The sequence below is a fragment of the Eptesicus fuscus genome, chromosome 6 (genome assembly GCF_027574615.1).
Source record: "Eptesicus fuscus isolate TK198812 chromosome 6, DD_ASM_mEF_20220401, whole genome shotgun sequence".
NCBI classification, from domain to species: Eukaryota; Metazoa; Chordata; class Mammalia; order Chiroptera; family Vespertilionidae; genus Eptesicus; species Eptesicus fuscus.
In genome coordinates this window covers 108,213,569-108,487,175 of record NC_072478.1, presented here as the reverse complement: position 1 = coordinate 108,487,175, position 273,607 = coordinate 108,213,569, and the positions used below count along the sequence as shown (strand labels likewise).

The window sequence follows — 273,607 nt, the reverse complement described above, 5'->3', positions numbered from 1 at the left end:
GCCCCCCGCCCGCCTCTGCGGGGTCTGAGTCTGCCAGGAGGGACCCTCCCCGCAGGTGCTTAGAAGCAGGCACCCAGCCGAGCCCTGGATCTGGGGGTGGGAGACCCGCTTTCCACACCCTCAGAGGGCAGGGCAGGGCCTGGGCGTTGGGAGAGCCAGGAGGACGGGCCTGGCCAGAACTTGGACCCTCAGTTGCCGTTTCCAAAGTGTGTGCCCCCAGGTGTCCTGTCCCCAGTGCCTCCTGGGGTCGCCTCGCCTGGAGTCTGTACAGCCAGCCCAGAAGCGCCATAGCCACAGCTGTAACTGGGGTGACTGCAGCCCTTTGAGGGGGCCTGGGGGACCTGACCTTGTCCAAACAGCATCATCCTGATGCCAATGAGGGAGGCAAGCCCACGGCCCCCATGTGCTGCTCCTCCGGCCACAGCAGTGACCAGGGATCTGTGCAGCACAGGTGGGGGGGCCTCAGGAAGGGGGGCCTCAGGAAGGGGGGGCAGTGCTGGGCAGGGGCACCCAGCCTGCGGTTAACACAGAGGCGTGAGCTCAGCCTGGGACAGGCAGCGTGGCCTCCAGCTCATCCGAGTTTAGTGATTTAACGGCCGAGCATCCGTGCAATGTTCATGCCATAAATATTTCCATTTGGGGGTTTTAATGTGTCAGAGGAGGCTCCTCCCCGACCCCAGCCCCCAAAACAGAATCCTGGGAAAATCTCGTTCCACAGTTTCCCAGAAGGCCAGGTGCGTGCAGCCGAGGCGGCGTGCAGACAGCGATTCCCAGGGACATGGGGGCGGCTGTCGCTGTGCGGCCGAAGGGGGCTGGCAGGTGGCTTTCTGCGTGCCCGGAGCCCAGAGCCTGCAGGGCCTGCTCTGCCGTCAGCTCCCGGGGGCCAGGACCCCAGCTCTGGGGGAGGGCGTCAGCCCCCAGGACGGCAGCCAAATCCAAACCAGAGAACGTGGGAATGCAGCTCGCGGAGCAGCGTCCACTCGCAGAGGGTGAGACACGAGGTAGAGGCTTCGGGCAGGCGCGTACACGCCCACCTCTGAGCTAAGCACTCAAGTCCAAGGTTCTTGGACCAAACCTCAACCCCAACAACCTCAGAGCAAACCACGCTATTGTGACAAACCCCCTTCCCACCCAAACAGCCCACCTGCACCCCAATCTGCCTGGGACCTGAACCCAAGGCCTGCAGGGCTGGGTTCGGGGTGCTGGTGGGCAGGGAGGGGGAGCACGAGGACAAACCAGGCACAGGGAAAGCCAGACAGACCCCCAGCCCGCAGCCTGGCTGAGCGCCCTGGCAGGTGGGAAAGGATGTCCGTTCCTCCATCTTCCTGGTGGCCCCGCCCTCTGCGGCCATGTGACCTGCGGTTGGTTAACCTGAGGTAGGAATGTGCACTCACCCTGAGAGCAAGAGACCGTTCCCCATGACCGACGACAAGGTCCCCCAGCCTGCAGGGAAGCCAGGGCTCAGAACCAAGCCTCCCCCAGCCCCCACTCCCTCCCCCAGCCCCCACTCCCTCCCCCAGCCCCCACTCCCTCCCCCAGCCCCCAATCCCTCCCCCAGTTCCCACTCCCTCCCCCAGCCCCCACTCCCTCCCCCAGCCCTCACTCCCTCCTCCATTTCCCACTCCCTCCCCCAGTTCCCACTCCCTCCCCCAGCCCCCACTCCCTCCTCCAGCCCTCATTCCCTCCTCCAGCCCCCACTCCCTCCTCCAGCCCCCACTCCCTCCCCCAGCCCCCACTCCCTCCCCCAGCCCCCACTCCCTCCTCCAGCCCCCACTCCCTCCCCCAGTTCCCACTCCCTCCCCCAGTTCCCACTCCCTCCCCCAGCCCCCACTCCCTCCCCCAGCCCCCACTCCCTCCCCAGCCCCCACTCCCTCCCCCAGCCCCCACTCCCTCCCCCAGCCCCCACTCCCACCTGGAGCCTCTGGGTCCTGCAGGCTCTGGCTGCTCCTGCAGAGCTGATGTGGTCATTGGCCCCGAGCCGGGGACGGAGCAGGTGTCACGGCCCATCCTGTGGCCCAGCTGTGCAGATACCAGCAGTCGGACCGTGCTGATGGCCAAGGGCCCCGCCCGTGTGCATGTGCACTAGAGAGGAGACCGCAGCCAGCTCCTCCTAGAGCCCTGGGCGCTGACCACAGGCAGTGCCCGGATCTCGCGTACAAGCGGGACCCAGCGGCCGCGGCCACCGATGGTCTTCAGGTGCTGCCTCCCCGGGCAGCCAGGGCGGCCGGCCGGTAGCAAGCACAGCTTCCTCTAATAAAACAAGTCATCGAGGCTGGGGAGCCACAAGAGGAAACAGCTGTGAGCTGCTGGCTGTGAAGGCGAGTTTCGACGCCCATCCTCAGCTGGCCGGCTCCTCCTGCGGAATTCTGGCTTCTGGGCCATTTTCTTACAGTTGAATGCTCTGGGCCGTGGAGCGGAAAGCAATAGAGGCCTAGGGACACATGCACGTAGTCACACACACACACACACACACACACACACACACACACATACACACACAGATCAGACCAGCCGACCACGGCTGAGTCAGATGTCCTGGCGCAACTGTAACCACAGACACAGAAGAGGCCAGAGGTTAAATGCCAGATGTCCACAGATGTATATAAGGACATTCCTATGGGTTCTACTCAGAATGTCCCCAAACGTCCAAATGTCCTTCACCATCTCCATCATCATCTCCATCCTCACTTCCATCACTACCCTCACCTCCATTATCCCCACCTTCATCACCACCATCATCAACCTCATCCTCACCTCCATCACCACCTTCACCTCCATCACCTCCATCACCACCTCCATCACCACCATCATCATCCCCATCCTCACCTCCATCACTACCCTCACCTCCATCACCACCTCCATTATCCCCACCTTCATCACCACCATCATCATCTCCATTCTCACCTCCATCACCACCTTCACCTCCATCACCTCCATCACTACCTCCATCACCACCTCCACTTCCATCACCACCTCCATCACCACCTCCATCACCATCATCATCATCCCCATCCTCACCTCCATCACCTCCATCACTACCTCCACTTCCATCACCACCTCCACTTCCATCACCACCTCCATCACCATCATCATCATCCCCATCCTCACCTCCATCACCTCCATCACTACCTCCAACACCACCTCCACTTCCATCACCACCTCCACTTCCATCACCACCTCCACTTCCATCACCACCTCCATCATCACCACCATCATCACCATCACCCACACACCCCGAACCTATGTCCTTTAAGATGTGGGTGAGGATTCTGGTCCCTGGGGTCTCCAGATAATAAACTCTGAGATGCATCTTCAGACTCTGCTCTCTGCTCTCGCTCCCCCAGCCCACCAGGCCCTGGACAAAACCCCATCCCAGATGCTGAGATGTATCCACTGAGAGCCCAGCTGAAAACCATCCTGAGGGCCTGTTTTCAAAGCTCTTCAAACAACACATATCTGGATACTCCGCGTGCGTCCTAAGGAACCCACAGGTGTTAGCTTTACGGTGATTATGTGACTTGTGCAAAGCCCCCCGCTCCCTGGGAGCCAGCACAGCGCAGCCCCAGGTCCAGAGCCCGAAAGCACACGTCTGTAGCCCAGTCCACACCTGACATGAGACCGGCCCCGCCGAAGAATGACTAGCACCCATAAAACGTTTTATGAGGCCGGTGGTGGAGTCTATATTCAAGACGATTCTGTTACCCCGGGAAGTAGGTGCTTGTTCGGACTGGATGGCTCCCAAATAAAGACAGAGGTTTCAGCAAAGCCCTGGGGTGTAGGCTGAAGAGAGAAAGCGGGTGTCAGGACGCCGGGTCCAGCCATGCACCCCGAGGACGCCCCCTTCTCGGTGCCGCCCGCCCCGGCACAGACACGGTCTCGAGGCTGGTCTGCGGGAGTTCCCGTGCAGGCACGCTTTCCACAGCGTGTCCCACCGGGCAGGACCCTCACCCTGGTACCGGCGTCCACACGGCGTCCACAGCTGCTGTCCAGAGTGGTAGCCCTGGTCCCGTGTGGCCACTTCCACTCAAACAAATGAAAAACAAATGCGATTCTAACCGCCAGTCCTCAGCCACACCGACCACACTGCAGTGCCCGGCAGACACACGTGGCCAGAGGCTCTGTCCATGTGACTGAACACGTCTGTCATCCAGAAGATTCTATTGAAAACTCTGGTCTAGAGGCAAGAAGCCGGAGGATCCCCGAGGCGTCCAGGCTGGGGGTCTGGGAGCCACGTGGCTCTCCCAGGGGCAGCCACGACCCGGGCGGCTTATAGCCACAGCTGTCTATCCTCAGTGCTGGCGGCTCCGGGGAACTTGCTCCCGACCTCCTCCAGCTTCCGGGGCCCCGGCAATCCTGGTGGCCTGGGCTTGTGGACCCATCACCCCCATCCCTACCCCCGCACCACATGGTATCCGCCCACGTGGCTGTGCCCACAGCTCCCTCCTTCCCAGGATGAAGTCCCCCTCCTCCAGCGGGGCCCCCTGAACCAATTGCATCTGCAAAGACCCTATTTGCACGGAGGCCACAACCACAGGAACCTCAAGTGGACGTGACGTTTGAGGGGTCACTACTCACCTCAGTAGCCTCCACCCTGCAGCACCTCGCGCCCGTCTCACCCGTGTGTTCAAATGCTGACTGTGTCCGCCTCCAGGTCAGGAGCTCCTGGGGAGACACCTGGCCTGGTCTTCAGGGCGCACCCAGGGCCTGGCCCACAGAGCACGCTCAACAGACACCGCTAGCCAAACAGACGAGCAGCGAAGGAAGGAAGGAAGGACCGACACAGGGCGCATGGTGGGTCTGACTGTCCTAGACCCCCCACAGGACAGTTCCAGCTCCAGGGAGGTGACCGGGACGGAATCAGCCTGGGCCAGACCTGGCTCCGCTGGGCGACTTGGCGGGGGGGGCGGGGGGGGGTGGCGCTCTCCAGCTGAGCCCCACATTCTCATCAATAGGGTGGGGCTCGTCTCTCCAGGTCGACCTGGAGGGCCGGTATGTCGGTGGCCAGGTCTCAGAGGGGATCCCGCAGGCCCCCAAGATGGTGTTGGACAAGGATGGGCCTCAAAGGAGGGCTTCTCGCCCGACAGCCCAGGGGCGTGGGACCGAGCCATGGGCCGCGGCGTCACACAGCCCTGGGGACCCGTCATGGAGCCGTCTGTCCATGGGGCGGCCTGAAGCCTGGGGACCTCGCGGCTCCTGCCGGCCCCAAGAGTCACGGGGGCTGGGGTGGGACCAGCCAATGGAGGAGGCAGCTGGCTGCCCGGGAAGCTTCCGGAAGGCGGCCACGCCGGCCGGGTGCTGGGCCTCCTCACAGGACAGCCCCGCCAGGCCAGAGGGCGTTCCTCCCCTCTGGCAGCTCCCCAGGCCTGGGCTGCCCGAGTTTCCAAGGAGCGTAAACTGTGTCTTACAAATTAAGATAGCAACTTCAATGCGTTAAAAATAGCCCTGCTTACTCAGGCCGCTCGGAGTTCTGTGGGAAAGAGTCCGCTGGCCGGAGGGCCGGCCCCACGGGCCTCACGCGGGCTCTGGAGAAAGCATGGGAGGAATTCGGTGCCGGTGCCCCGCAGCTGGTGGGCGGCCTGCCCCTGGTGACGAGGAGGGGACACTCGGGCGCCTGGCGCCTGCCCCAGGGGGTGCAGACCTGCTCACCGCTCCTCTGGCCCCTCATTCTCTCGCGTTCTCTCCTCCGACGGCCTTTCCCAGCCTCCCCGCTGCCCAGGGAGCAGCCCCTGGGCTCCGTTTTCATGTGAAGGGAAACTTTAACATGCAAGTACACGCGTGTGCACGCACACAGAGATATTCTCCAGTTAGGCTGCTTTTGGCTGCAAGTACAGAACCAACTCAAAACGGCTCTAAGTGCAACGCGTCACACGCCAGGAGGTTCCGGTCCGTGCCCTGTTTGATTGTGTGACCTCACAGGACTTGGGGTCCCTCCTCGTCTCTGCTCCGCCATCCTCACGTGGCCTCAGTCCTCAGAACTCTTTTTCTGGTTAATCCTCACTTGAGGATAATTTCCCATTGACTTTCAAAAAGAGAGGGAGGGAGGGAGAGAGAGCAACATCAATGTGAGAGAGACACATCATCCATCGCTGCCTCCTGCACGCCCCACACTGGGGTTCGAGCCCGCAACCCAGGCAAGTGCCCTGACCAGGAATCGAACCCTGACCTCCTGGTTCATAGGTCGACGCTCAGCCACGGAGCCCCGCCGGCCGGGCAGCAGGAGGTGTTTGAAGGCTCACAGGTTCCCACAGGAGAGGAAGACCAGCGCTGCGGGGCGTCTGCAAGGAAAAGGAGTGTGTACCTGTCTGTGCCGCCAACCAGCGGTCTGCACCCCGGGAGCGCGGTCCCAGGAGCCTGAGCGCCGACCCCCCGTGTGGCGAACAAACCCTCCTCTGTGGCTGAGCATCTTCACGACTCGGGAAAGACGGAAGCTCCGCTGTTGTTGTTTTTATTCCATTAAAACAGAAAATTAATTCAGCCCCTTCTCCTAACCTCGAAATGTCGGAGATGAATTATTCATGCCTCCCAAGCCCGTTCTCCCCAAACGCGCTGAAATGCACTGGGATCCCCTGAAGCGGGGCTGCTGCGCCTGAGGGGCTGGGAGTTTGAGATGAGATCTCGGCCCCCCACCCGCTCCCCAGGTCAATGTCCAGGGGAAGCAGCGTGGGGACAGCGTGTCGCCGGGAGGGACCGGGGTCCAGGACCCCAGGTCTGACTGCTCTGCGGCCTCATCACCCCTCCTCCCACCAGCACCCGCTTGTCTCGTCTGTGAAATGCGTTTGCTGAACCGGACAAGACCCAAGGGCTCCTGAGGGCTCTGTGCGAAGGGGCTGACACTGCGGCGTCCCTGTGCTCGCTCTCCCACGCTCACCGGGGAGGGCCGTGCTCTGTCCCAAGGCGCCGGGCTTTGAGGGCCTCCCAGCCGACAGCACCCTTTGGGGGTGGGAAGGGTCAGGGTGTCCAGGAGCTCTTAAGGGAGGGGCGGAGTTTGGTCCCGGCAGGGTTCTATCCGGGCCTCTCCTCCCTGTCCGGTACCGCATCGGGGTCTCCGTTTGCCTTTCTTGGTGGCTAATGGGGTCGAGCACCTCCTCCGTGCTCACCTCACCCACACGTCTTCCTGGGTGACGTGAAGTGGCGTTGGGCAGTTCCTGCCTGTCCCTGGCTCAGGAGACCCCCACGCAGACGGGGAGACCCTCTCCTCTCCCGGGGGGCTGCTGCCCAGCAGAGACAAGCACCGTATGTGCGACTCGGTTTGGCCGAGGGCCAGGTGGGCGGCTCTCCTTCTGCCTGGACTTCCCCCGGCCCCCACCTGGGGCAGCTCTGAGGGGCCAGCCGAGTCCGCGTGTAACTGAGGACGTCATGGCGCTGCGGGTCCTGGGCCAGCGCTCGTCCACTGCGCCCCGGCGGCCCGAGTCCCGGAGGCGGCCCCAGAGGAAGCCCCCGGAGAGGAGGCCCCTGGCCGCAGCCCCTCACAGAGAAGGCAGCGCCTCGCACCATCTCCAAGATGTCCAGTTTGGTTTCTTTTGTAAGAAGCCGGCCGGGGGCCATCAGCCTCCAGGGCAGGGGCCGGCTGTGGGGGGCCAGGCAAGCGCTGGGTGGCTCCGGCCGCCTGGACCTCACCGCTAGGAAGCCAGGGCCCACCTCCACGTGGCCTTGAAATGGGTGAGTCAGAAACCCAGTTCAGGGACTGGCAGGGACCCACATGGGCTCGCTGGGGCGGGCCCACCAGGAGCCTCTGCCCCCACTTTCCCGGGACCTTTAGCTGCAGTTTGAGGAGCACTTTCAGATGCTCAGCTGAGAGGGCTGCTGGGGGTCGGGGACGGTCAGGAGGCCAGCTTCATGCTGGGCAGGCACAGAGTGGGTCCAAGGCCCAGGGGGCACGAGGGGTGCCGAGATGTGGTCTCTATGCACCAACCCCTCAGCCGCTGGAGGGAGGGACGGATTATGGCTGGTGGGTGGTGGATGGGTGGACGGATTACGGATGGTGGGTGGGTGGTGGGTGGTAGGTGGTGGATGGGGGGTGGATAGATGGATGGGTGGGTAGTGGATGGGTGGACGGATTATGGATGGTGGGTGGGTGGTGGGTGGTAGGTGGTGGATGGGGGGTGGATAGATGGATGGTGGGTGGTGGATGGGGGGTGGATAGATGGATGGTGGGTGGTAGATGGGTGGGTGGTGGATGGGGATGGATAAATGGGTGGTGGATAGATGGATGGGTGGGTAGTGGATGGGTGGACAGATTATGGATGGTGGGTGGGTGGTGGGTGGTGGGTGGATAGATGGGTGGTGGGTGGTGGGGTGGGTGGTGGAGAGATGGAGGGTGGGTGGTGGATGAATGGACACAGTGCATGCAGGGAGCACTAGCCTGGCCAGGGAGCCGGAGGGGGAGAAGGAACCCTCCCTCCGGAAAGCAGCATCCGGTGCTTCCAACCAGGTGAGCAGCAAGAAGCCGGGGGCTGACCAGCTCTGCCAGGGGAGGCTGCCCTGCCCTGGGGCTGAGAGAGGGCAGGCCTGCCCGTTCTGGGAGCTGAGACCACAGGAACGAGGCGCCAGATGGAAGGGCCAGGGCTGGGGTCAAGGGCTGGCTCCTCGCCCTCCAGGTCGCCCCTTCCTCGCACATCTGCCCAGGCGACAAGGCGACAAGGTGACACGGCGACACGGCGTCTGAGCCTCCCCTCGCAGCCCTGAGTCTGCCTCTCCTCCCCACAGGCCCGGGGCCGGGCTGCGGAGCCAGTGGGGGGCAGAGAAGGTACCCTCCCCCGCCAGGTCACTGTATTTGGTGGGAAGAGGCCTGACAAGCCCAGCTGGGGGACAAGAAGGAGCAAGCCCGGGTGGGACCAGGAGGGGAAGCAGCTAGCTGGCCAGCTCCATGAGGAATCCGAGACGAGAACAGCCATGTCCACGGCAGCCACCTTCCTCTGTCCTCAGGCCACGGGGGGCGGCCACGGCTTCCCACGGAAACCGAGCCAGGCCACAGTTTCCCACAAACCCCAGTGGAATGGGCCTGGTGGCCACAGCAAGCCCGGCAGGTCCCTGGCGCAGGAGCTGGGCCGTGTCCCCACCCAGCCTCTCATACACAGGCCCCGGGAGGCAGGGAGGCCGAGGGGGGAGGCGTGTCGGCAGGAAGCTGGCACCTGAGCTGCTAATTGACTGGTTCCAACAGCTCCGAGGAGCAGCCGGCTCCCCGGGAGTGCAGCCTCCAGGCAGCGGCGTCTCCTCTGAAGAATGGCTTTGTCTAACTGGTTTCCAGTGTTTGGAGAAGGAAGGCCGACCTCACCTAATCTCTCCATCTCCTCTCCTCACGCTCATTAGCAGAGCCCGATAACAGGTGGTGTGGGTCGGGAGCAGAGGAGGGGCAGAGGGAGAGGGCAGGCCCCCCACCCCGCGCCCCGCGCCCCCGCGCCCACCTCCTCCTCCACGCCCGGTCAGCACCGCTTCTGTTAGTGCCGAAGGCTGCCACAGCTCTCCTTCTTCCTAGGAGACCCTCCCCCTGCTCACCCTCCCTGCTTGTCCTGGGGCTCGTGCAGTGGACGTCTCCCCTGAACCCATTGACCAGGTGGGGTCCCTCCGCAGGCCCTGCCAGCCCCCGAGGCAGAAGACCCTCGTGGCTAAAACCCAGTCTGGCCCAAGTTCAAATTCTGACTCCTGCACTTACAAAATTGGGGGCAAATTCCTTTCTGAACTTGCCCCTCATTTTCCTCCTGTGACATAGAGGTGGCTCATGGGTGGTTGTAAGAATTAAAACATTCAGCATCTGACATAAGCCAGCGTCAGGATCCAGGCAGGCCTACCATGGCTGCCCTTCCCCTTCAAGCCCTTACCTCCTTCTGCAATGATGTTATTTGTGTGATTAACACCATGAGACGAAGATTTAGGAGTGCCAAACTCGGTGACAGTCCCCCGGTAGGTGCCCAAAAATGTTTGTTGGATGAATGAATGATGGATGGATGGATGGGGATGGATGGATGGATGGATGGATGGATGGATAGATGGGTGGATGGATGGATGGGTGAATGGATGGATGGATGGTGGATGGGTGAATGGATAGATGGGTGGATGGATGGATGGGTGAATGGATGGATGGATGGTGGATGGGTGAATGGATGGATGGTGGATGGATGGATGGATGGATGGATGGATAGATGGATGGGTGGGTGAATGGCTGGGTGGGTGGATGGATGGATGGATGGATGGGTGGATGGTGGATGGGTGGATGGATGATGGATGGATGGCTAGATTGATGGGTGAATGGATGGATGGATGATGGATGAGTGGATGGTGGATGGATGGATGGTGGATGGATGGCTAGATTGATGGGTGAATGGATGGATGGATGAGGATGGATGGGTGGATGATGGATGGATGGATAGATGGATGGGTGGATGGTGGATGGGTGAATGGATGGATGGATGATAGATGGTGGATGGGTGGATGGTGGATGGGTGGATGGTGGATGGGTGGATGGTGGATGGATGTGTGATGGATGGATGGATGGTGGATGGGTGGATGGTGGATGGGTGGATGGTGGATGGGTGGATGGATGGATGGATGGGTGATGGATGGATGGATGGGTGGGTGGGTGGATGGTGGATGGGTGAATGGATGGATGGATGGTGGATGGGTGAATGGATGGGTGGGTGAATGGATGGATGGATGGGTGGATGGGTGGATGGTGGATGGGTGGATGGATGGATGGGTGATGGATGGATGGATGGGTGGGTGGGTGGATGGTGGATGGGTGGATGGGTGAATGGATGGGTGGGTGAATGGATGGATGGATGATGGGTGGATGAGTTAATGGTTGAGAGACTCATGGAACCAGAGCAGAAGCTCCATCATGTCCAACTGCGGTCCGTGCCAGGGCACCTAGCCAGGCCTAACAAGAGGACTCCTCTTTCCATCTGCACTGACCAGTGCTCGCTGTGGAACCGGCTGACCCGGGAGCACAGCTGTGCGGAGTAGGGTTTCCAGCCTTGGACTCCTCCAGGCTGCCAGCCGGCACGTCCTGTTTCCAGGACAACTGAGCTCTTCCACTTCCCGCGCCCGTTTCTCCGGAGAGGAAGAGGAGACGACGTTCCCTCGACAGGCAGCTGGAAGGCAGAACAGGTGCGCGGAGGCCCTGCCGTGAGGGCCTGGGACCACGGTGCTCGGCCCGGTGCGGCCAGGGCCACGTTTGCTCAGGACAGAGAGTCCGTGCTGCTCTTCAGAAGTCGGACCGGTCAGGGTGAGGCGTCCCCCCTGCCCGCCGCCGTGGGCTCCCCCGCCGCCCTCCCTCCCTCGGGCCCACCTGGGTCCCCTGCCCGCCACCAGGCCGGCTCCTGCTGGAGACACTGTGTGCGGAGAAATCATTGACTGTCTCCCCTGCTTGGGAAGTTATCATCTTGAGGCTGCAGCTTCCTAAGGCGTTGCCATGGAGATGAATTTTCTGTCATAAATAAAAGTATTCTGGGGTCAGGAGGCTCAGGCAGAACTAGGACAGATTTTGAGGAGGAAAATGCCAGCGTTTCTGAAGCACATGAGCCGATGAGCCGAGCTGCTTCCCGAGGCTGTTTGTCAGGCTGCGAGCCTGGCGCAGGGCCGGCAGCCCGGTGGGCGGTGGGTCTGTCCTGCCCGGCGGTGGGTCTGTCCTGCCCGGCGGGCGGTGGGTCTGTCCTGCCCGGCGGTGGGTCTGTCCTGAGTGGCGGTGGGTCTGTCCTGCCCGGCGGTGGGTCTGTCCTGCCCGGCGGGCGGTGGGTCTGTCCTGCCCGGCGGTGGGTCTGTCCTGAGTGGCGGTGGGTCTGTCCTGCCCGGCAGACGGTGGGTCTGTCCCGTCCCGCCTCTGCGCCCCCTCGCATTATTCGTCAGCCCCCTCCCGCCTGGCCAGGGACTAGAATGTCTCGACCTGGTGCTTGAATCAGGCTTCATTCTTGGGGTGAGGTCTGGGGTAACCAAGGATGGGCTGGTCCCCAGGGCCCCCCAGGCCACAGCACAAGCCTGTGGTGCCGCTGTGGGTCCCCACACAGGTTGCTCTCCCGCTCGAGTCCCGGGCCGGCCCAGCCCCCGGATTCCTGGCGAGGTCCTCCAGCCGCAGGGGTGCTCAGGGCACTCAGGTGCTTCCTGTGGAGCTGGGGGAGGCGTGGCTCCCCAGGTGCCAACCCATCCCCACACACACCAGCTCCCTCCCACCAGCCCGGGGAGAAGCTCTCAGGATGTCCTTGGTTCAGGGTCACTGCAGGTCAGTGCTTAAGAGGTGGGAGGCGGGAGGAAGGCATGCAGGGCTGAGGGGCCTCTGGACGCCACCCAGGCAGACAGGCCCACAGCCCAGGCTGTTTGCCAACAACTCCCCCACCACAGACCCAGACAGACACACAGACACAGACAGACAACACACACAGACCTAGAAAGAACACACACAGAGACCCCCACACACACACACGTATTAGGTAAGCAGAGCCCTCTGTGCCCCCTGCCCCCACCTCCCCCGCTCCCCCCTCCCCTAGGCCCCAACGCCATCCTTGCACAGAGACCCTAGAGCTCTGGGCCCGAGTCTCTGGGAAGGAGCAGCTCTGGGTCCGTAGGAAAGTGGCTTCCAGAATATGAAGAGGGAGGGAGGGAGGGAGGGCAGGGGAGGAGGGGAAAGAGGAAAGGAAAAGAGAAAGGGGGGTGGGGAGGAGGGAGAGGTGGATGCCCTTGGCTTTGGACACTCAGCTATGGCCCCCATCCCCACTTCCCCGTGAAGATGCCCTGTGAGAGGCCTTGAGGGGAAGTCCCTACAAAAGCCCCCCTTAACCTGCAACTGCTCTGCACACAGGGCCTGGTCACCCAGGGCAGTGCTCAGGCCCGGGGCTGAGGCTGGGCCTGCTCCTGTCCACCTCGCAGACCTGCCTCCAGCCCGGTCAGCCTTCTGATTCATTCAAACGCCTCCGTGAGGACAAGACCCACATGGAAGGTGGTTGGGGCTCCTGGGCCATGTGCAGAGCAGCCAGGACACACCGCTGTCCGTCACCGTGGGCCGTCTCCCACCCTTAGGCTGAGCGGGGCCATCTGGGAGCAATGACCCCGCAGTGCCACGTCCGCGTGGCATCTCACCAACATGGCTGCCAGCCCCGGCACCTCCTTTCCTGCAGAGGTTCTGCCTCCACATGCTTGTGCTGCCCGCACCACTTGAGAAGGAATGCCAGCCTCGGGGGGGCAGGGGGGACAGCAGGATGTGACAAGGACTTTTAAGTATGTGCGTCCACTTCTACAAAGACTACGTGCCCAGGAACTCAGCCAGGTCCTGCAGGGAGCGGGAGACAGGGGTCATCTCCACGGCCAGAGTCAGACTCCTGGAGGCTTCCAGGGGACTCCTGGGAAGCCAGTAGAAATCACGGGCTAAGGAATATTTAACAACCTGGGAAGGTGCCCTTTTCACAAACAGGGGAAACCACACAGAAAGAAGTGCATGCAAGGAACGCTCAAGGGAAACCTGAAAAGCTGAGGCAAAGAAAAAGGAAAAAAACACCAAATCTTATGGGATGCAGCTAAAGCAGTGCTTAGAGGAAAATGTATAGCTGCAAACTCCTGTATTATAAACAAAAGAAAGATCTCAAATCAATCACTTAATTTTCCCTCTTAAGAAACTGGATCAAGAAGAGTAAACTCAATCCAAAACAAGAGGAAAGAAATAGTAGATTAGAGGATAATAAATAAAATGGAGAGCAGAAAAAAATAGAGAATAAAGCCAAAAGTTGTTTCTTTGAAAAGATCAACAAAATTGATGAATCGTGACCAATGACGGAGAGAAAAAGAGAGAAGACTCAAATGAAAAAGGGAACACTACAGAAATGAAGAGAATTATAATGGAATACTTTCAACAACTGTTTGCCAAGAAATCAGGTAAGTGAAATGGACAAATTTCCAGAAACACACAAACTACTGAAATAGACTCATAAAAAAAAAAAATGACTCCAAGAAAAATCTGTAACCGGCAGAGATGGAATTCATAATCAAAAAAACTTCCTACAGAGAAAAGGCGAGGGCCAGACGCCTTCACTGGTAAATCCTACTGAACGAATACCACTGCTTCCCACACTCTTCCAAAACACAGATGAGGAAGGAGCGCATCCTCACAGAATCACCTTGGTGTGCTAAGACCAAAACCGAAGCTATCACCAGAAAACCACAGGCCACAGTCCTCCATGTGCAGACATCAAAACCTTCAACAAAACATTAGCAAACCGACCCAGTTGCACATGAATATAATAATTATACCCATGACCAGGTGGGACTTATCCCAGGAATGCAAGGTTGGTTCAACAGACAAAAATATCAATGGATTATGAATAAAGAAAAAAACATATGCTCATCTCAACTGATGCAGGAAAAGCGTTTGACAAAAACAAAACAAAACAAAAAACACTAAACAAACTAGCACCAGAAGGGACTCTCCAGCCTGATAGAGGGCACGGGCACAGAGCCCACGTCCATTCCGTGATGTGCTGAGGCTCTCGCCAGGGCAAGGGAACGAGAGAAAGAAGGAAAATGCACCAGCTTGGAAAGGAAGAAGGAAGCCACTCATTCGTGTGTAGCAAACACTCGGGAGTCCCGGCGAACACGCTCATCAGCGTAACAAGCGGGTCGGCGAGGTCACAGGACACAGGCCGATCCCTAGAAGCCAGTCGTGCGTGGGAGACTGCGCACTAGCCACGAGCCATCCAAAAATCGGGACCAGCGTTCCCTGTGCAACGGCATCGGAAAGAATGAACGACTTGGGAATACGTGTGACAAACGAATCGTGGGATTCGCACACTGGAAATCACAGACACAGCGTGGACGAAACCGAAGGCCTCGACTGAACGGGACTGTCCCGGGTTCCCTGTGGGACGACCACATCGAGGTGGCCAACCTCGCCCTGGTCCACAGAACCCAGGCCGTCCCTGTGGTCCCAGCAGCTTGTGTATGGGACTGACAGGCTGATCCGAACATTCGGACGGGAAGACAGTGACCCAAAGTAACCAAAACGGCGTCCAGTCCTGAAGACAGGGTGACCCGGCACAGGGGCAGACAGACCAATGGAGCAGAGCGGAGCCCAGGACCGTCTCAAAGGAGGGACAGCCGGACAGCCACGTGCAGGGGAACGACACGGCCCTCCGTCACGCCATGGACAGAGACCCAGAGAGAAGAGCTGGACCTGAAAAAGCCTCAGAAAAGGACCTTCTGGTTTCTGAAAACAGAGAAGTGACCCGCCCGCCAAGGTCACAGGCAAGGTCACCCAAAGTCATGAACGCCCATCCTGCACTACCCAGAATCACCTTGTGCACAGAACGGAGGGCCTCTGGTCTCCCGTGGTCGAACCCACAGCTCTGTCACCTGACAGGTGAGGACACGGGCACTGAGTGAGGTCACGGGCTGCCAGAGCTCACCTCCCCCAACCCGGCTGCACCTCGGTGTGCACGGACGGAGAACGGACGAGTGAACCAACCCACCAACCATAGACTGAACCTCCTGGAGCCCCGGCCACAGCCCCGGCCCTGCAGGCCGCCCAGGGGCCGGGCCTGGCGCTCCATCGCTGGCCCTGGAGGCCATCCGAGCGGGCTGTGGGCGCTGCCAGGCTGTGACGGGGGACAGGGCGCGGGCCCCGGCCCAGAAAAACACCGGGGAAGTGCCTCTGAGGTCAGGCAGAGTTCAGGCGCCGGTGGGGCTGAGCCGAGACTGTTGACAAGGCGCAGCCTGGGCCCAGGTGGCAGCCGCCCGCCCGCCTCCCGCTCACAGGTCCTGGCAAGTCGGCGGCAGCCGTCTCCTCCGGAAGCACAGCTGTGGGAGGCCGGGCCCCTCCCCGGGATTCACGGAGCCCTCAGGACCCGTGGCAGGCAGGGGGCTGTGCTCAGGTGCCACCTGCCTGCTCTCCCTGAGGGCCCTGCGGGGCGGGAGGGGCCCTGGAGCAGCGAAGCAGAGGCTCCAGCTGCCCAACAGACGCCCCCTCAGCACCTGGGGAAGTTGTCCCTCGTCCACGGAACCGCCCGAGATGACGCCCAGGCGGGCCCACGCAGCCCACGAGACAACCACGAGTCTGGGCGGTGGGCACGGCGAGAGCGGGACGGGCCCCGAGCCCTCCCTGTCCGGGGCCTCCGATGGCCCAACTGCAGAGGGCACGGCCCGCCGAGGGCCCAGAGGCTGATGAGGCAGGCACCACGGCTGTGTGTTCCTGCCAGTCAGGACATGGGGTCTGACAAGGTGGCCTTGAGGGCCCAGTCCCCCGGGGGGGGGGGGAGGGGGGCCCACAGCCCATGCTCCGTGGAGGGGGGTAGGGGGCCAGGAGTTGTGGCCCAGGCCCAGAGCCTGCCATGTGCGCCCCCTCCACCAGCATCTGCCTGAGACAGTTGGAGGGGGAGGTGTTTCTGTCCCCCCGTCGGTCCCACACCCCACACCCCAGCCTCCCAGGCAGTGCGGAGCGGGTGGCAGGGAGCACCATGGGGTGAGGCCTGGGCGCTGCAGCCGGTGTCGGGCGTGCGGGGCGTCCTCCCAGGAACGCTGCCCACTGATCGGCGGCCAGGGGCCAGACGGTGAATGCTCCGCATTTTTTGGCAGCTCGAGGGCCTGGCTGGGAACAGTCACCGTTTATTCTGAAGAAGCCACACGCTCTGCGCCCCAGGCCCCTCGGAGCGTGGGGGTGGATTCCAGCCTCCGCGGCTGGGGGGTGCAGGAGCGGGGCTGGAGAATGTGGGGTGACAAGCGGCTCCAAGGCCAGGCGGGGTCCTGGCCCCAGTCGGGGACCGAGGCCCCCAGGGGCTCTGAGGGCCCAGGCTCTGAGCAAACAGCCTGCTGCCCCCTTCAGGGGCCCCTTGGCGACCACGTCCCGAGGAAGCTCAGCCCGTCCCGAGGAAGCTCAGCCCCAGGCGGCAGGGAGGCAGCAAAGCCTCCATCCTCTCGTGGGGGGTCACCTGGCTCACCCCTCATCTCAGCCCCACACCCACCGGAGGAAGGAGGGGAGGGGCACACACTCTCCCTCCTGGTCAGGGAAGCTCCGGGAGGTGGGGTGAGGAGACCCCAAGATTCCTTCCAAGCACAGCCACAGAGAAATGACCCTCTTGCTAAGGTCACATGGCAAGGTCATCCAAGGTCACAGGAGACGCCCCAGGCTACATGGTGAGATGCCCCAGGCTGCAATGCTGGGCAGCCCCGGGCAGGGACTAGCCCGCCGAGCCTCCTCCTCCCACCCTCCGGGCTGCTCAGCAGGTGGCCGAGGGTCAGCAGGCCCGCCCGCCCGCCCGGGGGACTGAGGTGCTCGCTCCGCTCTCAGCCATGGGGCGTGAGGCTGGCAGGACGCAGCAGGAGGTCCCAGGTTCCCAACTTCATCCTCAGAGCAGGATTCTAAGTGCGGGAGGGCGGGTGCTAGAGAGTGCAGGTGACACAGCCCACGGCCACGCGGAGACGGGCACGGCCAGCTGTGGGGACACGTCCGGCACGGGGGTTTGGGCGTCCGTGCCCACAGCGTCCTCCCACGCGGGCAACCCCTGGTGGGGGCACTGCCTGACCCCTTTCACCTTCATGGTTCATCCAAATCGACATTTTTTAGGTTGAACTCTGCATCCCTATCCGAGATGGGAACTAGTTGGCTCTTGAGTAATCACGCAGGGGGCAGACCCATCCCGCCAGGGCACTGCCGCCTCCTCCGCCAGGAGCCTGGGCCCCTCAGACAGAATGGCCCTCAGAGACACCTGCTGCCCACCCCCCATCACTGCTCTTCGGCTCAGGTCCCCCCTAGAGGGTCAAGGTCATGCCAAGGGCACATCTCTGTCTCTGGACTGGACTTGGAAGGATGCGAGGCTGAGCACACCCAGGGGGTCTGAGCCTGGCCTGGGGGCAGGGGCTCTGAGCCTGGCCCGGGGGCAGGGGCTAGAGGGTGAGACCGGCCCCTGGAGGCCAGGCTGTCTGCTCTTCAATCGGGTCCGCTCCCTCCCAGGCCGGGCATGGGGCCTGGAGAGAGGGAGACACCCCACACTACCCGCACGCCCATCGCCTGGCACCTGACCTCCCAGCTCCTGACAGCCTCCGACGCCAGCAAGGAGGGTGTGGCCAGGGGACCACGGGTCTCCACTCAGGTGCACGGGCGCAGGGGCACTGCCCCGGCGATGCTGCGACGTTGGGCCCAGAACCACAGGAATGGACACGCGGAGGCAGACAACCCGAGACCCCGGGGCCCCCACCTCCTCTGCCTCCGCATGGCTGGCCCTCGCTCTGCCCGAGCGCAGCCCACACGGAGGCCCGACTGAGCCCTGGCTCAAGGGCACGGGGCTCCTGGACTGCAGAGAGCCAGCCCGGCCACACCCAGTGCAGCCCAGGGTGGCCGTGCCGGTGCTGCCGGGAAATGCCGGGAATGCAGGGCAGCCTGCAGGCGGAGGGCGCGGCTCGACCAGGACCAGCCAGTGCAGGAGGGCAGCCAGCAGGCGGAGAGGAGGCACCAGTTCCCCGGGCACCCGTCTCTCCCGGGGGCACCTTCTCCTCCCCAAGGGCACACGAGGCTTCGGGCAGACCATTCACCCGCCAGCGTCACGCAAGGAAAAACAGCCGTGTCCTCGGCGTCTCACAGAACAAGCACATACATGACATTCGTGCATCTAACATGAGACACATCCTCAGGCTCAGGGTCAAGCACAGCACCGAGGAGGCGCCCGCAGGGGCCTGGGCAGGTCACCCGGCCAGGGACACCCCAGGCCCAGAGGCAGGTTCCTGGAAGAACCAGGGGATCCAACCAACGTGCCCAGCCCTTCCCCCCGCCCCAACCTCCCAGGGGCATCGGAGAAAACGTGTGCTGGAGGAATCCTATATAATACAAGTGTAATATGCAAATCGCCCAGACAGCGGACCGATCGGTCGGCAGGGGGCGGGGCTGGCGAGCCTCCAGTCTATATATATAAAAGGCTAATATGCTAAGTGTCCATCCGAGCAATGATGTCACATAGCAACGCCCGGCTTCCTCTCCCTAGTGACTAGCCTCCTTGGTGTTTCTTCAGCCCAGGAACATGACTTGCTTTATAGCCAGGTGCAAACATTTTACACTTTAACCAAATGTCTGTGAAGCGTTTTCCCTGCCTCATCTCATTTGATCCTCACAGAAGTCCTGGAGTCGGCAGATAGGAGACTGGGAGGAATCCTATTTTCTGTTCATTAGCCAGAAAACGGAGATTTAGAAAGCTTAGAAACTTGACCAGACTGAACAGAAGAAAGAAATGGTGGACCTTGACAATGACTTCAGGTCTTCTCACTGCGCAGAATATAGTCAGACACGGCTGCAGTTAAATATTTTACCCTTTGTTCTCCCTGCGTGATCTACAATAACAATCTGCTTCGTGTTGATATTTCCTGCTGTGTGGCTGACAATGACCTGAAAGAGAAGTTGGGGTGCTTCACTGGGCTGGAAAAAGTTTAGCTGCATCAGAAAGCAGGTCTGTCCTGTATCTATAAAAGGCTAAGTTGACTTGTGCATGAGCAATACATATAAAGCTCTCACTGGCGCCAACCGCACGCGTGTTTCGATCTGTCATTGTCGATCGTGAATTTGGTTGACACTTCTGTTATAGAGAAAGGGCGGAGAGCGAAGTTAAAATATTTCTTCTAATTAATTTCCTTTCGATGTGCACGAATCCATGCACCGGGCCACTAGTTTCTTTATAAAAACCCTGCCACACGCACACACAGACACTGAAGACAACCCTACAGGCAGCTGGGGTGTGGCCTCAGGATGGGGAGCGAGGTCCCACCTCTGAACTTCACCCTCCTCACCCACGTGGCTGCTCTGAAGGGTGGACGCCTCCATCTCCGTGGCTACAGGCACCGGCGAGGGGGCTCCTCTGGTCCATGCCCGCCAGGTTCCGGTCCTGAGAGCAGGCTGCACCCCAAGTTCTGGATTGGGGGGGGCCAGCCAGGGACACCCCGGGCCCAGAGGCTGTGACCTCCCCTCCCAGGAGCCCCGGCGGCCACCACGGGCCGAGACCAGAGATGAAACCAGGACGCAGTTGCCCACCTAGAAAAACGTGACCACAAACTGCGTGTCATGTGTATGGGTTTTGTTGGTGTTTTTCTTTCCCTTTTGGTGAAAAAAAAAAAACAAACAAAAACCAAAAACAACAAAGAACGTAACAGGCTCTCAGGTATATAAAACTGGTAATATTAGATAAAAATACAAACGTCACCTTTACAAAACAAAAACGAAAAACAACACACACACGTTTCTCTTGAGTACACGGAAAGCGTAACATCTTACCAAAAATAAAGGATTTGGGTTGTGTCCAGACACGGGCGGGGGCTGGGGGGGCGGGGCGGGAAGCCCAGGGCAGGAGCGCTGGGGACGGGAGGCGGGCAGCGTCTGATTGGTTCACGCATAGTTCTCTCGACATGGCTTAAATTAAAAAGCAAATGCACGTACAGCCAGAAACACCGAGGAAGTGATGCATAGGCGGGTATACCACGTTTATTTTAATACAGCTCGTTCGTTCGCATCCTGCTAGGAGAGACCGTCTCGCTGACCCGACGGTTAGAGCAGCCTGGTGTTACCGTGTCAACGTCATCCAAGAGATAATTTAAAAAAAAAAAAAAAAAAAAAAAAAGCTAGGCAAAGAGTAAAAAGGAAAGCTTAATAATCACTTTATGGTGTAAAAAAAAAAAAAAAAAAACCCACTTAAGGCTCTCAGGAAGTTCGGTCTAGACTTAAACACTACAGCAAGGAGATGCGGCTCCGGAGCACCGCCACGGCGGCTCCCAGAGGCTCCTGTGCCCGTGCCGCCGCGGCGCCGGCCTGTCCTCCGCAAAGAGCAGGTCCACCGTGTCCTTGGCAAAGCACCTGTGACCCCCGGACAGAAGTCCATCCGCGTGGCGTCCGCCGCTGCCGTCCGCAGGCGCCCTCCATCCCCGCGGCGGGTGAAGCACGTCGGAGCCGCTCTGGTTCTGTGCGCTCTGTTTCGGACAAGGAAGCTCTGACCGGCTCACCCAGTGCTACAATACTTGCTTTGATGTCACATTAAACAAACGTATACTGTCTCTTTGTTCTCCAGGGTGCGCGTGGAGGCAGTTTTTCACGGAGGAGAACAAAGACCGCACGCTGGCAATAAGCACCGTACATAGTAGGTTCAGGAATGTAACACGCCATGTACATCCGTGTCCCGGGAAAGGGCCGCTAGCTTATCCTCACCTCACATCTGCAGGGAGAGGGAGAGAAAGACACTGAGAGGCGGGCCCAGAGCACACGCAGTAAGGGAACGCTCAACCCCACCGAGGGCACACACACCTGAACATGCACACGCGTGCGCACACATGTGTACACACACAGCGGCAAGTCTCAGCATTTGACGTTTTTGTGACGTTTTTTTCAAACGCCCTCGGGCTCATTACCCTTTCTGAACATCCTGACCAGAGCTGGGACGAGGCTCTCAGGATCTCACAAAAGGAAGAGGCTGGAGAGCAAGCCCCCTTCTCCCACTGCACACACAGGGGAAGCCGAGGCCCAAACAGGTTCTTCCGTCTTTCTCCTCACCTTCCTTTCTTCCAGCTAGGGCATGATGCGGGTCCTGGAGCTCTGGCAGCCACACTGGGCCATGAGGCAACGCTGAGGATGGATACCACCAGCCAGACAGAAGGGGTCTCTGACCAGGCCGATCTACACTGAGCTCCGAGCTGAGAGCAGCTCACCCCAGCTACCTCACCTGTCCACTGCTCACTCCAACACCTGTACCACACCCAGGCCCAGAGCCCGAGCCTAGGACACCTGCCTCTCACGTTAGGGTCTGTCGGCAGCTGGGCCGTGGCCTATGGACTAGAGGCTCAGACATCCCCGCACCACACCTGCGGCCTTTCCTCCCCGAGACCCCTCACGAGCGCACCTGGCCCACAGGCCTCGAGAGCTCCTGCCCGGCAGCTTCCTGCAGCCACACTGCCTCCCACAGACACCGGTCTCCAGGAATTCCTCTCGCCACTATTTGTCTTGGATGCCACGGGCCAGAGGAAGGACCAGGCTCTCCTGAGCCGAACAGGCCAACACCAGGAAGGCTTGAATCCGCCTCCTCCATGCTGATCCTGCCTGCCCAGACCCCATTTTCTTCTGCCAAGCAGTATGCGTCTCTAAAAGACTCCATTTCCCAGGTTCCCTTGCTGCAGAGGGATGGCCCATGCAATCAAAGCGAGCCCCTGGGTGAGATTTCTTCTTCCCACCTTACTCGTTCTTTCAGCCTGGAGTGTGGATGTGATTTCTGGAGCTTTAGCAGCCATTTTGGGCCATGAGGCACCTCTGAGGATGGACAGCACCGGTCCTGGACAGAAGAGGGTCCCTGCTGATACCTCGAGACGGCCTCGCATGCTCTGGTCTCCCTGTCTTTCCGTGAGGCACCGTGTCTACCTTAAAAGACCTCCTCGGCCTTCGGCAACCCTCACCTGCAATGTCTATCAGCCTCAGTGTGCTCACCTGTCACACGGAGCAAGTGACCTGCCTGAGCTGATCCAGGAAACTCCCATCACTCCACTCGGGAGACGCCTCGGCCCCAACCAAGGAAACGACTAAAGCCAGAGCAGGCCTCCGGGCAGAAGGGCCGTGGATGCGGCTTCCTTCCGTGTGGCGGGAGGGGAGCACGGGGGACGGGAGCAGGGGACCCACAGCCCAGCTGGACACCAAGCTCGCAGAGCAATCACGGCCAATCACGGCCAATCACGGCCGCGGCCTCTCCTCTCGGTGATTAGCCCTGTGATCAGCCATCGCGCCTCCCCCGCGGACGTGGCCCGTCCAGCCACGGCTCCTACCTGGTTGGCTGGTTAGGTGGGTTTTAACCTTTTTCTTTTCCGCTTTTTACCTGACTCCCTGCGCCTTCCTGTTAACAGAAGGGCAGGGAGGGTGAGCGGGCCTAAGAGAGGGCCGTCCGGCGGCGGGCACTGAAGGAATGAGCACCCGAGCGGCTTGTCTCCTGGAGGAAACCTAATCCATCGGCGCCACACGACCTCCTGGCCCCCTGGGCGCCACACCGCCACGCTGCTTCCGGGCAGTGTGTCCGCAGGGGAGGCCAGGAACCCCCCCGCCCCCCGCCCCCCCCCCCCCCAACGCTGCAGCCAGCGGCCCAGCACCGGCCTTCCCACCAGGGTAGGCACCTTCCTCAAACAGGTCTCCCCTAATTACCCCAACCGGCCGACCCACCAGGGCCAGAGACTTAGAATGCACACCCCACCCCACGCCCTCACTGCAGCCTGGACCTCTCCTGCCAGAGCCTCACAGCTCGGCCCATCCCCGCCGATGCCCACGGTGGCAGAATCCGCCCCAGCAGGTCCCCAGGGCATGCTGGCTGGTCAGCGAGCGTCTGACTGAGCTCGCAGCGGCCCGATCCCACGGCCCCCGGAACCCTGCTCACCTCAGCCCCAGAAGCAGGCCGAGAGCCCCAGGCACGGGGAAGAGCGGGGAGGGGCGGGCGGCTCACCTGTCTCCTCCTCGCGGAAGTCCGGGCTCGGGCCGGTGGGCGTGCACGTGCACTCCAGGTGCTCCTCCAGCCGCACCTGCACCTCTTTTAACTTTGGCTTCTTCCTGATGTACTCCACCTTGGCCACCTGCCCAGACAGACCCAGCGTGAGCCAGGAGGGAGCCTCTCCTTCCACCTCCGACCTCCGACCTCCGACCTCCACACTCCTCCCAGTGGAAAGGCAGGAGTTAAAACAAGCTTCAGACAGCGTTTGTGGTCTGGTCCCATTTTACTTAAAATAAACCTCACAGCCCTGGCCGGTTCGGCTCAGTGGATAGAGCGTCGGCCTGCAGACTGAAGGGTCCCAGATTCGATTCCGGTCAAGGGCACAGGCCCGGGTTGCGGGCTCCATCCCCAGTAGGGGGCGTGCAGGAGGCAGCCGATCCATGATCCTCTCTCATCATGGATGTTTCTATCTCTCCCTCTCCCTTCCTCTCTGAAACCAATAAAAATATATTAAAAAATAAAAAATAAACCCCACGTGCGTGCCAGTGGGCCTGAAGGATGTGCTTCAAGGTGGGAGCTGGGTGGGGGCGAGAGGGGCGGGGAGAGTGGTGGTGAGGGAAGGTGTTTGATTCCGTGTTTTAGGTGCATCTGGGCAAAGGGCAGCGCTCCCCAACACGCACCTGGTGATTATGGGGGACCCAGCTCAGCCGAGACCCCGAGACCCCCAGACTCCTGGGCATAATGGGGCAAGGCGTGCTCCCCCACGGGGGCGGGGGGTCCGGACGCCCGCACCTCTGTCCAGGCCGGAAACGGCACATGTCCCCCCAAGAACATGCTGTGAATGTTAAATCCTCAGAAGCATCCTCCACACCAGCCAGGCCCACAGAACGAGACATCTGCGCCCTAGAGACCCCCGTTCCCATAACGTCAGCCCCAGACCCACACAGGAGCCCACGTGGGGTCCCCATGTCCCTCCTCCCTCCCCCCTTTGTTTGCATCTCGGTGTCTGGGCTGCACCTTAAAAACAAACATCCCAACTCCCCACTGCTGAGGGTGCCCATGTAACGAACCACCGGCAAATGCACCCCAGCATCCAGCGGGGACGCCACCCCCTCTACACAGGGGAGAGCCACGCCCTGCAGGGGACGCCACCAGGTTTTGTCCTGACTGACAGGAGAGTCAGAGCAGAGCACCCTCCGTGATGCCCAGCACTGACCGAGCCCCCTGGGTGAGTCCCTGTAAGGCTCACAGCCACCGAGGGCTCAAGCACGCCCACTTTACAGATGAGGAAACTGAGGCAGCAGACAAGGCTTGTTCTTTTGCTGGGAGGAGGCCTGGACCAGGAAACAGCAGGTGGTCCTTAGCCAGGGGACGTCCTAACGGGAGGAAGCCCGTGCCCTCGGTGTGACGGCTCCGGACCCCGCAGTTCCAGGCACCGCATTCCCGTGTCCCAGCCCGGCGCCACAGCCATCCAGGACCGAAGCCAACCCCAGAGGCTCCTGGGCCTGACGGGCAGCTCCCCAAGCTGTTGGTCTCCCTGACCGCCAGGGCTGCCCCCACACAAGCTCAGGGCACCCCTGCCCACCGGGGCCTCGGAGGCTCTCGCTGGAGACCTTCACCCCCAGGCTCTCAGCTGGACCCACACAGCCATGAGGTCCCAAAGCGCCCCTAACTCCGTCCACAGGACGCAGAGGCCGGTGCCGGGCACACAGGGGGACCCACCGCCCTGCCTCCAGAAAGTCCCGCAGGCGGAGCTGGGTCCCAGCCTCTGGCGCCCTGGAGGCAGCCCGAGCTCATTCCTGAAGGACTTCGGTCCGTGCCCACAGGCAGCCCTCAGACAACACGGGAGCCCCGATCTGCAGCTCCCCTCCCGGGAGAGGGGCTCACAGCAGCTCCTTCACCCTGACCCACCGTGGCCTCTGCTCGGGGCCGCGGCCTGAGCCACTGGGCACACCACCGTCCTGACCCCGAGGCGTGGACCTGGGGGACGGGGCCCGGCCCGCACGGGTGGCCGAGGAAGGACACCTCCTCAGGGAGCCAGTTAGGGAGCGGACAGCAAGCACTGACCACACAAGCCCCGCTCAGGGAAGTCGGCCCCCGACCCCAGCCCACCGCTGAGGGCAGGCGGTCCCTGCCGACCCTGGGGGCCCTGGGGCCCCTGCTTCCAGATGCTGCCATCAAGCTGCTACAGGGGAAGGGGGCCAGGTCCCTGAGGAGGAGAGAGCCCTGCTCCAGGCCCACACCTGTGGCCTCATGGAGATGAGGGTAGGGGGCTGGCCTTCGACCCAGCACGTCCAGACACCCAGGGCCTGGGGCCAGCGGGCAGGCTTCGGCCAAGCTCACTCTCCGGGGCCTCAGAGGGTGGCCACGCCCAGCCCGACTGCTATCTCCGTTTGTAAGAGGCCTTTGTGACTCCAAAGGCCGGGAAGGCAGAAAACCAGGGAGGAGCCGCCCGCCAGGACGCCCACCTGCCCCCAGCCCATCCAGGACGCGGCCTCGGGGCCTCGGGGCCGCTCTGCCTCCACCCAAAGGGAGCGGAACGGCCCCTCACAATGGCCCCCTGTTCCCACTGACCTTCTGTCCCTTCAGCCGGAACCCCAGTGTCTGGGCCGGGTGTTTTCCTGCCAGCCCTCGAGGGTGGGCAGGGCAGAGCAGGGCAGGGCGCGGCGGACCAGCTGCAGGATGGAGTCCCCGCCCCTCCTGGGCTGACCATGACCCCGTTGGGGCAATGAAGGCCCGAGGGGGAGGCCCTGGTCCAGCTCCGCCACCGCCCTGAGCCCCCGGCAGAGACGCGCCCTCCCGGGAGGGCCGGCCCCACACACCCACCCGGCTGCCACCCTCCCTGCTGCCGGGTGTCTGAGCCGGGACCCCGCCCGGGGCAGTGTGAGGGGCCAGCGCCGGCCTTTGGAGCGCCTTGTGTGTGGCCGTGGGCCTCGGCCGTGGAATGTGCTTCCTCAGCTTCCGCGGGCAGAGCCCTGGTCCCCGAGGCCAGGGAGGCCCAGGTTTGGGTCTAAAGGGCCTTCCCGTGTGACAGCTGGCCGGCCGAGACCTGGTCCTCCCTGAGGACGTTCCCCCTGCACCTCACACGGAGGCGGGGCCGACACAGGGGCTGGACAGCAGGGCACCGAGGGCTTGAAGTAACACGTAGTCAAGGCATGAGTTCTACACACCCCGACTGACCCCTTCCACCCAGGAGGGTGGGCGCACCTGCCAGGGAGGCTCAGCGGGGGGCGCAGGCCTGCTGCCCAGGAAGGACCCACACCCAGGGGCCTAGACGGGGGGGGGGGGGGGGGCCACTGGAGTCACAGCCTCAGCCTCACCCCTAGAAGCCAGGAGGGGCCCCCGAGCCTCCCTCCAACCCTCTCCTTCCTAAAGGGCTGGCTCTCTAGGGCTCCCAGCCCAGACACCCAGTTGCCCAGCTTCAGACCCACTTTACAGATGAGGTTAGTGAGGCCGGAGGGGGGACCCAGGTCCCAAGAGGAGCTGCCAGCCGTTGGCCACCTGGAGTGACCTGAAGAAGCAGAATTTCCCCCCAGGACTCAGGTGGGGAGCACAAGGAACTCCCACATGACCTTCCTGCACCCCCCGCCCGCCCGCCCCCCTCAGTGCTGCCCTGGAGGGCACCTCAGCCGGCCCAGCCTGAGGGAGAGGAGGGCTCACTCGGCTCCCAGTGAGTCAGCCCCAGCCACCTGTCCCTCCTGAAACAGCACCCCCAGAAGGACCCCCTCCCAGAGAAACACTCCATCGACACCATGAAAGGGGGGTGCCCTCCCCGATTTACAGGCAACATGCCCAGGGGCCACCCCAGCAGCCCCTTCCTGTCCCGTGTCCTGGGGACAGGCTTTAGGGCCCGTGCCGGCCGAGGGACCCCCCACCTGCCAAGCACCCAGCCCCCACCAAGGTGCCTTCGTGAAGGAAGACTTTTCCTCCCGACTGTTTCCTGTCGTGCAGGGGACCCCACACACCCACCCGGAGAGGAGACGAGCCCGTGGCCGCACAGCCTGCCTCCCCGGCGCGGGGGCCCAGCTCCTGGGGGCCGCGGGCGGCCGTGGCGTGGGCTCACCTTGACGCTGCGGTGGTGCACGCGGGACGGCTGGCACTTGACGCTGCTGGTGTTGCAGCAGCCGGTGCAGCGCTTCACCTCCACGCACGGGGGCCAGATCAGGAAGTTGGCGGACGTGGGGTCCACCTGGCTCCGAGGTATCTCGTAAATGACCGTCCTGGTCTTGCAGACGGCGGGCACGGCTTCCTCTGCAGAGGGAGAGCCTGGTGAGCGTGGAGGCCCCGCCCCTGTCCCCGCCCCCTGTCCCCTGTCCCCGCCCCTGTCCACTGACCCCGCCCCTATCCCCTGACCCCGCCCCCTGTCCACTGCCCCTGACCCCGCCCCATCCACTGACCCCGCCCCCTGTCCCCTGACCCCGCCCCCTGTCCACTGCCCCTGACCCCGCCCCATCCACTGACCCCGCCCCCTGTCCCCTGACCCCGCCCCTGTCCACTGACCCCGCCCCCCAAGCCAGGGCTGCAGCCCCTGGGGGGCGGGGGCTGGGGCTGGGGCTGGGGCCGGGCCCAGGGCCACCAGGCGTGCAGCTGCCGCTTCCTCCACTGGGACACGTGTCACAGCCCCAGGGTCCCCACACCCACAGGGGGTCGCTGAGCTGTCCCAGGATGAGCGGGGGCTCAAGGGCCCCGTGGGGAGAACCCAGGGGAAGGACGCGGCCGGCAGAGGGAAGGAGGGGTCACACGGCCGGCGCAGCAGGAAGGGACATGGAACAAGCCAGGCCCGGACACCCAGCCCCCGAGCCCCCCAGGAGGACCTGGATCTTTCTGCTCTGTGCGCCTCCCACGGCCCACGGTCCAGCCCGAAGCCTTACGGACAGGACACCAGGGTGGGACTGACAGACGAGAAACCCACCCCTGGACCCCAGACACGGGCCCAGGGAGCCGGCCAGCAGGGTCTGCGACCACCCACCGAAGCTGCCTCCCGGCACCCACTCGCACACCCGGGCGCGCACCAGCCCAGCGGCCAGCACGGAGGGGGCGCTACGCTGCAGACGGAGGACCATCCTCTGCCTCCGCCCCGTGTCAGCTGCCACACCCCTCCTCACACGGGTGGGAAGACCTCGGGGAGCCTGGGAGACCCAGCAGGGACCTGCGCCCCGAGAATAAGCCACCCAGCTGCTGTCCCCTGAGGGAAGCGTTGCACTCCCAGCACCACCTGGTGAGAGGGTCCCGGGAACCTGACCAGATGGGCTGGGGGTGGAGCCAGGAGAGGCCTTAGGCCCAGCCCCTGATGGCCCCTCCGGGGCTGGATGGGACCCGCACCCTCCAGGGAGCCCGCTGCTGCAGGGACGTGACCTACGTGGTCACAACACAGCGACGATCACCGGGGAGGCCCGTCTACCTGAGCCAGGAGTCACTCCCACGCCATGCTCAGCGGTCAAAGCCACAAGACCCACCTCGAAGGGAACTAAAGCTGGGGTGGGGGTCGCCTGCCCAAGGCCAGGCAGGGCCCACAGGCCACAGCCGGGGAAGCAGGCAGCCCGATGGCGTGGGGCGGGATAGGCCACAGCCCGGCCGAGCCCCAGGGCAGGACGGTGCAGACCTGGGCTGCTCTGTGAGACGGACAAGAACCAACATCCCCAAACCCAGGCCGAGGTGGAGCCCCAGGAGCCGAGCAGGGAGTGGGGGGCGGGGGGGGGGGGGCACGAAGGGGCCTCTGCGCAGCCAGGATCCGCATGACGAACTGGAAATGAAACGCGCGTCTCCCAGCAAGGCCTCCCGGGAGCAGGCCCCAACAAGACCGGCACTTCAGGAATTTATGACGGCTCCCTCTCCAGGGGCTCTCGGCAGGCAGGCAGGGTCGGGCTGGGCAGGGAGACACCCCTGCAGCAGGGAGGGGCCCCTGAGCAGGCTGGGCCTTTGTTTGGAGGAGGAAGGAGCGAAGCTGCCTTGGGCCCCTCTCCGGCCCCCACAGCCCCGGCCCCTCGCTCACCGATGCTTCTCTTCCTCCGAACCGGCACCGGCCTCTTCTCGGGGGTGTGCTTGGAGGCGCGGCCCCCGTGGGCCCTCAGGCTGCTTTCCAGAGCATCCTCGACCCCTAAAGGCACAAAGAAGACAGGTGACCAGCGACCCCCAGGCCCGACCACAGCACCTCCTGCAGCTCAGCCCCACCCTCACTCCCCAAGACAGAGGGTCCCCGGGAGATGTCCATCCCACATGGGGAGTGTCCGGATGTGCAAGACTCCCAGCTGCCCGGCACCCCACCGACCCCACAAAGCCTACACGGAGTCCCCCACGTGTGGTGCCCTCACCGCAGTGCGCGGCAAAGCTGTGGACTTGTGGGGAGGGCAGGGTGTCCCCTATGGCGCCTCCTCCAAGGATGCCCGGGTGAGGGCTGCCCGGGTAGGGAAGCCCAAGGCCGGCCCTCTGGGTCCAAAGACCCAGAACCCACAGGCGAGTTGCTCCCAGCTGGGCCCACCTCCCAGACGGCCCCTGGGAAGGGGCTGAACGGAGGACAGCCAGGCGGGTGCTGCTGGACGTGCCTGCGTCTCCCCCGCACCCCCCCCCCCAGCCCTCACCCGACCCTCACGGAGGGTCCTAGCCTTGGAGGTGCTGGAGACAGGGCCAGACGGCGGGCTGACAGCAAACCCCACTGTTCCCGAAGCAAGTCCACTGAGGGGGGGAGCCCCAAGAAACACGAGAGGGGGGCGAGCCCCACCCTGAGCTGAGCGGGGAGCAGCTGCAGGACTGAGCGGGGTGACCGACAGACGCAGGCACTTGCAGGAAGAAAAGGCTTCGGCCCCCAAGTCCCTGAGGATCCCAAAGCACGCTGTGGGGGTGGGGGCCCCAATCAAAACTGGACTCTGGTCCCCTGGGCTGGCGAGAGCCCCCCAAACACACGCCCCCCCCCCCACAGCCTCTCCTCCCCAGGGCCCGCAGGTCTCAGAGGAATGAGGGAAAAGGTGGGTCAGCTGCCTTCGGGGGCTGTGCCACTTCTCCCTCCACCCCCGCCGCCTCCCAGTGATGCCCAGGGTCGGGGTCCTGAGAAGTCGGGGTCCTGAGAAGTCGTGCCGTAGCCAGAAGCTCCAGCAGCCGCACAAAGGTCCCCGCCCGCCCCTCCCTGCCCGCCAGGCGCACCCTGGCCCCGAGAGCCCGGACACTGCCCACTCGTTCTAAACCAAGAACGAGCACCATGCCCACGGGGCCAAGGGCAAGGGACGCGCCCTTTTGAAGTCTGAGCGGAACCCAACTTTTCACTTAAAGTGACTCAACGTCCCACGACCACTCTTTTTTTGAGACCCAAAATAAGATCAGAACAGAACTACTCATGCTGTAAGAATTTCCCATCAACCAACGGTTCCAAGAAGCCCTCTTTCACGAAAAGAGGGACGCCTGTGAGTCACGTCCCGTGGTGGCCCTCTCGCTATCGCTGAACTGGAGAGCAGAGCGCAGCCGGGCCAGCCTCGGCCGAGAGAGAACTCAGCATCCAGCAGCGTTCTCGATGCCTTCCCACCGCCGGTGCTGACTGCTGACCTCTGACCTCAACACGCAGTGTCCTCCCCGCCCCCCCCGCCCCGCGTGTGCAGGGGGCACCGCACCGCTCTGGGCCTACTGAGGCCCACGAGGAGGCATGACAAACAGAAACACATATGACAGGACCGTGTCCCTCTCAGCCTCGCCCCCGCCCAGGCCTCCTCCAGCCCAATAAACAGATGAGGGGCCCCCCAGCTCACCCACCGGCAGAGAGCCGACCCGGTTTGGAGCCGAGACGGCAGAAGTCGCTTCTGGTCATGCAAACCCACCCTCCGCCCATCACACCCATCACGACGGGTGGTCAGCACCCCCGCCGGACTGCGTGGCTCAGAGCGGGCAGAGCGGGCTGCCCGTCGGCTCCGAGGACAGGTGACCTGCGTTTCCCTTTGTCTGTAGGCACAGCCAACGTCCTCAGGCCTCCGTCCCGGAGCAGAGTTAATGGCCCGAGATGGGATCTTTTCGTATCGCTTACACAGTGACCCGCGGGCACTGGGCCAGACCGCGCAGAACAAAGCTCCCGGGCCACTGGACAAACAGGCCCCAAACTCCACACACACACACACACACACACACACACACGCACATGCACACACACACGCACATGCGCACACACACACACGCACACGCACACGCAAACACACACGCGGGAAATCGAGCCCCTTCTCCCACACACGCAGAAGGGCGTTCACAGGCTCAGTGAGGGAACCCTATGCCTCAGGGCCTCCAACCACACCTCCCGAGCTGCAGGCTCAGTGTCTCACCTGTGAAATGGGACTGCAGCCCGGTCACTGGGAGAGGCCCAAAGCCCACACACCAATCACAAAGCTCCGTCCACAGGAGGGAGGAGCCACTCCCTTTAAAAACACTCAGGCCCCCCGCAGGGTGGAGGGGTTTCTCCGCACCAGCCCCTCCCCACTGACCCCGGGGGAGGGGGGCTGGCAATGGCCTGGAGGGCAGCTTGATCCTCCACAGCTGCTTACCGCCTTCCCAGCAGCCCCGCTGCGGCCCCTCTCCACTCTGGGCAGGAACAGGGGTTGGGGAACCCCCTCCCCCTCGAGCTCTAGAAGCAACAGGTGCAACCCCTGTGCTCAGCCAGAGGCCTTGTCTTCTCTGGTTTTCAGCTTCCAGGTCTGAGAAAGGGGAGGCGGCCAGGATAAATACTTTGGGGTGTGGGTCACAAAGGACGCCCTGGGGGCGCAATAGTGAGCAAGGGAGGCCCTGCTCTCCTCTCACCCAAATCTCGGGGCACAAAAGTCTGACAGGTAGGCCAGGGCACGTGAGCCAGCCACCCACCCCCCGCCTTGGGGGTCGGGGGGAGGGGAGCCCCTGGGGCTTTTTACGAGGGGCAATTCGAAACCAGCAAAGAACTGACTGGTGAATCCCAGCTTTCTCGGTTGAGACCCCCCTCCCCTCGCCCCCAGAGGCTCTGGGCCCGGAGTGCCCCCTCCCCCCCCCCTCCCCCGTCCCAAGGAAAGCCACCAGCAAGGCATTCACGGTGGGGGCGGGGCGGCGGGCTGCAGAGACGGAATAAGAATGGGCCCTGCAGAGAGTCGATGGCCCATTTCCCGGGCGTCCCACAGCCCTCCCGCGGGGACCCCGGCTCCTCAGCCCTTCCCTTCCTCGAGCCAGAACCAGAAAAAAGAAGGCTGGGGAGCTCTCTCTGGGAGGCAGTCTTCCCCACCCCACCCCCAAACCCACAGGGACCTGCCTTCCTGGCTCCCCAAAAACAAACCCTTCTCCCCGGGGCTACACATCCAGCAGCAGATAACACCCCCCCAGCCCAGCTCTGATCTCCCGGTGAAACCCTACCCCTGCCGATAAGGATCGGCCGAAGGATTTCCTGGGTCAGGGGAGCAGACACCGCCGGCCGGCTGGAGGACGGTCTTGGCACGAAATGAAAACAGTGCAGGCCTCTCACCACAATTAGGTACAAATTTCCCAATGGCGGGACCGTGGGACCGCCCTCCATGCCCCACACCCACACTTTCCAGAGAGAAATCTTCCCCGAGTCTCCCTCCACCTCCCCCAACCCCCTGCTGCTTCCGTGCCCTCCTGTTTCAGTCCACGGCAGGCTCTCCGACAGGAGCGTGGTTCCCACACTCGACACGTGTCTTCCTCCTGGACCGGCCCTCTCTGGCCCACACCCCGGCAAAGCCACCCAACACCCCCAGTTCCCCTTCACCAGCCACCCCGGGTCGCCGACCTGTGCCCCGGCCCAGACACCAGAGCGTGTCCTGCCCGCCTCACACACAAACGTGTCGGCGGTGGCTGGGCTCCAGGCCCCGAAATAGTCCCCAAACACCAGAAGTGTCTGTCCCGGGCGGGCACACCTTTTCATTGCCTTGTGAAAACAGAAGACAAGGCCTCCAGCGACCAGGAAAGCGCAGCCTCGGGCAGGAGTGGGGCAAGTTCTTGGGGACGCAAAGGGACCCCCACCCGGGCCACCCGCCCAGCCTGCACCCCTGGCCCCTGTCCACCTCCAGGGCTGTGCGCCCGGGGCCTGGGCCGGCGCCCACCCCGCCTCCCCGCTGGAGGGCAGGCCCCAGGCAGGCGCACCTGGCCGGGCACCGGCGCCCTCTGTGCGGCTGAACTCTCCGTGACACACGCGGCAAGTTCCTTAAAGGCAAAAACAACCTCCGGGCGAGCGCGCAGCCCGCGGCGCGGCGGGAGAGAAAGTGGTGATTGGAAGAGAAACTCCTGACTCATCCGCCTGGGCTTTTATGGCCCGGGATTGGATTCTGACCTTTCGGTGCGCTCCTCCGGGCGCCCGGCCCGAGCGCGGGAGGCGGCCCGAACCCGAACGCAGGAGGCCTCGCGGGGCGCACTCACTCCCCGCGCCCTCCCCGCGCGCGAGGGAAGGGGCGCGATTTACCTACGGAGTCTATCTCCAGGAGTCGCTGGAGGTCCCGGATGCTGTGGATCTGACTGTGCGCCAGCCGCTCGATCACCTCGCGGGGGATCTCGGCCTCCTGCAAGCAGAGCCACACGGTCAGCCCGGGCGGCCCCCGGCCCCCGCCCCGAGCGCGCGGCCCCCGCCCCAGACAGCTCCCGGCCCCGCCCCACGTGAGCACCGCGCACAAGAGGCCACCCGACCCCCGCCCTGGCCGTGGAGCCGGAGGTCGGGGTGGGGCTGAGGGAGACCCCAAATCACCCGTCCCCATCCATGTCTACCCTCTGCAAAAAAAAAAAAAAAAACCCGCCCCACCTCTAAATTTTCAAACCAAAGCCCCCCACCCCACCCCCACCCCCACCCCCGATTCCAGCCCCTCCGCGCGGGGTGTCAGTTACAGGCGGCCTGGGAGCCGCGAGGGCCGGGAGTTTCTGATTCAGGAGTGAAATCAACATGCAGAAGCTCAAGTTGAAATGCGTCACGGATGGGCGACGGGAGTCGCGGCAGCCCTAACACTTTAATCCCGCGGGGCTTGGGTTTCACCCGCGGCGCCCGGCCACCCTGCGGGGAGAGGGTCTGCGGCCCCCGCACGCGCACACCCACACACGCTCACGCGCCCCACCCGCTCCGGCCCAGCGGCGGCCCTAGCGCCGACGAGGACGCCCCGAATCCAGCCGGCGGCGGGGGAAGCTGCAGGGATGGGAGGGTTAAATCTCTCCCTCCGGCGGCTCCCGGGTCCCTGCCCAGACAACCCCCACCGCTCGGCCTCCCGACTCCGTCCCGGTTTTTAAAGGGACTGGGGGGCTCCTGGGGGCCTCGAGCACTAAGTTCCCACGACGGGGGGCTGGAGAGAGCCATTCGTCACAGCGAGCCCCCGGGATTCGGGGTTGGAGACGGGGGCGAGGGGAGGGGGAAGACGCCAGCTCAGGGCGGGCGCCGGCCCGGCTCGCCCCGCTCAGCCACCTGTAAGCAGGCCCAGGCGGGCGGGACCGCGCCGGCCCAGCCGCTCAGCCAGGCTTGGCCCCCGGGTACCCGGAGCTGCGGCTCCGCGCCGCCCACCCGGACCGCCGGGGGCCCCTACCTGCTTCCCGGCCGCTCTTCCCCCTCCCCGGCTCCACCGGCTCACACACACCCCCTTCCTCGGTCCCCGCACCCCGACACTGCATTGCCCGCCGCGCCCCGGTTCCCTCCCCGGAGGGAAGCCCGCGCCCCCCGAAGTTTCTCCCCGCTCGTCCACCCTGCCGCCACTCGTCCCTCCTCGGCAGAGCGACGCCACACGCTGGAAACTCACCAGCACCACTCGGGCGGAGAAGAGAACCAGTTGGGAAGATTTAAGAACCGAGCACCCGACAGAAATCAGAACGCGCCCTGCAGAGCCGAGCCAGGGGCGCCCCGGCCGCGGGCGACTGCAGGGGGCGTGCGCCCGGCAGTCGGAGGGGACGGGGCGGGGTGGCACCTACCTCGGCCAGGGCATGGGCGAGGTATCCGCAGCCGAGGAGCAGCAGGCAAGCCCAGGTCCTCATCGCGTCCCGAGGCGCTGGCGGCGCGGCGAGGAGGCGAGGCCGCGGGGCGGGCACTCCAGCCGGGCTCCTGTGGCGGCGAGATTCAGTACCATCCCTCAGGGAGCGCGGCCCGGAGGGTGGCGCGGAGCTGCGAGCGGGCGGAGCGCGCCCGGCGCGAGCAGCGAGTGCAGAGGAGGCAGCGCGGCGAGGAGGAGGAGCAGGAGTGCGCGCCCGTCGCGCCGGGATCCTCCTGGGCCGCCGGTAGGGGGTGGGGACGGAAGGGGCGGAGGGCGGGGGCTGGGCTTCTTCCTTGGTGTGTCCCCGGTGCTGGCCGCCGCCGCGCTCGCTCCCGGGCGCAGCTCTAGGAGCGACCTGGCCGGGAATTCTGCACGTTTGCGGGCATCAGCCCCGGGAGGGAGCCCGGAGCGAGGCCGGAGCCGCCGCCGCACCACCCATCACCTGTCTGGACGCCCGGCCAGGCTCGGCCTCGGGCTCGCGCGCTCTGCGGGCTGCGGGCGGCCCTGCGCGCCCACCGTCGGCCCCGCGCTCGCCTCCGGCCTCTTTTCGGCGCCGCCGCCGCCGCCGCCGCCACCAGGCCGGGCACGGCGCGGCCCAGCACAGCGCGGCCCGGCGGCCTGCGTGCGCCCCTCCGCGGCGCGCCCTCGGCTCCGCGCCGTGCTCCGCCCTCCGCCGGCCCGAGCCGGGCAGCAGCCGCCGGCCGCACGGGGCCTCGCCGCGGGGGCCTGAGGGCGGGCGCAGGACCGAGCCGGGCAGCAGCCGCCACCGGCAGAGGGACAGCGCGGGCAGGCCCGGCTCGCGGGAGTGGTGCGGGCTCCTCGGGGCGCGCGTGTGGAGCCGGCCGGCGGCGGGAGGGGGTTATAGCGCCGCCGCCGCGCCCCTCCCCCGCCCCTCCCTCCCGCCTCCCCCGGATTCCAGGCCCGGGACCCGCACCTCGGAAGCACGCGGGGGCCGCACGGGCCCGGCCGCCGCCGCACGGAGCTCACACACACGCTCACGCGGGCAGGAAAACCCATCCAAACCTCGCGCCCGCTCCGAGCACAGCCGCGGGGGCCGCGCCCCTCCCGCGGCCTCGCCCACCCCAGCGCCCGCTGCGGTCCTGCGGTCCCGGCCGGGAGGGAGGAGGCCGCGCAGAAGCCGACTCGCCTCGGCCCCAGCGGCAGCCGAGGGCAGCGCCGGAGCTGCGACGCCAAAAAGGGCAAAAGCAGGCCGCCCCGCGCGGCGCTCCGGCCTCCCCACGTTGGGACCCAGGGCCCCCTCCCCGTCGCCATAAAAGGAGGGGAGTGAGGCCGTGGTGGAAAGTGGGGCGGGGTTCGTGGCGCTGCTGGCCACTCACCTGGCGGCGGCCACGCGCCCCAGACCACGACCCGATGCCTGGGGCGTCCGAATGCGGAGCCTCCACCCACATCCCGAGGTGCGGGAGCGCCCGGGGCTGCAGGGTCCCCCAAGTCCCCACTCCTGCGTGGACGGCCGGGCCGCGGCCTGAGCCGGGAACTCGAGGGGATGGTGGGGAAGGGGAAGAAGGGAGCCGCTCGTCGGGAACCCCCGAGAGAGTGTGGGCCTCGGACGACGGATCCGCGGGGCGCACGGAGCGCCACCTCCCGCCTGGGCGCGACGCGGCGGTGGGGGCAGCACCAGCGGGGAGCCGAGGCCTGTGCGCGGCTGGACCGCTCGCCTCCACGGAGGGTGGGTGCGCCCGGACCTGGAGGACTCACCCTCCTCGACCAGGTGGGTTAGGAACCCGGGTCGACCCGTCGCCCGCCAGTGCCGTCCCTGGAGCGGGAGACCAGAGCAAGAGGAGTGCGGGCAAGCGACCCCAGAGCCCTAGAGCCAGGGCCTGGCGGCTGGCAGGGACCCCAGCCCAGGCAGTGAAGGCGCCGCCCGCTTTCCTCGCGGGCTGGGCCGCCCCTGGCATTTCAAAGGCCGAGTGGAGAGGGGCTTCAGGGCGCTTGCCTTCCCCCAGATACTGGGGTGGGGAGCTTCTGCGGTTCCCAGAGGACCTCGGTGGACGTTCCTTCCAGAGGCCTTCACGCCCCTGCGGCCTCCCCACAGCACGGGCCCCGCAGCCCCGCAGCCCATGGAGAGTCGGGCTGGAGGGCCCAGGCAGAAGCAGGGGAACTGGGAGACCATGAGGAGCAGTGAAAGCCAGGCCTTGTCTGTCCAGGTGGAACCTTCCATCGCTTCGGAGAGAGACCGCTGGAAGTTTCTGGAAAGCAGGCAGACACCGCTGCCAGGCCTCTGGCTGGAGCCGGTGGGAGCCGTCTGATGCCCATGCATCTGAGAGTGGCCGCGCCACCCAGCTGAGACCCCGGTACTGGGCAGGCAGGCAGGGCCCAGGACATTCCCTGGGGTTATTAAAGGACGCGGTTTGGTGCCAGGGGTGGGAAGGAAGGAGAAAAGGGCGCTGCACGGGATCCGCTCCTGGGGTCCATGCCCCCTGCGCGGCCTGGCACTTCAGGGACACCCTGTTCTAATCTGGGGCCAGCAGGGAGATCTGGGGGCACGGATCATCTCAGACCAGGGCGGGAAGGGGAGCAGGGTCAAGCCTGCCCCAGACTGGAAAGCTTTGGGGGGAGCAGGCGGGCCTCCCTCCCTCCCTCCCTCTAATCTCAAGCCGCTATTAAAAATAAAACCCGCTCACGTCGTCATAGCGACCACAACAACAGCGGCTGTGGCTTCGTGAGGGTGGCAAAAACTTCCGCAGCCACGCGACAGCCGCCTGGGGGAGTTGGGGCACCACACGGGTCGCAGCACCAAGGCCTGCCCCGGGGTGGGACGGGGACCCCAGCACCCAGCCCACCCCACCCTCCCCCGTCCTCAGAAGGAACTGGCAGCAGCTGTTTAGAGAACTGGGAATGGAGATGGAGGACTGACGGGACCAGGAGGTGACCTGGGGAGAACCTCTCCTGCACGCCCCTCCTCCCGGACCTCGGTTCCTCCTCAGCACCCCCTATCCGGACTCCGGCACCTGGAGCTGGGGCTGTGTGGGGAGGGGTTGTGGGATGCTGGGCTGAGGGGACCTCCGCGGCCTGAAGGTGGGGGCACCACTCCTGCCCAGCCCGCCCCCCCCCCCCCCCGAGCGTTCTCCACGGGTTTGGCCTGGTCGGGTGCTGCCTTCCGCCGGGAACGGAGTTTCCCTCAGCCTGTGAGGTTCGCACGGGTCACGGCAAACATTTGATAACAAGGCTAAACATACTTGAGGAGGAGGAAGCCAAGGCCCGGTTCCGGGTTCCGTGGGCGGGGACCCAGGAAAACTCGGGCCAAAGGTGTGTGTCGGGAGGCCAGCGGGAGAGACCTGGTGGAAGAGGGGGCGGGGGTCCCCAGGCTGGGGAGCTGCCGGTGGGAGGGAGGGTGCACCTGGGCAGGGGACGCCCACCCGCCTCCGGAGCTCTCTCCGGAGCCCAGCCTTGCCCGACGTGCCCCAGGCCCGTAATTAAGGTGAGTCAGGTGCTCCAAATAGGTGGCGAGAGGCCACCGCACAGCTGAGCTGACTGGCTGGGCACCCGCCCCCGGGGGCCCCTCCTGGCACCCAGGGCGGGTCAGGAAGGCCTGGTCCACCTCGGAGCCAGGCAGGGCGGTCAGAGCCCTGGCTGGTTTGGCTCAGTGGATAGAGCGTCGGCCTATGGACCGAAGAGTCCCGGGTTCGATTCCAGTCAAGGGCGTGTACCTCGGTTGCAGGCTCTTCCCCGGTCAGAGCGAGTGCAGGAGGCAGCCAGTCGGTGTGTTTCAGATGATGTGTCTGTCTGTCCTTCCCTCGGGAAAATCAATGGGAAAATGTCCTCAGCTGAGCACTGTCAGAGAGCCCAGCCCTGGTGGTGCTCAGCCCACGGTCACCCTAAAACCCACTTTCCAGACGGCCCCAGAACTGACGAGGGACCCTCCCTGGGCACCAGCTCCCGTGGCCCCTGCTGCTCCACCCAGACCGGTGATGTGCCAGGGTCACTCGGTGGCATTTGTCCTGCAGCTCCCTGCAGGATCGTGAAGGGTGCTGTCACGGGGGGAGTCGCCCGAAACCCTGGGGCCCATGCCCACCTGATCCCTGGTCCAGAGGTGCCAGGGGAATGGGGAGGGGCACACCCAGGCCCAGCTGCCCCACGTCTGTTCTCTCATCTGGAAAATGGAGACCCTGCAGGCACCGCCGCCTCCGCAGGGCGCACGCCCCTGGGCACACAGGCAGGGCACAGCTGCCGGCACCCAGCTGGGCGTCCAAACCCAGGCCCCCGCTGGTGCCAGAGCGGATTTCGGAACCACTTGTCGTGATGAAACCCCTCGGTGCCCTGTATCTCCGCCAAGGCTTTCTCGGTTCAGGGCAATTAATCCAGCAGCAGCCTCAGCCGAGTGGGCACCACTCCTTGAAGATCAAAAGTGCCCAGGCAGGCGTTAATTAACTCGTCATCTCGGGCCCCGGGGCCTGTGACTAGTCCAGGCTCCCCAGAAAGGGAGAAGCCGCCAGCAGGCAGGGAAGCCATTCTCGGGTTGTTTTTAACTCCCTATTAATTACTTTATTTTCAAAACTTACAAACAGAAGTGAAGTTTAAAATACCCCAGAATGCCTGATGGGTGTGGCTCAGGGGTTGAGCATCAACTTATGTATGAACCAGGAGGTCACGGTTCGATTCCAATCAGGGCTCAGGGCCAGGCTGTGGGCTGGATCCCCAGTAGGGGGTGTGCAGGAGGCAGCCGATCAATGATTCTCTCTCATCCTTGATGTTTCTCTCTCTCTCTCCCTCTCCCTTACTTTCTGAAATCAATTAAAAATATATATATATTTAAAACCCAGAATTGATCTGTAACTGTTTTGTGAATGAAGATCCATGTCACGGGCACTGGGTGGCCTCACAAAGCGAAGGCTGGGCCTGGACGGTGGGCATCGGAGATGGGGCTGCCCCCGGCGGGTGTGCTCCGCGGGGAAAGCCCACAGCCTCCGCGGACTTCGTAGGAAAGGAAAGAGCGTAACATGTCTCGTTGGTAATTTTTATATGAATCGCGTTAGGATGATGCCATCGAGTTAAATAAACTATATGATTGCAATTAATTTCCCCTGTTCGGTGCTCCTTTGTTTAGTATGGCTCCTCGAACGTCTGCAATGCCGTGCTGCTCAGATGCTTCCACTGGGCCGTGCGAGTGTAGACACCCAGCGTTCACACCTACACGGCAGAGCCAAGCAGACGCGGGTGGAGGACGGGCAGAGCCTGGGGTCTCACGTGCCCCCAGCCGCAGGGCTGTGTAACCAGGAGCTGTTTAGCACCTTGGAGCCTCAGCGACCTCCCCTGGGTAACAGCCGGCTCAGAGGGTTGCTTTCGGAAATGCCCCCTCGTTCCTTCTACAAACACGACATTCCAGGCATGTGCGAAGACGGCCACCCCACGGAGCCGGTGTCTGCACGGAGTCCCGAGCACACACCCTTCCGGAAAAGGAGTCGGGTGGTCAGGGAGGCCTCTTTGAGAGGGAGCAGCTTTGAGACAATTTAGACGGAGCCTTCAAGGCAGAGAGAACAGCAGCACGAGCAAAGGCCCTGGGGCAGGAACTGGCTTGGCTTGTCCAAGGAACAAGGGAGGTGGGTACGGCAGGAAGCAATGAGCTGGGCGAGGAAGGCAGCAGGGCAGATCGCTTAGACCTTGAGCACAAAGTAAGGAATTAGGATTTTATTTCTGGGAGGCAGGGGGGGGGGTGCGGGTTGTGGGGTCAGCACCCCATTCCCAGAGCTGGTGCCGATCGAACTCAGAGCTGCCAGCCGGCGCCCTCGAGGAGCCGTTCGGTGGCCACGGCCCCACCTGGAGTCCCACAGCTGAACGCCTGGCAGAGAAATGGCCACATCCTCCAAGGGCTCAGAGCGGCACAACGTGAAGTCACAAACCTCGGAAACAACCAGGTCCCTCGCGCGTGTCCCGTGGTAGGGAGCGGGGTCCAGGCCAGGGGTGGCTGTTTGTTCAGGCCCAGCGTCCCCAGGCCGCGTGCGGTCTGAGTCCTCTAAGCTGGGCACTCTGCGGAGCGAGTCTGGGTGCAGGGCTGATCGGCGGCGCCTTTTCGCCCAGCGTCCCGTGGTCTGTGACGGTTGGAATCACTGTCTAAGAAACTCAGTCACTTCCATTTTAAAACAGGCATTTGGGGAACAGAAGCCACGGGCTCTGGGCTGGAGGGCGGCAGGTCCCCTCCCCTCTCCGGGCCTGAAGTTCCCACTGAGCCAACGCTGCAGCCCTGGCCTGGGAGCCCAGAGGGAGGGGCTCCGGGGAGACCCCTGCATCCGGGCCAGGGAAGCCCCGGGCCGGGCCCGCCTGGAGGACCCCCACTCCCTGTCATGAAAGGAAGCACAGCTCATCCCACCTCCAATTCCGTGGTCATGACAAGAACCCGACTCCGAGTGGCCCGAGGGAGCAGAAGGCGTCGCCCACACAACCGCCAGGCTCTGCAGGGAGCAGCCCCAGGTGCGGTTGGATCCAGACACGCCCAGGGGGTTCGAGCGTCGTCCCGGTACCCGTGTCTCGGGTTTGATGCCCAGTCAGGGCACATACAAGAATCAGCCGATGACACATTCACACCGTGGATCTATGCAGCTGTTCTGATCTCCTACCCTTTGAGACAGCAATGGAGGGACCTGGAGACTGTTATGCTAAGCGAAACAAGCCGGTTAGAGAAAGACAAACATCACATGATCGCACTGACAAGTGGAATCTAAGGAACAAAATAAACCGATGCACAACGTGGGTCCAGAGGCGTGGATGCAGGGACAGAAGAACAGACCCCAGTGGAGGTGGGAGGGCGGGAAGAGATGAACCAGGAACATGTCTGCATATGTGCATGGCCCCCGGGCACAGGCAATAGGATGGGAGGCCTGGGTGGGGCAGGGGCTGGGTGGAGGGGGCAAAGGGAGACAAGGAGAGGCATCTGTAACGCTGTCACCAATAAAATAAAATTAAAAAACGAACAAAAACTCCACACCCTAAAAAAAAAGAATCAACCAATGAATGCATAAATAAGTGGAACAACAAATCAATCTCTCTCTCAAAATCAATAAGTAATTTTTTAAAAAGACACAGCCATGTCTTCAGAATCAGCCCTCAGCCTCATCGTCCACTTTCCCCACAGGGAAGGGGGCCCCCACCCAGCAGCCTCCTGGCCCCGAACTTCCCAGGGCATTGAGGCTGCGTGTCACAGGCCCCGTCTGGGGACACGGCTCCCCGCTGGCCTGGCTGGACCCAGTGCCCCGGCCTCGCTGGGTCACCCTCGGGCCTCCAGCCGAGGAGGCCACCACGCCCCCTGGCCAGCACCGAGGGGGGGCACTGGGATTCGGGGCGCACTCTGTCCTGAGTGACCCTGACAGTGTCCTTCCTCCCTGGGGACACGCCATCTGCCCTTTGACCTTGAGGAGGGGGTCTGGGCCCCGCAGAGGGTGGACTCGCAAACCCCCTGCTCGTGACTGCTGGGGAGGCATTTCTTCGTGGCTGTTTTTCTCAACAGGAGAGAGCAAAGTACTGTCAGATAATCTTATCCTTGTCCTGCCGTGACCCCAGCGTCGGGGTGGGGGTGGGGGGCGCAGCCTCTGGCAGCTCGCCTCCCTCTGCGGCAAACAGTGCGAGGGGCGGGGCGGGCGGGCCTCAGCGCCGCTACGCGCCCACCGCGAGGGCCTCAGAGGGGCCGACACCTCTCAAGAGGAGGGAGCCCAGGCCCACGGCCAGCAGGGCCGGTCCTGGGTTCGAGGACCGCTCCACCCCGCTGGCTGTGCAAACTGTGGCAGGTAAGTCACCTCTCTGAGCCTCAAAGATGAAAAGGGGGCAACACAGGCAGAGGTCAGCCCAGGACGCGCCCAGCACAGAGCCCGGCACCGCCACGTGCCCACCAGGCCTCACGGACCCGTGTGGACGGCTGTGTGCTCACACGCCGAGCCTGGCATACGGCAGGTGCTCCACGTGCAGAGGGTGCCGCCTGCAGCACCGAGCACCTCGCGGCCTGGCACACCCGCCCGGTTGGGGACAGGCCCGGGGTCGTCCGGGCCCCGGCGAGCCGCTGCGTTCCCCGGCACGGAGCTGAGCTCGGCCCTCGGAGGCCTCACCCGCGGCCCGAGAAGCCCGAGAGGGGAGCACCGGCACCCACACCCGGCTCTGTCCCGGGTCACGTGTAGGCCGAGGCCCTGCTGGCTGGTCGCACGCCGTGTCGGTCTCTCCTGCTCACAGGGCCCTGAGGCGCATCCATCCAACGGCACACTCCATCACCGGGACACGGCGTAAGCCACACGGACGCCCTCACGGCGCTGACCGACCCGGGGCTTCCTCTGGGCCTCGGGAACCGGGACTGGCCGGCACAGACAGCCCCGAGCCCCAGGTCCCAGGGCCCTCCCCGTGACGGCTTCTTTCGGCTGATGGCCTGATGGTGACAACGCGGCTGCCAGACGCAGCTTGCCTCCCGTCCCCACTGAGCGAGGAGGACACGCCCCTGGCCAGGACGGCTCAGCGGCCCATTCCTGCGTCCAGCCCACGCGGCCGACGGTCAGAGTCCCAAGCTCGCGACGTGAGGACTGGCCAGGCCTCAGGTCTCTGGCTGGCCTAAGGGCAGCGCTCGACCCCGCGGTCACGCCCTCCTCTGGACACAGTCCTTCGCCCGCTCCCAGGATCCCCCGTGCTGACTTTCTGAGTCGCCCTGGCTGCGCAGTCCCGTCCCCACGGGCCCCTCTGCCCGGCTGGGCCCAGGGACTTCCATCCCCTCCCTCCCCGGTGCGCTGACCGGCCTCAGGGCTGCCACGCCCCTCGGGGCTGACCATCCACAGCAGGACCTCAAGCCCAGATCCAAGTCCAACCGTCCACTCGGCACCTGGACCTGGTGTCCGGTGGCCTCGTCCACCTTCTCACAACCGGGGCAGACCCGGACCCGCGCTCGGCCCTGGGGCCCATCCTCCTCGGCCGCTCGGCCCAGCATCGAGCCAACTTGAGCCTCTCCCTCCCACCGCGCCGCCCTGTCCACTCGCCCCTCAGTGTCTCCCAACCCTGCCGGTCCCCCAGAACCCCCTATGCCAGCCCTACCCGGCCCTTCCCTCAGCCCAGGTCCCCTCTACGCCGTCCCCCCACGGCTCCGGATCCACAGCAGATGCTCGAGGCCCCTCCTCGCACTGCGCCCCCCGGTCCTGTTCCCGGCAGCAGGTCGACAGCCCGATGCACCGCCAGGCTCCCCGCGGAGCTGACGTGGGCAGAAGCAGCGCAGCCCTGGGGCCCGGACGCTTCCATTAGCAGCTCGGGCCCTGGCCCCCGCCCAGCTGCCTCCCACGAGATCGGGGAGCCAGGGCCGCCCGCTCTCCACGCCCTCGCGGCCGCAACTCTGCGCACGCCTTCTGCAGGCTGGGGGTCCAGAGCCGCCAGGCGGAGGCCGCAGGTGTCGTGGGGTGACTCCATCGCGGCCACGGGACCCGGGACGAGGGCAGCTCAGCCCCGAGGACCAGCTCCAACGTCAGGCTCGGTCTCTTTCTAGCATGTTCCGTGGATAAGTCATGTGACGATTCTGGACCTCAGTTTCCAGCGGCGATGACCAGCTACCCCAAGACTGGGAGCGTAAAGCCACAAGGAAGATGGATCCCCGCTTCTGTAGGTCAGGAGGTCGGAGTGGCTGGGCTGGGGGGCCTGTCCGTGAGGCGGGGGCTGATGGGAAGCGGAGCGGCTGCCAGGTGGCTGCGGGGCTGGAGGCCTCTGGGCCCCACGCATGTCCCTGCCACGGGCACCTGGCTTCCTTCCTCGAGCGAGAGCCGTGTCCTCGCTGGCCGGTCCGCAGAGGCCTTCCCTCAGGCCCCGACCAGTCCCGCTTCCCGGAGGAGGCGGCCAGCAGGGGGGATCACCGGGCACCTGGGGGCCGGCAGCCCCCAGACTCAGGGCCTTTGCCAGGGTTAAGCCAGCTCACGAGCAGAGTGCCCGGTGAGGAGCCGGGGGGGGGGGGGGGGGGGGGGCCTTGGCCTCGGTGTCCCCTCGACCGCTCAGGAGACGTCCAGGGCCTGAAACCCTCCCGGCTCCAAGCAGCAGCCCCTGAGGCTCCCAGACGCGGCAGAAGCCGTAGGGCCCGGGCGGGGCCGTGTTGCGTGAAGGGACAGTCCCTCTCGGGGTGGAGGGGAGGGGGCCTGGCTTATCACTTCCCTGCGGTCCCTCCCCACACCCACCCAGCCAGCCCCCGGCACCCTGCCCGGCGTCACAGCTCTGCCTCAGGGAAGGGAGCCCCCTACTCGCCTCCCAAGGCCCCGGAGGGCCAGCGAGAGTGGACAGCCCACCGGGCCGGCCTGCGTCTGAGCTGCGAGGGATCAGGACCCCAGAAGGCCCACGGGCCCTGCCCTGTCCAACGGGAAGGAAGCCAGGCGCCCGGGCCCAGGAGGAGTCCCAGGAGGCTTCCAGGAGGAGGTGGCATTGAGCGGCCAGCGCGGGCTCCCCGGGCCAGGAATTCTCCTTCCAGCGGCCACACCCGTCTTATCTGCTCTCAGAGAAGCAGCTCCCAGGGGCCTCCCCAGGAAGGCGCTCCCCTCCCCCTCCCGCGGGCACAGAGCTACGTCACCCGCCAGGAATGCACTCAGTCCCCCTCCCCCCTCCGCCCTCTCCCCACCTCGCCCCATCCCTCCGCTTCCCCTCTCCTCCCCCTTCTGTCTCCATCCTGGTCCTCCCCCCTCCCCGCCCCAGCCCATCTCTGTGGACCTGCCCCTGGGGATTTCCAGGATCCCGCCACCCATGGGCGGGGCGGGAGGGGGGTGGCACCCTATGCCAGGGGGTGGGGTTTCCTCAAGAACCTCCCCAAACCCTCCAGCCAGAGGGGAAAGGCAGGCGGAGCCCCACCCCCTGTCCCTCAAGGCCTTGCTCTTCGTGGGCTCCCCCCTTGGAGGGGGGCTTGTCTCCCAGGCACCGCTCCCCCCCCCCCGCCCCCGTGTCTGGGGCAGCACCTGCCCACCGTGTGCCCGCTCAGGCTCAGGCTGGCCCGGCTCCCACGGCCTCCCTGTCCTTGGCTGTGGCCCGACGGCTGGACGGGTGTGGCCCACAGGTGCTGAGAAGAGGACAGAGTCCACGGGAGCCGCCCTCCCCGGGAGCCGCCCAGCCTTCCCACCGGCTCCCAGGCACAGTCTCTCCCCAGGTCGCTCCCCTGCCCTGTCCGCCCCCCCAAGTCTGTCCCGGAGCCACTGAGGTGGTCAGAGCCCCCCAAGTGCTGCACTTCCCTGGCAGTCGGCGCCAGGTGCCCCATGGCCCCCCTGCCCCCGGCTGGCACCCCTCCCCACCCACGGGCTCAGGCACCTGCGGGCAGGCGAACACCCAGAGGCCAGCATCTCTGTGATTGCGACACAGGCCAAGGCCCCCCAGGCGGGGTGGGCACCCACTGGCGGGTGCAGCCGTGGTGAGGGCCACAGAGCTTTGGGCGAGCCCTCCCGTCAGGGCCTGTGTGCAGCGGGGCACCGGTCAGCTCGGCAGCCGCTGCCCAGAGCTGATTCTGGAGCCTTCGGCAGGGCTGAACCCCGGGAGGGCTGGGCTGTTGGGTGTGCAGGGGCCATTCCCAGGGTCCACCCACCCTCAGGCAAGGCCCGGGGTCCCTCCGCTGGGCCCCCACATGCATAGGGCAGTGCTTCTGTTTTGCAATCTATTTTTATTGACTTCAGAGAGGAAGGGAGAGGTTCGGTCTGGGGTCAGAGCTCCAGGCAGAGAGGCAGGGGGTCAGGCAAGGCCCAGAGGCCCGCTGGTCTGTCTGCAGGTTCCCAGGACCCATCTGGGCTGGACTCTGGGGAGGGGCGGCGGTGGGGGAGACAGCGGAGGCTGGTGTCCGACCCAGGGCCTGCAGCCGGGGGTGGCCGGAGGTGAGCAGAAGGAAGCCAGAGGCCGAGGCCGAGACGGAACATGCGGGGGCGGCAGGCACAGCGAGCTGGGACGCTGGTCTGGGCGAGGTGCCCACAGCTGGAGAGGAAGTGACCTTGGCACAGCCCTTCTCCAGCGCAGGGGGTGCTGGGTCTGGCCCATGTCCCCTGGCCCCTCCTCCCATGCGGCCCTCAGACCTCCCATCCCCGGACCAGCGCATCCAAACCCCAGTACCGGGGCGTGGCCATGGCCTGCGCAGGGCACCCTGGGTCCACCTGGCCGCAAGCACTGAAATCGATCCTGTCGCCGCCCCCTCCGGCGGTCACTCGCAGGACGGCGGTGTGGGAGCCCCGCGGACAACGGACGAACGTGCAGGAGTCACACCGGGACGTCCACGTTCGTGGGCTGCCCGCCACGATGCAACACGGGTGCTCCCAGGAGTTCCACGTGTGACCAGGGCGCTCTCCTCCAAAGCATGTGCATCTGCTGGGGTCTGGGAAGCAAGAACGGTCTGACCACAATCAAAACAAACACGTCTTCTGACTCGGGTGGCGTGAGGAGTTCGTGGGCCTGGGGGCCGGGTGGGGCTCCAGCCTCGGCTCTGGCATCCCCGCCGGGACCGGCAAAGCCCTGTGCCCAGCAGACACCTCGCCCAGCCAAGTGCCCGGCGCCTCCACGCAGCAGCGCCATCACTCGGACCCAGGCTGCGCCTGTGAGGGTTCGCGCGGTTTAGTCCGTCATGCCTTCGTTCAGCCAACGTTTGTGTCTCCGTGTGCACCGGGGGCTGGGGGACAGCTGGGTCTCTGTGCTGGGGACTCCGGGGCGGCACAGGCCACGGCTCGGTGGCGGACACAGCAAAGCCCTCGAAGCTCCCGGGGCACGGCCGACCCGGCGGCTCCGGTCAGGTCACGGGGCAGGTGACGCTGTGCTGTGTCCCTGGTCCTGTGGGCCGGGGAGGGGTGCTCAGGGCCCCCTGCAGCCAGAGCGGCTGGACACACAGGCTCCACACTGGCGTGTTCGGGGGGCCTCATGCATGTGGTAAGTTGGCATTGTCCACGCGGCAGCTCCCGACCGGCTCTGGCCACCACGCGGACCCCGTCACCGGCACGTCCAGGCCAGGCGGTGAGGGTTAGCTTTCCCGCTTCACAGGGAGACGGCCGAGGCCCTGAGGGCCGGAGCTGCGGATGCCGCAGAGCTCATGAGACGTGGGGCCGGGACACGAGGCGCGGCAGGCGTTACACCTGTGGTCGGGGTCCCCTGGCGCTGGCCCCGTCACGGCCCGGGGGGTTGGGGACGGCCAGGCCCATCGTCCAGTGAGTTCCAGGAATACACCAGCCGGACGCCTCCACCAGCGGCAGGAAAGGAGGCTGACTAAGAAGGGGCAGGGAGGTCTCCCAGGGCATGACCCAGCCTCACCCCGGGCCCTTCCTCGAGGCGGAGTCCCACCGTGGACGTGGGGGTCGGCGGGACGCATGCCAGGCCCGCCTTGGTAAGAGTCCCCATGGGAAGGTGCCGAGGGTCCTGGGAGCTCCTGTCGAACCGGGCCAGGTGCCCCCTGGACCCCGGTCTGCCCAGCACAGGGGCGGCTGGGGCAGATGTGAGTCAGCAACCTCCTAGTTTGCTCCCATCCCAGGAGGCGAGAGGTCCGAGGGGAGAGAGAGGTCAGCGTGGCTGGTGACAGCGGACCAGCTTCCTGGAAGGGGGTGGGACGAGCTGCGCGCTGATGAGGCCACGCCGACTCGGAGCCTGCCTGGCTCTGAATCTCGGGGACCAGCGCCCCACGGCCTGCAGCAGCCGGGGGGGGGGGGGGGCGGGGGGCTCTGGAAGGCAGGATAGGGACCCCACATCGGGCCAGGCCACCGCCAGGGTCTCGCAGACACGGAGTCCCCCCTCCCGGTCCCGCCGTGGGGCCTGCCCGTCTCCCAGCCGGGCAGCGGGAAGCCGCGAGGGAAATGCCCAACCTCAGATGAGTCACCGCCGCCCTCTGATTCAGCCACCCAGGCGGGGGGAGGCGAGACTGTCCCTGCAGGCCACGCCACCGCCCCGTGGGCACCACCGAGCAGCCGGACCCTGAGCTCCTCTTGCCGGCCCAGCACCCCTTCCCCCGCCCCCCCTCCCTGCCCCCCGTTCCCCGACAGGCAGCAGGGCTCAGAGGCACCCACTCATGGGCTCCTCATGGGCTGTGTCTTGTCCTGGTGAGTTCTGAGTCTGGGAACTGCGGACAGGACTCTGCGTGGGACCCGGGGCGCCCGCCTTCCCCGCCACCCGCGTCTGCGCGTCCCCTGCCCCAGGCCCCGTGCGGGAAGACGTTTCTCATTCCCAGCAGCTCCTGTTTTTCCGATTCCCTTGCGTGGACTGCGCCGTGAGGGTCCCGCTAAGAACAATGTCACCCGAGCTGTTTAATTTTTATCAGTGTGAGCCTTTGCTCAAAGTTCCTTTCTTTTTTTTTGGCCCGTGGAAGCCAGAGCCCAAATTTCCCAAAATTTCCCTCCTTCACCCCCCAGTTTATTCGTGTTTTAAAATGTATTCAAATATTTGGGGGTGACTCCATGCCCGGCCCGGCAGGTCCTGGGCCCTCAGGTGAGTGAGCTGCCCCGCCACGCCCCGAGCCCCCCGGAAGCTGCCTGGGGAGGGGTGTCCACATCAGGCCCCCAGAGCCGCCAGAGGAACAGGGACACCCAGGGACCGAGGCCAGGACCCCAGGGTGGACAGTGCCGCCAACGTGGACCCTTCCCCGAGCCCGTTCCCTCCAGTGCCCCTGGCACGGCCCTGGGCCCGAGATGGCGGAACAATCGCCCGGCTGTGTCTCGGGCACACAGCAGGCTTTCACGGCCACAAGACAGGGTCTGTGCCCGCCCGGAGCCAGAGGGAACAGGCCAGTGCCCAGCTGGGAGGATGCTGCTGCAGCCCACGCCCCCCCCCCCACCCCGGACGGCACGCAGGGACTTCCTGCAGCTGCCGGCAGGCGGGGGGCGAGGGGGGCCCTGCTGCCCAGCCCAGGCCCCGGGCGCCCAGCGAGGAGGCAGCGCAGCTCGGGGGGTGGTCACATTCGAGGCGGCCGAGCTCGCGGCTCCTCCCCGCTGGGCCTCTGCACGGCTTCCCGTGGGACAGAGCCTCCGTCCGGGACGACGGAAAGTCCCGGGATGGACCCTGGGGATGGACCCTGGGGACAGCGGTGTCCACACGGCTCACGCCCACGAACTGGGCCCTGACACACGGGCCACGTGGTGAGCTTCACGCTGTTCACCGAACACACACCGCGAAGAGCCGCTTCTGGGAGTGAGACACACCGACGGGAGGGACTTCATCGCACGTTTAATGGCACATGCAGCACGGAACACAGATACACACGCGGTACACGTCTCACCCCCACGGCACGTCGTGCTCACGGCGCCATTTCCGCTGTACCCGGGGCACCAGGAGCTGCCAGGCAGCCTGCACTGCCGAGCCCCCCTGGCCGGGCTCAGGGTGCTGTAGGGTTGAAAATGCATTTGGGGGGATGTCTGAGATGGCGATTGGGGTGTGGGGCGCGGGGCCTGAGCGCAGGTGAGGGACTGCGCAGGGCGAGGCCCCGCCGCACGCGACGTGGTTCTGACAGCTTCATCCAGAGCCTCTGGGAATCCCCCGACTCGGTCTCCCAGGAGCGGCTTTGCCAATGGGACACAGACTGGCTCGGGCCCGGCTCCCGAACAGCGCTCCCGTCTCGGCAAGTCCTATACTCACGAGGCTTCCTCCCGTCCTGGGCGTCTGGGCCCGGCCGGGGCGACAGCAGGACTAACTGGCACCTGGCCAGTGTCCCGGACCGACAAGGACTTTCCGAGACAGGTGAGCGTCCGCCACTCCTGCGCCCGCCCGTGGGGTCACCTGCGGCCCGTGGGGGTCACCTGCGGCCCCTGGGGTCACCTGTGGCCCTTGGGGGTCACCTGCGGCCCGTGGGGATCACCTGTGGCCCGTGGGGGTCACCTGCGGCCCCTGGGGTCACCTGCGGCCCGTGGGGGTCACCTGCGGCCCGTGGGGGTCACCTGCGGCCCCTGGGGTCACCTGCGGCCCGTGGGGTCACCTGCGGCCCGTGGGGGTCACCTGCAGACTCTTGGGGTCACCTGCAGCCCGTGGGGTCACCCGCGGCCCGTGGGGTCACCTGCGGCCCATGGGGTCACCTGCAGCCCGTGGGGGTCACCTGCGGCCCCTGGGGTCACCTGCGGCCCGTGGGGGTCACCTGCAGACTCTTGGGGTCACCTGTGGCCCATGGGGTCACCTGCAGCCCGTGGGGGTCACCTGCGGCCCATGGGGGTCACCTGCGGCCCCTGGGGTCACCTGCGGCCCGTGGGGATCACCTGTGGCCCGTGGGGGTCACCTGCGGACTCTCGGGGTCACCTGCAGCCCGTGGGGTCACCTGCGGCCCGTGGGGGTCACCTGCGGCCCCTGGGGTCACCTGTGGCCCGTGGGGGTCACCTGCGGCCCGTGGGGGTCACCTGCGGACTCTCGGGGGTCACCTGCGGCCCGTGGGGGTCACCTGCGGACTCTCGGGGTCACCTGCAGCCCGTGGGGGTCACCTGCGGCCCATGGGGTCACCTGCGGCCCGTGGGGGTCACCTGTGGCCTGTGGGGTCACCTGCGGCCGGAGGCAGGGCTGGCGGGCTCCTCCTTCCGAGGCGCCCTGACCCAGAGCATCTCCCACAGGACCCCTGGGGGGGCTGGACCCACTCTTTCCTCAGCCTCGACTTCCCGCTCGGAGCCCCAGGCCTGCGGGACACCCGCGTGGACACCATTGCCCACGTTAGACCTGGTGACCTGGGTCACAGAGGTGGCCGGGCCCTCACCTCCCGCCACGGGGTGAGCACGCTTCGGCGTCCCCCAGAAGACGCGGGGAGGGTGGAGGGATCCCTACGGTGAGCCCACAGCGCGTGGAGAGATGGGCGTGCGTGGGGAGGGGCAGCGACTGCTCCTCCGTCTGGGACCTCCTGCTTTCCCCCGTTTTCCAATGCACGGGCGACTGTCCCGTTCCACACGGGAGTCGGAGGGAGGGCGGTGCCCTCGGGCCCTGGACACAGAGGAGCCCCACACGCGGGAAGCGGGGTGCTGGGGGCGGGCTCAGACGGTGAGGGAGATGAAGCTGTTGTAACGCTGGATGTTGCGCTTGAGGATCTCGGAGCAGGGCCCCAGCACGCGCTCGAAGCGGGGCCGGTCCAGCTTCACGCACTTGAGGGGCCCGCGGGCCACGACGGTGGCCGCCCGGGGCCGGTTCAGGAGCAGCGCGATCTCCCCTGGGGGCGAGAGGGGGGTCAGGGCCTGGCCTGGGGCCCGGCTGCCGATTTGGGAGAAACGACCGAGAGCCCGGGGCCCTGGCTTACATCTGACGCCGACAAACAACAAGCCTTCGTGTGAGCGGCACCGGCACTTCCGCCGACGGGCCTCCTTGGACGTCTGACGTTCACAGTCAGCACTGCGCCTGCCCCACCCATGGGTCCCACGCTCCCCGGGCCCCCCCTCGGCCAGGACGGGGTCAGTCGAGGCCTCAGACCGGCGGGGCCGTCTCCCTGCAGGTCTCCATCCCTGTACCCACCAGGTCCTGGACTGTGGGAGCCGCTCCCACTCACCGAAGTAGTCGGAGGGCCCGAGACGCCCCACTTCCACGTACTCCTCATTCGGGGACCGGCGCTGCAACACGGAGGCCGTGCCCTGTGGACGCCAAGGGGACAGGTGAAGGTCGCCGGGCCGAGGTCACCCACCAGGGGGTCCCTGTGACGGGGCCCCCCCTCCCACCAGCTCCTTCCCACACCCCCACCCGAATTCCCTGCTTCCCCCGTGGACGGGGGCGTGGGGCTGAGCCATGGCCCGTGATCGCTGATGCACCTCCGGCGGCCGTGTCTTCGTGGGAACCCGGGCGTCTGTGCGTGGCCACCAGCCGACCTTCGCTAAGGCCCAAGGGCTGGGAGCGCGTCACGCCCGGCGAGCAGGAGAGCGCGTCTCAGGGTCGTGTCCCGGGAGAGCTGTGGCCCGGGAGCAGGGCAGCGTCTGCGGGCCTCTCGGCTCAATGATTAACAGGAGGCGTGAGGACCAGACAGCCCGGAGCCGTGACCCCGTGACCCCGAGCGCCTCTGCCTTGGTGGCAAGACGGCTGGGAAGCCTGGGTGGGAGGGTCCCGGGGGGGACACTGGTGTGGAGGGCTCGCCCCGGCCCCTCACCTGCGGGGAACTGGGGCGTCCCTGTGGGTGGGACCCCGACGGCCTGTCCTCTGTAAGCCCTGGGGGGAGTGAGTTAGGAACGGCCCAGCCGTGTCGCCAGAGCGGAGCCCCTCGCCGGCCGGTCTCCATCGCCTCCCAGTTTCAATTCTGAGCCACCGAGGGTCACAGCTCCCTTCCTCCCGCCTCCGGGCTGCGTCCCCTTCACAGCCGAGGACCCGCGGCGCCAGGCACGTCTGGCACGCCCGCCACCCATGCAGCACTGGGGAGCGTGACCTGGCTCCCGTGGGCTCCGCTCCCGCTCACCAGACCCAGCCTGCTCCACGGCGCCGAGTTAATGTGTAACGCCCCCCGTCTGGGAGCGAGCAGGTCAGGGGACCCCGTGCTGTCGCCGTGCCTGGCACGGCGCCCCCAGGCCCTCGAGCAGGACGGGTGCACGGCTGACCGTCCGGACCAAGCCGAATGCCGCCAGAGCGGAGCCCCGGGCCCTCCCACCAGGACCCCCATCGTCCTGGGTCTGGGTGGGCACAGGCCCTGGCACAGCTCCGGGCTCAGGGCCACGCTGGGGCAATGGCTACGGTGACACCCGGGTCCGGCCACCGTGGGGCCCCCGCGTCTGGAGCCACAGGGCCCAGCACATGAGCCGCTGCGCCAGGCGTGATGCGCCGGACGCCCCGCACAACCTGTACCTTCTTATTCACGACACACGTGACACACGCCTCTCCGCCCACCGCAGAGCAGCTTCCGTCGCACACGGGCTCCCTCGCCTCTGAGGTCCGGGTGGGGCTCAGGGCCCCCCGGCCAGACTCGGGCCGAAGGCATCGTCAGAACCCCAGATGACAGACGTCACCACCAGGTTGTGGGGTGTCAGTGGCCGAGCCCCCGGGACACAGCGAGCCCCGAGGACCCACAGGACACTTCACACGCTCAGCCGCCTCGTCGGGGGCTCCCTGTCACACAGCTAAGGCGTCTCGCTGACCGACACGCCCCAACAGGACGCCCCTTCCTGGACCGCTCTGCCCCTGCAGATCAGCACGAGACGCCGCCCCCGACGGCCAGGAGGGCGCTCCCACCAGCACAGCCACGTTCCCATGACACGGGGGACACACGTGATGTTCCCATGACACGGGGGACACGCGTGACCACAGGTGCCGCGGAGCCGCGCAGGCCTAGAAACAGCGCCATCCAGGCCAGCTTCCCGACGCTGCCGAGCAGCGGACACCTCAGGGACGGCGAGCTGGGACTCTCGCCGAAACTCCAGACCTTATTCCCCACGTTCAGTCGCCGACTCCAACCGGCTCTAAAGCAAAGCAGGTCCCAGCCCCGGGGCCGCGCCGGGGACGGGAGGCGGCAGCTCCTGCCTGCTCCGGGGCGGAGGGCCACGCCGCTTCCCTTTCAACTTCGGATTTTTAAACATTTTCCTACAAAATCAAAAACAAAAACAAAACTGAGCCCTGGCCAGTTTGGCTCAGCGGATAGAGCATCGGCCTGCGGACCAAAGGGTCCCGGGTTCGATTCCGGTCAAGGGCTCATGCCTGGGTTGCAGGCTCCTCCCAGGCCCGGGCCCTGGTCGGGGCACGTGCAGGAGGCCACCCATCGATGATTCTCTCACATCCATGTTCCCCTGTCTCTCCCTCTCCCCTCCTCTCTCTGAAGATCAATGGGAATATCCTCGGTGACGATTAACCAGCCTTGGGAAACCGAAAGCCACTCGCGGCGCCTGGCGCCTGACGCGGAGGGTCCCTGCTGGTCTCTTTCTGGAGTTAGATACAGGCAGCCCTCGGGGTACGTCGGACTCGACGTCCGTCGTTTCGTGGTTACGTCACCATCTCCCATTTATTTATTAAAAAAAAAAAAAGTTCCGTCATTGCGACGTGTGTACGTATGTGCTTTGTTTTTTATTATTTATTTACCACAAGTAAAGGTCAGGGATTGTTATCCTTCTTTTAAGTTTTTTTAGTTTCACGTCATCACTGCTGTGTCTGAGCTCCATGTGAGTGACGTAGGTGCTTATGGAGGTGGGTTCCGACTTACGGCGAAATCGCGTTACGTCGCGCCGTAGGAACGGATCTCCGACGTAACCCCAGGACCTACTGTATAGACTCCTAGTACCATGTGCGCACACACATGCATGCAGGCAGTTGCACGCACACCGTGCACACTCTCATGTACACGTGTACAGACCCACAAACTGATGCGTTAGAACACACACAGACATCCACAGACATGCATGCGCACAGGTGCACACACATGTGCACGCGCAGATCACACAGCCTGTGCCTGTGCACAGCTCTGGGGTCCCTCGGAGCAGACATTTTTAAAGGAGCAATCGTGGAGGCGAGCGCGGTTTCTCCCGTGGAGAAGCACCGCTGCAAGCCGCGTCCCTCCAGCCCGTTGTTCCCGGGCAGGCGTGTCCCTGAGGGCTCCCCGCCACCGTGGCTCCGAGGCCGCGGAGCTGCCCACTGCGGCTCTCGGGCTACGTGACCCCTGCAGGCCCCGCCCACCTCTGCTGTGCGCGTCCATCACACACGCTGGGCTGCAAACCGTCGTCAAAACAACTGCAAAAACACCCTGGGCTGGCGACGCGCCCGAGGCCGGCTCTGTGCCAGCCTTCAATGGATCATCCATGAGGTCGGGGCCTTGGCGCGGGCACCAGCCGGCGGCTTCCGTGGGAAAACAGCACAAGTGGCACTGGGGCCGGAGGCCGGGAACAGGTGGCCCCAGACTGAGAGCCGCAGGCCCCGCCTGGCGAGCGCTCGCCTCACACTCAGGGGGGCTGTGCTCTGAGGGGGCAGTGCCCCTCGGGGACCCGACAGGGACCCTGGGAGTAGAGCTAGCTCCTCTCTGGGTGACGAGGGGCGCGGGGGGGTCTGGGATAGCGACCTGACCCTCAGCCCAAAGGAGGGGGGTGATGGAGGGGCAGCCACTCGGGCTGGCGCTGGGACAGGCTGCCCCTGCTGAGCTGCTCGGCGTTTTGGGGTGTCCCCGTCTCTGACCGGGGGAGTCCCATGCTTGAGAGCTCCCTGCCCGCCCCACCACGCTGCTGAGGGACACGCGAGAGGCACCGACAGGTGGAAAGTTACTGATTTTTATTCCTGAATCGCAGTTTGAAACGGTCGGTCACGCCCCGCCGGCTAGTTCAGTGGTTCAGTGTCGACCTGTGAACCAGGAGGTCACGGTTCGATCCCGGTCAGGGCACAGGCCCGGGTTGTGGGCTGGATCCCAGTGTGAGGCGTGCAGGAGGCAGCCGATCCATGATTCTCTCTCATCACTGATGTTTCTCTCTCCCTCTGCCTTCCCCTCTGAAATCAATAAAAATACGTTAAAAACAATAATAAAAAGAAAACTCAGTCACTGGGCTTTTCTGGGCTCGGCAGGACCAGGCGGGTGCGAGGGGCCGGCCGGAGCCGCCCGCGGCCGGGGCTCTGAGGCTCAGGGGCCGATGGGAGGCTCGGGCGTGAAGGCTCGGGGCTGGTGTCCTCTGGACGCTGGGACTCCTCGGAGAGCCGGGAGGGTAACGGTCAGCACCGTGGGGGCTCCCGGGGTCCAATGGGCTGAACACAGGGGTGAGTGACAGGCTGAAGGGCGGGAGTGTTCCGATCGTCGCCAACGTATCAGCCATGAAACGGGGGGCTGGCGGGATAAACACAGCGTGGTCCCCCGTTCAGTGGCGAGTCACCCAGCCTCGAAAAGGAGGGAAACGCTGACCCCTGCGGCCAGGCCCCGAGGACACCGTGCTCGGTGGGTCAGACGCAGAAGGACACACACGGACACCCCTGGTGTGAGGCCTGGAGGAGCCGATTCACAGGAGGACGCGGCCGTGAGCTCCGGGGCGGACCAGGCGGGGACGGCCGCGGGCTCCTCGCCAGCCAGGCCGTCTGCAAAAGCGTTTCTTCAGCGCGGCCCAGGCGGGACGTTTTTCTGCTGAGAGAGGCTGGACCGAGCGGGCCGCCCTCAGCACCGACCCGTGGCCAGCGTGGGCACCGCTCTACCATCCCCTGGCGGAGACGGCCTGGCCTCAGCCACGAAAACGCAACACTCGCTCCTGGACGGACGGAGCCCAAGACAGGCCCGACCCCGTGCGAACCGACCCGTGGCCGTGGGGAGCAGACGCCCACAAGAGTCCCAGGCACAGGGGGTGGTGCCCGCAGGCCTCCCCCGCTGAGTCTTGCGCCCCCCACGGCCGGCGCCACCCGCCCACCACACCTGGGTGCCCTGCCCCTCCTTCTCCATCTGGAAAACTTCTCTTCACCCTTCAATGCCCAGCCCACCTCCTACCACCAGCCCCCTCGGGCGGGACGGCCCCGCTCCTCCGGCTCCGGCCTGGCCTATTCGGCATGCAGGACGCCTGGCAGAGCTCCAGAAACGGGCCAGAGCGTTTCCTGCCTCGGCAAACGCACAGCCGGCGGCCGCCCCGCCCCGCCCCGCCCAGCGCATCCGTGCCTCAGGCTGGCGCAGTGGGGCCGGGCGGGCTCCGGCCTACGTGTCCGAGATGGGCTGTGCCGCGGGGCAGCTCCTGGGCCACCGAGGCTCCGAAACGGGCGGCTCTGCAGTGGCGGACGCTCGCGACATAGTGTGCCGAGAGGAGATAAAACCCGCCCAGCGTTTCTATGGCAACGCCGCCGGGCGCAGCTGGTGCGTGAGCAGCGGAATTTCACTCCCAGATTTTATGGGAACCGGCTGGTGGGGTCCGGCTGTCCCCGGGCCGCACGGAGGTTCCCGTGGGCACGGGCACGGGGCACGCACAGGACGCAGCAGAGGGAGCCCGAGGCGCAGGCCGGCCCCCCCGCCAGGGGCCTGGCTGTTCCGGAAGAGTCGGGGGGCAGGAGTGGGAGTCAGGATTTCCCGGAGAAACAGAACCAACGGGGTGAGCGCAGGGAGACCTCTACGTCAAGGATCGGCTGCTGGGACTCGTCCGCGGGCCTCTGCCGGCAGGACCCCCTCCTCCGTCCGGCCTCAGTCCTTTTGCTGTTGAGGAACCCCTTCAACTGATGGGGCGAGGCCCACCCACGCCAGGGGGGGCACCAGCTTTGCTCAGAGTAAGCGACGTCTGTTAATCACACGGAGAACAGCTTCACGGAAACATCGAGGGGAGTGTCTGACCTGACACCGGGGACTGCGGGCTGGCCACGCGGGCCCGCAAAACACCCTCCCGGGGACGGGGCCAGGGGAGGCACGCGCGTCGGAAGAAGCTGGGGTGAACGATGCATTAAAACGTACAGGCTCACCGTGAGCTTATTTCTGTTGTTTTGTCCCTCCTCCTCACCAGAGGGTGTTTTTCCACTGGTTTTTTCTTTTTTAAGAGAGCGGAAGAGAAGAGGAAAGACAGACAGAGAGCAAGACATCGATGTGAGGAAGCACATCAATTGGTTGCCTCCCACACGGGCCCCAACCAGGGCTGGGGACCAAGCCTGCAACGGAGGTACGTGCCCTTGACCGGAACCGAGCCCGGGACCCTGCAGTCCGCAGGCCACACTCTGTCCACTGAGCCACACCGGCCGGGGCGCCATGAGCTGTTAAAGAACACAGCTCCGACCAGCGTGGCCCCGCCCCGAACGCTTTCTGCAAAGCCTTTTTTTTTTTTTCTTTTCTCATAAAAACGAGGCCTCAAAACACTGAGTAGGATCTCACAACGGCTCCTCTCCACGGAAATCTTTCGTGAAAGGCGGACGACGTGTGCGGTCTGGAGAGAAACCGGAACGTCTGCGAAGTCTGTGGACAGAACGAAGCCGTCGTCACGTCGTCCCAGGCGTGTGGCGCTCTCCTCCCTGCCGTGTCACCCAGCCGGCAGCGCGGGGGTCCCAGTGCCTCCCGCGCCACAGGCAGCAGCCCCGCGGGGCGGGCAGCCTCGAGGGCCACTCGCCAGCCCCGCCCGCGGGAGCCCCGGCAGAGAACGGGCTGCGCCGGGCTGACCCCACCGTCCGCCTGGGGGTGGCCACGGGGACCGACACCGAGGCTGCCGTCTATGAAGCCGCTTCAGCTCTGAGAGTGTCTGGCCCCCGGGAGCCCCGGGTCCCGCTGGGACACCAGATTTGGTTGGTCACAGAGGAAAAAGGGGAAAAAGTCCAAGTTGCCACGGAGACCACTTCAAACACACTTCACAAGGCTGTGAAACTACACCTTCCGAGAGGCGGGGTTACATTCCGGAGGCCTGCGTGAGGCACTGTGGACGGGAATCTCCCTCCCCCGCGCCCCCGACACACACACACACACACACACACACACACACACACACACAGGCACTCTGTCCCGTGGCGGACACGCCTGCACGGAGCCAGAGCCGTGCCCAGGCCAGGGCGTCACCATCACCGCGTCGCCCTCAGGGCCGGCAGCACCGGAGCTGGAGAGGCGGCTGGTCAGGGCCCCGCACGGCAGGGGGCGGGGGGCTCTCTGAGCATCAGCCGCCCATAACCACGTGGCCTCAGCACCAGGAGCACCTCAACGTCGGCGTGAAAATGACCCTGACGGCCTTTAGCGGACGAGCAGCAGCAACGCCCGGCCCAGGGCCAGCAGCAGTCAGATCTCCACCGTCAGCCGAAGGCGGGGAGAGGGGAGACGTGTGAGACACAGGGAGCAGCAGCAGTGTGGACCCGCTCTAGGACGAGAAGCTCGAGAGGCACACACACACGCACAGCCACATATGCACAGTCACATGTGCACACAGTCACACATGCACAGTCACACGTGCACAGTCACACTGCACACATGCACATCCACACATGCAGTCACACATGCACAGTCACATGTGCATACACACAGCCACACATGCAGTCACACATGCACGCATGCGCGGTCACACATGCACACATGCACATCCACACATGCAGCCACACATGCACAGTCACACGTGCACAGTCACACATGCACAGTCACACGTGCACACATGCGCAGTCACACATGCACAGTCACACGTACACACATGCGCAGTCACACATGCACAGTCACACGTGCACACATGCGCAGGAACTGCCCAGCACAGAGTGCAGGAGCAGAGCCTCCGGGACGGGGGAGTGAGGTGCAGGCTGACCTGTGGGTCTGTCCCTCACTGGCCGTGTGTGTCCTTGGGCAGAAGACCAGCCCTCCCTGCCCAGCCTCCCTCACGGCGCAGCCAGATCCCCCGGACGGGGGTGGGGGGTTCAGACAACACTTGGCACATCTAAGCTCAGGCTCGTTATCACGGTCGACGACAGTCCTAGGGTGGGGACGCCCTCCTCGCCCTGAGCATCTGCGCGGACCTCCCGCCCGTCCACGCCTCTCGCACACATCGCTGCGGTGTCTCCTCCCTGGCCTGGGGCCCAGCTGGGAGGAGGCCGGGCCAGAGAAGAATGGACAGTTGTCTGCGCTGGCCAGCGGCTGTCCCTCACGTCCAGACCAGCAACTCTGAGGCTGTAGAGCCTACGGCCAGGCCACAGGGCCGGGTGCGGACTGGGGGACGGCAGCGTCCGCACCAGGGCCACCACCCCTCAGCGCCCCCCCGCCCCCGCCCCCTAGCTGTGGCCAGGCCGTCCAGGAGCCAGGCACCAAGAGAAGACATGCAGGTTTTTATGTGAAATATCCTGATTTTTAAACATCAGAAACCTATTCATTCAAATGGTGAAAAAGCCAAGTGCGGGTCCACACCCACGTCCCTGGCCAGGCGGGCCGTGAGCGCAGGACGCACGCAGGGCAGGGCGCAGTGTTTCGGGGCCACCACGTCGGGAGGCGAGGGGGTCCCCCGGGATCTTCCCCGAGGACTCACTGGCTGGACGTCCACGTGCACGGTGGGCGCGCGTGACCGGCGGCTGGCGATGAGCCTCGTCCCGGGGGCTCCACGGACAGGGCCGGGGCGGGTGACCCAGCCGCACCTCCCAGCCATCGCCGCCCCGTCCCGCCGCCCGTGGGAGAACCCAGACCCAGACTCAGGGGATCAGGCGCCACTTTCCCACGGGAATCCCACGGGAATGCCGCGAGACGCACCGCCCTCAGCACGCAGGTGTGGGCGGGCGGCTGAGAGCAGAGGCTGGAGGAACCCCCACCCAGGAAAACCTCCTCCTTCTCGTGGGAAACGCCAGGCCGACTCCGGAGGGGCGTCTTGTCCGAGGTCACGCTCGTGGCCGCCGACGGGGCGGAGGGTCAGAGACGGTGACGGGCGCCCCGCAGGGCGGACACCACAGCCGGCAGGGCCACGCGGGGCCTGTGTCCGAGGGCCCCGGCCGGTCGGCAGGGGAGGACGGCCCACGGCCCTCCGGCCCCCGCAGCCTGGGCTGCTCTGGGAGGGACCAGCAGCTCTCTCTGCGGGGCCTCCTTCCGGGCCTCAGGGAGCCCAGCAAGATTCCCACGCAGCGCCCGGTCGGCCGCGGGGCTCAGGGGCCGAGCGCCGTCTAGGAACCAGGAGGTCTCAGTTCGAGTCCTGGTCAGGGCACAGGCCTGGGTTCTGGGCTCGATCCCAGTGTGGGGCGTGCAGGAGGCAGCCGGTCCTCGATTCCCTCGTCGTTTTTGTTTTTGTTAATCCTCACCCGAGGATATTTTTCCATTGATCTTTTTTTTAGAGAGGGGGAAAGACAGAGAAACATCGATGTGAGAGGAACACATCAACGGGTTGCCTCCTGCACCCGACCAGGCCCTGGGCCGGGGAGGAGCCTGCAACCCAGGTACACGCCCTTGACTGGACTTGAACCTGGGACCCTGTGGGGGGGACGCCGGCCACCACAGCTGCACGCCGCCATCAGTGACAGCCCCGCCCCATCAGTGACAGCCCCGCCCCCATCAGTGACAGCCCCGCCCCATCAGTGACAGCCCCGCCCCATCAGTCACAGCCCCGCCCCCATCAGTCACAGCCCCGCCTGGCCGCGGGGATTAAGGCCCCAGAGCCACCTGTCACAGGCCCTCACTCGGCCGGCCTCGCGGACAGGAAGTGAGTCACGCGTGTGCATCTGAGAAACCTGGCGCCATTTTCTAAAATCGAACCTTTAACTGAGAGCGTTACAGACCACGCACCGCTGTACGAAACACACGGGAGACCCCACGGGCCCTCAACGGCCACGTACCCCAAAACCCAAAGCCTCCTCACGCCCAGATTCTGACGAGGGAGCAGCCGCCGACCTGGCCCAGAGCCCGCCCTCACGTGTACTGTGCGTGTCATCACACACGTGGGGACGGGACGCCGTGTGTACTGAACAGAGCCTCGGGTCCCAGGGGGACTCACTGGAGCGGGCGTGGGGCTGACGCCGCCCCGGTGCAGAGGGTGAGGGTGCGGGCTCAGGGCACACATGGGTGCTTGTCCTCACCTCCCAGCTGCACCCACGGTCATGTGACCTGCACGCCCCCCCCCCCCCCGCGCCCACGGCCACACAACCTGCACGCCCCCCCCCGCACCCACGGCCACACAACCTGCACCCCCCGCACCCACGGCCACACAACCTGCACGCCCCCCCCCGCACCCACGGCCACACGACCTGCACGCCCCCACATACACGACCTGCACGCCCCCCCTGCATTCACAGGACTCACCTCCGTGATGATGAAGAAGTCGTCGCCGGGCTCCCCCTGCACCACGATCTTCTCCCCGTCTTCAAACTGCACGGGCTCCAGGGCGTCGGCCACCGTCAGGCGCTCCCACTTCTCCAGGGACTCTGGGGGGTGGGGGCGGCAGTGTCACCCCAATGTCACCTCAGACACCCCGCCCCAGCCCACGGGGAGACCTGTGCGAGGGAACCGGGAAGAGGCTGAGGGGCCGGGGGCCGGACGCACAGACCGGCCTCGCGGGACGTGGCTCAGATGTGCTGCTCCAGCACACGTCACACGCCACACGTCACACGTCACACGCCACACGTCCCCATCCCACGTCTAAGCTAACGAGTGTCGAACACTCCGGGTCTCCGGGCGGTTAGAGCTGCTGCCACGAGGGCTGCGGGTGTGGACGGACCGGAGCGATGCCCGCTGCTCAGGCCGTGGGCGCCGGCACGCAGAGGACACGCTGGTTTACGTGGCCGCACGGAGGCCAGGGCGTGTCCACCTGGTTCCACGGCCACGTGTGCCTTCGGGGCTGGCTGTGCACGGGCCCCTCCGCGCGGTCCCTCCAACCCCCGGGAGGGAACCCCACGCGCTCCTCGTAGGAGATGCGCTCGCCTGATTCACGGTCTTTGGCGAAAGAAACTTCCCGCCCGAGCTCACCAGACGCACGGATGTGGGTCAGCGGCTAAAAATACGCTGCCAGGCCTGTTTTAGATCTGGGTCAGGGCCGCTCTCTCCGCTTTAGAACTGTCCGTGCGGCCGTGGCAAAGGCCACCCTTCAACCAGCCCTGGGTCGGGGGGTGCCCTGGGTCGGGGGTGCCCTGGGTCGGGGTGCCCTGGGTCAGGGGGTGCCCTGGGTCGGGGGGTGCCCTGGGTCGGGGGTGCCCTGGGTCGGGGGGTGCCCTGGGTCGGGGGGTGCCCTGGGTCGGGGGGTGCCCTGGGTCGGGGTGTCCTGGGTCGGGGGTGCCCTGGGTCGGGGGTGTCCTGGGTCGGGGGGTGCCCTGGGTCGGGGGTGTCCTGGGTCGGGGGTGCCCTGGGTCGGGGGTGCCCTGGGTCGGGGGTGTCCTGGGTCGGGGGGTGCCCTGGGTCGGGGGTGTCCTGGGTCGGGGGTGCCCTGGGTCGGGGGTGCCCTGGGTCGGGGTGCCCTGGGTCGGGGGTGCCCTGGGTCGGGGGGTGCCCTGGGTCGGGGGGTGCCCTGGGTCGGGGTGTCCTGGGTCGGGGGTGCCCTGGGTCGGGGGTGTCCTGGGTCGGGGGGTGCCCTGGGTCGGGGGTGTCCTGGGTCGGGGGGTGCCCTGGGTCGGGGGGTGCCCTGGGTCGGGGGTGCCCTGGGTCGGGGGGTGCCCTGGGTCGGGGGTGTCCTGGGTCGGGGGGTGCCCTGGGTCGGGGTGCCCTGGGTCGGGGTGCCCTGGGTCGGGGGTGTCCTGGGTCGGGGGTGCCCTGGGTCGGGGGTGCCCTGGGTCGGGGGTGCCCTGGGTCGGGGGTGCCCTGGGTCGGGGGGTGCCCTGGGTCGGGGGTGTCCTGGGTCGGGGGGTGCCCTGGGTCGGGGGGTGCCCTGGGTCGGGGGTGCCCTGGGTCGGGGGGTGCCCGGGAGCTGTGGGCATGGATGCTCAGAGTTGGAGGATAAGCTGGAGACAACGGCACTGACCGTGGAGGGACAGACAGACCAGCACACACGCCTGCGGACAAAGATGGTTTGATTCTGACCAACAGCAGTGAGCTCACACGTGTGTCCGTGTGTTCATGTGGGCGCGCGCATGCAGGTGTGTGCATAGGCATGTGTGCAGGTGTGCGCGCACATCTGTGAGCATGCACACGTGGCCGAGACGTGTGTGTGCCCGCCTTGCCCAGCACCCAGCCCACGGAGGCCACACGCCGCCGGACGGTGGGGCTGGACTGACCGAGGATGGAGACCTTGCTGAGGAACTCCTCGTACATCTTGCGCTTCCGCAGCGTGCTGCCCTGTGCGGAGAGGGAACAAGCGGTGGGCTTTGTGCCCGGATCCGTGGCACGTCCACGTTTCCCCGAGTGACCCCGCTCTGCCCAACACCCCCTCTGAGCCCTCCGCGTCCCCAAAGCCCCTCCGATGACAGAGTCGAGGGAGCGGCCACCGTTCCCAATGCCCAGCACCTCGTCCCCAGGACAGAAAATCGTCCCTCCGGCCCCTGCAGGACCCTGACCACGCCCCGAGGACCACGTCCTGGCCACTGGGCATGCGCGACCCTGGAGGCACCCTGAGCACGTCCTTCAAGAGCAGGGCCCGCCCCTTTCCTCCGGCTGGTGGGACGTGGAGGCCGTGGCCGGAGCCGCGCAGCCACCCTGGGCCTTCGTGAACCGAGGTGCAAGCTGAGGGAGCCGCCCCGCCCCACAGAGCAGCCTGAGTGTGAGCGGCAACCACGTGGCTGAGGCCACGTTTCCAGTGTTTGTCACTCGCAGGGTGGCAGCCAGGCCCTGACCCCGCCTCCGGGGACTCCCGCTCTTTGGGGAACAGGGCTAACTGGTGACCCAAGAGCACATGAAGGGGTGACAGCAGGACTTCCAAAGCCACCCTGGCCTCGACGGGGAGGCCGCATTGGAGCTACGCTGTCTGGGACCCGTGGGCGAGCCACCACCCCATCACACCCCGGACCGCCCAGCCCGGAGAGGGCCCCGCGGGGCCACCAGCTGCGCCCCCTCCCGGACCAAGGCTGATGCTCTCGGCTCTGAGGCAGGCTCCACCAGGGTTCTCCTCCATCAGGGCCGTTACCTTCCTCGCACGGGAGCACGGGGCACCGCTGTGGGGCGGGAGGGAGAGGGACGCGGCCGGTGGGAACGAGCCGTGAGCAGCGAGCAGACGCAGCCCCCAGCTCCTCTGTCCTGGCCCCCTGGCTGTGAGGGCCAGACGCCCAGCTGGGGGGAGGGGGGCGCAGACCCCTGCTCCGGCCTCCCGGCCTGAAGGGTGGGAGAGGTGGAGGCGGGAGAGAAACTGGGAACGGGCCACGTGGCACGCACTGCCTGTCCCCAAGCAACTATGACAAAAATGCGACAGCAGTGGAGTGCGGGCAGGAATGCTGTCCCAGCAATGGGGTTTCCCACAGACGCCCCTGCGGACTCCAGGGCACGGCTGGCCTCTCCCTCCGGACTCACGCTGCTGGGCATGGAGTCCCCCGTGTCCCCCAAGTGCCCCTCAACATCCAGAAGCCCAGGAGCCCCTCCTGCAGGAGGAGACTGCGCCCACGACGGGCACAGGCCTAAGGGTGCCCCAGCCACACGCTCTGGGGCCTCCGCACAGAGGACACTCCGGCAGCCTGCGTGGGGGGGCACTGTCCGCTGGACAGTGTGGGCTGGGCCACTGCGTGCTGAGCCTCAGTGACATGCGGTTAGAAACACCCACCTCACTGACCGTGAAGGACAGACTCAACAACTGTTTCCTACGGTGGTGGTGGTGGTGGTGATGATGATGGTGGTAGTGATGGTAAAGATGGTAGTGATGGTGATGAAGAAAATGGTGGTGGTGGTGATGGTGGTGGTGATGGTGTGGTGGTGATGATGATGGTGGTGATGATGATGGTGATGTGATGGTGGTGGTGGTGATGAAGATGGTGGTGGTGGTGGTGGTGATGGTGATGGTGATGGTGATGGTGGTGGTTATGGTGGTGATGGTGGTGGTGGTGGTGGTGATGATGGTGGTGATGATGATGGTGGTGGTGGTGGTTATGATGGTGATGAAGATGGTGGTGGTGGTGGTGGTGATGGTGATGAAGATGGTGGTGGTGGTGATGAAGATGGTGGTTGATGATGGTGATGGTGATGAGATGGTGATGGTGGTGGTGTGGTGGTGATGGTGGTTGTGATGAAGATGGTGGTGGTGGTGAAGATGGTGGTGTTGGTGATGATGGTGGTGATGGTGGTGATGATGGTGGTGACGGTGATGGTGGTGATGAAGCTGGTGGTGGTGGTGATGATGGTGATGGTGGTGGTGATGGTGGTGATGGTGATGAAGAAAATGGTGGTGGTGATGGTGGTGGTGGTGGTGGTGATGGTGATGAAGAAAATGGTGGTGGTGGTGGTGATGGTGATGGTGATGATAGTAGTGATGGTGGTGGTGGTGATGTTGGTGGTGATGATGATGATGGTGGTGATGAAGATGGTGGTGGTGGTGATGGTGATGGTGATGGTGGTGATGGTGTTGATGGTGGTGGTGGTGGTGGTGAAGGTGGTGGTGGTGGTGGTTATGATGGTGGTGATGAAGATGGTGATGGTGATGATGGTAGTGATGGTGGTGGTGGTGGTAGCATTGCACTCTTCAATGAGTACAGGGAAGGAGGACTATTGGAGGGTCAGCACACTCTAACTCCAACCCCAGGCTGCCCATGACCCTCACTCCTAGACCCGTCCAGCCTTTCTGGGCCTCAGTTTCTCCATCAGGAGGGTGACCCGGCACCACCTCCTCTGTCCGTCTCTGATCTGGGCTCCTCCCTCCCTGCCTTGCTGCCAGTGCGCTGCCGATGGCATCTCCACCTCCGCCTGCTTCCCGCCGAGCGGCAGGGCCGACCCTCGGGACAACATGCCCACTGCCTGAGGGCGTTAGAGACACACGGGCCGGCCCTGGGGAGAGTGGACGGGGGAAGCACGGGGAGCCTTCCCGGGCCAGCGGCTTCCTGCCCCTTCCGGTCTTTCCAGGTGTGGAGGCTCAGGGAGGGGTCGCAACCTGCTCGTGTCCACGCGGCTGCCAAGTGGTGGAGCCAAGGTTGAAAGAGAACCGATGCCCACACCACAGAGCTCCACACGGCTCTGGAAACAACTTCTCTCCCCCGAGGCGCCGGCACGGCCCGCCCTACCCCCACGTGCTTGCCCTGCTCCGTGGCCGACCGCCCTCCGGCCTCTCTCACCCGAGGAAGGGAGACCCAGCCCGGCCGCCCGGCCCGTCATCCCGTCCCCGCCGGTCACGACAAAGGCATTTCTTTTGAACAACAGTTTATAACTCACACTGACCCCGGCAGGCCCGCCCGCCGGTGGAATGCAGGCACGTTTGCCCGGGGCCCCGAGACTCAAAGCTCAGTGCAAAGGCCCATCTGTCTCCCGCGCAGAATGACAGCGGAGGGCGGCCCGAAACCCTGGGGGAAGGAGACCCGCCCCAAAGGCTGATGGGACGCCCCCGCCCCACTTCAGAAAGTTTCCTCTGTGGTGAGACCGCAGGTGAGGCTGGGCTGGGACCCGGGCCACGTGCTCGCTCTGAGCGGGCGTCCAGGAGGCCAGCTATGATCCTAGGGGCTTTGCAGGGCATCTCCGCCCCCCCAACCCGGGGGCTCTGCCAGGCAAGGCCGGAGCTGATTCGTTTCACGGGTATGGGGCCGCCCAGGGCCCCAGCGGAGGGAGAGGCTGGCAGGAGCCGAGGGGATGGGATGCAGGACCTGGCCCCCGTCCCCCCGACCCCTGGCACACGGCCACCTGCCGGCCCGGGGAAGCGTCTGTCCTGAGACTGGGATGGAAATGTCTGGAAAGTCCGGGCCAAGTGCACTCACCCCAGGACCCACCACCTGGGACCCAGGGGCCTTCTCAGCCGCCTGCTGGGGAAGTGGAGCATCTGTCAGGCGCCGGCTGGACGGGCACTTCACAGCCCGGACCCAGAGGCCCAGCCAGCGGGAGGTCTCGGTGCCCTGGCTCAGGACCCAGGGGGCTGGGCGGGCCCGTGCCTGCTCCTGGGACCTGACACCCCAGCCCGGCCTCTACCACAGAATTCTGAGTTCCAAGCACTTGGCTCCCAGGTAAGATTCAGGTGAAGAAAGGGTCCTGAAGCTTAAAAGAAAGGAGACGGTGGGGTGCGCCAGCCCGTGCCGGGAGCCCGCCAGGAGCCTGGAGGAGGGCCGAGCCCGGCCCGTGAGGCTTGGCAGGGCCTCCCTCTGGGAACAGTGGGGGGGAAACAGGGGACACGCTAGGGAACCCAGAATCGGAGCGAACATTTCGGGAGGCAGCCCCCTCCCTGGCGACACCACCGATGTCCCTCCCCAGTTCCCGTGCCCCGTGGCAGCATGTCCCAGCTCCTGCCCAGCTCGGTGCTAGGCGAACGCCTGGGACCCACTATTTCACAGCATCAAATTGCCCACATGAGGGCCTGAGGCCGAAGCGGCGGGTCCTGCGACACGCCCTGGGACACGCCCTGCGGGCGCACCGTCATTTTCCTGCCTGCAGCACAGCCGGGCTATTCTTAGGTGCCCAGGGACCAGAATTAACTCAGAGGAAGTGCCAGCTGCCTCGCTGGTTTGGGAACTTCCCTAAATATAAGGCTCCAGCCACAAAAATCCCACAGCCAAGCAGGGCTCAGCAGCCTGGCGGGAAACAAGGGCTCGCACACCCCGGGGCCAGGTGCCTCCAGGCGACGGGAACTGTCCGAACACCCCGCCTCTGGAGGGTGGAGGCCTCAGGACAGAGGAGAGAGCGCAGGCGAGCAGGCGAGCAGGCCGAGGAGACATCCTGGGGGCGGCCGTTCCTCGTGCGGCCATGGTGGGCGCTCAGTGTCCCTTCCCACGGGCACAGACGAGGAGCTCCCCATGTGCCCCCACCCCGAGCCGAACCCCCCTCGTGACAGACCGGCCACACCCGTCCCTCATTCCCGAGAGGGGCACCCCCTCCAGGCTCACACCTGGCGGACGGAGCCCAAGGCTCCGAGACTCCCGTCCTTCAACCACAGCCGCTCGCCGGAAACTGCCCCCCCCCCCCAGGCTGCCCTTTGCAAGACAGCAAGCCCCAGGGCAGGTGATGGCAAGCTCGGGCAGGCCCAGGGAGGAGAGGGCAGGAGAGGCCAGTCTCCCGGCAACCTCTCCTCTTCTCACCGCCCTCCTATCCCGGCACGCCCACCCTGCCCGGCTCTCCGGGGCACCCTCAGCTACACGCCCGCCCGCCCGGTTCTCCGGGGCACCCTCAGCTACGTGCCCACCTGCCCGGTTCTCCGGGGCACCCTCAGCTACGTGCCCACCTGCCCGGTTCTCCGGGGCACCCTCAGCTACACGCCCGCCCACCTGGTTCTCCGGGGTACCCTCAGCTACGTGCCCACCTGCCCGGTTCTCCGGGGCACCCTCAGCTACGTGCCCACCTGCCCGGTTCTCCGGGGCACCCTCAGCTACGTGCCCACCTGCCCGGTTCTCCGGGGCACCCTCAGCTACGTGCCCACTCTGCCCGGCTCTCTGGGGTACCCTCAGCTACGTGCCCACCTGCCCGGTTCTCCAGGGCACCCTCAGCTACGTGCCCACCTGCCCGGTTCTCCAGGGCACCCTCAGCTACGTGCCCACCTGCCCGGTTCTCCGGGGCACCCTCAGCTACGTGCCCACCTGCCCGGTTCTCCGGGGCACCCTCAGCTACGAGCCCACCTGCCCGGATCTCCGGGGCACCCTCAGCTACGTGCCCACCGGCCCGGTTCTCCGGGGCACCCTCAGCTACGTGCCCACCTGCCCGGTTCTCCGGGGCACCCTCAGCTACGTGCCCACCTGCCCGGATCTCTGGGGCACCCTCAGCTACGTGCCCACCTGCCCGGTTCTCCGGGGCACCCTCAGCTACGTGCCCACCTGCCCGGTTCTCCGGGGCACCCTCAGCTACGTGCCCACCTGCCCGGTTCTCCGGGGCACCCTCGGCTCAGAAAAGCACCTGTGTGACCACAGGCCACCTTTGAACAAGCACCCACAATCCCCTCCACATCCACCAGCTCGCAGGCCCTGCCCACAGAGCTGGGAAGTCAAGCCCTCCCTCCCCCTACTCCTCAGGCTCGGGGCCGGGTCCTGGGGCGCCCGAGGCCACTCACCATGAGGATGCGGCGGTAGCTGTCACGGTCAATGCCCCAGAGCTTCAGGTCGGTCTTGGCTCTCACGGTAGCGGCCCTGGGGGTGCCGTAGATGAGCGCGAGCTCCCCGAAGCTGCCGCCCTCGCTGATGTTGGTCACCCACTCCCCATTCACGTACACCTGGGGCAGCATGAGAAAGGTCACAGGACGCGTGGGGTCAGGGACAACATAGCCGCCACCGGAGGCCCTGGCTGGTGGTGGAACGCCGTGCTCTCCTCCCCAGCCCTGGCCACGGTGCCCGCCCCGCAGCCCTGCTCAATCCCCCAACCCTTCCCGTCCCCCCAACCCTGGCCATGGTGCCCGCCCCCACAGCCCTGCTCAATCCCCACAGCCCTGCCCGTCCCCCCAGCCCTGGCCACGGTGCCCGCCCCGCAGCCCTGCTCAATCCCCCCAAACCCTGGCCACGGTGCCCACCCTGCATCCCTGCTCAATCCCCCAACCCTTCCCGTCCCCCCAACCCTGGCCATGGTGCCCGCCCCCACAGCCCTGCTCAATCCCCAGAGCCCTGCCCATCCCCCAGAGGCAGGCGGCCTCTGGTCAAGGCTGAGGGACGGCCGGGGGCTGGAGGTGAGAGCTGCCCAGGGGGATCGCCACCCGGTCCCCCATCCACTCGAGATGGGCCCCGCTCGCCTCAGTTTCCCTGACTGCACACCGATGAGTCACAGCACTCCCATAGCAGGCTCCCGCCTCTTCATTCATCAACTGCCTCCTCTTCCCGCCCCGGGGCCCCACCCCCACCCCGCAGCCTGGGTCTCTCCCCGGCCGTCCTCCCCTGCCGTCAATGGGCCCGGCCAGGCCCCGCCGAGAGGCCAGACAAGATTCCCTTTCAGCCGCGAGGGTGCGGCTGCACCGCGTTCCCCCTGTGCCCCGGCGCAGGCCCCGCATCCGAGCGAGAACAGCGTGGATTGTGGGTTGTGCAGAGCGGCCACGTCCACGGCACAAAGCGGCTTTGTTCATTCCCTCCGCGTGTCAATGAGCACGAAGAATGGCCCCCATTGGGAAGTGGGCGCGGCCTGGGGGAGAACGGGCTCGATGAGTCACGGAAGGCATTCTTGTCGAAATCAACGCGTCGTTATCTCGGTGGTAAGTGGTGCCCAGAGCCGCCCAGCTGAGGAGAACGGGCAGGTGATGCCTGCCGACCGGGAAGTTTCGAGGGAACACGAGGCAGAGCTTCCTGCGGCGTCCGGCGTCCGGCGTCCGGCGTCCGTCCCCAGGGCCTGCACCCGGGGAGCCTTCCCACCTCCACCCGGGACCCGGCCTGCTCCCAGCCTCGCCTCAGCCCCCACAGTGCCCTCCGCCCAGAGGGGAGCCGGTCACGGGAAGAAGAAACGCCGGCCACTTGGCCAGGCCCGAGGGAGCCGCACACGCTGTCCGTCCTCCCAGGAGGCAGCGTGGACGAGGGCCCATCCCGGGCTCGGGGCAGAAGGGACCAGAGAGCACGCTCCGCCTCGTCTTCTCCACGAGCCCAGAGCCGGGGGGGGGGGGGGCAGAAGGGGCGATGACAAGTCAGGGTACAGCCCAGTGCTGGCACCTCGGGCCCCTCAGCTGGTCTTCCCGACGCCCGTGCTCCCGGGAACCCCGACCGCGGAGCTGCGCCCGCAAACATCAACGCGCATGAACCCGGGTGTGCGGCTCGTTTTCCCACCGCTCAGGTCAGTGTGGGGTCTCCTAGAGCCCCTGCCAGGGACAGGTCCGTAAGGACCCACGTGCATTAAGGGATCGCGCAGCAAATCCCCGCTGCCACCGGGCCGGTGAGCGGGCCCAGCCCCTCGTCTTCTCGGCCACACAGCGGGGGCCGGCCCTGGGGTGACGGCGGTTCCGGTTTGGGCTGTGACCCAGACGCCGGCACGCACACGGCCTGGGCTCCCACGTGGCCCTCCCGCACGGGGACGTCTGGGCGGCCATGGCTGCATCCCAGGCGGCACGTGGATTTCCGGGGTTGTCCCCAAAGGCCCTCCCGCCGGCCCCTCCGCGCTGTCCCCGCGGAGGCCCCGCGTCGTGATGGCCCCGCGTCGTGAGGGGACGCAGCTCAGGGGCCCGGGGAGGTGGCTTCTCCCCTCACACCCAGAATCCAGGCGGCCACGCCCAGGACGGCCGCGGGGCAGGCCGGACGCCCCGTCACCCACCGCACGGCCCAGGGACCCAGGAAGAGGGGTGAGGCAGCAGAGCCAGCGTGACGGCTGCGCCCCCTTCCCCAGGGCACATCCCCCACGGGGCGGGGGGCGGGACGGGGACCTGGGCCCCGCGGTGGACACCCAGCGCCCAGGGCTGCACGCCCGCGAGGAGTCAGAGGACGGCATTGTGCGACCGGACGCGGCCCCAGCACAAAAGGCCGTGTCTCCCGGACAGTGGCCTCTGTGCCCGCCGCGTGCCGGCCCTGCCCCAGCTGGCACGCACAGGGCCGCTTCTGCTCTGTTTCATTTTGTTGTTGTTTTCTGCTTCTTTTACAAGAAAAACGGTGGGAGGGCCCCCGGGCCACGTGTACGCGATCACCCCGACTGTGGCCTCTCTGGTCGAACCCAGAGCTCCCGCCGGCCGTCCGGTCCTTTCGTTCGTCCATCCCTAATTCCTTCCTCCATCCGTCCATCCGTCCGTGCACACAGCGGCCCGAGCTGCCGAGGCCCGGAGCCCCGTGCGCGTGGGGCCAGCAGGAGGCCGGTGAGTCCGGCTCCCGGGACACACTGCCCACCCCGGAGACAGGCTGTGGGCAACGAGGGCACGCACACACACTCGTCACCGACGAGCCAGGAGAGAACGGGCGGAGGCTTCCGGAAGGTCATGCTCAGACTGTGGAGAGAGGGTCTGAGCGGAGGGCCAGGACGCAGGCCCTGGATGCAGCCGCAGCGCGTGGGGAGCTGCCCGGGGCAGGGAGAGCGCGGCCGTTCCTCCGGGAGCCGCGGGAGGCCCAGTGGGCCCGCCATGGTTTACATCTGTGCCCCAGTGCCGTGTGGAGAGCAGCCGGGCAGCCTGCGGGGGCAGCAAGGAGCGCAGGCCCCGACCAGGTCACCGAAGAGCCGGCTGGGGCCGGTGGCACCTGTGGACGTCGGACGCCAGGGACAGGGCCCAGCAGCCAGTCTGTAGCCGGCGGTTCTGACAGAGGCTCGGGTTGGACACGCTCTGACCCGACGTGGCTGGAGCAGGAGACGATGCTGAGCGAAGGCACAGCAACCTCCTCCATGAAACCCCAGAAGCCGCCACAGGCAGCACTGGGTCCCTGTCAGCACAGGCCGTCAGGTGCAGAGCAGAACTGAGGACTTCGCCCACCTGGCCGTGTCCACCTGGCCGTGCCCGCCTGGCCATGCCCACCTGGCCGTGCCCACCTGGCCGTGCCCACCTGGCCGTGCCCACCTGGCCGTGCCCACCTGGCCGTGCCCACCTGGCCGTGCCCACCTGGCCGTGTCCGCCTGGCCGTGTCCACCTGGCCGTGCCCACCTGGCCGTGCCCACCTGGCTGTGCCCACCTGGTCATGCCCAGCTGGACAGGCAGCTGGGGCAGCTGAGAACTGGGGAAACTGCCAGGAGAAGCTGGGTGCCGGGGTGGGGGAGGACCCGCTGTCTCGCTCCATCGCCTGCCCCCCCAGCCCAGACTCCACAGAAAGCAAACGCAGCTGAAACAGCTGTCTGGGGAACTGGACGCAAGAAGCCAGTCACCTGAGCGGCCCACGTGGCCGAGGCAGACACAGGCCCGCCCCAGCTCCTGCGCCGTCGCCACAGCCGGGGTGAAGGTCACGCCCGCGGCAGCAGGCCCTGCGAGTGCTTTCTCAGGTGCTGACAAAAGCTCACGGCCCGTCTCCTGCCGCCTCCCCGGCTCCCCCACCAGGAGTGGGGCGTCCGTGCAGGTGCGTGGGCACCTGGCCCGGGAACGTCGCCTTCCCCGCGGCCCCTGGAGGCGCCCCAGCCACGCCACCTGCTCCTCTGGAGCCCATCGACACTGCTCCTCCCACAGGAACCCCAGGCCCCCCAACGGCCTTCAGCCCGAGCACCTGGCAGCTGGTTTGTTTGGGTCCTGCTCGAGGCGCCACCCCTGGCAAAGGCGTTCCCCCCAAAGCTCCTGTCTGTGGCACTGGGCACGTGGAACAGCCACGGGGGTTCTTTCTCCACCCCTCGGGGTGGCAGGTGGCCGGGCAGGCTCCCTCCAATGGAACCCCAAACCCATCGTGGCTCAGGGTCCCCCGCCTGCCCTATGCCGTCGACCCCACGCACACGGGGGCCCCAAGGGTCTGTGGGTGAGACAGGCCGGAAGGCACCCAGGTGCTGCAGGAAAATATCCCAGCCAGCTCTGGGCCACGGCCACGCAGGGACCCGCGTGGTAATTAACGGAGATGCCTGGGGGGGGGGGGCCCTGCACACCCCCGTTCCAGCTGCGCATTCCCGGCAGCCGACAGGTGGGGGCAGCCAGGTGGGCACCGGTGGGCGAACGGAGAAGCCGTGGGGTCCATCCAGACCGCGGCGTACCACTCGGCCTCACGCAGGAAGGAAACTGACACACGCTGCGTGCACCTGAGCCTGGAGGGCATGTGCTGGGGAAATCCGCCGTCAAGGACACACACTTGGTCCCTACAAGGCCCCTGGGTCCTCAGATTCACAGCCGGGAAGTAGGGGGGTGGGGCCAGGGGCTGGGGGAGGGGGAGTGAGTGTTCAATGGGGACAGTCTCAGGCTGGGAAGATGGAAAGTTCCGGAGCTGCTGGTGGTGGTGGTTGCACAGCGGTGTGAATGTGCTCAAGGCCCCTGAACTGTGCACCTAAAAATCATCAACGCAGCCCGGCCGGCGGGGCTCCGTGGTTGAGCGTCGACCTAGGAACCAGGAGGTCACGGTTCGATTCCCACTCAGGGCACATGCCGGGGTTGCAGCTCGATCCCCAGTGGGGGGCGTGCAGGAGGCGGCTGATCAATGATTCTCTCTCCTCATTGGTGTTTCTATCGCTCCCTCTCCCTTCCTCTCTGAAACCAATAAAATACGTTTTTTAAATCCTCAACACAGCAGATTTACGTTCTACATTGTGTGTGTTTCACTCACGAGAAAACAGAACGGCTCAGGCCAACGCCGAGCAACGTCGTGACCCGCAGAGCAGACAGCCATGTCCCGGGCGCCTGTCCCAGCCGCGGCACGCGGCCTCTCCCACCATGGGGGCCGAAGGCTCTCCTTCCAGACCCTGGGGTGAAACCAGAGGGAATCCGGGGACCATGTGGGGGGAGGAATCCGGGGGAACGGCGGGGGAGGGGGGAATCTGGGGGAATGGGGCGGGGAGGAGGGGGGAGGCGGGGGGGGGGGGTATGAGAGCCCCACACAAAGGCCGGGAGGAACTGGCATTTCCTGAGCCCGCAGGGCCGGTGCCGAGTGCCCTTTTAGGTGGCGATGCCACGTTCCAGGAATAAAACAAGTCGGAAGGTGTTTTTATACTTAGAAAGTGGATTATAGCTCTGGCAACACACAGGCCGCGGCAGGCACCTCCACCGTCTCCGGAAAACCACGGTTCCAACCACGGTCACCTGGCCGACCCCTCGGGCACCACTGGTCAGAGGGCAGCGCCCACCCGCAGAAGGGGGTACTCAGGGTGCCCCACCCGCCAACAGGCCAGGCTGGGTCCTCGGGGGGCTCTGGGCAGCAGGGGCACCCATGCAGATTCGGGGTCCCCCTCTGCTCCACAGACAGGTGTGGGGTCCACCGAGGACGGGGGGGGGGGGGACAGAGGGCCAGACAGTCCACGGCCACCGAGCCCCACGCCCGCGCCAGGTCTGTGGTCTCATTCGGCCTGTTCTCCGGGCTCAGGTGCCAGCAGCAGGTGACGGGCCTGAGCCTCGGGCCCACGCGCGGGGTACCTGACCCGCTGTCTGCCCACAGGGCCGGGGACAGCTCTGGAGACCCCGACCTGGGCCCCAGGCTCCTTGAAAGAAACTGCCCGGCCAGCGTGGCTCAGGGGCTGAGCGTCGACCTATGAACCAGGAGGTCAGGGTTCGATTCCCGGTCAGGGCACAGGCCCGGGTTGCAGGCTCGATCTCCAGTGCGGGGCGTGCAGGGGGCAGCCGATCCATGATTCTCTCATCATGGATGTTTCTCTCTCTCCCTCTCCCTTCCTCTCTGAGATCAATAAAAATATATCTTTTTTTAAAAAAAAGAAAGAAATGGCAAAGAACTCCGGGCAAAAGGGTACCCCCCCACACACACACACACACACACACCTGCTCGCTCAGCAGAGCTCGGGTTTGCACGCTCAGCACGGCCCAGCTTCCCGGACACGATCGGCACCGGGAAGAACCCGTGACTCCGTGAACGCAGGGAAGGGAAGCACGTTTCGGGGCGAGGGGCAGTGGGAACCAAGGTCCGGACCGCGTGGGCTCCGGCCGGGTGGGCGGCCGCGAGGGGAGCCGGGCCGCTGGGCAGGGCCTCGAAGGAGGCCCCGGGGTTTGCAGGGCAGAGCAGGGTCAGAGAGACAGAGGGGTGCAGCCCCAGAGGCAAGGCCTTCGCTCGTGCGCTTCCTGCCTGCTGTCCACCTCCCACCCCCATCGCCACCCCAGTGCACACGGGGGCTGTGCCAGGGCCCCTCAAACAAAGGGAAGCGGGGAGTCTGGGGTTGGCGAGGGCGGAGGGGGGGCTGGATCTGAACCAGGAAGGAGCCCAAACGCCCCCAGGGCCCTCCCACCCCCGCCCAGCGGCTCTGAAGCAGGCCGTCCAGCGTCCACGCTGAGGAGGCTGCCCAGCCGGGCCCTGGCCGCACCCGCGTCTGTCTTCCCTGTTTCCTGGGCTGGAGTTTTTTTTAACCCAGTGAAGCCAGCGGGAGCGGGCTCTGTGGGCTGACAGCCGAGCCTCCCGCCTCCACACTTCCTCTGCGGCCCTCGGCTCCTGCCTCAGTGTCCCTCTTTGGTGGGAGAGAGAAGCCCGCCCCCCACCCGGACAGGAAGGCCGGCCCGGCCCAGGGCCTGCGCTCGGCACGCACAGAGACCCCGGCTCCCGGCTGCGGGCCGCGGCCCTCGGACGACGCGCGTGACCTCGCCGAGATCTCCACGGTGACTCATTTCCTCTGCCACCACCTCCGGAAGCGAGGGCCGCCTGCCCGGTTCCCAGAACGCGGCCACAGCGGACACAGACGGGCTGCTGGGGAGATAATGAGTCCCTGTCCCCCAGAATAGCTCGGCTGAACCGGAGGCCGAGCCCTGAAACACCCCGGCTGGGCGGCCCGGCCGGGGCGGCCTCCCCGGGCAGCAGGGGCCCACCTCGAGGGGCTACGGTTTGCAAAGGAGGGGGTGGGGGGCGTGGAGGCCACTAGATGCCCTGTCCCCAGGGCTGGTGTCTGAGGTCCCGGGGCGACTGGGGGGCCAGCCTGGGACGCGGCGGCTGCAGGGTCTGGCAGACACACCCTGCATGTGCACCAGGGCAGGATCCCAAACTGCCGGGGCAGCCGAGCACACGTGGCCACGCCGAAGTGCACACCAGAACAGTCCCACGCAGGGCGGCGGGGACCACGGAGGCCACGCCCGAGGGGCACCTGCCGTGCCGACCCCCAGGTAGTGTGTGGGGGGACGAAAGGAGAAGCGGGAGCTGACGGGCCACCGAGGGCGGGGCTCCCGGCACAGGCCCCGGGCGAGGGGTTGCAGGAACCGAGAGGCAGCGGCATCCAGGCCACGCCCTGTGGTCACGTCGGAGGGCTGTTGCCAGGCGCACTGTGGGTGTAGCCAGTGGGGGACGCCCAGAGCCATGCGGCAGGGGCCGGCCCGACCGTGATTGAAGGATAGCAGTTCCATAAAAGTGTGGGTCCCCCAACCCCTGAGACGGGTGGGAGAAATAAACAGTAAAAACCAGGAGAAACCACATTCTGGGAGCCGGACGGCGCCTTCACACCCAACGCGCCCAGCCGCTCGGCCGCCGACGGGCCCGCCGACGCGGACACCAGACGCGGACGCGCTGCCCACGGGAGCTCCGCCAGCACGCGCCCGTCAGATGCGCTGCCACACGCCCCACCAGCTGTTAAACGCAACGGTTCCTCTTCGGCTGAACATCTACCCTCAGGAAGGTCCTCCGGGCCTCAGCCTGCCGGGGACCCGGTGTCACCCCCAAACGGACGTGGACCGAGGCGACTTCCCCCACCGGCCAGGAGGTACTCACATCCACTTCCCCTTGGTCAATGACGTAGAAGTTATCGCCTTCGTCCCCTGAAACAACAGAGACACAACGGTTCACGCCAAGGACACAGCTGCGGCCTGTTTGTCTCGCAGCCTCTCTGCGCGCTGCCGCCTGCACCGGCCAAGGAGTCCTGGGTCTCGTCTGTTTTTAAAACGTATTTAAATAGCCCTGGCCGGTGTGGCTCAGTGGGTAGAGAGTCCGTCCTGGGTTCGATTCCGGTCAAGGGCACGTACTTGGTTGCAGGCTCCTCCCCGGCCTGGGCCCTGGTCGGGGCTCGTGCAGGAGGCAACCCATCGATGTGATTCTCTCCCATCGATGTTTCTCTCTGTCGTTCCCTCTCCCCTCCTCTCTCTGAAGGTCAATGGGAAAAAACCCTCGGGTGAGGATTAACCGAAAGCATTTAAATAAAAGTGGTCTGTGTGTCCGGGTACAACACAGCGCTTCGCTGTGCACATTCCCTCCGAACCCCCTTCCGTCAGCCGGCCAACACCTCCCCTCCCGCCGGTCCCCAATGCCTGTGAGGGGACCTCACCCGACCCCCCATCCGGCGTGTTCCTAGGGCTCAGGTCATGGACTTGACATCAAGGTCACCGAAGTACGTCGGGTTCGCTTGTTCGGGAAATTGCTGTTTCGTCGGTGACTTTTCCCGAAGACACACAGACGTTACATTAATGACTCTCAGTGAGCCCGGCCGTGGCTCACCATCCCCGTCAGGGCACAGGCCCGGGGTGCGGGCTCGATGCCCAGTGTGGGGCGTGCAGGAGGCAGCCGACCCATGATCCTCTCTCATCCTTGATGTTTCTCTCTCTCTCCCTCTCTGCAATCAGTAAGGACGTATCTTAAAAATAAACCGATAAATGAGTAACTTCGGGGGAACAGCCCGACGCCCGTCGGCTCGCTCAGCGGCGGGGGCCTACCTTGCTGTATGACGGTCTCCCCGGCGATGTGTGTGACGGGGAACATGGCGTCGAATATGTCGCTGGAAAGAAGACACAGAGAATGTGAGACCCGCGGGCCCGGCCGGCGCCCCTCCCCTCACAGGGCTCAGTCTTGTGGGAAGAAGGTCGTCCCGTCAGGAAAAGGAGGAAGTCAACCCTCCGTGCCCTGCCCAGGAGGCTCTGCTGGCTACAGCGTCGTCCGATACGCCAAGGTTGTGGGTTCGATCCCCGGTCAGAGCACATACACAAATCAACCAATGAACACATGAGTAAGGGAACAACAAATCAATGTCTCTCTCTCTCTCTCCCTTCCCCTCTCTCCCTTCCTCTCTCTCTCTAAAATTCAATAAATAAAATAATAAATAAAGTCCGCCCTGGACAGTTTTGCTCAGTGGATAGAGCGTCAGCCTGAGGACTGAAGGGTCCCGGGTTCGATTCCGGTCGAGGGCACAGGCCTCGGTGGCAGGTTCCCCGGCCCCGGTCGGGGTGCGTGCAGGAGGCAACCAGCTGATGTGTCTCTGTCTCTCCTCCCTTCCACTCCCTAAAAATCAATGGGACAATGACCCCAGGTGAGGGTTAGCCTAAATAAATAAATAATCAAGTGCTTCGTGACCCCGCTGTCCAGGGAGGGGGCTGGGCCCTCCTGGCCCACCTCTGCCCCGGGCGGGTTTGCCGTCCGGGTTTTCACAGAAATGGGGTCACCCTGCCAACGCCGCTCTGGACTCCAACGTAGGAAACGAAGGAGCAACCGGCTGCCCACCCTCACGTGGGCGGGGCTCCCCGAGAACGAGCGCTCCCGTCGCAGGCGCCCCGAGCGGCTGGATCCGAAACGGGATCCGAGGCCGCGCCTCCGCGTTAGACGCCAGGCCCCGACCTGCTGCTCCGCGAGCCGCACCCGGAGGCCACGCCCAGGGCTGTGCCACGGCAGCTGCCACGTAATTTCCTAAATCTCGTTGTGGCGTGGACGGAGGCGGAGACGCCCCCAGCCGGCCCGCGGGAGGTGAGGACCCCAGCAGTCAGAGGTCGGCGTCCGCACCCCAGATGCAACGACCACCCTCGAGGCTGCGCCCACCCACGGCGCGTGGCTCCCCAAAGAGAAATGTGAAGCCGGCGGCAGGTAGGGGTGCACCCTGGAGCTCAGGGGCCTGCGCCCTGCCCGCCGGCTAATTCGGGGGGCTCCTGGGAAGCTGTGCGACGGTCAGGCTGAGCTGCAGGAAGCACCCAAACTCGGAACCCACAGCCCGCCCCTCCCGCTCCCGGCCCCAGAGACGTAGGTAAGTCCTTAAACAGCGGCTCCCTTCTCTCTACTTCACACGGGTTCTCTCCCCAGGGAGGCGGCAGGGGCTCCGGGGAGGTTTGTGGGGGCCCCTCCCAGACCCCCTCACCGGCCGCCCAGCCCGGCCTCTGTCCCCTGCCGGGCCGGGATTCTCGGCCTGCGGACACGTCTGGTCACATTTACAACTGAGTTTCCTCAGGACCACCACAGCAGGGCTCTAACACAGCAGGTCTTTAAGAAACGCGTTTGCAGTTCCGCCTCAAGTCTGAGAAAACCCGAACTCGTTACGGTAATACCTCCCCGGAGCCGGGCCCTGCGCACCGCCGCCCGCCCGGCCGATGCCCGCCTCGCGGCGCTGTCCCTGCTTCGGGCCACGGCCTGGGCACGCGCCCACCTCTCTTCCCAGCCATGACTAAGGGGCAGGCTGGCGAACGCGCACTTTTCCCTTCAAAACGCACCTGCCCAGCCCGGCCGGCGGGGCTCCGTGGCTGAGCGTCGACCTCGGAACCAGGAGGTCACAGATCGATTCCCGGTCAGGGCACAGGCCCGGGTGGCGGGCTCGATCCCCAGTGCGGGGCGTGCAGGAGGCAGCCGATCCATGATTCTCTCATCGTGGATGTTTCTCTCTCCCTCCTTCTCCCTTCCTCTTTGACATCAACACTAGTAAAAACATTTCTTAAAGAACCACGCACAGAAATGCGCGTGCCCTTGGACCCGCAGGGCTTCCACGTTCCTCCTCAGCATTTTCACCAAAGAAGCAGTTTAACCGTGCGGGTGGGGCAAACCCAGGCTCACAGCTGCGAGTACACGAAACAGGGTTTACTCCTGTGTCACCGCTTATTCATTGTTGTGTTGTTTTCCGTGCTCTTGCCCGCCCCGTGGATAAGATGTGGCCACGGTGCAGGGTGTCGTCATGGAAACGGGAAGTAGCTGCCGAGGAAGAACACACGTAATAACGCAAAGAAGCCCCGAGGACGCAGGAGAGATGAGGAACTCGATGAAAAGGAAAACACCGCTTATCAGAACGCGTAGGGTGCAGCTAAAGCAGGACTTAGAGGGAAATTTATAGCCTTGAGTGCCTGCGTTAGAAAAGGAAGAAGCTCTGACATCAAATGCCTAAACTCCCACCTTAGGAACCTGAAAAAATGAGCACAAATTAAACCCAAAGCAAGCAGAAGGAAACAAACAAAAAACATTACAGTTAGAACTCAGCGGGGTTTAAAATAGGAAACTAACAGAGAAAGTCCACGAAGCCAAAGCCAGCTCTTTAAAAAGATTTAAAAATCCTAGAAACATCGAGGCAGATTACCCCCCCAACCCCGACACACACCCCAAAAAAAGACAAGAATCGCTAACGCCAGAAATGGAAGGGGGCCATCACCACGGATCCCGCGGACGTTAGAGAATAAACGATGAGAGGGACCAGCACCAGGCAGTTCCCGACGTCGGGAGGGTGGGGTGACCATCGCGCTGGCTGGGGGGCCCCCAGGACGGAACCCTGGCTCCCCGCAGACGACGCTGCCAGCCACCATCCTAGGAGGAAACCAACTCCCTGCCGGGGGGGCGGGGGCTCCGGGAGCCGCTCCTCAAGAGCCCGTCCCGCACTCCCACCTGGAGGCACACGGGGGCGGGGAGCAGCCCACGGTCGGGGGGCCGAGCTGGACTCTGCGTCAGCCCAGGGAGAGGACAGGGACCCAGGCACACGCAGTCCCGGCTCAAGGGGTGACCACCAGACAGGGGGTCGCTCATTCACCCAACAAACAGGGAGGGCGACCTGGGCCAGCCTCGGCCGCACACACCGCCGCACGGATGGGAGGAAGGGCCAGCCCTCCCCGGGCAGCATCCGCCCTCACGCGGCTTCCTTGGCCGGCCGGGCGGTCAGGAGACCCCAAAGGCGGCGATGGTTTTCACAGCCGGTCCAGCGGGGACGGAGGATGGGCACGGAGGCCCCTGCCTCCCACACGAGCCGGCTCGCTCGGAGCTGGAAAGCTCATCACAGCCTCTGCTCCGAGGGCTCGGGAACCGCACGTGGGTGGCCCCCAACTCTCGGGTTCAGCAGAGGTCGGGGCGGGGGGGCGGGTCCCCTCCAAGGCCTCTCTCCGAGACTCCTCAAAAACCCCGTTCCCGGAGGGGGACACGCTGCCCGCAGTCACACCGGGCTGTGGCTCCCAGGGGGCATTTCAGCAGCAAAGCCAGAGCCGTGCTGGGGCCTGAGAGGGCCCGCCCACCGCAGACCCACCTGCGGTTCAGGCCTGGGTCGGCACGGCCTCCCCCCCGGCCGGCTGGACACGGTGGCCGGCACGTCCACTCCCTGGCTCCGCTTCCTCGGGTACGACACGGGCCGGGCCACGTCCTCCTCCGTCTCTCCCACCTGAACAAGCCTGCCCTCACCTCCGCCAAGAAGCCCCCTGGGATTCCTCCCCCATCACCACCATCAGGGCTCCTTGGTCCCCACACTCGCTTGTAGGAAGCTGGAGTCGGCCCCCTGCCCCCCGCCCGAGTCTGGACCCCGAGGGGGGCCGTCCTGCAGGTGACCAGAGAGAAGCCCGGATGGAGGAGGCGTCTGGGGAACCCTGCCCACTAGTCACTAAGCCACCCAGTCCCCACAGGGCAGGCGTGACCGGGCTCAGGCCTTCCGGGCGGCCACGCCCGGTGTCTGGGTGGAGGACAGAGATCCTGGAGCCGCTCCAGCCCCGTCACCTCCCGGGATGGAATGTTTGTGGGTAACGGCACCTTGCTTATTTTAAACGCCGCGGCCCACGGAGCGATCATGAGATCCGGCAGCTGGTCCGCCCGGCCTCAGCCCTCCAGCCCGTGGGCGGGAGGCGGGGACCCCCCCAGGGCTCCCGGATGCCTGTGATCTTCCCACGACTGCGGGACCATCAGCGGCTCCCAGTGTCCCCGAGGCCGGCACGGGCCTGACCACGGGGCGGGGGCCTGACCACGGGGCGGGCAGGTGCACGTGTGCGGGACTCCGTCCGCGGTGGGGGCAGGGCACACGGTGTGAGAGCCTCCAGGGGCGAGAGCCGCTCGGTCAGCTTCTGGGGGGGCCCAGTCGGTGACCTCCCTGTGGAGCCGAGAAAGCAAACCAGGAGTGGGGGCTGCATGGCCTGCGGGGGTCTGGCAGGGACGTGGAGGTTGGCAGGCGTGTGATGTGTGGGACTCCCGGGGGGTGGGCTCTACGCGTCGCCGGCCCAGGGCCCCCCACAGGGAGGGAGACTCCGTGCTCTTGGTCCTGTTACTGATCTGCTGGCCTTTATCCCGAGAGGAAAGGCTGCCGGAGAGTGGCTGCTCCTCCGGCCCTCACTGCCCCCTCTTCATGCTGAAGGCACCGGGGACAGGCCCCAGGCCACGCCCACACACCACAGGCCACGCCCACGCACCACAGGCCACGCTCTCAGCGCAGGAGGCACCCCAAGGGGCTGAGGAGACAGATGGGCAAGAACCAGGCCCACAGCCACCCAACAGGCCTCATCCCAGGGCCGGGCCACGGAGACGGCGTGAGGATGGGGCCGTGCCTGGATGTCAGGGTGCGGGCACGCCTGAGCCGACTCCCACGGTCCACTCCCGCCAGGCCCACGCCCAGCCGCGCGGGCCGCCCCCAGGACACGGATCGCAGGGGCCTCGATCCTGGAACAGCTTCCCAGGACCCCCGCCCCCCGTGACGGGGACAAGGACAGGGAGGGACCCCAGGTTCTGGAGCTCGGCTCAGGGAGGCGGGCGGCTCAGGCTGCAGGGCCAGGAGGCGGTCGGAGCGCAGCCCGTCCCTCACCCGCAGGCCAGGCCGAGCCTCGGCGTCCTCTGTGAAGGGGCTCCTGAGGGCAAGGTCGCCGGGGCCGCGGCCCGCGCTCCACCCCCGCCACGGCCCGTGCGCCCTGCGCCACTGGGACCCTCCTCGCCCAAGGCCCCCGCGCCTCCCCCGGGGTGCAGCCCCATGTCCTCCTCCCGAGCCTGCGGGCTGGCCCCTCCTCCCACCCAGACGGTCATAGTCCCAGCTGCTCCCTCCTCTCCATCGGCTGGGCCACAGTGACACCAGGTGGCGGCACCTCCCAGCCTGGACACAGCCTCTCCCAGAGCTCCCGGGCCCGGGGCAGGTCCTCCCTCCCTCTCTCTGCGACTCTCTCCCTCTTTCTCCCTCTCTGTCTGTCTCTCTGTCTCTCCCTCTCTCTCTCTTTCTCCCTCTCTGTCTCTGTCTCTGTCTCTATCTCAGTCTCCTCCTGGCCTAGGGTGGGCACCACCTGCCTCACGCCGTCCTGTCTGGAGCAGCTGGGACTCCCTGGGAGGAAGTGGGCAGAGCATGGGGGGCGTGGGGGCTGGCCTCAGGCTCCACACAAAGGAGGGACATGGCAGGCGCTGCCTCCTGGGGGGGGGGGAGGAGGACAGGTCTGGATAACGGGGGAAGCACGTGGACACGGAACCAGGACGGCGGGGCCAACCCCCAGCTCTGAGCTGCTGCCCGTGGCTGCGTGGCCGCGGCCGAGCCGCCCGCCCACTCCCCGGGCCCAGCCGGACAAGGCCTTCCCGTCGGTGCTGCCGACCCCGGTGCCGGTGGAGGATTCAAATCCCGGCTTTCCCTCCACAGCCACGCGCCCGGGCCGTCCGCTCGCTGCTCTGGGCTCACCGCCTCGTCTGTGACACCAGCCTCGTGGTCACCGTGAGGTTAAATGGTGAATCCGTGAGGGTCCCAGCCATCGGCCTGGCACGCCGCGCCTCCCGGCTCCCGAGTGCCCCCTGCCTTCCCGGAGGACAAGGCCCGGGGACTCGCGCCCAGTCCTGCACCCGGCCGGGCCCCGGCCCCGTGGACACTCAGCCAACCCTTAGAATGACCCGGAGTGAGAGCCCAAGGTCCCCTTAGGAAGCCCTGCGTCCCTCAACCTGGCACGCTGCCATTTAAATGCCACCCTGAGCCCAGATAACCGGGGGGGGGGGGGGGGGGAGAGGAGGAGAGCGCTTGGCCAGGTACAGCTGCCCCGGCCTGGCCCCGGCGGCGGCGGGCAGGAGCCGTGAACACCCCGCACCGTGAAAAACCAGCTTGGACTCTCCCCAGGCCCAGCCCTGCCTCGTGCAGGGGGCACCCCGCCCACCAGACCCCCGGTGGCTCCCACGAGCACAGCCACCTGCCAGGATGGCCGCCTTCTCCCGGCCCGGGGAAGAATGAGACACGGAGACAGACCTGCCAGGAGACCAGACGCCTGTCTGCCAGGCCTGCCCTCGGCGCCAGGTGAAGGGAGACCGCCCAGCTCACGGCCCGGAGCCTCGGTGCGGACACGGGGCCACGGACCAGCCCTGGCGCCTGGGGACAAGCCTCACACTACGGCGCCGACCTGCAGCCAGGCCGAGGCCAGGCGCGGGGAGAGACCTGACTTTCCCACACAGGGTGCCGGGACAGCTGGACGTGCCCGTGAGAAGCGTGAACGGAGATCCCTACCTCACACCGTACACCAGGCGTGTCACACTCGCGGCCGGCGGGCCACAAAATAAACGAGGCAGGAGGCCCACGGGCGCGAGTGTGACATGCTTGCCGTACGCACACGGTGACTCGCAGTGTCACAGACCCCACGGAGAGGCCGGAACTCCAACAACGTTAAAAGAAACATGGGACGCCGTCATTCACCGGCGACAGGCAGGGCTCTATCGTCCACGCAGAATCGACAACTCGGACTCCATCCAACTTTAAACGCTGGTCCTTCGAAGACACCGTTAGGAAAACGAAGAGATGAAGCACAGACTGGGGAAAGATCTGGAAAACCTGGGGATGTACAGAGAGCCCTCCCACTCCACGAGCAGACGACCGAGGACCAGGACCTGTCGGAACCGACATTTTGCGGGAGAAGCTGTACCCGCGGCCACAGCACAGGGAGCGACGAGGGCCGTGCCAGGAGGGAAATCAGGACCCAACCACACGACGGCGACGAGACTCAGGAGACAGTGCTGGCGGGGGAGGGGACCCACACCACCTTCAGGGTGGGGAGACTGGGGACCCCACACACACCCCTCGGGGTGCAGGGACTGGGGACCCCACACACACCCCTCGGGGTGCAGAGACTGGGGACCCCACACACACCCCTCGGGGTGCGGAGACTGGGGACCCCACACACACCCCTCGGGGTGCAGAGACTGGGGACCCCACACACACCCCTCGGGGTGCAGAGACTGGGGACCCCACACGCACTGCAGACGGGAGGGGGAGTGGTGTGGACACTGGACAAGAGGTGGTTTCCTTAGAAGTTAGACGTGAGGTCAGCACACGACCCAGAAACTCCGCCACTAGGACCCCCCACCCCCACCCCCCGGGGGAGCAGACACCGCGTCCCACAAAGAAGGCACAGCGTGTGAGCGGCCTTGTTCGCTGCAGCCCCCTGGACGGACGCACGGACGCACGGACCGCTCTCTCCCTCAATGGCCCCGACGCAGCCTCGGACCCAGGACCGTCCCACAGTCACAAAGAAGGCGTTTCTTACCAAAAAACGAAGTAAGGAGTTACCGGGCGACGGGCAGGGCGGGCGGCGGGCGGCGGGCCCGGTGGCCCCAGGGGTTAAAGGCGGCAAACTTGGGTCGGCAGCTGCGGGAGGAGGTGGCCGCCCCCCGACAACCCCCCCCAGCTGTTCCCCAGTCAAAGCGCATCTTTGTTTCCGACTCCCGGCAACTGCTTCCCCTGAAGGAGGAGCCGGACCAGCTGTCTGTCCGCGCCCAGGGGAGGACCAGACCAGGACGGGCGAGGCTGGAGGCTGTCGGGGCGCCCACCCGCCGAACAGAGCTGCCCCCGCCCGCACCCCCAGGGCGCCACGAAAGGGGACCGGCCCTGAGCAGACGGGACGCCAACCGCCAGGCAGGACCGGATCCAGAAGCAGCTCGGCTGGACCCTCAGGTGAGAAACCCGGTCCCTGAACCGGCCCATCGGACGCGGGCAGCCTGCCGAGCGCACTCGCACCCGACACCGAGGCAGTCGTGGGGGGACCTGCCCTCTGGGTTTGCTCAGCTGCCCAGTGGGGGAGGGGGAGCCACTGCACAGACACGGGTCTCGCCGACCCGGGTCCCTCTCCCGCGGTGAGCGCCCGAAATTCTCCCCGTGGGAGACTGCGTCAGCCTCTTGCGGCCCGGCCGGCGTGGCGCAGGGCGAGAGCGTCGACCTAGGAACCAGGCGGTCACGGTTGGATTCCTGGTCAGGGCACATGCCCGGGTCACGGGTTCGATCCCCAGTGTGGGGCGTGCAGGAGGCAGCCGATCACTGATGCTCTCTCATCCCTGATGTTTCTATCTCCCTCTCCCTTCCTCTCTGAAATAAATAAAAATATATTTTAAAAAATAATAAGTAGCCGAAACCAGTTTGGCTCAGTAGATAGAGCGTCGGCCTGCGGACTGAAAGGTCCCAGGTTCGATTCCGGTCAAGGGCATGTGCCTTGGTTGCGGGCACATCCCCAGTAGAAGGTGTGCAAGAGGCAGCTGGTCGATGTTTCTCTCTCATCGATGTTTCTAACTCTCTATCCCTCCCTCTTCCTCTCTGTAAAAAATCAATAAAATATATTTTTTTTAAAAAATAATAATAATAATAAGTAAAATAAAATAGCCTTTTGCAGTCATTTTTACCTCATCACCGAAGTGCTTTCCTTGACACCGAGCGGACGTAAAGTTTTCTGGTGATAAGAACACACACACACACACACACACACACCCCTGGGTCATCCCCCACCTTAGCAAGTCCAACCTGGACTCCCCCCACTGCCTTCCCCTCCACCATCCCGTGGGCACCCATGACAGAAACCTGAGGTGCCTTCCTGCACCCCCTTGTCCTTGAGGCCCACACGCCACCCAGCAACTGCTGAGTCCTGGCCCACCTCCTCAGAAATGCAGCATCCCCCCCCCCCCAACCCCCGAGAAAGGCCACCGCCCCCCTCACCCGGGTCTCAGCTCGACCGCCTTCAGAGCACACAGCCCTGCCGGCCGCACACGCACGGCACAGAGCCCTGGAGCAGGCTGGCCCAGACAGACAGAACTGGGTTGTTTATTTTTATTTACTTATTTTAAAATACATTTTTATTGATTTCAGAGAGGAAGGGAGAGGGAGAGGGAGATAGAAACATCAGTGATGAGAGAGCATCGTTGATTGGCTGCCTCCTGCACGACCCCTACTGGAGATCGAGCCCACAGCCCGGGGATGTGCCCTGACCGGAATCGAACCCGGGACCCTTTAGTCCACAGGCCGATGCTCTATCCACTGAGCCAGATGGGCGAGGGTGGGAACTTGGTTTTTTAAGGGATGCTGTTCAGATCAGCAGGCGAAGAGATCGGTCCGTTTAGTGAGGCACGTTGGCGGGACGGGCGGTTTAGGAAAGAGAAAAGGAAGTTGGGTTTATACGTCCTCACGCCAAAACGAAACGCCTGGTGGACCAAGGGCTCATCGTGGGAAGAAAGAACCCAACCCGGACGGGAGGCTCCGAGGAGGTCCTGGTGTGTGTTATCGCCGAGGAGGGACGGCCTCCTGGGGGTACACGGGGCGGGAGGGCCTCCTGGGGGCACGCGGGGCGGGGCGGCCTCCTGGGGGCACGCGGGGCGGGGCGGCCTCCTGGGGGCACGCGGGGCGGGAGGGCCTCCTGGGGGCACGCGGGGCGGGGCGGGGCGGCCTCCTGGGGGCACGCGGGGCGGGGCGGCCTCCTGGGGGCACGCGGGGCGGGGAGGCCTCCTGGGGGCACGCGGGGCGGGGCGGCCTCCTGAGGGCACACGGGGCGGGGCGGACCGACACACCCGCCAACACAGACCAACCCTGTCCGTCGACGCCCCATCGCTGAGCCACGCCGGCCGGGCCACGTGAGGCACTGGATGCCACAGAACGGGACACGCAATCATGGGAAAGTGGTACATTTCACGGACGTGTTATCCCCTGGGAGAAATTCCGGGAAGATTAACTTCCAAACGACAAAAGAATTCCAGGGACAGCCACAAGCCAACAGCTACCTGGGAGAGTCCGTGCCTCATTTTGTTAATTTAAAAATAACTCGTGAAAATCCACGAGAAAAAAGGTGACCAGTCAACGGAGCGAACCGTACGTGAAGGATCAGTCGGGCAGTTTGCAGGGAGCTACAGACGACCAGCCGGCCAGCGTGGCCCCGTGGTTGAGCGTCCACCTGTGAACCAGGAGGCCCCGGGTTCGAGGCCCAGTCAGGGCACAGGCCCGGGTTGCGGGCTCGATCCCGTGGGGGGGTCAGGAGGCAGCCAATCAGTGATCCTCATCATTGATGTTTCTCTCCCTCTCCCTTCCTCTCCGAAATCAATAAAGATGTGTATGTTTTAATACAGAAGACCCAATAGCGGTGGACAGAAGCGAGATCCCCGCCCCTGAAGGAGCCGTCGGACCCTCCAGCAGCCCCTCCCCCAGCACGAGAGGACCACGTGGGGCCCTGCTCAGAGGCCGCCCGTGGGGGGACGCAGACCAGAGCCGGGGCGGCGAGCGAGCGGGAGGGTCAGGAGCGGACGCACAGCGACCTCCTGACACACCTTCCCGCCCCCACAGGCCGCCCCTGCGCCCACGTGCAGACCTGTGACAGGAAGAAGGCACAGACTCCGCCCACGTGCAGACCTGTGACAGGAAGAAGGCACAGACGCTGCCACGGGAGACCACGGCCCTCCGGTCTCTTCCTCGCGTCGCCCAACCCGCACGGCCACCGCCCGGTCCGTGGTGAGGGCTGACCCTAAGCCTCCCGACCCCCGCCGACTGGTGACCTCTCACCCCCCCTGGCAGGACGCGAGGCTATTTTTAGTGGCGAGGGCTCAGGATGGAGCCAGGACTCGGGGCGCCCACGGGGCTGAACAGGCACCCCTCCTTCCCGGGCCTCACCCCATGGGCCCCTCCCCCTGGGGGTGTTCTCCTGTCGGAAGAAAGGGCCCCACGTCCTGCCCCTCAGCAAGGGGGCAGCTGGGCGTCTGCCCCGCTCCGGCCTCAGCGTCCCCACCGAAACATGGGTGCTGCCAGCAGGTGCCATAGGAGGCGATGGGTCGGGGTGAGACATGGGGCGTGGGGGTCTGTAGCGGCCGACTGCACCCGGCCAAATTCTGGGCGTTTTAAAGCGACGGCACCAATAGAACAGCCATGGCTCCAGGCTGGATCCCTGCGGGCTGCCATGCCAGAGGGTGGCCCCGGGCTGGGGGAGCCCCAAGGTCCTTCCTCCTCCAAATCCCACGGTCAGAGGCGCCTCGAGAACGCAAGTCCCTTTCTGAGAAGGTCTCCCTCAAAAAGCAAAACTGCAGTGCATCCTACCCACAGATCAGGGGCCTGGCTCGCTGGAAAGTTCCGGGCACGTGGGAGTTATTCTCTTTAAAAGCTGTGGCCTGGCCCGGCCGCGTGGCTCAGTGGTTGAACATCGACCTATGAACCTGGAGGTCACGGTTCGATTGCCGCTCAGGGCACATGCCTGGGTCAGGGGTTCCATCCCGAGTGTGGGGCGTGCAGGAGGCAGCTGATCCGTGATTCTCTCATCACTGATGTTTCTCTCTCCCTTCCTCTCTGAAATCAATAAAAATATCTTTTAAAAAGTAAAAGCTGTGGCCTTTCCCTTGCACAGTGAGGAGCTGGGCAAGGCATTGTCGTGGGCGGGGGGGGGGGGGGGGGGGTTTTGAGGGAAGGGGGGCAGGTCAGCCCAGCACAGCCTCATCCTAGCCAGGGTCCAACCCCAGCTTCTCCCAGCCCTAGCTCTGGGCCTCACCTGCCGATGCACCGGGACATGGCGAGCCTGCCCTGTTCTGGCCGGGACTGGCTCAGGACACACCATGTGACACGGCCGCGGAGCCCAGATCCCAGCCTCCCAGGAACACGGCGTCCAGACCCGCTGGGCTCACGTGGCCCACGGTTTGCTAACCTGGCAGCCTCTGCCTGGAGCGGGAGTTGGGCCTTGGCAAAACGAAAATCAAATTCTTTGCATGTTCAAGCCGTTAGGTATCTGTGCGGATGTGGCCTCGCGTTTTCCAAAACCATCCTTTGTTTTTCGAGGCCTGAAAGGGAAGCGCTGGAGGCCCCCCTAGGCCCAGCCGAGCGGGCGGGGGGGCGGGGGGGCGAGCAGGAGCAGGGGGAGCAGAGACGGCCCTCGGGCTGGGCTGCCTGTGAACTGGGCAGCCCGGCTGTTTTTCCCATCACCCGGGGACCTGAGCCAATTTGTGGAAAAACAAGCGGGAAGATGTGTGGTGCAGACAGAGACAGACAACAGGAGGCAGCTGCAGCCGCCGCCGGCCAGCGCTCAGCCAGAGGCCTGTCTCCACTAGAGCTGCAGAGGGCCGAGCGGCTGCCAGGAAGGCCGCCCCACAGTGGGTGCCCCCGGCCCGCCCGCCCGCCGCCCTGGCGGCCCGGGAATGAGGCCCCAGCAGAGGGCCCGGCGCTCAGGGCTGCCGCCTGGACCGCCCACCCCACTCGGAGCCTCCGTCGTCACGTTCTTGCGCTCAGGGGCCTGCGCTGCTCCGTCTCCAGGGCCCGGGCTGCAGCCGGACGGGCCCCCATCTCCCTCCACCGGGCCCCAGACGCGCCCTCAGGGCCAGGCCGGACTCTCCACACGTCTCGAGCCCCGAGCACCCGGGGCCACCTGCTGGGGCTGTTTGGGCCACTGACCAGAGAGTAACTGCCCAGCATCCCCGCTGACCCAGCAAGGAGGCCGCACCTGCCGCCTCCCAGCCCCTCCCCTGGAGTCCTGAGCGCTGCAGAGGGCTGTGGAGCGCTGCCCAGCATGAGGACACGTGCTGCCCGGAGCCAGGGCCAGGGGTCCCCTTCTGTGCAGTGAGGAGGGGACACGCGAGCCTCCCAGAGTCCTTGCTGCTGTGCCCTGAGCCCCAGAGCAGCCCGCTTACCTTCCTCAGGCCCAGGTGGAGCAGAGCATGGCACCGTGGCCTGCCCTCAGGGCACACCAGCCCCTCCTCACACTGAGCACTGAGGCATGGCGGTTGTTCCATGTGGAGATCTGGACAAAGTGGCATCCAGGGGGAAGCCCACTGACTTACCCCTCCACACAGCCAGGGGGCCTCCAGGAAGAAGATGGCAACCGTGATGGTGGTGATGGTGGTTATGGTGGTGGTGGTGATGGTGGTGATGGTGGTGATGGTGGTGATGGTGGTGGTGATGGTGATGATGGTGGTGATGGTGGTGATGGTGGTGGTGGTGGTGGTGGTGATGGTGGTGATGGTGGTGATGATGGTGGTGGTGGTGGTGATGGTGGTGATGATGGTGGTGGTGGTGGTGGCGGTGGTGGTGATGGTGGTGATGGTGGTGGCGGTGGTAGTGGTGGTGATGGTGGTGGCGGTGGTGATTGTGGTGGTGATTGTGGTGGTGATGGTGGTGATGGTGGTGGTGATGGTGGCGATGGTGGCGATGGTGGTGGCGGTGGTGGTGGCGATGGTGGCGATGGTGGTGGTGGTGATGGTGGTGGTGGTGGTGATGGTGGTGATGGTGGTGATGGTGGTGGTGGTGATGGTGGTGGTGATGGTGGTGATGGTGGTGATGGTGGTGGTGATGGTGGTGATGGTGGTGGTGATGGTGGTGGTGGTGGTGGTGATGGTGGTGATGATGGTGGTGATGGTGGTGATGGTGGTGGTGATGGTGGTGATGGTGTTGGTGGTGGTGGTGATGGTGGTGGTGATGGATGATGATGGTGATGGTGGTGGTATGATGGTGATGGTGGTGGAGGTGATGGTATGATGGTGGTGATGATGGTGGTGGTTATGGTGGTGATGATGGTGGTGGTGGTGGTGATGGTGGTGGTGGTGATGGTGGTGGTGGTAATGATGGTGGTGGTGGTGGTGATGGTGGTGGTGATGATGGTGATGGAGGTGGTGGTAATGATGGTGGTGATGGTGATGATGGTGGTGGTGATGGTGATGATGATGGTGGTGGTAATGATGGTGGTGATGGTGATGGTAATGATGATGACGGTGGTGATGGCGGTGGTAACAGCAGTGATGAAGAACTGTGTTAAACCTGAATTCAGCAGGAAGAGCCACTGAGCAGAGAAGAGCAGTCAGCCTACACGTGTGTTTGTCTGAAAGGAACGTGCCGGTGGGAACACGGAGGGAGCAGCAGGCAGACGCCCTGCAAACGAGGTCAGAACAGGGCTGCCCTCGCCGAACGGCAGCTGGGCCCGAAGCCGCTGAGCCCGCTTCCAGGGCTGCACCGGGGAGCCATCTGGGGAAGGTGAGAGCCCTGCCCGCTCCCTCCGGAACCGTGTCCTGACACCAGCCTGTCCTTTGGGGGCCGTGGCCAGAGAGGGAGCGCGGGGCTTGGAGGTGGGAGTGCGCGTCCCCTCGTGCCAAACCGCAGACCTAACGCACAGGCCGCACGGAGGCCTCGTTCCACGCCAGCCGCCCGAGAGGAAAGCTCACCCAGCCATCTGCTCCGCTGCTGTCCACCTGGCGCTCCCACCCACAAGCCTGTGGGCCTGGAAACGGGGGGCCCCGGGCCCCAGCACCGACCTTCCTGGACACGCGCAGCCTGGATGCCCGGAGACGCCATTTCAAGCAGCTGGCACTCGGGCCAGGCTGGCCCTGAACGACGCGCTTACTGACCAGCTAGTGCTCGGGGCTGGGGGGGGGGGGGGGGGGCTGGAGGGTAGAGGAGTTTGCCGGAAACACAGCTGCCCGGGGGTGGAGGGGGCCGGGAGGTGCAGCAGGGCTCCACAGTGAGTCGGGGGCCGGGCTGCACGGGCGAGCGCCTTCCCTGCAGGCCAGTCTCTGGGGGAAGGAGGATGTGGGTCTGTGGGGCCCGGCCTGGCCGGGAGCAGGTGCCTCGGCCTGAGGGTCGGTATGTCTGCCGGCCCCTCACCCCGGCCACGGGAACGCAGCCCCCGTTCAACACCCAGACTGACATGGCGTTTTAAAGTGACGGGTACGTTCAGGTCAAAACAGACACGCTTAGTCACCTGGTGACGGAGGACACAGCGGCCAGCGAACACCTGGCTCAGGGCTGAGCACAGAAAGGCACTGGGCCCCCCCACCCCCCACTCCGGAGGCAGAAGTCCCAAATCAGTCCCCAGGCGGACACCAGGTGTGGGCGGGGCCGGCCTGCCCCCGGCTGAGTCACACGGCTGCTCCGCCCCCGCCGATGTCCCTCACACCTGTGACTGCACTTAGGGCCACCCGGGAACCCGGGGTCCGCCCCACGCATCCAGACCCTAACTTCTCGCCTGCACAGTCCTCTGTGCCGGGTAAGGGGACACCCCCAGGCCCTTCTAGACCAGGTGACTGTCACCCCCGGACCCCTCGGAGGGGCGGGAGCAGCCAGACAAGCACGCCAGCCCAGGTCCCCAGGGGCAGTGAGCTCGGGGCCGAACGGAGGCCCCTCACACGGGAGGTGCTGGACAGTAGCCCCTGGTGGCCGGGCGCAGTGACAGGCCCTCCGAGGACAGGTGGGGGGGCTTCAGGTGCCGACCCAGTGACCGAGGGGGCTGCCCAGAGCCTCACTCGGACGCGGCCTCTGCCTGGGCCGTGTCCCCTCCGGACGGAGTCGCCGAGACCCTCGGCCCTGAGCCGCGCGGCCCGCCTGTCCCTACCTCCTCTCGTTGTCGTCCAGGTGGGCGAACAGCACGTTCCTGGAGATGGCTTTGGCCAGCGCCGTCATCGTCTTGTAGTCCTTGGGGATGACCTGTGGGGGAGGGGCGGTCAGGCTGTGGGCACCCCGGCACCTGCTCGACCCGAGACACAGACTCGGCCTCGCTGTTTCCAGGTCATGCTCGCGATCGGCAACTTGCGATGTCAGGTGTGCCACGCGCTTTTAATTTAAGAAATAAAAAAGAAGAGAAACCTGGGGACCCAAGGTGGCTTCAGCACGGTCTGGGTCTCGGGGGACAGGCCCTGGTGGTCTCGGGGGACAGGCCCTGGAGGCTCGGAGCCTCCTAGAAGATGCTGGAAGCGCTCGCGGCCCTCGGCCCCCTGGTCTGCGACCTCCTTGCTTCGGTGACCTTGCCGGCCGGAGGAGGGCTGGCCGGTCATCCTGGGGTCCTCTGAGTAGGGGGGTCCTGGGTTTAGGGAGGGGGCCCCCAGAAGTGAGGCGGCCTGCAGACTTTAAGCAAGTTTCACTGGTTTCCATGCTCTGATCAGGAAAGCGCTCAGGACTGGGGTGTGGGGTGAGGGGTGCGCGTGCAGGGAGGACGGAGCCCTGGCTGGGTCACTCGGGTGGCGAGAGCGTCGTCCGGACACAGCAGGGCCGTGGGCTCACCCCGTCGGGGCACACGCAGCGACCCACCAGGGGGCGCAGGGACAGCAACACAGCACGTCGATGTCTCTCTCTCTCAAGTCAACAAATTTAAAGAGAGAGAACCCAGGCCAGCGTGGCTCAGTGGTCGGAGCGTCAGCCGGGGCACCAAGGGCCTCGGGCGCACAGATGCCGGCTGGCAGCAGCCGTGACCACGACCACGGCCGTGACCATGACGACGACGCCCGCACCCACCTTCCGCACGTAGGACACGGCGTCCTCCTCGGTGTACACCTCGGCACTCACGCCCCCGCGGCGGCAGCGGGCTTTCACCACGGGGTTCGGCAGCGTCGGGGAGACCTCCTCATCGTGCGAGTCGGACTGGGAGGCTGACTTCTGAGCCAAAATCTGTCTGTTCTCTTCCTGTCGGGGCACAAGGGAGAGGAAGGGGGACCAGGGGCCTCTTCAGCAACCGTCCGCTCGCAGGGAGCCGGGAGCCAGAGGCGCTGGGGGGCAGGGTGTCCACCTCACTGCCCGCCCACCCAGCCGTTCCTGGCGAACTCCTACCTATGCTTCAAGGCCCGTTTCAATGTCACCTCCGGCAAGAAGCCCCCCACCAGCTCGCCCTTCCTCCCACCCACCGCAAAGCATTTCCGTTCCTACCTGTGGGAGCTCACATCCCGACTGTGACCCCCACACGCACCAGGAGGGGAGCTACAGGCGCTGGGGAGAATGAGTGAACGCACGAACGGATGAACGAACGCATGGACAAAGAAAGGAGAGAAGTAACGGAATCAAGATAGAGGGTTGAGCCCCGTGTCCCCACAGCATAGAAACGTCTCAACCACAGACCACACTCAGCCGCTGGGTGTGAGCCGAGCGTGACGTCCCAGGGCCACGGGGCAGGGAGACAGCGGCCGGCCCCACACCTCAGCACCTGCAGGGAAAGGGCCCCGACTCAGCCACGGCCGTCACGCCACCCCCATCAGGGTGTCCCCACGGGGGTCGTCGGAATGGACAGGCCCCTGGGGGGGTCGGCGGCTGAAGTCGCTATGACCATGGGAAGCGGCCCGTCAGCAGCCGGCGAAACCCAGGAGGCGGCTCGACGGCAACGTTGAGGCCGACAGAGGGGCCACCTGGAAACGCGGGGATGGTGCCGCAGAGCCCTCAGACGGAGGCTGGCGTGGGGTTCGGGTCCCGCTGCCATGGGGACCCCGACCTCCCCTGCAGCCCCAGAAGCCACGTCCGGCCGCTCTGGGGCCGGGCGCATCGCCGTCCTGGCACCAGGCCGGTGCCCGCCTGCGCCAGCCGGGGTCAGTCAGGCAGGATACAGGTGGCCGTGCACGTGAGGCCGGCGCGGCGGGCGGCCATTGTTTCTGATGGCATCCGCCCCCAGACCCTCGGATTCCAGGAAAGCCCGATTCTTCGCGGCCCCTTCCTGTCTCCTGTGCCCAGCTGGTGAGCTGTCTGGCGGCCGGGTGGCCGGGGCCGGGGTCAGGACAGGCCTTCCCGGCCCGCGGGACCTTCCCAACAGCAGGGTGGGAGCCGAGTTTCCAGAAAGCTCCGAGCCGGCGTCTGCCTCCGAACCGGGCACACGGCCCAGGGGCTGTCCCCGTCGGTCCCTGGCCACGCTCTGCCTGGGCCTCAGTGATGGTCACCGTCTCCTGTTGACCTGGATTTTCCTGCCCGAGGAGGGGCTCCGACTTGCAGCCAGAAAGGAAACGCTGGGCGGGAGGTGCCCTCCCCCCACCCAGACCTGGGAGGGGCCCTGCCCCACGCCCGCCCGCTGGGCCAGGACACAGCCGCTGCCCTCCCCAGGGGATTTCCAGGGGCCGTTAATCACGCAGCCTGAGTCTTCCCTTGGCCTCGGCCCCAGAGGAGAGGCCCCGCCCACGGGGTGCCTTCTCGGGAGGAGGTGCCGGCGCAACCCAGGACCCGGGTCCACGTGGGGTGGTCACCAGCCCCGCCCAGGAACCACAGCCTTCCTGTCACGCTGTGGGTCTCAGAGAGCAAGGCAGGCCCGGCCGAGACATGGAAACTGAGGCTGGAGAGGGCCAAGGCGTGTCCCGGGCACGTGGACATCCAGGGCAGGTGAAGAGAGCAGCTCTGTCGCTCACTGGGCACCTGTCGCACACCCGCCCTCCGAGACGGCCAGAGGAGCAGGCACCACTCTGCCGTGAAGGGGGCCGCGATCTAACAGGACAGACAGACGTGAACGGTCCCAGTGAGGTGAGGGGTGAGCACGTGAAAGGACTAGGTGGGAGGGGCGTGCAAGCGAGGGGAGGCTCCCAGACCTCCCTCGTGGAGCAGTCACGGAGGGCCCCCTGGAGGCGGTGTCTTCTGAGCTGACCCCGATGAGAAGAGCCGAACGCAGGAGACACCCCGTGGGCAGCTGGGAGCTCACCCCTCGCCGCTCCCCAGCACCCTGCTCAGGGCAGCACCCCCTGCCCCACGGGGTGCATGTCTCTCCTTTACTCTGTCCATGGCCTTCCAGATGTCTGTCTGTCTGTCTCCTTCCTCTCTTCAGAGTCAGCCTCGCTTGTCTTCACTGTTTCCTCAGCTTCCACTTCATTACCTTCTGCTTCTGCCTGTTATTTCTTGCTTGTTTTTATTTTTCTGGCTTTATTTCTCTAGTTCTGACGTCCCTCAAAAACTCCTACCCGTCCAGAACCGCACAGTGCGGTCTTTATTTGGAAGAGGATCTTTGCGGATCTAGTCAGGTGGAGACGAGGTCATCCTGGATTGGGGGGTGGGGGGAGACCCCATGACGGTGTCCTGATAGGAAGAGTGTGGGCACAGACACGCCCGTGGTGGTGGAGGCGGAGATGGCGGATCCAGCGCCCGCCCAGGTGGCTTCCCCCTCAGAGCCCAGAGGAACCGCCTGACCAGCCCTGGCCGTGGCCTCTGGCCCCAGAACGGGGGGGGGGGGGGGGGGGCTGCCTTTCCACCGTGATCATCCCCATGGCACCTGGGAAACCGGACGCACCGCTCACCAATTCTGACCTGGCTTCCTCACAAAGCTATGAATTTCCCTCTAACCACCCACTGTGCTGCACCCCACAGGGTTAGACATGAGGTGCTTTGCTGTCACTCAATTCTAAGAATCTCATCACTTTTCCCTGACAGTCTTCTTTAACCAATAAACAATGCAAAAGCTCTCGACTGGTTTCCAAACATATGGGGAGACTCTCTCTTTCTGGCTTTTTATTAATTACTTGTAGCTTACTTGGGTTGTTGTCAAATAATATGGTTTATAAAATATTTTTATTGATTTTAGAGAGAAGGGAGAGGAAGAGAGAAACATCAATGATGAGAGAGGATCATTGATCAGCTGCCTCCTGCACACTCCCTTACTGGGGACTGAGTCCGCAACCCAGGCATGTGCCCCGACCTCCTGGTTCATAGGTCAACACTCGACCACTGAGCCACACCAGCCGGGGGAAGACTATGGGTTTTGAGTGAGAAATAGATTTGAACTCATCCTAGGATGCCTTGAAATAATGTCCCACAGGGCACACACTGGATTCTAAAATTCTAAAATTCTGATTTGCACCCCTTCTCGGTATTCCATATGCTCTGATGGGCCCAGGAAAAAGGTAAGACTGGGCTCAGGAACGACAGGAGACGCCCCGGGTCCTCCCCCCGCGGCAGTCACAGCCACAGGACCCTGATGCCCACCAGGGGCTTCAGGTGACCACACAGGGCGGGCAAAGCAGGCTTAAGTTGTGAGGACGTGAAAGTTCATTCTTGTGTCATTTGTTAACTAGAGGCCCAATGCACGAAATCCGTGCAAGGGGCTCGGCCCCCCGCCGCCCCACCTTCGTCCCGAAGGTCGTCCAGTCTAATTAGAAATTATGCTTTTATTATTATAGGTTATTATAGATAGACTAGAGGCCCGGCATACAAAATTCGTGTGCAGGTACGGTCCCTAGGCCTGGCCTGGGATCAGGCCCATCTTCCCCAGCTGCCGGCTGCCGGCAGCTGGCCCCGCCCCCCGCCGCCACCCACCCCCGGCTCCCGTTCGCCATCAGGCAATGGTTGTCTGCTGGGTGGGCGAAGGGACCAAGAGGTGGTCAGTGCGCCTCAGTGACTGGTCGAGCGGTCGTCCCGCCGTTTGGTCGATTTGCATATTACTCTCTTATGTGTATCGATTCCTGTGTTGTCTTCCACGCGAACAACTGGAAACCTACTTTTGCCCATGCCCGTGGGTACGACGTGGGTTTGTGGGTTTTCACGAGGAGCCACACGGACGCAGGAAGTTACGACAGGGAAGGGGGTGCTGTACTTTCTGCCCAACTTTTCTGTAGACCTAACACTTCTCTCGAAATAGCCGATCGCTTTAAAAGGCACATCCAGCCCGGCCGGCGTGGCTCAGGGGCTGAGCGTCGACCTATGAACCAGCTCAGGGTTCCATTCCCGGTCAGAGCACCTGCCCGGGGTGTGGGCTCGATCCCCAGGGTGGGGCGTGCAGGAGGCGGCCGATCCATGATCCTCTCTCATTGACGTTTCTGTCTCTCTCTCCCTCTCCCTTTCTCTCTGAAACCAACTTTAAAAGTATTTTTTTAAGTATTTTTTAAAAATAAAAAATTAAATAAAAGGCACATCCAGTAAGTGGCCGACTTTCTCACGCGTGGGACAGAGAGAAGGGAGAGGAAGGACCCGCCCAGGAGGAAGCCCCAGGGAAACAGTCACTCTCGCGAGGTTGGTGACACATTTCCGTGGCTTCACCCGTTTCTGTACTTTCTTAATTTACTGGAATTTGGGGGAACCAACCTCTCTCCATATTATTCGGTCGTTTCTGGAAGGTTTAGGCTCCTTTGAAGAAAACGCTCCAGACGGGCTGCGGCCCCGGGCAGCCCCATCTCCGCAGCGGGACGCGCCCAGGCAGGACGAACGGCTCCGCCGCCCCGGCTCCGCGTGTGAGACACGGATCCGACGGGCGTTGGTGTGGCGCCCTCGGCACAAACGCGCTGCCGTCCCCCGGAGCGGGCGAGCGGGGACACGCTGCGTGGAGCCTGGCACACGGCGACCCTGTCCCTCCCGTGAGCAGCGCTGTCCACGCGGCCACGTGTGACGGGGGAGGAGGGGGCACAAAACCGCACGCACACCTAACCCACAAGCACGCACAGCGAGAGGACGGAAGCACGGAGAGAAGGGGACGGACTTCTTTCTAAACGGGCGTTTCCGTTACGTCGTTCGTGATAAAGTCATCCTGGAGACAAAAGCCGTGGAGGAACAGGGACAAGTCCCGTCTGAAGTTTCCGGCCGTCCTGTGCTGGTGCATCGCTCCCGGCAGAGGCCCCGGGAGGTGCCGAGAGCCAGGTCCCGGCCAGCGGAGCAGCGTCGGGCCTGGGCCTGAAGAGAGGGTGTCGGGACGGGAGGAGGAGCAGCGCACAGTAGGGCAGCACCAGTGGTCCCAGCACCAAGGGGACAGACATTCAGCAGGCGGCCCCCATGGGGACGTGGCCCCCCCACCGGGGACGTGGCCCCCCCACCGGGGACGTGGCCCCCCCACCGGGGACGTGGCCCCCCCACCGGGGACGTGGCCCCCCCACAGGGGACGTGCCCCCCAGCGCCAGGGCTGCGAGGCTGTGGCTTCGGGCCTCGTGGTTCTCCTTCACGGTGCCCAGCGCCCACCACGTGGAGGCCTGTCCCCGACAGGGGCTCTGGGAGCCCTGGGGCCGCGCTCACAGCTGCACACGGTGTGCACAGGAGCTGAGTCCATAATCGCCAGGACTGGGAAGCCCCCAGACGCCCGCCCGTCAGCAGGCGACGGTAAACAAACGGGTCCCGCCGACGGAGGAACATCGTGCAGCGGGGAAAAGAAAGAGCGGCCGGCCAGGAAGGGACACGGAGGGACCCCGCTGCCCGGGACTGAGGGACGGAAGCCAGTCTGACAAGCCTACGGGCTGTGCGGCTCCGTCCGTCCGAGTGACGCTCTGGAGAAGGAAAAATCCCAGAGAACACGGAGACCAGGGGTCGCACCCTGGCCGTGGCTCAGATGGTTGGCGCGTCGTCCCAGGCACCAAGAGGCTCCATTCCCGTCACGGCACACACCTCGGCGCACACCTCGGCACACACCTCGGCACACACCTCGGCACACACCTCGGCTGCGGGTTTGATCCCCTCAGGGGGCGTACAGGAGGCAAGCGATGGAAGTCTCTCTCTCGCATCGATGTTTCACGCTCTCCCCCTCCTTCTAAGAATCAGTGAGAAACGTATCCTCGGGCGAGGATTAGACCAGGGGCTGCCAGGGGCTTGGGGAGGGAAGAGGGGTGAGCGGACGGCGCCGGGGGCCTCGGGAGCTGGCCGGGCAGCCCTGGGACTCTATGACGTGTCAAAACCCACAGACGCCCAGAGGGCTGAGCCCCAAGGGGAACCTCAGACTTCAGTTCATAGTAACGTGTCATCGTTCGTAGCAGCTGCTCCTCATTAATGCAAAACGTCAATTAGCGGGAGGCCGTGGGAGGAGGGGGTGATGGGAACCTCCCTGTGCCTTACACTCCGTTTTCGTGCAGACCTGAAACTGCTCTGAAAAGGAAAGACTGTTTGTATTTTTTAAAGTACCACTTAGCCGTGGCTGGTGTGGCTCAGTGGACAGAGCGTGACCTGCAGATGGAAGGATCCCGGATTTGATTCCAGTCAAGGGCGCATGCCCGGGTTGTGGGCTCGATCCCCAGTGTGGGGCGTGCAGGAGGCAGCTGATCCATGGTTCTCTCTCATCGGTGATGTTTCCATCTCTCTCCCCCTCTCCCTTCCTCTCTCTGCAATCATTAAAAACAAAGTAAGAAAAACAGTTTTGAAAAAGAACGAAGCTGGAAGACACATGGCCTGCGACGCTCACTAAAGACCAGTCACCAGACGGGGGGCGTCCCCGGCAGGCGAGCCCCGAGCAGAACCAGGCCCCGGACAGGTGGCCAGGTGACCGACCGGCGGCAAAGGTGCCCCCAACCCCGCGGAGAATCGGAGACACAACCTCAAACGCAAAGCACGGGCTGTTTAAAAACAGTGACCAGCTGGGCCTCGGAAGCAGACGCTGTAAAGAGGAGCCACGGACGCGAAGAGGCACCTGCCCACCGCGGCCTGACAAGGAGCGCGCATCCGTGTAAGGGCACACGTGTACGATGCAGAGAGTCGTCGCGCTCCACGGCAAGAACACGCCGACAGACGGGCAGAGACGTGAGCAGACGCTCCGCCGAGGAAGCTGCGCCCACGGCAGAGGAGGGTACGGAAAGGTCTCTGGCCGCGCGGGCGTTAGAAAACGCACCTGCGAGCACCTGAGGTCCCACCACGGCCACGCGCTGCCCCACGGCGACCGCGGGGCTGGAGGGGGAGGCCGCGGCGTGTCTGTGGGTCGTCTTCTCGGTGGCACGAAACGCACTGTGAGGAGGGGGTGGCTTTGTCGTCACCCCCCCCCAGGAAGGCCGAGTCCCGCGGACGCGCCAGGGGACAGGGAGCGTCTTACCCCTTAGGTCTCCTCCCAGAATCACTGGCCCGAGACGCCGCCCGCACTCACCGAGGCCGGGGCACCGGGTGCCACGCGGGGCCCGCCAGGGCAGCGCCCCGAGAGCTGGGCCATCCTGGGTCTGTGCCGCCCGGCCACACCCGCCGGCCTCAGGCTCACAGCCTTCCTGCCCTTCCTGCCGGTGACAGGGCTTCCGCCGGGGCCGCGTCCCGGAGCCGGGCCTCCCAGAGGAAAGACCGCTTCCTGGCCCTTATCACTCACGGCCCAGCGGCCGGAGGGAGCCCTCCCGGGGGGCGGCGCCGGCGCTGCGATGCCAGGACCCGCTGCTTGAGGAGCGCGGGGCAGCTGAGGATCCGAGATGCACCGGTGAACGCACGCGCAGTTTCAGAGAATTCACGCAATCGCCCGAAGCCTGTCCTAGCAGCTCTTACAGAGACGGCAGCCAACAGCCTGTGGTCTGGTCCCGGGCACTCGACGGGCTCAGACGGCTCCTCTGCGCCGAGGCCCACGCGTTTCCGTCAGCAGCGGCCGCCGTCGGGACCCCCTGCCCACACCAGCCCCAGCGCTGAGCCTGTTCCCGCTGCTTCAGGCCCAGCTTCCGGGACTTGGTTACTGATGCAGTCGCCACGGCGACCGTGCCTTGGAAACTAAGGACTCAGGCACGAGCTGGGCACAGCAGGATGCTTGGCTCAGAGCCGAGACTGGGCCCGAGGCCCCCTCACTGTGCTGCGCGGGCCACCGGCCTCCACGGGACTCGGTCTGGACCTGTCCCGGCTGGCGGTCCCCAGCTCCCAGGGCAAGAGGGACCGGACCCGTCAGCTCCCTCAGCCTCCGTCCTCGCCCGGCCTCTCCCCAGCTCCACACCCTCAGCCTCCCTGAGGACTCGCCCGCACGTCCAAAGCTGAGCTCCTAATTCTCCCGCCCAACCGGCCTCTTCCCCTTGCCCCTTCTTGGCAAGTGGCACCCCATCCATGGGAGAGCCCAGGCTAAGCCCCAGCAGTGGTGCCCAGGCCTCTGTCCTCACCCCACACCCCGGCCACCAGCAAGACCGAGCGTCCCCACCAGACCAAGCCCCGCCTGACCGTGGCTCCGCCTCCAGTCCCCACCTCCCATTAGAAGGCCACACCCACCCCATGGAACCACCGATATGTCTCCAGCCACTGAACGTGTCCCCGGCGTGCAGAGTGCGCCCAGGTGAGCCCCTCAGCTCGGTCCCGCCTGGACCGGCCTCGGCGTCCTGTCGGGCTCCTGCCTGGGGCGGCTGTAAGTCACACCCTGTGAGACTAGTGCCCCGGCTGGGGGTCACCTGTGAACGGACCAAGCTAAGTAGCTCCCGTTCTAGCCAGGCCACGGTTTGAGAAGGTTAAGGACATCACTGCCTGAGTCTCCCCCGTCAAACGTGCGGGAGCTGGGACTCCCCGCCCCGTCCTCGGTCCTGGTGCTCGGGGACCGCTCTCCTCTGCACGTGACCTCAGAAGTAACCGGAGTGGACTGGGGCCCGTGGCCATTTCCATCTCTCCGCTGGAAAACAGCCACCCTGGCCCTAACTGGTTTGGCTCAGTGGATAGAGCATTGGCCTGCGGACTGAAGGGTCCCGGGTTCAATTCCGGTCAAGGGCATGTACCTTGGTTGCTGGCACATCCCCAGTGGGGGGGGGGGGAGGTGCAGGAGGCAGCTGATCGATGTTTCTAACTCTCTATCCCTCTCCCTTCCTCTCTGTAAAAAAAAAAAACAATAAAATATATTTAAAAATAAATAAAACAGCCACCCTGGCCGGTGTGGCTCAGTGGCTAGAGCACCAGTCTGCAGACCGAAGGGTCCCGGGTTCGATTCCAAGGGAAGAGCACATATCTTGGTTGCAGGCGCCTCCCCGGCCTGGGCCCAGTCAGGGCGCGTGCAGGAGGCAACCCATCGATGTGTTCCTCTCACATCCATGTTTCTCTCTGTCTTTCCCTCTCTCTTCCACTCGCTCTAAAAATCATGTCGGCAGCACCGACGGGGCCCCTCCGCCAGAGGCCGCAGTGGGAACCCCAGGAATTCCACTGCTGAGAAGCCACACTGAACCCACCAAAGTACGCACGGAAGAGATGCGTGTATGCGTTAGGGTGGCGTTACTTTCAACCTGAAAAACCAGAAACCACCACTTCCAGTCACGAGGGAAAGGTCGGGAGAACCCCGTGTGACTGCTCAGCACCCCCCTGCCCGTCACTTACAGCGAGTCTGTGGGGGACGTGGGATACACACATCACACGGAACACGAGGGGCGTCTATGACATGATCACAGTGAGAGCAGAGCCGACGAATTCATTTCTTCTCTCTCCTCTGAACTGTCCGTTTTCTTTAAAAGGCTTCACTGCTCTAAGATGTCTTTTAAGCCCTAGCTCCTCTGGCTCAGTGGATAGAGAGTCGGCCTGTGGACTGAAGGGTCCCGGGTTCGAGTCCCGGTCAAAGGGCACATGCGGAGGAAGCCCTGGGAGGCCAGGTTGTGGGCTCCATCCCCAGTAGGGGGTGTGCAAGAGGCAGCCGATGAATGATTCTCTCTCATCATTGATGTTTCTCTCTCTCCCTCTCCCTTCCTCCTCTCTGAAATCAATAAAAATATTTTAAAAATAAATAGAATGTCTTTTGACAGATTGCTTCAAAGGGAAGGAATAAACGCGTTCCCCTGGTCCGGCCTCCGTGGCCGCAGGGACTCGGGTGCTGAACAGACTGAGCCTGAACTGGGCCCCACGCAGGCCCCTGGGACGGGTCAGGGACAGGCACAGCTCAGGGTGACGAACCGGCCATGAGGAGGAACCCTGGGCGGCACCAGAGAGCTTAGGGGGGCAGGTCAGGGAAGCAGGCCGAGTGGACAAGGCCGTGTCCCCTGCTCCCCAGCCTGTCCTGGGGGGTGGACCCAGCAGGGGTCTCCCTCCTCGGAAGGGGGATCAGGCATGTGCCCCCACGTCACACACACCCCCTGCACACGTCTGAGGGGCACTTTCCCACCCGAGTGGGCAGATTAACGGGAGTCTGAGCTCAGCCGCCCACATCACGCCCCTCAGAGCCACTGCCTCTCTCCCAGGTGCCCGAGGCATCCATCCCTGGCCCTTCAGGGTGAACCGGCCGGTGAGCCCCAGGAGCTACCTGAACGCCGGGAGGGGAGGGACTCTGGACGGCTTCTCTCTGCAGAGCGCCCAGACGGGGTCTCGTGGGCGACGGGGACCGTGGGCGAAGGGGACCCGTGGGCGGTCACACCCTGAGGGGCAGGGCGGAAGGAGGGCGGAGCCGGCGGCCGCGCAGACCCACTGACCTTCTCCAGCGCCTCGAAGTGCTCACGGAGGAAGCGCATGGGGCGGTCGGGCCGGGCCACGCACAGGTGCACCACGCAGTCCCGCAGCAGCTGCTGCACGCCGTGCCGCTGCACGTACAGCTCGCAGCCCCGCAGGCCCTCGTCCTCCTCCGGGTGGGGCGGCGAGGCCATGGCGCCCAGCGTCCTGCGGGAGACACACCCCACTCAGCACCCCCTGGGAGCCCCGGCCGTGTCCTGGAGGGGGTGGGGGGCAGAGCATCGGCCTCAGACTGAAGGGTCCCGGTTCGGTTCGGTCAAGGGCACAAGCTTGAGTTGCAGGTTCTCGGCCCTGGTTGGGCGTGTGCAGGAGGCAACCCAAGGCCGTGTTTCTCTGTCCCTCTCCCTTCCATTCGCTCTAAAAATCAACGGGAAAATACCCTCGGGTGAGGATTAAAAAATAAATAAAATGAATGAATGAATGAATATGCATCTGACGCACGTGCGAGGCTCAGCGTCACGGGGCCAAAGCCGAGGCCGCTGCGACGTGGCTGGTCCGAGGGCCCTGGGCTCTGCGTGCGCCCCGGACGGACGGGCTGCGACAGCCGCAAAGCCTGGCCCCTCAGCAGACCCTGCGGGGCGGAGGGGCCCCCCCGCTTTGTGCGGGCGGGGAACCCCTCCGGGTCCGGCGGCGGCCGGGGGTCCCCTCGCGCCCACCCCCGCCCCTGTTGAAGCACAGCTGGGTGGAAGGGAAACAGGTCCCCGGGGGCAGCTGGAGATGGGGGGGGGGGGGGGGGTCCTGCCACAGCGCAGGGGCTGGGGAGGCGCGGGTCCGAGAAAGAACAAGACAAACAGCCCACACCCGGCGGAGGGCTCGGGAGGATGGAGCCTGGAGAACAAGGGCCGCGTCCTCCGCCTGCGCCGTGGCCTCGGGCACCGCGACCGCCAGGAGCCCGGCGGCAGGGACCCCGGCCCGCGCCCCCTCCCCGGCCCGCGCCCCCTCCCGGCCCCCGAGCCCTCTCCCCGGCCGCCGTGCCCCCGCCGTGGGCCCAGCACACTGGGCCTCTGCGCCCCGACCACCATGGCCCTGCGGGCCCGGGTCCAGCCACGGGGGCAGGGGCTCCCCAAAGACCCACCTTTCCCGGAGCCTCCGGGCCAGCCGCGGCCCAGCGCAGACCCCACCCCGGACCCCCGCACCTGGATGCGCGGACGGAGCCGGAGGCGGGAGGCGGCGGCGCGGGGCGCCGGGAGGAGAGACGCCGGGACGCAGGGAGGGCGCGCGGGTCCGCAGTGCAGCTCCGCCCTCCGCCCGCCCCCAGCAGCGCGGATCCCCGCCCCCCGCGCCGGACTCACCGCTGCCGCCACCCCCTCACCCCATCCCCCGCCCCCACCCCAGTGTGTCTCCCACACTCCACTGGCCCATCTCCCCAAGGACCAACCTCTCCCCCTTTCCCCATCCTACCCGCCGTCCCCTCTCCCCGCTCCCCTCCCCCTCCCCACCTCCTCTCTGCCCCATCCCCCGCTTTCCACCCCTTGGCTTTCAGGGGTGCATTACCTGGAGCCTGGACAGGCCTCGTGTTGGACAGACAAGGCCCCAGACCCATGCGCAGCCAGGCCAGGCCACGGCCCGCTCCCGTCCTCCCCGCCCCCACGCAGAACCTGTGACTGCCCACGGCCGGCTGCAGCCCGTGGGCCTGAAATGATGGCGGGCCGGACTGCTCACACCTGGGAGGCACATGGCAGGTGCCTCAGTTCTCAGGGTCTGTCTCCAGCTCCCGGGGGTGCCGGCTCTGACCTCCAGGGAGAGGGAGCGCACTTCCTTTTCTGGCTGAAGGGCGCCAGCTTCGCCCTGACGCCCCAGTGGGAAGTCACAGGGGCGCCCTAACTTCTTCCGCGACCCGGGTGTGCAGGGCCCTGATGGCTGCCTCACCACAGGCCAGGCTGCAGCAAGGGGTCGTTCTCTTCTGTTCCCAGCACGCTGCCCCAGGCTGCCCCCTGCCCCAGGCTGCCCCCTGCCCCAGGCTGCCCCCTGACCCCTGCCCCAGGCTGCCCCCTGCCCCAGGCTGCCCCCTGCCCCAGGCTGCCCCCTGACCCCTGCCCCAGGCTGACCCCTGCCCCAGGCTGCCCCCTGACCCCTGCCCCAGGCTGCCCCCTGCCCCAGGCTGCCCCCTGACCCCTGCCCCAGGCTGCCCCCTGCCCCAGGCTGCCCCCTGACCCCTGCCCCAGGCTGACCCCTGCCCCAGGCTGCCCCATGGTGGCAGAGACCTCACATCAGCCAGTCTGAGTCCCTACTGTCCTGGGAGCCCAAGCCTTGACAGGGAAGACACCTGCTTTCCGGTCCACTCCCCTGTCCACACTCCCCTGTCCCTGCTCCCCTGTCCCTGCTCACCTGTCCCTGCTCCCCTGTCCCTGCTCACCTGTCCCTGCTCCCCTGTCCCTGCTCACCTGTCCCTGCAGGCACACCACAGGCTGGCTGGCTGCCCCGGCTGCTGCTTTCTGTCTCCTTGAAGGGGAAGGAACAGGCTGCACTCAGCTGGACAAACGGATCTCCTTTCTGCCTCCCCAGCCCTGCCCTCAGCATGCCTCCGGCCCTGCCGTGTCTCAGGCACATCACACCGGTCCTGGCACACATATTGGAGGAGAATCGTTTGAACCTGAGTCCAGTCTCATCTGAACCAAATCTTCATCCCACGACCCATTTCAACCCTCGGCTGTCTCCAAGCTCCCCCCTTGCTCCCCCTCCCCCTCCCCTCCTATTACGCGGGACCCTTGTGGTGGCTCCGGACAGGACGGCCTGATGGACTTTGGGGCAGTGTTCCAGGGCTGGCTTGTGCTCTCAGGACTCGTCTCCTGTGAGGATCCCCATAACTGCTCCCGGGGGGGGGGGGGGGGGGGGCGGGGGGGTTGGCCCTCTCTGGACAGCCGCCTGACCCCGAGGCCCCCAAACCCTCACGCTGCTGGACAGTGTACTTGCAAGACAAGGCCCTGCCTGGGTCGGGGGCCTGCGGTCACGGGGTGCCCCGAGCCCCCCAGAAACTCGGCCCCACCTGAACTTGCCTCTCGGCGGTGACTTGTCCGCACATCACCAAGGTGGCAGCTCCTGCCAACCTCACCTCCGGAGCGACTGGGGTGCCTGTTTCGATGGTTCCCCTAAGAACTGCCTCCCCCGCTCACCCCAGCCGCAGGCAGGGTACACCCCCCCCAGTTGCCCCCACCTCCGACAAGCCTCCCGTTTCTCTTGCTGTCCCCTACGTGGCTCAGGTGGAGGGCAAACGCTTCCCCAACACCCTGCTTGCTCTCTGCTCCATGCCAAGGATGAAACCGACGCCGAGAGGGGAACCGGGCCATGATCACACCATGCTGACGCTCACCTGGGCCTGGACTGCCTTTGCTGTGGACACAGCTGGTGTTCTGCTTTTTGCGGCTGAGAAACATCCCCTGGGGCCACCCCTGATGCACACAACCCTCGACCAGACAAGCCCACGAGATGGCCCCTGGTCAGAGGGGTGGGTGGTGCTCGGTGGGCACAGGGCCCGGCTAGGAAGCGGACTGGACAGCGGCGCTGGTGCCCTCGCGTGAGGGAGGGAGGAACGCCCTTTAGGGGCTGGATGTGAACACGTGGACCGCAGCCGGGCCGAGGTTGCCACCCGCTGGGCAGTGACACATCCTGGTTTTATGTCCACGCCCTCCTACTGAAATATTCAGCTAGTGCCCGGGTGTCATGGCTCAGGGGTTGAGCGTCGACCTATGAACCAGGAGGTCACAGGTTTGATTCCTGGTCAGGGCACATGCCCGGGTTGCGGGCTTGATCCCCAGTGGGGGGCGTGCAGGAGGCAGCCCATCAATGATTCTCTCTCATCATTGGTGTTTCTATCTCTCCCTCTCCCTTCCTCTCTGAAATCAGTAAAAAAAAAAAACAACGTTTTTTAATATGCAACTAGTGATGGTGTCACCCATTCAAAACTCCTGTAAATTGTGCTTGTCTACGCGTGTCCCTCCACCCACGGGGAAGGACCCACCCTGTGCGTGGCCCGTCACCTTCCCCAGCAGGTTTTCACATTCCTGGATCTGGGGGTTCCTTCTTCTCCCCCAGAGCCTTGGTGACCAAGCCTGGCAAAGACCCCCTGCAGCCGGTTCACCCGCCACGCCACGATTCGACGTGAAAACATCACCTCTGCAGGGGACTGCCCTGTGGCACCCACACCTGCGGAGAGGCTGGGCGCCTCCGGGGGGTGGGGCTGCCCGGGCCCCCTGCACTTCGAGCTCTCGTCACATGCTGAGTATCTACACGAGGCTGTTTGCCTCATCCGTCTCCCAGGCACGGGTGGTGTCTGTCTTGTTCTCTGTTCACTGCACGGCGAGGAGACACCTTTTCACGGGCAAGTCCAGGAGAGTCCTGAGGCCGGCAGGGCCGGGGGACTGCTCGCATCCCCCCTCTCCACACACCGCCCCCCCTGCTGCGTCCCCATCACAGGAACCCAGAACCTCATTCCTCAGATCCCACCCCCCACGTCCCCCCGAGAAGCCACCCCATCCGGATCACTCACATCACTACTGCATCTCCCCACCCGGCCACCAGCTCCAGGAGGAGGGCCAGGATCTGCTTCGACTCGCCGCTCCGTTCCAGGGCCGGGCAGAATGTCCGGAAATGGCACACCTCCCACAAACGCTTGTTGGATGAAATAATGAGTCAAGCGGGTACTATTTGCTAAAATCAGTTTATTGCACTTGCTTAGATGGCACACTTTATACTGTGTGTCCCCAGGACACCACACAATGAGCCTGGAACAAGACGAAGTCGCTTTTTCTTACCTCTCACTGCTCCTTTTTTTATTTATTATTTTATTGATTTGAGAGAGAGGGAGAGAAGAAACATCATCGATCACCTGCCCCCTGCACACCCCCTACTGGGAATCAAGCCTGCAACCTAGGCAAGTGCCCCAACTGGGAATCAAACCCGTGACTTCTTGCTGCCTGAGAGGACTCTCCATCCACTGAGCCACACGGCCGGGCTCTCACTGCTCTTTAAACTCACTCAGAGGAGGGGGCTTTCTCTGCCCCCGGTTACACACTTGGACAGACCCACCCCCTTTTGGCTCAAACGCAGAGACTTCCAAGTTCTACAATTAATGCTAAGAAATAAACCCAGCCCCGGCTGGTGTAGCTCAGTTGGTTGGGCATCGTCCCATGCACCAAGAGGTCACGGGTTTGAATCCCGGTCGGGACAATGCCCTGGATGCTTGATCCCCAGTAGGGAGGCAGCTGATTGGTTTCTCACATTGGTGTTTCTCTCTTCCTGTCCCTTCCTCTCTCTCTAATATCAATCCTACATAATAAAAGCCTAATATGTAAATCAACCGAACGGTGGAACCGGTCGCTATGACGCGCACTGACCACCAGGGGGCAGATGGTCAACGCAGGAGCTGCCCACAGGCCCCAGGCCAGACAAGGCGGGTGCCAGCAGGGGTGGGGGGCATTGCCCCATAGATCAGCCCTGATCACTGGCCAGGCCTAGGGGCCCTACCCATGCACAAATTTCATGCGTCGGGCCTCTAGTAAAAACATATTTAAGAGAAAGGAAAAAGATGTAAACCCAATGTCGTCTCAGTTGCTAGGAGTAGTCAGTCCTATGAAACCGTCAGGCAGAGAGGCCTGGGAGCAGCCTGGACGGAGGCCGCCTGCTCTTCTCCGTCTTACTCTCCATCTGCCATCTGCCGTCTCCAACCTTGCCGACCAGGAGCTGACCTCTCCCACAGCAGAACGGCTCTGGCAACTATGATTTCCAGGAAGTTACTTTCTCACCATCCGGGAAGCCTGAGGTGCGAGGTGAAGGCGTCCCCAGGTTGGGGCCTCCTGCGGGCGTGAGGGAGTCTGTTCCCGCCTCTGTCCTTCCTGGGTTTGCAGATGGCATCCCGTGTTCACGGGGCTCCCCTGTATGTGTCCACCCCCAATGTCCCCTCTTGATAAGGACGCCGTGCTACGGGTTAGGGCCCACCCCAACGACCTGGTTTTAACTTTGTTGTCTCTGTAAAGGCCTCACCTCTCATTATGGAGGTCCTGAGGGCGAGGACTCCAAGACAGGAACTTTGGGGGACACGATTCTGGCCGTAACACCCCCACCGCAGGGGACCTCGTCGCCGGTTCCTTCTTCCCTGCGCTGTGAAGCCTGTGAGCCCCCAGGTGCCTCAGACAGGGCGGCCCCCCGCCTGCTGGAGGGAAGCATGAACGAGGGGTACCCAATGCGACCTAAAGACACTTAAAAACACAAGGATCACCCATTAGCACCCCCACTTTACCAAACAAATGGCAACAAACAAGGAGGGGTCGGGTTCGAAATAAAGTTCGGTCCTTAAAATGAAGGACCCTTTGCTTTCTGAAAACGCGCAGCGTCCCAGACGGGAGCGGGCTGGGGGCCGACCCGGAGCCCCACTTACCTGCGGGGGGAGCCGGGGTGCAGGCCGGGACCCCAGATGCGAAGCCTCCGGCAGTGGTTCCGGCTCCGGACGCGCAGCCACCGGCGCAAGGGGCGTGCCAATCAGGCTCCCGGCGGCCAATCAGGTCGCGTTCCGAGCCCACCGGAAGCCGGGCCGTAATCCGCGCCGTCGTAAAAGCGCCGGTCTCCCCAGGCGACGGGTAACGCGGTAAGATGGCGGCGCTGGTGGCGGCGGAGGCCGCGGCGCTCCCGGGCCCGGCGGAGGCGGCCGAGCCGGCCGAGGCGGCGGAGCTGAGCCGCGCCCTGAGCCGCCTGCTGCCCGGGCTGGAGGCCGACAGCAAGCTGGGCCGGCGGCGCGCGCTCGAGGCGCTGCAGCGCGCCCTGGAGGCGGCGCGGCCCGAGGCGCCCGCCGCCGACCCCGCCGCCTTCCAGGGTCCCTGGGCGCGCCTGCTGCTGCCGCGCCTGCTGCGCTGCCTGGCCGACCCGGCCGAGGGCTGCCGCGCGCTGGCCGTGCACCTGTTAGGCCTAGGCCTGCGGCGCGCCGCGCGGCCCCGCGACGCCCTGCCACGCCTGCTGCCCGCGCTCGCCGCGCGCCTGGCCGGCCCCGACCCCACGCGCCGCCCGCCGCCCGAGGCCTGCGAGGAGCTGCGCCTGGCGCTCGTGCAGCTGCTGCGCGTGGCCGTGGACCTGGGCGGCGCCGCGCTCGCGCCCCACCTGGACGACGCGGTGCGCGCACTGCGCTGCGCGCTGCTCGACCCCTTCGCCGCCGTGCGCCGCGAGAGCTGCGAGTGCGCCGCGGGGCTGGCGCGCGCCACGCCAGGTGACCGGGGAGGAGGGAGGGAGAGGCGCACCTGCCCGGCCTGGCCTTGCGCGGTCCCCTCCTGGGCCCCTTCATTCCCCCTGGACACTGTCCCATCGCCTTTCTCTCAACATGCAGAACCCACCGCTGAAGTTCAAGCGGGTATGGGACGGGCCTGCCCCTCGCGGGGGAACACGCTTTGAGAAACACCCCTCCAGTCTTTTCATCCGCATTTCTCCGGGGTCCCCCTGACTCCTGGCGTGGACGCTGTCCTCCCAAATGGAGGGAGGCCGCTCCTCTCCTGCTTCCATCAGTGCATCCTCCCCTGTGTTAGAAACACTCGTCTCATGTGGACGTCCCCTTTTCCTAAGCGGCCATTTCCGCGGCATCTTGCCTTACCAGGCGAGGGTGTGACGAGGTAGGGGCAGCACCGACTTAGTCCGGTCCAGAAGGCTTCCCGGAGGAGAGAGCCCTGAAGGGAAGGTGGGTGCTGGGTGGTCAGGAGAGATCCAGGCTTGAGGAATAAGGTTGGCAGGTTGGAGCAGAGAGGAGGCCAAGGTGACTGAATTCAGGGAAGGAGGGGCGAGGGAGAGGGGCTGGGGGTTGAATTTAGTGTGAAGTGCAGTGGGAGCTAGGGGAGGGGGTGGAGCAGGAGATAACCACCTGTAGACAGGTCTCAAGCAGCGGCAGGACTGAGGCCAGAGGGCCGGCCTGGCTGTCTATATATGTTATTGATTTCAGAGAAGGAGGGAGAGAGAGACTAACATCAATGATGAGAGAGAATCATTGATTGGCTGCCTCCTGCACACCCCCCACTGGGGATGGAGCCTGCAAACCAGGCATGTGCCCTGACCGGGAATCCAACTGTGACCTCCTGGCTCAACCCCTGACCCTGTTGGCCGGCTCGGCCTGGCTGTCGTGAAGACCCTTCCAGTGCTGAGTCCTCAAGCAGGCGGCGCTGGCCCCGCTTCCCACAGCAGGGCTGGGGGATTGGCTTGGGCACAGCTGGGGTGGGGCTGGGGCAGGGTCTTCCTGGCTCGGTGTCTTTCTCTTGGTCGATGTCCTCAGGCTCTCCTCCCAGCCCCATCTTCCACGGAGGGGCTCAAGCCCCAGCCTTTTCCCCGTGGCCCCACGCCTGGTCGGAGCGGTGCTGCTGGGTCACAGGCCTGCTCCTGCACCTCTCCCCGTGCCGTCCTGTGCAGGGACCTTGGTGGGGAGGGAAGGCCCCGGGGCCATGGCCTGTCCTGGGCACCCACGCACTGGGCAGGGGCTGCGGCCCACGGAGCAGCCCGCTCACTGCGGCCTCCCGCTCACTGCAGCCTCCCGCCCACAGACCACTTCCACATGCAGTCCGAGTCTCTGATCGGCCCCCTGATGCAGAGCATCTCGCACCAGCACTGGAAGGTCCGCGTGGCCGTCATCGAGGCCACGGGCACGGTGATCCAGTTCGGCAGCGGGAAGTCGGTGGACGACGTGCTCCCTCACTTTGCTCAGCGGCTCTTCGATGACGTCCCCCAGGTAACGAGCCCCTCCTCCCAGGAGCGAGCGGGCCTGCAGGCTGGCGTGCTGCTGGCGCTGGCTTCCTTCTTAGGATGTTACGCCAGACGCCGTGCTCAGCCCCGGTGCCCGTTACTGCTTCCAGGAACCGGGAGCTGGGTGGTCTGAATACATCTGTTACTCCTCAGCCCGAGGAGGCGAGGAGCACCGTTTCCTCTCGGGGAGGAGGGAAGCCGCGGCTGTGTGCAGAGGCGTCTTCACCGTGCCCCCACTGAGGCCGACCTAGTGGCAAACGGGCCTGGGAGGAGAAGGGGGTTCGGGGCTCACCTGTCCCTTTGGGCTTTAGGCCCCGCTGAGCGACAGACAGACAGAGATTGGGATGCTGGCTTTTCTTGTTGGCAGAAGCCACCTCGGAGGGCGTGTTAGCTGGTAAAGCGTCCCACGGGGCAGAGGAAGGCTGCAGCAGGCAGGCTGTCTCCCCGGGGAGGCACGTGGAGGGGACCCCGTGCTCCCAGTCACGGGGGGGGGGGGGGGGCTGCGGCCCAGGCAGGAGTCCTAGAGGGGTAGGAGGCGCCCCTGCCGTCGGCTCTAATGCCCCTGGGTGGTGGCATGGCCCTGCCCCCGACGGTGGGAGGGTTGGCCCCGTGCATGGAGCCCTGTGTCCCAGCCTCTCCGTGTCTCGTGTCACGTCTGCGCTTTCCCTGCCCTGAGGCCTGCGCTGTGTGACATGCTCAGGGTCACCCCGCTGGAGCGAGCCTCCGGCCAAGCTGGCGGCACCTGGCTGCCTCCCCCTCAGGCGCACAGTGCTCTTCCCAGTTACTTTGCTTTGGTGGTTTGGTTTGTGTTTGTCGTTAATGCTCACCCGAGGGTACTTCCCCGTTGATTTTTAGGGGAAGTGGAAGGGAGAGGGAGAGACAGAGAGAAACATGGATGGGTTGCCTCCTGCACACGCCCCCGACCAGGGTCTGGCCAGGGAGGAGCCTAAAACCCAGGTATGTGCCCTTCAGCAATCGAACCGGGGACCCTTTGATCCGCAGGCCAACGCTCTGTTCGCTCAGCCACACTGGCTAGGGCTTGTATAATTTTTAACACATTGAGCACCCAGCCTGTTTTGTCTTCCGGATGGAAAGTTATAGTGTCAGTAACCGGTGACTGACTGGGCGCTTAACACGTTAGACATCTCTGTTAAGCTGTAATTCATGTAACATACAATTCATTTAAAGTGTTCAATGTTTTTGACATATTACATTTTTTAAATTTTTGGTAAAATATATGGAACGTGCCCTGGCCTGTGTGGTTCAGTGATTAGAGCATTGGCTCGCGCATCAAAGGGTCTCGGGTTCAATTCCAGGTCAAGGGTACGCCATACCTGGGTTGCAGGTTTGATTTCTCTCCCTGGTCGGGGCGTGTGCAGGAGGCAACCAATGTGTTTCTCTCACATCAATGTTTCTCCCTCCCTCCCTCCCTTCTTACCATCCTACCCCTTCCTTTCCTTTCTTTAAAAACCAATGGGGAAAAATCCTTGAGTGAGGATTAACCCATATACATATATATACATATATATATATGTATGTATATATGTACTTAGAACGTAAAATTTGCCATTTGAACCTTTTTTGCTGCTGTTGTTAATTTGGACCAAATTCCTGGTCACGAACTACATCGCCAGGGGCCAGGTGGAGGCAGGGCTTCAGGCAAGCTACGTCTCTGCCCCTCCTGCTTCCCCACTGGTAACGGGCTCCCCTCAGGGAGCTAGACCTGGGCACCTTTCTTCCCTGTGGCGGTTAAGGTCGGTAGAGGTGTGCCCATCACCTTTACCGACAGCCAGCAGCAGGACTGCGGGTGCCCCGCCGGCTTCCCCACGATTCCCAGCAGGTCGCCAGCAGCTGGTTTAAACACCCGCGGCCGGCAGGTTCCCCACAGAACGCTGCAGACACCACTGTGCTTGGGGCGGGAGGTTCGCTCTCACCAGCAGAGGGTCGGGCCGGAGCATCGACCGGGCCGGGATCGGCCGGCGAGCCGAGCGAGCGCCTGGAGCAGCCCTGGGACCCGGGCTCGGCCCCGGCCCCGGCCCAGAGCTGTCCTCCGTGACCGTGCCCCACACTTGCCCTCGGCGCTGTCTGCCCAGCGTGAAACTGGCTTTCTGTCCCGCAGGTCCGGCAGGCGGTGACCCGTGTGGTGGGCGGCTGGCTGCTGGCGCTGCGGGACCGGTACTCCTTCTTCCACAAGCTCATCCCCCTGCTGCTCAGCAGCCTCGACGACGAGATGCCGCACATCGTGTGAGTGACGGGGATCGGCCCGTCCAGGTGCAGGGCGGTGGGGCTGACCTCCCCGCCCCCCGCTGCCGCGTGTCCCTGGGCTGGTTGTCAGGCACCCGCCTTCCCGGCCCCGTCACTGACAACAGTGTCGTGTGCTCACGGAGCCCAGCCCGTGCCCTTGGTCTGTACGTGTGAGGTCACGTGGCATAAAAGGGCTCTGGTTTTTTAAATGTAATTTTCCCTTCTTAGTACTTTGGGCACAGACCTCAGTCAGCTCTCAGACTGTCGGTAAAGCGAGCAAGTGCCCGGCAGTCCTGGCCCGTCCTCCCTGACTGTCCCTGTGTCTGTCCGTCTGTCTGTCCGCAGGCAGGAGGCCGCCAGCCTCTGGGAGGAGGCCGGCCTGCAGTGGCAGAAGGAGAACGAGGAGGACCTCAAGGACAAGCTCGACTTCGCCTCCCCCCCACCTGCCCATCACCCCTCGCCAGGTGGGTGCCACCTTCCCCGACGGTGACTTGGGTGGGGCAGCCTGAGAGCCCGTCCCAGGGGAAGAGGGCGCGCCCAGCCGTGGAGCTGGAGCCTCCCCTCCCGGGGCAGGTGTCCTGGTGCCGGGTCTGTGTCCGTCTCCACTTGAAGGACGTCTCGGCCGTGTCATGTGGTGACTTCCTGGGAGGCCGTCGTCCCCACCTGCACACAGGTTCTGCTGGCTGTCCTCCCGGGCAGATGCTGAGCGCGGGCTCGGCTGCGGCCGGGTGGGGCTGCCCCGTGTGTGCAGAGGCCCGGGCACGGTGACGGGTCTCCTTGTGGTGTTGGCAGGAGCGCACTGGTGTTGAGTGGGCTGTCTGTCCTGTTCGGGAGTGTCGAGGCTTCCCTGCCGTCTTGGACCTGGTCCTTGGTCAGACCCGTGCTGTGCGGCTCCTGGTCCCCAGCTTGTCCCCACCCGGCGGCCCAGCGGGCCCGGGGCTCCTCTGGTGTGAAGTCGTTCCCTGTTGAGACTGTTTTCCTTGGTAACGCTCGAGGGAAAGGAAGCCCCCTCAGGGGCGGCCTCTGACACAGGGCCGACCTCTGACACGGGGCCGACCTCTGACACAGGCCGGCCTCTGACACAGGGCCGACCTCTGACACAGGGCCGACCTCTGACACAGGGCCGACCTCTGACACAGGGCCGACCTCTGACACAGGCCGGCCTCTGACACAGGGCCGACCTCTGACACAGGGCGGCCTCTGACCCAGGGCGGCCACTGACCCAGGGCGGCCACTGACCCAGGCCGGCCTCTGACACAGGGCCGACCTCTGACACAGGGCCGACCTCTGACACAGGCCGACCTCTGACACAGGCCGGCCTCTGACACAGGGCTGACCTCTGACACAGGGCCGACCTCTGACCCAGGCCGGCCTCTGACACAGGGCCGACCTCTGACACAGGGCGGCCACTGACCCAGGCCGGCCTCTGACACAGGGCCGACCTCTGACACAGGGCCGACCTCTGACACAGGGCCGGCCTCTGACACAGGGCCGACCTCTGACACAGGCCGGCCTCTGACACAGGGCAGCCTCTGACACAGGCGTGGAGGCGGCGTTGCTCACCGTCTTCGGAGGAAGTGGAGCCGTTGACCAGGCCCACTGTGGCACAGGTGCCCCGCGTCCAGCACTGTGTTCTCTGTTCCCACGTCTGCCCGGAGCTCGCCGCTCCGCTTTGTGCTCACCCAGGGGTTCGGAAGGTGTCAAGAAAGAGCCTGAACAGTTGTCAGAAATGTTACGCTGTGCGAAGGCAGGAGAGGCGGCTGGAGGGCAGGTGGGCCCCGAGTGGAGCCCAGCGGGTCCGAGCTCCGAGTGTGAGGACCAGGGTAGTGCCCGTTGTGGGCAGGGACGGGACAGGGCCTCCGCCATCCGGCACCACGTCGCACCTGGTTCACGCTCACGGCCCCGAGTGCCGCCTCCTGCCAGGAGCAGCGGAGGCCCAGGAGGGAAAGGGGGCGGCCTGGCTGGGCCGGGTCTCAGGTCCGAGCAGGTGTGGCTCCTGGTCATTTCCCTGACCCCCGTCTCAGTTGACCCCCGGCCCCTGCACGAAGGGAAGGCCCACGCCGGCGCTCGGCACTCTGCCTCGGCACAGCTGAGCGCGCCGCCTGCCTACAGTGCGGGCCTGGGAGTCAGCCTGCAGGCCTGCCGTCAGACTCGGGGGAAATAGCAAGAAATCGGTTTCTGTTTTCCTGCTGCAGTTAAGCTCCGCTCAGTCTAACGGCACACAGCGGAGGCAGCTCCGTGTGCCCCACCCCCGCCTGGCTCCTGCTGGCCTCTCCCTGCCCCGAGGGGACGCCTTGTCGCCTCGAGCTTTTGGGTTGTGGAAGTACCAGTTGTGTTTTCAAAGAGCAGGTTGGTGGGTAACTGCGCATTGGGCTCCTGCGGGCTGTCCGCACGCTCTGGGCAGGAAGGTGCTCGTCCACGCCTCCAGGCACCTCCCCGGACCCGGTGCCGCCTCTGCTGCCTGGCAAAGGCCTCACCTTGTGTCTGCCTCAGAATAACCAGCTCTGGCCCTGGCTGATGTGACTCAGTGGATAGAGCTCGGCCTGCGGACTGGAGGGTCCCGGGTTCGATTCCGGTCAAGGGCACATGCCGGGTTGCGGGCTGGATCCCCAGTAGGGGACGTGCAGGAGGCAACAAATCATTGATTCTCGCTCATCATTGATGTCTCTCTCCCTCTCCCGTCCTCTCTGAAAGCAGTAAAAATATATTTAAAAAAAAATAACCAGCTCTGAAGAGGCGCGGGGTGCAGGCGTGGCCCTCACACGTGGCCCGAAGCAGCATGGTGGCGTCTCCACACGTTAACTGCTCACGTGGGCTCCAGGCACCCACTTAACACGCAGCGAGAGGAGGCCTGTCCACCACCCGGGTTTGTGCGGGTGCGTTCCCAGCAGCCCCACCGGGAGTGACCCCAGCAGCGGAGGGGCGCACACGGGTCCCTGAGGCACGTGTGTTCCTTGGCCTTGAGAGGAATGGAGTTCTGACACGGCTGCAACACGGTGGTCTCAGACACATGCTCAGTCCAAGCAGCTCGCGTACGTGACGTCCTTGGAAAGGGCAAAGCTGCAGGCACGGAGAGGCTCAGCGTCAGGTCACGTCTCACCTTTTTAACCCAGAGACGCGCCCAGGGCTGGGCTGTCGGGAGCTCGTCTTCAGAAACCTCTCCAAGATCCTTCCCGCCATCTGCCACGACGTCACGGACTGGGTGGCGGGGACCAGGGTGAAGGCCGCGCGGCTGCTGGCGGTGCTGCTGCTGCACGCCGAGGACCACGCCACGCAGCACCTGGAGGTCCTGCTGCGGACCCTGCTGCTGGCCTGCGCCGACGAGGAGGCCGCCGTGGTCAGCAGCGTGAGTGCCTCCCGACCTCCCCCGGCCTTCCCGGTCCCTTGGTGCGCTCGGATTGGGCGGCGCCGTCACCTTCTAGGGTGGCAGCCGAGGACCCAACCCCACAGCTGAGACCAGAACGCTCCCCGTCCCCAACGCCCTCACCCGCCCCACCCCGCTCTGCGCTCCATCCTCTGGGGCCATCTGGAGACGCACAGCCTGGGGGTCGGGGGTGTTCTCCATCCCCACACCCTGGGTCACCCAGCTGTGCGGGGAGCTGTCCCTCGTCCTCGCAGCCAGGGGCTCCAGGGACCCCCCAGAACTGAGCCTCCCACCAGCAGGCGCACGGCCTGCACCCAGTGGCGTCAGCTCTGCTCAGGGACGTTCTGGTTCGCCACCGGCCCGAGGGCCCAGGGCTGTTTGTAGTCAGGAAGCAGACGGGCGGGTGGCGGCCCTCAGCCCGGGTTCCTCCGCAGTGCACCCGGTCCGCAGAGCTGATCGGGACGTTCGTCAGCCCAGAAGTGTTTCTGAAGCTGCTCTGGCCGATGCTGAAGAAGTCGCCCTCCGCCTCCGGCCTCCTGGTCCTCGCCGCGCTCATCCGGGGCTGCCCGAGGGAAGCCCTGCGGCTGCACCTGAAGGCCATCACCACGGAGCTGGCCGGGGAGCGCATCCGTCAAGGCTCGGAGAACGTAAGAGGGCGGGTGGGGCGCCGTCACGTCATCCGGGAACGTGTTCACGGTCTTTATAGAAAGTCCCATCACACGTGTGTCTCTGGATGCGTCTCAGCCCCGCCCGGGCCAGGGAGCCAGCGTGTCGAGCCCCAAACTGGCATTCTGCTCCTGGACAGACCAGTGTCCCGCACCTCCGTGTGGCAGGGGCGCCCTGCCCCACCCCAGACCTCACCTCCGTGTGTCCATGTGCCCGTGTGAGTGCGTGTGCGGATGTGCACCCACGTGCGTGTGAGCGTGTGTGAGCGTGTGTGTGCCACGCGTCCTTAGGAAGGCGGTGGCGTTTCCTACAGTCACCTCAGTAGCTGTAAGAACAGCCCACGAGTGTCTTGCAAGAACAGCCTGACGTTTGAAAACTCCCCTGTGAGGCCGAGGGCCGGGGCGCTGGGACCTCAGGTCTGGGCGTGGTGCCACGGCCCCAGGTGTCCGGCCACGCGTGCGCCGGGGCTCAGCGCAGGAACGCGGCCTGGGCTTTGGAATGTTGTCTGGTGACGGGCAGCTGAAGCGAGGAGTCGGGTAACACCGGTGGCTCACGTCCTGTCTCACGGAGGTGCGGGGTGCCGGCCCCGGCTTTCCCAGGGCCCGGGGGCTCGGGTGGCGTTGTCTGTGTGTGTGTAGGTAGATGTTGAAATTCCCAGTTAAAGGCGGAGAATTGCAGCGTTTCCTCCAGGCGTTGCCATGGTCACAGCAGGGCTGACGTGCTAAGGACGGGCCGGTCTTAGAAAGCAAATTCCTTTTCCTTTTTAATTTAATGACTGTTCCTTACGTATACGTTATGTTTATATTTAACGTAATTATTTTAAAATGGCCGCTCCTGAAACATATATTGTAGGCCCTTTTAGAAACTAGACAAAACCACATCCTTAAAAAATCCATCACCCAGCCCCGGCCTAAAAGAAATCGGACTGTGGAAGAGGTCAGGGGTCAGGGATAAGCACCGAGCTGCTGCTCCCGGGCCGGGCGTCCGGGTCCTGCAGGCAGTAGACGGACCGACCCGCCACGTCGCCCCCTGTTTCACGTTCGTCAGGAGCCGTTTTGTCCCTAGAGTTTTGTTGTGAAGACACAGAAGTGTTTCCAAATGCACAAAAGCAGCACGGAACAGACCTCCAGGGCCCGTCACAGGCGCCAGTCACCCGCTCTCGCGCTCCCGTGCCGTCCGCCACCTTTTTCTTGAACTCTGGGAGGAGCTGAGGTGTTTCGAAGCAAATCCAAGATGCCCAGTCATTTCGCTAGTAAATTCTCCATTACGAGTTAGCATCGCTAACACATAAGAACTTTTAAAAACGTCCATAAAACACCATTAAGCAATTAATGAAATTAGCAAGAACGTGTTGGTTCCCAATCTGTGTTCAGTTGGCCGTTGTCTAAAAAATGCCCTTCATGGTTGGCACTGGACGCCGTGGCCGGGCACCGCGTGTTCCGGTGGCTCGTGGTGGCCGTGTCTGTGGCCCCATGCAGGCCCTGGGGTGGTGTCTGAGGCCCCGTGAGGTGGGCAGTGGCCCAGGGACGGGCTGACGGCTCCCGCCCTGTTCACAGCTGCGCTACGGGGAGCACCTGCTGCGGTGCGTGCAGGCGGCGGTGTCCACGTGTGGGGAGGACTGCCGGGGCTGCGGCCTGCAGCTCATGCAAGTGCTGGTGACCGTGATGGCGCTCCCGGGGGCCTCGGGCCTCAGCGACCAGGTGAGCCTGCGGGGACCCCGCTTGGCCTTGTGGGTGACGATGCCCCTCTGACCGATGCAATCACGACTGTAAATCGCAGAAAGATGAGAGACGAGCCCCGTGAGCTGGCCTCGGGTGCCCAGGATCTGGGGCCCTCCAGTCGCCAGCTTCCGGGTCTCGGTGAAGACAGCTGAGTGTGGGCGTCGCTGCAGGGAGCGTGGAGGAGGGTCCTCGCCCAGACAGGCCTGTGGTGAGCGCGGCTAACGCACGTGCACACACGGCTGAAGGCTGGAGAGTCCCGGTGGCGTGGCTTCGGTCCCGTTGGCCCTGCCTTAAGACATGGACGTCCGTGCCCGCGGGCCCAGGAGCTGCTTCTCCGAGAGCCGGGACGGCGCCGGCCTGCGGGACGGGGCTCCTCCCTCCCTCTCCTTCCCCGGGGCCTCTTCAGCTTGGCGTGTATCTAACCACCTTTCAGAGGCCGCCTCCCCGGGCGGGCGGCGGGGCGTGAGGTAGTAACAGCCATCGGCTCACAAATCTGCAGACAGACGCGCCGGCTGCTCGGGGTTCAGGACCTTCCTGGCTGTGCCCACTCGAGGAGAAGCGGGGAGGGGCGCGTGGGGGCACCCGGCTCCCCTCACCCTCTGTCCAGGGCAGCAGTTACTGTCGCCCACCGGTCTGTCAGGGCGAGCAGAGGACACGGGGTGGGGGGGCGTCTGCTCGTGTGCACCAGGGCTGCTGCGTCACTTGGGGAGCGGCGGCCCCTGCAGTCCTAGGTCCCTGGAACGCGCCCGAGGGTTTGCACTCCTCGCGGGGACGTGGCCCGTGGGCTGAGCGGAGGGGAGATGGCCCCAGCCTGTGACTCCCCCTTCCAGATTCAGGAGACCGAGGCCGCGCTGGCCGCGGTGGAGAGCAGTGGCGACGGCCAGGACCTCTACCGCCAGCACGTGGGCCCCCTCCTGGAGTGGCTGGGCGGCTCCCAGCGGGGCTGGACGGCGCACTCCCCGGAGCTCCTGCAGTTCGGCACGCTGGTCGCCCACGCAGGTGAGCCCCGTGGCCCAGCGCCCCAGCGCTGTGCTGAGCGAGGAACAAACCTTAATTTCTGAAACGCTGAGAACATTGTGCTGAGTTGGAGTGCAGCTCAGTCCACTCGGCACACGTGTCCGCGGCTCTCACTGGGCAGAGCTCGGCGTAGGCGGTCAGGTGGAGTGGCTGCCGGGGTCGGGCCCAGCCGTTCCCAGGTTCTCCGGCCTCCCGCCAGGCCTTTCCTGGATGAACGGGGGCGGGAGAGTGGGGGGCTCTCGGTAACGGAATTCCAGCGACTCAGTGCAGACAGGGCGGGCCGAGCTGGTGTACAGCTGTGAGTGCACGCAGGGCTGAGTGCGCGAGCGCTGTGTTCCTGTGTTGGTGTCCGTTCGTCACCGTATTGCTTTCCTGCCGCCCTGTGCCTGTCCTTCCCCGGGCGGTGGGAGCCCCTCCTGTCCCCTGCTGCTCTGGAGGAGGGTCCCGTGTCACGTGTTCCATTTCGCGTGTCCATGATGTTCCCCAAGCAGGCCCACGAGTCAGGTGCTCCGGGGGTCACAGCCCAGATGGGGATGCTGGGCAGGTGTCCCGGGGACCAGCCTGCGTCGTGGCGGGACGTGCAGGGCTGAGGCGGCTGCCCGAGGCGGTCTCTAACATCTGTTCCCACCTACACTTCCAAAAGGTGGTTCTCGTGGTGGTGGCGTCACTGATTGGCACCAACTCTTTGGGGCCACACCTCACATTCTACCCAGAAAACACTGGCCGCACAGCTCAGTCACCTGACTGGGTTTCCTCTGACCCCTCTGTGTGCGGGAGTGCGTGCATGGGGGGGTGCGTGTGTGCACGGGGGTACGTGTGTGCACGGGGGTGCGTGTGTGCATGGGGGTGCGTGTGTGTATGGGGGTGCGTGCATGCGGGGTGCGTGTGTGCACGGGGGTGCGTGTGTGCATGGGGGTGCGTGTGTGCACGGGGGCGCGTGTGTGCATGGGGGGTGCGTGTGTGCACGGGGGTGCGTGTGCGCATGGGGGGCTGTGGCCTGTCTGATCCTGGCGTGGCATTCATGGAATCCCATCCTTTCTTTAGTATTTGACTTTTGTTGATATTTAGTACATTGCTGGGCTTTAATTTTTAATAATTTGGGAAAACGTAAGAAGTAGGAAGTTGACAGACTGAGGGATCAGTGAGTGGGGCTGAATGTTCTCGGTGACTCTTTGATAATCACGTCCACGGTGGGGAGGGGTCGCCCCGCCCACGGGGGGCTGCTCGCCTGTCTGGTGCGGGGCTCCCGCCTCCCACGGGGACAGGACCCGGCTGCTCTGTTCCAGGCCCTGCCCTCGGAGAAGCACTGCCCCACCTGGTCCCCGTCCTCCGGAGCTGCCTGCAGCCGGACAGGGACCCCCAGATGCGCCTGAGGCTCCTCTCCGTCCTGTCCCGGGCGCTGCTGAACGCAAAGGAGACCGTGGACTCCCAAGGGTATGTGGGCTCCCCCTGCGGCCCGCCCCACGCTGCCGCACCCCCACGCTGCCGCACCCCCACGCTGCCGCACCCCCACGCTGCCCCCGCCTGCCCCACGCGAGTCCCTGCCGCAGCGGCTCCTCCGGGGAAGCGGTGAGGCGGGCAGTGCGTGCAGGCACAGGGAGGCCTGATCCCAGTCGCTCGGTGTGGTCGTTAGACCTCCACTGAGCGGAAGGGTCAGGGAGCACTAACCATTCGTGCTTCTCTGTTAGCTGTGCTCAGTTTGAAAGGCCTTTTGGCACCTTTCCAACCCACAACCTGATGGAGTCGCAGTGGTGGTGGGAGGCTCGAGAGCCTCTGGCTGCCGTGCGGCTGCAGGGACGGAGCGGCCTGTGGACTCCCATCTCCTGGGGGCAGAGCCTCCAGGGCCCCCCGGCCTTTGTTAAAGCTGCAGAACTGGGTAGTGGCTCAGGTGGACGCTGGGAGCTGTGGAACGTCCCCAAGGGAGCCTGCTTGTCGAGGCCGCCGTGGCGTTTCCACAGACGCGTGGCCGCCCAGACGCCCTCCTCTGGCCGCCACACGGATCCCTCTCCGCTGGGCCTCCAGCCAGACATCAGTCAGGAACCGATTTCCGGCTTGTCTGCAGAAACCGGGCCGAGGAGGGGCCATGAAAACACGCGGCGTGCAGCCTGGCGCAGTCGCAGGCCCTCGCGGGGTAACCTGAGGCTGCGTGAGTGCCAGCCAGGGGCTCACCTGGACCCTGTGCTCGCGGGTCCGAGGACACTCACCTGCTGACCAGCGGCCGAGTGTGGACGAAGTTCTTAAAGGAACTGTGTTGAGCTTCACGCTGCAAGAAACCAGTGTTGGGGGAGAAAGTCTGCGGTTAGTTACTTAGGTTCTACAGGCAGGGAGGTTAAGTCACCACGTGGTTTGATCGTTAGGGCTGTGAAATGGCGACTGGTGTCACTGACTCGCTGGCCGGGAGCCTCGTCCGTTGGTGTCCGCTCATCAGTCAGCCCTGCTCTGGGGGGCGGGGGGGGGGGGGGGTTAGGCAGGCGAGCCCCTGGGCAGAGCTGGTGCTGGGGGCGGTGTTCACGCCGCAGCCCTTGTGCCGCGAGGGCAGGTCAGGGTGGGACGCAGCGCAGGCCACTGCCCGGCTCCTGGAGGCCAGCGCTTGGCCCCTGGGGCCTCCGTCCTCGTTAGGGCCGCTCAGAGCACAGGACACAGGCACGTCTTTCCAAGACGCTCCTGTCCGCGCTGCCCAGGGAGCCGCAGCTCTGCTCACGATTGAAGCGCATAAGTCATCCTGAGCCAAACGCGCTCTCCAGACCTGCGCCCTTTCCTCCGTCCTCGGCTCTGCAGCACCCCCTGCTGGAGGCCGCAGCCCTGCATCCCGTCTCCCCAGCTCTGGACAGCGGGGGCAGAGACGTGAGCCACTTGGAAGCGTGCTTTGTAATGATGTTGGACGATAGGAAGGAGTTGCTTGTCAGGAACGTGTGTTTTGATCTCTGAGTGGAGGCCACGGCTGCCGTGCGGAGGCTCGTCTCGGGTGTGGAGGGAGCTGGGCCTGCACTTCGGAGCCACCAGTGCCGGGCTGGGGTCTGGTGTGTGTGTGTCCTGGTGGCATCCACGTGGTGGGTCACCACTGACAGGCAGCCCCTTGCTGAGTTGGCGGGACCGTCTGCGTCTCTGTGTCGTGGCACTCGGGGTCCCGGGCACAGGCCTGGGGTTCCTGTCTGAGGGCCGTGGTGGGGCCTGTAGACCCGTCTCGTAGGGTCATCACACGTGCAGTGGCTGCTGGCCTCCTCCCAGAGCCGGAGGAGTGGCGGGGAAGCGCTCGGAGCAGCGGGGTCCTTGGGCCCTGGGCTCCTCTGGGCTCCGGACCCAGGCAGCTCCCAGGAGAGGCCAGCAGGGGCCTGGGCACTCGCCTGGCCGTGACCACGCCCCGCTTCCTCTGGGCGCAGAGGCCCTTGCGCGGGTGCCACGCTGGCTCCGTCTCTGCTGTCTGCTGGGCCTTGTCCCCTGGCCCAGGCGGCTCCCCGTGAAGGGCCCATCCTCACCTCCTCTGCTTCCTCCAGGCAGCTGCACCGCTACCTCGACACCGTGGTCACGGACATCCTGGTCCCCAGCCTGCAGTGGCGCGCGGGGAGGACGGCCGCGGCCATCCGCACGGCCGCCGTGTCCTGCCTCTGGGCCCTCATCAGCAGCGAGGTCCTGTCGGCCTCACAGGTGCGACTGGGGTGTCCTGGGCCCATGCGGGCGGGGGCTGCAGCGGTCTCCCTGCGTCTCCTGGGCTGAGGGTCCTCTCGGGAGGGTGTGGTCCTGGGGGACGAGTCGGTGGGATATAGAGTCAGGGGTGTTTTCCTTTGGTCATTTTGGGGGTTCTCTTAGGTTTGCGCATTGAACGTTCCTCTTCACAAGATAACGTAGTCACAGGAGCCTGACCAATGTGTGTGTTCCTCTCCCGGCCAGCAGGGGGTTCAGGGAGCAGTAGGAATGTTCACGTCGTTTCCCCAGGGGCTCCCCTCCCGCAGGCTCCACCTGGCACCGGGACAGCCTGGCGTCAGTTAAAATGCCCCAGGTTTGCTCGGACACGGCAGTCGCGCTAGGAAATAGCAGGCTGGCGGGTTTGTGTCTCAGTGAGACTTTGTGAATAATGATTTTTAAAAATCAACTGACCAAGTTAAACAAAAATTGTTCAAGTTATCTAGATTTTAAAATCCAGCTTTGTCTGCCTATGTAGAAATTCCAAAATAGCATCCAGACCCCTTTGTATTTGCACCAAACCCCGTCCGTGCTTACGGCCGGTGCATGCCAGCCGGTGCGTGCAGATGCACATCACACCCGCGTTGGTGCTGGCAGGTGGAGGACGTGCGGGAGACGCTGCTGCCCCCGGTCCTGACCGCCCTGGAAGAAGATTCCCAGATGACCCGACTGACCTCCTGCCGAATCGTTAGCACGTTTTTAAAATCCTCTGGTGGTGCGACTGAGCCAGATAAATTCATCAAGATTTATCCTGGTAGGACATTCTTCTTTCCCAAAGCATTTGCATGTACTGAGAGCTGTTTTCTTTTATTGGAAAATTAGAAAATGCTACTTGAACTTCCGGTGAAGTTGGCGTTAGGAGGCCAAACTCATCAGTGACAGATAAAAAGGTCACTGAGTAACCAACTCAGGGAACAAGGCAGATGGGCCGGACGTGGGCACGAACCGGCAGAGGTGGGCGGACGCTCAGGTGCCCTCAGCAGCCAGGATGCAGCCCTCGCGCGGCCGGGACCCCTGGGTGCGAGCACAGGCCTGGGCGAGGCGTGCGCCACCCTCGACTTGAACCCCCGGCGCCACTGCCTCTTAGGAGCCAAAGCACCAGGTGGATCCCTGATGCAGGAGCCGGACCTCGCCCCGCCAGGCGGAATCCTGAGCCCAGGAGGTCCTGCCTCAAGGCCCCTGGAGGCGGGAAAGCTAGCTCCTTCCGTCCCACCCGAGAGCGAAACGCGGTTATCCACCCTCAGAGTTACCTTTTAAAACGCGTCTGCGGTCCTCAAAAAGGTACAGGGTAACGCCCAGTACAAACTAGTTGAGAAGACGGTGACGGAAAGAAGGGTCGTGGGAAAAAGAATCCACTGGGAGGTGCAGGTGGACCCGTGGGCTGAGGCCGGGCCCAGGGCAGCCACCTCGGGGGCAGGCTGGGTTCTTGTTTCTTAAGCTCGTTTTCATCATCTGTGCTGGCATGCCACAAAGATGGCGAGATTTTTTAAAGACGGTAAGAATTCCTGGGGATGAAAAATAGTTACTGAAACTGAAAACGGGGCACTGGGTAACGACGGACTGGACCTGCTGAGATGGTTCGTGGGTGCGAGGTCGTGACCTCGTCTGAGGACGGCCCCTGCCACACAGGCTGCGCTGTCCTGCCATGCTCTCGTCCCCGTGCGTGTGGTGTGCGCCAGTGCCTGCTGAGTCGCCACAGGACGCCCAGTTGTGGGGGCCAGCGTTCTTGGGGGGCATGTGAGACAAGCGTATGTTAGATCAAAGCCTCACCCGTGAATGGTGAGACTCTGCAGTGGGAGGGTGGCTGATTCAGCAGCAAAGGCCTGGAGGCTCAGCAGGAACAAGGCTGGCTCCGTTCTTGTCTCCATCCCAGAGCCTCAGAGGGCGGGGCCCACAGACACCCCCCTGTGCTGTCTGCTCGTCGGGGCGGGTCTGCTCGTCACGGTGGGTGGCCGGCCAGGCATGGTGCCTGTGGGTGACAGGCTTTGAATCTGGGCATTTTGGGGCCCAAGTGGCCTGGGAACCTGGCAGGTGTGCAGATGAGTGCGAGGAGCTGGGGCCCAGCAGTGTCCGTGGTGGCCCCCCCCCCAGCACCTTAGGAGGCCCGGGTGCAGGACGGGGTGTCCGGGTGCAGGACGGGGTGTCCGGGTGCGGGGCGGGGTCTCCGGGTGCGGACGGGGTCTCCGGGTGCGGGCGGGGTCTCCGGGTGCAGGACGGGGTCTCCGGGTGCAGGACGGGGTCTCCGGGTGCGGACGGGGTCTCCGGGTGCGGGGCGGGGTCTCCGGGTGCGGGCGGGGTCTCCGGGTGCGGGACGGGGTGTCCGGGTGCTGGACGGGGTGTCCGGGTGCAGGACGGGGTCTCCTGGTGCGGGACGGGGTCTCCGGGTGCGGGGCGGGGTCTCCGGGTGTTGGGCGGGGTCTCCGGGTGCGGGACGGGGTCTCCGGGTGTGGGGCGGGGTCTCCGGGTGCGGGCGGGGTCTCCGGGTGCGGGACGGGGTCTCCGGGTGTGGGGCGGGGTCTCCGGGTGTGGGGCGGGGTCTCCGGGTGCGGGACGGGGTCTCCGGGTGTGGGGCGGGGTCTCCGGGTGCGGACGGGGTCTCCGGGTGCGGGACGGGGTCTCCGGGTGCGGGCGGGGTCTCCGGGTGCGGACGGGGTCTCCGGGTGCGGGGCGGGGTCTCCGGGTGCGGGCGGGGTCTCCGGGACCCGGTGAGCACCTGCACAGGCCGGGCCCACCCCGTGCTGCCCTCCCTCCAGAACTCCTGAAACGGCTGGACGACGTTTCCACTGAAGTGAGGCTGGCGGCCGCCTCGGCCCTGGCCGTCTGGCTGGAGCGCATCAGGAAGGACGGCGCCGAGGCCTGTTACCAGCGTGACGTGCAGCACCTGTACAAGGAGCTCCTCGTGTACCTGGACGACCCCGACAGCGCCGTGCAGGACGCCGTCTTGGGTAAGCCTGGTGACTCCTGGGCCTCTCTGGGTCCGAGCCGATCGACATGGCTGTCAGACGGGCGCACAAGCACAGCAGGCAGGGTAGCGGGGGTCCCTCAGGGCCACTGGACACCCCAAAGGATGCTGGCCTTTGTGTGAGGCCAGCGATAGTTACTGTAATAGAAATTAAGATAGAGTAAATTTTGAGATATTAATTTGTTAAAAGTAACAGCCCGCCCTGGCCACGTTGGCTCAGTGGTTGCGCATCGGCCTATGAACCAGGAGGTCACGGTTCAATTCCCTGTCAGGGCACATGCCTGGGTTGCAGGTTTGATCTCCAGTAGGGGGAGTGCAGGAGGCTGCCAATCGATTCTCTCTCATCATCGATGTTTCTCTCTCTCCCTCTCCCTTCCTCTCTGAAATCCATAAAAATATATTTTAAAAATGTAACAGGAAGCCCATTCCATTTATAATAATAAAAGCATAATATGCTCATTAGACCAGACGTCCTTCCAGACGAAGCCAGGGCTGTGAGGGAAGCCCGGGTCCCGGGTCCAGTGGGAAGCCAGTGCCGGCAGCCAGGGAAGGAAGGCCTACTCTTGCACAAATTTCGTGCATCAGGCCTCTAGTGTTAACATAAATAACGTGTTTCTGAAAGATGTATTTTCCAAAACCAAATACTGAGCAAGGTGTTATTGTTTTACGTGTCCATTGCATGTAAAACATTTTAGTTTGATGTAGTCCCATTTGTTTATCTGTCCTTTTGTTGCCCTTGAGAAGACATCCAAAACGCTATCGCTAAGAGGGGTGTCACGAGCTGCTGCCCGTTGTAGGGTTTCAGGTTTTACATTTAAGTCTCTAACCCATTTGGAGTGTGTTCTTGTGTGTGGGTCTAAGAAGGTGGTCTGATTTCATATGTTTTGCATCTGTCTGTCCAGGTTTCCAACACCAGTCATTGAATAGACTCTTTACCCCACTGTGTTCTTAACTCCTTTGTCACGGATTCATCAGCACTGTAGACACGGGCTGACTGGGCCCTCGGCTCTGTCCCAGGGGCCGCGTGTCTGCTCTGTGCCCGTGCCGTGCTGCTGGATTCTTGTTCTGGGCTGGTGGTCACTTGTGCACCTGGTGTCTGCTGTCTTACAGAGGTGCTCCAGGCGGGCAGCGTCCTGTTCCCCGACCTCCTGGTGCGAGAGACCGAGGCCGTCGTGCACAAGCACCGCTCCCCCACCCGCTGCGAGCGGCTGCTGCAGCACGTGCAGGCCCGGCCGCCCGCCCCATGACCGGGCTCCGGGCAGCCGTCGGTGCCACCGCTGCAGGTGGGCGCCAGCGCCAGCCCTTGTCCACAGCCTAGGACACGAACAAGAAGACTCTGACAGCAAGAATGTATTCCCTAAGGAAAATGCGCAGCGTTGTGGGACGATGTTTCAAACCCCGCAGTTTCTGAAACAAGGTTCTCCGAGTGGCTCTGTATTTTATGTCCTGTTTATAAGTTCATTGAAAGGTCAGCCAAAAGCCTACAGCTCATTTGACAGTAAAACTAAATGTCCACTGTGCACACTGCAGGCAGGCCCACGCTGGCCTGCTTCTACGCTCCTGCGCTGCTGGGCTGGATTCCTGCTCCATCTGCTTCAGTGCCACCACGGACGTTCCTCACCATTAAAAAAAGCCAAAGGGACTTAAAGTTCTCATTCTTTCTTTGGCTTCTGTCTGTTGACACTTTAGTGAACAGACTTAAAGGAATTTGAAATCTTAAGAACTATTAGTGAAATTTTTCCCGTTCAAAATATACTGGAACTTAAAATGTTTTATGGACCAATTCAGTCAGTATCTTTTCTTAGGTCAGTAACGCTAACAGTGTTGAAAACGGAAGATTTAATCAGATTCTCGTTGCTCTCAGTAGCAGGAATGTAAATTGTACTTTATTCTCCAGCACTTTCTACACCCAAGTGCCTAAAAGATTTCATTTAAAGTGGTTATTATTTCCATAAGCCAAATGCTGTGTTTTCTAACAAATATTAACATTTATGCTTTGGTGTTTGACTTAATTAAAAATATTTATTATAATTGTTTCGTATGCCTGTCTTTATGTGTTTTGATAATTAGTTGAAATTTTTAGAAACCGTTCGTTTTTTTCCTTAGATTTAACCTCACAGGAAAGGCCGCCTGGAGAATCCTGGGCCTGTGGAGGGAAAGGGGTGGTCACCGCTCGCTGCAGTGCCCGCTCTGGACACCAGGTGGCAGGAGCTCCCGCGAGATGGCAGGCCATCAACAAGGCTGCCCTGGGCTCGGGGAGAGGCTGGGTGTTGGGATGGGGGACCACGGCCTGCAGAAGGGGTGTGATCTGTGCACACAGCCAAGGCCCCATGGGGATGCGTCTCTGGCTCCACTGACATCGCCCATCTGTGCCCCCTTCTGAGCCGTTTCTATGATTGATGGCTGCAGGAATGGAGGAGGCCCTCTGGGATGGACTTGCTCAGGTATTAGTTCCCAAACTGCCCTTTGCCTTCGGTATCCTCTGCCTTTTCCTTCCTCCGAGTCACATGGAAACTGCTAGAAATGCCAGTTCTTGGGCCTCAGCCCAGACCTCCTGAATAAGGTGGGGCCCCGTGGTCGCCTTGAGGGGACTGACGCCCCTAAAGTGGGAGGACCCCTGCCCGAAGCACCAGGCGTTTTCACGTCCAGCCTGAAGACCCATCTTCCGTTTGGTCAGCCCGTAGGTGTCACAGGAACCACAAGTAAACGGCCGTGAGCTTGGCTGAGAGGACAACACTCAACTCACCCCACCTGTTTTGTTGGTTTCCTTCACTGCAGAAAATTTTGTTTGTTCCGGGCACATGTGGGAGGCAACCAGTTGATGTTTCTCTCTCTCAAAATAAAAACATCCTCAGTGAGGATTTAAAAATAAAGTCTTGTTGAGAAATGCAAAGACTTGTACCCTAGTGTCCACAGCGGCTTTGTAACAGGAAATAGTGCAAATGTCCACCAACAGCTAAGGATGGGTAAACAAACATAGTTTACCCACCGGCAGAATACTATTTATTCTGCCCCAAAAAGGAGCAGAGGGCGGAGGGGGCGGAGCTCACAGGCTGAGCTGGAGAATCTGAGCAAAGGCCCGGGGCGGTGGAGGGAGGGCAGGCAGAACCGCTCAGTTCTTTCCAATCACCGAGTCCACAATGGGTGTTTGCCTGGCACACTCCTCTCGACTGTGTATGGGTGACTCTTGTGTCATAACAAAGTATTACAACCAGAGAGCCCAGAGGCTCCTCCGGAGGGAGAAGAGGGTCCCCTCGGCAGCTGCCTGGCAGCCGGGGCCGTCCCGTCCATGTTTCCGAAAGGTAAGTCTTCCCGGCTTCTCCGTTTCCTCCAGGAGTCTCTAAACACCAGTGCCATCCGGACCTCCGGGCATGGCCTGGTGAGGTTTGGCGGGAGAAGCGATGACTGGCTCCGGATGGAGTGGTGGCCTCTGGGGAGCACTTTTTCTTGTTGACGCCTTTGAGTCACACGACTTTAAAGGCATTTTAAGAGGCTACAGGCAGCGAGGGAGGCGGCAGCCTGCACTCTTGACCGAACCCCTCAGCCTCTCGCACGGCCTAGCGGTGCCCTTGGCCTTGCACCCAGGGGTCTCGGCCTCCTCCCGGTAAGCAAATGGTGGTGTTGGGGCTGGCAGGGCACTGAGGCCTGGAACCTGCCCCGGCAAAAGCACTTCCCCGTTGGCTGTCGGCGTGTCCGCAGGGTGGTCCGAATGTGCTGGAAAGTGTCACTGAGCAGGCGCGGCGCGGCGAGGTGCTGGCTGACAACGGTAACCGCAGACGAAGGATCGATTCCGAGGTGGCGGCGTCCCTGGCCTGAGCGGGCCTTTGTCCTAGTTCGTGTCCGTTTCTGCTCCGCTCTCCACACTGTTGCCGTTTCGGCGAAGACTGAGCGCGAAGAGCGCTGGGGACACTAGGCGTGACCGGGCGGACGGAGCGGTTCCGAGCGGGCCGCTGGCGCCGGGCACGAGGTGGCCTTCACAGCGTCGGGACCAGCCATTTGGGCCCCGCCCTGCGGAAGCATCTCTGGGTTTGGTGCCAGGACACAGCCGCGCTGGCCACGACCGGCAGGTGCCCGGTCCTGACGTCACACCCAGGGTCCGTCACCCCGAAACCTGCGGCACTGCGAACCAAGATCAGGAATCGCTCGCTCGGAGCCGCCGCGTCCTGCGGGCACAGGGGCCGCGCGGGCGCCGCCGGCATCCGCCCCCGGGACCCCGGCCCGGCCTCCCACGGTCTCAGCCGCCCCGAGCGCGCAACGCGTCCCGACTCCCCGGGCGTCCCGCCGGGGCCGCGTCTCGCGCACGCGCCGGGCCGGGCCGTCGTTCCCAGCTGCCCTAGCGGCAGGGCAAGGCGGCGGCCACGTGACCCGGAGTCGGCCAATCGGGCGCGGGTGCGGCCGGCATGCGCAGATGCACGCGGCGCGCAGTCCGGCCACAGGTGCGTCCCGAGCCGGCGTCGCCGCGGGCGGCGTGTGGGAGCCGCCGGGGCAGCCCCCGCCCTGGGCCTCCCCCGCCCTCGTCCCCGGCAAACTGCGGGCTCGGGCCCGGGCCCGTGACGAGTACCAGCGCCTCGCACCGTGTCTTACAGTCACGTCCTCGAGTCCACGGAGACGGGAAGCAGGGACAGGTCGGGGCGGGCACAGCGCTTCCCTCGGGAATGCCCCGGCCACAGGTGCCCACAGGTGTGCGGGGGCGAGGCCACAGCAGAGGAGCGCCGCTCGCGGGCGGGTTTGAGACCACAGGTGGCTGTCAGGTCAGGTCTCCCCCGGGACACGAGTGAGTCACAGAGGGGCGTGGTGACGTCACCATGGGGCGGCTGGACCACAGGCCGTAACCCAGCGACCTGGGCGGAGCACGTAGGGACCGCGGCGCCTCTCACACGGCGCCCCGAGGACTCAGGCGCTGCTGTGGTTTTCTTGCCAAAAATGCACCACCTCGGTCCCCTCCCGGGAAAACATCAGCGAACCCCAACAGGACGTTCTGCGGCGTAACTGAGCCGAGCTCCCCGGAAGGGCCAAGTTCCGGGGGGTCAAGTTCAGAGGGACTGCCCAGCCCCCAGGAGGCCACGGAGACGCTGCACCGACTGCATGTGCTGCCTGGATTGGCAGGACCAGGAGGAGGACATTAATGGGAAGCGTGGACTCTGGATAAAGTCTGCGCTTATGGCAGTATTTGCTATAGACTGAATGCTCATCTCCCCACTCCCCCCCAGAACGTTCGTATGTTTAAGCATAATGTGATGGTATTAGGTACAATCCAGGTGTGATGGTATTAGGAGGTGGGACCTCATTATGCGATCAGTGCCCTTGTTTCTACAAGAGACCCCAGGGTTCCCTTGTTTTTCCCACCGCTGAGGACACAGCGAGAAGAGAGCCATCGACGGCCTCACGCGGCTCCACCAGACACCACATATGCCGGCGCCTTGACTTGGGCTTCCAGCCTCCAGCACTAACACATAAACAACATAACAGTTTGTTTATTTTTTTACTAGAGGCCCAGTGCACAAAATTCGTGCATGGGAGGGGGGTGTCCCTCAGCCCAGCCTGCACCCTCTCCCACAGGGATTGGGCCTAAACCAGCAGTCGGACATTCCTATCACAACCCAGGACCACTAGCTCCTAACCGCTCACCTGCCTGCCTGCCTGATCGCACCCTAACTGCCCCCCTTCCAGCCTGGCCGCCTCCCAGCTGCCCCCCTGCCGGCCTGGTCACCCCTAACTGCCCGGAAGGAAGTTGGACATCCAGAAGACATCTGGTCACCCAGCCTAATTAGCATATTACCCTTTTATTAGTATAGCAGCCCAAATGGACTGAGATAGTATAGTATCGTGCCAGCATCTATTTCCTTGCTTTGATTGTTGTACTAAAATTACCTAAGATGTTCACATCAGGGGAAACTGGGCAAAGAGTAAATGGAACTCTGTTTTCTGTATTTTTGCAAAATACAGGTGGCTAGGGTGACTTCAACTCTCCTGGGACAGATGAGCAAGCGGCATTCAGCATCAGGGCTGACCCTCGTGTCTCAGAAATGGGCAGGCTGGTGAGAGGCTCCAGTGGGTGTCCTAGGATTCGAACCTACAGCCTTTCGGTGTGCAGGACGCCGCTCCCACCAACTGAGCCGCCGTCGGTCTTCCAGGGCAGTTGGACCATTTGATGTCCCTACCATGAGTGTCACGGGCTGGGGAGTGAGTCCGTGTGCTCTGAGCCTTCCCATCACGTGTGTGCTCAGAACTTGCTGGATAATCCAGGGAACTCGGTGTCCCGGACAGGCCCCTGTCCTACACGGAAAGGTTGGCAGGAGCTTCCTGTGGCAGGTGTTGGCCCGGAAGGGGAGGGGCTGCTGGAGACCTTCCCTGGTGCCAGGCTGAGGAAGGACTTCCTGGGAAACCCGGCCACGGGCGGGGGCCACGCCAGCTGCCAGCTGCCTGCCTGGCGTGGGAGGGAGCAGTTGTTCCCACCCCACTCAGCTAATCCCTGCTGCCCCGCCCCAGCGCCTATCCCCACTGCCTGTCCGGGGCTGCTCCCTCCCCCCCCACCGCCGCCTCCGCCTTCCTCCTTCCCTACCTCGTGGAAATCTCACTCCTGATGCCGCTCTCCCCACTGCCCACCTGCCTTCTTGTGCTTTTCCAAGCGTTTCAGTGAGGCCGTGGGAGACGGGCAGAAACTGTGCGGCCTCTCACGGGGGCCTGGTCTCCGCGGCCGAGGAGAAAGCAGTTTATAAATAGTTCACGGGTCTGCCCTTCTATAAAAGAAGCATAAATGTCCACAGCAGAGTGACACGGCACAGACGTGAGCCTATTCTCAGAATTTACCCGAGAGGTGGGTAAAAGTGATCTCTGGGGTTTTTAACTTTTTAAATAGCTGCACGTTTCCTAGACTGGGGTTATGAGGGGGCAGTTGGCACAGCAGCTGAAGCTCCGGCTGTGGCATCACAGGGACGTGGGTTTTGAGTGTTAATCTCCCCACTTCCAAGCAGAGTGGGCACCCCACCCGCAGCCTCGGGGTCCTCGCCTGGCAGAGCCATGTGAGCCTTCAAGACCGAGTGTGCACCCAGCCAGGCCCACCAGGCCATGCTCCTAAAATGCTGGCCATTGTTACTCTGTCAGTTTTAAGATCAAAACACACGCTTGCGGTGTGGCTCAGTGGATAGAGTGTCGGCCTGTGGACTGAAGAGTCCTGGGTTCAATTCCCGGTCAGGGCACATGCCCAGGTTGTGGGCTCGATCCCCAGTAGGGGGCATGCAGGAGGCAGTCGATCAGTGATTCTCATTGATGTTTCTATCTCTCCCTTCCTCTCTGATATCAATAAAAATACATTTTTAAAAAACCAAACCTAATACGTTTTGTGTCAGGGTTGCTTCCCAGCCCAGTTCCCCCGGAGACGCTGCAGGCTCCTCGCCCGGCTCCTTGGCCACACCCGCTCCTCGCACAGAAGTTCATTTACGCTTTCAGTCGCTCTTCGTCAGGAAAATCAAACCGTGACCTCCTGGTTAATAGGTCGACGCTCAACCTCTGAGCCACGCCGGCTGGGTTACTCGTGTTAGGTTTTTGAGAAATATTTGTTGACGTAGCTTTTTCAGAGGGGTGGGCGTCGTGCAGTGAGGGGTCCACAGGGGCTGCTGAGCAGGTGGCGTGGCCCAGCCCCAGGGGGCAGCAGGCTGATGGAGACCCCAGGACGGTGTTAGGGGGAGGGGAGGGGCAGTCTACCACACAGGAAGGCTTCGCGCTGGTGCAGATAGGCAGCAGGGGGTGTTCTTCGCGATCATGTCCAGTAGCGCCGTGTCTGCTTCCGAGTGTCTCTGCAAACACTTCCTTGGGGCACAGTGTTGCTTTATTTTGCCATTTTCACATCCAACAGTTGGAGGCCTTGTTTTTTTTCCCGTGATTCCTGCTATTCATAACTACCAGTTACACTAACTGGCCCTATGCTTGTTTTGTTTACATAATAGCATGTATTTAAACGGGAAAGGAAAAAAAAACACACATGGTTTTAAAGAAGCAGCTGTTGTTATTTGTTACATTGCAGTGACGGCCGCGTGTGGATATTGTGTTTGTCGGTGTTCCCTGGCAGGCAGGTGGCTGTGTCCCCTAAGCCCATTCTGGATGCTCAGGAACACTTGTGGCCATGAGAGGGGGGTTGTTATTTTGTTTTTCGGGACGCAAGTGAATTTGCTTAGCAGAGAATTGGGGTGTTTTGTTAAACAACTCTAGCGGGTGGAAGAGTGACCCCCAAGAGATGTGCCCACCAGGACCCTCGAATGTGACCTCATTTGGAATGAGAGTCGTCGCAGATCTAATCAAGGTGAAGAGCTGGACGTGAGGCCCCCTGGGCCCGGGTGGGCCCTCAATCCAAAGACCAGTCACCCTCCAGGAGGAGGGAGAGAGAAAAGGAGACACGCGCGGGAAGACCAGCGAGACCGGCACAGACGAGGCTGCGGCCACAGCCAGGAGCCTCGGAGCCACCAGGAGCGGGAGACCAGGAAGGACCCTCCTGGGCCGTGGGGTCCATCACGCGCCAGCCATCTGGACGCGCCCGCCTCACCACGCCCACAACAGACAGACCCGGTCAGCAGCGACGCACGGGTTCCTGGTGGTGAGAAGCTGGCCAGCGCAGGACGTCCGGCTCTGTCGTGGGCCTGCCTCTCCCGGGGGCACAGCAGCTCCTGGGAGCCTCGCTGCTGGCCATGCCCCGGGAGGACGGAGGTCAGGATGGGCGGAGGTCGGGCAGGCTCCTGAGCCGGTGAGGTGCAGCTCTGCCTGCCTGCCTCTCCCGGGCTGGTCTCCCGGCACCTGGTCTCCCGGCACGCAGCCGGCTCGGGATTCCAGCCGGTCTCTCCCTCCCCGGGGTCCTGAGCTCGCCCAGAACACAGTGCTCCCTGGTCTGCTTGTGGCGTGAGCCGGTGAGCTGGCCTGCATGTCTCTGCCCGAGGCTCCACGCCCGGCAGGCTGCGGGCGTGGCTCCTGCCTCAGTTTCCCTAGCGGTGAAACAGCGGTCCCACGCTGCTCCGCCTGCTCAGTGGCAGTGAGAAGACGGGAGGTGCAGCGTGTCACCACGTCTGGCCAGCTGTGCGCCCACAGGCAGGGGAACACTGGCCCAGTGTCCGTCTCCTCGAGAGAGAAACCCGGGCAGTGGGCTCTGGGTGCAGAGCTGGCACAGCCGCTGCCCAGCTTTCCCCAAAGCAGACCTGGGTCGCACAGGGGATGGCGAGGGAAGGAAATCCCCAGCCGTCCGGAACTGACTGGAGCCCGTGGGTAGCTGTGCACCAGCTCTGGCCAGCGCCTGCTCACCGTCCCATGTCTGGAAACGGGGGGTTGATGTCCAGGAGGCTAAGAGCCAGGCCCTACCACACCCAGGAGCTGGACCTGCTAGTTTACACCCGAGCTTTACGGACTCGGAACTAGCCCGGCCCACCTGCCCCCGGCCAGCCCGCCCACTCGGGGCCTGAGCCCCTGCCCGGCCCCAGACACCTGTGGGCTTTGGGCTGGGACTGGGGTCTTACTCCCAGAGCTGCCCCCACTGCCGCTGCCCTGAGCCCCTGGCACAGTGAGGCAGGTTTCCTACAATCCTCGTTAAGTAACAAAGGGCGTTGTTTACCGGGCGCTCCCAGAGGGCCAGGCAGGGCACACCGTCTCAGTTCTCACAGGCCCTGGGCAGACGTCCTTATCCCTGCTGAGGGAGCAGCTGGGGCTCAGAGAGGCTCAGACTCTGGTCAAGGTCACACAGCTCCAGCTGGCTGCCCAGCCCACCTCCTCCCGTTAACCCTTTGGGGAAAATAACCCGACGTGTCGTCTTCCATCCTTCACACCCAGTGTTTTATTCCATGCCCATGGGTTAAAGTCTAACAGGGATTCGTTGTTGAGAAAGCTTGAATGTGTTGCTTCTCTACCTTAAACCTGCTGTTCGTGAACGCTGCATTGTTTTTACACATAATATTCATTTAGTCATGTGTTCATAAGAAAAGTTTTAAGTATATTATAAAATAATTCTTAATAGAGATCAAGCATTCTATATTAATAAAAGGGTAATATGCAAATCGACCGAACGATGGAAGGACTGGTCACTATGATGCACACTGACCACCAGGGGGAAGACGCTCAATGCAGGAGCTGCCCCCAGCCCGCAGCCAACCTCTCGATCCCTTCCCCTGGATGGCAGGCTCCAATCGCCTAATGGCGAATAAGGAACCGGGGGTGGGTGGTGGCAGGGGGTGGGCCCGGCAGCTGCCAGCCAGGGAAGATGGCCTTGATCTCAGGCCAGGCCTAGGGACTGTACCCATGCACGAATTTTGTGCGCCGAGCCTCTAGTTTATTATAAAGACTAGCGGCCCCTCATGGGGTCCCTCGGCCTGGCCTGCACCCTCTTGCAATCCGGGACCCCTCAAGGGATGTCACACCCAGTTTCGGCCCGATCCCCACAGGCCAGGCTGAGGGACCCCACCCATCTATGCACCTGGCTGGTTTTGGCCCGATCCCCGCAGGCCAGGCTGAGGGACCCCACCGGTGCATGAATCCGTGCACTGGGCCTCTAGTGTGCATATAAGATCTTCGGTTAATCTCTTCCCACCCTCCCCCCTTCCCTCTGAGATTCATCAGTCTGTTTCATGTTTCCATGCCTGTGCACTGAGCATCTGCCCCTGGTGGTCAGTGTGCATCATAGCTACCAGTCAAACTGTCCAACGGTTGCTTAGGCTTTTATATATATGTAGATAACTTGTGTTTATCTTGTGGATGGAAAAAAAAAAAGGCCACATGCTAACCCGACAAGCTCAGGGGAGGCCTGCATGGCGGTCTTGCAAACTTAAAGACCTAAAGTCACCACAAGGGATGGTCTGAAATTAAACTTTAACTAAAAGCAGTTATGGTGGGGAGTCAGGTTCTAGGCCAGTATTTTCCCTGACAAAGTCAACTTTTACCTTAACTGAGCCTACTGTCTTTTTGCATCTAAGATAACATACCTATGAAATGTAACTCCCCCCACCTACCCCTACCCCTGGGGCACAACCAAATGCCCTGGGTGCCAGGACAGGAGACCATAAATTTCCTCATTGTTATTGTTATGTTAACTGTTGACTGTTAAGTATCCTGCACCCACCTAAGTATGTGTCTATCATTTTACTTTTTATCCAGTCCCAGAGGTTCTCCCCCTCCCTTTGCTTTTTCCCGCCTCCCTATTCTATCACCAGTGGAGTTCATGTAACCCGCCTACCTCCCCTCCTTTGATTGCAATGTATAAAAACAGATGAGAAAACCGCCATTCTCCCGAAACCGGTTTGGCTCTGTGGATAGAGTGTCGGCCTTCGGACTCAAGGGTCCCAGGTTCGATTCCGGTCAAGGGCATGTACCTTGGTTGTGGGCACATCCCCAGTAGGGGGTGTGCAGGAGGCAGCTGATAGATGTTTCTCTCTCATCGATGTTTCTCACTCTCTATCCCTCTCTCTTCCTCTCTGTAAAAAAAATCAATAAAATATATTAATAAAAAAAAAAAAAACCGCCATTCTCTGGAGCATTATCCCAATACGTTGAGGTACTGCTTCCTGGCAATTGTTGACAGTTTGGCTCAAGTAAACTCACAGAAATTCTTTACAGGTTTGAATGGTTTTCGTACGTTAATCTAAAATGGATAAGAACATAAATAAGAATTGGCTTGCACGGTATGGAGACCGAGTCGTCTGCTCTGTAGCCAGCGAGCTGGAGACCAGGGGAGCGAGGGGGGCTCCGGTCTGGCCACAGTCCAAGGCAGGGGAGACCCACGTCCCAGGGCAGAGACCACCTGGTGGAGAGGAAAACCTTTTCTGCTCGGCCTGCAGTGGCCTGGGTGCGGGCCACCTGCTGGACTCATCTCCTGAATCACATGTCCACCCCATCCTGAAACACCTTCCAGGACACTGGACACAGCGGGCACCCGTGGTCCGGACCAGGTGTCACAGAAAATTAACCAGCTGTCCCGGTTGGCTGGGGCAATCCAGCCGTGTCCTGGTTTGGAGGAGGAGTTGATGTCCTCGCTGCTGCCCCCCTCGGGGACGCTGCCTGTCCATTTACCTCACAGACCAGGTCAGGCTGGGCCCCTCGGCAGGAAGGGCCGGTCCCATCCCCTTCCCGTGGGCCAGGGAGCAGGTTTGCGAGGTCAGGGGGCACGCATGTCCCTGTGCCCTCCAACCCTCAGTTCTCTCCTTGCTGATTGTTGCCACTCGAACGGGCACAGAGGCATGGAGCGGCCCCGATGTGCATCGCTCTGATTGCTAGGAGCTTCAGCTTTTCCCAGACCCCTGGTGTGCACTCAGGTTCCTCTTCCTGTGGATTCCTGTTCCTCTTCCTGTGGATTCGGGTTCCTCTTCCTGTGGATTCCCGTTCCTCTTCCTGTGGATTCAGGTTCCTCTTCCTGTGGATTCGGGTTCCTCTTCCTGTGGATTCCCGTTCCTCTTCCTGTGGATTCAGGTTCCTCTTCCTGTGGATTCGGGTTCCTCTTCCTGTGGATTCGGGTTCCTTTTCCTGTGGATTCCCGTTCCTCTTCCTGTGGATTCCCGTTCCTCTTCCTGTGGATTCCCGTTCCTTTTCCTGTGGATTCCCGTTCCTTTTCCTGTGGATTCCCGTTCCTTTTCCTGTGGATTCCCGTTCCTTTTCCTGTGGATTGCCTGTTCACCTCCTTTGCCCAGTTTTCTTTTTGATATGCAGGAGCTTCTCGTATATTCTAAATGGTAGCCCCTTGCCTGTTTTTAACATTGCAAGTACCTTCTGCTCTGTCACCTGGCTGCTGGCTTGCTCACGGCATCTTTTATTGAACAGATATCTTTCATTGCGATGTAATCAGAGCCATCAACGTTCAGCCATAAGGTGTGTGCCTTTTCCGTTTTGTTTAAAAACTCCTCCTCCCTCCTTGACTATCTCATTCGCACATCACAGGGTTCCTTTCCCTTTAGGTTTTCATTCACTTCAAAGACAGTTTTATTGAGTTTACTGAGCAAAATACAGACACTGTCACATAAGGAACCAGCCTGTGACACTCCTGCTTGGAGAGAGCCACTGGCAGGATGTTTCTGTGCCTGATGTAGGGGTGCGTGTGGGGGTGTGTGGGTGGGTATGCGTGTGTGCACACACGTGGACTTGTACAGCACACACGGTTCTCAGTGAACGGCTCATCCCTTCCTGAAAGTGGCTCATGCCCTGGTCCCCGCGACTCCGTCAGGCAGTCTCCAAGGGCTGGCCTTGCTGCTGGAGATGCCTCCCTCCCGCAGTCAGCCTGCAAGGCATCAGGTCCCGGTGAGGTTCCCTGTTGACCATTCCCACCGATGGGTCACCTGAAGAATTCTACCGCCCTCCCCGCCTCCTCCTGAGGAGCTGGACCAGGCCCTCCCCCGCCAGAGCCGCTGAGGTACAGATGGGCTCATTTAAACCAACTCCCTGGTGCAGACCAGCTCCAGCCAGTTCAGTCCAGTGGGTATCAGACCAACCAGTTGGACCCAGATGAAGCCAACACAAACCAGGTGGAAGGCAGTCAGGGTGGACGTGGTCCCATGAGGGGGGATTCCAGGCACGGTTGGTCGGCCGCCTGCTGCCTGCCCAGCAGCCCCGGTGGGTGTGTTACGCCTAAGGACCCTCAGGGTTTTGTGGACTCCCTTTTATGATCTGGCACCTACCAGGGTCCCACTGACCCTCGCCAGCATCTCGTCTCCTCCCCCTCTTATACCATGTGAGTTTGCACCTTCCTTGTTCATTGTTGCTGGTGAACTTTTTAAAAAATTGATTTTAGAGAGAGAAGAAGGGAGGGGAGGGAGGAAGAGAGAGAGAGAAAGAAGCATCAATTGGCTACTTCCTGCACACCCACTACTGGGGATCTAGCCTGCTACCTGGGTGTGTGCCCTGACCAGGAATTGAACCCGGGACCTCGTGGTCCATAGGATGATGCCCAATTCACTGAGCCACACCAGCCAGGGCTGAACTTTTTTAAAAAGCTGCCTTTGGTCATTTTGTAATATTGGCAGAAAGAAGATTGATTCTGTGATCCACCTCTAGTGCAGAATCCTTACCCAGAAGTCTCCACTAACACCTCCGCTCACTAGAAATAGCATTGCAGCCGCATAGGCAACGTTACGTTTCCTAGTAGCCACGTTAAAAAAAGAAACAAATGATGCCCAGCCGGAGTGGCTCCGCGGTACAGTGTGGACTCATGAACCAGGAGGTCTCCTCTCTATTCCCGGTCAGGCCACAGGCCTGGGTTGCAGGCTCCATTCCCAGTAGGGGGTGTGCAGGAGGCAGCCGACTGATGATTCTCATCAGTGATATTTCTATCTCCCTCTCCTTCCTCTCTGAAAACAATAAAAATAAAAAAGAAAGAGATGAAGTTAACTGGATAATGTATTTTAATTAGCTAATGTATCCAAAATATTACAAGTCAACACAAATAACATCTTAAAATATTGAGACATGTTACCGTCTTTCTTTCCCGTCGTCTTATAAACCCTGCGTGTGTCCCATACTCCCTCAGCCCACCGCCCGTGCTCACCAGGTGCAAGGGGCCGGGAGACAATCAGGACCTTTCTTCTCCTCAATCCAGGCCCCTCCCCGCAACGTGCAACAGCTACCCCTCCGCGCCCTACCTCCCGCCTGTCCAGCACCTGCCCCGCAGGGAAAGGCACCTGGGAAGCTCGCCCCGGTGACGGCTAGGCGTGCACGGGAAGCCCCAGGTGCAAGGGCGGTGGTAAACCCCGTGCGGACACGGCTGCAGTCGCACCGCCAAGGCCATTGCTGCGAATCAGCGTGTCCTCATGACAACCACCGCGCAGCGGTCCTTCGCCGGGGCGACGCCCTCCTCCGTCCGTCCGCGCGGCGGGCCGTCCTCTGGCTGCTGAGCTCCCCGGCCCACCGGGGCCCGCCCCCTCCTTTGCAACGTGAGGATAGGAAAGAGCAGCCATGACATTCAAAGGGCGGCTGGGTGTGGATCGGCCGGGCCGCAGAGGCCGGAGCAGCGTCCAGGGCCAGGGCGCCAGGAGCGGTGCCTCCGCGGGTCAGCGCATCTGGGGGCGCGCCGCGCAGCTGGGGGGTGGGGCGCCGGGAGGGCTAGGGGCCGGCGGCGAGGGCGGCGAGGGCCACGGGACTGGCTGATGCCCCCGGGACACCGGGGTCCTCCCGAGACACCGCCCCGCCCCAGTTCGTTCCCTCGCCACCGACCTCGCACGTTGCCCCGCCCCGCGACTCAGCCTCTGCTCGTGATTGGCCGTGCTTCTAGATAGGCCGCATCCTCATTGGCTGAGGGCTTCAGATAGCGCGGTTGGGATTGGTGAACGTCCTCATTGATCCCGCCTCCGGCCCAGGACGCGGCGCGCGATTGGCTGGCGCCGGAACGGTCTGCTCCCCGGCCGGGCCGGGGCGGCGGAGACTAGGCCTCAGGCAGCGGCGGTGGCGGTAGCGGTGGCGTCGGCGCGAGGCAGGTGAGGTCCTGGGCGGGGGTCGGGCCGGGCCGGGGTCGGGGTGCGGCGGGTGGGGCGGGGTGGGCGCCCCTCACGGCGGGCGGGGGCTGCGGGGACGCGCCAAACAGCGGGCCCCGCCTGCGCCGCCAACGGCCGCCGCCCCCGCCTCCGCCTCAGCGCCTGAGGCGTTCGCGGCCTGCGGCCCCTCGGCCCGGCCCCGCCTCCGGCCCGCCTCCCTTCGGGCCTGTCCCTCCGTCCTTCCGGCCCGTCCGCCAGCCCGCCCTCAGCCCTCAGCCCTCAGCGCTGCGGCGTCGCCCGGAGCGATGGAGCCCGTTCCTGCGGGCGGGCGCCCCCCTGTTCTCTCGCTGTCAGGCCTCGGCCGCGCCGCCCCGTGTCCGTCCCGCCCGGAGGTCAGTCTGTCCGCTGACGAGCTCTGTCGTCTGCCTCGTTGCGTCTCCCGTCTCCCAGCGCCTGTTGGTGGTTTTCCCGAACCTTCAGCGGCACGTTCTTGTTTGGCAGCCGCGTTCCCCTCGGGCGTCGGTCCGGGTCCTGCGACGCGTGTGCGGGCCTGACCCGCGCCGCCCCCGCCTGGGCGGTGGAAGTGGGTGCCAGGCTGTGCCCTCCTCAGAGAGGCGGCCTGCACCTGCTCCTGCTCCTGCTCCTGCTCCTGCACCCGCACCCTCAACCTCCGTCCACAGCCGGGTCCCTGCATCCCACACCCTCCATCCACAGCCAGGTTTCTGCACCTGCACCCGCACCCCCTGTCCACAGCCCGGTCCCTGCAACTGCACCTGCACCTCCTGCCCCCTCTGTCCCTGCACCCCGCACCCCCCCGTCCACAGCCGGGTTTCTGCACCTGCACCCGCACCCCCTCACCCTCCCCCCCCCGTCCACAGCCGGGTTTCTGCACCTGCACCCGCACCCCCCCCTCCACAGCCAGGTCCCTGCACCTGCCCCCCCCCCCTCTGTCCACGGCCGGCCGGTTCCCTGCACCTCGTTTCTCTGTGGCCAGTGACACTCCGTTGCATGACCACCCTGCAGCTTGCTGGTCTTCGTGGACAGTCAAGGTGTTTCCACCTTTCCGGAGACCAGTTCCGCTGTAGCCCCGTGTGCATCCCCGTGTGGGCACCTGTGTGCGGTTCCTAGGTGCATTCCTGGGAGTGGGGCTGCACTGTGGGTCCAGGGGTAACTGTGACTTCCAGGGGAACCTCCACTCTGTTCTCCACAGCGGCTGCCCGCCTGGCACCCCACCAACCGTGCAGGGGTCCCAGTGTCCGCACATCCTCACCAGCACGTGTTTATTGTTGTTTTGGTTTTTTAGAAATACGTTTTGTTTCTGTTTTTGTTTTTAAACATATTTTTATTGACTTCAGAGAGAGGAAGGGAGAGGGGGCGAGAGAAATGTCAATGATGAGAGAGAACCATTGATCGGCTGCCTCCTGCACGCCCCCTACTGCCCTGACCGGAAACGGAAAGGTGACCTCCCGGTCCATGGGTCCAGGCCCAACCACGAAGCCACACCAGCGGGCTGTTTATTGTTGTTTTAAGTCACGGCCGTCCCAGTGGGCGTGTTGTGAGGTGGGATCTCATGTGGATGTGGTGTGTTTCCCTGCTGACTAATGGTGAACGTCTCTTTTTGTGCTTCCTGTGTGTGGCTGCCCTGGAGAGTTGTCCATGCAAGTGGTACCCGTTTTAAAGGGGTTGTTGGTCTTTTTGTGGCGTTGTAAGCGTTCTGCGTGGGCTCTGGACGCCGGACCCTTTTGCACACGGTCTTCCATTCTTTGGTGGCCTCCTCACTCTCGATAGTGTCCTTTGATGCACTAAAGCTTTAATTCTGAGGATGTCCAATTTATCTGTGTTTTCTCTTATTGCTCATGCTGTTGGTGTGATAATAGGTAGCCATGGTGAAATCAAAGCTCATATGGATTTGCCCTGTGTTTTTATTTGAGTTTTTCCGTAGTTTAGCTCTTGCGATGAGGTCGTGGACCCATTTTGAGTGAACTCTGTGTGGTGTGAGGCACGCGCCGACTCCATCCTTTTGCATGTGGACATCCAGTTGTCCCAGCTCCACTGCTGAAGAGGCTATTTTGAGTGGTCTTGGCCTGCTTGTAGGAAATGAGTTGGCCATAAATGTATGGGTTTATTTCTGGGTCTCAGTCTGTTAGTTTATATGTCCATCCTTATGCCAATAACATACTGTTTTTAGTAAGTTCGAAGTGTGAGTCTTCCAACTCTTTTTCAAGGTTGTTTGTGGCTATTTGGGTCCATCGGTTCCATAAAAACTTAAGGATTAGCTTTGCCATATCTGCAGGAAACGCCATTGGGATTTTGATAGTTGCACTGACTCCATGTAGCACAGGGAAGTATCACCAGGCTGACGGCCGTGCCCGGGGCTATCTTCTTTCACAATGTTGTGTTGTTGTTTTTTAAAATATATTTTTATTTATTTCAGAGAGGAATGGAGAGGAAGAGAGAGAAACATCACTGGGTATCGAGCCCGCAACCCGGGCATGTGCCCTTAACTGGAATCGAACCCGGGACCCTTCAGTCCACAGGCCGACTCTCTATCCACTGAGCCACACCGGCTAGGGCTTTCACAGTGTTTTAGTGTTCAGGGCACCAGTCTTGCACTTCCTTGGTTAAATTTATTCCTAAGTTTGTTATTTGTTTCTGATGCTGTTAAAAGAGGAATTGTTTTCTTAATTTTATTTTCAGTTGTTTATTGTTAGTGTATAGAAATGCAACTAATTTTTGTGTTGCTGACCTTGTATCCTGTAATTTTTACAACTTATTAGTTATAATATTTTTTTGTGTGAGTTCCTTAGGATTTCCTGTGTATGAGATGATGGCATCTATGAGCCGAGGGAGCTTTACTTCTTCCTGTGGACGCCTTTCATTTTCTCTCCTTGCCTAATTGCTCTGGCTAGAAGCCCAGGAGTGCTGAGAAGCAGTGGTGACAGCAGGCATCCTTGTCTTGTTCCTGATGATCTCAGGGGAAAGCCTTTTGGTCTTTCCCCCCGAGTGTGAGGTCAGCTGTGGGTTTAGTAAATGCCTTTTGTCAGGTTTTGACAAGTGCCTTCTTGCCAGTTGAGATGATCACGTGGTTTCGCCTAACTGCTTCTTAACCAGACTTTCCGCATTCGGTTCCTGCAGTACTTGGTTCTGTCCTGCACCCTCACTTGCAAATGTACGTGGGTGCCACGGTCTTGTCTTTGATGGGGAGGGGGCCCATGATGAACATTGGGTTATTTCTCAGTGTTCCTCATTGTAAGCCTTTGATTCATTTTTTCTGACCTAAGTCAGTTTTCATTCCCCCATTGTTTATAGCTTCCAAGTATTTTCCTGTTGTCTTTTCTCCCTTGGGTTTTGTTCTTTGGGGTATATATATGCCTTTTAAAGAGTCCTTTCCAAGAGGGGAGTCTGGAAGAGGGGGGAAGCTAACATCTGTGTTCAGTGCACCATTTTTAATGGAAATTCCTTTGTGATCTAGTTTCAAAGGATGCTGGTATTTGACAGGGTGTCTGCTCATAGCCATTGTCTCCTCGTCCTGAATTTGTGATGATCAAATGGTCCCCAGATTCTGTGCACAGAGCTGTTTGAATTTTCCCGCAGGAAACGCCTGCCCTTACGCCTCTCAGGTGAGGGAGAGCCCAGGGGACGCAGCATCTGTCGTCAGCCGCTGCTGATTTGGGCTGAGTGCTCGGGAACACATAGCAAGGCGGTGCCCACACCTGGGTTCATGGTGCAGATGGGAACGAGCGGGGATGGCCAAGCACAAGTGATGCCCGACTGGACTTGCTGCTGCGAGTGTCCGTGGGCAGCTGTGCTCCCTGCCCCTGTGGGGGCCGCCGTCTTATTTAGTTGATTGGAAACACTCTCATTTTCCTCTTCCCCTCGCTTCCTAAATTTGGAACTCGTTGCTATTTGACTGCTTATCGGACTTGATTTTCAGATAGAGGAGATGAGACTAGACTAACCTGCTGGGTCTGTGTGGGAAACCGTTCACTCCCATCGGACTAAAATAAACGTAGGATTTTCAGAGGAAGAATATGTGTATGTGCTCTTTACTCTAATCAGATGCTGGGAGTGGCTCTCCTTCAGTAAGTAACTGCGTGGCTTGCAGCTTGAACTCTGTCAGAAGCGAGCTGGGCAGCTGGTGCTTGGCTTTGCACTGAGTCGCAGAGGACACTCACTCAGTGAATGGTCACTCGCTCTGAGTTCTAGTTTGGAGGCAAGAACTCTGTGACCGGTGCTTTTTGACGTTTGTGCCAGTCGCCCTGCAGGTCCCGGACGTCAGTCACGGGAAGTGATCGAGTGCAGAACAGGGATTGGCAGTGGGGTCAGAGGCGCTCCCAGGGGTCGGGCCTGAAAACAGCGCTGTGCTTGGTGCTTGCTCTGGTCTTAGTCATTCCGTTGGCTTGGTTGCATCCTTAATTAACATTATGGGCGATGTCAGCTGTATCTAGACCAGTGATGGGCAACCTTTTGAGCTTGGTGTGTCAGACTTCGCCAAAAAACTGAGCATAACTCGGGTAGTGTGTCACTTTGAGGAAAAAACATTATTTGGCAAATGTTTCATCCTCGGCATGCGGCTGCCTCAGTGGCCGCGTGTCATCAGAAGTGGCTACGCGTGTCAGTGCTGACACGCGTGTCATAGGTTCGCCATCACTGATCTAGACTATGAAAAAGATCAATTTAATGGTTGCTTCACTTGCTACTTAGGCTGCAAGCCTTTTTAGTCCTGGAAGGCACTTGCTTTTAGCCTGCTACTTGGCATGTGGAGGACAGGCACTACACGGGTGATGGGGAGATGGTGTGGTTAACTGTTTGCATTTATAGTAGCATGCAGTCCTGTGACTGCTCTTCCTAGTTATCATTCCCAGTTGTACTCGGGAATGAAGCTGACACCGCTGTTGTGATGGATGAGGAGAGAGGTGCTTTGATGCCCTGGGAGGACTGAGGAGGCCCGGTCCTGCTCTTCCTGGTCCATTCAGCACTGGGGCGGGGCTTCCTGGGTGTGGTCGGACAGGAGCTGAGCGGTGAGATCTCAGGGTATTTGCAGCTTAAGGGCCGAGCAGGGAGCCTGCTAAGTCCTCGGGTGCTACAGGAGAGGCGTAGTTCTTGCCCTCGAGAGCTGAGGGTCTAGCGCCAGCAAGAGGTGGTCGCCACGGGAGCCCAGGCAAGAGGGTGATGCCCTGGGAGGAGGCGCTGCTGGTCTGAAGGGGGTCGGGCAGGCCGGCAGGCCAGTGATTGGACAGGTGGATGATTCCGAGGCAGGAAGCAGGCAGAAATGCTCTCCAGGAGGTAAAGAGGTGCCTGCCTCACTGGTTGCACAGGGAGCACAGGTGGGTGGGGTAGGTGAGTTTCACTTGGCTGGAAGTGTAGCATCACTGATATCAGTGAGAGAAAGCGAGTCCGGGGCCGACTGCCCCTGTGTTCCTGGGCCAGGGAAGGCCTTTCCAAGCCCGACACGAGAGTCAGCCAACCCAGTAACAGATGTGGGGGCAGGGGGTCCCTGGCCTATGTGATATGAGTACGGTCAACATCCTGTCCAACCATAAGGAAAAGACAAACCTCCCACTGGTCGCCTCCCCTGTTGGCCCGGAGCCCCCGGAGTCTGCTGCTCTCAGCGTTAGGAACCTGTTGGGTGTGGGACACCCCAATCATCAGTGCACAGCAGTGCCGCTGAGGGTACTTGCTGTGGACACGCTCTTTCCGTTAGGAATAGCCGGGTGGGCAGCCCTCCTACCCCGGCCAGTGCACTGGCTGTCTGACGGTTCCTGCGTGCTGCGCCCGAGGCTGCAGCAAACCTGTCCGTGCTCTGTGTGCTGGGAGGCCCGCACAGAACACACCCTTTGCCTTTGGGCTGTCAGAGGAGCGGGGGCTCTAGAGGAGAAGGCCTGGAGCACGTCCTGGGAGGCGGAGGGGAGGTCTCCAGGGAGGAATCCTCCTCCTGGAACTCAGCGCCCTGTTGTTAGGTGAACTAGCGGATCTAGCCTCCACCTCTTCCTGCTGTTTCGTCATTTCCAAAAAAAGGAGAGAAACATCACATCTTGGCGAGAAACTGCCTTTCAGTACAGAGTTGCTGCTGAAAATAGCTGACTTCTATTTTTTATTCTATTGTTTTACTTATTTTTAAATCTACTTGTTATGTTTGTAACAGCATTTCACCCCACGTAGGGCAGTGCCCAGCAGGTTAGATGTGTTAACTGATTGCACCGCGGCCGCTGGGGAGGGTTACGTAGGTACCGTGTGTGCTCCCAGGAGCAGCCCTGTGGGTGGGGTTCGGGTGCCCCCCTCCAGCTCACGAGTGCCACAGCTGAGCCACGCCCAGCGAGCCTGGCTGCCCCACTCTGCTTCATACTGAGCACTATTTTTTTTCTTTTTGAAAGTAATGTTTGTTGGGTTAACTGCTTTTTATACAACCAATACTCAACTCAAAAAAATTCAAACAGTACAGAAGGGGTAAGTGAAAAGGAGAAGTCCCATTCTCTGTCATTTATCATTAAACTTAGTGTAGGGTTTTTCTGGATGTTTAAAACATACTCAGGTGTACAGGTAGCATCATAGCATCCTATAAAGCCCTTTCACATATTTTCAGGGGATAGTCACTTATTTCTGATTGGCTGCTTTAAACAATCAGTTCATTTTTAAGGTGTCTCAGTATAAATCATAGTTGTTGTTTGTTTGTTTGTTTGTTTAAAAATATATTTTATTGATTTTTTACAGAGAGGAAGGGAGAGGGACAGAGAGCCAGAAACATCGATGAGAGAGAAACATCGATCAGCTGCCTCCTGCACACCCCCCACCGGGGATGTGCCCGCAACCAGGGTACATGCCCCTGACCGGAATCGAACCTGGGACCCTTCAGTCCGCAGGCCGACGCTCTATCCACTGAGCCAAACCGGCTTTGGCAAGTTGTTGTTTTTTAATAAACATTGTTTTGCTTCTTTAAAATGAAAATAGAATGAGATGCCAGTTCCTGTTTATGATGTTGTAGGAGTCGTTACCTGGAACATGGTCTTGGAAATAATCGTGTCTGACCCGGTTTGCGATTTGTTAAGTCTATAGGCAGAAATAACGAATGTCTTTATTAGTCTTCACATTATTTGGTTTTACAGAATTAAGATCCTGAGCAGAGTAATTATGTTAAGGTTTCGTACGGATTTTTAAAGGGGCACCTTGGAATTTTAGTTTTGAACGTGAGTCTTTACCATTATGAAAGGCCTGAATGGGCGCAGCTGCCCTTTGAAACCAACCCAGGTGATTACGGAGCGGTGAGGGTGGAGCGGGTGTGTGTGTGTGTGTGTGTGTGTGTGTGTGTCTGTCTGTCTATCTGTCTGTGTCTTGTCTCCCCCTCCCCCCCTTCTCTGGAAGGTCCTGAGGGGACAGCCCAGCGGCAGAGGGGCCCTGAGGGCCTGTGTTTTGCAGGAGGAGCCCTGTGGGTCAGCTCCCAGGGGCACCGTGGCAGATGGCACATCTGGAGCTGTGCTGAGCTGGGTGGAGGGTCCTGCCTGTCACTGTCTCCTTGGATTGCTGCTCCCTGTGCACAGCTCTGATGGGGTCAGGGGTGGCGTGCCATTTCCACGGGGTGAGGAGTTTCTGATGGGACTGCCGCGTCAGCTCTCCTGTTTCAGCTGGGCTCCCTTTAGGCACAGCTGCTTCATCGCCACTAAACCAGCTCGCCGACACCGGGCTCTTCATGGCAGTGCCTTCCCAGCAAGCCCGACTGCTTCCTGCTTGCTCCTGCACCAGTCGTCCTGGGAGCTGGCGCTGGCAGTGGTGAGGGGCTCTGCCACCCGCGCCCCTTCCCTCCAGACCGAGCGCCCAGGAAAGAGAGGGGCTAGCCTCGCTTCAGAGCCCGACAGTGCTGCTGTTCAGGAGCAAACACAGAGCTTCCTCTCTCCCACCTGGTGTGAATGTTACAGGGCCGCTGGAGCAGGTGGAGGGTGTTGAGGGAGGAGCCCGAGGTAATTCAAGAAGAACCTTAGCTCTGTTTGCAGCCCAAACAGGGCATATGCATTGGCCTGAGCTGCTGGCCTGCATGGCCTCCCTAGCAGAGCAGGTGGAGGAGGCCTGGGCACCTAAGCATGGAGCTTCCTGCTCCCTTGCAGGTGGCACTCTTGGCCCACATCTCCTGGGGTGTGCGCTTCCTGTTAGGTCTGGCAGCTCAAAATCGAAAGCTGTCCACCCTAAAAAGTACTCTGTACGGAGCAGGAGTGTGAAAGGCCACGGCCAGCGTGGCTTTTGGGTTCAGAGGTTTGGAGAAAGAGCTGATGCCCAAATTGATACACAAGAAATATTAATTTGATTATGGGGGGAGGCCAGGGAAAAGCTCAACTTTAGCAGTCAAGTTCCACTGAGTCTCTTTTCCCAGCTGCTTTTATTTACTAGAATACACAATTGCCTTTTAGGAATGCAAACAGACATATCAATGGTAATGTTTATAGTAAACAGTAAGATTATCAGGTTTGGGGGAGTTTGCTTTAGGCCCGAGAGGTCGGCAAACTGCGGCTCGATGGCGAGCCACATGCGGCTCTTTGGCCCCTTGAGTGTGGCTCTTCCACAAAATACCACGGCCTGGGCGAGTCTATTTTGAAGAAGTGGCGTTAGAAGAAGTTTAAGTTTAAAAATTTGGCTCTCAAAAGAAATTTCAATCGTTGTACTGTTGATATTTGGCTCTGTTGACTAATGAGTTTGCTGACCACTGCTTTAGGCCATTGAGTCAGCAGTAGGTAATAAAAAGCAAATATTCACCCTGTGAATATCAGAGGGGAGCCCAAACCCAGCCTTCAGGTGGACTCCTTGCATTTATATTAATTACTGTTGATCTTGGTTTCCAGCACAGGAGAGGCTCTCTCATCCCCTCCCCCCCCCCCCCCCCCCCCCCCCGCTCTCGTGTTGCCTGCTGGGCTGGGCAGCCTGGGGGAGTCCTGTCAGGCTCTGGGCCCCCAGGAGGCCTGATGCAAGCCCCAGCCCCTTTCCCAGCCTCCCCTGCAGCCCAGGCTACTCCCTGGACCTGCCTGTGACAAGGTCGGACCAGGGACAACACTTTAAGGGAACGAAGGGAGTGGCCCAGAAGGGATGGAAAAATGAGGACAGAGAAGCCTGGACAGGGCCCCTCTTTGTCACATCAATTTGCAAATGTTAACTTCCAGGATTTTCTGATGCCATTAAATGTGTTCGGTCCATTTTCCCCTTGCTGTCTCAATACTCTTCAGAGGTTGAAGGCAATCAGACCTCCCTCGGGTCTCAGGCTGAGGCGGGTGGAGGCCGCGCCTTCGGCCCGGATACAAATAGGAAGGCTCTCATGTCACATGTGGGCTTTAATTAGCAGTGACGTAAACGAGACTGGAAGCTGCATTTTGAAAATGCTCAGCGTGTGTGTTTAGTTTTCAGTAGATAAGCTTGCAGCTCAGATAGGCTTCGGAGAGGCTGGCGCTGGCTCCGACCTGCTGGCTCCAGTGAGCCGTCCCAGCCGGCCGCCTGCTCGGCGGACTTTGTCTTTTGTTTCCGCCAGGGGTGAGTGCCTTCCATCTCAGGGATTGCTAACTCAGAAGAAAACGACCTTCTTTTTAAAAACTTCAAGCATAGGCTATATGACTTCATTCCTCGGAGTTAAAGCTGGCGTCAAAGGGACCGTTAGTCCTGTGTCGGGCCTGTGTCAGGCACACCTTCCACGCGTTTCACTTGGTCCTGGGCTGTGCAGACCCAGGGCCCAGGCAGCACTGCGCCGACCACGGGCCTGCCTTACGCTCGATGCTTGTCCCTGAGAACACAACATGGAACTCGTGTGCTTACGGAGCAAACCGGCCTGAGCAGGGAGAAGCAAGGCCTTCTGATCAGCACCCTGTGCCGTGGTGGCTGCTGAGCCTGGCCGTGGGCCTCAGTGGGCTCTCCGTCATCCGGGCCCGAGCCTGCTGCCCGGTCCCCACGCTCCTGCTGCTGTTCCTCCAGTGGGCTTACCGTTGGGACTTGACCACACGTGTAGCTGTTTTACCAAAAATGTGCCCCTGTGTCTGACTCGGCTGAGTCTCCCGTTGTCAGCTGTGGGCTTGTCCCATCACGGCCAGTCATGGCCCTCGGCTCTTGGATAGAACTTTGTTCCAGAGACAAGCAGCCGCATTTCTTTTTAAGCCACGGCCTGAGGCCTACACCGACCTGGGGAGGGATGCAGCCCAGCTTCGCCTGCGTCTCATGGAAACACGTGGTTGTAACATGTTCCGCACCTCTGATAGCTGCTGAAAACATCGTTCGTTGTGCATCGGAAGTGACCCAGTCTGTCTCTCCAGGTGGATGACAATGCGAGAACGTATTAATGTAACTTTTTAAAATAAAGGCTGTAGGTTCACGTTCCTGTGTGTGTCCTCACCAGGCCCAGTGACTGAGCCACAGCCAGACCTGCTGCGCCCTGTGCCAGGGCTGGGATGTGAGCCCGGTGGCAGGGCTCCGTCCCTCGGAGCTGGTGCCTGGTGCCTCCGCGTCACAGTCCTGGTCTGTAAACTAACCGCCATCACTGGTCGGCGCCAGGGATTCTGTGAGCCAGTCCTGGGAACTTTCAGCCACGGAGCACTTGGCGCTGCCAGCTGTAGAGAGCAGGTCGGAATTAGGCTGGGGTTAGTGAAGGTCATAATGCAGGCACTGTAAAATATTTTAAAATGTTTACGTGAAAGATCACTTTGGGAATGAAGTTAGGAAGTTTGGGTTTTGTTAGTGAATAACTAAAAGGGACTAAAATAAAAGGAGTCAGCTATCCTGAGGATGAACAGCGATGGGGCATCAGTCCTGGTGCCGTGCAGCAGGCCGAGGTTGCCTAGTGAGTCACAAGTAAACATCCTCCCCGCGGCGCCTTCAGCGCCCTGCTGCTGGGTGTGGCTCGTTCCCGCCAGGCCTGGCCTGACTGAGTGGGAGGAGCCCATCCTCTGGCTCCTGGTGACGGAGCCTCCTGGGACCTGTTCTGAGCCACACGGAAGGGTGGGGTCGAGTAGACAGGGAGCGAGGCCTCTGAACAGGTACCGAGCAGCTACCTGGGTGAAGTCATGTCTCACAGGTATCAGAGAGGGCTAAGCGTGAAGCGTGTATTACTGAGTGCCAGGGAAGAGAGAATCCTGCGTATTGAATGTGTGTACTGTTGGGCTGGTGGGCTAAGTCCCAGGAGGAACCAAGCAATGTTGGAATGTTTGTTAAAATGCAGGAGTTTTGTAGTATTTGTTGGAATTAGTAGGAATAGTAAAATTTTTATGTATAAACACTTGCCTTTATTTCTATGGGTACTTCATTTTTTAAAGAATATTTAGATTGTTTCACAGAAACTGGTGTGAATTGAAGTACATTTGTCTTAGCTTATACAAATCAGTCATTTTATTTAATTTTATTTTTAAAATTCAATTTATTTAAACTAATAACAACTCCAAACAGTTCACCCATTTTCCCCACTTCCCATCTCTGGCAACCACCATTCTGTTCTCTAATATTTTTGTTTGTTCATTTATTTAACATTTTAAAAAAATCAATTTTCTGTAAGAGAGATCGTTTGGTATGAGTCTTTCTCTGTCTGACGTCACTTAGCAGAATGCCGAGTAGTCCATCCGTGCTGTCGATGTCATTCTTTTTATGGCTGAATAACACTCCATTGTGTACATGCCCCTCAGCTGCTTTGTTCACTCATTGTTGATGGACTCTTGGCTGCGTCCATGTCTTGGCTGTTGTAGATGCTGCTGCAGTGAACATGGGATACGTAGTCTCTTGGAGTTAGCGGCTTCATTTTCTGGATAAAAACCCAGAATTGCTGGCGCCTGTGGCAGCTCTGGTTGTGATTATTTGAGGAGTCTCCATGTTGCTTTCACGGTGGCTGCACAGTTTACATCCCCATGAGCAGTGCACGTGGGTTCCCTTTCCTCCCGTCCTCGCCAGCACGTAGCTCTTGGCTCGTTGGTGACAGCCTTTCTGCCGGTGTGAGGGGCACCTCCCTGCCCCTGAGGACCAGTGATGTGAGCACCTGGTCACGTGCTGGCCGGCCACCCCTACATCTTCTTTGGGAAAGTGTCTCTTCAGGTCCTCCGCCCACTTTTCATTTGGATTGTTTGTTGTTTTGCTGCTGAGTTGTGTGAGTTCTTTATATAGTTTGGATGCTTACCCCTTATCAGTTATGTGACTTGTTAATGGTTTCTCCCATTTGGTTGTTGCCTTTTCATTTTGTTGATAGAAGCTTTTTCATTAGACGTGGTCCCACCTGCTTGCTTTTGCTTTTGGAGTTATACCCAAGACCTGTGCCAGCAGCTTATTGCCACCACTAGGTTTTCTCATTGTTTCAGTCTTACATTCCGGTCTTCGTGTTCGGTGTCAGACAGCAGTCCAGCTTCACTGTTTTGCACGAGGCGGCCCAGTCTTCCCACACGTTTACTGGAGAGGCCGTTCTCTCCCCGCTGCGCATTCTCTCCTGTGTCGTAATCGGTCATGTGTGCGAGGGCTTATTTCTGGGCTCTCTATTCCATTCCTTTATGCGTCTGTTTTTATGCCAGTACCATACTGTTTTAACTACTGTAGATACAGTTTGAAATCAGGGCGCTTAATGCCTTCAGCTTTGTTCTTTCTCAAGACTGCTCTGGCTGTTTGGGGTTTTTGGTGGTTTCATACAAATTTTTGGATTGTTCTATTTCTGTAGAAATCAGTCATTTATACATAATTTTTTTTTTTTTTGTCCAGGATGGTTTTTATTTTTACTTTTATCTTCCTTTAGATTATTCAGCAACAGATTGTGGTTCACATTACTACTATGAGCATTAAAAAAAAAGTTGGAGTAACTGTTTGTGTGTGTATGTGTGTGTGTGTGTGAGGGGGGAGTCGGGGGGATAGACAGAGGAAAGGTTGAATCATTCCAAAGAAATCTAGGTGACAACCTGAAAAACAATGTGCTCAACTCAACACTTTTTAATTTGAAAATAATGTTTTCTTTTTGGGGAAAATAAAAGTACAAACAATGCCTTAAGCTGCTTTGTTGTCCCGCAGTTTCTGACTCTGGAACTTCGCTGTCTAGGGACGCACAGGAGTGCTTCTTGACTGTGCAGTAGAGTCTTTCTATTTAATTAACAGCAACGAAAAGTTATTTCAGAAGCCTGAGAACACATGACCCCTTCGGGAATTTAAAAATAGGTTGGGAAATGGGTCCTTGGTCTTTGGAAAGTGCCCCAGTTTTCATAATTACAAGTCAGTCGATGTGGTGTCTCCCCTGGGTGGGTTGAGGGATCAGTCTTTTAGGGACTGAATACAGCACAGTGCCCCTCACTCACGTGTAATTATGAGAAACCTTCCCTTTGTTTAAAGATAAGATAAGAAAGGACTGCTCGCTAGCTGGCGTTGCTGCATCAGTCAGTAGACGTGGCGGCAGGCCACCAAGCGTGCTCTCACCTAACCTGACTTGCTTTTCCACCTTCTGCAGTATGAGCTGAGACCGTGAACATGGACTTTTCTCGGCTCCACATATACACGCCGCCTCAGTGTGTGCCCGAGAACACTGGCTACACGTATGCACTCAGGTGAGCGTGTGTGTCTTGTCACTCCTCAACTGCCATTGAATTAACGGGGCCTCTGTGGGGCTAAAATGTTATGTTTAGAAAGAGAAAATATCTATAAACTTTGCTATACTATTTTTTTATGAAATTACCAAACTGACATGGACATTGTGAGGGTGTTTTAAAAACGGTACATTGCTGATGACTCAGAGATTAGTCATTGCACATGAAATGCTGTTTTAACTCCACCCAGAGGGCTGTTCCCGGGACTGAATCTCTGTGGTGATGTCAGGGCCGTGGGACTTTTAATGGCTGGTCTCTTATCGTTATCCACCAACTCTCCTGGCAGGACTGCCTTTGAGAGGGGGCACCCCAGAGGGTGGGGCGGGGCGGGGCAGCCAGGTCCGGAGCCCCCCCCCCGATGCTCAGCGCTCTGCTCTTGGGCGTGCTCTGACCTGAAGGTGCAGACTTGTCCTTTGCATGTCCAGTTTATCAAATAGGAAGGGTGATTGACGGGACACTTAAGTATCGTAACATCACGGTTAGTGCCAAAGGACGGGTCACTGGATGGTTAGGATTTGATTGGCAGTTAGAGAGCCTTTGCACCTTGGCAGGGTTTGCGCACAGGAAGTGGCTCTTCTAAGATAAAGGGTGATGGGAACTTTAAGGACATGGGAGGGCATTTAAGGACAATACTTTTTAAGGGCATTAGTCAAATCTCACATTTAATGATTGTGTTTCTATTCACACCTTCCATAGTAACACACTCTTTATTTTGTTTGTTAAAAGTCCTAGTCGGTTTGGCTCAGTGGATAGAGTGTCGGCCTGCGAACTGAAAGGTCCCAGGTTCGATTCCGGTCAAGGGCACATGCCCAGGGTTGGGGGCTCAATCCCCAGTGGGGTACTTGCAGGAGGCAGCCGATCCATGATTCTCTCTCATCATTGATGTTTCTATCTCTCTCTCCTTCCTTCCTCTCTGAAATAAAAAATATATATATTAAAAAAAAAAAAAGTCCTATAGTATTTTATAAGAAACTAGAGGCCCAGTGCATGAAATTCGTGCACGTGGCGGGGGGGGGGGTGTCCCTCAGCCCAGCCTGCACCCTCTCCAATCTGGGACCCCTCAAGGGATGCCCGACTGCCCGTTTAGGCCCGATCTCGGTGGGATCAGGCCTAAACGGGCAATCTGGCATCCCTCTCACAATCCAGGACTGCTGGCTCCCAACTGGTCGTCAGCCTGCCTTCCTGATTGCCCCTAACCGCTTCTGCCTGCCAGCCTGATCACCCCTAACCACTCCCCTGCCAGACTGATTGATGCCTAACTGCTCCCCTGCCAGCCTGATTGCCCCTAACTGCCCTCCTCTGCAGGCCTGGTCAGCCCTAACTGCCCTCCCCTGAAGGCCTGGTCACCCCTCACTGCCCTCTCCTGCAGGCCTGGTCCCCTCCAACTGCCCTCCCCTGCAGGCCTGGTCCCCCCAACTGCTCTCCCCTGCAGGCCTGGGTCCCCCCCGAACTTCCCTCCTCTGCTGGCCTGGTCGCCCCCAACTGCCCTCCCTTGCAGGCCTGGTCCCTCCCAACTGCCCGCTCCTGCTGGCCATCTTGTCGTGGCCATCTTGTGTGTTGGAGTGATGGTCAATTTGCATATTACTCTTTTTTATTAGATAAGATAGAGGCCTGGTGCACGGGTGGTGGCCGGCTGGTTTGCCCTGAAGGGTGTCCCAGATCAGGGTGGGGGTTCCCTTGGGGCGTGGGATGGCCTGGGCGAGGGGCCTGTGGTGGTTTGCAGGACGGCCACACCCCCCAGCAACCCAAGCGGAGGCCCTGGTATCTGGAATTTATTTATCTTCTGTAATTGAAACTTTGTAGCCTTGAGTGGAGGCCAGGGTGGGCGGGAAGCTTGGCTTCCTCTAGCACCAGGGGCAACCCAAGCCTCCTGCTCTCTCCAGCTTGGTGGCTGCTGCCATTTTTGTTGGGATTTATTTTTCTTCTATAATTGAAACTTTGTAGCCTTGAGCAGAGGCCAGGGCTGGCCAGGGCGGGTGGGAAGCTTGGCTTCCTCTTGCTTGCTCCAGCTCTGTGGCTGCCGCCATATTTGTTGGGTTAATTTGCATACGTGCTCCTGATTGGCTTCTGGGCGTGGCTTGTGGGCGTAGCGGAGGTATGGTCAATTTGCATGTTTCTCTTTTATTAGATAGGATTGAGTGGGCCAGCTCAAGTAAACTATTCCTTATTCTATTTTGTGGAGCATAACTGTTATTCTTGCTAATTTATTTTTAGCCTTTATAACCTATTTTAATTATAGTTTTTAAAAGATGCTGTGTCTGGGTCTCTGTGTGGGGACAGCAGCACTGTGAATTCAGTAACTGGCAGCCTTCCCAGAGATGGAGGTGGGTGGTGAGGGTGGCCGAGCCCTAAGGACGAAGGACAGGCCGGGTGGTTATGCAGGCTGTGCTGGGTCTTTGTCAAGGGCAGTGGAGACCAGTGAAGGGTTTTAACAAGGAGCAGTGTACCCAGGTCTGTGCCGGGAAGAACACGAGGCTGCTGTGTGGAGAAGGGGGTTCCCAGAAGTTGTCCTCTCGGCCTTGTCCTCCAGACCCTCCTCGTCCTGCTCCCCCACCCATGGCTGATGCTCTGACCACTCTCTTGTCTGGTGGGCTGTTGACCGAGCTCCTGGTGACGGCTCTGTATGCAGCGCCGGCTTCACGCTGTGCAGTCTCCGTGGGCACCGGAAGGCTCCTTCCCATCCTGGCCTCTCTGCATGTCATGGCAGCGTTTTCCTGCTGGGAAACTGCCCAGCCCTGCCTCCTGCCTGGCATCAGCAGCCTCGCCCTTGGGCTCCCCTTCTCGCCCCCGTGCATTGTTTTGGAGCAGGTCTCTGAAGGTGAGACTCAAGCACAGCTCTGCAGAGCCCTGTCAGTAAACCACTCCCTGCAGCTCCCCATATGTCCGACACCCAGTCAGTGCACCAGCTTCCCAGGCCGTCTTCTTTTTATTAACTATTTTAAAAGTCTACCTGCACAGGACTCTCCCGTTCTGCTGGGTGACGTGTCTGCAGAGTGAATCTGTGCATCCGGGAGCTGCAGTTAGCTGGAGAGATTGGTCGGCCCCAGGTTTCCGTGGTTTGTGGCATGACTGCACGGCAGGTGGTGCTTCCTGCTGCGCTCTGAGCGGGTTGCATGGGGTCTGTCTCTCCCCTCAGGTGGGGAGCTTGCTCAGTGTTGTCCACTTGCCCCGTTCCCTGAAATCCCATCACTTCTGCGGTGGTGGGCGTGGCAGCACTGGGGAGCTTTGTCAGGCCTCCTGTCCTGGGGTGGGCACCCTGCTGGGTGCAGGCCTGGCTGGGAGGAGCTGGCCTTTCAGTCTCGGGAAGTTGGTCTTCTACCCCTGATCTTAACCCCAAGAGGCAGAGAAGTGAAGTGGGTGTGTGTGTGTGTGTGTGTGTGTGTGTGTGTGTGTAGCCAACAGGTTGGCTGATAAGGGAAGAGAAGGGCATGCTGTGATTACTTATTTATCTTACCCAAGGAGAGGGGGAGTGTGTCTGGACACGGACAGTAAGGAGCCGTAGAGAGAGGCTGAAGGCAGAGAGAAGAGGTGCCTGACAGTGAGGCCCAGAAAGTGGAGGCGCAGCACGATGGCTCCGGGGTTCCCTGCACTGCAGATGGCAGTGTGACTGTGATCCTTCCTGAGCGGTCTGCGACGCTGCCTACTCTCCGAGGGGAGAAGGAAGCAGGGCCTTGGAGACTAGAGAGCCGAGGTGGAGGCAGGGGAGGGTGAACTGGAAGTGAGGAGGGGACAGACTTAGCAATGCTGTCAGCACCTGGGAGCAGGTGACCCACACAGGTTGCCAGGCAGGAGCGAGGACCTGTGGGGTGGGGACAGAGGGACCCCCTGGTCCTTGCAGCCACCGAGAACTGAACAGAGAGAGCTGGAAGAGATGGCCAGGCCCTGGGACGGTGGCCCGCATGGCGGGTGTCGCAGCCCGAGGCTGCTGATCACAGGATTGGAGGCCTCTGAGGCTGAAGGACATTGTGGTGAAGGTCCAGAGAGACGGGGGACAAAGGTTCAGGGTGGGAGGATCAGCTTAGGGGTAGATATTCAGAAAGCATACCGCTGAGCCTGAGTGTGGGGTCAGAGTCTTCAGCTTGTCACTACACACGACTTGCTCGGCCCGCAGACCAGCCTTGGCGGGCCCCCTGGCGTCCCACTGCCCACTGCACAGCTCCTCACCACCCAGGGTCCATAGTAGTCTCCGGCTTTCAGCGGCAGGAGATTTCCTTCAGTCTTTTGATTAAAAGTGCATCTAAACAGATGTTTAAAGACCAATAGGTGTCCATAGCAACACATTACTGGGGAGAGAGCCAGACTGAAACCTGGCCCTTGAGGGTGGAGCTCGGCTCCCTGTGGGGCTTCGTCGATGCTGCCTTCTTTATCTCCCGTTATGTCACTAATGCTCTCACCCTCAGTTTACAGTTTTGTGCCCCCCTCTCCCCCCCGCAGCTTCACAGAGAACCAGTGAAGGGCTTGAGCACCCATTGACACTGGGGTTGCCGGGGGTGCCTGGTTCCTCTGGTCTCCGCAGACGTCTGGCTCTTTCCACTGGGGCTGCAGGTGCATCTGTCTGGAGGAGCCTGTTTCATAGAATGGATAGGATGGCGGGGCCCAGCGCAGACTGAGGCCACAGCCCCTGCTGGTCCTGGATGCAGGTCCCTGTGGAAAGAGGGCTGAGCCCAAGAGGGGATTGCTGACCCCTGCCCTGCCCTCCCTGCCGTGAACCCAGCCTGGTTTAGCTCTGGGGGGCGGCAGCTCTGTGACCAGTTTGGAGAAGACCTTCCAGGTCTTTCTGTGTAAGATGTCGTTTGTTTTCAAGTTTGTTTCAATCTAAATAGAACGACCCTGGAGTGTCTTCCTGTGAGAGGAGATATAGACCTTTTTAGGGTTCGGACAGCCTCACCGCTTAGGAAACATGGGCGTGTCATGTTTATCTCCTCCCTCTCCCCACCCCGCCACGGGTGGTCTACATAGGCTGCCATTCTAACATTCTTCCAGCGGCTTCTTCCCGTCCACCTGTGATCTGCAGGGTGGCTGGGGAGGGCAGGGAGAGAGCCGCTGCCTTTGCCCATCCTCTGGATTGCCCGGTTGACTGTGCCCGTCACACGGGTGTGGCTTGGACAGAGGTGGGCAGACCTGGCCGTCACCATCCTTCCTGAGGTTAGTTCATGAAGGGCCATCTGTGACCCATGGAGGGGTCCACACTTGCATGTGGAGCTCTGCTTTGAAAGAACATGCTTTCCTTAAATTGAAGTCATCTATATACATATAATCCTATATAATAAAGAGGTAATATGCAAACTGACCATTACTCCAACACACAAGATGGCTGCCCCCATGTGGACACAAGATAGCCGCCACAAGATGGCCTGCAGGGGAGGGCAGTTAGGGGCAATCAGGCTGGCAGGCGAGCAGTTAGGCGTTGATTAGGCTGGCAGGGGAGTGGTTAGTGGGTGATCAGGCTGGCAGGCAGAAGCGGTTAGGGGCAATCAGGCAGGCAGGCAGGCGAGCGGTTGGGAGCTAACAGTCCTGGATTGTGAGAAGGGTGTCCGACTGCCTGTTAGTCAGACATCCCTCAAGGGGTCCCAAATTGGAGAGGGTGCAGGCTGGGCTGAGGGACACACACACTGGGCCTCTAGTCTATATACACTGAGTGGCCAGATTATTATGATCTCTGAACGCATAATAATCTGGCCATTCAGTGTGTATCCTATATAATAAAAGGCTAATATGCAAATTGTCCCCTCGACCAGGAGTTCGACCAGCAGGCAGGCCGGCCAACCGCCCATGTCCTCTCCCTTTGGCCAGGCTGGCCGGACTCCACCCATGCATGAATTCATGCACCGGGCCTCTAATATATATATATATATATATATATATATATATATATATATGTATGTATGTATATATATACACACACACACATATATATATATGTATGTATATGTGTATATATATACACACACATATACACACATATACATACATATATATATATATATATATATATATATATATATATATATATATATATGCGCGCGCGCACACACACACACACAGAGTGGCCAGGTTATTATGTGTTCAGAGATCATAATAACCTGGCCACTCAGTGTATGTATAAAAGGCTAATATGCTAAGTATCCGACTGGTCGTTGTATGTGCACTGACCACCAGGGGGCAGATGCTCAATGCGGGAGCTGCCGAGCTGTAGTGACTTGGCAGCAGCAGTTCTCAGGTGATGCACCCTGAAACCAGAGAGGAGGGAGCCCGATTGATTCCTTGCGGGGCCACATGATTCCACCTTCGGCCATGGGTGATGTTGTTGCTGGGGCGCTGTTGGCCCCGAATCTGGTTTACTGCACACTTGGATTTGCATTCCACACCCTGTATGACGGCAACTTTGCAGAATGCCCTCTCTCACTCCAGGACCCCTTGGAGGATGTCAAAGAGCCGGTTTCAGCCCGATCCCCACAGGCCAGGTTGAGGTACCCAACCTGCCAGAGAGACCCTGCTCACTCTGTAGATGTGGGACCACTTCTAGCCACTGCGCTGCCCCAGGTGCGCCGGCTGGGGAGGGACCGCCGGAGGTTGGCTCCAGCCCGTCATGCCCAGTCCCGCCCCGCAGGCCACCTTCTAATTAATTTCCTTTCAATGTGCACGAATCCATGCACTGGGTCACTAATAGTTGTATAAAATATTTTGGGAAGAAAACAGGCAATTTTAGCCTATACTAAAATTATGTCCTTGGCCTCCTTGCTGCACACTCAGCGTGGCTGCCGCAGGCTCCCACTCCAGCCCCTAGGTCCACACAAACAGCCTCTGAAGGCGTGTGGCGTGTCCCACAACTGTGATGTGAAGCCGTGGTGTCAGCTACTGTTGCTGTGACTGCATGTTCTAATGTCGGATCTAATGAGTTTAGGAGGAATTGGGTTGGGAAACTATTTCTGTAATATCCAATATAATGCAAAACTGTTCTCAAGCCCATTCACCTCACTCCGATTGTCAAGTCCTTCCCACGCTTGGGCAGCGGGCGTCCCACACCACCGCTCCCGTGGGAAGCCTCTGCAACACGTGGCACTCCCAGGCTCCTTCCCCCTCCCCTCCCTCCATGCGCTGGGTCTGCAGTTGTCTCCCTCAGGGTCTCAGGAAACCCTCAGCGGGTCCTGCCCCTCCCCTCCTCACAGTGACCTGTGCTCACCTCCTCCTACCTGCCAGGTGGTGGCTCCTCCCTGCTGGCGACCCTGTAATATGTGTCCTGGTGAGCGGGAGCCCTGAGCACGCTCGGCCACTGGGACCTGCTGGGCAGGGCAGGAGGCATGGTCCCACCCCGAGGTGGCACAGAGTAGGCGCTCAGAGAAGGTTTCTTGGTTTAGAAAAGCTTGCTAACAACACAGAGGGCCACACCTTTGAGTTCACGCTAACTCCATGGAGGGCTGAAGTGAGCTCCCTGGCTTGTCTCCGCTCGATGGTGCGTTAGAGGCAAACTAGCAGATGGTCTGGCCAAGTGGTCGGCGAACCGCAGCTCACGAGCCACATGCGGCTCTTTGGCCCCTTGAGTGTTCTAACGCCACTTCTTCAAAATAGACTCGCCCAGGCTGAAAACCGACTTCTGCGCATGGGCCACAAAGTTTCAATCGCACTGTACTTGCGTGCCCGCACGTGGTATTTTGTGGAAGAGCCACACTCAAGGGGCCAAAGAGCCGCATGTGGCTCGCGAGCCTCGGTTTGACGACCACTGGTCTAGCCTAGCACCTGCTTCCTCCTGTCCTGCCACGGGTCATTCGTGACTGTGATTCCTGCCAGGGAGGGTTGCTGTTGCTGCTGCTTCATCGGTGTGGGCGACACGATTGCCCGCAGGTGGGATTCTTGTGAGGCAGCATGGCTGCGTCGAGCCATCTCAGGTCTGCTCTGACTTAAACAGCAGGCACCGGGGGCTGGTTTCCCTGCACCGATTGGGCGCGGCCTGCCTGCCTTGTAGAAAAGTCGTCACAATGGTATGGGTGTTCTAAAAAGGCACCACAGGTCCCACCTCCTCTGTTCCTGTTTGTGTGTTTAAAGCGGTGCTGTGAGCATGCTTCTCTGACACCCTGCTCTCCTTCCAGTTCCAGTTACTCTTCTGATGCTCTGGATTTCGAGACTGAGCACAGATTGGACCCCGTGTTTGATTCTCCAAGAATGTCCCGGCGTAGCTTGCGCCTGGCTACCACTGTGTGCGGCACTGAGGGGGGCCAGGCGGGGGACGCCGACTCCTGCCTCAGCAGCACAGCCTCCCTGAAGGACAGAACGGCCAGGTGAGCCCCGCACCTTTGTGCTCACACACGTGCTAACACCAGTTAGAGCCAAACGCACACACTCGTGGCCTGTAAGACCAGCTCTTGAATTTGAGGACAGGTGTGCACACAGACCCACAAGTGGTCTCGTGGCTGTGTGAGGGGAAGGTTCCCCAGGTCTGCCAGCCTGGGGAGGTGTGGGTGCCCATCACATGGGCACATGCCACCAGAGGCTGTTAGGGGCGGGGCCATTGCAGCCAGTCTGTTACTGAAACCGTGTGCAGTACAGACTGCCTGTGCCCAGAGGAGCACAGTGGGCAAGCTCGGTGTGCATTCGAGACAGAGTGGGCCTGAGGTCTCCTGTGGGCCACGTGAGTGACAGGTTCCCCGCAGGCTCTTCTGTCGGGAGCGGGGAAGGGGCTGTCAGCAGGGATGCTGCTGGCCTAGTGGGGCTGGATGCTCTGGTCGGAGTCCTCTCAGAGTTTAGAGACGGAGTTTGCACCTCCCTCCCCCCTGGAGACTCGGCAAGAGACCGAAAGCTGCGGTGGTTACAGCTTGGTGCGTGGTGTGGGCATGCCCGGCGGTGTGGGCACACCCACGGTGACCAGGTATCCTAACGCCATGTGCACGCCCTCTGGGCCCGCTGCCTGCTCCCACCCAGCACTGCTCCCTCGAGGGGCTTCTGCTCCTGGTCTTGGCGATAGCGTTAGTGTTCAAGGCCTTCATCTTGGTCACTGTGCTCACTGGGAATGCTTGCCGGACTTACCGTCTTTCCTGGTGACTGAGAAGTAGAATGGGGTGTGCGAGTGTGTGGTCACTTGGTGTAAAAAGGGAGGGGGTAGACTTAGAAATCATATGCTTTTTTATTTTCATACTTAGGCTGCTTTTAACCAGGTTATTTTAACTACTAACCACTGCAGTTTTAGAAGGAGCTCTTGGACCCCAACTTAGGACTCCCTTTTCCAGATGAGTGGGTGTTTCATTACAGCAGAGAGCTGTACAGAGATGCTGCCTTAAAAACGCTATGTTTAGCCCAGCTGGTGTGGCTCAGTGGTTGCACATGGACCCATGAACCAGGAGGTCACGATTCCATTCTCAGTCATGGCACAGGCCTGGGTTGCGGGCTCGATCCCCAGAGTGGGGCATGCAGGAGGCAGCCAATCGATGATTCTCTCTCATCATTGATGTTTCTGTCTCTCCCTCTCCCTTCCTCTCTGAAATTAGTAAAAATATATTTCAAAAAATTTTAAATGCTGTGGTTTGTTCTCAAAGGTTTTGTATGTGTAAAATACAATCATTTTGTATTAACAAGAAAAAGTCTATGAACTTGTTCCTTCTTTCTTTCTTTTTAGAACAGCAAAGCAGCACAGAAGTACGAGCAAACTGGCTTTTAGTGTAAACCGCCCCTCGAGGCAGGTTGCTGCTGGCCAGAGCAGCAGTCTGCAGGGCGCGGCCTGTCTACGGCCGCCCGTGCTGGACGAGTCTCTGATCCGAGAACAGACCAAAGTGGACCACTTCTGGGGTGAGTTGTCTGCGGTGTGGTTATTGCTCAGATTGTTCGGGAAGGAGGGAGGTCATGGCCAGTGGAGCCCCGTAAGGTCAGGGTTTTGCTCAGGCTCACAAAGCCCACGCAGGAAGCTGCATAGAATGTGTCACAGTCTGCTGGTCAGGTAGCAAGCGGAGAGCTACTGCGAGAGCTGCTGGTCAAACGCGTCACTTGTGGGCACTGGCCGTCCGTGAGCAGTAAACTCAGGCTCCCTGGCCTCAGCAGAGGGCAGGCAGTGTTTGTGAGCCATTGGACAGCACCCAGGATGGACACAGGGACTGAGCTGACTTGCCTGAAGGCAGCCATAGGGCGACCCCACTCCTGCAAGGAATGGCATGCTTTGGGCGGCAGCTTTGATGGGCGCAGAGCCGTGCTGTGTCCCCTCCGTGTCCTGGCCGGCCTCAGCAGACGGAAGCCCCAAGCTTGTTCCAGGAGTTATGTGCCGCTCTAGGGAGCAAGGCAGCGAGCAGGGGGGTGGGGGGTTGCCGTGTCTGAGAAACGGCTGGTCCCGCAAACCTTGCCTGCATGCTGCATCCTTAGCACGGGCAGTGTGCGCGTGTGGGTGCATGTATGCATTTTCGTCAATGTCCTTCCACCTCCGTCAAAAGAGGGTGTGTGTGTATTGGAGAAATTGCCATGAATGTTAGGCGTTTAGGAAGTAAATATTGACCAGCGCCATAACGCTGAGTCATTAACCATTGTAACCTTTACTTTTTTGAGTGGGCTTTGCTCTGTTTTGATCATTTGAGCTCAATTACAAAAATATGTGTGTGTTTTAGGTCTTGATGATGATGGAGATCTTAAAGGTAATAACTCAGTCCTTTTTCTGCCCTATGTTTTAAGATAGAGTGTGAGGGCCCACAGGTTGTGAGCAACAGGGCCCCTCTGCTTTTTGAAACCTTCAGGTGGCAATAAAGCTGTCGTTCAGGGAAATGGCAAGGTGGCCGCAGACGCAGCCTGGAGCAACGGCTACACCTGCAGGGCCTGCACCCTGCTGTCCGAGCGCCAGGACACGCTCCCCGCGCACGGCACCTCCTCCAGGGTCTACTCAAGGGACAGGAATCAGAAACGTAAGTCCTGCTCGCTTGTTTAAGTGGTAGGAAAAGATTCCACGTCTCCTCTTACAAACCTGGTATCACAGGCCTCAGCATCTGCACTTTGTCGTAGACTTGAACTCAAAATCATCCTGTAAAAGTTTAAGAAATGCACCAAAAAGTAGCTATGCTCCTTCTCATCCTCTTTCAACTTACATTTCTTTAAAAATATATTTTGATTGATTTCAGAGAGGGAGAAAGTGATCAGCTGCCTCCTACCCACCCCACACTGGGGATTGAGCCCGCAACCCGGGCATGTGCCCTGACCAGGAATTGAACCATGACCTCCTGGTTCATGGGCTGACGCTCAACCATTGAGCCACGCCAGTCGGGCCATCCACTTACATTTCATGTGGTTAGTGTTTCTGTCCCAGGAGTGTCTGAAAGTCTCAAGTTGCACTTAGATGAAGCTGCTGGGACTGTGCGGTCACTTTCAGACACGTGCACCCACGGAGCAGCTCCGCGGGGTGCTTTCGCCTCCTGCCAGAGGGGCCTCATGCCAGTGGGAGTGAGGACGCAGTCCCTGGTCTCCAGATTCATGATTGAGGGAGCTTCATTTCGGGGACAGCTCAGCCCTGGCCTGTTGGGGTGGCAGCTTCATTTCCTGGCCTGCGGGCAGGCACGGCACTGGCAGCAGGTGCTGGAGCATGGAGGCCCTGGGAGGCTCTGGAGCTGTGTGACTGTTGGAACTGCTGCGGCCTCCGCAGGCCGGGCTGCGGGGCTGCCTCCTGCCCCAGAGCTGCAGGCTTCCCTCCAGGTTCCGTCGTGTGGCTGAGATGCCCCTGCTGGCTCGGGCCCTCCACACCAGCCCAACCTTCTGCCTGTGGTCCCTGCTCACATGCTCGTGGGAGGCTGGGGAGCCCTGGGCTGAAACTGCATCGCCTCATGTCCGAGTCCTTGCTCCCGTGCGCTCAGTCTGAGTGTGGGTCAGCCTGCAGGGCTGGACGTAATGGACGCCGGTACCAGGACTTCAGAGGTCCTGTCACAGCTCTGACGCTGTGGCTCTGTCTGCTGTGGCGGTCGGGACGCACTAGGAAAGCAGAAGGGGAGGGGAGGGCAGTTGTGACGGGATGACTCCCTTTCTAACACGGCGTCCATCGAACCTGGGTTGGCCACGTGGAGCCCGCATCCCAAGCAGTCCCTCTGCTGCGAGCTCTGCCCCAGTGTCCTGGCCCTCCTGCAGCACTGCCTGTCCCCACCCTGCAGGCTGCCACACTGAGGCTCAGCGGTGCAACCTGCTGGGTGATGGAGATTGGGGCTGGCCGTGGGCATCTTGCCTGCAGGTGCCGTCCCCGGAATCCCATTGACCCGGTCACTGTCCCACTGCGGCTCTAGGAGGGTCCCAGCCATAGACTTGCCAGTTCTTCATATTTTCATACTTGAAACATTTTTCAATCTGACAGGTAAAAATTGGGACTTTGGTGTTTTTTATCAGGGAGACTGATCCTGCGTTACCTCTTAATAAATGGCTCTGCTGTCCAGCCTCTGTTCAGAGTACAGGCAGCAGAACAAGGCTCTTGTCCAAGTGCCAGCCCCCAGGGTCGACTGCTTCATGAAGCCGTTTGCAAAAAGCTGTACTTCTCCTTCTTTAAAATGACTCCAACCCCGTCACCCCAGCTGCTGCCTCCTGCCCGTAGTCTGAGTCACTGAGGCTTCTGCCTAGGCCCTAGGGCAAGTGTGAGCTGAGGTGCAGAGCCTCCCCGCAGACCGGGTGGTCTCCAGTGGTCGGTGCTCACCCGCCTCCGTGACGTGAAGAAGCTTTTCCAGGAATAAAGGTTTCTAGCAACTGAACCTTATAGGGTATCCCCCCACGCGTGTTAGGGTCACAGAGGCAAAGTGTCAGAGGTCACATCGTGTGTCCTGGAGCTCGGGCACTAATCGAGGTGCAGCGCTCCGTGAGTGCCCAGCTGCCTCCAAAGGCCACGCCTCTGTCTCGTCATCCCCTCGAGTGCTGTGGCAAGGACCTGAGGTGCGCGGGCCCACCTGGCATCCGTCCTCCAGGCAGCAGGGCAGGAGGTGGGCGGGTGGTCAGGTGGGGAGTGGTTACTGCAGGGCCTGAGCACGTGTGTGAGCAGCACTGGGTGAGGTGAGCTCAGACGGGGTCTTGTGTGAAGATTGCCGGAGAGAGAGTCGTGGCGGCAGCTCTGACTTGTCGTCGCCTTCCCAAGTGGTTGTCTGGTGTCCATTTGCAAAGCGATTCTGGTTTGCTTGACACGAATGGTTTGGCTCTGGTCGGGGAGGAAATGCTGGCTTTGTGGGAGGCAATTAACTGTGTCCACGGTTTTTTGATAGGCGGTGCGTCTCTCTACGTGGATAGGATTCTGTGGCTGGCCACGTACACTTCGTCATCCTTTTCATCATTCTTAGTGCAACTTTTTCGAGCGGTTTTAATGAAGCTCAATTATGAATCAGAAAATTCCAAATTGAAAAGCTATGAATCAAAAGATCGTGAATCAGAAAGCTATAAGTCAGAAAGCCATGACTCACAAGGTACTTCAATACATTTTTTCTCTTTTTTCCACCAAATAATGCTTTCGAGGTGGAGAAAGCGCTCTTTTTCCCAGCGCGGTGCTCATGCTTCTGCTCGCACGGTCTCGGGGCAGACTCTCGTGGCTCAGGCTTTCCTCTGGGAGCTGACGGAGGGGTCCTGTCTTCTGTATGTGGCTGTTTTCTGACAGTTGACCAGTGTTTAAACATTTTTAAGTCACTTTTTTAAAATCCTCATGGGAGGATATGCTTATGGATTTATTTTCGTTTTTAGAGAGAGGGGTAGTGTGTGTGTGGGGGGGGGGAGACATCTATCGGTTGCCTCCGGCATGTGCCCTGACTTGGAATCGAACCCCCACCCTTTGGGTGTATGGGAGGACGCTCCAACCACCTGAGCCACACGGCCAGGGCTTTAAGTCACCTTTCCAATAAAAATTTAATATGCTCAGTTTCTGATTCTCTCTTAAAGCAAAAACAATTTTATTTGAATGGCATTTAGAACGATGTTTGGATGCGTTCAAGCAGCCCCTGTGCGTTGTGTTGGTGGGTGCACTGTTTAGCCAGTGGGGCCTGAAACTCTCTTCCTGTCTCCTGTGCTCCTGCCTGAGCGAGCCACCAGCTGTGCTGAGCCGGTGGCCGCACATGCGCTCTGCCTGGCCGGCTCCTTGGGCCTAGGAGGCGTTGGAACGCGGAGCTTTCTAAGACTCTTTTGCGTGTGTTGCAGCTCGTTCCGATCCCTGTGGGAGGAGGACAGTAAAAGAGTTTCTCAGAGAGGACGGTGACCTCAGTGTAAATGGGGAGTCGTGTAAGTATGGCCTCGTCTCACACCCTGCTCTTGGGTGATTCCCAGGTTGCACGCAGGCCCCTGACGCTGGGGCATCACTCCGTGAACTCGCGCCTCCCTGGGTGGGTGGGGCGGCCAGAGCTGCTGCTTAATCCTTAACAATAGAAGCCAGTGCCACCAGGTTCATTTGCTTTGTCTTTTCTCTTTTTCATAATCGAGTTTCCTATTTTTTCAAACTGCCATTGTTGTGCACAGTTTTCGAAGGGACAAGGTTTGCATATTAACTGCTTGTCACCACCACCCACAGGCAATGACTGTCGGGGGACGGGCACGGAGCACCTCGAAACCCACACAGCCACCCTCCTGCGGTCCCCCAGGACAGAGAGGGCAGCAGGGACCGCGCAGCCCACCCTGTCTCGTGCAGGTTGTCTCTCACTCTCTTCCATTTTTGTCATGTTCTCCACAAATGCCTGTTGTTCCTTGTCTACATTTGGAATTCAGATGCCCATTAAAAAAGGACAGGATTTGAGTTAACTTTGGTTTAAAATATGGAGACTATCTCTGTTGCAAACTTATTTGTAAGTGTATTTAGTGTGAATTAAATGAATGATGAAAGAACTTACTTGAGGTTTAATTAAAGGTTTAGCTCAGCGATGGCTGTCTGCCCCTCCCCGGGCAGCAGGGAGATTTACATAGAGTTAGGTGTCCGGTTTGTACCTGTAAGTTTCTTGGTAAAGGGGCACCTTTTAAGGGGAGCCTTTTTTTTTTTTTTTAAAGCTGAGCTTCAAAAATAGTTGTCAACTGTTAATTAATAAACATAAAGCAGTCGACTTTCAAAACCCTCTTAAACCATATTTCTTTGTATATCAGCCATGTCGGAATTACTTAGTAGTTTCAGGAGTCGGCACACACATGCTAATAGGAGTGGATAAGTCGGCAATCACTCTTAAAAACCAAGCAGAATGGCTTGCTCAGGGGTGTCGTGCGTAATGTGCACTGTGACGGGGCGCTGTGTGCTTGCTTCTCGCACCCGTGGCCGCTGCACTCCAGAGCCCTCCCGCTGGGCAGCGTTGGCCCATTGGTGTCCATCTGGTCCTGAGTGGTCCTGTCTCAGCTGAGCGTGTTCACTGGCGTCTGTGGGGTTTTACATACCTCTCTCCGTGTGAATCCGAGGACACTGCCGCCAGCCTGCGGGCAGCTGCCCCGCCATGGCGTCTGCGGGCAGAAGGGAGGGAGGCGTTCCCACAGCAGCCTCGTCTGAGTTCATGTCAGTGTCTTGCTTGGATGCTTTGTTTTTGTTTCTCTGGAGAAGGGAGTTGATTCCTCAGGAGAATTGGGGTAAAACCAGACTAGCAGGTGTGTCCTGCCGTGTGGTCGCTGTGGAGAGCTACTACTCTGGGGTCTTGTGTGTGAGTGTGCCCCCTGCACGCGTCTGTCTGCCACAGGTCACGTCGCGGAGCGGGCGCTGCGGAGGATCGGAGCTGCAGCGCGGTCTGTGTCGCAGGCCGTGTGGTCGGCCCTCTGGTTGGCCGCGGCGGCTCCAGGTGGTTATGCTGGCTGGCTTTGTGCTCACACTCTCCCAGGCTGGGCCGCTAACACCCAGTGAACGACTCCCCTAACCAGAGAACACCCCACGCTTGGCCCGTGCTTGCTCCTCCTGTGGAGCGCTTCCTTCTGGGCTTGGTACATGGGCTCTGTCCTCAGTGTCCGGTGCTGTGAGGGTCTGGCCGCCTGGTTTGGCTGTCACTGAGATGCATGCTCTGTGTCCCCTCCCAGTCGTGTCTGGTGTGCTGACGAGCACTCTGTGTGGCTGCAGCCTGTGCTGTCCGTGTTGGAGCATGTGGATTCCTGCTGTGCTGACCAGCATCCCTTAACATACCTGCTCCTGAACTGCAACCCCTCAACTTCCCAAACGTCTATCCATCAATTTCCCGGTGCTCCCAGCTTGGCCGTCACTAAAGCAGTTCGCTTAGGAGCCTGGCTTTCCTAAGAACGCTCCCGGGACTGTCTGGTGTTATCCTCTTTCAGGGAAGGCAGCCTCTGGCGTGTTCTGGTGGCTGGGGAGCGGATGGTACCAGTTCGTGACTTTGATTTCTTGGCTGAACGTGTTTCTTCTTACAAGGTAAGGAAACTGACGTCACATCCGCTTTGTGTTTTTTTTTTTTAATTTCTTTATTGATTAAGGTGTCACATATTTGTCCTCATCCCCCCATTCCCATCCCACACCCCTCCCCCCGGATGCCCCAACCCCCTGTTGAACTTAACCGTTGGATAGGCTCATATGCATGCACACAAGTCCTTTGGTTGATCTCTCCCCCCTCCTCCCAACCTCCTCTATCCTCCCTCTGAGGCCCGATAGTCCGATCGATGCCTCCTTGTTTCTGGTTCTGTTCTTGTTCCTCAGTCTATGTTGTTCATCATTTCCCCTAGATGAGCGAGATCATATGTCACTAGATATATACTTATAAGAACTGAATGTGAGACGAGCAATAATAGTTATGCTGACAGGCAAATGAGTCAGTCTGTAGTGAGTTTCTTTCTGGACCAACAGTTCTTTTGAGACCCAATTTCAATGTCCACCAGTTCCTTATGTGTACATGTCAGCACTGACCCCTCAGCTCTGGATGGTGGACAAATGGTGTTATCGGAGGTCCGACGCTTTGTGTTTTAAAGAACTGATTTTGTGCCCTAGCCAGTTTGGCTCAGTGGATGGAGCTTTGGCCTGTGGACCGAAGGGTCCCGGGTTCGATTCTGGTCAAGGCTCCTCCCCGGCCTGGGCCCTGGTCAGGGTGCCTGCAGGAGGCAACCCATCAATGTGTTTCTCTCTGTCTTCCCCTCTCTCTTCTCTCTCTAAAAGATCAATGAAAAAATATCCTTGGGTGAGGATTAACAAAAAACAAACTGGTTTTGTGCTAATTGTAGGACATCGTTTGATTTATTGTTTTATAATGATTTAGCTTATATTTATAGTCTTTTTTTTTTTTTTTTAATATATTTTATTGATTTTTTACAGAGAGGAAGGGAGAGGGATAGATAGTTAGAAACATCGACGAGAGAGAAACATCGATCAGCTGCCTCCTGCACATCCCCCACTGGGGATGTGCCTGCAACCAAGGCACATGCCCTTGACCGGAATCGAACCTGGGACCCCCGAGTCCGCAGGCCGACGCTCTATCCACTGAGCCAAACCGGTTTCGGCTATTTATAGTCTTGTAGTATGGTATGTTAATGCCCTGCATTCACCTGTCATTTTATGTTTTACGAAATGCTTTCATGTTCTTAAGGGAGGGTCACTCAGGGAGGAGGCCCTGTCAGTGCTGGGGCAGCTCCCACGGCCCAGGTTACCTCGGGGCCCATGAGTGAGGCACCCCCCTCCCCCCCCCCCCCACCCGTGCTCCCAGCGTGACCTGTGTGTGCTTGTTGACCTGGGCCCAAGCCACCACTTAGAGGCAGGGCTCCTGCAGTGGAGACACACCTGGTGGGAAACTGTACCTGCATTTCTAACCTGTGGGCTCCTCTCATGGGACCTGAGGGCAGGAGGGGAGGTGTCACCTGGAGAGGTCAAGTGAACAGGGACCCCTGCCTTGTGCTTCCTCACGGCAAATGTTGGCCTTATTCCTAGGTGCCTTCGGAATATTTGCAAGGTTCTCATCGTGCTCATTCCACTACTCCTCTTCCTCGGTGAGTAAGATGTGACCGCGTTCCCTGGGAGGGCCACTGCACACCACCTGGAGGCGCTGAGTGAGCGTCGGGCATCGGTGCCCCTTGTGGGAGGCGGTGTGCCTGTGCCGACCGCGACCGCGTGGTTTTCTCTCCTTCAAGGTGCCGGCCTTTCCTTACGAGGCCAGGACGGCTTCCTCTCCCTCCTGCCTGTGTTCAACTGGACACACACGCTCAGAACACAGAGGGTGGATGACCCCAAAGACATGTTCACACCTGATACTTCTCACCTGAGCCAGCCTCCAGAGGTAACCAGTTAAAGGCCTCCCCTGGCATTGCAGGTGCAGGGCTGCCCTGTTTTAGGAAATGCTTTTAAATATCAAGCTCCTTAAATGCTCTGAAATAGTACAAGTAATGCACCTGTAAAGTTGCCGCCTAGTTCAGTAAATTTCATTGAAGAATAATAGTGTTCATTACTTTGGGGAATGTAGAAAGTACAGAGAAGAAAATGAAAACCACCACTAGCTTGCCATGTAAGGAAATTCACCAATGGGCATTTTTGCATATTTTCCTTTCATGTATTTGTGTGCATTATAGTTAACATTTTGCCGTAATATTCTGTCTTGTAGTTGTTTTTTTGGGGGGAGGGGGGGTTGTTAAAGATTTTTTATTGATTTTTAGAGAGAGGGAGAGAAACATCAATGTGAGAGTGACACATCAGTGGGCTGCCTCCCGCCCACCCTATACTGGGATTGAGCCCGAAACCCGGCACATGCCTCGGCCGTGAATGACGTGGCGACACCTTGGTGCACAGGATGGCCACGGCCACAGCCACAGCCACACCGGCCAGGCTGCTTTGTAGCTTTGACTTACCCTGATGCTGGTTTAATGTCTCCCTCGCGTTGCTGTGGAAATGTCTCCTTCCTGGCTTAGGGTGCTGCGGAGGCGTCTCCCTGGCGTTGGATGAGTGAGGTGGAGAGGCAGGTGACCTCGCTGTCCGGACAGTGCCAGAGCCGTGACGAGAAGCTGCGAGAACTGACAGCTTCGCTCCAGAAGCTGCAAGTGCGGGTGGACCAGATGGACGATGGGGGTGCCAGGGTGTCGTCCCTGGTGACCAGCGTGGTGGGGCAGCACTTGAAGGACCTTGGAGCTGGCGGGCTGCTGGGCTCCCAGGTAAGGCTGGGAGGCCCTCGCCGCGTTTTCTCTGGGACCAAGGTCAGGAGGACACAGCCGTGGGACCTGGTCCTGCTCTTCATTTCGGACCTTAAGAAAACCAGCATCAGTGTTGAGGAGGGTGGGCTGACGGTTCTTTCCTTGAGAATACCAAGTAAGTTAGATATGCACGTAGCTGCTCGTGTCTCCACGTGGGACAGCAGCTGCTCTGCGTTGCTACGCTGCAGGGCGAGCTTGGAGTCCCACCCACAGCCTGGATCCCCAGGGCATCTAGCTGAGGCCCCTGAGTGCTCTCCCAGCACGGACGCTCCTGACAGGGAGCTCCCGAACAAGAGGGTGGCCAGCAGGCCGCCCTTAGTGCATACGGTTCATTTGAGTTCTCCTTTGAAGAAAAAAATGACATTTAGGAAAAGAAGAATCCGTTTCTCTGGTGTTGAGATTCTAGGTTTGGTTGGCTCAGTTAAGCTTCGCCGTCTCCCATGGTTGCCTGAGCACTGTGGCCATGTTGACCCCAGAAGGAACCCCAGCTTTGCGGCAGGCAGCCACGTGGTGTCTTTTCTCCTGAGCTGCTAGCACGGTCTTGGGTCTCTGACGTGGCGGTGGAGACGAGAGCCTTGGTGGGTGGTGAGCCCTTGCGGTGCTCTGCCACGCTGTGACCAGACGCGCTCCACACTTGGGTGTTCTGTGTCGGATAACTTGCCGGGTTTGGTTATTTGACGCTTCCTTTCTCTGCCATTTGTCCTCTCATTTCTCTCCAAGGCTGACTCGGGGACCTCCCACCACCAGCAGGAATCGCGCATCTCAGACTTGGAGGCTCTTCTGGGAAAGCTGGCGGGAAAGTTGGAGGTATTCCTTCTCGACACTGTGGCCTCGGCAACGTGCTCTCCTACATGAACGCCCACGAGGGTCGGTGCTGGCATGCCCCAGCCTTGAAAGTGCCCTTTCGGGTATCGGCTGCCGTCCTTGATGGACGTGAAGAAGGCCTCTGCCAGGCCAGGGTTTCCCTGGGAGGTTCCGTGTGTTGCCGTGATGCTTCATGAGCATGTCCAGCTCATGGTCCGAGGTGTCTTTTGAGGGGAGGCCTGCGCCCAGGGATCGGCCAGGGCAGGGCTGCGGACGCCAGGGGCCGGCTGAGTCTGTGCCTCCTGCTTGTCACAGCCACCTCCAGAGGCACCTGTGTGCAGAGGAGAAGTCAGTTTCTGGAGGGAAAGTCTGTATCTCAGATGCTGATGGAGGCAGAGAACGGAGGCCAGGTGCTGGGCTGGCACAGAGCAGGGCACAGCAGGAGGCTGTTGGCTGACCCAGCGCAAGGCAGGGCACAGCCACAACCGAGTCAGAACAGTGAGGCCTGCCCAGCAGGTGCGAGAAGGCCTGGTGCTGAGGCAGGGCTCACCTGTCTCCTGGGCCTGAGGCTGCGAGAAGGCCTGTCCACCTGGCGCAGAGCCCGCTCCTGCGCTTTGAGCGGACCCTGCCACCGCCCTTCATGTGGGCGTGTGTGTTTCTGTTCTGTGCTGCCACGGAGGTGACGGCCAGGGCCCTGGGCTGGTCTGGAGCCGCGGATGTGGGACATGCACCAGCTGCTCCTGTGTGACTGCTCCTCTCTGTGTCTGAAAAGCAAACCCTTCCCTCCAGCTGGCAGCCCGGGCTGGGGCTGTAGGGGAGGAACCCAGGCGGCGTGGTTATACACTACCTAGGTGTGTGTAGTTAGCCACGTGGTGGCTCCATGAAAAGCCAGCATGGCATCATGAAAACAGATGGTTTCTCGTGCTCTCTAGGCCATCCAGAAGGAATTGGAGCAGACCAAGCTGAGGACAGAGAGGTAGGAGGCTCAGATGCACCATGTTCGGCGTGTCGTGGGGCTGCCACCTGGGGTGACGAGCTCCGGAGGGGACGCAGAGCTGTGTGTCTTCCTGGGAGGGGTCTGTTGGGTCTGCTGCTCTCCTCACAGCACCCCAAGGGCAGGGCACCCCTTGCTTTGACTTGGAGTGCTTAGAGGGCCACCCTCGAGGCGCAGATAAGCCCAGGCTCATGTCACAGTGGGAGGACTTGGTGCCTGGAGCTCTCTGGCACGTGGGCATCGAAGCTCAGCCCTTGTCCTGTGGGCAGGGCCTGCGTGTGAGATGGGCCTTTGTACCCCACTGCAGCTGGCCCCTCGGGGCAGGGCTCCGGCCTTCTAGCCGTCCCTCTGCCGCCCAAACAGCCTGGTGCCTCAGCAGGTCCTGGGCTCCTCACTGCGCCCCGTGCGCTTCCCTCTACAGCCAGCCCTCCCCCAAGCCCTTGGACACTGGACTCCCCTTCTCACTCTTCACTCCTTAATTTCATCACACAAGTCCCTTCCCCGCCCTCTAGTTGGTCTAAATACAATACCTTCACCCTTCGTTGCTCAGTGATTCCTGAGGCTCAACCGGGGACCTTGTCCCCTCTGGCTGCTGTGTCTGGCCGGCGATCGGCCGCATCAGCACACGTGGGGCAGGTGCACCCTTGGGGAGGGGGACCCTCAGGGACCCGGCCCGAGTGTGTGAAGCTCCTGTGCATGAGGCGCAGGCTGACGTCACCCACTGTGTCTGGGGCCGTGCTTCTCCCGAGTTCACTGAGCCTGTTCTCCCCCCACCCCGACCGCCAGCACGCCCGGGCAGGAGCAGCACCTGCTGTCCATGGTGGCGCAGCTGGAGCGCGAGCTGGAGCACCTGAGGTCAGACATGGCAGCGTGGCAGCCTCTGAGGAGCAGCTGTGAGGAGGCCCACACGGTCCTCGGAAAGGTAAGCCTCCTCCGACCCTACATTGCGGGGTTGTAGCGAGTAGAGCGCCTGCTTCCGCGGCTGCCCAGGCGCTGTTCTGTACACGAGTGTGCCGAGCAGTAACGCCTGTGGGCGTTTCTGGAAACAGTGATGTTTAAAGTGCTCTGTGCCCCTCACCCGGGGACCTCAGTGCTGGGTGGGCGAGGCTGGACGCGGTGGCGCCTCCTCCTCGGCCTGAGACGCAGGCTCCACTATGCTGTGCCCCCTCCCACTCCTGTTCTCTGATCTACTCCAGCCTGTCTGGAGGGGCTCTTCCATTTAACTGAAGGGGGAAATCACTGGCCGGCATGGCTCAGTAGTTCAGCGCAGCCTATGAACAAGAGTTCAGGGTTTGATTTCCGCTCAGGGCACGTGCCCAGGTTGGGGGCTCGATCCCCAGTCGGGGGCAGGCAGGAGGCAGCCGATCAATGACCCTCGCTCATCCTTGATGTTTCTGTCTCTCTCCCTTCCTCTCTGAAGTCAATAAAAACATGTTAAGGCGGGGGTGGGGGTGGGGGTGGGGGGTGGCATTTCCATGATGGACGTGAAGAACTGGGGGACACTGCCATCGTATCTAAGGTGAGGGGCATACGGAGCCGTACTGATTTCTCGTCTGTGTCCTCGTGATTTTATAAGGTCGATGCCCAAGTCCGAGAGACGGTCAGACTCCTGCTTTCCGGCGACCAGCAGGACGGTTCCCTGGACTGGCTGCTGCAAAAGCTGTCTGCGCAGTTTGTCAGCAAGGGCGACCTGCAGGCTCTGCTGCGAGAGCTGGAGCTGCAGATACTGAAGAACATCACCCACCACATTTCTGTGACAAGGCAGGGCCCAACCTCTGAAGCCATCATGGCCGCGGTGACCTCGGAGGGGACTTCTGGGATCACAGAAGCGGTAGGTGGAGAGGGAGGGAGGTGACACTGTGGCGAGGGCGATGAGGGCCGGGTCCTGCACATCGGGACGGGCGGTGACAGGGTGGGTGCTCAGCCAGGGAGGTGCAGAGGTCGTGGGCGCCCAGGTGGCCCTGCTGCTGGGGAGGACTACTCTGCCAACCTCTGTCCCAGAGTCCGGTTGCCTGGAGCCGCACACCTGCGGTCGTGTCTCCCATCACACAGAACCAGGCCGCAGTGCCTGCTCTGAACCTGCGTGGCCACCTCTGTGTGCCAGGAGCTGGGGCGGTGGGAGCCCTGTGGGCAGGGTGGGCGCCCTCCCATGCCCGCCCGTGGCCCCGCCCGGGTGCAGGCTGCAGTTTGGATTTCCCAAACATCCCCATGCCTGTCGTCCGCAACACAGCTACTGACAGTGCTCTCCCTGAAACGCCGGGCCTCCGCGCCTGCTGCTAACACGTAGCCTTGTCTCCCCTCCCCTGGGCCCCCTCCTGCGCTGCCTCCCCCAGCAAGCTCGCATCATCGTGAACAACGCGCTCAAGCTGTATTCCCAGGACAAGACCGGCATGGTGGACTTCGCCCTGGAGTCTGGCGGTGAGTCACCTCTGGTGACTGCCAGAGGCACTGCTGGCAGGTGCAGCCGTAGGGGCTGCCACTCCCCGTCCAGCACCAGGACTCACTCGGGCTTTCAGGCCTGGCTCTCCCCACGCACAGCGCTGTGGTGAGGCCGTCCGGTAAATCTCAGTTGGGGGCCTTTCCGCGGCTCTAGGGCTCTGCCAGCTGTCAGGGTCCCCCCACAGTGGTTGGCTGGTTGCTGTGGTCTTGAGTGTCGTGCAGTGTGTGTGTCAGCGTTGCAGGTGTACGTGCTTGTTGTTGTGTATCCTCGCTTGATAGGTTTTTATTGTTTTTCGAGAGAGAGGGGTGAGGGGAGAGAGAGAACATCCATGTGAGAGAGAAACATCAGTTGGTTGCCTCCCGCACGCACCCAAACGGGATGGAACCCGCAATGGCCACGGTGCTTTTTTTACGAATTGAAGGCAGCCCCAGCAGGAGGACACTCGCTGTGTGGTGACCCTGCTTTTGTGCTGGTCGCCGAGGTGACCTGCACGGAGGTCAGTCACGGGCAGCAGGCAGTTTCTTCCCGTGTCTCCCAGGAGGCTGTGCTTGCGTGTGGGTGCGGGCTCCTTCCGGAACTTGGCGAGCCTCTCTCCAGCCCCTGCCTCCTGCCGGGATCGCAGTCCCCGAGACAGGTCCGCAGCCATAGGCCTGCAGCAAACTGTAGAGAGAGGCGGGGCTCCTCACCGAGTGAGGAAAGTGTGGTCTGTTTGGGCTGTGTGCCGCCTGCCTGCAGGCTCCAGACCGAGATCGCAGGCCACTGTACTGAGAAATGAGACTGTGGCTCAGGGAAGGGTTGGGGCCACGTACATGCCTTCGTCACCTGACCTCTGTGACGTTGGATCAAACACGGGAAGGTTTCCATGAAGAAATCGTGGATGCTCATAGGACAGGAGAGAGAAAGACTGAGTGACTTCACATCCGGTCGGTGGGGAGGTTTTGCCACCCTCCGTTTTATAGAGCATCTCGGGTTTCTGAATGTGTCATGTTAGGGATTACAGGTTGTCCTGAGAAAAGGAGGTTCTTAATGCGCTGTCGTGTGTTGAAGGGTTGGAGTCTGCAGGGGCGATGGTGATCTCACGCACTGGCCGCCTATTTAGTTTGCCTCATTCCAGCAGCTTAGGAAGGAGGGGGCCTGACCCCCCTACCCCCCAGCAGCTGGCCGTGGGCCTATTAAGTCAACCCTCTCACCCTCACGGGTCAGGTAGCAGCGGGCCTGATTGGATTCATTATTATTCATTTAAGAACATGAGCAGCCTGGCTGGTGTGGCTCAATTGGTTGGAGTGTCCTCCCACGCACTGAAAGGTTGTGGGTTCGATTCCTAGTTAGCCCGTGCCTAGGTTGTGGGTTCGATCCCTGATTGGGGTTAGGGTGGTACAGGAGGCAACCAACCCATGTTTCTCACATTGATGTTTCTCTCCTTCTTCCCCTTCCTCTCTCTAAAGTCAATAGAAACATATCCTTGTGTGAGGGTTTTAAAAAAACCATGAACAAAAGTTTATTCAGAGTTGCTGTCCCAAGAGGTGCAGGCAGGCAGGGAGCAGCCATGTTTAAGGGCCTCCCGTGTTGGCCGGTGCACACTGCGCAGCTGAAAGCCAGCACCTCCTGGCACTGGACTTGGACCAAGTGGGGCTGAGCGGGGGGCTGACCTAGAGTACCAAGGCCAGCTCCTCCCTGCGGGGCTGGCGGGCTATTCCGGAGGCGGGCTCAGACCCTGACACAGGTCGCTGCTTCCAGGGGGCAGCATCCTGAGCACTCGCTGCTCCGAGACGCATGAGACCAAGACGGCGCTCATCAGCCTGTTTGGCATCCCGCTGTGGTACTTCTCCCAGTCGCCCCGCGTCGTGATCCAGGTGAGGAGCTCCGTCTGGGCCCCTGCCCGGTGGCGTGTGCTTGGCGGCTGGCATACTCGGGGTGCCCATTGTGACCAACTCTGTGATGTATTTTTAGCTTTTTGTAAAGGTGTAGGGTACCTGCAGGAGTGTGTGCCCTCGTCTGTGTCCACTCAGTGAGTTTTCACACAGCGGACACATGCGGGCCAGCACCCCCAGCCCCTCTTGTCCCCTCGCCCCAAGGTTGGCTTGTAACTCAGTCCCATCTTGTCTGAGGTGTGAGCTGCAGGGCCCGCTGTGCGAGTCAGCTATGCCTGCTCACGCCTGAGAGAGCGGGGTGAGCACCCCCAGGCGGCACACACACAGGCCCCGCGATTCCGGGCGGTGTGCCTTCCCGGGGCCTCCCTCCTGCACTGGTCTCAGGTCCCAAGGCTGCATGAGGAAGAGTGTAAAGCATCAGATACATTCGTTCGGCCTCAGGACTAAACTGCTGCCTTACATTATAATGTTTTTGGAAGAAAATTTAAATTATTTTTTAACATGAAACATTCACGGTAGCGACCTTTCACTTAGAAACCACACACTCAGCCTGAAAGAGCTCAGGAAGGAGCTGAGCGGGGAGTGAGTGCCGTCCATGGGCAGTGCTGGCCTTGGCCCTGCCCTGGCACTCGCCTGTCCTAGGTGCTGCTGGTGTCTGACCTACGTAATGCTGGCTCCTCGGTTCCCAGCACTCACCAGGCCCTGGTCCACAGGGTCGCTCACCCACGTACCTCAGCTCTGCATGGCCTTAGGCGCACGGTCTGCCCTGTGCCATCGTGCTGGCCTGGGTCCCACCATGTCCCCTGGAGGTCAGGAGGCAGCTGTCCTCTGCATGGTAGACGTGCGGGGCAAGAGTGAGCCGTGCCTGACCGGGAAGGAGGAGAGGGTGCCGGCTGTGCTGGGGCAGCAGCAGTGGTGGCTGCTCGCAGGAAGGAATGTGTGCCTTCGCAGGGACAGCTGGCGGAGGATGAGCTCCCTCCGACGGGCACGGCAGTCCCGGGCTCAGGCCACACCTCCTAGGAGCACAGCCGCAGCTCACTGAAGGCTGCCACATCAGGACCCTGCAGAAACCCACTGGGCACAGAGCACCGAGGGCTGTAGGGAGTGAGAGCGTGGCCTTGGGGTGGCCGCTCCTTCGGACGGCAACGAGTATTTAGGGCCCAGGCCCCTTCTCACAGGGCGAGCAGAGGGGCACAAAGAACCGAGAATGAGTATCTTTTCCTCGTGTCATTCCACCCTGCCCCTCCCTCCCGCCTGGTCTGGGCCGCACCGCAGAGCCGCCGGCACCAGGGCAGGGCCTCCTCTGCCGTGGAAAGGACTCTTGCCGCCTGTGTCCTGGGTCGGGTCATTTTGTGCCCTCGCCAGCGTCCCCGGGTGGAAGTGGGCATGCGGGTCAGAGGCCCATGTGCCGGCTGGGCTTCCTGAGCTTGGCCAGCGCCCCACAACTCGGCACAGGCGCCCACCTCGGGATGATGAGAGTCTGCTCGGTGAGCCCCGGGCCACCTGCCACACAGACTCGGTTCCCGGTCCCATGTGAGCTGGACGTCCTTGTGGCTGGGGACATTGACACCCCATGTGGCCTAGGGGGTGCGTCTCGCCCATTTTCCCTGCGGTTCTGGCCATGTGAGCTCCGTAGAACTCACTCACCTGTGGGAGGCAGTCACTCTTCCCCAGGTTGTCTTTCGATTTGGCTTATGGTGACTTTTTACCCCGCAAAATGCTTTTACTTTTATTTCAGTGGTACCCGTCTTTCCTCTTACTGCTCTGCTTTATGAATGGCGACGCGCTTGCCCAACTATTAAGTGTTAGTGTTTGCCTTTCCCCAGCCTGACATCTATCCAGGGAACTGCTGGGCGTTCAAAGGCTCCCAGGGGTACCTGGTGGTGCGGCTGTCGATGGAGATCCACCCGACCAGCTTCACCCTGGAGCACATACCAAAGACGCTGTCGCCCACGGGCAACATCACCAGCGCCCCCAAGGACTTCTCCGTCTACGTGAGTATGCTCGCACCGGAGGCCCGCTTCCCTCTGGAGCTTCACAGGCAGCGTGGGCCCAGCGGAGGGACAGTCACGTCTCAGTGATGGAGGAACACCTCCCTCACGGGCGAGGAGTTCGAAAGCCCTGAATGAAATGCCCGGGTGGCAGCCTCGCAGAGGCCCTGGTCTCCGCGGTGATGAGACGGGTTTCCCCGATCCTGCTGGAGAGATGCCGTCCGCTGGTGTCATTTCCACGGTCCGGTGACCATCTGGTTTTGCTTTCAGGGACTAGAAAATGAGTATCAAGAGGAGGGGCAGCTGCTGGGACAGTTCATGTTCGACCAAGAGGGGGAGTCGCTCCAGACCTTCCCCGTCCTGGTGAGCACTTGCAACGCACAATGGTCCCTGGCCGGGAGCAAGCTGCCAGAGGGCGTGGCTCAGCCTGGGGAAGGGAGCGGCTCTCCTCCTCCCCGAACGAGCCTCTGCAGTGCATGCTCTGCTCCCATCGACGTGTCCTGCACAGCAGTCAAGTCTGTGCTCAGGCGGGTTCTCAGCCCCCCGAGCTGTGCCTGTGACAGGGCGCAGTGCCTGTTCCCAGCCTGGCTCCTTTCTCTCAGGAGCCTGGGGGGAATGTGCTTGGGCTCGGGAGTGTTAATGTGAAGTAAGTGTGAATCTTTTTTCTCCCTTTCGATTTCAGAAAAGACCTGAAAGAGCTTTCCAAATAGTGGAACTTCGGATTTTTTCTAACTGGGGCCATCCTGAATACACATGTCTCTATCGGTTCAGAGTTCATGGAGACCCTGTCAAGTAGAGATGTTCCTCACTGCTGCTGTACATTCTGTACATACGGGGCAGCCCGAGACACGGGACCTTCCCTTCGTGAACAAGGGCGTGGGACATGTGACGTCCCCTATTAAATAAATGCTGCTGACTGCCAGCAGGACATGGGAATTAGCAATGAATGTTGTGCGCCCCTTGCTGTTCTGTCTGTGGGAAGCTGCGTGTTGAGGGCTTGGGTTTATGGAGACCCGTTAGCCACAGGGGATCTCAGAAATTCATTTGAATGTATGGCTCACAAAGACACTTTGTTTGGGGGATTTGTTTTTAAACATAAAGCTGTTTATATTCATTATTTTCTTGACATCAGGAACAAAGCAAATGATGTTAAAAAGTTTGATGTGTTCTTGAAGCTTCTACACTTAGCCGATCACTGGCCCTTTCAAAGGACTTTGGGGCAGCTACCTGTTTTATCTTTCAGCACACAGTTCTTTCAGGGGAAAATCAGTGTCACCAAACTTCAGTTCCAAACTCCTTTCCTTTAGGGTCGGTGGAGCTTTATTCAGCACCAGTCGTCTCACGTCACCAGGTGGGGAGGTGATGAAAAGGTGTTTTTCTATTTCGCTTGCTCCACTGAGAAAGGTTCTCAGAGTCAGAGCCTGGTGTGCTAGTACCCGGCAGGAACACGGGAGAGTGTCACCTCGCGTGGCTGAAGTGGGTCTGACTGGGACCGGGATGTCTCGGTGTAAACACACAGAAGTGTGGGCTCAGGTCTCCGCGGGCTCCGCCCACGCGGGTCTCCCGCAGGCTCCCCTTCACAGTACGAACAGGAGCGACAATCCTGCTGGTGTTCAGGTTTCCTTCCAACTTTGTAAAGCAAACACTAACATGCTCCCCCACTCAGAGGCTGTGTATTCCCTGGTGGCGTCGCAGGGACTGTCCAGCGTGGCCATTGCGTACCGCCACCACGTCCCGGACTGTCCTCACAGCGGCACTTGCACTGGCTCGGTGGCACGGCCTTTTCTTAAGCTGTCGGCCATTCTCCTCCCATTCCTGGGAGACCCATTTTGGTCATCGTTAATATTTAACACTGAGGCTATTTAACACTGAGACTATTTAACACTGAGCAGACTTTATACATGAGATATCCACAAGGCACGTAAGATGTTACAGATGTTTTAAAGTTAAGTTTTATTGGGTTAAGACAGTTTCTTGGTGTACCATAAACGTTGTATTTTCAAAAAAGATAAAATGATGGTGCTGACAGGTTTTCTGGAGTTTTATGTATATTGCGCAATAGTCCTCAAATACACAAAAACTAGGTAGCTTTTCTTTTTCTCACTCTTAGAATTGGGGCTATTGCCTATGCAGTTAAGTTGGATAAAATGTATACAGATGTTTCCTATATTCCAGGATAAATATGAGAGTCAGAATTTCCTATATAAAACTAAATTTGGGAGTTGGGGTGGACATATTTTGAATATTAATTTATTTTTAAAGATGCAGATAGGGCTTTGTGCAGTGAGTGTATTTTTGTAAACGCTTTTCCACATGTCTGGCAGTGCTGTTGCTGCCACCAAACAGATGCTGTTGAAATGTTTTAAATAAAGAGTTTTAATCTTTAAGAGAGCATGTGATGCTTCAGATGGATAATAAACAGCATGTTTCTTTCGCCAGTCTGCTTGGTTTCTGCCCGGGCAGCTGTGGGGGAGGGACGACTGGTTTGTGTGTTCTCGCACGTGTGTGTCTGTCGGGATTTAATGTCACCGCCTCGCGCTCACCCAGCTTGACCAGCCCGTGACAGCAGGGCACCCTCGGGTCGGGACTTCTCTCGGAGGACAGGCCGAATTGCAGAGGTTGCTCGACAAGGAGAGAATTAGGAAAGGAGATGCATCTCCTCAAAGGAATGCTTCCGTCCTGGGTCTGCTGTGACTGACAGGCGTGGCGGGAGCCCGCTTTCCAGCCTAACCCAGATTTGATTCCTTAGTCAAGTACAGGGCGGGGCCGCACGCCAGATGGTGCTTGTTTTCCTAGAACAACCGTAACCCTACGCTTGCCCCACCCTGTGCGGCTTGAATGCCCCGTGTTGCGTGTAGGGCGCTGAGCGAACAATCCGTGGGGCGGGCGCTGCGGAGCTGCAGGCCTGGGAGGGCAGGGCTGCAAAGGCTCCGCTCCCCGCCCCACGTTTAAAAGTTTGTTGATTTTGAGGGGAGGGTGAGAAACATCCATGATGAGAATCATTGATCAGCTGCCTCCTGCATGCTCCGCCACTGGGGATGCCCGCAAGCCCGGCATGCGCCCCGAAGGGAATGAACCCGGACCTCCGGGTTCGTAGGTCCACGCTCAACCACCGAGCCACAGTGCCTGGCCCACCACATTTTTATTCTGGCGACAGGTGTGCCCGCCTACGTACACAGCCCGTCCCTCCCTCCCTCCCGCGCAGGCGACGGCGCACTCCGCTCCGTTCTGCACCCGCTCTTTTCCAAGACCGGGAATGTGTGGCGCGCTCAGGTCAGTGGGAACGCTGTGGCAGGTGTGACCTCGGGTGCATGGACGGATTCACCGCGTTCACGACATGCACCATCCACAGTCGGTGACCGTCAGCAGCAGTCGGGCGAGGGGCGCGGAGCAGGGGCGCAGGCGGGAGGAGGCTGCCCTCGGGTGCCTAGTCCCGGCCGGTCTGAACCTGGTCTGCACCGCCCGGTGACCGCCCGCTGCCGCCGAGCGTGGCCTCGAGACTCGCCACCGCCGCTGAAGTGGCTAAAACCCTTTATTTTCAAGCCTTTACACACGTCAACGGTCGCTGAACCGGCAGCTGCCCCCGGGGACCACGCTCCGGCCGCGGCGCCCCGCCCCCACCTGCGGCCGCCATTGTGGCGTCAGCGCGCCGCCGCGGTCACGTGGCCTCTCGGGCTCCGCCTCCGCCCGCGTCACGTGCTCGCCCCGGCGGAGCCCGCGGTCACGTGGCCGCCCGTCGGCGCGCCCGCCCCCGACCGCGCGGCTCCTCGCGGCCACCGTAGAGGACGTCGGGCGGCCGCCGGGACGGAAGCCGAGAGGCGCTGCCGACCGCGCCTGCGACAGCGTCAGCCCTGCGCGGAGCGCCGGCCCGATGGCGGCGACGGCGGCGATGGCCGAGCAGGAGGGCGCCCGCAACGGCGCCCGCAACCGCGGTGGCGTCCAGCGCGTGGAGGGCAAGCTGCGCGCCAGCGTGGAGAAGGGCGAGTACTACGAGGCGCACCAGATGTACCGGACCCTCTTCTTCAGGTAGCGCCGCCCGGGGTCCCCGCCCGGCGCCCCGCCCCCGCCGCCCATTGGCCCGCGCCGCCGCCTGTCGCCGCGGCGGTCCGGACGGGCTGCGGGGCGAGGGCCCGGGGCTCCGAGCTCCCCCGCCGGTTCCCCCGCCGCCTCACCGCCCTCACTCCCCTCCCTGCCCAGCTCCGGGGCCGGTCCCCACCCCCGAGCGCCGTTGGTGCGAAGCCCCCACGCGAGGTCGCACGGCTCTCCGCCCACTCGGAACGCGGTCATCCGCTTGTGTCGGGGCCCGTGCTCGCCGCTCCCTGTCGTGTCGGTACCGGATCAGCCGTGTCTGCCACCCGGGCGGCGGTGGCACCTGCGCTGCCCACGTGCGGCCGTGCGCTGGGCCGCGGGAGCCCGGGCGGCGCGGGGGGCGCTGGCTCCGTGCGGGGTGACCCTGGGTGGAGTGGACGGAGCAGACGTGCCTCCTTCACGTGGCTCGGGGCTCAGCCCTGCGCGGCCGCCCCGTCGCGGTGCGTGTCACGGTGCGTGGGCCGTGACCGGTGCGTGGACTTTATGTGCGTGCGACACTCCCGGGAAGGACGCGCGTTCGGTGACCCCGGGCGGCTTCAGGCGGGAAACAATGGCCGCTCGGAGGCCCGCTGTTTGGGGGAGCCCTGGGTGACGCTGTTCCCTCAGTGCCGGCGCATCGGTGCCGGGCGGCCTGGAGGTCCTTGCTGCTTTGGCTTCGCCGCCCGTTCACGTCGGAGTAAACGGCCGCGGGCTGCGTGGCGGAGGGACGGAGTGGACGGCTCTCCAGGGGCAGCCAAGGAAGCGAGTGGCCGCGACCCTCAGCCCCCGCCGCCTGAGCCGCCCGAGGCTGGGGCAGGAGCGCCGGTGGATTGTGCGGGGCGCTGGCTGTGCGTGGGGGTCTGTACGTGGGGGTTTGCACCAGCGATTCATCAGCAGAGCTGGGCCTTCCCGACACAAGCGGGCGCTCCTCTTTGGAGCCGGCCCTGCGGTGGTTGCTGTAGGAGGGACGAGCGTGGCCTCGGAGTGGCGAGGCCCTGGGTCCAGGGTCCATGCCCCTGGCCTGGGGGATGGGGAGGCACCGGGCTCTCCCAGCTCAGCCTCCGCCTGGGCTCTGAGCCTGACCTGTGGCTCGGGCAGCGCCGTGGGCATCGGAGCCCTGGCTTCCTCGTGGGTCGCCTGAGGCGCTCCTGCCCCCCGCAGTCATGAGAAGGGACCGGTCTGTGCCCCTGCCCCTGGACAGCTCCCGCTCAGGCCGCATTCTGGTTTGGAACCCTCCACGGCGTAGCTCCCGGGGCCGTCAGATTCACGCGTCATACTAATGTTTAATACCTTCCTACGAGTAAACGCACCCGTGTATTACACTGAAGCATCCACATAGCGTGCCGTGGATGAGCTCGCACACGGCACCCCCCGGGAGCGACGCTGAAAATACCCGTGGCCTCCAGTTTCTCTCCTGCTCACCCTGCTCCAGGCCCGTGGCCTCTGCACCGGAGGCCGGCGCCTGTTTCCTCGGTGTTATCTGAAGTGGTGCATTCACTCCGCACGGGCCACGTTCCTACCTTTACTGCTGGCGGTAACCACTGTGCGGATGGACTGCCTCTGGCTGCCCGCACCCCTTGGGTGAGTCACCCCCTCAGGCCGTTCCAACTCGCTGACATGGTGCCCACAGTTTGAGGAGCAGCGAGCAGGAGTCGGGCCGCCCGGCAGGTGGGCGTCGCGTGGGGCTGTGTCCACAGGAGTGGGCATGGCCCCTGGTTCCGGGAGGCTGAGCCTCAGTCCCACCCAGGGAGGCAGCCGCAGTCTCCCGGGCTGCGTTAGGAATCTGTTAAGTCACTCCTGGTGGCCCGAGGCCACGTCTCCCCTCCAGAGCCTCCTCGCTGGGGCCTGAAACCAGGTCTCCTGCCCCTGGGCTTTCTGAGTTGGCGTGGATGGTTGATTGTGGCCTGTAACCTGTTTTGCCTCAGACCAAATGAAGAAATTTTTAAAAAGAAAGCCTTAAAATACACATTCTCTGCTGCCCCATGGATCACCTGAGCTGAGGCAGGCAGCTGTGCCTCAGTTCCGGCTGTGTTCTGGGGGGATCCAGGGGGCGGGGGGTCAGCTGAGACTTGATGTGTCTCTGTTGTCATTTGACACAGTGATTTTTTTTTTTTTTTTTTTTTTTAGAAAGGGAGAAACATCAATGATGAGAGAGAATCTTTTTTTTTAATCTATTTTATTGATTTTTTACAGAGAGGGAGAGAGGGATAGAGAGTTAGAAACATCGATGAGAGAGAAACACTGATCAGCTGCCTCTTGCACACCCCCTCCTGGGGATGTGCCCGCAACCAAGGTACATGCCCTTGACCGGAATCGAACCTGGGACCCTTCAGTTCCCAGGCCAATGCTCTATCCACTGAGCCAAACCGGCCAGGGCGAGAGAGAATCATTGATCGGCTGCCTCCTGCACGCCCCCCACTGGGGGATCAAGCCGGCAACCCGAGCACGTGCCCTGACAGGAATCAAACCCAGGACCCTTCCGTCCACCGGCTGACGCTCTGTCCACTGACCCAAACTGGCCAGGGCCATAGTGGTTTTTTACATTAAGTTTCTGGAGGTAACAGTGGTTACAACATAAATTCAGGTGCACACCATTATAATTTGACGTCTGCGAGCGTCATAGCGAGCTCTCCCCCCGAGGCCAGTCTCCTTCACCCAGTTCACCCTCACCCCTCTCCTGGGCAGCCGTCCCTTCGTTCTCCGTATCTGTGAGTTTGTTTCCGTTTTGTTCCCTTCGTTTTTAGATTCCACGTGTGAGTGGAATCACGTGGTGTGTGTTTCTGTCTGAATTAAGTCACTTAGTGTAATAGCTTCTAGGTCCATCCGTCCGTGTTGTCACGGGTAAGATTTCACTCATTTTTATTGCTGAGTCATACTCCATTGTGTGTATGCGTCGCAGCTTTTTGTTAATTTCTCTCTTACTGATTCTAGAGAGAAACATGGGTTTGTTGTCGCACTTACTTACGCATTTATTGGCTGACTCTTTCCGTGCCCCGGCCGGGGATTGAACCAACAGTGCTGTATCGGGACGACGCTCCAACCAGGAGCCGCGCCAGGCCGCCCCCAGCTGCTTTGCCAGCGCCCGTCGACGGCACGTGGGCTGCTCCCCGTCCTGGCTGTTGCCGGTAACGCTGCAGGGACATGGGTGCGCGTGTCTTTTTGAGCTGCTGTTTCCATGTTCCTTGGGTAAACACCCAGAAGAGGGATTGCCCGGTCCTGTGGTCGCTGTTTTTAGTTTTTTTTGAGGAAACGTCACACTTTCCCGGTGGCTGCACCAGCTGACACCCCCCAGCGTGGGCAGGCGCCCCGTTCTCCACGCCCTGGCCAGGGCTTGTTCTTCCTTGTCTGACGACAGCCTTCCTGGCAGGTGGGAGCTGGTACCGTGGGGGTGGGCTGCCTTTTCCTAATCAGCGGTGCTGAACGGCTCTCCATGTGCTTTTGGATGGAGCGTCCCCCATCTTCCCGTGGGTCATCGGTCCGACGCGGGTGAGGTTTAAAGGAAAGCCTCCCCTCCGCGTGCTGCTGCGTGTCCCTGCCTCGACGGCTGTGGGCCGCTCTGTATTCTGGCTCCTACGTCGGGCACATACGGAGTAGCGAGTGTTACTTGGTCTTGATGGAGTGCCCTTTCTCGGTATGAGACGTCCATCTTTGTCGTTTATTCTGTCTGATGTAAGCATGGCGGCACCTGCTTCCTTCGGATCCGCGTGCTGGGGTGCCAGCGTCCCCCTTCATCCGAGCCTGTAGTCTCTGGAGCTGGGCCGGTCTAGTTTCTGGGTCCGTCGGCTGCTCTGAGCCTGGAGATGGGGCGCCCGTCGTTCCCCTCCGGTGACCAGTGCTGGCTGGTGACTCACGGCAGCCCGTCTCCTCTGTTCTTCCGGTTTCTTCGCCGTTTGGGGTTGGTGGTTTGCTCTGACGTTATGCCCTGTTTTCTCTGTTTCCACGTCTCGTGCCTCCGCTCTGGGTATCTGTCTCAGATAAAGCCGTCCTTGTTCTTTCCAGCGTCTCATCTCCATCTGCCCGACAGGTTCGCGCCCCCTCCCCCTCCCAGGTATTTCTGTCTCCTCCTCCGTGCTGTTCTCCGCGACTAAATGGAAGCGGCTGTAGTTTTATATGTGCACACGTATGTCAGCGGTGCGGCGGCAGGAACGGGCCGTGTGTGCACATGTGTGTGTGTGGTGGAACGGGCCGTGCGATGACCCGCACGGGCGCAGGGCCTGCTGCTGGCAGGATGGGTGTGCTGTGGGGCCTTGTTGACGGACAGACCTTCTCTGTGGGGACGGGACAGCCCGCCATGGCCCCGGGGGAGGGAAGCCGCGACCGGGCCTCTGCACCCAGTGGTGTGCCCGCGGGTGGGTTCCTGGCTGTGCTCCCCGAGGTCACCGAGGCCCACGGACAGCAGGTGCTCCCGGCGCCGCCCGCACGGCTCCGTGCCGACCTGCTCCCTGTGCTTCCCAGGCTGCTCTGCTGCCCTGGACACTGCGGACGGACCCAGCCCGGACCCAGCCCGTCCCGCCGTCTGCCTCCAGTCCCTGCAGGCTCTGGCGGCACCGCCCCTCCCCCGCCCCCCAGGTCCTGCCCTTGGTGACCCACCGTTCGGAGTGGGGCGCCCACGCGGGGCCAGGCGTGGCGGTGCCTCCCATGGAAGGGAGCGCAGGCTGAGGAAGTCGGCGCAGCCACGGTGGGCGTTGTCCCCGTCCTGTGAGCCGTCCTGGCCTTTGGTTCTGCCCTGATAGGTGGGGGTCACCCAGGCTTTTGTGGTCCCTCTGACAACCCTGGGCCTGAGTCCCTGCTGACGTCCCAGTCACGAGGCCGCAGGGCGCCCGGTCTGCTGTCCCGAGGCCCCGTCGCTGACCGCAGGGTCTCCGTGCAGCCGGGCAGGGCAGAGCGCCAGGACCCGGGGGGGGGGGGGGGACCTCAGGAACCCGCACGCAGCCTGTGCCCGCTCTGGTGGGAGGCCCTCCCGCCTCCTCAGCTCCATGTGGTCTGGGCTCCACCTCCCGACCCCTGCTGGGCTGCGTGGGGCGACCTGACTGGCTCTGCTCCGCTGCAGGTACATGTCGCAGAGCAAGCACGCCGAGGCCCGCGAGCTCATGTGCTCGGGGGCACTGCTCTTCTTCAGCCACGGCCAGGTGAGCAGGGGCACCGCGGGGGTGGGGGCGGGGCTGGGTGCTGAACGTGGGCCGGGCCCTCGTGCCCAGCCTGGCACCTGGCACCTGGGCTGCCGGGCTGTGTCTTCTCAACACAGAGCTTTCTCTCTAACCCTGTGGTTCTTGTCTGTTTCCACGTCTTGTAGCAAAACAGTGCTGCGGACCTGTCCATGCTGGTCCTGGAGTCGCTGGAGAAGGCAGAGGTGGAGGTGGCCGATGAGCTGCTGGGTGAGGCTTCTCGGGCGCTCACGGTTCCTTCCACCTGAGCGTTCAGGGCCGGCGTCTCACGTCGCAGCCCCTGCACACGCACCCACACACGGAGGCCGCCGTGCTGTGCGGTGCTGTGCGGTGCTGTACCGTGCTGTGCCGTGCTGTGCGGTGCTGTACCGTGCTGTACCGTGCTGTGCCGTGCTGTGCCGTGCTGTGCCATCCCAGGGGTTCCTGCAGCGGCCTCTGCCCCCCAGCTATGCTCCCACCGCCGGGCAGGCTCCTCTGGGCATGGTAGGGTGCTCTGGGCCGCACCGGGCCCGGGGGGGGGGGGAAGGGGAGGTCCAGCAGGACCCGCCAGGGGCTGCCAGCTGCCTGGGAAGTGGTGGTGGTGTCTGTTAACTGGGGCGCTGTAGGAAGCTGAGTCTGGGTGCCCTCCCTGAGCAGGGGTCTCTCTCTCCGTTGTTTTCAGAAAATCTGGCTAAACTGTTTAGTCTGATGGACCCGAACTCTCCGGAGCGAGTGGCCTTTGTGTCCAGGGCCCTGAAGTGGTCCAGCGGGGGCTCCGGGCGGCTGGGCCACCCCCGGCTGCACCAGCTGCTGGCCCTCACCCTGTGGCGAGGTAGGTCTGGGCACGTGGGCTGGGAAGGCGGCCGGGGCCCCTGCGCGCCCGCGGCTTCTGCTTGTCGTCACTGAGCTCCCGCCTTGGCCAACGAGGACGGGGTTCCCTGTCGCTGAGCTAAGGCCGCCACACTTGGTTATCACCTAGCGGGGGCACCCCGAGGCGTGAGGCTGGAGTGACCTGGGCGGTGGCCACTGGGCCTGGCCCCTCCCTGCCAGGTCCCTTAGGGCCGCCTCCGTGGGGCCATGCTCCCACCGCACGGGGCTGTTCTCCTCGCACTGCCCGCCTCTGCTCAGCGCCCAGTGCACCTTCTGGCTCGTCTGCTCGGCGCAGGGAGCGGCAGGCGGGAAGCCCCGCCTCAGTGCGGCTCCTCACGGGGTCAGAGGGCTGCGCCCCGCCTTGTGAGGCCGTGTGCAGTCAGGGCCTCCCCGCCTCACTCAGCGCGTCTCTGGGGCCCCCGCCCCTCGTGCCCGGCTGTACCTGGGGACGCGTGCGCTCCTGTCCTCACGGGCCGCCCGAAGGGGGTGCGGAGGGGCCCGGCCTGTGCGTTGGCAGCCAGGACTCAGAGGTACAGGCGGAGGCAGCTCCTCTGACGGGGGCGGGTGAGCCTTGGCGGCGGCTCTGCACTCGCAGCAGCTGCCCGGGAGCCAGCCTGCGGGCCGAGTGTGCGATTGGACCACTGCAGCCGGGAAGGAACGGGCAGGGAAGCAGCCAGGAGCCCTGTGGGCTACGCCGGCCAGCAGGCCCCTCCTCACGCCTCACGCTCCCTGTGAGCGCCTCCTCCACACTCAGCCTTTGCCCAGCGCTCGGGGCCAGTCCTCCTGTCCCTAGACCTCGGCCTTACGTCCCTGTCCCACGGGTCCTGCCTGGTGCTCGGTCCTCACTCACAGCCTGTCTGTCTCCACCCACAAGCCTCTGCCCGGAGCCCTGTCTGGTCTCGTTGCTGTAGTGCCAGGAGCCCTCGCCCGTCCTGCCAGCCCCTCCCAGGCGGGCCCAGCTCCTGCCTTCTCCTCGGGGGAGGGGGCTGTCTGCAGGGCCAGATGGAGTCACCCAATCAGACCTGTGTTTCCAACGGCATTTATTTGGCACCGTGTCCCTGCCTGTGTCTGTGGGGCCCCCGGCAATGCCAGGCCGCTGGCCGCCCCCGCCCCTGTGGCTGCGAAGCAGCGTGCACAGTGTACCCTGGGCTGAGAGTTGGGGGCACGTGTGTGTAGTAGTAACGGCTTGAAACCAGGACACAGGCCTCGTATGTCCTGCCTGGGGCTCAGACCACGGGGAGCCAGGCACAGAGTCCAGGGGGCCCCTCCCCCAGTCCCCACAGCTGTCGCAAGGCTGGGCGGAGGGCCCCCTGCAGAGCCTGGGCTGGCAGACCCTGTGGCCATCGCTGCACAGGCCCGGGCCAGGACTCGGGCAGGAGCCGCCTGCTGGCGGGAGCGGGGCGCAGGGACTCCTGACTCTCCCGCGAGGATGCTCTGACTGCCCTCTGGCCTGGGCACCTCGCAGTGACAGCCTCTCCCTTTGCAGAGCAGAATTACTGCGAGTCTCGGTACCACTTCCTGCACTCGGCCGACGGGGAGGGCTGCGCCAACATGCTGGTGGAGTACTCCACGTCCCGTGGCTTCCGCAGCGAGGTGGACATGTTCGTGGCCCAGGCCGTCCTGCAGTAGGTGTCCCGCACGCTGTCAGCCCTGCTCCCATGGGCCCCTCACCGATGGGGGGCGGCGGGGGCTCTGGAATCACGTGACATCCCCACTGGGCCCTGCACAGACCGCGCCCCTCCCAGCTCTCGGGAGCCGTTGCAGTCAGGGGCTTCTGTGACATTTCAGTTGAGCGGTGAGAGAAGTAGGTTTTTGCATTTTATACGAACACTAGAAGCCCAGCGCACGAAATCACGGCTCCACCCACCCACGTCGCCTCGCTCTGCTGACGGCCCGCCCACCCGCGGTCTTCGGTCGCTTAGAGCCGTTGGGTTTATGATACAGAAGAGCCTTACGTTACCGCTGGCTTTTTGTTTGGTTTGGTGTCTTGTCCCCTCCCCCGTTATCCATGCTTTTGACGTGTCGGTGTCGGGCAGGAGGTGATGAGCACTTTGAGCCGCGTCTTGCCCTGTGGTGCGAACTGCTTTCAGAGGCTTTTTCACAGGCTGTGCCGGCCTCTCCGGATGTTTCTGCGTCGAAGCATTTTCCTGAGGACGCTGGGTCTCCGTCCGTTAGGCCCTCTCTCCCTCTGTTTTCTTTCCTTCGGTTTATCTTGAAAGTGTGGGAACTCACGGGGGGGGGGGGGGGGAGGTGCAGGGGTCCCGCTCGGCCACGTGGGCAGGCACCCACCGTCAGCAGGGCCGCCCGGCTCCAGGCGCTCTGCCTTTCCCAGCCTGAGCCCGTCCCTTCCTGACGGGAACATCTCCCGTGGGATACATGGAATTCCTCCCACAAACACGCCTGCCGTGTGGCCGGGCGCTGGGACGGGTGCCGTGTGATGGAAGGTCCTGCACGCACGTCAGGCCTGACCGACTGGAGTGCGGCAGGTTCCCCGCCCGCCCACCGCCCGGCTAGTGGGTTCAGCGCAGACCCTCTGGAGGGGGCGTGGCTCTGCGTAGAGGGTCTCGAGCCCCTTCTCATGGAGCCCCCTTGTGCCTTAAAAAAGTGACCCCGCCCCACGCACCTCAGCCCGCCCGCCCGCCTGCCGCGGAGCTGTCCCCCCTGGACCCTCAGACCGCTGGCCCCAGGTGCCGGCAGGTGTGCAGACAAACTCATCCTCCCCCGTCGCCTCCCACGCGTGTACTCCCTTCGGCTGGAGGCGGGAAAGCCCAGCTCGCTCACGGAGGGCTCAGCGGGCTGGGCGTGCGAGTCCCCTCTGCCACGGGGGCCGCGGCTGGGAGAGGGCCCACGGCTCACCGGCGGGCGGCAGGCCTGTTCCCACACGTGACGGCATGTGCTCGTTCCCAGGTTCCTCTGCTTGAAGAACAAAAGCAGTGCCTCCGTGGTGTTCACGACGTACACCCAGAAGCACCCGTCCATCGAGGACGGCCCTCCCTTCGTGCAGCCGCTGCTCAACTTCATCTGGTTCCTGCTGTTGGCCCTAGACGGGTGAGGGAGGGAGGGTGTGGGGGTGAGTGCATAGATGTGAGCGTGTGCAGGGGTATGGGGGTGTGTGTAGGTGTGTGTGAGTGAGTGCATAGATGTGAGCGTGTGCAGGGGTATGGGGGTGTGTGTAGGTGTGTGTGAGTGAGTGCATAGATGTGAGCGTGTGCAGGGGTATGGGGGTGTGTGTAGGTGTGTGTGAGTGAGTGCATAGATGTGAGCGTGTGCAGGGGTATGGGGGTGTGTGTAGGTGTGTGTGAGTGAGTGCATAGATGTGAGCGTGTGCAGGGGTATGGGGGTGTGTGTAGGTGTGTGTGAGTGAGTGCATAGATGTGAGCGTGTGCAGGGGTATGTGGGTGTGTGTAGGTGTGTGTGAGTGAGTGCATAGATGTGAGCGTGTGCAGGGGTATGTGGGTGTGTGTAGGTGTGGGTGAGTGAGCGCATAGATGTGAGCGTGTGCAGGGGTATGGGGGTGTGTGTAGGTGTGTGTGAGTGAGTGCATAGATGTGAGCGTGTGCAGGGGTATGGGGGTGTGTGTAGGTGTGTGTGAGTGAGTGCATAGATGTGAGCGTGTGCAGGGGTATGGGGGTGTGTGTAGGTGTGTGTGAGTGAGTGCATAGATGTGAGCGTGTGCAGGGGTATGGGGGTGTGTGTAGGTGTGTGTGAGTGAGTGCATAGATGTGAGCGTGTGCAGGGGTATGGGGGTGTGTGTAGGTGTGTGTGAGTGAGTGCATAGATGTGAGCGTGTGCAGGGGTATGGGGGTGTGTGTAGGTGTGTGTGAGTGAGTGCATAGATGTGAGCGTGTGCAGGGGTATGGGGGTGTGTGTAGGTGTGTGTGAGTGAGTGCATAGATGTGAGCGTGTGCAGGGGTATGGGGGTGTGTGTAGGTGTGTGTGAGTGAGTGCATAGATGTGAGCGTGTGCAGGGGTATGGGGGTGTGTGTAGGTGTGGGTGTACGTGGGAGTGAAGGTGTGTGTGTGAGTGGGAGGGTGTGGGTGTGTGAGTGTAGGCGTCTGAGTCGGGAGTGTGGGTGTGGGCTGTGAGTGTGGTGTGTAGGCGTCTGCGTGGGGGGGAGTGGCCTTTCTGTCTCCCCCCCCCCCCACCCCGGTGTCTAGAGACCACAGAGCTGTGCCCCCTGCTGTCTCGTTTCAGAGGCAAACTGACTGTGTTCACGGTGCTGTGTGAGCAGTACCAGCCGTCCCTCCGGCGGGACCCCATGTACAACGAGGTGAGGCCGCGGGCATTGGGCTCGGCAGGAGGGGCCTCCGTGGAGGGCGGGTGGGGGCCACGGCGCGTCCCTCACGCGTGTCTTTGCTCCGTCAGTACCTCGACAGGATAGGACAGCTCTTCTTCGGGGTGCCGCCCAAGCAGGCGTCTTCCTACGGAGGCTTGTTAGGTAAGGCCCGCGGGGGGCGGGGCCGCGGGGGCGCGGGGCCGCGGGGGGCCGGCTGCCTCCCTGTTCGCGCCCCCCGCCGACTCACCACCCGGGAAGGAGGGCCCAGGAAGGAGGCCAGGTCTCTTCTCGGCTGTGTGTTGTGGTGAAGGGCACGTAACGTAACTTTGCCGTTCTCACCGCCTCCGAGTGCAGTTCAAGGGCCATAAGGACATTCACGTTGTGCAGCCCCCCACCTGGACCTGCCCCAGCCCCCTCCCGCCTGCTCCTGGCACCTCACCAGGCGCTCGCACAGCGTGTCCTGTCTGCTCGCTCGCTCGCAGGCGTCCCGTGAGGTGCAGGTGGCAGGCGTCCTTTCAGGTTAACAGTCGGTGTGCGTCACGTGCACGTGTGTCCCTCGCGGGACACAGGCCGGCTCCCGCCGGTGGCTCCGTGAACATGGGTGTGCCCGTGTCTGAGGCCTCCCGTGCGTGGGTGCAGGCCCTGCAGGGAGCTGCCGGGTCCACGTTGGTTCTGTGCTCACTGACGGGCTGCCCGGCAGCGTTCCCCGCAGGTGCAGGGCGGGAGCCCCAGGGTGTGAGGGCCCCTCGTGGTGGCCGACCTGCACGGCCATCTTTTCACGGGCTCCTTGGCGATCCGTGTGTCTGTCCTTGGCCATCCGTGTGTCCATGCAGCCATGTGACCTTTTTGAATTGGGAGTGTCGTCAGGAGGGCGTGGAAGGCGGGGGGCGTGGAAGGCGGGTGTGGGGGGTCGGGCTCTGACGGGCGCTTGCTTCCAGGCAACCTTCTGAGCAGCCTCATGGGCTCCTCGGAGCAGGAGGGCGAGGACAGCCAGGACGACAGCAGCCCCATCGAGCTCGACTGACGCCCGCCTGCACGGAGAGGCGCCTGCCTGGCGGCGGGTTCGAGGGCCTGGCCGCGCTCCCGGGCCGCGGTGGTTCTGTCGGCTGCCGGTGTGCCCTGGCTGAGGGCACGGGCTGTGTGGCGTGGCCTCCGATTGACCCACAATAAAGCACAGGCTTGCGCGCCACCGCCTCTCCGTCCTTTGTTCGGGTTTGCTTTGGGTGCCGCGGGTCGACACAGGACCGGGTCGGGGGGCTGCCACCGGCCGCCCCACGTGGACGCCTGTGCCAAATCCCGGAGCCATGCCTGCACGGTGGCATCGCAGACGTCGGAGCTGCCGGACGCCGCCTCGGGACGCAATATTTATTTCCTGGTGACGATTCCTTCCCCGCGGCCTAGGTTTTAACCAAGTGCCCGGCCCGCGCGAGCAGCCCGGCCCTCTCAGCTCTACCAGATGCTCCCGGGATGACAGCCGGGACACACTTTATTTTTTCACAACTAAAGTCAGAGTTGTAGATTATTATACAGCGATCATGCATGAAGGAGCGGACTAGACCATTCTATTTGCTGTAAAAATGGAATTTAAAGGGAGGTGTGTTCATCGTTGAATTTAAATAAATTCTTTCTACTGGGCTTTGCTGTGCTTGCCCTTTCTGGGGGCGCTGGGGCGGGGCCCCGTGCCGGGCGGAGGGACGGCAGCACCGACCGTGGGAATCTCCTTTGAGTTCGGAGAAGCCAGACCTGCCAGCAGGTTCAGTCACGGCTTCTGCGAGCGGCTGGGGAGTCGTCGGCGCTGACGGGCCCTGAGGTTGGAGCCCCCTACCAGCTGCCCAAGGGTTCTCTGGGGCGGTTGGGGGGGGCCATGGGGAAGGTGGGGTGCAGGGTCAGAACCCACAACGACTCCCCCAGTCCCGCCAGGTTTGAAACCATGAATTACACCCAACGGGGTAGGTTTGGGGACACAGCAGAATGCAAGCCTGTGCGATTGCTCAGGGCTGACGCTAGACCCACAGCCAGCCGGGCAGCTGTGCACAACAGGCCACACACCCCCTTGGGGTCTGCTCGCCTCTCCCTCCTCGGCCCCAGGGCCCCTCTGAGTCCCATGCTCAGCCGTCCTGACCATGTGGCCCGGGGCCTGCAGCGTCCCGGGCCAGGGAAGGCGGCTGGGCCGGTGCAGTCACCTGGGGACACGTTCTGGGCCGCGTGTGCCCTGTGTCCACCAGGGGCCCAGCAGGCGGCTCGGTCAGCACGGGGGCCTGCACCTGACCCCTCTGCCCACAGCCACCAGCACAGGAGGCCCCGCCCACCAGCCCTCCCCCAGGCCTAACGCTGTCCTCTGATGCCTGTCAGGTTGTTGTCTCCTGGGGCACGCACATGCTCACGCACACGCGCACACACACGTGCACACACGCACACACACACACGTGCACACGCACACGTTCACAGACACTTGCACCTCTGGCTTCAGGGTGGGTCTAGGTCGGTTGGAGGGGGCGGTTGCAGCTGGCCCTGCCTGGAGGGGCCTCGGGGTCTCCCTCAGACCAATGATCCTGCCGCTGGCTGCAGGCCCGACTCTGAGCGAGCGAGCGAGGACAGTGGGGGGTGGGATGGGGCTGCAGGGGCGGGGCAGCGGCCGGTTCTAAGGAAGGGACCCACCGACTGCCCCTCTGGGTTGGGCACCTCAGGCAGGAAGTGTTCGCTCCCCAACGCGGCCATCCTGAGGACCCTGCCCGGCTGAGCTGAACAGACAGGCCAATGAGGGGGCCCCTGGCAGCACCCCCATCTAGGTTTACAGCTGGTCTGAGCTGGCCAGCAGGAGTGGGCTCGGGAGGAGGGAGGGCAGCCCCTGGTGCCCCCCACCCACACCTGGGTGACGGGCACGTCCTGGGCACGCCCCCTTCCCTGCTGTGGGCAGTCCTCCTGGGGCCCACGGCCCCACACCAGCCTCCAACACGCGGATCAAGCCACAGCACAGCCCACTTCATTCCAGGCTGTGACGGGGGCTGGAGGGAAGCAGACACCCCGCTTCGAGGCGCTCCCCTGGCCTGGGCTCCCCTGGGGGTCATGGTTTGGTGGACGGGACGAGGGGCTGGGGCTGGAGGCAGCCAAGGTCTCTGGCAGGGACCCCTCCACCTCACCCAGGCACTGGGGCCTCCCGGGGAAACGCCCCCTGCCCCCCCTCCCCACACCTGTCCTCACAGACGCCCTCCAGGGCGGGGAGCTAGGGCACCTGGGACGTCGCTCAGGCCTCCTTCCTCCAAGGGGTCAGAGCAAGGTCAGGCCTGGGAGTGGGGGTCACTGGGCAGCGCTGAGCCCTGAACTGGGCCTGTGAGGTGCCCCGGGGGGCTGGGGGCAGGCAGCCTGGGCTGGGCACTAGGTGGGGGCCTCTGACCTCAGGACCCATGGCTTGAGGGCCAGGTCTGTGTCCCCCCCCCCCCTCCAGCCCCCAGACCCCACGACTAACACAGCAGAGGCTCAATAAATACTTGTTGAGGGGGTGGGAGAGGGGAGGGGAGGGGGAGGGGAGGGGCGGGGGGAGGGGACCGGGGGCAGCACAGGGGGCCTGCAGGCCACACGCTGCCCCACAGTCCAGCCTCCTGGTCGGGTGGGTCCTGCTCAGGGGATGGGTGGCAGGGGAGGAAGGGTGGTCAGTGGGCGGGGGCAGCAGCATGATGGGGTCGGAGGTCAGACAGGTTGGCCCACGATGAGGTTCTAGAGAAACAGGTCCTGGTGGTGAGGGCTCAGGGCCCCGCGGAGCCCAGACTGCCCCCGGGACTGAGCCTGGGCCGTCCTCGGGCTGGTGGCCGGCTCCCTCGGTCCGCAGCCCCTCGTCCGCAGCCCCGTGGCCAGGCCGGATGAGTCCAGTCCTCGGCCCCGGACCAGCTCTAGGGCTTGTGTTTGAAGTGAGCTTCCACTGGAGAAGGGACAGGCGCTGGGCTTGGTCCCCGCCGTGCAGGTCGTCCATGCCCGCCCCCCGGCCGGCCCTGCCCGCCCTCACCTGCGTACTCCTGGGGCAGCATGGGCCTGTCCACCACCTTCCGGAAGGCCTCCACCCACGCCCGCTGCTCCGGCTCCGTCTCACAGGCCAGCAGGAACCTGCGCTCCGGCGTGACGATGGTGATGCCGTGGGGCCAGTGGTGGCCCTGGGTGGACGGCGGGAGCCCGTCCAGCACCGTGTAGCCGCTCTCCCTGCTGCCGATGAAGACCTCCCCCCGGGCGAAGGCGTCCTGCGGGCGGGGACAGGCTGACCGGCAGCCCCCCGCCACGCCGGGACCCGAGCCTCCCCTCCCCGTGACCGCAGCCCCCAGCCACGCCGGGACCCGAGCCTCCCCTCCCCGTGACCGGCATCCCCCCGCCACGCCGGGACCCGAGCCTCCCCTCCCCGTGACCGCAGCCCCCCGCCACGCCGGGACCCGAGCCTCCCCTCCCCGTGACCGCAGAGCTGCCCCCGCGGGTGCCCAGTCTCAGGTGCGGGAGCAGGAGGCCCGCCCCCCGCCCGGCGCGGCCCTGCCTACCAGGGGGTCCTTGAAGTACATGAGCCTCCGGTCGTCCATGGTGAACCAGCGCCTCCGGAAGCCTTCCGTCTGCTGTGGGTCAGAGCGGCCGGGGGTCCTGACGCGGCCCCTCCCCCGTGACCACAGCTCACACCGGGCGGGGCGGGGCCGTGGGTCCATCACCCAGCAGCGCAGCCTCCTCGTGCCCCTGTGGGCCCGGCACCTGCTGCTCCTCCTGCTGAGCCCCCGTCCCTATGGGCCCCGGCGGGTCTGGGCTGGGGGGCCACCCGGGTCCTGGGCCGGGCCCTGACCTGAGGTCCCCTCCCCCTGGTCGTGGGTCAGGGGGGCCCCTGCTCTTACAAAACATTTTGGGGACCCAGGCAATCCACACCCAGATGACCCGCTGGAAATGCACAGGCAGGTTGAAGCCTCGCCGGAGGGTGGCTGCACCCCCAACCCCACCCCCACCCCCAACTCCACTCCCAACCCCACCCCCACCCCCACCCCCACCCCCAAACCCACCCCCAACCCCACCCCCCACCTCCACCCCCAACCCCCCACGACTGACGCTTCCACCTCCATGACACCCCCCATGACAGGCCTGGGAGCCGATGGGACGCACCTTGGGCCCGGTCTTCTCCATGTAGCCCTCCTTCAGGTAGTTCCTGGTCAGCTTCGGCACCAGCTGGGGGGAAGGTCCTCTGTCCAGCTGTCTCCCCCTCCCAACCCCCTCCCCCCCCCCGCCCCCGGGCTTGGGGCAGAGCCTCAGAGTAAAGGAGGCTGCTGTGGCCACTTCCGGGGGCCACGGAGGTCAGGGGGCCACCGGTGTGGGGGGTCACAGGCGTCGGGGTGGGGCCCAGCCCCCCACCCCAGGGGCATCGGCGGCAGCCGCCACTCACGTCGGCGTCGCTGGCCCCCGGGAAGGCCACCTGCAGGTAGTGGAGGCGGGCGGCCCGCAGCGCGTTGAACCAGTCGGCCATCTCCTGGGGGCAGAGCGGGTGTGGGCTGCAGCCTCCCCCGGCCCCCCACGAGGCCTCCCCAGAGCCCTGCCCTCTGCCGCGGCCTGGCCCAGGGGCTGAGCATCAACCCATGAACGGGGGGGCCACGGTTCGACTCCCGGTCAGGGCACCTGCCGGGCTGTGGGCTCGATCCCCAGTGAGGGGCGAGCAGGAGGCAGCCGGCCCATGTTCTCTCGCATCATCGATGTTTCTCTCTCTCCCTTCCTCTCTGAGATCAATAAAAAAATATTTTTAAATGTTAAAAAAAAAAAAAAAAAGAGCCCTGCCCGCCTCCCGCAGGCCCTTCCTGAATCACTGAGAATGGGATGGCTGGAGGGATCCCCGAAAGTTCACATTGGGCCATGACACCCCCACCCTGCCCACTGCACCTCCAATGAGGACAGGCTCACAGCACGGCCACCAGGCCCCGCTCCACCCACCTGGCAGGACCTCCTCGTACCATCTCCGCCACTTCCTTCCCACCCGCCTACACCTCTCAGCTGTGCGGCCACAGGCCCTTTGCACATGCCATTCCCCCTTCCTCTCCGCGGTCCTCGCCCCCCGTTACCCCTCCCCATTGTCCGCTCTCACTCCCCCGGTTGGGATTTTAGTTCCTTGGCTCCGACTGATGCCTGCCTCCTGCCAGGCCCCCCTCTCTCCATGGGCACAGCCACGTCAAACAGGCTCACCCCCTCCACGCCCAGGTCCTGGCCCCCAGCAGGGCCCACACCCTCTCTAGGGAGGAAGGGCCTCAGCGGTCCCTGCACTGCCCTCGCCTGCCCTGCTCCGTGTCCCCACAGGAAAGAGAAGCCGAGGCTTCCGAGGAAGCTGGTTTGCTCACAGGCCTTGGCCAGGCTCCTCGGGGAACAGTCAAACCTGTTCACTCTGCCTGAGGGGTGCCCTCTAAAGGCCGAAACCCAGGAGCTGGGGACGAACAGCCGGGAGAGGCCACAGGTGAGGCTCCAAGAGGTCAGGGCCCGATAGTGACAGCCTGACAGTGACAGCCGGGCCAGGGGAGAAGGAGCCTGAACCACGGGGGGAGGGGGAGGAGAGCCGAGAGGCAGCCCAGCCTGTGCACAGCCCCAGGAGCTGGGAAGGGGGAGCCGGGTCTGGGGTGTGGGAGGGGATCTGAGCAGAAGACCGCTGGCTGACCGCCCCCTCCCCCTCCCCCCATGGGTGATGGAGGCCGACTCTGCAGAGGGTGGAAGAGAGGGTGGCGTGGGGGGAGGTGTGCATGTGGGGACACACCCAAGCCCAGAGCCCCGTCCCGCAGCTGGCCCTGTGCTGGGTCCCGGGCACGGGCAGGAGGCGTCTCCTCCGGAGGGTCTGACCAGCCCCCAATTTCAGGAAATCTCCCGCGTGGAGAAGGAAGCACAGGCAGGCAGACAGGAAGGAGCATCGATGGAGATAAGACGACAGTCATGGAGGACCCTGTGCCTTTGACAAGGTCACGAGAACAAGAACAGAAACAAAAGACCTGAAGACAAGCCTGAAGAAATTTCCCAGAAAGCAGAGGGGAAGGAGGAAGTGGGCGTGGGGGGGGTGCGTGGGGCTGGCTTCTGAGTCGCAGGAGATTCGGAAAGAACAAGAACTGAGACGGCCGAGGAGGAACCTGCCGAAGAGACAGGTGGAGAGAACTGCCTGCTGTCCCGGCTCCTGGGCCCTGGGCTCCTGGGTCCCCAGCTCCTGGGTCCCCGGCTCCTGGGTCCAGGGTCCTGGGTGCCCGGCTCCTGGGTGCCCGGCTCCTGGGTCCAGGGTCCTGGGTGCCCGGCTCCTGGGTGCCCGGCTCCTGGGTCCCGGGCTCCTGGGTCCCGGGCTCCTGGGTCCCCGGCTCCTGGGTCCCCGGCTCCTGGGTCCCCGGCTCCTGGGTGCCCGGCTCCTGGGTCCCCGGCTCCTGGGTCCCGGGCTCCTGGGTCCCGGGCTCCTGGGTCCCGGGCTCCTGGGTCCCCGGCTCCTGGGTCCCTGGGTCCTGGGTCCCCGGCTCCTGGGTCCCGGCTCCTGGGTCCAGGGTCTTGGGTCCCGGGCTCCTGGGTCCCGGGCTCCTGGGTCCCGGGCTCCTGGGTCCCGGGCTCCTGGGTCCCCGGCTCCTGGGTGCCCGGGTCCTGGGTCCCCGGCTCCTGGGTCCCTGGGTCCTGGGTCCCCGGCTCCTGGGTCCCGGCTCCTGGCCCGGAGGACAGGCCGACTCCCAGCAGAGGACAGGCCCATCTGGTCCCGGGGTCCGTGCCGCCGCGCCTCCCAGGCCAGAGTCCAGGTCCGGCCACGGAATCGGAGGAGCAGAGCCTCCCACATGGGCCAGGTCCACGGAGACTCGCTCCCACGCTCTTTCCCGGGAAGCTACGGAAGGGACGTCCCCAGCGGAGGCAGGAAATGGTCGGCCCAGGAGTGAGTCGGGCTGCAGGACAGACGCCCGCTGCCTGGGGGCCGGGCTCGCTCCGAGGCCTTAGATAATCCGTGGAGAGAGAGTGTGTGTGTGTGTGTGTGGTGTGGGGGGGGGTGGGGGGGAGCGGTAATAAGCACGCAGGTAGCTGCGTGGGGAAGACAGCGTCAGCGCCAGGGAAAGTAAGACTCGCGGGAAAGAAAAGAAACGAGTTTGCCCTCCGGCTCAGGTCAGAGAGCAACACGTGGTCACGGCCAGGTGAACTATACAGGTGGGCAACCTCGCAGTGAGTGTGAGAGTGAGTGCGTGTGAGAGTGTGTGTGTGCGTGTGGGAGTGTGTGAGTGTGAGTGTGAGTGTGGGAGTGTGAGGGTGTGAGTGTGGGAGTGAGAGTGCATGAGTGTGAGTGCGTGTGAGAGTGTGAGTGTGTGTGTGAGAGTGAGTGTGAGAGTGAGAGTGAGTGTGTGAGTGTGAGAGTGAGAGTGAGAGTGAGTGAGAGTGAGTGTGAGGCGGGGCGGGCAGTGCTGGGGGCCGGCCTCTATAGGAGGTCATGGCACAGCCGAGCAGACGGCCTGGCAGCTGTCAGTCACACAGGCAGCCGAGAGGGCTCTGGGAGGAGGCGGGGCGGAGCCGGGAACCTGTCCCCCGACCCGCACACCCACCGCAGGGCCGCCCGCCTGGGAGCTGAGGCTGCGCCGGCCGCAGGGGAGAAGCCCCGGGGGCGGGGGGACAGTGAACTCTAAAGGTTGGTCAGTTTCAGCCCAGAACCGGCAGCTGCGCAGCCCTGACCGGCGAAGCCACCGGCACGCGCTGGGCGGGCAGGAGCCGGTGGGCGAGGACCCCTCAGACGTGGCCTGTGTCTGTCTGGGCGGCTCTGGTCACGGAGGTGCCACCACCGCCGTCCACCTCCCCTCAAGCCAAAGGGACAGCCAAGGACTTAAAGGGCCAGTGCCCTCTTTTTGCCCCTTCATTTAAAAATTTATTTTATTAATTTCAGAGAGGAAGGAAGAGGGAGAGAAATATAAACATCAATGATGAGAACCATGGATCGGCTGCCTCCTGCACGCCCCACACTGGGGATGGAGCCCACAACCCCGGCCTGTGCCCCGACCAGGAATCGAACCCTGACCTCCTGGTTCATAGGTCAATGCTCAATCACTGAGCCCCGCCCACTGGGCTCACCCCGTCTTTCTTTGCTTTTCCCCTTTGGGAGCCAGACATTAAAGACCAGGGCACCCCAAGAAGCTGCACGTTCGGGGGATTAGAAAGTGGCCACGTGTGACCAGAAAAGGCCTGAGAGGACGTTAATTTACAGCTCAGGTTGTCTAGGCACAGAACAGCCCCCAACTCACACTCACACACTTTCACATACTTACACATACTCATACACACACACACTAACACACACTCACGCTCACACTCACACAGTCACACACTCACACTTACACACACACACACACTCACACACACTCACACACACATACACACACTCACACACACACACACATACACTCACACACACACACACATACACACACACACTCACACACACACTCACACACACACACTCTCACACACACACACTCACACACACACACACACTCACACACACTCTCACACACACACACACACTCACACACACACACTCACACACACTCACACACACACTCTCACACACACTCACACACACTCACACACGCGCGCACACACACACACACTCACACACACACACACACACTCACACATACACACACACACTCACACACAAACATACACACACACACTCACACACACACTCACACACACACACTCACACACACTCACACACACATACGCTCACACTCACACACTCACACACACTCACTCACACACTCACACACACTCACACACACTCACACTCACACACTCACACACACACACACTCACACTCTCACACACACACACACACACACACTCACACACACACACACACACTCACACACACGCGCACACACACACACTCACACACACGCGCACACACACACACACACACTCACACACACTCACACACGCGCGCGCGCACAGAATGAAGGACCCCCAGCCCGCGCCCACCTTCCCGTCCTCGTGGTAGATGAAGATGTTGCGGGTGCTGTTGTCCTTCAGGTAGGTGACCTGCAGGCCGTGCGGGTGTCCGATCTTGGCCGGCTGGAAGGTGGCGTTCAGGTGCTCAATCTTCATGACGGCCTTGGGCTCCTTGGCCTGCGAAGCAGGGCCGGGCTCAGTGCCGGGCGGCAGGGGGTCTCCACTCTCGGGAGCGGGAGCGGGCGGGGGTTCTGAGGGTGCCCTTCTGGGCCTGGAGTCCACAGTGAAGGCTGCCCCGTGGGGAGGACGCGGGCGAGGCTCCGCTGACCTGCCAGCCCGGCCGGCCCCGTGCTTATCTGCATCGCAGGTGATGTTCTGACCTGGAGCCAGTCTACGGTGGGTCTGCCAGACGCAGGGCCTTGGGGACCCTCGCACCCCCCACATGTTGCCTGGGGGACCCAAGGTCAACCCAGCATGTGTGGTCCTGTCCCTCGGAGGCCTGGGAGCACCCCGGTTCCCAGCACCCCAGGCCGGGCTCGCAGTGACAACCCAGCGTTGGGAGGGGTGCGGGGGGCACGTCCCTGAGGACGAGGAAGTCCCCTAGAGCTGCGTGCGGGCAGCTGGGGACACGGGCACCGCTCACATCCCCCTCCCCCATCGCTCACATCCCCCTCCCCCATCGCTCACATCCCCCTCCCCCATCGCTCACATCCCCCTCCCCCATCGCTCACATCCCCCTCCCCCATCGCTCACATCCCCCTCCCCCGCCGCTCACATCCCCCTCCCCCGCCGCTCACATCGTTTCTGTTGAAATACTTCAGGGCACCCTCACGCTCCGTCAGCACAAACTTCCGGCTCAGAAACTGCCCGTTGTCCCGGCCGCGCTTCCAGAGATAGCCCTCCCGGTACCCTGTGGGGAGAGGGGACGCGGTCAGAGTCACGGCGGACAGAGCCGGGCCACCAGCCCAGACGCCCGGGACGCGGGCTGACCGACCGAAGGGCACTCGCCAGGGGACAGTCCACGGGCCTTCGGGTCACGTGCTCGGGGCGCAGCCTCTTCCACGGGCCGGGGCAGGACCCCCGGACGGACGGTGCCCTCACCCCCAGCACCGCCCGGGACGAGGCCCCACCCCGCACCTGACACGGCCCATCTCATCAGTCCCAGAAGGAAGCACTTCCTGTTCGCACCCCATCGTACAGAAGAGGAAACTGAGGCTGGGCCGAGGCCGCCTCACCAGCAGGAGCCCTGGCTGGAAGGGGAGCCGTGGCCACAGGCCTGGAGCCCTCGCCCCTGCCCTGCCCGCCAGGCCCAGCAGGTGGCAGCAGAGCCCAGGACAGCGGGCGTCCCTGTGCACAACATGGGGACACAGCCCAGCGCCCCAATAACAGAGCCGTGGGTCAGCCCTGCCGCCTGGCCCTGCTCCTGTCAGCCGTGCTGAGGCCCCCCATCCGGAGACAAACAGCGGGGCCCCCCCAGCCCGGCCGGCCCCCCAGGGCTGAGTCTAGCGGGGAGCCTGCCCAGATCTCGGGGGGCAGATGCCCGGATCACGGGGGGCAGGTGCCCGGATCTCGGGGGGCAGAGTCAGTGTGCCTGTCTTCCAGCTGAACCTCACAAATGACTCGACCCCCCACCAGCCACCAGGGGGATGCCGTGGGCCCACTGTGTGCCGCACTGACGTCCTTAAGGCTTCCAACAACAACCCCAGACTGGGCGCCAGGCCCCCACTACACGGACGGGGAAACCGAGGCACAGGCAGGCTCTGTCACTGCCAGGAAGCCCCTGGCTCCGCCGCCCCCCTAGGTCCCTGTGACATTCAGGGCAGAGGTGGGGGGGCGGCCGGACCTCCTGCTCTAAACAGGGGGGCAGGGAGGGGGGGCGGCCGGGAGAGCGGTGCACGGCCTCGGCGGCGAGTCTGTGTCTGTCGGTGCCGGGGCATTGTCTGCGGTGAAAGGCTGCCATTGAGCTCTGGCTGGAGGCGGGCGGGTGTGGGAAGGGCCGGGAGCAGCTGCTCCCGGGGTCACCCCGGCCGGCGGGGCCTCGGGGACCTGGCGCAGGGGCCGCCCACATGACCTCGGCTGAGGGGGGTAGGGGTGCCGGGCTGGCATCTGCCCGAATGGGCCACCTGGAGCCCGTACCCGCCACAGCCTCGCTCCGACGGCAGGTGCTGCCTGGCCCGAGTGCCCGCGCCGCGCCGCCGTGGCCTCCCGTCCTGTGCACGGAGGTGCCCCCAGGTGCCCTCGCCCACCTGCCCCCAGCGCAGGCCCTGCACCCGGTTCCCATGTGGCTGCGTTCCACGCTCGGGACACGCTTGAAGGCTGCTGGGCGGCGGCTGTCCCGTGTCCCTCAGGCTGTTCCTGTTTCTGTTTCTGTGCATGTTGTCAGCGTCGGATGGTGATGCCCGTGGTGGTGACTCCGTGGCGGTGACTCCGTGGCGGTGACTCCGTGGCAGTGACTCCGTGGCGGTGACTCTGGTGGTGACTCCGTGGCGGTGACTCCGTGGCGGTGACTCCGTGGCGGTGACTCCGTGGTGGTGACTCCGTGGTGGTGACTCCGTGGCGGTGACTCCGTGGCGGTGACTCCGTGGCGGTGACTCCGTGTGGAGAGGCCGTGGTGACGTGTGAGGCAGAGCTGGTCACCAGGAAGGGGGTCTGCTGGGGGTCAGTGCCTTTCCCTTTGTCCTCGGCGTCAGGACCACACCCTCGGAGGCCAGTGTCCACGCAGGTCTTGTCCACGAGGGGCTCCTGGCTCCACGCAACCTCCACGTCTGCACTTCTCCGCGCTCGTTAGCTGGTTTCTGCTGAGAGAGGGCGTCCCGCCCCCTCCCGGTTCACCCGTCGGTCTGTGGGGACCACGGACGTGTCCGTCATTATTCATCTCGTCGTCGGTCAGACCGTCCACTCCGGCCGCAGGACTGCCTGTGCGGTGCCCCGGGCGAGCGCGGCTCCTCAGACCGGGACGCGGCAGCCCGTGAGCCGGCGCTTCCCCTTTCTCCTCCGGGACTTCCGCGAGAGAATGCCTTCCGTGAGACGTGTTCAAATCTGGCGGCAAATCGAGGCGGGGCAGGAAGTGCCCAGGGAATCCCCACGCTCCTCACAGACCAGACCCAGGGCCGGGCTGGGGCCGGTCGTCAGCCCTCCCGTAGGGCGCTCATCGCTCGTCTGCCCTCCAGGCCGGCACACGGGCAGTGGTGAGGCAGGAGGGGACGCGGGGAGGCTTGGGGGGCGGGGCTGGAGGCGCTGGGGCCCCTTCATCCCAGCCGAGAGCTGGGCAGGACTTGGTCTGAGTGCCCTGGCCGCCAGGCGGTCCAGGGTCCAGGCTGCGGGGCGGACACCCCTGACCCTGCTTCTCCCGGCGGGAGGCCGAGCGGGCGGAGGCACCAGGGTGACAGGGGGGGGGGCTCGGCGTGAGCAGGTTTTAGAGGCTGTTTGGGTGGGACCCATGCACAGGGCCACGGCTGGGGTCCTCTGCGTCACACACACACACACACACACACGCACACACGCACACACACGCTGCTCCTGGAACCCAGCCCCGCCCCCTTCCTCCCGGGAGGACGACCCGGGTCCACGGGCACACATCGCATCATGGAGAAGGTCACACGCCCACCCTGACCCGTCGAGCCGGAGACCAGACCTCCTGCCACGTCTGTGGCCGTCACACAGCCCCTCTGCGCACAGAACCGCGTGGCAGGTGCCGTCGGGACCTGCGGGGCTGCGGGTGCCGGGAGGGCCGGTCCGACCCCGGGAGGCGGAACCGGAGGTGGAAGTGCTGAAGCGGAGCCTGACATCCAGCCGCGCCGGAGGCCGTCTGACCACGTCAGCCACGCGTCCCGGCTTCCTACCCCTAAGCCGGGTTCCGTCACTGACACGACATCGGTGCCAGGGCGAGGTCAGCCACCGCCTCCACCTCTGGAACGAGGTCACGCTCTGTCGTTGCCCATCGCGGAGACGCTCACTCCGGAGACGGAGGCGCCCTGGGGAGCTGGCTGGGGTTCCAGAGAAGCAGGCAGGGTGCCGGCCAGGACGGGCCTGGGAGGGACCGGGAGCTAAACAGCCCAGGAGGCCAGGGCGCCCCCAGCCCCGTGTCAGGGGTTGTCAGAGGAGGGCGTGGCTGTGTGGGTGGACGGCGATGGAGCCGGCCACACCGTGGCCAGGTGTCGCGGCAGAGGGTTGGGGGGGCCGAGTGGCCTGCCTGCGAGAGCACTGGCCACGGAGAGCCACTCGCGCCTCGCACCACACGCTGGAGTGGGAGCCAGCCCCTGCCCCGCCCCTGTCCCTGCCCCTGCTCTGCCCCTGCCCCTGCCCCTGCCCCTGCCCCTGCCCCTGCCCCTGCCCCTGCCCCTGCCCCTGCCCCTGCAGCCCAGGGCGTGGGCGTGGGGTGTGGAGGGACCTCTCCTCAGCCCCATTCCAGGCAGCACACACGCACGGGGGTGACAGCCTCCGGGCACGGGCCACCCCGGCTTCGTGGCACCGTCACAACGTCCCCCCTCTGCCCCCACCTGTCCCTGCCGGGACCTGCTCGCTCTGCAGTGCCACCCACACCGGCCAAGAGGGCCCGGCGCAGCCCTGCGGTCGCCACACAAACCCTGCGCACTCAGGCCTGGCTGTGAGGGGCGGGGACTCTGAGCAGCAGGTGGCCCAGCTCACAGCCAGGAGGCCCTGCGTCCCAGGTCCCTCATGGCTCTGCAGCGCCAGGAGGGAGGGGACGGGGACGGGGACGGGGACATGCGGACGGGGACGGGGACGGGGCAGCCACCTCACCTGCTGAGTACGGCTCCTGCTTCTCGGGGTCGGTGAACTCCTGCCGCTCGTACTTGGCCCGGATCCACTGCTCGCGCAGGAGGCTGAGGACAGAGCACAGGTGGGAGCTGGCCTGCGTGGACGTGCGGCTCCCGGGATGGGTGGGAGCTGGCCTGCGTGGACGTGCGGCTCCCGGGACAGGTGGGAGCCGGCCTGCGTGGACGTGCGGCTCCCGGGACGGGCGGGAGCTGGCCTGCGTGGACATGCGGCTCCCGGGATGGGCGGGAGCTGGCCTGCGTGGACGTGCGGCTCCCGGGATGGGTGGGAGCCGGCCTGCGTGGACGTGCGGCTCCCGGGATGGGCGGGAGCTGGCCTGCGTGGACGTGCGGCTCCCGGGACGGGTGGGAGCTGGCCTGCGTGGACATGCGGCTCCCGGGATGGGTGGGAGCTGGCCTGCGTGGACGTGCGGCTCCCGGGACGGGCGGGAGCCGGCCTGCGTGGACGTGCGGCTCCCGGGACAGGTGGGAGCCGGCCTGCGTGGACGTGCGGCTCCCGGGACGGGCGGGATCTGGCCTGCGTGGACGTGCGGCTCCCGGGACGGGTGGGAGCTGGCCTGCGTGGACGTGCGGCTCCCGGCAGGGCGGGCGGGAAGCCGGGAGCGCGTGGCCAGGCCCCGGAAGGCAGGCGGAGGGCCCAGCTCCGGTGTGTGAAACCGCTGGCTGGTCAGATGCTGTATCACTAACACTTCCCCTTCCTAGAACACGGAGATGGAGCCCACACCCCATGGTTCACCCATTTAAAGGGATCCATTCGGCGGCCTCAGTATAGTCACAAGGTGTGCAGCCACCACCGCAACCCAGTTCCAGAACATTCCATCACTCCCAACAGAAACGGTGCCCGTTAGCAGTCACTCCCCAGACCCGAGCCGTGGACCCCGACCGGGACTGTTTCCTCTCTGAGCACCTGAGTTCAGGCAGCCGCAGGGCGCGAGGTGCGGGGCAGGGGGGGAGGGGGGGCGGGGGCATGGCTTTCCCTTTAATATGAGTCCCTGGCTGTGAGGGAGGCTGGACTCCTGCCAGGACTTAGAGAAGGGTCAGGCCCCGCCCATCCAGGGTGAGGCCCCGCCCACACTGAGGCCCCGCCCCCAGTGGGGTCCTGTGGCTCCGGGCAGGGGGGCAGCTCAGAGGTCTCCTGCACCCGGAGCAGGTGCTGCCTCCTGGAGCTGGAGGGCAGGGTGCGGGGTGTGGGGTGCGGGGTGCGGGGTGTGGGGGTGGGGGCAGGGCACTGGGGGCAAATGCGGGGTGTGGGGTGCGGGGTGTGGGGGCGAGCATCGGGCCTGGACAGGAGGCAGACGCTCAGGGCTGGCAGGGAACCAGGCTGAGCGAAGCCCTGTGGGCCCCACGGAGGCGCGTGGAGGTGAGTGAGGGAGGCAGGGTCCCCGCGGCCACGCCGCCCCGAGCCAGGCGAGCCGCACACACGGCAGCTTCTCAGACCCCGGAACCCGGGCTGAGCTGCCAGCTGCAAACCGCCCGTCAATGCCTGGGCACCAGCCGCCTGGCCAAGAGCCAAGCCCGGCGAGGAGGCCGAGTGGGCAGCCCTGGGCGCCGAGGCCCAGCCTCCCCAGCTCTGGGCGCAGCCCTGCCCCGCCCGTGGCCGCCCACAGCCCCCCTCCGCCCCCCGGCTGTTGCCCAGCTGGTACTCACTGGCAGTCGGCGGGCGTGGGCCGGTAGTAGAAAGACGGCACTTGGGACTCGTACGTGGCCCTGGCGGCGTCGTTCCCGTGGGAGGCCATGAACTGCGAGAGAGGACGGTCAGCGAGCCCGAGGGCTTGGCCTCGCGGGGCTGGGGCCGCCCAGGCCTCTGTCCCAGGGACGCGGTCTGGGGTGAGGGGTCAGAGCCTGCCCTTTCCCGCAGCTGGAGGGGGCTGGGAGGGTGCACAGAGGGAGCCTCCTGGGGAGTTGGTCCCAGTCCCATGGCCCCCCGAGATGAGACGGCTCCCCCTCGAGGCGCCCCCACACGGCCTGGCTTATTCAATCAGGGGACCCGATTTAGGGAGCCGCTAGCGTGTGCCACACACAGGCAGGGCCCTGCCGAGGCCCCGCGTGAGGCTGCGGCCCTCTGAGCACACCGGCCGCCGCGGTGAGGAACGTGGGGATGAGGACAGAGCAGGGGGTGGCGGGGGTGGAGGTGGCCACGAAGGTGACGGTGCCCGGCCACAGGGGCCTCGAGGACAAGGGAGACGTGGGCTCCCCGTGCCGCAGGCCCTCAGCGTCCGATCTCCGACAGAAACCCCGCCCCAAAGTCACTGCGCTGTGAGGACCATCGGATCCTGAACGCGGGGAGCCAAGACCAACCGGGAAACATCACCAACAAGACACTTCAGCAGAGAGCTGCCACCAAGTCAGAGCGCTAGAGCCAGGCACGGCCTCGCCGGTGTGGCCCAGTGGATAGAGCATCGGCCAGCGGACTGAAGGGTCCCGGGTTCGATTCTGGTCAGGGCACATGCCCGGGTTGTGGGCTTGATCCCCAGTGGGGGTGTGCAGGAGGCAGCCGATCAATGATTCTCTCTCATCATTGATGTTTCTATCTCTCTCCCCCTCTCCCTTCCTCTTTGAAATCAATAACAATATATTTTTAAAAAATAAATAAGTAATAAAATCAGTTGCTGTTAGAAAAAAAGATAAATAAAAGTAAATAAATAAATAAGATCGGTCGCTGTTCTCCAGCAGGTGTGACAGAAGGAAGGGCCACTGACGATTCTTGGGCCTAAGAATCAGCCCAAGGAGGAACGTTCATTCTCTGCGCAGAGACTGTCCCCTGGCCTGGCTGGCGTGCTCAGTGGTTGAGCATTGACCTGTGAACAGGAGGTCACGGTTCAATTGCGGGTCAGGGCACATGCTCGGGTTTCAGGCCGGATCCCCATTAGGGGGCGTGCAGGAGGCAGCCCATCAATGATTCTCTCTCATCGATATTTCTATCTCCCTCTCCCTTCCTCACTGAAATCAATAAAAACACTGTTTTTTTAAAAATCAATGAAAAAATTACCCTCGAGTGAGGCTTAACCAAACACCATGGGAGGAGGGGCGGCAAGAGATTAACCGAAGAACTTACATGCACATATGCATAGGCCGTGGACAGGCCGTAGTTCAGGGAAGGCCTGGGGAGGGAGCCGGAGCCGGGCTGAGGGAATCAATGGGGGGGTGGAAGCGGACATTTGTAATATTTTCAGCCTAAGTGACCGAACGACCGTTCCACCGGTACCTATGACGCACACTGACCACCAGGGGGCAGACGCTCAATGCACAGGCATGGAAACATTGAACAGACTGATGAATCTCAGAGGAAAGGGGGAGAGGGGGAGGGCGGGAAGAGATTAACAAAGATCTTATATGCACACTAGAGGCCCGGTGCACGGACTCATGGGGGGTCCCTCAGCCTGGCCTGCGGGGATGGGGCCGAAACCAGCAGTCTGACATCCCCTGAGGGGTCCTGGACTGTGAGAGGGCGTAGGCCAGGCCGAGGGACCCCACTGGGCCTCTAGTAAAAAATAAAATGTCAAACTCAAACAATACATAAGTAAATAAAATCTCCCATCTTCGACTGCAAAAACTGAAAAATAAAATAAAAAATCGGGATAATTTTCAGAATCATTTTAGGAAACCCTAGGAGGAAACCTTTGTGACTTTCGCTTAGGAAATGGTTTCTTAGATCTGATACCGAAAGTGCTGGCAACGAAAGAAAAAACGAACTTCTTCAAAATTAAACACGTTTGTGCTGCAGAGGAGGCCGCCAGGAAAGTGAGATGTGAAGAACCTCAAAGGCACGGCGCTGTAGGAGAAGCCAGAGGTGAAAGGTCACATGTTGTGGGTTCCACCCGTGTGTAACGTGTGTAGCGTGTGTAGCTGTGTAGCTGTGTAAGGTCCAGAGCAGGCAAAGCCGCGGAGACAGGAAGCTGGAGCGGGGCCAGGGGCTTGGGGGCGGGGCCAGGACTCAGGGCGGAGCCAGTGCTCAGGGCGGGGCCAGTGCTCAGGGGCGGGGCCAGTGCTCAGGGCGGGGCCAGTGCTCAGGGCGGGGGCGGGGCCAGTGCTCAGGGCGGGGCCAGGGATCGGGGCGGAGCCAGGGCTCAGGGGCGGGGCCAGTGCTCAGGGCGGGGGCGGGGCCAGGGGCGGGGGCAGAGTGAATGCTGGTGGGCGGGGTCCCCTCCATGTGATGGGAACGTTTTGGAACTAGGCAAGAGGTGGTGGTCGCACACATTGTCAATGTGCTAAATGCCCTGAACTCTTCACTTTAAAATTGATTTCGCCACAATGCCCCTTAAGAATATAAACTGTACTTTTTACATTTAAAAATTATTGCAAAAGGAAGTTAAAAGACAACCCACAGTGAGAAAAAGTTGCTTACAAACACCTTAGGTGATAAGGGACTTGTCTCCAGAATATGTAAAGAACTCTTCACAATAAAACCCCGAACTCGATGATAAAAGGACAAATAACCCATTTCCTGAGATGCGTAAAGGATTTGGAGAGACATTTCTCCCAAGATGGCACAGGCGGCCCAGAAGCAGGTGAGAAGGGGCTCCGGGCCGTCAGCCAGGACGCGATCGCAGCTCACACTCGGGACGGACAGCGACGGTGTTTACACAGGAGCGGGGGTCACACGTGCTGGGGTGCCAGAGCGCAGCTGTTCGGGAAAGGCTGGCAGATGCTCGAAGGTGAGCGTCCCCGGAAGACCCGGCAATCCTGCTCCAGGCTGGAGGCGAGAACGCGCCACGCGGACACCCGCACCCACGCTCACGCGGCACCCCCGACCGCGGGAGAGACCACCCAGGTGTCCTGAGCCGGAGGGTGACACAGGGTCCATCTTATCCATCTACCGCAGAGGCGCTGGGGCTGCAGCCGCTGAGCCAGGGGCCGTGAGCAGCGCTGCGGAGAGCGGGCGGAGCCTGGGCCGTGTGACCCACGGGGTGCTGCCCCCTCACAGGGGCTGCGGGGAGCGGGGAGGCGGCGATGGGTGCCGGCTTATTCCGGGACGTGAAGCGCAGCCTGGGGACTCTGCTTTAAAGGGCGAGTTGTGAGGGGTGTGAGCGACTCTCAGTGAAGCTGTGGTGAGTAAGAATAGTCCTGGGGAGCGCAGCCTGCGTTTGCTAGAAACCCTCAAACCACAAAAGAAAAGGCTGACAAATCTGCCGACATCAACGCGAGAAGTTTCCACTGAGAACCCTGAGCAAAGTCAAAGGGCAAGTGGCCTGGAAAAGCAGCAACTCCGACCTCAAAGCGTTCAACCCCGAAGCGCGAGAACCACGAGAAAATGGAAGTCACCGCCAGGCCATTGGGGACAGGGGACCCCGAAACCTCACACGGACGCTCGCTTTCATCCAGGACCAGGAGACGCCCCACGGAGACCCTTCGGGGGCAGTTACTCCTTTCCCTCAGCAAGGGCCGCCTCGGAGCCAGCGTGGGGGACGGGGACAGGGGGACAGGGAACGGGGGGGGGGGGGGGGTGGCGGACAGGACAGGCATACCTCTCGGCGGCAGTACCGATCCTGACTGTGCACGTCCCCGGGAGCTGGGCTTCCCTGAACCCCCAGCCCCACCTGAACCAGGTGACACGCCCCTCCCAGCCTGGCCACTGGCCCGGTCACAGTGGGAGGAGACGAGACCCACGTGTCCGTCCATGCGGCCACCTCTGCTCTAAGGACAACACGGGATTGAAGGGCTGAGTCCCTGCCCCGTCCAGCACCCGCCCTCGCCCTGGTCCCAGCGATGGCGGTTCTGGGCCTTCTCCCTCCTTCCTGACAGGCGCACCCGCATGTGACTGCCAGCCCAGAGCCCACCTGTCCCCCCAGCCGCCAGGGCGCCAGACCCCACCTGCTCCACCTCCTCTGCCCCACCCCCACCTGGTGGCCTCCCCAGCCCGTGCCTGCTGCCTCCACGACATTTGGGCTGAGGAGGGGACCCGCTGTCCCCCTCCCTAAGGCCTTCCCCAGGGCCAGCACCCTCCCCAGCCCTCCTGCAGCGAGAGCTCAATAGACGTGGGTCAGGGTGGGCGGGGTCGTGACCCTCCAGGGCACCCACGAGGGTGAGCGGAAAAACCCTAAGAGCAGAGGGCACAGCTGAGCACGGCCCCCAGGTGTCGGGACTCGAGGACCAAAGCCCCAGATCCGCCCGTGGAGCGGCCCTTCGCCCTCTCCCTGCAGCTGCCCCACAAGGGAGGTGGGGGGTGGAGATCACCCCAGACGGATCCCCAGCCTCAGGTCCCCCCAGGCCCAGCCCTGGAGCCTGGAGCACAGGCATGAAGGGGCCTTCGAGGGCCCCCCAGGCCATACCTCCACTTGGGCCTCCTCCCAGGCGTCCAGGCGGATGGACTTGACCTTGCTGACCTGCGGGATGTTGCGGTGGATGGCGGAGCAGCTCAGGCAGATGAACACGCCCAGGGTGTAGGAGGCCCAGTCGGGATCTGGAAGGCAAAGGCCGGAGTCTGGTCAGAGGGGGAGCGGGCCGGGTCACAGCTGGGGGCCCCGGTCTGCAGAGGCCTCCTCTGGCTTTGGCTGCCCCATCCCTGCAGGGCGGCTGGGAGGAGGCTCCCCAGGGGAGCAGCAGCCCCCCGACACCCCGGCTGCCCAACCCCCGAGTGGACACTGCATCGCGTGGGGGACGCTGACGACCGCAAGTCCAAGGACGGACGCGCAATGACGCACACGTGTCCAGCGTGACGAGGACCCTGGCGTGGCCGTGCCCGCAGCACACTCCGGGGTGGGACACACCGCGGGTCTAGTTTACAAGGAGGGTGAGCAGACTCGAGTGTGGGTGATGCCGACCCGGCAGGTGCTGACCCCGAGCCCATGCGGGCGGGGCCAGGGCTCTGTGTTTCTGTGGGTGGATGTCTCTCTCTCTGACCCACAGCACAGGGGCCCTCCCTGCCCCCAGCCCAGCCCAGTGTCCAGGCCCCTCCCTGCCCCCCAGCCCAGCTCAGTGTCCAGGCCCCTCCCTGCCCCCCAGCCCAGTGTCCAGGCCCCTCCCAGCCCAGTGTCCAGGCCCCTCCCTGCCCCCCAGCCCAGTGTCCAGGCCCCTCCCTGTCTCCCAGCTCAGTGTCCAGGCCCCTCCCAGCCCAGTGTCCAGGTCCCGTCCTGAAGGCTGGGACGGGTCTAGCGCAGGAGGTAGAGGCCAGGAGGCAGGTGGCGGCCCAAGACACAGCTTCTAAGTGGCACTCGGAACAGAGAAGTTTCAGAGAAAAGCTGCGTCACCCTCGGGCCTGTGCCCAGCCCGACTCTCCCGGGGCTGTGGGCATGGAGCCTGCCCTGTGGGTGCAGGGGGGAGGGGGGGGCAGGCTCACTGGAGTCTATGGGGTGGGGTGGCTGGGGTGGGAAGGGGCTCCGGGGGGATCTAGGCGGTGGAGGAGGGGAAGTGCCCCCCACTCACAGGGACCCCTCCCTGCACCGGGATTGGCTGACATCAGGGGGCCCACCAAGGCCTGCAAGGGTGGGGCAGTGCAGACACCCCAAGGCCTTCCCCCAGCTTAGAAGAGCTGTGACGGGAGGGGGGCCAGAGAGGCCGGGCCCTCCCGCCGAGCACACTCCTGTCCACTGCGGGCAGCCTGCCCCTCCACACGGCCGCGGCCGCAGTCTGCCAGCCCTGGAAGCCGCAGCCATACTTTCGGGGCGCCCAGCACCCCATTTTCTGCTTGGAAGACTCTCCCAGGACACCTCCAGCCCAGAGGCTGCCCCCCAACCCCTAGGGACCCCCACCCCCACCCCCACCGCCTGCGCCTCAGCTCAAAAGGTCACGCACACAGAGCTGGCGGGGCGGGGCGGGGGGGGGGGGCGGGCACCAGTCAGAGGCCCTGCCGCTTCCCCAGAGCTCAGTGTCCAGGCCCCTCCACGGGCATTTCTGCTCATTTGCCTCTTGACCACCCACTGCCTCGACCCTAGAATGTACAGGGCGGTTTGAGGGACCCCTCCCCGCAGCCCTGGCCAGGTGGCCGCCTGCAGGTGAGGGGCCCCGATGTCTGCACTGCCCTCAGCTCCCCTCCACCACGCCCGGGTGACCCGGCTGCCAAGGGACAGGCCTCCACCACAGGCTCTCCAGCCAGACAGGAGGCCCCCACCCGAGACCGCGCTTTCACGGGCGCGTGGGGACCACAGGTTTCCCAGTCACGAGGCCCCTCCTCTGTTCTCAGTCTCCCTTGGTGTTGGTGTCACTCAAACTGCTGGACAGCTGCCGCGGCCCCTGCAGGCCCCGCCCCTGGAGGCCCCGCCCCCAGGGTCCCGGGAGCTCGGGGGGGTGGGGGGGGCACAGCCCACCCACGGTCCCCCCGCAGCCACTCCAGGACATCCGGACAGGGGCAGGCGGCCCCTCCTCGGCCCCAGGAGCCGGCTCCCTCTTTGCGAAAATGCTGTCCCAACAGGAAATGAGGAAATCCTCGGACCCACGGCCAGCACCTCGGAGACATGAACAGGGAAGGGGGCCCCTGCGCCCGGGCACAGCAACCCTCGGGGGACGCTCAGGCCACAGGGACACAGGTGAGACATAGCGGCCTCGCCCACCCCACCGGCTGCAGTCAGCAGGGCTCGGCCGGTGGGCGGGGCCTCCGGGTGCTGCCTGGTGGGCGGGGCCTCTGGGATGCTATCTGGTGGGCGGGGCCTCTGGCTGCTGTCTGGTGGGCGGGGCCTCCGGGGCTGTCTGGTGGGCGGGGCCTCTGGGTGCTGTCTGGTGGGCGGGGCCTCCGGGGCTGTCTGGTGGGCGGGGCCTCCGGGGCTGTCTGGTGGGCGGGGCCTCCGGGTGCTGTCTGGTGGGCGGGGCCTCTGGGTGCTGTCTGGTGGGCGGGGCCTCCGGGGCTGCCTGGTGGGCGGGGTCTCCGGGGCTGGGCCTCCAGGGCTGTCTGGTGGGCGGGGCCTCCGGGCTGTCTGGTGGGCGGGGCCTCCGGGGCTGTCTGGTGGGCGGGGCCTCCGGGGCTGTCTGGTGGGCGGGGCCTCTGGGTGCTGTCTGGTGGGCGGGCCCCCCGGGGTGCTGCCTGGTGGGCGGGGCCTCCAGGGCTGTCTGGTGGGCGGGGCCTCCGGGCTGTCTGGTGGGCGGGGCCTCCGGACGGGGCAGCGGGCGAGGGTGGGGCTGGGCCCAGCGACAGGCGTCCAGGGAAAGCCACAGGCTTAGGGCAACCAGTGGTTTTTCTCCCAAAGCAGGAGCGGGGCTGTGGCGCCCTCAGCCGCCCGCCCAGCGGCCAAGCCTGCGGACTCAGCAGGGTGAGCGGCTGCGACAGGGCGGCCCCGAGCCTACGGCCCCCTCAGAGCGCTGCCCGCCCAGCTTCCGGGGACAAGCGGGTGTGGCCCAGGGAGCCAGGGAGGCCGCGCCCAGACGGTGGCCACGCCCTGACTGATGTCTCTCCCACGACCTGCCCCACAGCTCGCAGCTGGCACCGGGCGCTGGGGGACACCTGCCGCCCACCTGGTGTGCGTGTGTGTGTGTGCGTGTGTGTGTGTGCGCGTGTGTGTGCACGTGTGTGTGTGCACGTGTGTGTGTGTGTGGGGGGGAGCCCCAGAACCCCCCTTGAGCAGATGCTTGTAAGGAGGGTTCAGGAAGTTCGAGCCCTAGCCAGTTTGGCTCAGTGGGTAGAGTGTCCGCCTGCAGACCAAAGGGTCAGGGTTCGATTCTGGTCAGGGGCACGAACCTCAGTTGCAGGCTCCATCCCCAGCCCCAGTTGGGGGGCAGACAGGAGGCAACTAATTGATGTTTCTCTCGTACATCGATGTTTCTCTCTCTCTCTCTCTCTCCCACCCACCCCTCCCTTCCACTCTCTCTAAAAATCGATGAAAAATACCCTTAGGTGAGGATTAACAACAAAAAAGTTTCAAATTAAGAAATGGAGACACTAAACCTTTTCCATAAGAATAAAAAGACCACAATCCCAACCAGATGCCCAAGCCCCCCATCAGAGCTAGGAGGGAGACAGGAGGGAGGGAGGGTGTCCACGTGTGTACAGAACCCCACATCCTGAGTTCAGGGTCCTCCCTGGGGGAGGAGGGCCTGTGGTGGGCAGAGCTGGCTGGGGCACCCCAGCACCAGGACCCCTGCATCCGGCCAGGAGCCCACACCCTAGTCCTGGGCTCCACGTCACTGTGCCCCTCTTCCCAGCCAGACAGAGGGATGACCGGCCCTGCTCTGCTCTCTGGCGTCCGGTGGGCCGCCGGGAATCGGAAGTCCCTGCCCGATGGGCTGGAGCCGAGCTCCAGGGCCTGTGATCCTCCAGGGAGACCACGAGGCCAGTGGGTGCAGCCCTGGGCCTACAGGGCGGCGGAGGGCCTGGGGTGGACACCTGTAGCAACAGGAGGGGTGGGAGACGGGGCCAGGCCTGAAGCTCAGGTACACTCCTGCCCCAGCCACAAAGGTGTCCCAGGCCACTCCTTACTCTCAGTCCGGGAGACATCACCTGTGGCTCAGGGCAGACCGTCCCAGGCACCAGCTCCCCTGGCCGCTCTCCCTCCCCAGCCCCCCAGCCCCCCAACTCCCCAGCTCCCCAGCCCCCCAGCCCCCCAGCTCCCCAGCCCCCCAGCCCCCCAGCTCCCCAGCCCCCCAGCTCCCCAGCCCCCCAGCCCCTCAGCCCCCCAGCTCCCCAGCCCCCCAGTCCCCCCAGCTCCCCAGCCCCTCAGCCCCTCAGCCCCCCAGCCCCCCAGCTCCCCAGCTGCCTGCGCCTCTGTCTGCCCCGCTCTGCCCCGCCTTCTCCAGGCCATTCTGGTGTGACTCAGCCCCCTCTCCATTTCCGGGAGGTGGACTGACACCTGGACACGTGAGGCAGGTAGGGCTGAGCCAGCAGAACAGGTGTGTCCGGGCAGCCAAGGCCCAGCAGGGGGGAGGGGCTGGCTGAGCCTGGTGGCCCCGCTCCCCGACCTTTGCCCTTCCTGAGGAGGCCCGTGAGGGGAGGGCTGAGGTGCTGACAGCCATGGGGCTGGCTCTGGGCCAGCTCAGGCGGGCGGGGCAGGCCTGGGGCCCATGTCACTGTCTCATCTCCAAGGCCGCCTCCCCGCCCCGCCCCGCCCTGTGGGGCAGCCCAGGGCCCCCGCCCTGCCAGGCGGGTGTCACCTCCACAAGCTGCATTTAGAGAAGAATTAGTACCAATCCTCAGATTCTTCCCAAAGCCAGAGGAGGGGGTGCTGCTTCCAGCCTCATCCCGATACCAAAGGCAGACGAGGAGCCACGAGAAAGGAAACGGCAGGCCAACATCCCCACGAACATGACGCAAACCCTCCACAGAACACCAGCAAAACGCCCCCAGAGACGCACCAGCGGGCTCGCACCCGGGACCGGCGGAGCTCAGCCAGGGATGCAGGGCCGGTCCAGCACCCACAGGTCAGAGGGACGGACCCAACGAACACGCGAAAGACAGAACCGCACGATCGTCTCGACGGGTGCCAAAAAGGCCTTTATGGAACTCAGCGCCCAGTCACCACGAGCCCTCTCAGCGGCACGTACGGAGCAGTGGGCCTCCACCTAACCGAGACCCGGACGACCGCCCACAGCTCACGTCACACTCAGTTCCCCTCCAAGATCGAGGACGAGACCAGGATGCCCACCTCGCCCTTTTATCCAGCGAGTCTCGGCAGGTGTCGCCAGAACTGGGCAAGACAGAGAAACAAACGGCACCCAGGTCAGAAAGAAGGGGCAGTTTCACTGTTCGCAGATGGCGTGACACCACGTGTAGAAAACTCTACAGGCTCCACCCAGAACCGTTAGAACTAACAGACACGCAGCAAAGCTGCAGGATACAAACCTCAATATACAAATACCTGTTGTGTTTCCGGACACGGATGAACTATCCGAAAGGGCAATTAAGAACACAATCCCACTTACAATTGCAACAAAGAGAATAAAATTCCTAGGACTAAACCTAACCAGGGACACAGCTAAGCATCTGCAAAACATGGGGACAGGCTCTGAAGAGACGTTTCCCAAACACATCCATAGGAGGTGGAAGGCCTGCACGCGGGAAACTGCAAAACGTCAAGGAAAGAAATTAAAGACACGGAGAAACGGAAAGATGCTCCTTGCTCATGGCTGGAAGAAGGAACGTCGTTAACATGACCCGATTGCCCAAAGCAATCGACAGATTCAACGCCATCGCCATCAAAATCCCCACGGCCTCTTTCACAGAAATAGACCAAACTGAAATCCATATAAAAAAATAAATAAAAAGCCCTAGCCGGTTTGGCTCAGTGGATAGAGCGTTGTCGGCCTGCGGACTGAAGGGTCCCAGGTTCGATTCCAGTCGAGGGCATGTACCTTGGTTGCGGGCACATCCCCAGTAGTGGGTGTGCCCCTCATCCATGTTTCTGGCTCTCTATCCCTCTCCCTTCCTCTCTGTAAAAAAAATCAATAAAATATATTAAAAAAGAAAACTCATACAAGCTCAACAGCAAAAAAGACCCCAAACCAAAAACACCCAATCATCAACACGTGGGCAGGCTGGGTGGAGGGGGGCAAAGGTCGGGGGAAACGGGGACATCAGTAATAGCGTCAACCCTTAAAAAAACAACAAAGAACACGGGAAGACGCTCTGGAGGCGCCCCAGGTACCTGGAAGGTGTTCGGCACCCGTCACTATTCCTCAGGGAGACGCAAATCAAAACCACGGCCAGCCACGGCCGCCCCGACAATGGCGCTCGCAGAGAGACCAGGCACAGGCCGGCGGGAAGGTGGAGGGAACCCCGGGCCCTTTGGCTGGGGCGCACATCGGGCAGCCCCCCCAGAAAACAGCCCAGGGAGACGCCTGCCTTCCCCGCAGCGCCGGGCAGCGCGTGGGTCCAAGGACAACGGAACCCCGAGGAAAGACACGCGCAGTGTGTCTGCGGCCGCGTGGCTGACAGCGGCCTCGTCGGGGCGGCCGGGGTCGGTGGACAGGTGGCTGGGGTCAGTGGGGTCCACACGCCCGCTCTGGCTCTGCCTCGGCCCTAAAAAGGAAACCTTGACCGGCAGCGGGGCTCAGTGGTTGAGCTTCGACCTATGACCCAAGAGGTCACGGTTCCATTCCAGGGGGGGGCACAGGCCCGGGTTGGGGGCTCCATCCCCAGTGAGGGACGTGCAGGAGGCAGCCGATCCATGACGCTCTCTCACCATGGATGTTTCTCTCTCCCTCTCCCTTCCTCTCTGAGATCAATGAAGACGTATTTTAAAAAGAAGGGAACCTAAAAAAAATAAAATAAAAAATAAATAAATAAATAAAAAGAAGGGAACCTGTCGTTCAGGACAGCGTGGACGAACCCTGAGAGCGTGAGCTGAGGGGAAGAGTCAGAGAAAGACAAAGACCACACGTGGAATCTAAGTAAACAAACCCCCACCGCGACGCGAGAACACGCGGGGGCTGTCGGAGGCGGGAACAGCATGGGCGTGGGGGGGGGGTAAACGGAAAAGCTTCCAGGGATGAGACGGTTTCTGGGCGTGTCACGCACACCCGGCGCCGCAGTTCCTCCGGTGCCGACGCTGGGAAGCCGCTGAGAGAGGCGCTCTGAAAAGACGTGGTGAGGTGGAGGAGGAAAGGGAGCGCGTCCACGGTGACGGGAAAGATTTAATTAAAAACGTACGTGTTAGTGTGTGAGGCGACGAGGGTGAAGTATGGTTATTCTGGTGACCGCGTCTCAGTACATACAAACATTTAACCGTTACGTGTACATCTGCGACTACTATCCCCGCTGTCAGTTACATGTCTGTTGTAGCTGCAATCTTAAGTATGTTTTTATTGACTTCAGAGAGGAAGGAAGAGAGAGAGGGAGAGGGAGAGAGAAGCATCATTGATGAGAGAGAATCATTGATTGGCTGCCTCCTGCACGCCCCCCACTGGGGCGGGGGGTCATGTGCCCCAACTGGGAATCGAACTGAGACCTCCTGGTTCCTAGGTCTACGCTCCACCACTGAGCCACGTCAGCCAGGCACATGTGACTCTTTTTAAAGAAGATTCCACAGTATGCTGCCACGCGGAGGGACCCGGAGGACACGCTCTGCTCCGAGAGACAAGCTGGACACAGAAGGACAAGCACCGAGCGGCTCCACTCACGGAGGCGGATGGCGGAGACGGCGGGAGGTGGGCGCGGGCAGAGACGGCGGGAGGTGGGTGCAGCAGAGACGGCGGGAGGTGGGTGCGGGCAGAGACGGCGGGAGGTGGGCGCGGGCAGAGACGGCGGGAGGTGGGTGCAGCAGAGACGGCGGGAGGTGGGTGCGGGCAGAGACGGCGGGAGGAGGTGCTTCACGGCCGGCTTTCCACGTGCGGGAGGGAGCGATGGGCGTGGCGGGGATGAGGCCACGGCGGTGTGAACGCATCGGGTGCCCCTCAACGCTGCTCCCCACGTGGTGACGACGGCAGTTCTACGCTGTGTGTATTTTGACACCATCAAAGGGGGAAGCGCCGCCCGCCGGCCGCCCAGTGCCTGGCAGCGGGAGGCGGCCGCAGAGGTGGGGGAGGGGGTAGACCAGGAAGTCCCGCTGCCCCCCAGCGACCTCGCCCCTCCTCCCCCCACCCGGACCCCAGCAGGGTCCTCCCAGTTCTTTCCTCGGAGAAATGGGGCCGTACAGCCGCCTGGCAGCGGACCCCACCGGGCGCCGGCTCCTGGCTGTGGTGGGATAGGCGCGCCCAGGTGAGGCACCCGTGCGGCGGGGCTCACCCCGGAGGGTGCTCGGTGCCACCGACGGCTAAGAAGGTGCCGCTCTGGTGGGCGTGGGGGCGAGCCGGGGGCCGAGGCGGGACAGGGGTCATATGTAATATTTTCAACAATAAATAGTTATTTTTTAAAAAGACGGAAACGCCCGGTCCTGTCACCTCAGGTAACAGTGTGGCTCGCAGGCCTGGGTGCCGCTGTCAGTGAACCCGAACCAGGCCCCGGACAGACGCGGGCGCTCAGCTCACCCTCTGGCCACAACCGCACGGCTCCCCAACCGACGCCTAACCGTCAGCAGGAACACGTGTGAGCTCTGCGTGGACCTCCGGTAACAGGAGCAAGTAACCGCTTTCCACCTGCGGCTCCAGGCCGGGTCCCGGGCGGAGCCTCTCCCAGCAGCTCAGGGCTCCTGGGGGGCCACCCCGGACAGGCCGCCCTTGGGAGCCGCGAGACAGGGCCCGGGTTCGATGTCATGGGGGAGGGTCGGGAAGCGGGTGTTGGGGGCTGCAGGGGTCCCCAGACCTCCTTCCTCCCCAGCCCTCGCAGGGCCAGCTGGCAGGCCTGCCCAGGTCCCCACACCCGGCCCGCGCTGTCCTGCTGTCCAGGGCGGATGCTGCGGGAACCCACCCCGCGGTGCCCGCTCCTGGCTGGCCGGGCTGGGGAGGGCGAGGGCGTGTGGCTGGGTTCTGCCAGCATCACACACGGTCCACGCCGCCCAGCGGTGCCCGAGGGTCCCTGGCCGCCCTCTGACCCCAGCTGCACCCGACAGGCTGGCCCGCAGGCAGGGCTCCGCGGGAGGAGAAGGTGCAGGCCTCAGGCAGCGGCCATGGGCCCTGAGGCCCGGAGCAGAGGAGGCAGGGAGCGGACAGAGCTGAGGCCCGGAGCAGAGGAGGCAGGGAGCGGGCACCGCAGGGCGGACAGAGCTGAGGCCCGGAGCAGAGGAGGCAGGGAGCGGGCACCGCAGGGCGGACAGAGCTGAGGCCCGGAGCAGAGGAGGCAGGGAGCGGGCACCGCAGGGCGGGCAGAGCTGTGGCCGGGCAGCAGGAGTCCTGTCTGCCTTGAGGCCCCGTGTCCCCTAAGGACCTCCGTTTCCCCACCCGTAAAATGGGGGGCCTGCTCAAGGCTTGTCTGCTCCCAGGCCACCGGGCGGGTGGGACTGGATGGGGGTGTCCTGGGGCAACTCTGCAAAGCAGAGGCTTGGCCCGTGCCAGGGCCACCCAGGCCGTGGCCCCTGGACCGGAGGCCGGGAGGGCAGTGTGGCCGGGAAGAAGGGTAGGGACAGGCCAAACCTGAGCGCCCGGCTGACGTCCCTTCCTCCCTGACCCCCTGGCACTTTCCTGACCAAGTGGAAAGGCAGGTCTGGGAGGGGAGGGGAGGGGAGGAGTCTGGGGCGAGGGCTCCCCATGAGCAATCCCCGGGGCAATGGGGGTGGCGCCCCACCAGCCTCTGGAGAAGCCCCCGCTGCCTCCCCGTGGGATACCCAGGCGCCCGGTGCTTCCTCCCCCCCCACCCCCCGCGCCACTCCCGGCCCCCCGCGCCACTCCCGGCCCCAGGCCCAAGGCTGCTGACCAGCCGGTTCCAGACCTGGGGCTGCAGAGGCCCCGCCCTGCCCGCGGGGCGGGGTGGGGGGTGCAGGGGGTGCAGGTGACTGGGGGCAAATGCAGGGACTTCCCACCACCGCCCAGCGCCTCGCCCTCCCTGTGCCTGAGGTTTGTTCTGAGGGGTCCTGGCTGGGAGCCCCCGTGGGGTGCCGAGTGCCCAACCGAAGCGCCTGGGACGTCCCTGCGGGAGGCCCCCCGCGCCCCAGCTTGAGGGGATGCGCCCCCCGCGGAAGTCCTCGGTCTGGCTCTGCTGAGCCCAGGACGCCGGCACCGGAGCAAAGTCCAGGCGGTGCCCGCAGGGAGGATGGGGGCGGGGTGCGCGCTCCGGGCGCTGCCAGAGCCCCCTGAGCTCCCTCCCCTGCTGTGGGGGCGCAGGGCAGGGGCTCCGGGGGCCATGACGTCACCGCCAGGTCGCGGGGAGCCAGGTGGACGCCCACGCCCAGCCCCGCCCGGGCGGCTCCCATCCTCCCCGCGGCCCCGCGCGGCGATTTCCTCTTTCTCTGCGGAGCCCGAGGTTTCGCAACGCGGCGGGTCCGCGGAGGACGGCGCCCGGAGCCGGGAGCCCGGAGGGGGAGGGGAGGGGAGCGGAGGCGGCGGGGGGGGGGGGGGCGCGGGCCTGGCCGTCGGTCCCGCAGGTGCACTCGGCGCGCCCCACCCGCGCGGGGACCAGGCTGCGCGCCCGCGCCCCCGCCACGCGGCGCCATAGCGCCCTCCGGCCCCGGGTCGGCATCCCGGCGGGCACCCACCGGCCCGCATCCCGGCAGCGCCCGGGACCCCACCCACCCCGCAGCGCCCGCCCGCCCGCACCTACCCGGGGCGCCGCAGTCGGCGCAGCGCGCGTTCCCGGGCCGCCGCAGCAGCTCCCACACCCGCGGCCGCTCCTGGGCCATCGCAGCGCCGCGCCCCCGGGCCGGGCGGGGCCCCGAGGTGCCCTCCGCGCTAGGGCCCCACGCGGGCTGCCCGCCGCCCCTGCGCCATCGGCCGCCTCAGCCGGGGCGCCGGTTCCGCATTCCCGCCGCCGCCGGGCTCCGCCGCTCGTGTCGCCGCCGCCGAGGCCGCCAGGCGTGTGCTGCGCGGGGCCCGGGCGCGGACGGCGCGCTCCGGCCGGCACGGCCCGCGGGCGGCCCCCAGCGGCGCGGGCAGGCGGCCTCCTGGGCGCACCCAGCCCTCGCGCCCGGCATCCGGGTGGCCCCACGCCCACCCCGTCCACGCCCAGGGGCCACGCGCTCTGCACTGAGCCACCAGCCACACTGCTGGGAGCGGGGGGGACCTGCCGGCCTGGGTGGGGTCGGAGGTGCCAGCATGGGGGGGGGGGGGGGGCGGCGGTGACCGCACCCACATACCCACTGCGCCTTCCCCGGCCCGCATCCCGCCCAGCCCGCCCGCTGAGTGCTGGGGAAGGAAGGGGTGCGTGCCCGGAGCTGGGGACCCCGCTCACCATCCTGGGAGGAGACAGCCAGCAGGTGACAAGACCCGCGACCGTGGGTGCTCAGGAGGAATAAGGGCCCCACCCTCCCTGCTCGGGGGACGGGACAGGGTGGGCCCAGCGCCCGGGGCAAAGCCCTCCTGCCTGGGCCTCAAGCAGGAAGGTGACGTGGACAGAGATGGAGGTGACGGTCCACAAAGGATGTCCCTCCTCCACGTGCCCATGCTTTTTTCCCCTCAAATTCTGTTTTCTTCTTCAATTATGAACGCAGGGACACATCCTGTTAAGAACAAATTGCAACAGAGCAGCCTGAGAGGTCACAGCCTCCCGCCCGCCCCGCCCAGGCCCTTCTGGGCCGGTGGCTGCTAATAGCCCCTCAGCACCTTCCCGAGACCCACAGCCTCTATCCTTCCCGCCTTCCCCCCAGGACCGCCAGCTGAGCACCCTGAGTAATCAGCAGGGACCCCCCACCCCCAAGGGCAGGGACCCCACAGCTCCCAGCCCAGCCCAGGGCCTGCAGATGTTCAGGCCCCGAGCGCCCAGCCCAACACCCCCAAGGAGAACAGAGCAGCCGTGCGGCTGCTGGAGTCTACGCCTCGGAACCGGTGTGGGCGCCTGTGGACATGAGCGTGGCCTTCGCTTCCCTCCCGCGTTGCCAGGGGTGGGAGGCCGTGGCCGGGAGACGCTCTGGGTCTGAGACTCAGGCCTCGGCACCCCAGCCCCCGGGGGGACCCTGAGGGCCGAAGCAGAGAGCACCCATCTGGCTGAATTGGCCTGGACCTGGGACCCTGGCCTGGGTGGGAGGAGGAGCGGGCACGCCTGGCAGCAGCAGACCCCGCCCCTGCCCCCCACACGCACTGGAGCTCCGGGCTGCACAGCCACAGGACCTGGAGTGGCGCGGGCGCGACCCGCCGGCCAGAGCTCTCCAGGGGCCGCCAGTCCTCCCCCCTCCCGCCCTCCCAGGCCACATCCTCTCCTTGGCCTCCTGCTCCATGGCCTGCTCCCTGCCCGACCCTGGAGGCGGCCCTCCGCTGGGCCCCGGGAGGGTGGGCAGCCCAGGGAATCGTGCCTCCTGAGGGAGCGCTGGGCAAAGCCAGCCTCCCCACGCAGCCTTGGGCTCGGTGCCCTCTGGCCCACCCCTACAAAGGGTCATTGTGTTCCACCCAGAGAAACAGAACAGCCAGAGGAAAGATGGGGTAGCAGCTTTGGGGAGCTCTGCAGGGGGGGCCGGCCCGGCCCACGGAGCCGGCAACCCTCCCCCCCCAGGGCCAAAGCCAGGGGTGCAGGGACGCACAGCCCCCAGAGGCCTCATAAGGTGTGGTGTCCAGGGGCCCTGAGGCCGAAGCAGAGAGCACCCATCTGGCTGAATTGGCTTCGACCCTGGACCGGGCATGGGTGGGCGGCGGAGCGGGCACTGCCTGGCAGAAAAATACTTGAAGATATTGTTTGCTTAGTTTCCAGAGAGGAGCGGTATTAGCTGGGGAGGAGGGTGGGTCTGAAGTCCTCAGGCCCTGGGGCTGCTCCCCGGCTGCGGGCGGGACCTGCTGCCAGGCCCCTGCGGGCACAGAGGCCGAGCACTCAGCGGGCACAGCCCTGAGCAGAGCGGCTCCCAGGCAGCCACCCTCCTGCGGCCGGGGGGCGGGCGGGGAGGGGAGGGGCCAGCAGGGAAGCTGTGCACACCCACCTTTAGCCTTTCCCTTACCTGGGCAGGGGGGGGGGGCGGGGGAAGAACATATTGACACTGGGGTTCCCGCTCTTACCCTGGCCCCGCCCCTTTCAGCAATGGCCGTGGCACTGTGGGGGCTTTTTTTGTTTTGTTTTTTGTTTTTTTAATCCTCATCCGAGGATGTTTTCCCATTGATTGTTAGAGAGAGTGGAAGGGGCAGGGAGAGAGCTAGTGCGGAGGGGAGAGGAGAGAGAGAGAGAGAGAGAGAGATTGGCTGCCCCCCGCACACACCCAGACAGGGCTGGGAATCAATCTGCAACCCAGGCATGTGCCCTGGATCAGAATGCTCCAACCACTGGGCAACACCACCCAGGGCGGAGCTGTGGGTTTTAAGGTCACAGGCAAATGGGTGCAACACACACAAAAACCCACTGGTGCCGGCCCGTGTGGCTCAGTGGTTGAGCGTGGATCTCATGAACCAGGAGGTCACGGCTCAATTCCCTGCCCTGGTTGCAGGCTCGATCCCCAATAGGGGCGTGCAGGAGGCGGCTGATCAATGGTTCTCTCTCGTCATTGATGTTTATCTCTCCCTCTCCCTTCCTCTCTGAAATCAATAAAAAAAAAAACCACTGGCAAGGAACTCTTACAAGTCAGTGACAGGAGCTCGGTGACCCAGTTAAACGCGGGCCAGGACCCACACGGCCACTTCCCCAGGGAAGGCCCACGTGGCCACGAGGCCCACGGGATGCTCCCACCATCAGCCCCCAGGGAGCGGAGAGCGGGCGCTGTGAGGGGCCAGCGCACACCCAGGGGCGGCGAGAACTGAAAGTCGGAAGACAGCCCTGCCCGGGCAGCTCAGGTGGTTAGCGCGTCGTCCCGATACGCCCAGGTTGTGGGTTCGAGCCTCGGTCACGGCACATGCAATAAGCAAGCGGTGAGTGCGTGGGTGGGTGGAGCAGCAAACCTCTCTCAAACACATTTTAAAAAATAAAACTAAAAACAGCAGGTGCGTGTGGGCGAGGACGAGGCGGGCAGAACCCCGAGGCGCCGGGGGCGGGAGGGGCAGCCTCTGCGGACCAGGCTCCGTTGGCTCCTCAGATGGTTACATGCAGTGACCACCACCCAGCAGTCCAGGCCTGGGCACAGACCCGAGAACCGGAAACGCACACAGGTGCCTGCACCCCGCTCACAGCCCACCAGTCACAGCAGCTGGAGGAGCGGGCAGCCCGTGTCCACCGGCCGGCGACAGACACACGGGGTCAGCCCCGCCCAGAGCTCGTCACACACACGCGGCGACACACCTCGCTCGGGCACGGGCCTGAGAACATGCTTGGCGTGTGCACGGGTTCAGAGGGGCGCGGCGGGCCATCGGCCTGCGTCCTCGGTCCCACGCGTTTCCCACGTTCAAACAGGACTGAGCAGCTCCCCCTGCTCCCTCTGCTCTGGGCCTGACGGGACGCCCCAGCTGCGCTGAGCCATGCGGCCTCCACGCGGTGACGGGGTCCTGGGTCCACCCTCTCAGCAGCCCCCCAGAAGCTGGCTTCATGTGCCTTCGCAGATGGGGAGACTGAGGCTGGGAAGGGCTGGGCCATGAGGTCATGGGGGTCATCTCCTGGGGCCTGAGGCCAGAGACCAGCACGAGGGACCCACACACCAGACGGAGGAGCCGGAAGCCCTCCAGCCTCACAGAACACAGGGCGGAAGGCGGGACGCTTTCCACAGGTCATCGGGCTCTCGCTGCGCCAACCAGCTGCCTCTGAGCACGTCTGCTGTGACCAGGTCCCTGCCCCATGTGGGATGGGCCCGGACAGGTGTAATGGGGCTTGTATTTCCCTCTGTCCATCCATCCCTCCACCCACCCACCCATCCATCCACCCATCTACCCATCCACCCATCCACCCACCCATCCACCCACCCATCCACCCACCCATCCACCCACCCATCCATCCACCCACCCATCCATCCACCCACCCACCCACCCACCCATCCACGCACCCATCATCCACCCACCCATCCATCCACCCACCCACCCATCCACCCACCCACCCACCCACCCATCCATCCATCCACCCATCCATCCACCCATCCACCCACCCACCCACCCATCCATCCACCCACCCATCCATCCACCCATCCATCCACCCATCCACCCACCCACCATCCACCCATCCATCCATCCACCATCCATCCATCCACCCACCCATCCACCCACCCATCCACCCATCCATCTATCCACCCACCCATCCATCCACCCACCCAACCACCCACCCATCTATCCACCATCCATCCACTCATCCCACCTACCATCCATCCACCCACCCACCCATCCATTCACCCATCCCACCTACCATCCATCCACCCACCCATCCATCCACCCACCATCCATCCACCCATCCCACCCACCCACTGAGAGGAGGGATCTATGTTCTCAACTTGAACCTGGGTGGGTCTGACTGCTCAACCCATGCAGAATGGCTGCAAGACCCACGTGACTGCCAAGGCTGGGCCCTGACAGGAAGTCACCTCCACCTGGTGCACAAGCTCTCAGATTCCTCTCTCTCTCTCTTCCTCTCTCTCTCTCTCTCTCTCTCTCTCTCTCTCTCTCTCTCTCTCTCTCGTCTCTCCTTGGGAGCTGAGCCTGGGAAGCCAGGTACGGAGCCCGGCACCTCTCAGGCTGCCTCACAGCGGAGACCCAGTGGAGAGAGCCGGAGCCCACGATGCCCGGAGCCCGGCTGCTGTATCAGCCCGAGCGGCTGGCGTCCTCCCCGCCCCGGGGAGAGGCCTCAGGGGATGAAGCCTCAGCCACGGCCCTGCGAGAACCGGGCTGAGCGCAGCCAATCCCTGGGCGGAGAGAATGTCCCCAGAAAATGCGGGAGGGGGGACAGCCACAGGGGGTGTCCGGCACCCCAACCCCGCGCTCCCACCGCCTCAGGACGGAGCGCTGGCCTCCGGGTGACCCCCAGCTCCCCACGGCCCCCTCTCACCTCCAGCGCGGGAACCCAGCTCCATTCCTACCCCCCGCAGCCCGGCCCCGGGCGCTGGTCCACCCGGGTGGGCGGAGCTTGGCCACCAGGTGAGCAGGCACCTGCCCCAAGCGGATGTGGACCGCGCTGCCCACGGGGTGCGGGCGGGGGCATTGAGGAGCCTCAGGGGGACGCCCTGGCATGTCAGGAGGACCTGGGTCCCACCTTCAGGTTCCCCGGGTGGGGCCCCCCTCCCCGCCCCCACTCCCCTCCGGGTGACCCCGCTCCGCGCTGCAGTTCCGCCGCCGTCCAGCAGGGGCCGCCACGCCACCACCTTCGGTCCTGGAGGCGCAGTGGGTCAGAGGGGAAGGACAAGGGTTTCCCGAGGGTTTGGCCCAATTGCTATACTGGGCGGGCCAGCCCCACCCCAAAGGGCCCCCAGCCCAGCATCTTCAGGAGGGCGGACCGGCAGGCAGACCCCTGGAGGGGGTGTCCCCACGCCGTCCGGGGCCCTGTCCTCCCAGCAGCGCCACCTGGGACTAGAGCTGCTGGTCCAACCCTGGAGCCGGGGTTCGGGTGGGACTCGGAACAACGCTCCCTGTCCTGGCCCCGCAGCCCCCTCTCCAGGGCGCCCCGGGGGCAGGGAAGGGGACAGGCCTGGGGAGCAAAGGGGGCCCTGTGCGGGGTCTGCGCTGCCTGCGGGGGGACAGCGGGCTCGGCCAGCCTGCCGCCGGCCCTTCCCTCGGAGCTCACCTCCGGGCGCTGGCCATCCAGGTCCCAGACCAGGAGCACCTGCCGCTGTTACGAGACTCTCAGGCCTCATGGCTCCAACGGGAGCGAGACCACCTGCAGGTCTGCGGGGTGGCCCTGTCCCGTTGGCCCCTCCAGGGGGACCCCGAATTCCCGGGGAAGCTCAGGGCATGGGCCAGGCCTGAGCATTCTAGACCAGCCCCCCACAGGAGCAGGCTGGCCCACAGACCCTACCCCTTGGCGCCCAGCTGAGCGTGGTGGGCGCCGCCACGGGGCGTCCCCCCTCAGAAGTAAGGGGTGGGTAGCAGCCTGCCAGGCCTCCCGCAGGAGGGCTGGCCTCAGGGGGCCCAGGCCGGGGGTTCCGTCCAGGAGGGGGCCCCTCCTGCACCATGCGTGGCACACGGCTGTGAAACGTGATCTGTTCCTCCGAAGAGACTGGAGACTCAGGACTTTAGACCCAGAATTATGACAAGCTCATGCTCTGGCTCCATCAAAGGTTCCCTAGTGTCTCTGGCAACAAAGGACCCCTGCCCCTCCCGGTCTCACCTCAGTCAGCCCTCCACTGGCTCCAGGCTCTGGTCCAGGCTCAGGCTCCATGTTCCAGGCTCCAGGGGGTGGGGGAGAAGCCCTCTGTGCTGGGCCACCAAGGCGGCTCTGACCACCCCGGCTTGCCTCTCCATGGAGCCCCTCACCAGCCCTTCGTGCCTGGCGGCTGCCAGCAAAGCCACACTGGATTCCAGCACAGAAACCAGGACGGACGGATGAGCTGGCTGTGCTTATGGATATAAAACTACAGCCACGGGCACATCATTTCTAGACGACGTAAAATCAGTAAACATGAGCTGCTTGTGACGAACGGCTTCGCTGTTTCCGTAAAAACAAGACGTGCTTGGTGTGAAACAGTCGTGACGAGAACCCGGAGGGGAGCCAGCTGATGTCGGCAATGCCGGCCCGGACATGGTCCCCCCAAGCCCAGACCAGGAGCCGTGTGGTCCCCACTCCAAGAGGGGGCCGCGTCACACGTGCGCTGGCCGGTTCTGACTCCCGATCCCGTTTACTGGAAGCGCAGGCCTGTCCTCGCTGTCAGTGCCCACAAAGCAAGCGCCACGGGTTCCGGAAGAACGTGAGGCGCCACCCATGCCAGGGCGGCCCGGGTCAGTGCCTCCCCGGGTCCTGTCAGAGGCAGAGCAGGAAGACGGGACGGAGCAGAGGCAGGGGGGAGGGAGGACGGGCCACAGGCCCAAGCACCAGGCACCTCCAGACGCCGGGAAAGGCAGGAGTCTCGCCAGAGCCCCCAGCAGACATGGCCCTCGGTGTTTCAGGCTCCAGACCCTCACGTGACACAGCTGCCTGCTTCAGCCGTCGGGTTTCCGGGGACTGTGCGGAGGGAAGGGGCCTCCCGAAGGCTGGGGTGTGGCTGCAGTGGAGGGAGCACAGGGCGAGGGACGAGGGGGACCAGCCCTGCGCCCCGGCTCCCAGCCATGCCTTGTGTGGGTGAGGTCGGGGGCGGGGCGGACAAGGACCAGACCGGGGAGGGCGTGGGCCTGGCCATGCTCCTGGCCCCTCCCCAAGGCCCTGATGTGGTGCCTCTCAGCACTGGTCTCTGGGGACAAGGGCACCGAGGAATCCATCGCGCTTCACACACACCTGCTGGCAGCTTCGGCAGGAGCGGGCGGACGTCGGGCTCCCCGCGTCCTGTTTCAGTGTCAGGAGCCGCCGCCATCCCCACGCGGCTATGCTCAGCACGGCCCTCCTCCGCCTCCCTGGCTATCACCCCTCCTTCAAATCCACCGTGTGTTTCAGAATGAGAATCTCCCCATGTCCACAGAAAGTTCAACTACAGAGTTTGACAAAATATTTCTTCATTTTGAAACAATTCCAGACTTCCCAAAAGCTACTAAAATAGAAGTGCCACACGCCGTTTCTCCAAACCTTACGGGACCACAGGACAAGGCGGCATCGCCTTGGCCACCGACCTGCAGACCCTCAGCTGTGGCCTCCCGCCCGACCCCCCGCCGGGCCACGGAGCCTGGTGCCTGGGACGGCCCCGAGTCCTCCCGGACCAGCCGCTCTGAGGACTGCTTCCTCGTTTTGTACAAGGCGCTCACGAGACGGAGGTTACGCACTTGGCAAGAAAACCACCGACGTGACCTGTCCTTCTCGGGGAGTCAGGTTGGGGTGCTCCCTCCCTCCCCTCCGGGCGGTCCAGGGGCGCCTCTGTGCACGGGGTGCTCCATTTGGGGACCCCCAGGGCCTGGCTGTGAGAAACAACATGGCTCCGAGCCAGAGCTAAGCTGCAGGCCCGCGGCCATTCTCGTTGCTGCCGGAGTTTCCTTTTGTACAAACACACGGGTATTTCTAGTTGCTTTCCTTTAAACTTTCTTTTAATCCAGTCAACACAGATTTTAATTGTTTTGTAATTTATTGAGAGAGACATCGATTTGTTGTTCCCTTCCTCTGGCCGATTCTCGTCTGTGCCGACGGGACTGAACCCACAGCCTTGGCGCATCGGGACGGCGCTCTAACCAACCGAGCGCCAGCCAGGCCCGTTCCCGCAGTTTCTTACGTCTTTCTCATGTTACAGATACTCTCGGGTTCCGCTTTTTCATTGTTTTGTTTTATAAAAAAGGGAAAGAAAACCACTCTTCCAGGGAAGTTTTCTGAAATTCACAAACGTCCAGTGTTACAAGATGAGGCCGAGGAGGAGCCCTTCCCGGTGTGAGCCCCGCCCACCGAGGTGCTCCAAGGGCACGCGGACGCCCCTTTCTCAGTCACACCAAGTGACCTCAGGGTGACAGGTCAGCGCCACGGCTCCGCCCCAGATGCCCGGCCGGTGGCCTTCCCATGAGGATTTAGTGTTTGTCTGCCTTTCCGTCCATCAAGTCTCCAAACCCCAGCTTTTCCAGTGGTTCTTGTGCCATCAGTTGCCTGAAAGACAGACGGACAGGTGTCAGGTGGAGGAGAATGAGGGCAGCGCCCAGGCCCAGGCTGCCATCCCACCCGGGACCTGGTCCCCAGCGGCCTCCTGCTGTTCAGGCGCCGGAGCCCGGAGCCCCTCCCGCCTCCCACTCACACGCCGGAAAGAGCTGGGTCTGCGTGGTTTTGTCTGGGGAGGCAGCTCTCAGAGGCCCCCGCTCACCTCCCGGACGCGCCGGTACCTGCCACTCGCTGGCCACCATCACTGCCACCCCACCTTCCAGCACTGAGCGTGCACCCCTACACCCCCAGCAGGCGAGCTGGACACCTGGGACCACCCGCGACGCTCAGACCCAACTCTGAAGGTTCTGTGGGCCTGTGCGCGCTGGCCACGCCGCTGAGAAACACAAACCGCCCCGGAAATGAGCGGCACCCAAGCCTCGGGTCCCCGCAGCTGTCCCCCCTGGAAAACCACTGGAGCTGCTTCATGCAGCCAGGAAGCTCGGGACCTGCTCTCAGGCTTGAGCAAATGGAAGGGGGATGGGGATGGGAGAAACGTGGAGAAACGTGGGCAATTGCTGGTGCTGGGGGACAGGGGCAGCGCTCACTGGACTGCTCTCTGCACGTGCTGGGCAATCTCCCTGCAAAAAGCCAGAATCCACTTGAAAAATAAAAAGTCTACGCATAGGGCAGACTAAGGAATTTGTCTGTGTCCCCAGAAGGGCTGGACAAGCTGGTAGGTAAGCTCCTTGCTCACCACACTTGCCGCTACCAATGTGGACTGTCGGTGCAGTCGGTGGTTTCAGATTACACCGGGAAGGAGCTCCATGGGAGAGGCAGCCGAGGGGCTGGGAGGGACCTGTAGCTGGGAGACAGGGTGGGCGGGCGGCAGGGAGGCCAGATCCTGGGAACCTGCGGCGACTGTCACCGCACAGCCAATGCGGCACCGGCAGGCACCCGGCAGCTGGGAAGCCAAAGTGGCCTGAGGCTCAGACAGCAGCGCCATGTGTCCCCGGGCACCACCGCCCTCTCGTGCGGCCTCTGACCTGTGTGCTGGCTGGGAGGTGTCCCCGACCTGGCCGGGTGGTCGGGGGGGGTGGGGGGGTAAGAGAGCATCCTGGGCTCTGAGGGGCAGGCTAACAAAACCTCAGGGAAATGTCCGCAGAACCGCCGGCCCGGTCAGCAGTGTGGACTGGCGGCAGGTCACAGTAATTCCAGGGCAATGGCTCACACTCCAGCCAGGCCCAGTCACACCCTCTCGCCACGTCCCGGTGAGGAGGGCGCCTGGCCAACAGTTCTCGGAGCTGCGGCCGTCAGCGGACCCAGGACCCCCAGGGACACACTCTGGGGGGAGATGACTTTGGTTTACAGTGGGGGACCGGAGAGGCGGTCAGGAGCAGGAAGGGCCAGAGACCAACACTGGTCGTGTTTAGGCAGCCAGTTTGGCTCAGGGCATAGAGCACCGCCTGTGTCAGGGCGTCTGCAGGAGGCAACCACCGTGTGTCTCCCTCACATGGACGTTGGTCTTTCCCTCTCTTCCACTCTCTCTAAAAAGCTCGATGGCAAAATACCCTCGGGCCCTGATCGGTTTGGCTCAGTGGATAGAGCGTCGGCCTGTGGACTGAAAGGTCCCGGGTTCGATTCCAGTCAAGGGCATGTACGTTGGTTGCGGGCACAGCCCCAGTAGGAGGTGTGCAGAAGGCAGCTGATCGATGTTTCTCTCTCATCGATGTTTCTAGCTCTCTATCCCTCTCCCTTCCTCTCTGTAAAAAATCAATAAAATATATTAAAAAAAAAAAAAAAGAAAGAAAAATACCCTCGGGTGAGGATCAACAACAAGAAGTAAGAAGGGCTCTGCTGAACTGGGGCGCCGCGGGCAGGCCTCCACCCGTTTCTTCATAGCCTGCAGTCTCCGCCACCGGCCGCATTCCAAACGCACAGCACAGGGCGCGTTGGTGCGGTCGGCCCAGGGGGTGGGAGGTCACTGCACCCACAGCCTCCGTCTTCTCTCACCACCCAGGTCCGCAGAGAGGATGCTGGGAGGAACGCAGCCCGCGCGAGGTGCCCCGAGGGAGAAGTTCCCGTGCGCACGCGCCGACCCCAGCTCGGGCGGGGCGGACCCGGCGCCGCAAGGGCCTCTGGGAAAGCCGCGTCCCGGTGGAGACGGGGGCGCCGAGGGTCCGGAGGGGCGGGGCCTGGTCCGGGGGCGGGGCCGCCCGCACTTGCCTCTCCATCCGGCACTCCAAATAGGCTTTGGATTCGTGTCTGCACAACGCGCTCTCGAACTTGCTTGCGCGGAGGCACTTCATGAACTGCTCCTGGAAGCGTTTGCATTCACCTGGGCGGAAGCGAAGGCCGCATGTTGTCTCCACAGCGCCGCGGGCCGCGCGCACACGGCAGCCTCTCCGGGCCACGCCGGGAACGGCCGACCCACGGGCGCGCGCCCCGCGGCCCGGGCTGTGCCTGCGGTGCCCCGGGGGACGCTGCGGCGGAAGCACCGACCGCCCGAAGCCCGGACTTGCCGGGAGCTCAGCCACCGCAGACCTCAGGCCGAGGAGGCTTAGGTGCTCGACATCCCGCGAGACGCGCCGACGGGCGCCCCCCGCGGCCCGAGACCCCGCGCCGCTCACCGAAGTGGTCCAGCGGGAAGCTGCCCTTGTCCGGCGGCCGCGGCTGGAAGCTCTTGGACCCGAAGTTCATGGCTGTAGACATGATGGCGGCGCCGGAGCCTCCGAGGGCGCCGCACGCACCACGCAGGCCGCCGGCCGAGCGCCGAGCGGACCCCTAGCGAGCGCCGAGCGCGTCGAGCGGCCCTCGCAGCAAGGCCCCGCCCCTCTGGGCCCGCCCTCGCCCGCGCAGGCTCCCGCAGGCCCTCTCCAGGCCCCGCCCCTACGGCCCTCACAGCAGCCCCGCGGCGGGAAACAGGCTCAGAGAGGTTCAGCTACGGGCCTAAGGACGCACAGCTTCGGAACACACCAAGCCCCAGGGAGGCTTCAGGGATGGGGCGGGGGTGTCTCCGTCGCGGTGGGTGGACGCCAGGGCCCGACTGCCACTCACCTGCTGAGAAACGCGCTTCCTGGGCGGCTCAGGACAGAAATTTAATCTGCGTCTGGAGGTGCCCGCAGGCTGGTTCCTTCTGCGGGGTGCCTCCCCTTTTTTTAATTTTTATTTTTTAAGTAAAATTTTATTTTATTCGCTTAAAACACATTTTTATCTTTAATATATTTTTATTGATTTTGGAGAGGAAGAGAAAGGAGAGAAAAACATCAGTGATGAGAATCACAGATGGAACCGAGGATCGAGCCGGCAACCTGGGCATGTGCCCTGACGGGGAATCAAACCGGGACCTCCGGGTTCATAGGTCAACGCTCAACCACGCGCCGGGCTCCCCTCTTCCAGTGGCTTGCAGACGGTCCTTGGCTGTAGACCCGTCACCTGATCTCTGCCCATCCTCACCTGGCCTCCCTGTGGGCGTGTTGGGTCCAGATTTCCCCACTAATCCTGGGCGTAGGGCCCGCCCCCTAAGGACCTCACCCAGGCTGTTACTCCGGCCTGGAAGACACGTGGGGGTTTTGTGGGAACAAGGGCCTCGTGAAGAGGCAAGCCCCTGGCTGTCATTCCTTGTTGCTGTGGCAACAATGACAACAGTGAGAGGCTCAGTGGAGACCCCAGTTCTCCCCCACCTGAAACTGGGCACCCCCACTCGGTGCCTCCACTTTCCACTGAGAGATGGGGAGGTGGGTCCCTGCCTCCCCACAGGGCCGGCCAGGCTGCCTGTGATTCTGCTCCGTCCATGTGATTACAGTCACGGCACCAGGGTCCTCGGTGCACAGAGCTCACCAGCTGGCCCCTGGGACTCTCTCACCCCGATCCCTGCCGGGACCCAGCACCTCTGCTCCTTCGGGTCAGGAGGAGCAGCCACCTCCAAGCACAGGCTTCCAGGCAGGTGCCTGCCAAGAGGCCCCCCAGCCCCACCCCAGGGCCAGCTCCTCCTCAAGGCCTGGCTTGGGTGCCCTCACCCCAGGAGGCCCCCCACCCTGTCAGGGCCCCTCTGCAGTGGCCACTGCTGGATCTGGTGCCTGTGGCTGCACCTGCTCTGTGCGGGGGAGGGGGCAGCACAGAGCGGGCACCCGTGTTAGTGGGTCCACAGGGACACCCACTCCAGTCGTCTGGGCCCGGCCGGCCTGGGGCTCTGGGCCCACTCACAACGGCAGAAGGAAAAGGCATAAACACCCCTTTACAGGCTGGGCCGGGCCACACAGTTACTCATTAATCGCTCCCAGGGCCGCGGACAATCGCGGCTTTATTCCCAGCAAGTCGCACTTCCCACTGGGCTGGATGGAACCGCTCAGCCGCAGAAGGGGCAGCCCCACCCCCTGCCCGCAGCCTCGCCTGGTGGCCCTGCGGGGTCATGACCTCGAGGTGACAGCCAGCTTTTAATGGACTCCTCCGTGGGGGACGGGGGTGCTCAGCTGTGCGGTGGAGGAACCCACGTGTCTGGAAGCCTCTTGTGCGTGAGGCTGTTTCCCAAGGGCCCCGCGGCCGGAACAGAGCCCGCGCAGCAGGCATCCAGTCGATGCCCCTGAAGCACTCACCCTCATCTCACACAGGAACAGAGGCCCAGCCCCGGCCGGGAGCCTCGGGCAGGGACCCCTCGCTTCACTCATGAATTCACAGCGTGGGCAGACCAGCTGGGGTGGCTCAGCCTCCGGTTGGAGAGCCCCCTTTAAGACAGGGCACCCCCGTGGCCGGAGGAAACGCAGGAGCGGCAGAGAGGAGGGGGCCCAGAGCCTGGGGCTCCGGCCGGGAACCTGACCTCACCCAGCACAGGAGGAACATCTGCCGGAATCTAACAGGCAGCAACCCCGGCGCAGGGACCCGTTTCTCGGAATTGAGCGTCCCTTGCAGCTGAGCACCAAGAAATGTGCCCACAGGTATTTTTAGCAGCTCGTGCCGAGCCTGAGGCAGGCGGCGAGGCCTGAGGCGGGATGTGGCGGATGGAGGCGGCGGCTCCTCTCCATCCTCTCCGGACGGTGTCACACCTGGACCTCCGCGCTGCCCGTCCAGGACATGCAGTGGACGGAGGTGTGAGGAAGCACACACTTCGCCGAAGGCGCAGGAGTGGGGGCACAGCCGGTGGGGGCGGGGGTTCCCCGACACTGAGGCCGGGGAGACTTCTGGGCCCTCTGCTGTGTGCCTGTGAGGGAACCCAGAGAGTGGGTCAGCTTTGTTGTGGGGTGACCGGTGGCCCCACAAGAGAGGCGTCCACCTGGTCTCTGCAGGTGACCAAGGTAGGAACCCGGACGAGGTGGCCCTGGAGGAGGGGGGCCTGCACCCCAGGACGAGGGCTCCTTAGGAGGCAGAGCGGAGAGGCACACAGACACAGGGAGCGGAGCCCTGACATGTTGGGGGACACGGAGGAATGCGGGCCACCAGGAACTGGGGTCACAGGTCCTCCCGGAGCCCCCTGGGGCCCAGTTCTGCCCACACTCAGCGGCCAGGTAAGGGTCTGCTCTGGGCCCAGTCTGTGGCTGCAGCCCCCGGACACTCGCCCCGGTGGGGCCTGGGGCCACTGGGAACCTGGCGGGGGGGCACTGGGTGTGCGCTGGGCCCAGACGCCCCATCTGAGGCCCCCGGGGCTTCCCCCAGGCCGGGCCCTGCGGACACCTGGACAGACCAACTCCACCCGTCAGGGCACAGGCCCCTCAGCCGCCCCAGAGGAGGGCCAGGGCTCTGGAAGGGCCCACTGGTGCCAGGACCCCCTGAGGAATGGACTTGAGGGCAGTTGGGACAGACTGTCCTGGAGCCCTGCCCCTCCCCTGGCTGGGGATCTGGGCCGATTGGGGCTCCCCCAGGTGACAAAGCTGTGTGACTTCCCAGACTCGGGTCATAGGTCGTGGCCTCTGCCCCTTGATCCTCACTCCCAGAGGGGTCAATCCCGAGACTTGGTGGAAACTCTGGGGACCCCGCCCTGACCCCCCTTACCTGCCATGTACCAGGACCTCTCAGCTGAGCCCCGCTTCCTCCTCAGTGACATGGGCCCCTCCAGGCTGCCGGGAGGAGCTGAAGGCTCCACGGCAGAGCGGGCCAGCACCCGGCCAGGGGACGGCCCCGGGAGTCCCACCGGCACCTGCCCAGGGCTGCCCAGACCTGGGCCTCCAGGCGGCACCCGCCTGCAGGAGGAGGCCGTGCAAGACCCAGGACCCCCCAGGACCCGGGTTCCTCGCCTGCAGCCCCCACCCGAGGCCCAGCAGGCGGCTCCTCTGGGAGGGGGACCCTGTGACTCCGCTCCCAGGTGGGCCCTCTGAGGACCCCGGCCTTCCTGACTCCTGGGGGCCCGTCTGCCCGAGGGGTTCTGGGATGCAGAGTCCCTGCCCCGTGGGCTTCCGAGGCCGTCAGGACCCTGCCCACCAGCTCCGCCCTCTCTCGGCCGAGCCGCACACACAGCTGCTCAAAGCTGCCGATGAAGTGACCGTCCCTGGACGGCAGGACCCAGCCACACGCCTGGCAGCAGCCTGGGTGCGGGGAGCTCGGCCCAGATGACCGAAGCCCCAACAATTAGCTACTCCCTCGCCCGCCCCCGCGTCCCCCAGCCGTGCGGTAGGACAGGCCGCGGGCGAAGCAGTGTGCACCCCCCCCATGGAGGCGTGCAGTGCAGTCAACGGGGGGCGGGTGGAGGTCCGTGGGGCCCAGCGTGGGGCCGGGCGGGCGGCCTCCTGTCGGGGCAGGTGGCGGGGAGCAGGCCCGGCCAGTTCTGGTGCCAACAGCGTCCCACCCTCCTAGTTCCTTCCCAAGGCGGTGCCTCCCCCTCCCTGCCGGGCGAGGGGGGTCAGGAGACAGCGTGGCCCAGGACGAGGGCTGTAAACTGGCCACCTGTCACCCGCCAGCCGGCTGCAGGGCCGGCCTCGGGGCGCTCAGCCCCGCCCTGTCCTGGCACAGGCTGGTGCCTCAGCCCCAGGTGACGGAGCCGACAGCCCCGAGGAGCAGCCGTCACTCAGGGCCGCTCCCTTAGGCCCAGGCGGGGGGGCCCTGCTGGTGACCTGACGGCCCTGGGATCGGAGGTGTCTGCGTGCACTGGGCCCAGACGCCCCATCTGAGGCCCCCGGGGCCGGGCCCTGGGTGCCCACTGGCCCACGGGAGGGGCTGGGTGGACACCGGTGGTGGGGGGCTGGGAGAGGCCCAGGACCTCACGGCCATGGGGCCACGGAAGCAGGCTCAGCAGGGAAGTTGGGCTCCCCCTTGAGAGTGGGGCCGGGCCCCTAAGCCCGCAAGTCCTGGTTCTGATGGGGAGACTGAGGCAGAGGCGGGGGCTGCCCGGAGGAGCAACGGGCCAAGGTCCTCTGCCCCGCCTGACGGGACGCCCACGCACAGGGCTGGCACACCGCCCCCTGCAGACTTGACCCCACATTCCACACACGCCTGTCGCTTTAAGCCGCTGGCTGTCCCCTGCAAACTGCTTGTTCCACATTCTCGGGTGGTGGGTGTGGGGCGCGGCACGCCCTCTCCGAGGCCTATAAGGCGCAGGGCGGGACGGGGGGCCACCACCGCGTCCTCATGGCCCTGCTGCTCCTGGGGCTCCTGGGGCTCCTGGGGCTCTGGGTGCTGCTCCGTGGCCCCCGCCCGGCCCCCCGCTGGCCCCCCGGGCCGCGCCCGCTGCCCCTCGTTGGGAACCTGCATCTGCTGCGGGTGTGCCAGCAGGAGCGCTCGCTGATGGAGGTAAGGGGGGGCGCCCTGCAGCCGTGCGACGCCCCTCGCCTGAGGAAGCAGAGCCCTCGTTTCTGGGACCCCCGTGGGCTAGGCGGCTCGTGGTCCGGCCAGCGCTGGCCGGCAGGGACACAGGGACCCAACGGCCCGCCTGCCGTGGGAGGAGAGACTCCGCTGCACGTTAAGATGGGCCATCCACGGAGCAGAGAGCCAGGAGGACTTCCTGGAAGAGGCAGCATTTGGAGAGACCCTGACGCAGGGGCAGGTTGGGGCAGTGGAGGGGAGGGGACAGGACTCCCGGGAGCGGCGCACACACGGGGCTGCCCACCGCCCACCAGAGGGGCAGCTGGCGGCGGTTCCTCCTGCCTGGGCGGCAGACGCAGGTGGATGGGGAGGGGCTGCACATGGCTGCAGGCCTGGGTTCTGGGTCCCGAGGCTGCCATCCCGCACGCTGGGGCAGAGCGGCTGGGACCAGAGCGCTGGCCGAGGCCGAGCCCCAGCCCCGGCTTCAGCGGGAGGGCGGCAGCCCCCACCTCGGGCAGGGATGCAGTGGGGACAGACGGGGCGGGGACTGGGACAGGGCCCCCAAGGCCAGCGCTTGCTGGCATATTGTTCTGTGCCCTCATGCCGGCCCGGGGAGGTCAGAGTGAGACACACCGGCCAGGCGGGCCCTTCGAGGGGTGAGGCCTGGGGGGGGGCTCCTGTGCAGGCCCCAAGCTTCCAGCGCGGCCACCCCAGTGCACAGCCCTCAATCCTGCCCCCGGAGCGTCCCCCCAGGATGGCCACACCCAGCACCACAGGCAGTGTCCCTCCCGGAGGGTGCGGGGCTCTGTGGGGTCCGCTGTGTGGCTCCCGGGCCTCTCCTCACGGGTCCCCCACTGCCAGCTCTCAGAACAGTACGGGCCGGTGTTCACCGTCCACTTGGGAGGCCAGAAGACGGTGGTGCTGACCGGCTACAAGGCGGTCCGGGAGGCCCTGGTGGGCACGGGGCAGGAGCTGGCCGACCGGCCCCCCATCCCCATCTTCCAGCTCATCCAGGGGGGCAGGGGTAGGTTTGTGATGGGGAGAGGGCCCCCAGGTGGGGAGGGGCAGTCACCAGCCCTGCTCTCCGGGGGGGACAGGGTGTCCATGTCGGGGTGGGGCGGTGCACGGGGACCCTGCACACCGAGGGGACGAGGCCAGCCCCGGGAGACGGCGGGGCAGTGAGCGCCTGCTCTGGGGTCGCCCCGTGGCCTACAGGCATCTTCTTCTCCTCGGGGCCTCGCTGGAAAGCCGCGCGCCAGCTCGCCGTGCGCACCCTCCACGGCCTGGGCGTGGGGCGGGGGCCCGTGGCCGACAAGGTCCTGCAGGAGCTGCGGTGCCTTGTGGGGCAGCTGGATCAGTATGGAGGTGAGTGAGGGCCGGGGGGCCCCCTTCCCCAAGCCCCTCCCCACTGAGGCCTGTCTCCCCCGCAGGCCGGCCCTTCCCGCTGGCCCTGCTCGGCTGGGCTCCCTCCAATGTCACCTTCACGCTCCTCTTCGGCCAGCGGTTCGACTACCAAGACCCTGTGTTCGTGTCCCTGCTGGGCCTCATCGATGACGTCATGGTCCTGCTGGGGACTCCCGGCCTGCAGGTGAGAGGTCAGAGGTCTCCTGAGATGGGGGGAGGGGTGCCAGGGCCACTAGCCAGGAGAGGTGAGGTCGGCTAGGGCCGTGGTCCCCAACTTTTTGGCCACGCCCCCTGAGCGTCTCTCACAGCCTGATGGCCCCGTGACCTAGAATTCTTATTATTCAAAAAGCGAGCTCATTCGCAGGGAGGAAGCCTCAAAGGCCTTGAACTTGGTCTACACAAGCTTCCAAAGAACGGGGCATCCACGAACGAGAAAAATAAAAGAACGAAAGGACAGCTGAAACACTAACAATGGTTAAGAAATCACTAACAATGGTTAAAATGATAATATGAAGAGCTATGAAAAACCAGCAAAGTTTCAAAACATAATAGAGAACAGAAATGCATAAACATGTCACAAAACGTATTTATAAACTGTACATGAGGCCCCTAGAACCATAAGAAACGCAAAAAAATCACTGTAAATAACTCATTCTTGATTTGCCCCCTTAAAAATCAAACTGCCCCCCCCCCCCCCGGTGGGGCGCGCGGGCCACGCTGGGAACCACTGGCCCAGAGGCAGGCGCCCACACCGCGGCCCCGCCAGCCCAGGAAGGACCCGCGCCCCCGGGAGTCCTCGCCGCCCTCCCCACATCTCCCACCGCGAGAGCCAGTGCTCAGAGGTGGGCGGGGCCCGATGGGGGCCTGACACCCGGGACCTCTGTCCCACTCCCTTCAGAGAGGGCGTCCCAAGTCCGGACCCGTTTCCCCACCCAGCACGGCAGGTAGGCAGGGTCAGCGCCGTCACCAGCTCCCCGACCCGGTGCCGGCCGGGTGCCGTAGCGTGCTCCCCGGACACAGCTGTGCAGGTACAGCGAGCATCCAGTGAGCGCCGACTGCATGCCGACCCGGCTGGCCGGTTCAGAGGGGCCGAGGGCCGGGCCAGGCCTGAAGGTGGCAAACTCCTCCCTTTCAATGGCAGCGACTCAGCTCTCCCACAGGGCAGCCCAGCCCTCCAGCCCTCACCTGCGAGGAGCCGGCTTTGGGGGGTGGGGAGCCGGAAACTCCCAGGTGTTCCTGGTCACCAGGCTCCTCCTCCGTCCCCGCTGGTCCCACCCTCACTCGCTGTCTGCCCGCCCCAGCTGTTCAACATCTACCCCCGGCTGGGGGCCCTCCTCCAGCTGCACCGGCCGGTCCTGAGGAAGATCGACGAGGTGCGGGCCATCCTGAGGGCCCTCCTGGAGGCGCGGCGGCCCCCCGCGCCCGGGGGAGGCCCCGTGCACAGCTACGTGGACGCCCTGAGGCAGCAAGGCCAGGTCTGGGCCAGCCCCCCTCCTCCCCGCCGCCTGGGGCTTCCCTGAGCCCGGTCTTCAGCTGTGAAAGGGGTTCCCGCCGCCTCGGGCAGCTGGGAGGGAGGACGGTGGCCCCGCCAGCAGGTGCTCAGGGATCCCGGCGCCGCCCGCCCTTCCGCCAAGAGCTGGGGGCCCGCGGGGCGGCCTCCGCTGAGCCCTGCCCCCCGCCCTGCAGGGGGGAGACCCCGACGGCTTGTTTTCGGAGGCGAACGTGGTGGCCTGTGTCCTGGACATGGTCATGGCCGGCACCGAGACCACCGCGGCCACGCTGCAGTGGGCAGCCCTCCTGATGGGCAGGCACCCAAGCGTGCAGGGTGGGTGTGCGGCCGCGCCCTCGCCTGCGCCAGCCCCCGGGGCCCAGGGACGAGGCCCCCAGGGACACGGGTGCCCCCTCTTGCCTGCAGACCGGGTGCAGGAGGAGCTGGACCGGGTGCTGGGCCCCGGGCGGCCCCCCCAGCCCGCGGACCAGCGGGCACTGCCCTACACCAACGCCGTGCTGCACGAGGTGCAGAGGTTCATCACGCTCCTGCCCCACGTGCCCCGCTGCACGGCGGGCAGCACCCGGCTCGGCGGCTACCTGCTCCCCAAGGTGGGCCAGGCCTCGGGAGGGGATTCGGGGGCCCTGATGCCGGGCTCTCGTGGTGGCAGGGAGGGCATCCGAGCAGGGGGCCGCCCCCCCTCCCCCCCGTGTGGTCTGGGGTTCCCTGTGAAATGGGATGGCGCAGCGAGTGCAGGGTCCACCCTGGGGCAGCCCTCACGGCCGGCCGGCCTCCCGGGACCCTGTCAGGGCTCCTGTCCAGGCCTGTGGGGGGACAGGCACCCCAGCCAGCCCGCTGCTCTCCCCCGCAGGGCACACCAGTGGTCCCCTTGCTGAGCTCCGTGCTCCTGGACAAGACGCAGTGGGAGACGCCCGACCAGTTCAACCCGGGGCACTTCCTGGACGCGGACGGGCACTTCGTGAAGCGGGAGGCCTTCCTGCCCTTCTCTGCGGGTGCGGGGCGAGCGGGGTCTCAGGCGGGGACCTCGGGGGCGGGGACCTTGGGGGCTGGGGACCTCGCCCGGACTCCAAACGCCCCCCCTGCCCCCCCCCCCCCCCGGCTGGGAGCTGATGCCCTGCCTCGGTTTCCCCACAGGCCGCCGCGTCTGCCTGGGAGAGAGCCTGGCGCGGACAGAGCTGTTTCTGCTCTTCGCTGGCCTCCTCCAGAGCTTCCGCCTGCAGCCCCCGCCCGGCCTCAGCCCCGCTGGCCTGCGCACTGTGCCCACGCCCGCCTTCACCATGCGGCCGCCGGCCCAAGTCCTGTGTGCAGTGCCCAGGCCCCAGGGGCGCTGACGGAGGCGGCCTGGCCTGTGCTCTGGGCCCGGGGAAGGGGGGGTGAGTCACCGCCCCTGGTGGCAGCCTGGACGGAGGTCCTCACCGGCCCTTCGCTCACCACAGCCCTGGTCCAGACAGCTGACCACGGGCCCGGCAGCTGTCCCTCAGGCCGCAGTGGGCCATGGAGGCAGGCCATCTGCCAGGCCCCGCACCCCAAAACTGGACCGCGTCCCTCCTCTCCCAGAGCAGCCAGGGTCCCACCTCTTTTCCTCTGCCCGTCCCCCCGGCCCGGGGTTCAGCTGCTGCGTCTGCACCAGGACCCCCACCAGCCCTTCCCACCCCGTGCCCATTGGGGCAGCCTCTCCGCCCCCAAGTCCGTCTGACCCATGAAACCTGCACCCCCGCCCTGGGCCCGAGTCTGTGCCATCTCCCCCTTCTCCCCCGTGAAGACAGGCTGACGAGGGTGCAGCCAGGCCCCAAACTAGGCAGTGTGGGTGCACCCTCCTCCAGCGGGAACAAGTTAATAAAGACGAAGAGTGGGCTGGGCCAGTGTGGCTCAGTGGTTGAGCATCGACCTATGAACCTAGCAGGTCACAGTTCGATTTCCGGTCAGACATGCCCAGGTCGTGGGCTCAATCCCAGTGGGGGGGCCTGCAAGAGGCAGCTGATCAGTGATTCTCTCTCATCATTGATGTTTCTCTCTCCTTCTCCCTTCCGCTCTGAAATCAATAAAAATATATTTTAAAAAAACACCAAAAAGTGAGCCACTGCCTGGTATGTGTGTATACCTATACATGCTCACACACATGCAGGCATGTGCACACACCTATACATGTTCACACATGGGTGCATACACACACCTGTTCTTGTGCAAACGCGTGTATGCAGGACCTCACTTCCCTCTTCACCATGGAAACCTGACCTGGGATGGGGGCATCCGCCGGCCACACAGACAGGACTCGACTGCCGGCCGATCCTCGGAACTGCACGCGGTCTGGCCCCGGCCAGGTGCAGACAGGCCGCCCCATGGCCTCTGCGTGCGGGTCGGGAGGGGCACAGGCTGACGCAGGACGATGGTGGGCAGAGGGCTCTGAAGGTCTGTGCCCGCACCCCTGCCTGGGGGTGCCCTTGGCCCAGACCTGCCTGTGGCTCTAGCGCCGGCCCTTAGCCTCACCGCAGGGGCCCCCCAAATCCCCCAAAACCAAAACGACGGCCCTGGACTGTGAGCAAACCCTCCAGGGCCGTGGTCGGCAAACTCATTAGCCAACAGAGCCAAATACCAACAGGACAACCATTGAAATTTCTTCTGAGAGCCAAATTTTTTAAACTAAACTTCTTCTAACGCCACTTCTTCAACATAGACTCGCCCAGGCCGTGGTGTTTTGTGTAAGAGCCACACTCAAGGGGCCAAAGAGCCGCACGTGGCTCGCGAGCCGCAGTTTGTCGACCACTGCTCCAGGGCACTCAGGCGGCCGCCTCAGCTCCCAGGGCTCCGAGAGGCGACGTCCATCGCAGCGGAGCCCTCTCTGGTTGCTCAGTGGTCAGAGACCTGGCCCTCAGCGTGAAGTGTCTCGGGTTCCATTCCTGTCAAGGGCATGCACCTCGGCTGCAGGCTTGATCCCTGGGTCTGCTTGGAGTGTGTGCTGGAGGCAACCAATGGATGTGTCCCTCTCACACTGACATTTCTCTCCCCCTCCCTTCCACTCTCTAAAAATCAGTGGAAAACTATCCTCAGGGGAGGATGAACCAAAAAACCAAGACCAACTCCAGCGGAGCTGGGGCCACCCCCAGGGCAAACCCCAGGGCTGAGAGGGGTCGAGGCTCTCTGCCTGTAGTGTATGTGTGCATGCGTGCAACCATGTGTGCCTGCATGTGCGAGCATGTATGTGTGTGCACAAACGTGAACACGTATAGGTGTACCACATACCAGTACATGTGTGCATGCACATATAGCTGTGTGTGTGTGCCTGTGTGCACACATGTGCTTGTGAGATCAGGACTTCAGCTGCACCAGTGGCCGTGGATGGCCCCAAGTTGCCACACAGCTCGGTGGGAGCCGACACCTGGGTGCTGGATGGGAGGGTGGTGTGACCCTCGGAGACAGGGCTTTGGGTGCAGGTGAATAGACGCTGAGGCCCCCGTGGTCAGCAAGGGACTGGCCCTGGCCCTGACTCCTCCCCTCGCCCCGAATGCGGCCTCTGTGCTCGGCGCGCAGCCCTGTGACCCCCGGGTCCAATGCATGCACTGCCCGGGAGCAAGGAAAGCAGGTCCACCTTCATGCAGACAGACAGCAGGTAAGTCTTCCTCGTGGGCGGCTGTGGGAGGGCAGCACCATGGTCACTGCGAAGGGCAGCCCACAGGAGGGTCATCCCGCAGGAGGGCCAGGTGACAGACGCCGGTGCGTCGGGGCGGGCACGGCAGGGACAGCCTGGTGGCCGCACACTCTCCCTCAGCAAACGCCCCTCCCAACCTGCAAGCAGGCGAGGGTGGACAAGGACGAGAGCCGTGGCCGGCGTGGCCGCTTTATTGGAAGTGCAGCCAGTTCCCCTGGAGCCGGGCAGTGAGGCTCCACGCGGCCAGGCGGGGGCAGGAAACACGAGGCCTGCACGAGACGGCCCCAGGCCCCACGCTGGCCCAACCCAGACGGCCTGCAGCGGGCGGGCAGGGAGCTCTGCCAGTCTTGGGCCCTGGTAGAAAAACAGGCAGCTTCCGGGCCCGAGGGCAGCTGGGCTGGCACCTGGCGGGGGCCTGCGGCCCTAGGAGAGCAGCTGCAGCACCTGCCGGGCGCGCCGGCTCCTCTCCAGCAGGGGGTGGCCCGGGCCGGCTCCCGCCTCGTCCAGCTGCCGCATCAGGGCCTCAGCCTTCTGCACGGTCAGCTCCCTTGCCTGGCCCCTCAGGCCCTCCAAGTAGGCCAGCAGGGTGGGGAAGTGCTGGTCGGGGACCTGTGCAGGAGGGAGGAGGGCCGGTCAGCAGCCAGGCGGGGGACGCTGGGCCGAGGGGACCGAGATGCCTGCAGCGTGGGCCCTGGGTTCCGGCCCGGCCACTGGTGCCTCGGGCCCAAGGCGCCGCCCAGTGTCCTCACGGGGGGGGGGGGGGGGGGGACCGAGGGCCTGGGGGCGGGCGCAGCAAGGGGAGGGGTGCTGGAGAGTTCAACTGCTGAAGCCAGCCCCACCCAGGTCCTATTTTAACTGGGCGCCCAGCACAGAAAGGAAGGAGGACCACTGTGCAGGGTCAGGGTCAGAGAGACTGGAGGGGCGGTGCAGGCAGGGCTGTGAGATCCCCTCCATCCCCCTTACCCGCCCCCCTCGGCCCCCCCGCCCCCCAGCACACACCTGGTCGCAGTCGTACATGTGCAGCAGGAGCCAGGTCTGCCGCGTCTTCTGAAACCGCCAGCCCTGGTGCTTCTGGGCCCAGCTGGAGAGGAGAACACAGTCTCAGCACCAGGCGGAGGCGTGGGGTCTGTCTGCACCGGCCTGGTGGCCTCTGCTTGGCCGGGGCAGTGTCCAGGCTCAGTGTCCATGTGGGCTCTGGGGCCCCTCCCAGCCCGAGGGCACAGACGTGGAGAGGGGCCCAGGGTGAGGCAGGGGTGCACCCGGGTCCGCCTGCAATTCCTCTGGGGTGTGGAGGGGCCCCGCATCCCCGCAGCCTGCCAGCCGCCCAGCTGTAGGCGAGCCGCCCGAGTGACAGGCCGTCTGCCTGGGACGGGCACTTCACGGGCAGCACAGAGCAGCCCCGGCCAGAACGGGCCGGCCGCCCCGTCCTCCCAGAGACCATAGACGTGGGGTACAGCCCAGCCAGCCCCCCATCCCCGCGGCCTCTCACCCACAGAGGTAGTCCAGGGCCAGCTGGGCACCCGAGGGCTTGGCTGGCAGAGGCGGGGCCAGGGCCGTGGCCGCCGCTTCCCGCAGCCGCTTTCTCTCCTCTTTCTTCCGCTCCTTCTTCAGCTTCCTCTCCAGGACCCTCTTCTCCTCCGGGGACAGCTCCGTGGCTGAGCTTGCGCCCTCCTGCGGGGAGGGCCCCGGCAGGGATTCAGGAGCTGCACCTCACTCCCGCCCCCGCCCACTCCCGCCCTCGCCCCCGAGGCCAGGGGTGCAGACTGTCAGAGCAGACCCTGCAGAGGCCGCGGGGCTCCGTGGGCGGCTTAGCCCCAGGCCTGCAGAGCCTGCCACCTCCCCCCGCCCCCCTCCCCCTCCACGACAGGCCGGCCTACAGAGGGCTGGGCGGGAGTACACTGGCCCTGGGCTGGGGGTGGCTGGCTCTCCTCTGACAGGGCAGGGCCTCCAGATGCAACCTCCTCCAGCCGCTCCCCGAGACGGCCCCCCTTCCTCCCTCCCAACAACCAGACAAGTGCCACCTGGGGGGCTGGGCGGCACCACACTCTTCCAGGAAGACGGACACTGTTCACTCTGGGTCAGGCCGGCCCTCCGAGGACGGGCCCAGGACCGCGGCCCCAGAGCAAAGCCGAGCAGAGTGGGGTTCCAGCCCCCTCCGTACCCTGCTCCCCCCACGCCCATACCCCTTAGCAGGCCCCCCCATAAAGCGCCAATCCCTTGACAACACCCGCTCCTTCTGGAATCTTCTAAAACAACAAAACAAACCCAGCTGTCAGCCCCTCCCTCCTCCTCCCTGAAAACCAGCTGGAATCCACAGCGTCAGGGCCTGGGGGTGGCAGGCTGACAGGCAGGCCGTGCGCCCTCCGCCTTGGGCTGGGCTCACAGGCCACCCCGAGGGCCTCCTACGGGCTGCCCGCACGTGTGCGCACACAGACCGCTGGGTAGGGGCAGGGCAGCAGGGGTCGGGGCATCTGTGTGTGGAAGGGGCGTGCCCAGTCCCGGAGGATGGTGGCAACGACCACGGCCACGGGCACCACGGAAAGCCTGGCGCCAGCGACAGGCACCCGTCCACCGCCGCCGGCATCGCCCCGCCTGTGCTCTCTCGGCCAAAGGCTGACCACCAGGCTCAGGCAGCACCCGCCCGTCCCCAGCCGTGGGCAGTGCAGTGCGGCGAGGGCCAGAGAGGGGGCGCTAAGCTGTGCACCCCGTGGGTACCAGGCCGCGTCCAGTGGCCTGTGACTGGCCCCCAGCCCTTGCTTAGACCAAACAGGGTCAGACTGAGAGCGGCCACGGCACAGGTGTGCCCTAGGGACCCTCTCTCTGCTCTCTTCCTGTGGGGGTGGGGCCCCCGAAGGGCCCTGGCTTCCCCTGGAGACATGAGCATGGCCCGGGGCTCCGGACTGTCCAGTACATGGTCACTCAGTGGGGCGTTCCCCTCCCCACAGCCATCACACTCACTCGCATGCATGCACGCACGCGTGCAGGCCAGAGCCTCCGAGGCAGGGGGTGTGGGCTCTGCACAGGCCTGGGCGCGGCTGACAGCAGCAGAGCCGGGATGAGGCCCCAGACCCCAGACCCTGCCCGCTGGAGGGAGCTACTGACCGCACTCTCACAGGGCGGTCAGGCCAGGGACGCGCTTTTCCTGGGTGAGAGCTGAGGGAGCCCACGGCCGGCCGGAGGCAGCCGGGACCCACAGCCAGGGCGCACCTGCCTCTGCCGGTGCAGGTGCTGGAGGACACCCCGACGGTGGTTGGGCATTTGTTTTCCAAAATGTGGAAGAAAGAAAAGAAACTCCATGCCTTAACCGGTTTGGCTCAGTGGATAGAGCGTCGGCCTTCTGACTCAAGGGTCCCAGGTTCGATTCCAGTCAAGGGCATGTACCGTGGTTGCGGGCACATCCCCAGTAGGGGGTGTGCAGGAGGCAGCTGATTGATGTTTCTCTCTCATTGATGTTTCTAACTCTCCCTCTCCCTTCCTCTCTGTAAAAAAAAAAAAAAATCAATAAAATATATTAAAAAAAAAAAAAGAAAAAGAAAAGGAACTCCAGCAGGAGAGACTAGCACTTGGCCCCACTGTAAACCAGGACCCGAACTGCTGCCCGTGGGCCGTCCCCAGGCCGAGGCTGAGCACGCGCACCCCGCACCCCGCACTGGGGCCTGCGCTCTGGAGCCACTCAAGCCACGTGCCTGCCGCCAGGGCCGGGCGCACAGGCAGGGAGCTGGTGTTCCCAGGAGCGAGGGCGCCGAGGGCGCGGAGGGGCTGAGGGGCTGAGCGGCACCTGACACCACTCTGCGCCCAGAAGCCTCGCACCAGCTGGGCGGTGCCTGGCGTCCGCTCCTTCATCAGAAAGTGCCACCAGGACGTATGTATGGCTGCCAGCGAGCTGCTCTGACAGGGCCGGGTGAGGCCCAGGGGAGCGGGACTCGGGCGTCGCTGCTCTGTCCCCAGAGCTCACGCGGCCTGAGATGTGGAGGCTGCTGGCTGGGGGTGGGGGTCACCCAGCGTGATCACAGCAGAGGCCCGGGTGGGGGCCGGCCTGCGGCTTCCTCAGGAGAGCACCTCCACCCTCCACCGCCCGGCAGCCCCGTGGGTGGGATGCGTGGGCACTGAAAGTGACGCGTGCTTTAAGCGGCCACAGGGAGGCGGGGTCAGGAGGGTGATGAGCGGGGAAGCAGCGGCAGGGAGGCCTGGGCTGGCGAGAGGCAGGTGCGGGCTGAGCCTGCTGACAGATGTGGACAGTCCCCACGGGCGGCCATGGCTGGGGCTGCGCCAGAGGCCCCTCAGGCGCGTGAGCCCTGACCACAGCGTCTGTCCACAGGTTGTGCCGGGGCTGCTGTCTGCTGACCCCGAAGCCAGCCAGCCCCTGCGGAGCCCGAGCCCGGAGCTCAGCGAGATGGAGCTCGGAGACGGGAGGCTGGTCCCAGGAGCCCCTCCCTCCCTCCCTCTCTCCCTCCCTCCCTCCCTCTCGCAGGGGAAGCCACGTGCCCACCTGCGCAGGGTCAGAGCCGAAACTCCCGGACTTATGACCCCAACGATTAAAAACAAAAGGGTAACTCAGGCGTGGCAGCAGCTTCCTCTTCCCTTTGCTGAAACCAATGAAGAGCGTTTCCCACAATTTTTAAAGAAACCTTTTATTTTGAAACTAGTGGCCCAGTGCACAGATTCATTAGAAGAAATATTAGAAGAAAAATTAATTGGAAAAAATATTTTAATATTGCCATTCACCCTTTATAATAGAAGTGTCAGAGATAAAAGAAAATTAGTAAAATGTATATGGAAATAATACATAAATTAATTAATAAACAATAATGTGAAATAAAAACAACAAAAATGATATTAAAAAATTGATAAAAACAATGACTGATAAATTGATTAAACTTACTCTAATATCTCCCTGTACACCACATTAAGAGTGAAAACATCTTCAGAGTGCTTGACTAATTTCCCTTGTGATCAAGTATTTACAACTTTAACATCACACACTCTTCGAACTCGAGAGAAAGCAACATATAGCTGACCCTGTCCGGAAACGGATTCAGGTAGGAATATTCCTACTCTGTCTAGAGTTTGCCCTTGTGATTTATTAACAGTCATCGCAAATGCTGGCATCGCAGGAAACTGTCTTCGAATCAATTTAAATGGGAGGCCAGTGTCAGACGGGGACAAGTCAATTCCTGGAATCAGAACCACCTCATCTCCACAGATCCCGTTAATGCTTCTGCTTCGATTACACTAGGTCGCAATCTTTTGATAATAAACCTAGTGCCATTACAAAGACCCCATTTACTACTAAGATTTCTCAGTAGCATGATGATTGCAACTACTTTCAATTTTAATTTATGACACGGCATTCCCGAAGGAGTAATACTGCTAAGAAATTCGATGGAAAAATTTTCCTTTTTGGCATCATCCGTTGAATCGATGGAATCATCACTCAAATAGGCGTGAAAATCTCCATCGAGTATATCCAAAATGTCTTCATTTAATTTATGAACGTGCTCATTTTTAGGACAAAGAATCACACGTTTAGATATACTTTTAACGTTATCTATAGATATACTATTTCCAAAGGTAGCTTCAATAATAGATCCTTTACAAATCATTTCACGGGGGATTTCAATAATATCCGAGAGCTTCACATGTATTGCGCGTGCGAGTCAACGTTCATTTAAAATTGCCAGCGCGCGTCCTATGAACTGGTCGGCTGGTTGGACGTACGTACGTACGTACGGCTGGTCACTCAGCCTTTTATATGTTTGGGTAACTCGATGCACCCTGTGCCCTGCTCCGCGTCCCTGGTGCTAACTTAACCTTCGAACCAGAGCCAAGGCCCCCCAGGCCCCCCATTTCAAAGTCCAGAGGACGGCTCGCGCTCAGCTTTGTCCGAGTTGATACAAAACGCAGTGAAGACAGTCATGTTCTTTAAAGGCGAACCCCACCTCCCCGCTGGATGGAAGCAGTTGCCTAAACTCCCGTGTGAGGCACCGAGCTGCCTTCTTGCTGCTGCAGAGCAGGCAAGCTCCCCCTGGCTGGCTGGCAATGCCGCCGAGAATGGGAGTTACTGCAGAGAATTCCAGATAAACGCCCTGGAGCGTCGGTGGGCCCTGCGCAGGCGGGCGGCGAGCTGAGTGGAGTGGGCACTTGCCCTCGGGGTCCCTGGCTGGCGCTGGCACGGAGGCAGACGCGGGCTCTGGCCCCGAGGCGCTCACGGCCGGACGCAGGTGAGCTCCTGGAGGACAGGGAGCGCGGCTGCCTGATCCAGGTCCACGTGTGCAGGGGCGAGGAGAGCCGTCTCGATGGCGCTCCTGCGAGTGTGCTGGGCCTGCGGACCCGCCTCAGGTTAAGTGCACGAAACAGTACACGGACTCACAGGCACAAACGGAAAGGCACCAGACTATGAGAAAGATCACCACGGCTTATTGCCACCTGGTGACCAGCCACCGCGGGGAGCTGCATGCAGGCACCCCTGGAGTCCCCCCCACAGGTCTCCCAGCACCCACAGTGAAGGAGAAAATGCTTATTTTTTTCTTATCCAGGTTCAAGCTCCCCGAGTTTGTGAGACGGGGCAAAGAACAGAACCCCCACGAGAACCCAGACCCCCAAGCCCTCGGCTTTGCCACTGCACGAAGCCCTGGAAAAGGGCAGGCCCTCCCTGGGACTCCCCTCCCCAGCAGCCCCCCTCCTTCCCCTGGGCCTGGGGGTTCAGACCCCAGAATCTGACCTCCTTCCTCAGCCCAGCGACAGACTGGGACCCCGGTCCTTGCAGGACAGGCCAGTGCTCACTGACTGTGGCCTTGGCGGACAGGGGGTCCTGCCCCCCACGTCCTGGCTGGGGGTTTGGAATCGACTGGCCTCAGCTCCTGTGGTGCGGGCACACTGGCCCATATCAGAGACGCGTTAGGACAAAGGCCACACGTGGGCCAGAGCCACCTCCCAGGTGCCACAGCACGGCTCTGCGCTCCGTAGCTGCAAGCAACAAGCCCCTATGAGCTGGACACCCGGTGCTTAGAGACGGGCGGCCACAGCACCCCTTTGGTGGCCGGGCGGAATCTCAGGAGCACCGGGCTTCGTTATTACTGCAGGGAGAGCCGTGACAATGCAACTTTCTTGTCTTTTAACCCGAGAATTGAACAGGTTTGCTCATGTCAACAGGCACCGTGAAAACCCAGGGCACGCGGGTGCGCAGCCCTGGGCACAAAGCCGGGCGGGAGAGGACCCTCCCCCCCCACCGTTCAATGTCCCAAAGCCTCGCCAAGGCCGTGGGCCAGCTCCTCGGTCCCCAGGAGCGCGGCAGCGTGGTCCGCACCACGAGGCCAGGCTCTGCGCCAAGGAGGCCGGCCCAGCCCTCCTCCTACCCCCCGGCCTGCAGCACAGGGGCCGGGAGCCGCCAGCCACCAGGAGCGGCCGGGCAGGAGCAGACCTGCTACTGCCCTGAGAGGGGACCGCTTTTCACAAGACCCGACTGGGTTTCTGGGGACAAGTTCTCCGTACGAAGGTGTGCTTCCCTCCGTTAGTGCACGTTGCACCGTCTCACAGGCACAGCCCATCCAGTCCCCGTCTGTCCCAGGAGGGCCTCCTCCCCCGGGCAGACGGGTGGGAAGAGGGGAGGCACCGGGCGAGGCCTCTGGGAGAGGGACCCCCCGGGCACCTCAGGGCTGAGCTGGCAAGGGGCTGAAGGGGAAGCCCACAGGCACGGTGGCTGAGGAGGGACAAACGGCAGTGTCCACGACCACGCGCACTCCTCTCCCCTGTACCTTGCAGCCAGGACCAGCCAACAGCCCCTCCGCCGGCTCAGGCTGGACCGGGAGGAACTGTGTCCCCCCCTCCCCCCGTCAGGACACTCGGCGGCACCCCAAGGGCTCAGGCCGGGAAGTAGTTTTGGTCCAATGAGGAGCCAGGAGTCCCAGCCGCCACCAGAGCACCGCCCAGGGCACGGGGTGAAGTTCCAGGCGGGGGCGGGGGCACAACACGCGGACACGCGGACTGTGGCTGAGGCTCTGCTGAGCCCGTGGAGAAGGGGCCGCGGTGACGGTGACGGGCAGTGGGAGCTGCAGGCGGGGTGTCAGGCAGGAGTGAGGAGCGCCCGGGGCTGGTAGGTGGTGGTGCCTGCAGACTCGTCCCTCTGGGCCTGGCTGAGGCTCAGATAAGATCACAGAACACCTGGGGTGGGAACCACACGCATCTCAGCAGCATGCGCCCAGCCCACCCCAGGGAGCGGGTAAGAGGCCTCAGGACCTGCTGGGCACGGGCAGTGGCTCCCTCCCTGCTGGTCTCTTCTGACGGGGATTTGTGTGAGAACGGCCTTCCTGTCCAGCCTTTAAGGCCTCTGGGACCAGGAGTCCCGGGAAGAGTCCTGTCCCCCAGCCCAGACACAGGACGCAGAACGCCAAGGGCCTGCCCTGGGCCAGGGCGTCCGCGGCACCTCGCAGCTCACAGAGGCCTGGCCCTGGCCCTGCCCCTGAGAAGTGGCTAACTGCTCGGCAGAAGCAGGGCCCGAGCTGAGCCTTGTGGCTCCAAGACCCCACGGGCCACAGGCCCCACTGTCCCCTAGACGCTCAGCTGAGCCTCTGGGCTGGCGGCCCCCTTTGCCTTGCGGCACGCGGATGCGGTGGGAGGTTTACAACGTCCCTGTTTCTTTCACCACCAGCAGGCGAGGCGGCTTGGGGCCCGCCGCACCCGCACGGTCGCGAGTGGAACATGCAGTGGTGGCTGCACACGGAGGGCAGAGGTCACGCAGGCGCCATGCTTCCGGGGCAGAGGCTGCGTGCACGGCGGGTCCCAGCCGGGCCCACCGCCTTCGGGAGAAGTTCAAACCTGCCTTCCTCCCACCTGTGGGAACACGCATGTCTGGGACTACCTGGGACTCGTGGCTGCACTGCCTTTCAACCTGGGCAGAGGCTCTGGCAGGGAGGGCCAGCCAGCGCACAGAGCCGCGGGGCACCACGCACAGGACCTGGAAACGCATCAGGAGCCACACTGACAGCCAGCCGGCGTGGCAGTGCCCCTCTGCCACTTAAATGACAATCTGGTCCTTAACGTTTGCCACACACACATCCCGAGCGGAAGACACCTCTCCCCCACCTGGGCCAGGCAGGCCCTCCCGGCTGCCGACCCCTCAAAGGAAAAGCACAAGTTTGCACGAGACTTTCAGAGAGGTTTCCACCCTTCAACCTCGCAGTCCCTGGCCCTGCTCTCCCCCGGGGCTTCTGCGGCCTGGGCGCCAGCAAACCCTGGGCCAGCGCTCCTCTCAGGCCCCGCCGGAGCCCCGCATCCCCGCAGCCCGGAGCCCTGCACCCCGGAGCCCGGAGCCCCGAGCAGGGCCGCGCACGGCGCGCTGTGGGGGAACCAAACCAAACCAAGCCCTGGCTCCAAGGTCCAGAAACAGCAAAACCAGAACCAACGCCTCACTGTTTCCATAAGAGTGTCATTACCTCCACGTCGTTAACTGTTGGATGTAATTTTCAAAATCATCTCATCACACCTGCCAGCCATTTACGGGCCGGGCTTTTCTCACTTTGCAGGAACCCCTGTGCACACAACGCACTTCAGGAACCGACCGCGCTAGGTAATGTCACAGCCGAGGAATCGCACAGCCAGTGGCAAATGCCCTCGTGGGATTCTGCTGCAGAACTCGGTGGTTCGGGTGCCGAGGGGCGGGCCCGGCTCCCCAGGCCCCCACAGCGGCACCGCGGCCTCAGGCTGCCCGGGGAGGAGCGGAGAGGACCGCCCGGGCGCCCCGGCGGACGGAGAAGATGGACTTGCCTGGGCCACACCCACCGGGATCGGGACCCCGCGGCGCCCGCATCCCGAGGTCTTCCCGGCGCAGCACGGAGGCCGGGAGCTCGGCTCAGAGCCCCCTCTCGTCCGCACGCGGGGACCGGAGAGCGGGGATAAGGCGGGGCGCCGGCCGTGACCCCGTGGGGGGCGCCACGCCCTCACGGTGACGCCAAGGATCTGCCCGGGTCCGGGGTCTCCAGGGCGGAGGCCGGCGCAGGGGGGTCCCCACCGGGAGCCGCCCGTCTCGACCCGAGCGCACGCGCAGGCCGGACCTCCGCCCCGGGCTCGGCGCACTGACCTCCGCGTCCCAGGCCGTCGGGTCTGCCCGGCCCGCGAGCCCCGCCCGCCCCGCGCACTGCGCATGTCAGCCGGCCCTGCGCGGCTGGAACCAGATCCAGCCGGCTGGACGGCGACGCCAGTGCGCACGCGCCGGCGTGTGGGCGAGGCTCCGGCGGTGGGCGGGGCCAGGTCGCCGCCAGTGGGCACCGACCCCCAGGCCCCGGCCCATCCCACCCGCGGGCTCCCTGAGTAACGAGAGGGTTCAGACGGCGACGGAGGCCGGGGCCACGTGCCGGTCCAGTCGGCCTCAGCGGCAGCCGCAGCCGGGGGGGGGGGGCGCCTGCTGTTGCCAGGCCTGCTTCCCATTCTCCCCGGCAGCTCCCCACACGGAGACAGGAGATCCAGCTGGTGCAGTGCTTCGCGCCCCCCCCTGCAGCAAAGGACCCTAGGTTCCCGGACCCCGGCCTGCAGCCTCCTCTTCCCTTTGCCCAGAGCTCACAGCTCACCTCCACTTCAGACCCCAGACCTCCCCCGCAGCTTCAGGGGCCCCTTCTCCGCTTCGCCTACTGAGCAGCCCCCCGATACCCCATACCATGGCCCTCTCAGTTCTGGCTGATGCCCCGCCCCCACACCGTGAGCCCCACAAAGAGGGAGCTGCTCACCACTGCACTGACACTGCCCAGCAAAAAGGACCCCCGGATGAGTCACCTCGTCCTCGCCATAGGAACAGCTTAGCCCTCTTCCAGAGCCGGTGTGCCCGCCCCTAAGGCAAGGCTGCCCATCCATCCATGACCCAGGATGACCACACGCCAGCAGCCAGGAGCCTGGCGGGCCTGCCCCCCCCGCCCCCCCCAGCAAAGGTCGGGCCAGGGGCCGAGGATGCCTGCACGGCGCTGCTGAGGGCTGCTCGAGGGGCCTGTCTTCCCTCTCCAGTGGGTGTGGGCTTCCTGCTTTGGGTGTGGGTGTTCCAACTTCCCAGCCTGATAAGGATCTCCAAGGTTTGGAGCCAAGACAGCGTCTTTCTGTGTTTTTCCCGCTACCCACAGAGATCCAGAGGCTTGCTCAACCCTGGGGGGCGGGGCGGGGGAAGAGGCAGGCCAGGGGCTGCCGAGGCCTGACCAGAGCTGGATGGCTGCGAGGGTAGGGTGGTCCCTGTGCTGGGCCGGCTCACAGCTTCCTGATTAATCCCTGGGATGCTGGCATCGTGCCCCCACTTGACAGACAAGGTTGACTGGGGAGCGTAGTTGTTTCTGAGGTTGCTGGTTCATGGAGTGAAGTCAGCTGTGGGGCTGCGGAGGCCAGGGCTCTGCGCGCTGATGCTGCCTTCCGCTGCCAGCCCTGGGCCCCGGGAGACGCCTCTGCTCTTAGCCCCCCTCGTGTGCTGACTCGGGGGGCTGCCCTGGGGACAGGAGAGCAGCACGCTGCACAGGCCAGAGGTGCTGGCTGAAGACACACATGTGGGACACGGCTCAGTGGGCTTTCCCTCATGCTCCCAGCCACCCCGTCACCCACACTTTACAGAGGGGGAAACCGAGGCTCAGAGAGGGTGTGAAGTGCGCCAGGTCTGCCTACGCCCGATGCAGTGTTCGCCTCTGACCGGGGACCAGCCTGCAGGGCGTGCTTGGTCCGCCCAGGCCCCACACCAAGGCACTGGCCACGCACTGCGGCCCGGGGGTTTCAGTACAGGGGCCCCCTGGAGTGGCACCTCACACAGCTGGTGGCATGACCAAGAGGCTTGCCTGCCTGCCCCCGTGTGAACCTGGAGGCAGCACTGGGTCCACCCGGGGGGAACTGAGACCCTAGAGCCCACACTGCAATTCTCCCAGCAGCTCCTGGTCAGGAAGAGTGGGCATGTGACGGGGACCCGAACGCACTGCCTGAGCCCCTCGTGTGACGGGTGGGGCCTCCTCGATGGGATTAGAAGAGGCCCTTCCACCAGGGCGGACACAGCGAGCAGACGGGCCCTCAGTGGACTGGGACCCGCTGGCGCCTTGGCGCTGGGCCAGCCTCCGACGTGAGGCTCTGTCACGGCACCCTGTGGGCCGAGACGCCGCGCAGTGAGATGACCGTAGGAGGCTACGCATTGGGAGACACCCAGGCAGGTCAGACAGAGCGGTTACTTACGTTTGTAATTTAAAATGGCTGAGGGAGGGTGGAGGTCGAGGACAACGGTGGCAGGAAGGTGACACCGAGTAGACTGAGGTGAGGCGCAGCCTGGCTGTCTGGGAGAGAGGGTCCAGGAAGAGGGACACTGCGCCCGAGTCCGGGAGGGCGCCGAGGCCCCGGGGCGGAGGAGCGGGTGGTGGTGGTGGGGGACCGGCGGGCCCCGGGGTGGGGAGCAGCCTGGTGGCTGGCCAAGTTGCCGCCGACCTTCCCCGAGGCCATGAGAAGGAGCTTCCCAGACGCCCCGTCGCCCCGAGGCGAGTCAGCAGGCAGACAGGGTGTTGCCACTGCAGCCCCTGAAGGCAGCTCTGCTGGCCCAGCTAGAAGCCACCGGGTCTCACCATCAGGCCACGTGCTCAGGACAGTCTGAGACCCATCCCGGGCCGCCCCGTGTGACTAATGGACGAGCTGCTTCCCTGGAGGACAGAGCAGAGCTGGCAGGACCAGGTGGACGGCACTGGAAAGGGGGGACGGTGCAGAGGGCTGGCAGTGAGGCGGCCGCACGACAAGGCGATGACCTGCCGTGACCACACAGGAACACAGCCCAGCTCGGGGCTGACCGCCCGGCCCCTCGTAGGGTGGGTCTCTGTCCGTTACAGCCCTCCCCCCACACTTTCTCATCAAAGGTCACACCTTACTGGGGCACAGAGGTCAAACCACACTCATGGGAACTCATCCATCAGCTTCCTTGTCCCTGATCCGTGTGCCACACGACCCAATCCACAGGCAAGCACAGAGGACTGCAAGGCGCCCTTCCCAACAGCCTGCCTGCCTTCCGGCCAGGGCGCTGCGGCCCCAGGTCACCCTCCAGGCCCCATGCAAAGGGACTGTGGCTGGCAGCCCTCCCAGTCCCCGTGGGCTGGGTGCGGGAGCCGTCAGTGCCTTCCGGGACAGACAGGGAGGGTGCCGTCTCCACACTGGTGAGCACAGTGGCTGTGACGCTCCCACAGCCCATGGAGCGTGCTGCACCCCCGTCCCCTCCGTGGAGCCAGGCGGAGCCTCCCTTCTCACTGCAGAGCTTGGCGCACAAGGGCGCCCCTGTCCCCAGCAAGGCAGGGGGTGCCAGCTCTACGTGGTTTTAAACAACACCAGACTGATTGCTTCGGAACCCCAGAATCAGGCTCAGCTTCACGGGGCTCCCACAGCCCGTCCGTGTGCCCAGGCGGTGTAGCTGTCCTCAGAGTCATCGGGTCTCTCACAGGAGTTGCCCGAGCAGGGGGGGCAGCCAGCAGCAGGTACGCGCTGCAGCGCTCTGGGGCAGATCTGCACGCCTGGCTCAGCGGGAGGGTGGGCTCACTCGGAAGACACAGACCCTGCCGTCTTCCTGTGCAGACCAGGTGGTCCGGTCGGGGAGCCCTGAGGGTTAAGTGGCTTAGACAAAGCCCAACGCCAGGCTGTCCCCACAGGGCACCCTGTGGGCAGGGCTCAGCCGGCCTGGCATCCGGGACTCTAACCGGAGGCCGTTCGCACGGGAGCCAGCGCTATTATCCAGGTGCATCGCTAGGAGAACCCTGATCTAGAAAGCCAAGACCACCTGGTTCAAATCCTGCTCCGCCACCTGCTCTGTGACCTTAGGCAAGTTGCTCGACGTTTCTGAGGCTCAAAATAATGGAATGCAGTGAGGAGAACACTGTATCTCATGGATGCCACACATTTCACCTCACTCTGCCATCTCTAAAACCAGGGCTGCTTATAAGCAATAGTGTCCAACGGTCTCCTCTTTAGGGTCCATAGGTCACGGGGTAGGTTCTGAGTTTGATGAACTGGGAATAGAGGCCGGAGAGGCTGTCCGCAGGGCTAGGACAGAAGTCCTCCCTCCTGGCAAGGCATCCGCACTGGCTAACGGGGACTGGTCTCGGCCTCGGGCCAATGTGCCCACTGCCAGCCAGGTGCCCAGGGCCAACGCTGGTGTTGGCTGAGGAGCAAGTTAGGGCAACAACAGGGCCACAGGCATGGAGGGGCCCAAGGGGCCTACAGATGGACTTCACAGAGTAAGACTCTGCCTGCCTCAGCCATGGAGTCCGCCCGCTGACCCCCAACTCCCTCTCCAGGCCAGGCCAGGCCGGGCCAGGCCCGGCCGCCATCCCGAGGGCCCGCCTGGGCTGCTGTTAGCACTCCTGCTGCATTCGACTCCTGGCCACACGGCAAATCTGAATCAAGTTCTGCAACCTGCACACTTGGATTTTCAGAGAAATGTCCTTAGGCCCCGAGCCTGAATGTGCTGCCATGGCCCTACGGAGCGCCCAGAATCACGGCAGAGCGAACGATCTTGTTCTCTAAACCTCCCCGACCTTTAATTATCACAACAGCTGCAAACAATGCACTGCCTCTTTAAGCGGTTTCCTGGGGCGAGTTCAGTTTACAAAGAAATTCCTGAACCCAGGAGCCCGGGGTTGGGAAACGCGCAGGAAGGGGAGCAGGTGCTCGCAGGGGGACAGGGCGCGGGCTGCAGGGCGGGGCCGTCCCCCGCTCAGTACCAATGCCTGGTGCACACGGGGCCGCTGGGCCTGCTCCCGCTTGGCTGACCCCAGGTCGCGGGAGGGCCCGGCCGTCGGGCCAGCGGTCCCGGGCCGCGCGGGGCGGGGCCACGCCGGGGGCGGGGCGACGGCGGTCACGTGTGTACACAGGCCCCGCGCGGCGTGCGCGCCGTGAGCCCTGTCTGCCCGCCCGCGGCGACTGCGCGGCCCAGAGAGCCGGTGAGTGGGGGCGCCGACGGGGGTCGGATGGGCCGGGCACTGGGCACTGTCGGGGGCGGCGCGCGGGGAGCAAGCCAGGGCTGCGGGCCCGTCTGGCGGGGACTGCGCTCGGACTCGGGTCCCTGGGCCCCGCCCTGCGCTGTCCCCTGGGGGTGGGGGCGCTGTGCCCGCGCAGGGCACTGTCCCGGGGGGTGGGGCGCTGAGCCGTTGCGCCGGGAGGGCAGCCAGGGCCGGGCAGGGTCAGTAACCTTCCCAGGCAGCTGAGCGCGGCTGCCTGCGCGCGGCCCAGGGAGGGAACCACATGTTCCAGGGACTGACCAGGTCCTCTGGGTCCGTGGTCATAGCTCTCGCCCTCTCACGATTACAGCACTTTTAGTGCGTTCTGAGCCGTCTGATTGGAGATAAAGGCTGGGGCGAACTGCCGTGGCTCCTTGAGAAGTAAGTAGGTCACCCCTGGGCTCGGACAGGCTTCTGGGCGTCAGAGGGGGCCTCGGCGCTCAGCGCCCCTTCCCAAGGGAGAAGCTCACTGGGTGCAGTGCCCTCGTGCAGACCTCAGGGTGTCCCCCACCAGGGACCACTGGTTTCGGATCCCCAGGCCACCTTTCCGTTGCCTCACTTTGTTCTTCCAATTCCGCACGTCAGTGAGGTCGGACGGTATTTGTCTTTCTCTGACATGTCACTGAGCATCATACCCTCTGGGTCCATCCATGTGGTCGCAAACGGTGAGATTTCTTTTTTGTGGCCAAGTGACGTCCCGTTGTGCATGGAGCAGAGCGGGCGTTCAGCGGCGGGGACAGGGCTGCCTCCCTCCGCGTCCACAGCTTGTTATCCGCTCGCTGCGCCATGCCACCTGTAAACAACCAGCTCCCTATCTTAAGCAACAGCAGCCCGCCTCCTCCCCGCTATCTCCCCATCTGGCCGAGGCCAGCGCTCACTCACGGGGCAAGAAGCTTGCTCTACAGCCTCTGCACACCCGACCGTGTTCCCAGGCTGTGTCCTCACTGGGCCCAGCGGGCACCGCCGATGGCCAAGAGGCACTACTACTAATACGCTCTCCACGCCGCTCTCCAACCAGGGCCTCAGGCAGCTTCCTGGTGATGAGGCCTCGGAAGAGAACTGGCTTTTAAAAACCACAGCTCTATTCTGTGAGTGCCGACTGCCCAGGCGGAAGCCACAACCAATGGTGTCCTGCCTCCCTAGGGAGTGGGGAGACACCCTGAGCACAGGGGACACAGCTCTGGGGAGAAGGTACACATGGGCACTGACCTGCCCTCCCTGTAACTCAAAGCCCCTGTGGGTGAGGGTGAGAGAAAGGCAGGGATGGCCACCCAGTGTGGGTGCCTGTGGGGTGCAGGTTACAGTGTGCACACTGACGGTCTGAGACAATGGAAAATGAGAGCCGCGCGGGGAACATGGGGGACACGGGGACTAGGCCTGTGTAATTCACGGGAGGAGGAGGGACCGCTGCTCCATCTCACAGCCTAGGGGCTGCTGGGAATCCTGACAAAAGAACTGCCACCTGGCCATGTCTCGGGGGCAGGAGGCTGTGTGAGTGCACACCACAGTCACACCTTCCCTAGGCAGTGCTTCCCATAGTTCCTCTTGCTGGCTGCGGGCTGCGGGCTGCGGGCTGCAGGCTCCTCAGCTTCTCAGGCTAAAGCCACTGCACAACTGGGCAGCCGCCCCGGCCCCGAAACACCACCGGCTTCCATGAGCAGAGGACTCAGTGTAGAGAGAAAGGTGAACCTTCTAATTCGAGTTGCCAAAATGCGATGCTGCTGGTGTCTCCATGTGCAAGAGCCCCCTGCAGGGCGGAGGGCAGCGGCGCCGGCCGGTCCCGGGCGTCCTCAGAGGCCCACCGGCCCTCTCCTCCCACACACGCAGCAGGGCCTGCTCGGAGCTGCTGGGTTCTGATGAAAGCCCAGCAAACGGAGGAAGCGACTGTTACAAGTGGGATAACTGGCTGCGCCTCCCTCCGACAGAGCGCAGGGGTGATAGGATCTGTGGGCTGAGCTTCCCCAGGTAAGAGCACACCTGTTCAGAGCCGACGCCG

At 63.1% G+C, this 273,607-nt stretch overlaps 10 protein-coding genes and 2 non-coding genes across 28 annotated transcripts in view; 5 read left to right on the top strand and 7 right to left on the bottom strand.

Annotated features, from left to right (window-relative positions):
* Positions 1-20,612: 20,612 nt before the first annotated feature.
* On the bottom strand, positions 20,613-35,897 carry PDGFA (platelet derived growth factor subunit A). Of its 3 annotated transcripts, XR_003613996.2 has the most exons (8): positions 35,277-35,897; positions 33,799-33,895; positions 29,386-29,490; positions 27,457-27,644; positions 23,409-23,535; positions 22,744-22,811; positions 22,162-22,259; positions 20,613-21,152 (listed from the first exon to the last, which is right to left on the bottom strand). XR_003613996.2 is itself a non-coding variant. In XM_008156023.3 (7 exons), the coding sequence occupies exons 1-6, from the start codon at positions 35,337-35,339 to the stop codon at positions 22,756-22,758; spliced, it is 636 nt and encodes a 211-aa protein (XP_008154245.1). In that variant the 5' UTR covers positions 35,340-35,897; the 3' UTR covers positions 20,613-21,152; positions 22,744-22,755. The 3 variants fall into 3 exon arrangements, 2 of the variants coding, with proteins under 2 accessions (XP_008154245.1, XP_027987757.1); XM_008156023.3 differs by lacking the exon at positions 22,162-22,259; XM_028131956.2 differs by lacking the exons at positions 22,162-22,259; positions 22,744-22,811 and having other exon boundaries at positions 35,277-35,886.
* Positions 35,898-51,693: 15,796 nt separating this feature from the next.
* Positions 51,694-113,492, bottom strand: PRKAR1B (protein kinase cAMP-dependent type I regulatory subunit beta). Of its 3 annotated transcripts, none has more exons than XM_054718282.1 (11): positions 113,272-113,492; positions 106,862-107,045; positions 96,360-96,527; positions 95,464-95,555; positions 79,651-79,712; positions 78,716-78,762; positions 70,576-70,734; positions 64,703-64,763; positions 62,802-62,923; positions 52,728-52,809; positions 51,694-52,394 (listed from the first exon to the last, which is right to left on the bottom strand). In XM_054718282.1, exons 2-11 carry the CDS (start codon positions 107,030-107,032, stop codon positions 52,222-52,224), a joined length of 1,137 nt encoding a protein of 378 aa, XP_054574257.1. In that variant the 5' UTR covers positions 107,033-107,045; positions 113,272-113,492; the 3' UTR covers positions 51,694-52,221. The 3 variants fall into 3 exon arrangements, with proteins under 3 accessions (XP_054574257.1, XP_054574258.1, XP_054574256.1); XM_054718283.1 differs by lacking the exon at positions 113,272-113,492 and adding an exon at positions 108,035-108,087; XM_054718281.1 differs by lacking the exon at positions 113,272-113,492 and adding an exon at positions 107,974-107,993.
* LOC114227908 (U5 spliceosomal RNA) lies at positions 58,900-59,015 on the bottom strand. Its single transcript, XR_003614002.2, has one exon. It is a non-coding gene; the product is annotated as a U5 spliceosomal RNA (small nuclear RNA).
* Positions 113,465-133,805, top strand: DNAAF5 (dynein axonemal assembly factor 5). The gene is made up of 13 exons (XM_008156067.3): positions 113,465-114,090; positions 115,403-115,587; positions 117,721-117,845; positions 118,191-118,309; positions 120,959-121,191; positions 121,644-121,856; positions 123,432-123,575; positions 124,427-124,595; positions 125,900-126,047; positions 128,108-128,258; positions 128,892-129,048; positions 131,048-131,239; positions 132,367-133,805. The coding sequence occupies exons 1-13, from the start codon at positions 113,484-113,486 to the stop codon at positions 132,501-132,503; spliced, it is 2,580 nt and encodes an 859-aa protein (XP_008154289.3). The 5' UTR covers positions 113,465-113,483; the 3' UTR covers positions 132,504-133,805.
* A 12,778-nt stretch (positions 133,806-146,583) lies between these two features.
* SUN1 (Sad1 and UNC84 domain containing 1) lies at positions 146,584-189,802 on the top strand. 6 transcript variants are annotated; one of them, XM_028131929.2, is made up of 23 exons: positions 146,584-146,678; positions 160,096-160,192; positions 168,319-168,507; positions 169,839-170,008; positions 170,812-170,838; positions 170,938-171,102; positions 173,419-173,616; positions 174,338-174,418; positions 174,705-174,821; positions 175,843-175,941; positions 176,426-176,519; positions 178,020-178,078; positions 178,220-178,365; positions 178,991-179,230; positions 179,990-180,076; positions 181,006-181,049; positions 181,854-181,989; positions 182,644-182,898; positions 183,401-183,485; positions 185,245-185,360; positions 187,205-187,372; positions 187,640-187,732; positions 188,052-189,802. In XM_028131929.2, exons 2-23 carry the CDS (start codon positions 160,116-160,118, stop codon positions 188,163-188,165), a joined length of 2,760 nt encoding a protein of 919 aa, XP_027987730.2. In that variant the 5' UTR covers positions 146,584-146,678; positions 160,096-160,115; the 3' UTR covers positions 188,166-189,802. The 6 variants fall into 6 exon arrangements, with proteins under 6 accessions (XP_027987730.2, XP_054574252.1, XP_027987739.2 ...); XM_054718277.1 differs by lacking the exon at positions 175,843-175,941 and having other exon boundaries at positions 174,317-174,418; XM_028131938.2 differs by lacking the exons at positions 174,338-174,418; positions 174,705-174,821.
* An 808-nt stretch (positions 189,803-190,610) lies between these two features.
* On the top strand, positions 190,611-203,363 carry GET4 (guided entry of tail-anchored proteins factor 4). 3 transcript variants are annotated; one of them, XM_054718280.1, is made up of 9 exons: positions 190,611-190,642; positions 196,488-196,566; positions 196,731-196,812; positions 197,264-197,413; positions 198,938-199,076; positions 200,359-200,499; positions 201,647-201,722; positions 201,818-201,890; positions 202,667-203,363. In XM_054718280.1, exons 1-9 carry the CDS (start codon positions 190,626-190,628, stop codon positions 202,750-202,752), a joined length of 843 nt encoding a protein of 280 aa, XP_054574255.1. In that variant the 5' UTR covers positions 190,611-190,625; the 3' UTR covers positions 202,753-203,363. The 3 variants fall into 3 exon arrangements, with proteins under 3 accessions (XP_054574255.1, XP_008154243.1, XP_054574254.1); XM_008156021.3 differs by lacking the exon at positions 190,611-190,642 and adding an exon at positions 191,116-191,395; XM_054718279.1 differs by lacking the exon at positions 190,611-190,642 and adding an exon at positions 192,710-193,018.
* Positions 203,364-205,246: 1,883 nt separating this feature from the next.
* Positions 205,247-233,706, bottom strand: ADAP1 (ArfGAP with dual PH domains 1). Of its 3 annotated transcripts, none has more exons than XM_054717058.1 (11): positions 233,442-233,706; positions 222,724-222,854; positions 218,102-218,193; positions 216,420-216,502; positions 212,456-212,568; positions 211,689-211,835; positions 207,124-207,207; positions 206,847-206,909; positions 206,246-206,317; positions 205,729-205,957; positions 205,247-205,644 (listed from the first exon to the last, which is right to left on the bottom strand). In XM_054717058.1, the coding sequence occupies exons 1-11, from the start codon at positions 233,518-233,520 to the stop codon at positions 205,616-205,618; spliced, it is 1,122 nt and encodes a 373-aa protein (XP_054573033.1). In that variant the 5' UTR covers positions 233,521-233,706; the 3' UTR covers positions 205,247-205,615. The 3 variants fall into 3 exon arrangements, with proteins under 3 accessions (XP_054573033.1, XP_054573035.1, XP_054573036.1); XM_054717060.1 differs by having other exon boundaries at positions 206,246-206,314; XM_054717061.1 differs by having other exon boundaries at positions 222,778-222,854.
* An 8,427-nt stretch (positions 233,707-242,133) lies between these two features.
* Positions 242,134-245,157, bottom strand: LOC129149357 (cytochrome c oxidase assembly protein COX19). Its single transcript, XM_054717057.1, has 3 exons — positions 244,982-245,157; positions 244,578-244,689; positions 242,134-242,363 (listed from the first exon to the last, which is right to left on the bottom strand). Exons 1-3 carry the CDS (start codon positions 245,061-245,063, stop codon positions 242,288-242,290), a joined length of 270 nt encoding a protein of 89 aa, XP_054573032.1. The 5' UTR covers positions 245,064-245,157; the 3' UTR covers positions 242,134-242,287.
* Positions 245,158-249,874: 4,717 nt separating this feature from the next.
* Positions 249,875-254,361, top strand: LOC103299213 (cytochrome P450 2W1). The gene is made up of 9 exons (XM_008156064.3): positions 249,875-250,067; positions 250,941-251,103; positions 251,295-251,444; positions 251,510-251,667; positions 252,785-252,958; positions 253,170-253,308; positions 253,399-253,583; positions 253,844-253,985; positions 254,128-254,361. Exons 1-9 carry the CDS (start codon positions 249,906-249,908, stop codon positions 254,322-254,324), a joined length of 1,470 nt encoding a protein of 489 aa, XP_008154286.1. The 5' UTR covers positions 249,875-249,905; the 3' UTR covers positions 254,325-254,361.
* Positions 254,362-256,804: 2,443 nt separating this feature from the next.
* C6H7orf50 (chromosome 6 C7orf50 homolog) overlaps positions 256,805-273,607 on the bottom strand; it is a 66,788-nt gene continuing 49,985 nt past the window's right edge. For both annotated transcript variants that reach the window (XM_054718275.1, XM_054718276.1), the window contains exons 3-5: positions 258,129-258,310; positions 257,639-257,720; positions 256,805-257,248 (exon numbers count right to left, since the gene is read on the bottom strand). In XM_054718275.1, the coding sequence (XP_054574250.1) occupies positions 257,063-257,248; positions 257,639-257,720; positions 258,129-258,310 (450 nt within the window). In that variant the 3' untranslated portion in view covers positions 256,805-257,062. The remainder of the gene's footprint in view (positions 257,249-257,638; positions 257,721-258,128; positions 258,311-273,607) is intronic.
* MIR339 (microRNA mir-339) lies at positions 262,817-262,890 on the bottom strand. Its single transcript, NR_129276.2, has one exon. It is a non-coding gene; the product is annotated as a microRNA mir-339 (primary transcript).
* GPR146 (G protein-coupled receptor 146) overlaps positions 271,360-273,607 on the top strand; it is a 13,025-nt gene continuing 10,777 nt past the window's right edge. Inside the window, exon 1 of one of the 3 annotated variants that reach the window (XM_008156020.3) lies at positions 271,360-271,554. The gene's annotated coding sequence lies outside the window, so the exon portion shown is untranslated. Of the gene's footprint in view, positions 271,555-271,930; positions 271,993-273,566; positions 273,577-273,607 lie in introns of those variants that run through there. The other 2 variants (XM_054718272.1, XM_054718273.1) reach the window with 2 other exon arrangements.

Coding starts and splice junctions, on each gene's coding strand:
- LOC103299213 (XM_008156064.3), top strand. CDS start 249,906: ATGGCCCTGCTGCTCCTGGGGCTCCTGGGGCTCCTGGGGCTCTGGGTG. Junction 251,668..252,784: donor TGGGGACTCCCGGCCTGCAG/GTGAGAGGTCAG, acceptor TGCCCGCCCCAG/CTGTTCAACATCTACCCCCG. Junction 252,959..253,169: donor CCCTGAGGCAGCAAGGCCAG/GTCTGGGCCAGC, acceptor CCCGCCCTGCAG/GGGGGAGACCCCGACGGCTT.
- LOC129149357 (XM_054717057.1), bottom strand. CDS start 245,063: ATGTCTACAGCCATGAACTTCGGGTCCAAGAGCTTCCAGCCGCGGCCG. Junction 244,690..244,981: donor CTTCCCGCTGGACCACTTCG/GTGAGCGGCGCG, acceptor GCTTCCGCCCAG/GTGAATGCAAACGCTTCCAG. Junction 242,364..244,577: donor TTGGAGTGCCGGATGGAGAG/GCAAGTGCGGGC, acceptor TCTGTCTTTCAG/GCAACTGATGGCACAAGAAC.
- SUN1 (XM_028131929.2), top strand. CDS start 160,116: ATGGACTTTTCTCGGCTCCACATATACACGCCGCCTCAGTGTGTGCCC. Junction 182,899..183,400: donor CTTCTGGGATCACAGAAGCG/GTAGGTGGAGAG, acceptor TGCCTCCCCCAG/CAAGCTCGCATCATCGTGAA. Junction 187,373..187,639: donor CCAAGGACTTCTCCGTCTAC/GTGAGTATGCTC, acceptor TTTTGCTTTCAG/GGACTAGAAAATGAGTATCA.
- PDGFA (XM_008156023.3), bottom strand. CDS start 35,339: ATGAGGACCTGGGCTTGCCTGCTGCTCCTCGGCTGCGGATACCTCGCC. Junction 29,491..33,798: donor CCTGGAGATAGACTCCGTAG/GTAAATCGCGCC, acceptor TTGTGCCTTTAG/GGGTCGAGGATGCTCTGGAA. Junction 22,812..23,408: donor CTTCCGCGAGGAGGAGACAG/GTGAGCCGCCCG, acceptor TTCTGTTAACAG/GAAGGCGCAGGGAGTCAGGT.
- PRKAR1B (XM_054718282.1), bottom strand. CDS start 107,032: ATGGCCTCGCCGCCCCACCCGGAGGAGGACGAGGGCCTGCGGGGCTGC. Junction 95,556..96,359: donor CCGTGTCCTACGTGCGGAAG/GTGGGTGCGGGC, acceptor CCTCCCCCACAG/GTCATCCCCAAGGACTACAA. Junction 52,810..62,801: donor ACTTCTTCATCATCACGGAG/GTGAGTCCTGTG, acceptor TGGCGTCCACAG/GGCACGGCCTCCGTGTTGCA.
- GET4 (XM_008156021.3), top strand. CDS start 191,241: ATGGCGGCGACGGCGGCGATGGCCGAGCAGGAGGGCGCCCGCAACGGC. Junction 199,077..200,358: donor GTGGCCCAGGCCGTCCTGCA/GTAGGTGTCCCG, acceptor GCTCGTTCCCAG/GTTCCTCTGCTTGAAGAACA. Junction 201,891..202,666: donor TTCCTACGGAGGCTTGTTAG/GTAAGGCCCGCG, acceptor GCTTGCTTCCAG/GCAACCTTCTGAGCAGCCTC.
- ADAP1 (XM_054717058.1), bottom strand. CDS start 233,520: ATGGCCCAGGAGCGGCCGCGGGTGTGGGAGCTGCTGCGGCGGCCCGGG. Junction 212,569..216,419: donor GCAGGAGCCGTACTCAGCAG/GTGAGGTGGCTG, acceptor CTCTCCCCACAG/GGTACCGGGAGGGCTATCTC. Junction 206,910..207,123: donor CGGGGGCCAGCGACGCCGAC/GTGAGTGGCGGC, acceptor CCTTCCCCCCAG/CTGGTGCCGAAGCTGACCAG.
- DNAAF5 (XM_008156067.3), top strand. CDS start 113,484: ATGGCGGCGCTGGTGGCGGCGGAGGCCGCGGCGCTCCCGGGCCCGGCG. Junction 114,091..115,402: donor GCTGGCGCGCGCCACGCCAG/GTGACCGGGGAG, acceptor TCCCGCCCACAG/ACCACTTCCACATGCAGTCC. Junction 129,049..131,047: donor ATTCATCAAGATTTATCCTG/GTAGGACATTCT, acceptor CCCTCCCTCCAG/AACTCCTGAAACGGCTGGAC.